The sequence below is a fragment of the Stigmatopora argus genome, chromosome 12 (assembly GCF_051989625.1).
Source record: "Stigmatopora argus isolate UIUO_Sarg chromosome 12, RoL_Sarg_1.0, whole genome shotgun sequence".
In the NCBI taxonomy this organism is placed as follows: domain Eukaryota; kingdom Metazoa; phylum Chordata; class Actinopteri; order Syngnathiformes; family Syngnathidae; genus Stigmatopora; species Stigmatopora argus.
Genome location: NC_135398.1, coordinates 1,695,138 through 1,981,415, shown reverse-complemented (window position 1 = coordinate 1,981,415; position 286,278 = coordinate 1,695,138). Strand labels below are relative to the sequence as shown.

At 39.9% G+C, this 286,278-nt stretch overlaps 17 protein-coding genes and 2 long non-coding RNA genes across 39 annotated transcripts in view; 9 read left to right on the top strand and 10 right to left on the bottom strand.

Annotated features, from left to right (window-relative positions):
- Positions 1-4,321: 4,321 nt before the first annotated feature.
- pter (phosphotriesterase related) lies at positions 4,322-21,425 on the bottom strand. Of its 5 annotated transcripts, none has more exons than XM_077614373.1 (6): positions 16,562-16,633; positions 15,262-15,713; positions 13,892-14,157; positions 12,928-13,068; positions 11,321-11,558; positions 4,322-4,417 (listed from the first exon to the last, which is right to left on the bottom strand). In XM_077614373.1, exons 2-5 carry the CDS (start codon positions 15,697-15,699, stop codon positions 11,348-11,350), a joined length of 1,056 nt encoding a protein of 351 aa, XP_077470499.1. In that variant the 5' UTR covers positions 15,700-15,713; positions 16,562-16,633; the 3' UTR covers positions 4,322-4,417; positions 11,321-11,347. The 5 variants fall into 5 exon arrangements, with proteins under 5 accessions (XP_077470499.1, XP_077470498.1, XP_077470500.1 ...); XM_077614372.1 differs by lacking the exons at positions 4,322-4,417; positions 16,562-16,633 and adding exons at positions 20,247-20,479; positions 21,311-21,425 and having other exon boundaries at positions 10,793-11,558; XM_077614374.1 differs by lacking the exons at positions 4,322-4,417; positions 16,562-16,633 and adding exons at positions 20,247-20,479; positions 21,100-21,121 and having other exon boundaries at positions 10,793-11,558.
- Positions 5,363-7,997, top strand: c1ql3b (complement component 1, q subcomponent-like 3b). Its single transcript, XM_077614377.1, has 2 exons — positions 5,363-6,262; positions 7,799-7,997. Exons 1-2 carry the CDS (start codon positions 5,675-5,677, stop codon positions 7,976-7,978), a joined length of 768 nt encoding a protein of 255 aa, XP_077470503.1. The 5' UTR covers positions 5,363-5,674; the 3' UTR covers positions 7,979-7,997.
- Positions 18,399-20,852, top strand: LOC144085286 (uncharacterized). Its single transcript, XM_077614378.1, has 5 exons — positions 18,399-18,536; positions 19,642-19,714; positions 19,786-19,902; positions 20,257-20,335; positions 20,395-20,852. The coding sequence occupies exons 1-5, from the start codon at positions 18,430-18,432 to the stop codon at positions 20,481-20,483; spliced, it is 465 nt and encodes a 154-aa protein (XP_077470504.1). The 5' UTR covers positions 18,399-18,429; the 3' UTR covers positions 20,484-20,852.
- A 387-nt stretch (positions 21,426-21,812) lies between the features above and the next one.
- On the bottom strand, positions 21,813-23,437 carry LOC144085274 (uncharacterized). The gene is made up of 5 exons (XM_077614353.1): positions 23,207-23,437; positions 23,047-23,143; positions 22,844-22,963; positions 21,995-22,073; positions 21,813-21,923 (listed from the first exon to the last, which is right to left on the bottom strand). Exons 1-5 carry the CDS (start codon positions 23,305-23,307, stop codon positions 21,835-21,837), a joined length of 486 nt encoding a protein of 161 aa, XP_077470479.1. The 5' UTR covers positions 23,308-23,437; the 3' UTR covers positions 21,813-21,834.
- A 1,071-nt stretch (positions 23,438-24,508) lies between these two features.
- On the bottom strand, positions 24,509-26,500 carry LOC144085818 (uncharacterized). Its single transcript, XM_077615473.1, has 5 exons — positions 26,375-26,500; positions 26,192-26,288; positions 25,186-25,305; positions 24,668-24,746; positions 24,509-24,597 (listed from the first exon to the last, which is right to left on the bottom strand). Exons 1-5 carry the CDS (start codon positions 26,470-26,472, stop codon positions 24,509-24,511), a joined length of 483 nt encoding a protein of 160 aa, XP_077471599.1. The 5' UTR covers positions 26,473-26,500.
- Positions 26,501-31,020: 4,520 nt separating this feature from the next.
- On the bottom strand, positions 31,021-45,097 carry mmp16b (matrix metallopeptidase 16b (membrane-inserted)). The gene is made up of 10 exons (XM_077614768.1): positions 44,415-45,097; positions 42,765-42,913; positions 41,481-41,597; positions 36,805-37,109; positions 36,547-36,708; positions 35,528-35,745; positions 35,189-35,327; positions 34,198-34,348; positions 32,379-32,494; positions 31,021-31,464 (listed from the first exon to the last, which is right to left on the bottom strand). Exons 1-10 carry the CDS (start codon positions 44,676-44,678, stop codon positions 31,097-31,099), a joined length of 1,989 nt encoding a protein of 662 aa, XP_077470894.1. The 5' UTR covers positions 44,679-45,097; the 3' UTR covers positions 31,021-31,096.
- Positions 45,098-47,182: 2,085 nt separating this feature from the next.
- egfra (epidermal growth factor receptor a (erythroblastic leukemia viral (v-erb-b) oncogene homolog, avian)) lies at positions 47,183-86,837 on the top strand. Its single transcript, XM_077614767.1, has 28 exons — positions 47,183-47,446; positions 67,938-68,089; positions 68,179-68,365; positions 68,443-68,574; positions 68,644-68,712; positions 69,779-69,897; positions 71,458-71,599; positions 72,281-72,397; positions 72,831-72,957; positions 73,473-73,546; positions 73,617-73,704; positions 73,823-74,022; positions 74,128-74,260; positions 75,064-75,154; positions 75,537-75,694; positions 76,960-76,998; positions 77,125-77,269; positions 77,335-77,457; positions 78,799-78,897; positions 79,263-79,448; positions 79,557-79,712; positions 79,816-79,891; positions 81,187-81,333; positions 82,437-82,534; positions 82,614-82,778; positions 85,317-85,364; positions 85,448-85,541; positions 86,444-86,837. The coding sequence occupies exons 1-28, from the start codon at positions 47,374-47,376 to the stop codon at positions 86,767-86,769; spliced, it is 3,564 nt and encodes a 1,187-aa protein (XP_077470893.1). The 5' UTR covers positions 47,183-47,373; the 3' UTR covers positions 86,770-86,837.
- A 15-nt stretch (positions 86,838-86,852) lies between these two features.
- LOC144085467 (uncharacterized) lies at positions 86,853-87,918 on the top strand. Its single transcript, XR_013304149.1, has 2 exons — positions 86,853-87,194; positions 87,365-87,918. It is a non-coding gene; the product is annotated as an uncharacterized LOC144085467 (long non-coding RNA).
- A 636-nt stretch (positions 87,919-88,554) lies between these two features.
- On the top strand, positions 88,555-110,146 carry npc1 (Niemann-Pick disease, type C1). Its single transcript, XM_077615845.1, has 25 exons — positions 88,555-88,728; positions 91,547-91,675; positions 92,473-92,579; positions 92,654-92,817; positions 93,984-94,151; positions 94,221-94,470; positions 95,735-95,817; positions 95,898-96,271; positions 97,548-97,774; positions 98,543-98,643; positions 99,546-99,648; positions 100,633-100,822; positions 101,539-101,721; positions 101,787-101,901; positions 103,085-103,212; positions 103,286-103,420; positions 103,595-103,684; positions 104,382-104,572; positions 104,651-104,766; positions 104,839-104,968; positions 105,051-105,236; positions 106,367-106,598; positions 106,667-106,780; positions 107,524-107,686; positions 108,968-110,146. The coding sequence occupies exons 1-25, from the start codon at positions 88,645-88,647 to the stop codon at positions 109,048-109,050; spliced, it is 3,846 nt and encodes a 1,281-aa protein (XP_077471971.1). The 5' UTR covers positions 88,555-88,644; the 3' UTR covers positions 109,051-110,146.
- Positions 110,147-112,758: 2,612 nt separating this feature from the next.
- On the bottom strand, positions 112,759-160,956 carry cables1 (Cdk5 and Abl enzyme substrate 1). 5 transcript variants are annotated; one of them, XM_077615873.1, is made up of 15 exons: positions 160,528-160,956; positions 147,895-148,002; positions 147,732-147,804; positions 143,928-143,971; positions 143,709-143,864; positions 137,385-139,282; positions 134,071-134,142; positions 133,874-133,966; positions 132,777-132,854; positions 132,501-132,612; positions 132,261-132,417; positions 132,085-132,182; positions 126,158-126,264; positions 125,884-126,091; positions 112,759-113,634 (listed from the first exon to the last, which is right to left on the bottom strand). In XM_077615873.1, exons 6-15 carry the CDS (start codon positions 138,047-138,049, stop codon positions 113,494-113,496), a joined length of 1,731 nt encoding a protein of 576 aa, XP_077471999.1. In that variant the 5' UTR covers positions 138,050-139,282; positions 143,709-143,864; positions 143,928-143,971; positions 147,732-147,804; positions 147,895-148,002; positions 160,528-160,956; the 3' UTR covers positions 112,759-113,493. The 5 variants fall into 5 exon arrangements, with proteins under 5 accessions (XP_077471999.1, XP_077472001.1, XP_077471998.1 ...); XM_077615875.1 differs by lacking the exon at positions 160,528-160,956 and adding an exon at positions 150,160-150,366; XM_077615872.1 differs by lacking the exon at positions 160,528-160,956 and adding an exon at positions 148,569-148,711.
- Positions 160,957-162,625: 1,669 nt separating this feature from the next.
- LOC144086191 (uncharacterized) lies at positions 162,626-163,069 on the bottom strand. Its single transcript, XR_013304374.1, has 2 exons — positions 162,980-163,069; positions 162,626-162,892 (listed from the first exon to the last, which is right to left on the bottom strand). It is a non-coding gene; the product is annotated as an uncharacterized LOC144086191 (long non-coding RNA).
- Positions 163,070-163,507: 438 nt separating this feature from the next.
- gata6 (GATA binding protein 6) lies at positions 163,508-171,201 on the bottom strand. Of its 2 annotated transcripts, none has more exons than XM_077614397.1 (7): positions 171,052-171,201; positions 168,164-169,180; positions 166,927-167,099; positions 165,592-165,717; positions 165,425-165,512; positions 164,930-165,018; positions 163,508-164,013 (listed from the first exon to the last, which is right to left on the bottom strand). In XM_077614397.1, exons 2-7 carry the CDS (start codon positions 169,107-169,109, stop codon positions 163,870-163,872), a joined length of 1,566 nt encoding a protein of 521 aa, XP_077470523.1. In that variant the 5' UTR covers positions 169,110-169,180; positions 171,052-171,201; the 3' UTR covers positions 163,508-163,869. The 2 variants fall into 2 exon arrangements, with proteins under 2 accessions (XP_077470523.1, XP_077470526.1); XM_077614400.1 differs by lacking the exon at positions 171,052-171,201 and adding an exon at positions 169,688-169,823.
- A 21,171-nt stretch (positions 171,202-192,372) lies between these two features.
- Positions 192,373-242,371, bottom strand: mib1 (MIB E3 ubiquitin protein ligase 1). 7 transcript variants are annotated; one of them, XR_013304067.1, is made up of 23 exons: positions 241,540-242,370; positions 240,512-240,683; positions 237,668-237,797; positions 235,722-235,826; positions 234,946-235,012; positions 233,690-233,894; positions 233,434-233,617; positions 230,312-230,456; positions 230,113-230,246; positions 227,317-227,424; positions 227,043-227,240; positions 226,806-226,957; positions 204,124-204,256; positions 201,536-201,622; positions 200,828-200,986; positions 199,588-199,769; positions 198,764-198,953; positions 197,794-197,872; positions 197,556-197,720; positions 195,570-195,641; positions 194,425-194,525; positions 192,897-193,214; positions 192,373-192,734 (listed from the first exon to the last, which is right to left on the bottom strand). XR_013304067.1 is itself a non-coding variant. In XM_077614394.1 (22 exons), the coding sequence occupies exons 1-22, from the start codon at positions 241,766-241,768 to the stop codon at positions 193,074-193,076; spliced, it is 3,060 nt and encodes a 1,019-aa protein (XP_077470520.1). In that variant the 5' UTR covers positions 241,769-242,371; the 3' UTR covers positions 192,373-193,073. The 7 variants fall into 7 exon arrangements, 6 of the variants coding, with proteins under 6 accessions (XP_077470520.1, XP_077470521.1, XP_077470517.1 ...); XM_077614394.1 differs by having other exon boundaries at positions 192,373-193,214; positions 197,634-197,720; positions 241,540-242,371; XM_077614395.1 differs by having other exon boundaries at positions 192,373-193,214; positions 195,570-195,638; positions 197,634-197,720; positions 241,540-242,371.
- A 1,176-nt stretch (positions 242,372-243,547) lies between these two features.
- cavin4a (caveolae associated protein 4a) lies at positions 243,548-247,416 on the top strand. Its single transcript, XM_077615711.1, has 2 exons — positions 243,548-244,238; positions 246,298-247,416. The coding sequence occupies exons 1-2, from the start codon at positions 243,843-243,845 to the stop codon at positions 246,892-246,894; spliced, it is 993 nt and encodes a 330-aa protein (XP_077471837.1). The 5' UTR covers positions 243,548-243,842; the 3' UTR covers positions 246,895-247,416.
- Positions 247,417-250,878: 3,462 nt separating this feature from the next.
- fem1a (fem-1 homolog a) lies at positions 250,879-253,820 on the bottom strand. The gene has a single exon (XM_077615547.1). The coding sequence runs from the start codon at positions 253,493-253,495 to the stop codon at positions 251,642-251,644; it is 1,854 nt and encodes a 617-aa protein (XP_077471673.1). The 5' UTR covers positions 253,496-253,820; the 3' UTR covers positions 250,879-251,641.
- Positions 253,821-253,848: 28 nt separating this feature from the next.
- LOC144085881 (phospholipid hydroperoxide glutathione peroxidase-like) lies at positions 253,849-276,052 on the top strand. Of its 3 annotated transcripts, XM_077615549.1 has the most exons (9): positions 253,849-254,073; positions 254,154-254,201; positions 268,815-268,921; positions 274,154-274,263; positions 274,487-274,631; positions 274,709-274,860; positions 275,471-275,495; positions 275,564-275,623; positions 275,711-276,052. In XM_077615549.1, the coding sequence occupies exons 4-9, from the start codon at positions 274,223-274,225 to the stop codon at positions 275,741-275,743; spliced, it is 456 nt and encodes a 151-aa protein (XP_077471675.1). In that variant the 5' UTR covers positions 253,849-254,073; positions 254,154-254,201; positions 268,815-268,921; positions 274,154-274,222; the 3' UTR covers positions 275,744-276,052. The 3 variants fall into 3 exon arrangements, with proteins under 3 accessions (XP_077471675.1, XP_077471676.1, XP_077471674.1); XM_077615548.1 differs by lacking the exons at positions 253,849-254,073; positions 254,154-254,201; positions 268,815-268,921 and adding exons at positions 272,832-273,088; positions 273,287-273,420; XM_077615550.1 differs by lacking the exons at positions 253,849-254,073; positions 254,154-254,201; positions 268,815-268,921 and adding an exon at positions 272,728-272,795 and having other exon boundaries at positions 274,168-274,263.
- Positions 256,138-258,957, bottom strand: LOC144086038 (C2 calcium-dependent domain-containing protein 4C-like). Its single transcript, XM_077615788.1, has 2 exons — positions 258,154-258,957; positions 256,138-256,788 (listed from the first exon to the last, which is right to left on the bottom strand). Exons 1-2 carry the CDS (start codon positions 258,862-258,864, stop codon positions 256,234-256,236), a joined length of 1,266 nt encoding a protein of 421 aa, XP_077471914.1. The 5' UTR covers positions 258,865-258,957; the 3' UTR covers positions 256,138-256,233.
- Positions 276,053-276,497: 445 nt separating the features above from the next.
- On the top strand, positions 276,498-279,692 carry LOC144085736 (phospholipid hydroperoxide glutathione peroxidase-like). The gene is made up of 7 exons (XM_077615328.1): positions 276,498-276,624; positions 277,574-277,668; positions 278,587-278,731; positions 278,806-278,957; positions 279,069-279,093; positions 279,161-279,220; positions 279,304-279,692. The coding sequence occupies exons 1-7, from the start codon at positions 276,556-276,558 to the stop codon at positions 279,334-279,336; spliced, it is 579 nt and encodes a 192-aa protein (XP_077471454.1). The 5' UTR covers positions 276,498-276,555; the 3' UTR covers positions 279,337-279,692.
- Positions 279,693-280,100: 408 nt separating this feature from the next.
- The window catches only part of LOC144085735 (phosphatidylinositol 4-phosphate 5-kinase type-1 alpha-like), an 18,396-nt gene continuing 12,218 nt past the window's right edge, over positions 280,101-286,278 (top strand). For 3 of the 4 annotated variants that reach the window (XR_013304225.1, XM_077615326.1, XM_077615324.1), the window contains exons 1-5: positions 280,101-280,386; positions 283,510-283,535; positions 283,635-283,724; positions 284,957-285,087; positions 285,161-285,278. Coding sequence is in view for 3 of the 4 variants with exons in the window: in XM_077615326.1 (XP_077471452.1) it covers positions 280,305-280,386; positions 283,510-283,535; positions 283,635-283,724; positions 284,957-285,087; positions 285,161-285,278 (447 nt within the window). In the remaining variant the exon portion in view is untranslated. Of the gene's footprint in view, positions 280,387-282,765; positions 282,922-283,509; positions 283,536-283,634; positions 283,725-284,956; positions 285,088-285,160; positions 285,279-286,278 lie in introns of those variants that run through there. The other variant, XM_077615327.1, reaches the window with a different exon arrangement.

Genomic DNA, 286,278 nt, shown 5'->3' with positions numbered 1-286,278 from the left:
TTTCATTTCTAGACAATATCTTTGAAAGCTTTTATTAGGGAGCAACAGTGTCACCTTCTGTTGTCTCCCACCTTCTCAAACACCTTCTGTTATGGTGTCTGCAGGTGTATCACATGCGCCATGCGGCCCACCTTGACTCTCCCCCCGGCCTTTTCATTAGGTACACCTAAGAAATGCCATTACACTAAGAATATTATGATTATTAGGAGTGGTTGGAGATCACTGCTAAACTCTAAACTGCAGCCTTATGGTGAAAATAGTATTGAAAATAGGCCCTAACAAGAAGGGGAGACTTTTTACACGGCAACGCGCTCGTAACATAACATAAACAAATTTAAATGAACTTTAATTACGATAGAAACTCAAAAATTGATGTAATCTAACCTTACACTAAACTTAATTCAATTTTTTTAAAATATTTTGATACCTTTCTTCTCCCGGGTTGGCTCTATTGGCCCCGCCTCCACCCTGACTTTCAGATGCAACCTATCGAGGGTTGTTTGCTTTTGTATTCCCTTCAAAATATTCCCAAAATGATGCACACAAATGTCCTCAAAACAGGATAACGCACAACCACTAACCAACTAGAAGTAGTATATACTACTCATCTTGTATTAGCGAACAAGCTCCGGCATTTGCACTGACCAACGGGAAAAAAAACATGCAAAAAAAATGCAACGCTGCGCCCAGTGCTCGTAGAGACATTACACGAAAGAGTTGCGACGGGAAAGACAGTGGCCATGTTGTTCTTATGATCAGCCCGAGTATGCTCGTAAATCAAAATTTGTCTCATATCTCAAGATAAATATTTACCCAAAATTTTACTCGTATCTCAAATTGCTCGTATATCGAGGTACCACTATTTATTAACTGATTGCTCCCATTAGGAATGATCACGTTTCAATCCCAACGACAGCAATAGACGTCCGAAGTGGGAGGGGCTCGCTACCAACTGGCAGCCAATGACTTAGTGATCCCCCAAAGTCTGCCCCCCCCCCCCCCCCCCCCCCAAAGGAATCTCATCACCCTTCACACGGCATCCATATTTCATGCGGCATCTCCGTCTCGCGGACTCCTCACACATTCTATTAGACGATCGGCGCTCCATGTTTTATTCATGTCCTCTGAACATCTGCTTGTCCAGATGTCAGGAATCATCAGACACTGCCCCCCCCCATCCTCCCCCAGGGACCCCCGCCTTGACTGGCTGTAAATGAACGTCAAAAGCGGCTGTCAGGCCCGCCGTAAGAATCTTCCCTGACTTTTTGGCCCGAGGTGAGCCCACTTTAGAAGTCGACAATGGACGTCAACGGCCGTTTAAAACTATTTCGCCGCGGGTTTTTGGACGCCGTGGCGTTCCGTGAGGCCCGACCGACTCAATGGAGCCGTGGAGAGCGAAAAAAAAGGACAAAAAAGGAGAAAAAAAGTCGGAAAAAAAGGCAAAAGGAATAGAGGCTAACAAGAGCCCGCTGACTGACTCACCGCCATGGCAGTATGTCACACTGCGCCTTTATGTACTATATTCTCCTTCACGCCCGCTACTTTCACCCACTAAAAACGTGTTCTTTCCTCCAAGGTGATTAACGCTGCCATTTCGGAGGATAACAATATAAGACAACACTAAAATGTCAACAAAAACGGTTATGAAAGCAGCCCGGCACGAGCTGGAGTTCGTTCATCAGATGAGATTTAGATTTATTACTAGAGAGAAGAATCGTATAAAGAGGCGCGGTGGAGGAGTGGTGAACGCGTCGGCCTCGCAGTTCGGAGGTCGCGGGTTCGATCCCGGGTGGGTCGTCACTGTGTGGAGTTTGATGTCGTCCCTGGGCTATCGTGGGTTTTCTCCGGGTATTCCGGTTTCCTCCCACTTTACCAATATATGTATGCTAGGCTAATTGGATGCTAAATAGTTGCTAGGTATGAGTGTGGTCGGTCCTTTGTCTCCTCGTACCCCGTGATTGGCTGGCTAACAATTCAGTGTCGCCCCCTTGGTGCCCATAGTTCGCTGGGATAGGCTCCAGCACCCCCGCGGACCCTTGTGAAGAGAAGCAGTTCGGAAAATGAGAAGAAATAACCATATAAACATAGCACACGACACCCCCAAGTTCAACTTTCAAGCAACCCGGTGCATGGGACTCACAAAAGTGTTAAAAAGCGGGATTAAAAGTAAATTAAATAAGTTATAGGTGTATATATTCCCTCATATCCAACAATACAATTCGGATTACTGGATCCCGATTAATCCTGATTAAAATAAATAAATTATAGGTGTATATTCCCTCATATCCATCAATACAATTTGTATTAAAATTCACAGATTACGATTAATCCCGATTAATCCCAAAATGACACTTGAAAACGATATTTGCTTTTTTGTTATATTCCCTCATATCCAACAATACAATTCGGATTACTAGATCCCGATGAATCCCGATTAAATTAAATACATTATAGGTGTATATTCCCTCATATCCATCAATACAATTCATATTACCATTCACAGATTACGATTAATCCCGATTAATCTCAAAATGACACTTGAAAACAATTTTGCTTTTTTGTTATATTCTCTCATATCCAACAATACAATTTGGATTACTAGATCCCGATTAATCCCGATTAATCCCGATTAATCCCAATTAATCCCGATTAATACCGAAATTACACTTGAAAACGATTATTTGCTTTTTGGTATCTCACTTTTTGGAGAAAAAAATGGGGCGGCACGGTGGTAAGTGGTTAACCCGTCGGCCTCACAGCAATTTTTTTTTTTTAAATCCCCGAGTCTTTCAAATATTTAACGCCTTGACATTGTTTTCCGTCTTTATTTTGAGACTTTTCCCAACAATTTGGTAACGCCCGCTCACAAGTTAACGTCCCATCCATCTCCCCACCTGGCGGCTCTCTGAGTGACGGGCCGTGCATCCGAGAGCACATCATTATTTTCCCTCCACAAGAATCGGCCCTTCATCGCTCAAACTTTTAAAAGGGGGAACAAAAACGGAGGAAATTCTCACGGAGATATTCCTTTTTAATCCCGGCGACCCGCCTCGCGTCGATGAGATGGGCGTCCCGTTTGTGCGGTTGGAGTCCGAGGCGCTAAAGGCTAATTTGAGCGAGCGGGATAATTGATGGAGCGACGGGTGGGTTTTGATTTGACTTTCATTTGGTGTGCTCGTCAGTGCGGCGTCATCCTTCACTGCCTCCTGGCAGTCACTCCCTCCTTCGTTTCACTTACTCCATAGATTTTCCTCACATGATAAATTGGACTCAGGGAGTCGCTGAGGTGTGACCTGGTGGTGCCAGACCACCGCGCCATTTTTGTCTTCTACTTTAATGTCTCTAATTAGCCCTTTACATGACGAGCTGACCATCTTCAAAAAAAATTTGAGGGGGGGGCTAGTGGTTAGCCAGCCCGCCTTGCAGTTGTGGGGTCGTGGGTTCGATCCCAGGTCGCTCATCGCTGTGTGGAGTTTGCATGTTCTCCCCGGGATGGCATGGGTTTTCTTCAGGGTGGCGTGGGTTTTCTTTGGGTATTCCAGTTTCCTCCCACATGCCAAAAACATGGATGCTAGGCTAATAGGATGCTAAATTGTTCTTATCTATGACTGCTTTTACTTTAACACGTTTTTTGGTGCTAAATAAATACGATTGATATATAAAATATATTTTATTAAAAAAAGGGACATGGTGGGTTAGTGGTTTCCATGTCGCCCGCGCAGTTGTGGGGCCGTGGGTTCGATCCCAGGTCGGTCATGGCTGTGTGAAGTTTGCGTGTTCTCCCCGGGATGGCATGGGTTTTTTCCGGGTATTCCAGTTTCCTCCCACATGCCAAAAACATGGATGCTAGGCTAATTGGATACTAAATTATTCTTATCTATGACTGATTTTACTTTAACACTGGTCCTATAAGCACAAATGTTGTGTTTACGTATTTTGGCGCTAAATAAATATGATTGATATATAAAAAATATGATAGAAAATAGTGGTTAGTGAGTCAAGGGTTCGATGCCAGGTCGGTTCTCGCTGTGGGGAGGGGGTTTGTATGTTTTCCCCGGGCTTGTGTGAGTTTTCTCTGGGTACTATTCCTAAAACATGCATGCTAGGCTAGCTGGTTGAACACTCTAAATTACCTTTAGCTATGATTGGTTGTCGCGCTGCGGCTTGCGATTGGCTAGTAGTTAGCTAGTATAGGCTCCAGCACCCCGCGCAAACCTTATGAGGGAGTATAAGCGGTTCAGAAAATGAATGAATAAATGACCACATTCGTTGAAATAAGCGGAACGTAAGCAGTAAATATGAATGCATTCGTAAAACATACCTTGAGAAAAGTTGAACTGTATCAGAAGTCAAAAAGTCTCGTATTGGAAAATCCTCAATTTCAATCTGGATGGGCTCCAAATTTGGGACTTCCAGTCTGAACAAGGCCAAAAAAGTTGCAAGAATCAGAGAACTAAATCAAAAAGAGTTGAGACAAAACAACAAATGCCTGGTCAAGACACCAGAGGGAAGCTGATTGGTTAACACAAAAGGAACGTCGACAACACAGGTGGAAGTCATCAAATAATCAGATGTGAATGTCACAGAAGTGACGAATAAAGTTTTCAATTCAAACTCAAATTACAAGTAAAAGAAGGGTTGACATTTTCACATATTTTTGGTGTGTTTCAGTCAAGTTTATTCTGACAAAAAAATCAAATTCCAGCATTCACTTTAATTGTCATGCTTAAAAAAACCAAAAAAACAAAGACGACAATAGACGTCCAATCCATTTGTACACTTTTTAGGGTCAAAGGCCAAGGCTAGACAAAAGTTGACACTAAAAATACATTTAATCCTTGATTAATTATTTCTCCGGTACAATTTGAAAGGTCTTGATAATCTTTTTTTTTTTCATAAAACAAATCTGATTTAAAATTTTAAGGCACATATTGACTCAGCAGAGCAGGGCCACTTTTTGCTATAGGAAATGTGGGCGAGCGCCTATGGTGCAATCTTTTGGGGGGGGCGCACGAGACGCCAACGTTACATTATTTTTTTAATTTTTTGGGGGGTACAATTTCAGTCCAATGATCGATTTCCATGAGTCTTGATGTTTTATTTTTGAATACCTTTTAGAGAAGGATTCTAAAATGCTTCAAGGTAAAAAAAAAAATGGCTCAAATTTCCTGTTATTTTTGGCTAGTCTAATCACGCTTGGTGATGTTTTCACTGTTGTTGTCGACTTCCCACCGCGCGATTAAAGAAAACCGTGCATCCATTGACGTCGACCATCCATCAAACTCCGCCCCCCCCCCTCCTCCAGCTCCGCCCACTCCTCCCCCTCCCATCCCCACTCCACTCGCATTTGAATTCTCATCCTGCGCGCAGTGGCAGTGGACGGGAACGAGCACCGCGTAACGCGTGTTGAGTGGATCGAACCCTTTCGCATTGCTAGTCTTCCTCCCACTTGTTGTTGTTGTTGTTGTTGTTATTAATATCGAGGTGGGGGAGGAGATGCGCCATTGGTCCGGATGCCGCGGGAGCGCGTAAAAAGGTGCGGCGGCGGACGCTCCCTCTGCGTGCGCCAAACTTTCCCAAGCCGTTTCTCCCCCGGGCTCAGACAGCGCTCGCCGGCAGGCTGGAAGACCACCAGCACCCCCCTCGCAGGACTCCGCCACTCCGCCGGGCGCACATGATCGCCACCGGGGTGTGCGGGGTGGCGCTGGTCCTGGTCCTGGTGGTGCTCATCCCGGCCGTGGTCAACTCGGCCGGCCCATCCCCGGCCCGCTACGAGATGCTGGGCGCCTGCCAGATGGTGTGCGACCCCCACGGGACCGCCCCCGCCGCCACGGAGCCAACCAAGGACGAGCGCCCGGCGCAGTCGCTGCCCACTTTCGTCCAGGGTCCGCCGGGGGAACCCGGGCGCGCGGGGAGGACGGGCCCCCGGGGACCGGCGGGCGACCCCGGGCCGCCGGGACCCCCCGGCCCGCGGGGGGAGCGCGGGGCCCCCGGCTCGGCGGGTCCGCCCGAGGGGGCCATCAGCGCGGCCACCTACAACACGGTGCCCAAGATCGCCTTCTACGCGGGACTGAAGAAGCAGCACGAGGGCTACGAGGTGCTGAAGTTCGACGACGTGGTGACCAACCTGGGCAACCACTACGACCCGGCCACTGGCAAGTTCACCTGCTCCATCCCCGGGATTTACTACTTCGCCTACCACGTGCTCATGCGAGGGGGTGACGGAACCAGCATGTGGGCAGACCTCTGCAAGAACAACCAGGTAGACTCCTCGACTTTTACACGCCTTTATTCCTAAAACTCATCTCATCTCATTTTCTGAACCGCTTTATCCTCACTAGGCTCGCAGGGGGGGTACTGGAGCCTATCCCAGCTGACCCTGAATCGGTGGCCGGCCAATCGCAGGGCACGGGGAGACAAACAATCCTTCACACTCACACTCATACCTAGGGGCAATTTAGAGCGTCCAATCAGCCTACCATTCAGGTTTTTGAAATGTGGGAGGAAACCGGAGTCCCCGGAGAAAACCCACGCAGGCCCAGGGAGAACCTGCAAACTACACATAATTAATTTAACCGATCAAACATGCAACTATACTCAATCAAACGTAGTTCTGTATCATGTTTTGGTACATATTTGGTACTGTTTTTCCCCCCTAAATGGATATTAAATGTCTGCAATTGTCTGGCTACAAATTTAGGGTGCTTGAAGTCAGCAGGGATAGGCTCCAGCACCCCCCTTCAACCCTTGTGGGGATAAGGGGTTCAGAAAATGAATGAAATTAATATATGTTGAGGTGTCCGTCATCAAATTTGATGCTTGAAAGTCTCACTAAGTAAAAAAATATGTATTTTAAAGTATGAATTCAAATGCTGCCAGTTTGACTGTTCGCTCCATTGCTGCCAGCCCTCCTGTCAAATTGGGTTGGACGTCTATCGCCGTCAAATATGATTACTCAATGCCAGGTTTTACAATTGAAACAGACGTGGCATTAATAAACATGAATACAATTATCTAATCTAATCTAATATAATCCGTAACTGTCAATGGCTTTGAAAAGTAATGGAAATAAACCTAAGCTATATTGCAAAAATTACGTACGTATACAGTGATAAACTATATATTTATATTTTCATGAGTGAAACAAACTTTGAATCACAGTCAAGAGAGCTCAATTCATCATGCTGCATTCATTTTTTTTTCTATAAATTATGAATTAGAACCCATGGGTAAATTGCAAAAAAAAGATGGCTATACACTGTACGTTTTCCACCATCTGGACATCCCTGATTTGTAATAATATGATCCAAAATATAAGCAAAGGTATATTTCGAGACAAGTAAATTTGACAAAACGAAAAGAATATAGATTGCAATCATACACAAAAAGTCACCTAACAATGATAAAACTGCTCTTCAAATATTATTAAAACACATTTTGCAATATTTTGCCCATCCTAAATTCCAAACATTTATACGCCACCGTCCAGATAAAAACATAACTTTATCATGCATGATATTAACTTTTTAGCATGAATAATTTCCAGTATTTTGTGTTCCTTTTCGACTTCGGCGACGACATAAATCCGGACCTTACACTCGCAGACGTCCAATCCAAATGGACCGCGAGAACCTGGCGGCGACAATTGTCAGCCGGCTCTCCCCGTCCAAAGGGATTGGACGCCTATGGTCGCCGACGGCTCCGAAACCGAATGCTTAACAGTCCTCCTGGTTTTACACGAATTTCCGCGTACTGGCGCCCGATGACTTTCCCCTTTTGCCCCGCCCCCTTCCGCCAGGTTCGAGCCAGCGCCATCGCGCAGGACGCCGACCAGAACTACGACTACGCCAGCAACAGCGCGGTCTTGCACCTGGAGGCCGGCGACGAGATCTACATCAAGTTGGACGGCGGCAAGGCGCACGGCGGCAACAACAACAAGTACAGCACCTTCTCGGGCTTCATGCTGTACGCCGACTAAAAAAAAGGACAAAACAAAACCGAAAAAAAAAAAAACACAAAAAAGGCGACCACGGCTCGCCCTCGCCCGCTTTACCCCACGCACGCCCCCGTCACTCGTCGGATTAGTAGAGCCAGAGCTTCCCATCGTCGCCGACCATCTCCGCCCGCGCCAGAGGGGAGATTGTAACGTCGTTGTTGACATGTAGTCTCGTTGGTGTCAAACTGGATGACGTGTGAAGCTCCCCCGCGTCGCAATGTAGCCGTCGTATGATATAAAAAGCGCCGTCCGTGTCTCCGACCTCATTAATCACGCACTTGGCATGCCGTTAACGCAACTTCTATTTTCATTTTCGCTACAGTTCAATTGCTCGGATGCAGGGGTGTCCAAATTGAAGGAAATGATGAAAATATTGAATATGGCCCGCACGAGAAGCTAAAGTTCAACCTACGTTGCACTTCTCGGCTTTAACACTAGATGGTCACTTCAAGAGCGCCTGTCTGTTCACTAAGGGGTCAAAGCCGGTTTACGGGGGTGTCCAAATTGCAGGAAATTATGAAAATGGCCCGCACAAGAAGCTTAAATTCAGCTTACATTTAATACTAAATGGAGTTGGTCACTTCAACGGCACCTGTCTGTTTACTGAGGGGTCAAAACCGGTTTACAGGGGTGTCCAAATTGCAAGAAATTATGAAAATATTGAAAATGGGCCGCACAAGAAGCTTAAATTCAGCCTACAATGCACTTCTCGGCTTTAACACTAGATGGAGCTTGAATGGCATTTGTTTGTTGGCGGAGTCAAAACCAGACTACATGTTGAAACAAATGAAAAACCCTAGATTTTTTTATATGTTTAAAAAGTGTATATATTTTGGAAGTATTATTTGGACTTTATTATTGCTGCTAGCCCTAAACTCCTATTTAAGCTAGCCGCTAATGTCACAATGATTTTTGTGCTCAGATGTGCTGTCTCATTATGATTTGGCAAATCGGAGCAAATAAATATTTTCTCCCGCTTTTGATCAATATCAGCAAAGGCCCGATTATGAGAATAAAATATTGATATTCTTTTTTTGTTTTTTTTTTCCAACTCGTCGGGTTCGATTCTTCCTCGCCAAAACGGATTGGACGTCTCCTGCCGTCAATTGCAGCCAGCGATTTAAAAACAACAAATCAAGACGAAACAAAATTAAACAATTTTCCACGTCAATCTAGTCTGATTTGTAAAAAAACTTGGACCGACGCACGATTCTCCCGCTCCAAAACGACGGCGCGGCGGTCAAGCGGTCGGTCAGCCCGCGTGACAGCGACCGGTCCTTGACCTCCCTTCCAACGCGCTGTTTTTTTCACCCCGCCGCCGACCTCCCCGCGGCCCAGATATTCCTATCATATATAATTTAAAGTTAGAATCCTCCCTCAAGATTCATCAAAAGTTTGGCCCCGACCGCGGCGGCCATTGATCACAGCGCGAAGTCACCCCGCGAAGCCACCTGTTCCCGGACCAGAGAGGAGAGCGCGTCCTTCATCCCGATCGTGCCGTTAGACGCGTTGGCGGCGAGGGGGCCGACTCGCCCGCCGCCGTCGCCACGAGGCATACTGATGAGCGCCAACTAAACGCAATAGCGGGCGTTCGTACGCGGAGCCGTCGGCGTCCAATCCGTGCGAGGCCCGCCGTTTAAATTGGACGTGTAAAGCCGTCAATGGCATCCAAATTGAGCCCTTTTACTTTTTAAGCTAGTTAGCGCATTGTTTGGAATTCAAAATTGCTTTTTTGGAGGGCTTTTTTGATCAGAAACCAAAAAAAATAACATTGTAGATGCCGTTGTTAATCCAAATCAATAATTTGATCAATTAATTGATCGCTATCACTCGTGCTCTGCATTTTCAGAAGAAAAAAAGAATATTGAATATGTGTCTGAGTATTACTTGATTGCAAATGTTTAATAGTTTTAATTGTATGCTGGGAAGGTTATATTTATTAACATTTTTTTTACTTAATATAATTTGGATTTTTATTAAGTAATTTCACATTCATAATTAGGATTTTTATTAAGTAATTTCACATTTATACGCAAGTTCAATTTCACATAAACCATACAATTCTGGAAGTAAAGAGCGCCCTTCTTAAAGCTGTAAGCGGTGGGAAAAAAACTGTCGCATGATCAGAAAAACTATGACAAAAGTGCCACTAAAATTCTCACTATTATTCGATTCATATCCATTTTTTAAACACTGGATATCAAGAAAATTATGTTTTTTTGACGGGATTTCATCAAGACTCAAAATTAATTGTACGAAAGAATTTACGTCACCTTACGTGACCTTGTGAATGTAGGCCAATTCAAGCTTCTTGTGGGGGCCATCTTTAATTATATCAATACATTTTCATCATTATCATTCGATTCATATCCATTTTTAAACACTGGATATAGGAAAAATGACAGTTTATTTTTGACGGGATTTTATCCAGACTCAAAATTAATTGTACGAAAGAATTTACGTCATGTGACCTTGTGAATGTAGGCCAATTCAAGCTTCTTGTGGGGGCCATCTTCAATTATATCAATATATTTTCATCGTTTTCATTCGATTCATATCCATTTTTAAACACTGGATATAGGAAAAATGACAATTTATTTTTGACGGGATTTTATCAAAACTCAAAATTAATTGTACGAAAGAATATACGTCATGTAACCTTGTGAATGTGGGCCAAATTAAGCTTCTTGTGAGGGCCATCTTCAATTGTAATCAATATATTTTCATTATTATCATTCAATTTATATCCATTTTACACACTGGATGTCATGATTAAATTCTATAAAGACTCACAAAGACCCATAACTATTTTAATTGTACGAAATAAAATACTTCATTAACCTTAGGCAAACTCAAGCTTCTTGTGAAGGCCATATTCAATGATATTTTCATCAATATCCTTCAATATACATCCATTTTTACACTGGATATCAGGACAATGATAGTTTCTTTTTGACGGGATTCTTTCAAGACTCAAGGATCCATAATTTTTTTAACTGTATGAAAGAAATGAAGTCCTGTAACTTTGTGAACGTAGGTTAACTCAACCTTTTCGTGGGGGCCATATTCAATTATCATTTCATCATTTGCAAGGGGCCAATAAAAAAGACCTTTACACACCCCCGGTCTCGAATATAAATCGCCGTGGCGACCTAAGTGTAAATAACCAGCACGGTGACAAATTTAATCGCAATCATCATTAGCGCGAGGGGGGGAAAAAAAAACTGCACCGGGTGATTGATCGGAGGCGCAAATTAATTTGTTACCGTTTGGCTCGTTAGAGTCGTTACGACTTCATTAAAGAAATTAAAAAAAAACACCTGCCTGGCCTGCCTTTTTGTTTGTCGTGCTTCATTTGAAGGTGAGCCAGCGTTTGGGGTTGTCCACCAGGATTTTGTCCACTTGCATCTGCGAGACGCCGCGGCTCAGCATCTTGGGGACGATGTTGCGCAGGATGTGCGAGTAGCCGTGACCGCCGTACTTGCACAGGCGGTCTTTGGTGTGGATGTCGTGCGCCATCAGCAATTTGTCCTCGTAGCCTTCTTTCAGCAAGAAGGCCAAGCTGAAAAACAAGAAAGGTTTATGAGAAGAAAGGAAAAACAAAGAATGGAAAAATAATGGACTCCCGGATCGGATGTCGTTTAAAATCAATATGGTCGGGCCTTTATTTTCATAAACGTCTTTTGCCAGAGTTAGTTTAGATTAGATTAGATTACTTTATTCATCCCGTATTCGGGAAATTTCATTGTCACAGCAGCAAATGGGTAAGAATACAAACACAGGGAAAGACATTTTAGACATAAATAAATAGGTAATAAATAATTTAATTAATAAATACATACATAAGTGTGTTGCTGGAAAAAAAAAAGAATATATATATATACATACATATATATATATATATACATACATATATACACATATATACACATATACACGTATATATATACATACACATACATATATACACATATATATACATATACATATATACATATACACATATATACACATATATACACATACACATATATATATATATATACACATATACACACATATATATATATATATATATATATATATATATATATATATGTGTGTGTGTATATGTGTATACATGTGCATGTGTGTGTATATGTTTGTATAAGTGTGTATATGTGTGTGTATGTATATATATGTGTGTGTATGTATATATATATGTGTGTGTGTATATGTGTATATGTGTGTGTATATGTGTATACATGTGTATATATGTGTGTGTGTATATGTGTATATATATATATATATATATACATACACACACATACATACATACACACATACATATACATACATACACATATATACACATGTATACATATGGTTAGTCTTGTTATTTAGTTGTGTGCCTTCTAAGATATGAGTTGGTAAAAAGTGATGTTTTGGAAAAATTGTTTTCCTCTGAGGAAAGAAAAAGAAAGTGGTAGCGTATTTTTATCAAGAAAAAAAAGGCGGTTGAATGACATTTTTTGCAATCTTGTGAGAAGGATGCTGTGTGTGTTTTTTTTTTTTTATTTATGAGGAAAAGTTTAGGGAGAAAAAATGAGTGAAGTGGTAAAATAATTAGATGAAGGCACAATATTTGGAGAATTAAATTATTGGTTCTGAGAGGAATGACTCATGAAAATAACCTTTCAAAAAAAGGAAAAAATATTTCTCTAAAAAACAAAGAGCCAGGCATATTTTAATAAGCTTTTTTTTTTAAAGTCAATTCATTTTTTCCTACTCTTAGTGCTACTTTCAAAAAATATTTAACTATGATGATTCACTTTTTAAGCAATATTTAGTTTATGATTAGTTCTGTTTAAAAAACGGGAGGTTAAAGAACGTCATACTCTGTTTTAATTGAGCGTCACCATATATGGTCATAATTGGAATTTTTGACTGACTTATTAATTCTTTGGCTGTCACTGGGCATGTCCACGTCCATGTTGAAGGCGTAGTTGAGCGTCTCCACTCCAAACAGGTCGTATTCCAGGTAACTCCCCATCTCGGCAAAGTCCAGCAGTTCGGCGTGATTGAAGATAGTCCTGCAAAAAATATATATATATTAGATTACATATAAAAGCAACAATAAGAGCCATTGTTGCCAGATTTCACATAATGATTTACTTGTCTTAACTGTAAATTCAAATTCAGAATCGTAAAAGCTGTAACTGAGCCTTAGAGGGACAACATCTAAATTCTTAACTCAACAAACGTCAATAAACTGAACTTCTTAAAAACCAGTGGTGTCAAACCTGAGGCCCACGGGCTGGAAGTGGCCCGCTGGAGGGCCTCCGATCCGGCCCACGGGGTTCTTCTGCCTGACATTCTAGCTCATTCATACTGAACGTACAAAATTAAATGTGTATATATTTTTGACACGGCTGCCTCGAAACCAGAATTTTGAGAGTTGCACGACGGTTAGCATGCGCGACTGCATTTTTTGCTCCATTTCCTATCCGCGATCCCATCGGTTCGGTCAAAATGGCTTCTCAATGGCGGCCGATGAGTTCATAAAGAACTCTGAACTTTAAAAAAAAGTATATAAATATATACTCTGATAAATGGTGCTCATTTCACGGTGCCCACTGTTAGCTGGGTTAGGCTCCGACACCCCCGCGAACCTTGTGAGGATAGGCGAAAATGAATGAATCAATGAAAATGTGGCGTGCAATAAACCACTGCCACGCAATTTCAAAGAAATGCCTAAAGATGGCAGTCAAGTAGTTAAAAGACCTCGTTGATCCAAGATGGCGGCGCGCAAGGGTCCAGTTGCTCTCTATGTGCAATATTTTAGAATTGACCTTGCCCGGATGTGACTTTTTATATTACAAAGATAAACACATTTGTACGGCGCACTGGCCTCACCTGTCCAGGTGGGACATGACCGTCTTCCCGATGTCCGCGCCCGCCTCCTGGAGGACGCGGACCACCTCGGCCGGCGCGGCGGCGTGGCGGCCGGGGTGAATGATGAGGGGGCAGCCCAGCTGGGTCTGCGCGTGCGCCGCCGCCCGCAGGACCTTTCGCTCGCTGTCCGTGACGGGCCAACCGGTGCCGATCTCGCCGATCACTCCGCAGCGGATGTCCGTGCCGTCGGCGCCGTGGAGGATCTCGGCCACCATGATGTCCGTGAGCTGGCAAACCAAGCGGAACTAAAGTCAGGCGCCAAATTCACGTCCCGTTGTCTACCAAAAATCCGGAAGAAGGCGGTTACGCACGAACGGAAGACGGCGCGGTCGGCGGAACCGATGCAAAGTGGCGTGTTTCTCATCTCGTGAATAACTTGAGCGGAACAAAAACATAACGATGAAACGCATTCAGAAGAGTTTATATATAAAAGACTTTGCAAACAAGGGTGGAGAATGCGTGAAAAAAATAGACATCTCATCTCATTTTCTGAACCGCTTTATTGTCACTAGGGTCACGGGGGTGCTGGAGCCTATCCCAGCTGACTTTGGGCCAAAGGTGGGGGACACCCAACCACTGGATTTGAACCCAGGTCTCCCACTGTGAGCCCGAGGCGCTAAACCACTCAACCACCGGGCCGCCCTAAACAAGTAACATGAGATAATTTTTAAAACCGTAAGGGAACATCTTTTAAAAGTCCTGTTTTGTTAAATTGTCCAAGCTAGTTTCGAATGTTAGCATTTGGGCAACTATTCGTGTTCTCGATTTAATTGGGTATTATATTTTTCAATCAAATATTTCTATAAAATGTCAATATTCCATACTAAGACAACTTCAGTTTATTATTATTATTAATTTCAGATGTCCAGTTTATAGTCAGGTGCGCTCTATATTCTGGAAATTACGGTAATTATACAGTTTGCTTTAGGATTTTATTTTCACAATTATTTTTTTCCTCTCAATATTTCGTATTATTGATTCGTGAGTTTGCTTAAAGAAAGTTTAGTTTGTATTTTTCACCATGGCTCTCCAGAAAATTCGTTGAAATTCATAATTTGAAGTTGTTAAATTGTGTTCGTCTGCTCTTGCCCTTCAATAACACTAGAAAGTGTTTTTGAATGTTATACATGTTCTCTTTTTTTGTGTTTTTCTCACATCTTTTGATTGAATTGATAGATTCTGATCATTTTTGAAAGGTTTTAAAGTGGGTTGTATGGGGGGAACCTTGGAACGGATTAAGGCTTCCACATTCAAAATGCGCCTCTACTTACAAAAAAAAAAATGGCAAGTAGATGTACCACAAGGTGTATTTGTGCATTTTGTTCACCCACCTTCTCCACACTCATCTTCCTGGTTTGGTCCGAGTGCGTGCAGTCCACGTAGTAGCCGGCCCCCGCCACGATGTTGACCCCGGTCTCCTCGGCCAGCCTGACCAAGGTGGGCAGGTCGCGGTCGATGCCCACGGTGGTGTTCTCCACCACGCTGCCTCCGCCGGCCTTCCTGAAGGCCAGGAGCTCGTCTCGCACGGCCTCCGTCTCCTGACACAGGAGCAGGTTCTCGTGGCAGCTGTACGGGTTCTGCCTCAACCAGTGCCCGTGTCGCATCTGGAGAGGGTCCTCGGCCGTTTGGGGGTTCCACGGCGGCGACGGCGGCGGGACGTAGCAGCACTCGAAGCTCATGGTCAGGTGCTCGTGGGTCATGGTGCGACCCAGGAGGTCCGGGTCCAGCGGACCCAGCACGCTCTGGACCTTCCCGCTCAGCTGGCTCATGACGGCTCGTCAAGCTGAACGGAGAGAATGCAAAACAAGAAGCGTTTTAATGTTTGACAGCGTGTTACGGCGTCTCCGGAGATAAGTGACAGGTGAAGAGACGAGCTCGACGGAGCGCAAACCTTTGGACTCGGAATGCTAACTACTAAAACGCTGGGGTTGAACTTTGCAAACTATTGGACTCGGAATATTAACCGCTACAACGCGTTTGTGAACTTCGTCCATTTGTTTTAGAATGGCCTCTTATTTTGAAACGACGACGCTTGGCCGAAATAGCTTTAAAAGGGACATCGACTACGCCAAAGATTGGCGACCTTGACTAAAACGCGGCTGTGAACTTCATTCCGTCAACTTTTAAAAAGGGTTTATTATTTTGAAACGACAACACTTTGCAGGAAAAGGGACATTGACGACTCCAAAGTGACTAGCTTGACTAAAACGCGGCTGTTAACTTTATTTCGTCAACTTTTAAAATGATTTTGAAACGACAACGCTTTGCCGGAAAAGGGACAATGACGAAGCCGAAGTAGCTAGCTTGAATAAAACGCGGGGAACATTGCAAACCTTCAGACTATGAATATTAAGCACTAAAATGCGGCCGCGAACTTCATGTCGTCAACTTTTTAAAAGGGGCCTCTTATTTTGAAACGACGACGCTTTGCCGGAATAGCCGTAAAAAGGACAATGAGGACCGCAATGTGGCTAGCTTGACTTCTCGCACAAGTCGCGATTGCACACGCTCCAAATCGATTCATTTCGCGTAAAAAGGACGTATGCATCATTAAATATGGCTTTAATATCATCGATTTAAGCATGAAAAATGTTAATGTGTGAAGGAGAATAGAAGAGAAGAGCGTCTGACCTTAAGTTTTCAACTCGGGTTTTACTCCGCCCTTATTTGGCCACAGCAGGTTGGGAAATAGCTTAATCAGAGAAATCATCGCGAGATTTTACGAGATTTAAAAAAAACGTCTCGTTTTTTGCATTGAATTCTATATTATTGACTTCTATTGCATTATAATTGTCGAATTCCTCTAACAAATTATATTTCTTGTTTTTTTTTTTCAATGTCAACAAGGTCCAAGTCTTAAACTTCATTAACGGCAATCAACGTCCAATCCATTTGAAAGACTCAAACATCCCATCAATCACAGCGATTAATTTGGCCAATCCGGGGAGGGTTGAACACTGCTAGACAAAATATTTAAACATCCTGAACGTGTTGATGAGATTTAAGTGTTGTCCCGGGCCGGCGACTGCAAAAGAACGAGCAAAAAAATAGCTAGAATGGACACGGTCAGACGTTTTTTGGCCTTCTGTTCAGAACACAAGACCAAGTGAAATTAGTCATGGCGTCCTATCATCCGGTCATCTGCTCAGTTATTTTCCAAAAGCAATTGTAACAGATCACAAGGTCGCCCTGTGACCATCGCGCCTATTGACTCTGGCCGTACATCAAATATTGGACTTTAATTGTGTACACCCGGTGGACCAATGAAAAATCTACTCTAGTCCAAGTTCTGACGTGAAATGAGTAGTTTGTTACTCATTTGGTATGACTACAGCGTGCTGAAGGGTCCCTCATTAGCGACAAAAAGCAGAGTGCCACTTATCGGTCTGTGTGGCCAGCCGCAATGTTTCAGACACAAATCGCTGCTGGCTAATCTCGGGGAGAAAGATGAATAAACCTTTGTAATCCTTCCTTTGTAAACTCCTGCAAAGATATGAAGCACTAATTGCTATATTGCAAAATACTCCAGTTAAGTATTTCCATATCTACAGTATTCATGTACATCGTGGTATATAAGTTGCAGGAAATAAAACACTAATTACAGTAAAAAGTGGTTGCATTTTTTAAAATGTGTGTCTCTGTGTGTGTGTGTGTGTGTGTGTGTGTGTGTGTGTGTGTGTGTGTGTGTGTGTGTGTGTGTGTGTGTGTGTGTGTGTGTGTGTGTGTGTGTGTATAAGCAACTCTAACAAGGATAAAAGATGAATGAATGTTTATAGATGTGTGTGAATACGTACATATTTTTTTAAATATAAAAATAACTAAACAACATGCAATTGCGATTGGTATATAGTTTTTTTGGCTACATAATTTACATAATTTTTAGTCTCCCATTCTATAAAGATCCTATTATTTGTACTCTGCCGCCCTCTGTTGGCAAAAAAGTGCTTTCTATTTTGCCTACTAGTATTTATATATATTTTTAAAAAATCTTTTCTTGCCTTCATTTTATTGGAAAATATGTTCTTTAATTTGATTAACATTTTATTCTATCTACATTTTAAGGAAATATATTTATTATATAATTGGCTTTCTGTCCCATTTTATTTCAATATAAATGGATTTTACAGATCTGTTTCACATATTTTATCCCAAATGGTTTTTACAAATTACAAATCTATTCAATTTATATTTAAACCCCTTACTTTTAAGTTATTTTTGAAAACCTAATTTATATTCTATTTGTTTATTAATATTAAAATCGATTCAATTCTCCCCCAACTCACCATTTGATAACAACAACAAAAAAATAATGATAAAAAGGCAATACGCGAATGTTTACGAGTGTGTTCTAACTCCAAATATGCGGCACGAAGCGTCATGCTAATCCTTTAGCACGCCACCACATGACATCCCGCTGTCCCGTTAAATACGTGCGTCGCGGGCATTCCCACACAAAGCGCCACCGCCGCAGAACGAGCAAGAACCGCCATTTTTTCATCATGTCTGCTAAAATCAAGTTGGGTATTCTCATCCTGGTTTTAGGATTGAGCGCTTTTACAAACGGCGCCCCCGTAGAACCAACGCGCGCCTTCTGCAGGATCGTCTGGTAAGACCTTTTAACCTGGTTATTTTTACTTAAAATTCATCTTAATTTCAGTCTACATTCTGTTGCATTTCTTAGATTTAACACTAGGTGGAGTTAGTTACGAAAGCAGTGCCTCTCTGTTATTGTAGGAAATGTTAGAAGTTTAGTATTTTGTCTTATATGAATAAAATTTAAATTAAAAAAATTAAATGGGAGACATTTTGGTTGTTATTTTCTCGACGTTTTGCGGTTGATGGACATTCTTTGTTCTGAAAAGTTTGCTTCAGTGGTGCAATGATGTTATGAACTTTAAAAAAATAAATAATAATAATTAATAGCGAAAAAATCGAAAAGTAGTGAATTCGCGATAAGTGAAGGCGCGATAATCGAGGGATTACTACAGTTAAGCGGTATTAAGTTTTTTTAATCACAATTATTTGCATGAGGTCCATGTTTTATTCTGGGTATGTTTTTTTATATTTAAAATGCAAGAATAATAATATATATTACAATATCCTTACACTTTGGGACACAGGTGTCAAAGTGGCGGCCCGGGGGCCAAATCTGGCCCACCGCATCATTTTGTGTGGCCCGAGAAAGTAAATTATGAGTGCCGACTTTCTGTTTTAGGATCAAATTCAAATGATTATAGATGTACATTTCCTGATTTTCCCCTTTTTAAAATCAATCATTGCAATATTTTCAATCTATTTTTTTTTCTTTTGTGTTTTTAGTTCAAAAAGCATTTTGTAAAATCTAAAATTAAATATACAAATATTTTCCATTTTCCACTTAAAAAATATATTTTGTTTCCATTTGAAATAAAAAACAAGATTAAAAGACATTTTCCATTAATACGAAAAAAAAGCTCAAATAAACGTCGCTTTAGATCTATAAAAATGACTATTTAGGGCTTTTGATCCACTTCTTTTAATCCAATTAAAAAAATAAAATAAAAATCTAGATATTAGATCTAAAATGGTCCGGCCCACATGAAATGGCGTTGACGTTAATGTGGCCCGCGAACCAACCGGAGTTTAACACCCTTGCTTTAGGATTATTTAGAAAGTTTGGACACAGTTTAGACTGCATATTATTGTCAATAAAATAAATCAAATCCTTCCAGGCTCCTGGGCGTGCCGTGCAGTCAGGCCAACGTCGCCATTGTCACCCAAATAAAAGCCATGGGCTCATACAAGGTAAGCAAGGCTTCATATTTGGCTTAAATGAATCATATTTGGTCATGTTTTCCGCCATTTTTTTCATCAAGCTGGGCCCAGTGACCCCAGTGCTAATCCAGGCCAACCACACGTCCGCACTGGGCCAAGTGGAGAGCGTCAACTTCACCATTTTGGCCGCCAGTATGAGCATGGGATGCCGCGTGGATGTAAGTCACGAGTCGCGCAGCAAAAAAATAAAAAATAAAATCAATAAATTACGTTTGAATATTTCCTTCTTGTGAATAAACCCGTCAACTTTTGTTTTGCTTCATAAAAATACAATCATGAAGAAATTTGAATCTATTTTATGGTGAGACATCATTTTTATAAAGTGCAGCAATCAACCGTTTTGCCTGAATTAAACTATTATGACTTTTTCACCAGCAGAGGGCAGTGTTTCCCCGAAATTCGTATATAACGCTTTTTAACGATTTTTGCTTCAGTTTTTTGGTACAACATTTTGCGCGTTATACTCAAATAAATACAGTGCTGCAAAAAAAATAATTGTTACTTGATTTTAGGGCGTGTCCACGTCGGCCTTCTGGTCCAGCCTCTTTGATAATGGCACCAACTACTGCAATCTTCGCAACGTCATGCAAGGTAACATCTTGGAAAATGTTTCTTTTTCTTCTCATTTCTGCCATTTCCTTTCTGAGCAGGAAGCGGACTCACCAAGGCTCCGGGCTTCACCGAGTTCACCAACGAGTGGCTCTGCCTTGGATTTGGAACTTCCGCCTGCAAACCCTAAAGAAGATAAAATGTTAAAAACATTTTTTGGGGGGCTAATAACAAAAACAAATAGTACAACTATAAGCAGTGATAAATACACTCACTCATGCAGACAACACATCGTGACATTAAAATACTCTTACGCTAGATGGCAGTAGTTGCTTATCAGTTTAACTGAGTGGCTGCCAATGACGTCAATAGGCGTCCTAAACTTTTAAAGTTTGAGGGCTAGCGGTAAGTGATCGCTGCATTCATTTTTTATAACAATTGTAGCTTACACAAGGAAATGTTTTATACCCAGAACATGATTTTGAATTAAAAAAGCCAATTTGAACAAGTGTGACTGTGCATTCATTCATTTTGTGATGATTAAACTCATGCTTGCATATTTTGTTTGTAGTGTTTATTTAAACCACACAATTCAATTACTGTATTTGTTCTATAAGTTTGTATTCAAGTATAGAGAGCAAATATGTTCAGGAAAATAAACATTTGTGAATGTTAAGGTCGGATAATTGCGTATCATTGCGTTGTGTCGCATAGCATAGCATAGCATCGTATGTTATAGCATGACAGTTGATAAACAAGTTAAACAAATGCATTAATTGAAAATTAATACATTTAAAGTAATTTACATTTATCTATAGAATACACTGTTCTGCAAAATGAATTTGTCTGCTTCCGAGGTTTAAAAAAAAAAAACGCTACGTATATCGTACTTCCAGTAGTAACATGCATTGGAAAATGATTTCAGGGTTGGTTAGCTAGTGTTCAAGAAGTTTAAATGTTAACGTTTGATTTCGCAAAGAAATAAAAATACAACCGTGCGGTCCACTATACCCATACCTGCCAATTATGACGGTATATTATGATATTGTTAGCCATATTCAACACATGCCCTCGTCGCTCATCATTTGCACAGCCGGTGGAAAATCAAATGTCGCAAGACCTTACGTCACTTGCGCAGGGCTTCATGGGAAATGAGGTCTTCCATTAGCCAAGACACTACCGCTTTTGTCCACTGGCGTCGCTAACATCACTGAAAGTTAGTGTTGCTTTAACATTGACATGTTGCTAACGGACACGTTTAACCTCATTTTCCGTATTATGTGACCCAAATTTAGTCAATTCTCGCTGCTTTTTTTTCGTTTAGACCACTTTTATAAACATTCATTCATTTTCAACACCACTCATCAAGCTCAAGGGGTGCTGGAGCCAATCCCAATGGATGACTGGATACAAGTCTATCGTAAATCAAGCATAGACACATTTGACACCGTGAAGCATGTCACAGGAAGACACGACTACACAAACAATATGATGTGAAGGTTTATTAAGACGGGAAAACTGTTGATGTTTCCACTTTATTTTCAAACTTTGCAAGTGGCCAGTCCGTAGCCCAGGCAAGCCCACTCGTTGGTCATTTCCATGAAGCCTAGTCCGCCGGCTAGGCCGCTAGCTAAAAGCACATTAAAAATTAAAACGCAATTAGCATAGAATGATTTAACAATCGCTTAAGTGTGGGCTGACCTGAGAGCAGATCGTAGAGGTTGCAGTAGTTGAGGCCGTCGTCCAGAAGGCTGGTGAAGCCCAGCGAGCTGGACTGAGCCTGGGTAAGAAAAATATTTAGGATTGGGGGGTCCGAAGGGGATTCTAATTCCATTTGGAGAACTTAAATAGCGCCAAGAATAGCACTAATTCTGCCATTAAAGTGGAAAAAAATGATTATTTTTTCCCATTTACATTTACATCAGTGAATATTTTCTTTTTTACTTGAATGGAAATAAAGGGAAAATTATTTAATAACATTTAAACATAAAAAAATGGATTATTAAAGCATAAAAGTAAATTACATGTGTAAAATTTATGTTCAGTCCTCAGATTCAAGTGAATACTGATATGCAAAGTTGTTTTTGTGTATTAAATAATTAATTCATTCATTTTCTGAAGCGTTTATCCTCATAAAGGTCACGGGGGGTGCTGGAGCCTATCCCAGGTGACTTCAGGTGCGAGGTAAGGCACACCATGATCCAGCCAATCGCAGGGCACAATGAGACAGATAGCTAATAACCCACAATTAGGGGCAAATTAGCATAAAATTTGCCTAGTATGCAAGTTTTTGGAATGTGGGAGGAAACCGGGAGTACCCAGAGAAAAACCACGCCATCCAATGGACGACATGCAAACTGCACACAGGCTTGGGATCAAACCCAGGACCCCAGTGAGGCCGACATGCTAAACACTCATCCAACGGGTCACTCTTTGTAAATAAGAATATCTCAAATATTTACTTTTTTTCAGTTGGAATAAAAAAGGGAATGAATATTTTTTAAAAAAAAAATAATATTTCCCGTTTCCCAATTAAATGCGTTGACTTACGGTAACGCGACAACCGGCCGCCATGACGGTGCCGCTGAAGGCGAACGTGAGGTTCTCCCTCGTCAAGCCGTCCATTGACGTGTGGTTAGCATTGATGCACAGCGGGGTGCCGGACACCAGCTGGAAAAACATTTTTAAGTTTAAAAAGTCTGATTTAATTTCCTGTATTTAAATCATTTCAAGATACCCCAATTTTTTTTTACCGTGTAGTGACACTTTTCACAGCCAAACAACGGGTTAAACGCTTGGATTTGCTGGACCAATCGTGTGCTGACGTCCTCGCAGGTTGAAGCGAAGAGCCTGAAGGCACCAAAAAAAAAAAGGGAAATGCGGGTTTCGCTCTCGTTTGTCAAGTTGGCTTACCAGAGAGTTCTGCAGAAGGCGTGGTAGGTGGGCCCGGGGACGGGGGTGGGCACAGTGGCCCCCAAGATAACCAGTCCGGCCAGGAGAAGCAGGGTCTTCATGGTGGCTGCCGCTGGAGGTTTTTGCGCCAAGACGGCTCCTCGCGCGTCCTTTTAAACGGGCCGAGTCACGCGCTTGGCTCAATCACCCCCTGACAATCAATTGAGCATAGTTAAGCGGCAGGAAGTGACCTTGTGCTGGTCATGCTTGCTACATGATGGCGTTAAGGCGGGTCAACTTCCATCCTAAAAGACACCCTGATTGCTATGGAGACCAATCTGGGACAAAAGTATTCAATGCAAACATGATTTTAAAACAAACAAAAATTGATTTATTGCGATTGGCTGGCCACCAATTCAAGGTCAGCTGGGATAGATTTCAGCACCCTCCGCGACCCTAGTGAGGATAAAGCGGATCAGAAAATGAGATGAGATGAGAAAAATTAGATTTAGATTTTTTTAACCCCAAAAAATGTCACATTCAGATCATATATTTTTAGTTTCAAAATATTTTTCATCTCACTATCAACTTTTTTTAGTATCATTCATATTGCATTTTTTTCCTTTTAAAATCTTTGTTTTTTTAGTTTCATACCATTTACCACTTCTTTCAGCGTGGGGGCGTGGCCTCAGTACAACAATGGTATATATAATATCAAGACTTTACTGTTGTAGACAGTTCATTCATTTATTTTCCAGACGCTCATCCTCACAAGGTTCGCAGGGGTGCTGGAGCCTACAGCATGTTTTGTAATATTTCTATACTTATGATTACACTATTAAAACAAAGAAATGTCCAGCTTCAGAAAAAAAACTTTATTGACAAACTTAACTAAGTTATTCACTCATTTTATTCACTGTATATGTTTATTGATGTACAATTTTTTTGGTACTGCACAATTGATTTGTAAATAAATACATTAAAGGGGTTTATGACTTTTTCTGTTCATTAATTGCAATTATTATATGATTGTAATGTGCATTTCCTTTATTCAAATTGTGGGGATACATTTGCATGCCCTTTTTTTTCAACAATACTTAGTAATGCATTTCTTATAGGAAAATTCTATTAAAAAATACAACTCACATGTAAACTATCTCATTGAGACATCTTATTTATCTATTTAATTCTTTTCACATGACAGTCGAAAACAGCAAAATGCCTGAAAGAATGAATGAACCAGATAATGCTAAAATGGTATTTTTTTTTTATTACTGGAAAGGCACATGACAATTCAGCAGTAGTTCACGTTGTGTTTTTCGTTCAGTCTTTGCAAGTGGCCAGTCCGTAGCCCAGGCAAGCCCACTCATTGGTTATTTCCGCGAAACCTGGTCCGCCTGCTAGGCCGCTCGCTAAAATCCATTAAAAATTAAAACACAATTAGCATAGGATGATTTAACCATCGCTTAAGTGTGGGCTGACCTGAGAGCAGATCGTAGAGGTTGCAGTAGTTGAGGCCGTTGTCCAGAAGCCCGGTGAATCCCAGAGATTTGGACTGGGCCTTGGATAGAACATGAACAGGTTTAGGGTTTTTTTGGGGGGGGGGGGGGGGGGCAACTTGGAACTATTTTTGCCCTTTATTTGTTAAAAACTGTTAACTCATTGCTATTTCTAAGAAAGATTTGGTCAAGGGCGGCCCGGTGGACGAGTGGTTAGCGCCTTGGCCTCACAGCTCTGGGGTCCTGGGTTCAAGTCCAGGTCGGTCCACCTGTGTGGAGTTTGCGTGTCGTCCCCGGGCCTGCGTGGGTTTCCTCCGGGTACTCCGCTTTCCTCCCGAATCGCAAAAACATGCATGCTAGCCTGAGTGGACACTGTAAATTGCCCCTAGCTATGAGTGATTGGTTGTTTGCATTACAGGTGGGATAGGCTCCAGCACCCCCTGCGAGCCTAATGAGGATGAAGCGGTTCAGGAAATGAGATAAGATTTGATTTCAACTTACGGACACGCGGCATCCTCCGGTCACGACGGTGGGGGTGAAGACGAGGGTGACGTTCTCCATCGCCAGGCCGTCGGCGGACGTGTGGTTGGCGGTGACGTCCGTTGGCGCGCCCTTCACTAGCTGGAATGACAACCTTGTCAGTTCTCATTTTAAAGCTGCAATTATTATCAAAAGCTTGTTTTGGACGCCCAAAAAAGGAAGAGTCGTTCTAATACTTTCAGATAAAAAGTTGAATCATTCAAAATTGCTCAGAATACAGTCATACCTCTACTTACGAATGCCTCTAGGCACGAAAGTTTCAGGTTACAATTTTTTTTATATGCAAATGAGTGAGTCAAGATCCGAAAAAGATCCAAGTTACAAAAGCTCCCAAAAAGTAAATGCATTTCCTTATCCGTTATTTTATTTTGAATTCCCCTTATTAACCGATTAAATACTACAAATGCAACCTGGCACACATTTTCACACACACACACGTCAAAGTCTAAAATGTACTACAAAGTGGACAGCTTTCGGCCCTGGTAGACCCGGCGTTTTCCGCCATCTGGCGGACAAACATGGGTATTACACCTATAACGGCCACGGAGGAGATATTTTATAATATGGATTAAAAATCAAAAATGTCAACGATTGATTTAAAAGGGAGAAAATCAAGAAATTTAATATACATCTATATCTATAATTTTAATTTGATCCTAAAACAGAAAGTCACCACTGATGATTTACTTTCCCGGGCCACACAAAATGATGCGGCCGGCCAGATTAGGCCCCCGGGCCACCATTTTGACACCTGTGATCTAGAATATTGAATAAAAAACTAAACAAACATGATTCATTGACCTACAAGTATAAGTCCTATATATATATATATATGTATATAAATGCCTTTTTATATATAGTGTAGAAACCATTACAACATTTCAACGTTCCCTCATAACAGTCAGAATTTTCAGATCCATTAAATATTAGGCTGATCAAAGAAATAACGTTTCCCGAATAACGTTACCGTGTAGTGACACTTTTCGCAGCCAAATATGGGATTGAAGGCTTGAATCTGCTGCACCAATCGTGTGCTGACCTCCATGCAGGGTGACGAAATGACCCTAAAAGAGCCCACATAATATATAAAAATATATTTGAGATATATTTATATACATACAGGATGTATGGAAATATCAACTGGCCTTACCATAGGGTTTTGCAGATAGCGTGGTAGCGGTAAGGCCCAGGAACGGGTACGGCACCCCCGACGGCGATGAGTACGGCGAGGAAGATGAGGGTCTTCATGGCGGGCGCTCCGGATTCTTCTGGTGGGATTCCGAGATGGACGGACCAGGTTTGAGGAAGCGCAGAACGCCGGTGCCTTAAAAGGCCTCCCGTCGGAGGTCACGCTCTGACCTTAAAAGCGGCCCTGACAAACGATTGGACTTCAAATCGGTTACGCCGTTGAGTGAATGACCTCCGACCAATCTCGTGCCTGTCATATTTGTGACGGGAAATTGAAATAGTCCACGTTAAGCGCTTGGGGGGGTCCAAACGGTCTTGTGACGAGTGCGGGGGTTGCCGGAGACTAACCCGGCTGCCTTCGGGCGAAAGGAAGACTGCAACAAAGATTGGTCGCCAGTCAGTCGTAGGGTGGACAGAGAGACAAACGACTATCCGCACTCTCAATCATACCGCCGTCGGCGGGAATCGAGCCCGCGTCTGCCCGCAACGAAGTCGGGCGAGTGAACCTCGAGGCGGCTTATTTTATTATTATTTTTTAATGTTTTTTTTAAAGTTCATAAAAACCAGAAGCCACTCTTGCTACTAACACTCAGCACTGAATATTTTATTTTATTTTTTTGTTTTGTTTTGGACCAACTTTGTGTTTTTTCAAAGTCCTTGCCATTCAAATGTTTTTACCTTTATAAAAACATGATTTAAAAAGATTTCAATATCTATATATATGAACTAATAATGAATTGACAGTCAATTTATTGATCCATTACTAAATTAACAATCCCTGCCAACCCTCCCCATCAAGATGGATTGGCCAACTCTCAATGACACAATTAAAATACATTTAATCCCCCTTTCCCCCCCCCCGATTCTGATCATAAATGTAAAAAATAAACCTGGCAATATTTCAAGTTGGCCCATCCTTTAGATTTTATTTATTTTTCGAGGCCCTGAAGCGTAATAACGTCCTCATAAAGCTAATTTCTTTGCTAAAATAAATTGTCACGAACGATAACGTTAAAAAAACCGCCTATCGATTAAACCAGGGGTCGGGAACCTTTTTGACAAAAAGGGCCACAAACAATTCATATTTCCAAATGTTATTCCTTGTGAGCCATACTACGAATTTAAAAGTCAAAATACATACATGTAAACGAGTGCCTTTTCAATTTTTTTGGGGTAATTTCACCACTTTTAAAGTGGAAAAAACTGAATATTTTTTTAAAGATTCTTATGCTGTTGCTAATCAATGAGAGGGTGCATTCTCGAAGAGTCTACTGCAAAAAAAATGAAGATTAAAGCAAAAAAAAATGAAGATTAAAGCAGTTCTAAATCTAATGTCTCAGTTCTGTCAACAGCGATTCCCATATTTTAGCTCACAGGTTAGCAAAGAGCCAGATGCACCCATCAAAAGAGCCACATGTGGCTCCCGAGCCATAGGTTCCCTACCCCTGGATTAAACAAACACGCATTACGACGCAAAAAACTCATTTCTTATGCGCTTGTTTTTATTTATAACACACAGCATGTCGTTATCCATGAAGTAGTAGATGAATTGAAAAGAAAAGAAAAAAATCTTCCAAAACAGACAGCATCCTTCACATTATGTACATATATACGCAATAATATAAGTTCAGTTCTATTAGAGCAGGCCTCGAACACGTCGGTAATACAAAAGAATAAGAATAAGAATACATAAAAAGGTGGAAAGTTGGTCAATTGCGGCGGCTAGCTCCCGTCTTAGCCCTAACGCTTAGCAGCACAAAAGTTAGACGGACGAAAGAAAGGCAGAAGACCCCAAAAATCAACTCAAAAACTTTCAAAAACGCCTTGATGGGAAGTTCGGGAGAAAAAAAATACCAGATTTGACCCCTCCCCTCACGATAAACACGCTACTAATACAGTCTGGTGTAGCCTTATGGTATAATCCATATTTCATAACGCACAACAAAACAGCCATTATAGCCAAATTAGCATTTACCCAGGTTTCAAAAATGTCAGCAAAATGACATTGGCTGGAAAAATTAAAATGCAGAGAAGCTGAGGCTGTTTCATACGGAAGATTATTGCGTTCAATGTAAAAATAAAAATAAAGCCATGGTTGTTTTTCAAATAAATTTATTTTTGGGGTTGTTTTTTGGATTAATTATTTTTTGAAAGGTCTGTTTTTCAAATTAATTTATTTTTGGGGTTGTTTTTTGGATTAATTATTTTTTGAAAGGTCTGTTTTTCAAATTAATTGATTTTCTGGAGTTGTTTTTTTTGAATTTTTTTTTTTTTTCCGAGGCAGCCAGGCTGAGGAAAAATAATTAATTTAGAAAAACAAACCCAAAAATTAATTAATTTGAAAAATGAAGAGGAAAGACTATTAATTTAATAAACAAACCCCAAAATTAATTAATTTAAAAAACGAAGAGGAAAAAAATAATTCAAAAAACAAATTAAAAAATTTGAAAAACGAAGAGGAAAAAAATTAATTCAATAAACAAACCCAAAAATTAATTTATTTGATGAACGAAGAAAAAAATTCAAAAAAAAAATCAAAAAACGAGGAAAAAAAAATTCAAAAAAAAAATTAAGTCAAAAATCGAGGAGAAAATAATAATTAAAAAAATAACCACAGAAAAATAATTTGAAAAACAGTTTTAAAACAATAATTAATTCAAAAAACAACCCCAAAATAAATTATTTTGAAAAACGGCCAGGGCTTTTTTTAATTTTTAAGGTGAATGCAATAAGCTTCCGTAGTTTCAAGTAAAGAAGCATAAATTCTTAAAAAATACATCATAGTGCAACTACACAGTTGAGTTTAATGATACATATCTGTCAAAAAAACAAACGCTCAGATCACCTTCAATATAATTAAATTACACTTTGATTAGACACTGTCTAACGAATAAATATTGGATTGGAAATATGTCTAAAATTTGTTAGAGTTACTATAGTCATTAATTCAAGCAGCAGTAATTACGCAATATACGTCATATTCCTCATCTAATATTAGTAAATTTAACGTGGTTGCTTATTAATCTCATTTTTTGTTGAAATTTGGAAACGCAAAGATTCTTCTGTCTTTTTGATCCCCAAAACGAGAAAACTAATTAAAGAAGGATTAATAAAGCCGTTTAAGATGAACGGAATGCACAAGTCGATGGAAGAAACAAAATTTGAACCAATCAAATGCCAAGAATCGACCTCGTTTAACTTCAAATGTTCCAAACGTTTACAAACAATCGTCTTCTCTCATCAAGAAATCTCTAAAAAAGGGAATATTTTTTGTTTTGCTATCACAGCCAATTCATTTGAGTTCATTAACATCTCCGGATGGGAATGAAAAATATGAGAAATATGAATTCTGTGTTATTATGATGAAATAAATCAAACTCTATTGTGGTTTTTACATGTACTTTTTGACAAGACATTTGGTTCTGACCTTTTCAAGTGGAGTTTTTGGAGTCTTTTATGGGGGACACAATGAAATACAGTGGTAACCTCGACATACGAGCAATTTGAGATACGAGTAAAGTTTCGGGCAAATATTTATCTTGAGATACAAGACTAAATTTGATATACGAGCATACTCAGGCTGCTCATAAGAACGTCATTGCAACTCCCTCGTGTAATGTCTCTACGAGCACTGGGCGGAGCCTTGCAATTTTTTTGCATGTTTTTTTCCCGTTAGTCAGTGCGAATGGCGGAGCTTGATCGCTAATACGAGAGGAGTATAAACTACTTCTCGTTGGCAAGTGGTCGTGCGTTATCCTATTGTGAGGACATTTGTGTGCATTATTTTCGTAATATTTTGAAGGGAAGACAAAAGCAAACAACCGTCGATAGGTTGCATCTGAAAGTCAGGGTGGAGGCGGGGCCAATAGAGCCAAGAAAGGTATCAAAATTTAAAACAAAATTAGAATTAAGTTTAGAGTAATGTTCGATTAAACTTATTTTTGAGTGTCTGCATCGTAATCCAAGTTCATTTAAATGTGCTTATGTTATGTTACAAGCGTGTTGCCGTGCAAAAAATCTCCCCTCCGCGAAATCCGTCTAATTTTAGTACTATTAAACACATTTTAGTACTCTTAAGCCACTAGTTGTGTGTTACTTTGTGAATAGATGACGAATTAGAACAAATAAAAATGTTTTTCCAATGCAATATCCTGTTTTGGTGTTTTTTTTTCAGAGAGTTGGAACGAATTAATTCTATGGGAAACGTTCATTTGAATGACCAATAAATCAACATACGAGCTCAGTCCCCGGAACGCATTAAGCTCGTATCTCGAGGTACCACTGTATTATAAAAACGCGCCTCGGGAGGACTCAAATTGAACCGCATTTTCCCACATGGCGCCGTGACTCATTTGCATTTGGGCTTTTCTTCTTCTGCAATGCAAAGCGTTCGGAATCAGCGTTTGCCTCATAGCACTTTTCCCTCCGTGCCTTTTTTTTTTCCTTCCTGTTCGGAGCCTGGACTTGGCCCGACACTCTTCGAGTTTGAGTCGCACTCGCTCAAGTTTATTGGAGAAAAGAGTCCAAGTGGATAAATACACAGGACTGAAGAGATATGGCTCCTCCCCCCCCCCCCTTTCAGTCTCCGTTTGCACGGCAAAAGGCGGCCATTATTCCATCTTTTTATTATGATTTTTTTTTCCCCTTTCGGACCGACCGCCGGCCAGGCGCCGTCGGGCCATCCTCAAACCCACTCCTGCATGGAGCGCTTGCAGTACAGTATGTGGCGTTGCGTGCTCTTCCTGCGGAATTGGAACACGGTGTAGAGCAGGACCATCATGCATAGCGCCAGGACGCAAGGGATGGCGATGGCCACCGCCTTCTCCGTGCCGCCCGCGCTGTCCAATTTGATGACCACGTCGGCGTCGCCGCCGCCGCCGTCGTAGTGGCGCTCCTCGGCCGCCGGCGGGTTCCAGTCCCAGTCGGGGTCCGGCGGGAGGCCGTCGCAGCCCATGAAGTCGCGAAGGATGGAACGCGGGTAGCCCGGCTCCACGCGTAGCAGCTGGTTGTTGAACTTCCAGTATTCTTTGCCTTTGTAGAAGTACGTGAAACCTGGAACGCAATTGACGGGATACTTCATTCAATGGCCTGTTTTTTAATCATTTAAAAAATATATATTTGTGATTCAAAGGGGAGTGGCTTAGGAGCAATAATGAGTGTATTGGTGTTAGATTTTTTTGGGTCAAAATCTCAATTCTGGCTTTATTCTGAGGATTCAGAATATGGGTTTTGTTTTCCAAATTTGAAGGTTCAAGTCAAAATATTGATTTAATACAGAGAAGTCGAATTTCGTCTCCGAATTTGGACTTTGGAGAAATTGTGACTTTATTCTCAGAATTCCGACTTTATTCTCAGATTTCGGACTTTGTTCTAAAAATTCAGACTTCCAACGTCAGAATATTGATTTAAAAGTCGAATTACGTCTCAGAAATTTGGATTTTTGAAGGAATTGTGAATTTCTCAGAATTTTAACTTGATTCTCAGAATTATAACTTGATTCTCAGAATTTGGACTTTGTTCTGAGAATTCAGAATCCGGGTTTTGTTTTCCAAATTCGAAGGTTCAAGTCAGATTTCGGACTTTGTTCTAAAAATTTGGACTTCCAAAGTCAGAATTTTGATTTAAAAGTCAAATTTTGTCTCAGAATTTGTGGACTTTGAAGGAATTGTGACTTTTACTCTCAGAATTCCAACTTGATTCTCAGAATTTGGACTTTTCTTCTGAGAATTCCGAATTCTTACGTTATTCTCATATTTCTGATATAAAAATAGAATCCCACTTTTAGGTCAGAATTTTGACTTTTAAGTCAAACATTGACCTCAAAATGCTGACTTTTAAATCCAATTTTTTATTCTGACTTTTCAATCAGAATTCTGAGACTAAAGTCGCAAATGGGAATTCTGGCTTCAAAGTGCGGATGAATGAACGAAAAAAAGGATCCAAAGTGTCTGACGGGATTGACGTACCGTTGGCTTTGTCCACAAAAGCCCCCTGCGGAGAATCGGGGATCCCCTTCCAGATGGTGATATGCTTGGGATAGCCTGGATCCATGATCCTCATGTCCTCATTGTAGCGCCAGTATCTGAAAAACCACACACACATGCAAACCGCACACTTAACATGATAATGCATCTTGCAAAAAATTCAAATACTGGTATATTTTACTGGAATATATTATACTACAGAATTTTGAATTTAGTGCATACTGATTGGATTTGGAGAATTTTTTAGACTTTTAAGTGCGCCTTTGTGAACAAATATGTGCCATGTTGCATTAGTACGTTTTTTTTAAATTGCTTAATAAGGAGAAATGCAATCATGAACAAGGGAAGCAATTGGTTGACAAGTATGGATTTAGTGACTACATTTGAGTCAAAATGTTGTGATGTTTCTAAAAAATAAATAAAAGGACAACAAGAGCACAAACTCTGCTCCATGATTGATTATTTCCCACATTTTCTCCCTCATATAGCACATTTCATATCGTGACAGCGTCGCCACATGTCAAGAAGCAATTTTGGCCAAGCAAAACGAATTAGCACGCTAGCTCCATTTTGCCATTTTCTCTTGGACCGTTCTAAAGGCGACTAATTTCCTATCTGCGCATGTGATCAAGAAACAAGAGATAAGCGGAAAATGCTTGTCATTTCACATCACAAAGGAGATTCAAATGAAAATCAGGCGGTCGTGGTGGCCATGAAGCAATTTGTCAGTGAGCTCTTCCCCTCTTTTGACCCGCGCTGGAAATGATTCACGGCGACACCCGCGCAAACACACGCCGCCATCTTGATGAACCGCGAGACTCGACTTTTGGTCAAAACTTCGTCAACAAGAAAGCAGCTAACTCCGATGACGTGGGTGTTTTTCTCGGGCTTGCGTGGGTTTTCTCTGGGTACTCCAGTTACCTCCAACATCCCCAAAATTCTTAAATTTGCCACTAAAGATTGGTTGTTTTGCTCTTTCTGCCCTGCGATTGGCTGGAAAAGAATCCAGGGTGTCCCCCCGCCTGGTGCCCGAAGTTAGCTGGGCTAGGCTCCGGCACCCTCCGCGACCCTTGTGAGGAAAAGTGGTTCCGAAAATGAATTTTTTTTTTTTTACAGGTAGAAACCGCTTCCAGATGAGCTGCGTTTATGACGTCATTTAATTTCCATACCGCTTAAGGGTCGCAGGGGGTGCCGGAGCCTATCCGACTAGGGTCAGCAGGAACGGGGACACACCCTGAATTTTTTGCCAGCCAATCACAGGGCACAACAAGACAAAAAATCAAGACGTGAAATCGTTAAAGCGGCCTGCGAACCAACCCGAGTCTGACACCCTTGGTCTAGAGCACATGTGTCAAAGTGGCGGCCCGGGGGCCAAATCTGGCCTGCCGCATCATTTTGTGCGGCCCGGGAAAGTCAATGATGAGTGCCGACTTTCTGTTTTAGGATCAAATTAAAAGGAAGAATATAGATTTATATTAAATTTCCTGATTTTCCCCCTTTTAAATCCATCATTGTCATTTTTTAATCCATTTTTTCTGTGTTTTTAGTTCAAAAATCATTTTGTAAAATCTAAAAATATATTTAAAAAAAGCTAAAATAAACATTGTTTTAGATCTATAAAAAACTGAATATTCAGGGCTTTTAATCCAGTTCTTTTAATCCATTTATATAAAAAAAATCTAAATATATCTAAAATGGTCCGGCCCACATGAAATCAAGTTGACGTTAAAGCGGCCCACGAACCAACCCGAGTTTGACACCCTTGCGATAGGTGGACGTCCCCGGCCTTACGCGGACTGACCTGTCTCCTTTGAAGAAGTAGGTCTTGGCCTCGCCTTCCCACCACACGGCCGTCTCGATGCTCTGCGTGGGCATGCCGCTGCCGAAGAGCGAGATGTCCTGAGGGTAGGACGGCTGGAGGGTTGTGTCCTTGAACACCCAGAAGCGGTTACCTGACGACAAGCAGACCCGGGTCAGCTATTCTTTGCCAAAGTAAGACTTGAGATTACAGACGGAATAAAGATGGAATAAAGATGCATTCTGTTCTAAGAGAGTGACAGATGTCCCGTTCATCTGCCTCAAGGACGTGCGACCGTGTCAGACTCGCCAGTGTTATGTTCCGTTATCGAGACATGTTTTTATGCATTTATTTTTACACCGCTATGAATCATGAGCGCGATGATATTTTCATATACAGTAATACCTTGAGATATTGAGCTTGATGCTTTATGGGACTCCAGATGTGAATTCACTCGTGTCTCAAATCAATTTTTCCAATAGAAAATAACAATCTTACCTGGCAACTAAGACATTTTTCACATATTTCATACGTTTTTTTTTATCATTTCAAATTGAATAACCCGTATAACAACTTTTGTACTGGATTTTTTAAAGTGTGTTTTTTGTAAAACCCATCTCGGCTCTAATCCGGATCGTCTCGATCACTGCTAGCAGATGAAAACGTCAACTAATAGCTAATACTGTCATGCTTTAAGCATGATATGTCCACGCGATGCATACCCCTTTCACCCCTTTGCCTTTTCAATATAGCGCGTCAGCAAGCAATGTATCCCTATTAAAAGAAGCCCCTCCCTCTCGTCAGAAATATCACTGTGCAACTTGAAAAGGACTACCTCGTAAGCTCGTATGTCAAATTTGTCTCTTATCTCAGGGCAAAAATGTGCTTGGAATTATCCTCGTATCTCAAATGTCTCGTTTTTTGGGACACTCATATGCTAAGGTATTACTGTACGGTAATTAGAGCGTAAAAAGCCTGTGTGTTTGTTGCGTACCTTTGAAAAATACAAATTTCCCCTCGCTGTTTTCGTAGACGGCGTCAATTTTGGAAGGCAAGCCTTTCCAGAAGTAGTTGATCTGCATGGGGTACCCGGGGACCACCGAGTTGTCCCGCACCCTCCAAAACCATTGATCCTGTCAATCATAAATGATAAACGTGGTCATTAAATGGCAGATTGAAATGGATTTGATGCATAGAACTAGAACTCAAAGTCAATTTATACCTCAGGTGTATTTAAAAAAATACATACAGTAATCCCTCGCCATTTCGGGGCGCGAGAAAACGACCCGATGGCTAACGTTGCTACGTTCTTTAGCGCTGTGCCCAATTTTACCTTGAAGACAAAGAGTTCCTGGCGTAGGATGGCCAGCGTGTTGAAACCTCCGTCGCAGATGTTAGGCTTGGCGTTGGGATTGGACGGCTTGGCTCCCTGCGGAGGCCGGTGGGGCCTGGCGTGCCGGTCGTGCTTGCGGGGGTCCGAGGGAAGGTGGAAGCGAGGAGGCGGGGCGGTGGGCGGAGGCCTGGTGGGCTGCGGTGCTCTGTCGGGTGGACCTACGTGGAAATAAATCCACAGGAATTTCATTTATTTGTCCTATCCCAGTGTTTCCCAAACTTTTTTAAGATCCGGCATCATTCGTCTATTAGGATCCGACAGCCGTTTCTGGCCAACATAAAAAAAATCAACTCTCTACGTTGCACGGTTTGGACAAATGTAGCGAGAGAATCTTAACATACACACACACACACCCATAAATCAGGCTTTATAAGGATTACAGGTTACAATGAGCAAAAAAAAAAAGACTTTAATCTCATAATATTACGATGTGCATCTTGTTATAGTATAATCTATGAATTCATGTTTCAATTTTAACCCTGTAATACACGTGTTAAAGTGGCGGCCCGGGGGCCTAATCTGGCCCGCCGCATCATTTTGTGTGGAACGGGAAAGTCAATGATGAGTGCCGACTTTCTGTTTTAGGATCAAATTCAAATGAAGAGTATAGATGTAGATTCAATTTCCTGATTTTCCCCCTTTTAAATCAATCATTGTCATTTTTTAATCATTTTTTTGGTGTTTTTAGTTCAAAAATCATTTTTTGAAATCTAAAAATATATTTTAAAAAAAGCTTAAATAAACACTGTTTTAGATCTATAAAAAACTGAATATTCAGGGCTTTTAATCCAGTTCTTCTAATCCACTTATTTTAAAAAAATCTAAATATTATATCTAAAATGGTCCGGCCCATGTGAAATGGAGTTTACGTTAACGCGGCCCGCGAACCAACCCGAGTCTGACACCCCTGATTTAGACTGTTCAATTTGAATCTTTTAATAGAACAGGCGCACGGTTACCGTATATCTTCTGGATGCCCTGCAGGTCGTCGTGAGGTAGTTTAAAGTTCTCCGTGTCCATGTACTGGTAGAAAGGAGCCATGATGGCGGTGGGATCGTTGGAGTGCTCCAGGCCGAGGGCGTGGCCCAGTTCGTGAACGGCCACCAAGAAAAGGTCGTTCCCTGCCGGGACAAAATGGAGGATCGGATGTCAATTCGGATAAACGCTTCAGTTGAGGATTCACGCCATTTTGAATACGCGCGGAAACTTTGTCTCACCGTCGTGATTGGGGTTCCCCAGCGTCCACGGCTCGTCCGAGTCAAAGTGGGTGTCGCCGCCGATGCCCGGCCCGGGGAAGTAGGCGTGGGCCAGGAAGCCGCCCTCCCCGTCGAAAGGCGAGCTGTCGCCGTGGAAACCCGAGGCGAAGATGATGGTGATGTCCACGTCGCGGCGGCCCGTCTCCAGGGCGCTGTAGGGGACGGCCTCGAAGCGCAGCGGCGTCACGCCCTGCCACACGTCGAACGCTCGCCGGATGGCGTCGTGGGTCTCGCGGGCGCCCACTTTTGGCGTGACGTTTTTGATGCTGCGGAGGGAAGAACCAAAAAAAATTGGCATTACGATATAGAATAGCCAAAAATGGCAATTGACGGCCATGAATCACTATTATTTGAGGCTAAAAAAATAATCCTAATTTATTCGGATATTGTAATATATACAAAATCATTTTTGCAGTTAAAACATAAAAAAGATTACGCTACAGCTAACTATGGACGACTGTGTTTTTAATAGTCAAAAATGACCAAAATAGTGCTTTTCAAAAAGCAAATGGAATATTCAGCCACAAAATGTAGTACATGCGTAAAAGCAAATGAAATATTTGTCTACTAAAGTAGTACTTTCCAAAAAGCAAATAGTATATTTATCCACAAAAAGTACTTAATTTGCAAAACGCAAATAAAATATTCATCCACAAAAAGTAGTACTTTCCAAAAAGAAAATATATTCATCCACGAAACATAGTACTTTCCAAAACGCAAATGGAATATTTGTACCCAAAAAGTAGTACTTTCCAAAAAGAAAATATATTCATCCACAAATAGTACTTTCGTAAAAGCAAATGAACATTTTTGTCCACAAAAGTAGTACTTTCCAAAAGGCAAATAGTATACGTATTTATCCACAAAAAGTACTTAATTTCCAAAACGCAAATGAAATATTCATCCCCAAAAAGTAGTACTTTCATAAAGGCAAATGAAGTATCCATCCACAAAAAGTAGTATTTTCCAAAACGCATATAATATATTCATTAACAAAAAGCAAATGGAATATTCATCCCCAAAAAGTAGTACTTTCATAAAGGCAAATGAAGTATCCATCCACAAAAAGTAGTACTTTCCAAAACGCATCTAATATATTCATTAACAAAAAGTAATACTACTTTCCAAAAAGCAAATGGAATATTCATCCACAAAAAGTAGTACTTTCCAAAAGGCAAATAGTATATTTATCCACAAAAAGTACTTAATTTCCAAAACGCAAATGAAATATTCATCCCCCAAAAGTAGTACTTTCATAAAGGCAAATGAAGTATCCATCCACAAAAAGTAGTATTTTCCAAAACGCATATAATATATTCATTAACAAAAAGCAAATGGAATATTCATCCCCAAAAAGTAGTACTTTCATAAAGGCAAATGAAGTATCCATCCACAAAAAGTAGTACTTTCCAAAACGCATCTAATATATTCATTAACAAAAAGTAATACTACTTTCCAAAAAGCAAATAGAATATTCCTCCACAAAAAGTAGTACTCTCCAAAAAGCAAATGTAATATTCTTCCACATGACTCATTTTTAAGCTGCAGAAAAGTAGTCGACTGGATTCAAGAAAAGCAATCGTATTCAAAAGTAGCAAATTTGCAGCGTGCAAAGCAAACTCGGCGACAATCGAAGGCAGCTCCCCCCGCAGGTCAGCAAACGCCGTGTCGCCTTTTTCTTAGCCAGCCAGAAAATAAGTGGATCCAACTTCCGTTGGGCCAACTTTTCTACGGCCGTCTTTATCAGCGCCTCGCAGGCGGAGGAGCGCAATTGCCAATCTTTTCTTGGCCAATAACACGCGCTGATTGACATTCTATTTGGAGAGTCTTCTCATCAATTCAGATTAAGCGAAGGGGGAGGATTTGAATAAATCCACGCCATTATCGCCCACGCCGGCCCAAACCTGGCCGTTTCCGCCTCGCCGTTCGTTTATCAGCCCTCCTCAGAAGTCATTAAAAAAAAAAAAATGGAGGACGCCCATGCTTCATCGGGCGGGCGGAGAGATAAAAATTGGGAGTGGGAATATTTTTGCCACTGAAATGAAGGATTTGGCAGTCGGGAAATTGTCGCCAGGTATGAAAAGGCCAGAGGAGAGGAGTTATCGTGTGTTAAAAATATGACGTAATGAATGAGTATGACATATAAATGAATAAAGAAAAAAAAATATGATAAATACGGTATGAATAAAATGATCTAATCTAATCTAATGATGACAAGTACTCAAGTACAAGGACTGGACATTAGTGTAGTTAACTACAAATAATAAAAGAGACACACACCCACGTAAGGCAAACATAAGCAAGGCAGAAAAGCATTCCAAGCCGTGCACACGGGGTTGAACTCCACGGACGGGGGATGGTTAACGAGGCAATTATGAATACCTTGGTGTGTCACATACAAAAAGGACAACCAGAAAATACAAGGAAAAAAACACCCAGACACAAAACCCCAACAAAACATGACAAAATTAAAAATAGCTACGCACTCTTAAGTCAGCTGGGATAGGCTCCAGCACCCCCTGCGACCCTAGTATAAAGGGGTTCAGAAAATCAATGAATGAATTTAACTATAAATAATTCCAAGTGGGCAAAAAAATTAGCAAAAATACAAATTTGAGGACCAAAACAGGGGAGAAACACCCCCACATAAGGCAAACATGACCAAGACAGAAAAGCCTTCCAAGCCGACGCACACGGGGTTGAACTCCACGGACGGGGGATGGTTAACGAGGCAATTGTGAACACCTTGGTGTGTCACATACGAAAAGGAGAACCAGAAAATACAAGGAAAAACCACCCAGACTCAAAACATGACAAAATTAAAAATAGCTACACACTCTAAAGTCAGCTGGGATAGGCTCCAGCACCCCCCGGGACCCTAGTATAAAGGGGTTCAGAAAATCAATGAATGAATTTAACTACAAATAATACAAAGTGGGCAAAAAATTAGCAAAAATACAAATTTAAGGACGAAAACAGGGGTCGACGCACCCCCACGTAAGGCAAACATAAGCAAGACAGAAACGCCTTCCAAGCTGACACACACGGGGTTGAACTCCACGGACGGGGGATGGTTAACGAGGCAATTGTGAACACCTTGGTGTGTCACATACGAAAAGGAGAACCAGAAAATACAAGGAAAAACCACCCAGACTCAAAACATGACAAAATTAAAAATAGCTACACACTCTAAAGTCAGCTGGGATAGGCTCCAGCACCCCCCGGGACCCTAGTATAAAGGGGTTCAGAAAATCAATGAATGAATTTAACTACAAATAATACAAAGTGGGCAAAAAATTAGCAAAAATACAAATTTAAGGACGAAAACAGGGGTCGACGCACCCCCACGTAAGGCAAACATAAGCAAGACAGAAACGCCTTCCAAGCTGACACACACGGGGTTGAACTCCACGGACGGGGGATGGTTAACGAGGCAATTGTGAACACCTTGGTGTGTCACATACGAAAAGGAGAACCAGAAAATACAAGGAAAAAAAACACCCAGACACAAAACCGCAACAAAACATGACAAAATTAAAAATAGCTACACACTCGTAAGTCAGCTGGGATAGGCTCCAGCACCCCCCGGGACCCTAGTATAAAGGGGTTCAGAAAATCAATGAATGAATTTAACTACAAATAATACAAAGTGGGCAAAAAATTAGCAAAAATACAAATTTGAGGACCAAAACAGGGGAGAAACACCCCCATGTAAGGCAAACATAAGCAAGACAGAAAAGCCTTCCAAGCCGACGCACACGGGGTTGAACTCCACGGACGGGGGATGGTTAACGAGGCAATTGTGAACACCTTGGTGTGTCACATACAAAAAGGAGAACCAGAAAAGACAAGGAAAAACCACCCAGACTCAAAACCCCAACAAAACATGACAAAATTAAAAAAAGCTATACACTCTAAAGTCAACTGGGATAGGCTCCAGCACCCCCTGCAACCCTACTATAAAGGGTTTTCAGAAAATCAATGAATGAATTTACCTATAAATAATACCAAGTGGGCAAAAAAATAGCAAAAATACACATTTAAGGACGAAAACAGGGGAGACGCAGAAGACAAACATAACCAAGACAGAAAAGCCTTCCAAGCCAACGCACACGGGGTTGAACTCCACGGACGGGGGATGGTTAACGAGGCAATTGTGAACACTTGGGTGTGTCACATACGAAGAGGAGAACCAGAAAAGACAAGGGAAAAAAAAACAGACACATAACCCCACAAAACATGACAAAATTAAAAATAATTCAATGTCCAGCAACAGGTTATAGTATAAGCATCTTTTAGTGTAGCATTTCCCATTTATGGAATAACTACTAGCTTTTAATGATCAGAGAGAGAAAAAACTATGTTGAAAAAGTTGCAAACTATGAAAAATAAGTGACTTATAGTCTGTAAAATAGAGTGACAACAACCATAAGCCCCTCCCCCCCCCCCATATTTCCCCATACGAGACTTTTTGAAGTGGTCACCATGGCAACAAAGAGCCTGCAATCACAAGTGGTGGTAAAAAGCGATGACTGGAACAGACGTGACTCCTCCCCCTCCCTTTTCCTTCCTTCCGTCACGGTGAATTGCATCTGAGCCTGAATGGTCGCCAAGGCAACTGCCTCCCTTGGTCTCACCTGTAGGTGATGTGAGTACGCTGCCACTTCTGTCCTGTCAAGGCGTATCTCCGCCTCCGTGACCTCGAAGCGCTTTTCAGCGTGTCTGGAACGCCGCAGCGGGGTCTCCGCATCCACCTGAAAATGGAAAAAAAAGGGGAAAGTACGTCATTTTAGGACCCCCGCTGTGAGAAATTGAGCTCATTTCATTCATTTTTTTTCTGTAAAGTTTGTGTCACTAAGTGCAGCTTTGGCGAAAACGTGGCTCTCGAGCCGCATGCGGCTCCCGGCCAAAATTGCTTCTCATCATATTTTGTGTATACTGTGGCTCTTTTCCTCATTTCATGTTTCTCTTATTTCTATCCTCTCTTAAAACACACTCCAATTCATCAGGCCCCATTTAAAACATTTTTTTTAAAAAGAAATAATTGGGCAGATTCAATTTTTTTATCCTGTTTCTGACATGAAGTGTGGCTCTTTGACTCCCACAGTTGAACATTTTTGACTCTTTGTGTCTAACTTATTAAATTTAATTTAATGCCTGCGCCGCTGAAATATCTCCCTCTGCGGCTGTAAGTAGTTTTTTAGAGTCAGTTTCCAAATTTCAAGGTCCCTTTCTTTTAAAATGCAGCATATAGTTATGACATTTTCATCATTAAAAAGAATGAGGACATACTAGCTTGCTAGCTGGTAGTTTAAAACAGTGGGTTGTCACAGTTTGGATGGGGGTGGATGTCGAGTATTAATTGTCAATATGGATGTAATACCAGTGTTTGTCCACCAGATGGCGACAAAAGCATGTCTACCAGGGCAAAAAAACGTCCATTTTGTAGTACATTTTAGACTTTTATGTGTGCGCTGTGTGTGTCTGAAAATATGTGCCATGTTGCATTTGTAGTTTTTAATCGCTTAATAAAGGGAATTCAAAATAAAATAACGGATAAGGAAATGCATTTACTTTTTTGGAGGATTTCGTAACTTGGATCTTTTTCGTATATCCAATCACTCATTTGCATATAAAAAAAATTGCAACCTGAAACTTTCGTACCTAGAGGCATTCGTAAGTAGAGGTGGTATGTCTGTATTCTGAGACATTGATGGCGCATTTGGACGCACGCCAAACTCTTAACGAGTCGCCAGGACGACGCAATAAATATCTTCCATTCTCACCTCAGCGTGATATCACTGAATCATCATGCAAATTCAGAAAAAAAGGGTCACGTGTTCCAAACGTGAGGACAACGTGTCCGAGTTGGGTTCCGAAACATCCCGCGTTTGCGTTTTGATGTGGGCATACACACTCACCCCTTGGTTCTCTCATCCAGCGTCCCGGTGACATTGAGCCCGTAAGCCCGCTGCATGGCAGCGATGGCCGAGTGCATGCTTTGGGCCGAGCGCAGGACGGGCATTTTGGCGTCCTTGCGGGCCAGGTAGCCGTACCTCTGGAGCCATCCCTGAAAAGAGGCCCGTTTTAGATTGGAACTGGATCAAAAGGACAGTACAGTAATCCCTCGAATATCACGCTTAACATAAACCAGACAATGAAAAACCCCCAAGTAGGACAACCCCCATTTTTACTACCCGTACACAAATACAATGATCAAAAAGTGTATATTTATTAAATATTACAGCTATAGGCATATCAAAAGACTAATGTATTTCTATTAAGTACGTATTTTGTGTGGCATTCAATTTAAATCACGATACATAAACATCAAACCTGCTTTTCTGCTGTTTATGGCAAGAAATTATGATTTATTTAACTCAAGGGTGTTTATACCTTTTTCCCCACTGAGGGAAAAAAACAATTAAAATGGGAGAAAATGGTTGAATTTTATGACCAGATTTTCAAGGCGGAAATTATCACTAAAAATAGTTTAAAAAGTAAAGTTACATATAAATGGTGCTGTTTTTATTTGGCTTTTACTGTAGCCATATTTCAGTGAGTTTGCCTAATAACATAAGAACTTCAGGCCTATGCCTTTAAGCTACAAAATAATATTTATTTGGAATCTGTGACAATATTTCAAGGGTCACAAACTGAGTTTTTGTTGAAATGGTGCTTTTTGTGTACACCAAAAATAACAAGACTTTTGACGATAGACAAAAATAGATTGGACGTTCTTGCCCGTCAATTGCAGCCAATCAATTCATCTTTTTTAACCTCATTGCAATTGTCTAGTGAACAACATGGCCCTCGCATTATTATTTTTCTCCAAAAATGGCGAGATCCATAGATAGAAACACAAATAGACTGTCAATGGCAGCTCCCAGATTGAGAACAAATGTTAAAAAAAAGTGTCAAAATGGACTTGTGAGCTCAAAAGTGAGGTGGCGTCCCGTTCACTTTTCGCGAATATAACACGACACATCCATCTTGTTGATGTCCCTGACGCCAGGTGTCCGCTCCATCATCCGCCCTCGCCCTCGCCTCCATTCACACAGCAACCAGCTGCCTTGTCGCGGAGGCGGCCAATCAGAATGCTTCGCCTTACGCTACCTACTTGCTGTATTATCACTCACTTCCCTTGCCTTGTTTATGATTCCTTTGCCCACATTTAGCCGTGTTTCTACCACGGCTCGCGTCGGCCAGGCGTAAAATCGATCGAGGTTGCCGCTGGCGTTTTTAAGCATCGGCGAGGATTAAATATCTCAAATCGGTGGTGATAATCATCATCCAAAAAACGAAAAATCTCATTATGCAACTGGCATGTGTGACTGGCTAATCCGCTCCATCAACATGATGCGGAGGCCTATCACTTTTCCCCATCAATTACTAATGCATGGCAGGCCCAAACAAAGATCGCCTCCATATCTGGGTTACAACGTCCATAAATGAGCCCTTGAGTGGCCGTGCGGTGTTTCGGATTTATTCTTTTTTTCGCAGATAATACGAAGACTAGGAGAAGGAAATGTCCGTTTATATATAGGATTATAATATGGATGTACGCCTACCTCGACGCTGAAGTGCTGGCGCTCCTCTCCGGACACGGCACACGCAATCCAAAGCAAGAGATGCAAGCACAACGAGGCCACCTGAACGCAACCCCATGCTTTCTTTGCACTAGAGGCGACTAAGGTCATAATGACCCGCTTTAATCCCGATTCTCTCTTCTCTATTGTTTGTTGTTGTTGTTGTCGTCGTCCTGGCGTTAAGGGCGAAGCCTTCGTCGTCTCGCTTTGAGGTTTTTTGGCGTCAAGCCGAATGCATGAAGGCATGGAGCGCCGCGTCCGCGAGGCGCCTCGACGTCAAGGGGACAAGGATCCGATGTCAAGCACACACGAGGCGGCGTGTTGCGTTCGCTGCCCTCGCCATCCTCGTATTTACATCACGGGCTCCATTTGGAGAGAAGCAACGGCGGCATCACTGAGGATGCGGGCGGGCAGTCTGCGCAAGATGGGCCTCCTCCTCCTCCTCCTCTCCTCTCCTCCTCCTCTTCCTCCTCCTCTCGTCGCCTTTCACGCCTGCGCTTTGATTTCCTGCATGACAGAACATGCACCTTGCGCACAGGGGGCGGTGAATTAGGCGATTATCTTGTCAAAAGTCAACTATCTTCCCCTTGATGCTATCGATTCAAGACTCAAATCGCTAAGAATTCACAACCGTTGCCAACTAACTCCCCGTATGATAGCAGCAGGAATGTACAGTAAGTAGACCAGCACAATGTAGCCGTGTGACGTCACACGCTGGCCCCGCCTCTCGTTGCCAGGCAGAATTAGAGCACGCGCAGGTGAGTCGATGAATAAACAACAATTTGTAGTGTTTTCTATTTATGGGTGGAAGGAAAAAAACACAGAGTAGCCAAATTGCCTTTATCTTCTTATTCTGTATTTAATAGTAATAAATATTTACATGAAGAATATTGTAATGTGACTACATCATTAACTATTGGGTGTGTTTGGGTATTGTTGACTCAATATAGGAGGGATGGCCTCGATTCGATCACGTGATCGAAAATCGGCCCGATCACGTCGTTTTTTATAGATCGGAATCGGGTGAAAAAGATCAGGTTTCCAAATGTATTATATTTAATTTTGTATAATATGTAGGCGAACAGACGTCCAATCTATTTTGACTGAGGAGGTCAGCCTCCTTTAATTTTTTACTTTATTAATTCACCAAATTTGGATGAAACGTCAATAAAAAACCTCAATTGTTCAAATGCTGTGTGTCTTTGTGATTTATAGGGCTTTAAAAACAACATTTACTAGTAGTATTCTTGCTCTTTACGGTCTGGCTGGAGTCACAACATCCTGCAACTTCAAAGGTTTCCACAGGGTGGCGGTGTTTCCCGGAGTATTTTTGCCTCCAAGCCATTGCCTGCCTGGCACGTCAACCCCTGAAGGCCTCAGAACACTGGAACCTGATCCCAACTACGTTGGAACATCCTAAAAGACAGAAAAAGGAAACTGGATTTTTCGCACTATAAAGATGTCAGGCTGCGTTCATGGTCCGCTTGACGGTCCGTCGTTTGATCGTCATCTTGTGTGGTTATTCTACTTTTTGGACTGGAATAGGACAGCTATTACCGTAAGAATCTGGCACTCGTCTTGGGAACTCTGAAACTTCAGGCGCCACATTGATGGTAGTTAGTGGTTTCTAGATTGGGTAGCTTTCAATTTGACATGATATTTACATAATGTACTCAAACATGTCCAAATTGGGACAATCACATTTTTTTCCTTAGAAGAAATGCAAGCCAAAAGTCAAAGAGTTAACAAAATTGCCATGCCAGGAGAGCTTGAACTGACAAACTGACTACGTATGACATTTTATCTTGATTCATAACAGTGCTTTATTTCATTTTATATAAATACTATATGTAGCACATGTCAAATTCAAACAACACATACATTTATACCTTCTATGGTGACCTGGATGATGTTCATGAAGGCAAAGGCGAAGATGTCAGTATTTTTCCATGCAACATTCCCTAAAAAACAATGATGTTGCCGACCCATCTGGACTCCGTCATGCAGAACCGAAAGGTTCAAGTCCCCCGGCCCCTGGCCTAGCCTAATACAACACTAGACGCACAATATAACTTTTCGCCTCACTGGACGGCCTAATAAGAACCTCCCAGACATGTCACTTCAAATATGTTTCATTGAGAAAGGTTGTGACTTTTCGGTGTAAAAGCATGTTTTTTCCCAACAGTTTGCAGTGTAGGGTAGAGTGGGGTTCATTGTCCCATGGGTTGGTTGTCAGACTCGCTATACCTCTAAGCTGTAAGTACTTTTTTTAGGGTCAGTTTCCAAATTTCAAGGTCCCATTCTTTTAAAATGCGGTATATAGTTATGACATTTTCATCATTAAAAAGAACGAGGACATACTAGCTACATACTAGCTTGCTAGCTGGTAGTTTAAAACTGTGGGTTGTCACAGTTTGGATGGGGGTTGATGTCGGGTATTAATTGTCAATATGGAAGGCACGATAACATTATAATTAATAATGGTAAAAATCTGATTTGAAAAGAAAACGCAACCTGGCCTCTGAAGTAAAAAATAAAAATACATAAAATAAAAAAGTTTTAAAAATAAATAAAATAAAAGCGTTTTAAAAAAAATAAAAATAAAAATGTTTTAAAAACAAAAATAATTAAAATAAAAATGTTTTAAAAATAAAAATAAAAAAATAAAAACGTTTTCATTACGCCGATGTCCGTCGCTAATGCGCATGCGTGCGAGTGTACCTGCTTGTTTGTGACGTCATCCGTAGTCGTCGTCCTCCTCCTCCTCTCGCGCCCAAACTGCTTGGAGAGCGCTTGAGAGGAGGAGCTGTCAAAGTTGCCGGAGAGTCTCTCCCACCGGAGGAAAGAAAAGAAGTCAGTCTTCAGTGGACGTCGGACGCCGCCGAGTGACTTTTACTACTTGTGTTCGGTGCGGGAAATGGCACTTTCCCAATAAAAGACGATGGCTAGCCGACTTCTGGAGTGGCTCGTCGTCACCTCACTACTCTGCTCTACGCTAATGGCCGAAAAAAAAGGTATGTGTGTGTTTTAGGGGGAGGAGGGTGGGTTCAGGACGCGGGACCGGCTGGGAAATGTCAGCCCTGAGAAAGTCCAATGTCGGTGGCGGTGGGGAAAAGTTTCTTGGGAGTTTCGTTAAAGCTCGGGTCCAGCCGGTAAATCTGGAATTAGCGTCACAACTCTTGTCTCTAATGTCGCTTTAACTCATTGCTTACTGTTGACAAGGATAGTCGTCAATGGGGATGACTGGCCTTGAATGCGACCCCCCCCCCCCGCCTCCAAAGTCAAATGGTTTGGCCCCTTCCCGCCGTCAATGGCAGCCAGCGAGTTTAACATCTGGCCGAAGGAGTACCAAGTGCATTTTTTGAAATTGACCGCATTGACCAATTGTTTTCTTATTGGGTTTGTTTTGAATTCACTTACTCTGTTTGGCCTAATTGCGAACACAATGGACAAACAAAACTACAACACACTTTTGCTATTCCGTCCAATTATTCCCTTTTTCCATAACTATGGAGACTTATCACTTGGTTATAGGTACACTTGTAAGTGGTTCAGTCCAGGAAGTGTTCCAAAAATCTCCTTTAAAAGGTGGCATTTGCAGTTTAAAAACCAAAAACTTTATTCAAACCTGCAAACCTTTCTTTCAATTTAAAAAAATAATAATTGCATACATAGAAATGTAGTTTGTGATTTATCCTTACAAAAATAAAAATAGATGACAATCCGTATTCTTTCTAGTAGATAACAGAAATTTCTACGGTGAAATGACAAAAAAATGGACTATTTTGTGCTAAACAACATCTGTAAAGGATTGATCTCTTAAGCTAGTTTTTAGATGAACAGGATTTTTAAATTTGAGGAATCAATTAGTTGTTGAATTATTGTTACGCCTATTCTATCTACCTAGGTTGTTCCCCTTCACCGTAAAACCGGAATAAGTGTGAACCAGAATAATCCATTCCACAGAATCACGACAGTCACTGCTTGATTTTTATTATTTTTTTTCCAGCATTTTTATTTGTTGAGTGACTCAGTTGCTTCTCTAAAGGCCAGATGTCAGGAGAGAAAGTGACCAGAACTATTACCGTACTTCCTAATGACAAGTTCCTATTAGCGTGAATCATGCGCTGCTTGTACTGTTTTTATGTATACAGTGTACTTTTTTTAAGTTCAATGTGCATGGTAGTCAAGAAGAAGTTGTACTTGAAAATAAATACTCCAAGTCTGAACTTTTTATCTTAACAGCAGGGGGAAAACCACCATTACATTACGTAGGACTGATATTTGATGGTAAAATATCAACACGCGGTTATTGTTGTCGTAGTACACGTCACCAGAAATATGTTGTCTATTGTTGTTGATATTTTCCAATTTTCCTTCCTAACTCTTTGGCTGCCATTGACTGCGGTAGGAGTCCAATCAGTTTAACATGGATTGGATTTTTACTAGTTTTAAACCCATTTTAATTCGCAGCCAAGTGATGATTGGCTTTCACAATTGGACATTTTAGTGGCACTGAAAGTGGTCATAAAAAAATGAGGGTTTTATTTTATATGGTATCCACAGGATCTCGAAAAATAAGTATTTTTGATTATTAATATCGAGTTGATTATTTTTTTGTACTGTAACAAAAGTCCAATCTGGCCTAATTTCTATTTTAAAATAGATGCTAGGTGGCCTAGTTTTAGCACCAAGCAGATGGTTTAATGTGCTTTGTTAAGATTTTCCCCAAAAGACGTTATTGCAACAAGATGTCAGACGGAATTTTTTCTGGCATCTAAATTGCGCTTGCTGCTCAACTAGAAGGAGACTCAGTGGAAACAGTTCCACTTCTTTCCAGAATTTGCAGTCCAACTATCACCTCATGCTGTGATTTAGTGAATTCTATAGATTGGACTTGAATGAGTCCCAATTTGTAGTCATTTTCTTTGTAAAATAATGCAAAAAATACACTTGGAATCCAATTTCCCTGTTCGTGAAAGTCAGAATTATTACTGGAAATGATTTGGCGGAAAGTAGGATTTTTCATTCGTTCAAAATTTCATTGGGGTGCACATTATGTCTTTTTCCAAGGAACCATTGGTAGATCGCACAACAATAAACGTTTTGATCCCTCCCCTCGGTCGATTTCCTTAGTTTGGCTCTTATGAATTTGGCATGTCCGCAGTAAGCTTTAGCGTGAATCGCTAAAGCTCCCATAAATGTTGATTAGATTAAATTAAATTAAACTTTATTCATCCCGTACTCAGGAAATTCAATTGTTCCAGTAGCAAGAAGGTGAGAACACAGACACAGAAGATATTGTAGACCTAACAAAATTGATAATAAATAAGGAAATAAATAAATGAAAAAGCGTGTTACCTATCTATATATATGTATATTAGTCTAATGCAAGGGTGTCAGACTCGGGTTGGTTCGCGGGCCGCTTTAACGTCAACTTGATTTCACGTGGGCCGGACCATTTTAGATATAATATTTAGATATATTTTTTAATAAATGGATTGAAAGAACTGGATTAAAATCCCTCAATATTCAGTTTTTTATAGATCTAAAACAATGTTTATTTTAGCTTTAAAAAAAAATATTTTTAGATTTTACAAAATGATTTTTGAACTAAAAACACAGAAAAAATGGATTGAAAAATTACAATGATTGATTTAAAATGGGGAAAATCAGGAAATTTAATATACATCTATACTCTTCATTTTAATTTGATCCTAAAACAGAACGTCGGCACTCATCATTTACTTTCCCGGGCCACACAAAATGATGCGGCGGGCCAGATTTGGCCCCCGGGCCGCCACTTTGACACAGATGGTCTAATGCAACAAAAATTCATTTTTTTTCTGAAAAATTCAATTGTCTTCATCTAGAAAATAGTTTTTTTTTCAAACTCTATGATGAGATTCAAGCATTAAATTTGTGATAGTAGGACTTGGCTCAGTACTAGCTTGTTAGGTGTAGAGAAACTGAAAAACCACGCTCTAGAACCCCATCCGTCTCTTCGCATGAATGAACCGCCATCATTTGCGGCACGCCTGTCAGCAACCCGCGGCGTCACGGCGAGTTTTAACTGCGCCGGTTATTTCCCAGATGACGCGAGGCTAAGCTAGGCAGTCCCGACTATAAAAACCTGTCTTTTACGGTCTCGCAAAAGTAGAAGCGTGAGGTGAACCTGCTGAGAGTCTGTCAAAGATAAAACTAATCTGACGACCGTGTTCTGCTAAATCCTTAATCCCTAGAAACCAGGTTTCTCTGGCACAGGATTAAAAAAACTCATTTTTATCAAGATGTTTGTCATTGTTTTTTGAATTCTTCTATTTCTGACTGCCTGGGGGTTCTCTTATCTATTAAATTGAAGATGGGAGAAAGTGTTTATCAAAGTGAGATTTGACCAGGCAAAGGAATCGGCGTCCAATCATATAACACAGTTGCTAAATACTACCAATCTTTCGTAGTTTTTTACGCCAGTTTTATTTGACCAAACTACTAAATATAGTCATACCTCGACTTACAAATGCCTCTAGCTACTAAATTTTAAGGTTACAAAATCCCTCTAAATGTAAAAAAAAAAAAAAAAAATTGTATACATTATTTTATTTTGAAATTGACCTGGTAACATTATTGCAGCCTGATTTACTTATTTTGTATTTTATACAAAATTGGGACGCTGATAATTTTAAAAGTTTTGATTTTGAGGACCGTGGAACGAATTACGGAATTTACATATAAAGTACACCTACTTACGAAATATTCAAGTTGCGAAAAACGTTCTGGAACCAATTAATTTTGTAAGTAGAGGTACGACTGTATAAAAATTTCCTGGCAAAAGTTCAGTAATGAAATTTACATATAAAGTACTGTTCTACTTACGAAATATTCAAGTTGCGAAAAACGTTCTGGAACCAATTCATTTTGTAAGTAGAGGTAACACTGTTTAAAAAAATCCTGTCAAAAGTTTAGTTCAGTGCAGTGATACCAAACCCCCCCATAAATTTTTATTAATCACTCACAAATCTCCCCAGGATGAAAAAGCAGGCTTTCGCTTATCATTTAAGCACTCTCTCTGGGAAAAAGATGGATTTCCTTCATCAAATAAAGGTCGCGATCTCGTGTAATCTGAGAAAGCAGCCGTCCTTGGCGCGCCACCGCCGCTTCTCATGATGAACTTGCCAGACGCCCATATGTTATAGACGTTGAAAATGTGCTTTTTGCTCCGAGCCAATGAGAAACGCTCTGTTATTTCTCTTTAAAAAACAAGCCAGGTTCAGAAACCTGAAAGAATTGGTGGCCAGCCAATTGCAGGGCACAAGGAGATGGACAACCAATCACTCGTAGCTAGGGGCAATTTAGAGTGTCCCATCGGCCTGTCGTGGATGTTTTTGGAATGTGGGAGGAAACCGGAGTACCTGGAGAAAACCCACGCAGGCCCCGGGAGAACATGCAAACCCCACACAGGTGGACCGAACTGGATTTGAACCCAGGACCCCAGAGCTGAGGCCTACGTGCTAACGTGCTAAAAGAGGCAGGCGGAATTGAATATGCATCTGAGTCGAAATAACCCACTTTTAAATTGATCGGTCTAATTAAAAAAAGATACAAATTTAGTACATTAAATTGCCAAATATTGTCACGTCTATGCTGTTTATTCATTTAATTGTACTTTGTAAATCACCAAAAAGAAAGAATCTTCATTCAGATGAATTTATTCTTTTAATTAGCTCTTTGCTAATAGCAGGCTAAAGTGCTTAGTACAACTATTTGCCTCAATGAAGCCACGCTAATGCTAACCAATGTTTAATATAAGTGTATTTTCTTATTTTCTGTCTAAACTTTACTTCTACAATGTGTTAATGTCCAACAAAAAATCTGTGAAAGGAACTGTAGTCTCACATGCAATCAATACGTGAAGATTTAACTTTGTCATTTTTTTAAATCCTGTCTTATTATTTTTATCCCCTCATAGGAAACGCGAGCTTCCTACTTGAGACAGATCTATTTGTCTTGATTAATTGGGCCACTTGAGGCCATTGGAGGGACAGCTACTATTTACGGAAAGCCAGCAAGGAGATATCAAAGTCCCATTTGCATAGATAAAACACTTCCACTGTTGCGGTTGAGCATATCAGCTTGCCTTGCAGTCCAAACACACCCCAAAAGAAACCAGGCCTCTTTTACTTTGTGTATACATGGAGTAAGACGTAGTTACTCATTGAACAGATTTTCACTCTTTTGTTTGTACGCGGTAGCAACAAAAGCTAACTGCTCTGCTTTATGGTCTTTCCACTATTCCCAGCATGGTCCCAGTGGAAAGGACGGGGTTCAAAATGGAAAAAAAAAAGTTATCTTCTTAACTCATCAGGTGTTGTGTGACGCTGAAAAGAGCAGAAAATGGCCTCTTGTCTTGGTTCTCACAAGTTACGCTTGGTTTGAATTGAGTGTGATTTTCTCCGTTTTCTTACATATACTCTGTATTTGTCGCTAAAAAAAATGATGACTGAATCGAGGGTACGGCTTATATGCGCACAAATTAGTCTTGACATCCACAAAACTGCAAGGTGACCAAGACGAAATGCCAAAACGCAAGACAATGCGGCCGATATGGTCATTTATTTCAAAATAGAGAAAAGATAAACAGATAAAACGCAAAACGAAATTTATTTTGACGTCTATGAATGAAATTAAAGAAAAAAATAAACCGTATCTTGCATAAAATGTGAAAAAACTCACTTACTTGTGCCTGTTATTGCTCGCTCAGGGCGCCGTCATCTTACCTAGGGACTACAAACTAGACCGCTACAGACACTTCCTGGTTGTACTGATCACATGACTTCCTTTTTGAATTTGTCTACTTCCAGGCAATACCCTTTAGGAATATGCAATCAAGGAATCGATTTATAAAGTATCTCATTGCGAAGATTTTTTAAAATATTTTCTCTTCAAAGTAACACATTTGTACTCCCTATTAAAACCATGAATATGGAGCTGAAAACTGTGAATCAGGGGCGGCTTATACGCGAGAAATTGTAAAATTCAACCATTTTAAGGCCATTTTTAAGGGTACGGCTTATACGCGGAGGCGGCTAATATGCGAGAAAATACGGTAAATGATTCGATCGCCCTCCCACTCAAAATGGATTGGCAGCTAATGAGTTCCTGCTCAAATACATTTTAAAACCCAATCTTTTTTTCCCCCACCTGATTCCGGTCCTTTGAAAATGACATTATCGGCGCTGATTTCCGATCACCTGATTGGATCTGGGACACCTTTCATGGCTATATTAAGAATAACCCAGTTGGATTTATTTTTGGCTCATCTGCTCTTTAGCGTGGAGAAGCTTTAAAACGGCAAACTCCACTTTTAAGGCCCTTTTTGAAGAACTGATTTAGCTCCTAATCTGCCAATGGTTAAAGTCTCTATCTGTTTTTAACCTCCATTCTTAAAGTGAAGGCAAAAAATTGAAGACAAAGTTCCCACTAGAGTCCACAATCTGTGGTCCACTGTTAGCATGACCATTTCCCTTTTTATCTTAATCTACGACACCATCTCCGACGGCGTGAAGAACAATGGGCCGGCAGACATCTCCGAAACCAGAAGCAGCTGATCTCTGAAACAGCACCCCTCTTCCTGTGTGGCCCGCATGCCCGTAAAAGAAAGGTCCTAACAAGCAGTTGGTATTGTAGTCAATTTAGTCGTCCACCGTCTTCCTGAATGCAAATGAGTTTTTGTACATTTTTCCTGAAGGTCTTCAAAATCCTCATCTTCTCAATCGCTCTAAAAAATGTACCCAAATTCCTCAAAAGTAGTCCAGACAAAACGCGTCCCTGCAGAGGAGGCAGCCCCACCCCAAGACGGAGACAAAAAGCTTTATTCAGGACTTTGTTGTGGTTTTTTGACACTGACTTATCTGTCTTTTGCGTGACCTTAACTTGCCATGTAGACATGACTTTACAACCCTGTGTCAACACTAAAGAGAAAGGCATCCCAGTTTCTTTGACAGCCTTAATCACACAAAGGGTTCTTTTTTTTTTGGAACTCGGTCCTACAGCCCCCCCACGTCCTTAAAAATACAGCGTATATGTCCGGGCTATTTTCTGGGACTTTAAAATTCAGAATTTGACAATCATTTGAGTAAAAATCCTACTTACGAATGCCTCTAAATACGAAAGTTTGAGGTTACGATTTTTTTTATATGCAAATAAGTGACTCGAGATACGAAAAAGATCCAAGTTACGAAATCCCCCAAAATGTAATTGCATTTCCTTATCCGTTATTTTATTTTGAATTCCCTTTATTAAGCAATTAAAAACTACAAATACAACCTGGCACATATTTTCACACACACATACAGGGCACACGTAAAAGTCTAAAATGTACTACAAAGTGGACGTCTTTCAGCCCTGGTAGAACCAGCTTTTGTCGCCATCCGTCGGACAAAGACGAGTATTACACCTATAACGGCCGCGGAGCGAGATATTTCCGCAGCATAGGCCACATTTTCATGTTTTATTTATTCTAAGACATTAATAAATAATTTACTTATAAATTTCTCTCATTTTTGTGTTTCCTCAAATCTTTCATAAAAATTGGGACACTTTGACCAATTTTAAAGGGTTTACTTGGTAGTCGTGTGAGGACTGTAAAACGAATAAAATAATTTACATATAAAGTACACTTCTGCTTACGATTTTTTTTTTTTATAGCTTGTATCTCAAAGTATTACTGTACAACCAAAAGTTTTTTTCTTTATCCTTATTTCAAAAATGGTGTAGCTTTGGTCCTCCACTGAAATATGAAAACAGTAATTCATAAGCATTTTGACTGAGAGCAGGGGTGTGCAAACTATTGCACAGTGAATGCAGGTTTTGTCTACCAATTGAAGATGGACAGTTTAATTGAGGACGGCTTGTGGAACGGACAGCACTTTTCATTCAGGCTAACGCTTTGTCGCTGACGTGAGGGGAAAAAAAAACACACCAACAAATTATCTTGTCATGTTCTTGCGAAGTATCATTTCTTGGGTTTTGAATTACAATGATAGGGGCTGCCGGCGGTATAATTTGACTGGCTGTTGCGGGGGAAGAAAACAAGATGTCATCACGTCTGCTACGTTATAAAATCAACATTGTTTCATCAGCATTCGAAAAGTGCTATTTTGAGACAAGTCCCTTCTATTCTTAAATATTGCCTTTAAAATGTACCGCATTCAAACGACGTCATGCCGTAGCTTCCTTAATCGTCTTTTAGGTCGAAACCTCAATGGTTCATTGCACTCTAAATGAATTTTCTGGTGGTGCAACATCTCCATGACCACATGCTTTTCTGATTAAACCCAAAGACCGGCAGGGGGGAGCGGGGTTTCGCATCATAAATAGTTGAGCTAACCCTCTTACGACATAATACGCACATGGCTCCCATTTACTTACAGCTGCTGGACTCCTAAAGCAAACTCTTCCGAACCAACGATGTCACGACTCTGCGTCCTTTAATGACCGCAACAAACTGCTTCATGCAAAATCGCTATGTGGCTTGAAAACGTCTCCTGCGGTACTCGTAACCCGCAACGCAAATCCCGTCATCACATTTTTAAGGGTGATTTTGAATGCTGACGTCTAATTTGTTGGTATACTTGAGTAATATGGTTGATAATGCAAAAGCAAACGTCTCTTGTCTGGTACCCGCGATGACTGATATGAAGTGCTACAGTAAAAGACCCCCCTCGCCGGCGTGAGGGGGCGGCCTTGGAACAACCGGCCCCCTCAGTTATCTTAAACTATCTCTTGTGTTGTTTGGTTGGGCTTTGACAACGGTGATGTGCTTTTGTTTGGGCGCGTCGGGGGGCGGATGAAGACCCCCACTGCTCCAAATGGTTGACCAAACAAAATGTGGCTAGCATTGTTTGGCGTGTGGAAATTTGAAATGAGGAAATGCACTTCAGAAAATGAATGAAAAATGCTTATATGGTCTACTGTTGCCTTTTTAGTATTACTTTGGCTTAGAGCAGGGGTAGGAAACCTATGGCGTGGGAGCCGTATGTGGCTCTTTTGATGGTTACATACGGCTCACCTGTGAGTTGAAGATATGACAAAGCTGAGTCCTAAACGCACCAATAGGAGCTATATATTTTTTTAAATTAGTGCCTTCTGCGCATTCTCTCATTGATGGTCATTATTTATTGACGGTCATTGATATTTATTGATGGTCATTGATGGTCATTGATATTTATTGATATTATTTATTGATATTATTTATTGATGGTCATTGATGGTCATTGATGGTCCTTGATGGTCCTTGATGGTCCTTGACGGTCCTTGACGGTCCTTGACGGTCCTTGATGGTCTTTGATGGTCCTTGATGGTCCTTGATGGTCATTGATGGTCATTGATATTTATTATTTATTGATGGTCATTGATAGTCATTCCTATTCATTGATAGTCATTGATACTCGTTGATTAGCAACAGTGTAACAATGTTGTCAAGAGAATTCCGGGACTTTTTGGACTTTAAAAGGGATGAAATGACAAAAAACGCATACATTGTCATGTGATTTTACTTATTTTTGACCGAAGACCCAAACTCTTGCAAGGCATGCATTTTTATTTTCTCTTTGATATTTAGGCTAATTGGGACCTGATGTGTGTAAAAACTAAGAATTCTCTTTTTACATGTAGTTTCTGATAAAAATGATATTGTATATATTTAGATTTTTTTTTTTCATTGGGAATTTTGTATTTTTTATACTCCGGTGCGAGTCAGAGTCCAAAAAAATACGGACATTGCTTGGCTTTTCTTTTTTTAAACTCTCGGCCTCGATGGTCAATCCTCCGTCGCTCTTCTTCACACGGCCGTGACGGAAAAAAATCTTTGTCCATTTTCACAGAGAGGGGGGCCCCGGGGCCCCTTCGTCTTGGCAGTGGCAGTGGCATGCTGCTGCATTTCAAACATGTCAGTTTGATGTGTCACCAGGAAAGCATTTTCTAAAAACGCTCTCCTTTTGCTTGCTCATGCAAATGAAAGCACTCACACTTTTGGCGAGAACAAAAAGCCTGGCAAAAAAAAAAAAAAAATTCCCCCAGAAGCCAAACCTCGTCAGTTGATTTAACGGTTCGCCGATGTGTAAAGCAGAGGTTGCGATTGGTGAGTAAAGGCTCGTCTGTCCAACCTTGCCAAGGGCCTTTTTCTCTGGAATTTTCCTTTTATGGAATCCAGAGACGGTCCTGGCTAATTATGCAGTCTGGCTGGGCAAACCTCTAGAACAGGGGTCGGTCGGGAACCTTTTTGACAGAGAATCATAAACAATTCATATTTTTAAATGTTCTTCCTCGAGAGCCACAGTCAGAATTTTAAAGTAAATATATAGGAAAATGTGTGCATTATTTTTGTCATTTCACCCCTTTTAAAGTTCAAATATTCCCAGAATTCTTTTCACAACACAGTTATACTGTTGCTAATCAATGAGTATCAATGAGAGTATTCATGCAGAAGAGACAAATCAAAAAATACGGTTCCAAATTTTCGGGTTACGAAATTTACATATAAAGTGCACCTCTTCTTACGAAATTTTCAAGTTACGAAATTGTCATATAAAGTGCACCTCTACTTACGAAATGTTCAAGTTACGGAATTTACATATAAAGTGCACCTCTACTTACGAAAAAAGTCTTGGAACCAATTCCTTTTGTAAGTAGCGGTACGACTGTATATATAATTAGCGATGCTAGAGGTAGTCTCAACGCCACAGTGTCGGCGTGACGCTCCTATTGGACCGTTCGAGACTCAGCTCTGTCATCATATTTTCAACTCACTGGTGAGCCACATATGGCTTCCGAGCTATCGAAAGTCAATCATAAGTCAATCAAAAAATCCATCCCATGCTATCCAAATGCAGGCAATTCAACCATGAAACTATCAATGACCCGTTTAATAAATAATAACAAAATATTTTAAATGATTAGAATAATCTGAGCTCGATTAAACCTTAAACTTTACTTTTCCGGCCTTCTGTAATTCAAATCATCAACTACGTCATCACAAAAAATTGGTTACAGCAATAAAAAAATTCTACTGTTCCATTTTAGACTGGATGCAGTAACACTTTACTAACACTAGAGGCAAGTTAATACCCATCAGCAAACCCCGCCCTAGAGCAGACATTTTTCGGCACTAACTTGACCTAGAAATTTGAGATAAAATTCTGGACAACCAGTAATATAGTTGTTAAAGGATGGCTTTGGTGCGCCCCCTAATAGTTGCGCCCTGGGCGCTCACCCGCTTTGCGTGTAGCAAAAACCGGGCCTGATGTGACAAAGTTGACAAGCTTAGACGGCGATCGGAACTGCTGGCAGATAAAAAAAGAGTTTGCGCTAAAAATAAGAAACCTCTTCAGTCCAATAGGCTGATTATCTTTTTTTTTCTTTCTTGCACTGGAGCAAAGAGCTATCCGTCCCTCTTTTGCGTCCATGTCCTCCAACCTGGGCCCCCGACCAGGAATGCTTAAAACAAACCATCGGGGGATTCCCAAATCACAGCTGCCGGAATCCCGTGTGCGAAAAGTACCATTCCCGTTTTGCCTCGCGGTTGTTATTTTTCCTCCATCGTTCATGCCTCGGTGACAGTTTGAGGGAGTTTGTTTGTCTTTTTTTTTCATGGGGGTGTCGGGGAGTGAGTTCGCAGGAGCGTGCTGGCCGCCCACTCCCTTTCTCGGCCTTCCTCTGCGGCTTCCTGTGGGAATGAAGAGGAGGATGGTTTTAACAGAGAAAGGTGGACGGGGTGGACGGGGTGGGGAGGGGGGTTTTGACTGGAGAATGTGTGGATGTTGGGGAGGAAGCTGCCTCTTTTCAGGAGACCGGTCCGTGCGTAATTGGAATTTGAAAATGGGGGGGCCCCGTTGGGGGATGTGGGAGTTTTGAATAACACACGAGTGGGATTGTTTGGGGTGTCGCCATCTCTGACTACAGTAATCCCTCGATTATCGCGAATTCACTACTTCGCAATTTTTTTCTGCTATTAATTATTATTATTTTTTTTTTTTACTAGTGCTGAGTCCTGGTAGCAAGAGTGGCTTCTGCTTATGAGTTTCAGCGTGGATTTTCACATTTTTATTAACTTATAAAATCTATATAATTAACTTATAAAATAACTTATAAAATATATATATATATTTTAATGAACTTAAAAAAACATATAATTTTTTATGAACTTAAAAAAAATATATATAATTTTTTATGAACTGAAAAAATATATATATTTACATTTTTATGAACTTAAAAAAATATATTTACATTTTTATGAACTTAAAATATATATATATAAATAATTTTTTATGAATTTAAAAAATATATATACAGTTTTATGAACTTAAAAAAATGTACATACATTTTTATGAACTTAAAAAATATATTTACATTTTTATGAACTTAAAAAAATATATATTATTTTAAAGTTCATAAAAATGTGAAAATCCACAAAGCCACTCTTGCTACTAGGACTCTGCACTAAAGTAAAAAAAATAATTATTTTTTTAGTAGGCGTGACCCTACTTTGCAATTTTTCAATTGTCGCGGCCATGTCTGCTCTGCATTAACTGCGATATTCGAGGGTTTACTGTAATGGACCTGTGGGGGATTAATATGATTGATGATAAAGTACACAGCCTAGTTGAGCGCAGATGTGTATACATAATCCCAATAAATGAATTTTGGGTGTTAATTTTAAGGTGTATTTGTCGTCCTCAGCCATTGACTGGATGGATCCATAGTTACATCTTGTTGGACGATATTTTAAGGTAGCAAGCTCAATTGATGAGCAACAGAAGAGCATCCGGTGACTCACTAACTGGGGAATTAATCATGTGGAATACAACGTTTTCTTTCTCTCCTGACTCACTTGCCCTGGATTAAAATGGATTGGTCGTATTTCCCGTAAAATATACGATGGACGGTTGAAAATATCCGGGCCTTTCGCTGCTAATTGTTCTTCCAGTCAATACTTTTGGGTTGCAATTATTTAGCTTTTTTTTTTTTACAGTTGATTTGAAGAGTAAAAGCTCAATTTGCGAGTGGTGCTAGAAATTTATAATGTCTTTTGAAAAACCACATTCTTTTCTTGCCCAATCCTCTGAAAATGCGATCGGTCCTCATTTCCTATCACGTGACCGGATCTGGGACCTCTCTAATCAAATCCTGTATCCCACTAAATTGTAGACTCTGTAAAGCCGACCAGCTATGCCCGAAATAGTGGGACACTATGACTTTGACACTGGTATAATATTACCGATTTAATCAGTAATGCCTTTATACGAAGGAGTCCTGGCTTTTATGACCTCCAGGCTGGATTATTGTAACTCAGTTAACGGGTTGATCCAGAAAGTCCCTAAAGACTCTCCAGCTGGTTGAAAATTCCATTGCCGAGTCCCAACTAGAACAAAGAGAATTGATTAACATTGTATTTTCGTATCGAAAAATTGGGACTGAAGGATCTTGACAAATTGGTCAGCACGGAATGAGTGAAAGCAATTCATTAGATTAGAATTTTATTTCATCCTGTGTTGGGGAAATTCCCTTGGTTGCAGTAGAAAGACAGTAGCAAGTACAGACACAGAAGACATTGTAGACCTAGGTAAAAAACTTGAGCTATACACGGGAAGACTGAGGTTAAAGAGGTTTCAATTTTGTCATGTCTTGTGACTGGGTGTTTTTTTCCTTGTATCACCTGCTATGTCTTTTCTGGTTCGTGTGTGACACACCCAAATGTTCACAATTGCCTCGTTAACCATCCCCCGTCTGTGGAGTTCAACCCTGTGTGTGTCGGCTTGGAAGGGTTTTCTGTCTTGCTTATGTTTGCCTTACGTGGGGTTTTTTGCCCACTTTTTATTATTTCTAGTTAAATTTCTTGAACTGCTTTATCCTCTCTAGGCTTGTGGGGGTGCTGGAGCCTATCCCAGCTGACTTTGGGCCAAACCTAATGTTTTTTTCTTTGCTGTATTTATTCAATAAACGGTAAATGCTACACTAAAAGATGCTTATACTATAACCTGTTGCTCTCCGTTTAATTATTTTTAATTTTGTCATGTTTTGTGTCTGGGTGTTTTTTTCCTTGTCTTTTCTGGTTCTCCTTTTCGTATGTGACACACTCAAGGTATTCACAATTGCCTCGTTAACCATCCCCCGTCTGTGAAGTTCAACCCCGTGTTCGTGTGCGTCAGCTTGGAAGGCTTTTCTGTCTTGCTTATGTTTTCCTTACGTGGGGGTGTGTCTCCCCTGATTTTGTCCTCCCGGTTAAGTTTGTATTTTTGCTTGTTTTTTGCCCACTTTCTATTATTTATAGTTAAATTCATTCATTCATTTTCTGAACCCTTTTATCCTCACTAGGGTCGTGGGGGGTGCTGGAGCCTATCCCAGCTGACTTTCGAGTGTGTAGCTATTTTTAATTTTGTCATATTTTGTTGGAGTTTTGTGTCTGGGTGTTTTTTCCTATTTTAACCTGCTCTGTCTTTTCTGGTTCTCCTTTTCATATGTGACACACCCAAGTGTTCATAATTGTCTCGTTAACCATCCCCCGTCCGTGAAGCTCAACCCCGTGTGCGTCGGCTTGGAAGGCTTTTCTGTCTTGGTCATGTTTGCCTTACGTGGGTTTGCGTCTCCCCTGTTTTCGTATTTTTGCCCACTTTTTATGATTTGTAGTTAAATTCGCTGAACTGCTTTATCCTCACAAGGCTCACGGGGGGTGCTGGAGCCTATCCCAGCTGACTTCCAGCCCAGAGGCGAGGGACACCCTGAATTGGTGGCCATCCAATTGCATGACACAAACAGACAAAGGACAACCAATCACATCAAGGGGCAATTTAGTGTCCAATTAGCCTATCATGGTTGTCTTTTGGAACGTGGGAGGAAACCAGAGTACCTGGAAAAAACCCCACGCAACATGCAAATTCCACACCGTTGCACCAACCAACCTGGATTTGAACCCAGGACCCCAGAGCTGTGAGGGCGACGCACATCAGAGGTAAAAAAAAATCGATAAATAATGAGATTCTCTTTTGCCGACCTTGCTGACGTGCTACTTCAATAATACACAATAGTCATAAACAATCAGAGGATGCCTGACAGCGCCATAGTTTTTCCGACTTTTCCCCCCCCCCCCCCTCCATCACTTCCTGTCCTCAGTAGGACATAATGTTGGATTCCGTCCGTCCTCCTCTTCCCCCGGAGACGAGAATGGGCTACCATCTGGTCCAGCATCACAGGGTAGCCGCCTGGAGCGGATCCAGCGCAAAGAGCAACTTCCTGACATGTCAAAGGAGGCTCGTGTATCTTTTTTTTTTTTTTTTTGGACTTCTTTTGAATCCTCCGCTTTTTTGCAGCCCTCCCTCAGATGAAGAATGTATTTTCTCTTCTAAAAGGAGTGGGATATCGATAGCCTTCACCCTAAAAAATGCTCACGCCATGTTTCCTCAAGGCCGTGGGCGGGAGTTTTATTCCACTTAAACAAAATACCGGCTGTTGTTTCTTAGAAGGCTTTCGTTGAGTGGCAATTATTACTTTTTCGTATTTTTCCACAAGACATGCGACGATGGATGTCCCCGATTTGATTACGTTATTTTCAGAAGATCAAAATCGGGTAAAAAAAAATCAGGTTGTTTAAATGGATTTCATTATTTGAAGCGTTTTCGTATTGGCTTTCATTGAGGGTGATAGACGTCCAATATATTTAGACTGGGATGGTTGGCAGCAGTCATTTCATCGAATTTGCCGATTCCGAGTACAGATGCATTTTTATCCTTATTACAAAATTTTTAAATTTACTTTAGTGCTGAGTTCTTGTAGCAAGGGGAGGAAAGGGGCGTGGCTTCCACTTACAAATTTTGGCGTGGATTTTCACATTTTTATGAACTTTAAAATATATATATATATTTTACAAAAAATCCACAATGTAGTGAAGCCGCGGTATTCAAGGGATTACTGTATATTCATATTCATGTTAATCAACATATGCCGTAATTTCTCGCATATAAGCCGTATTTATAACTAAAAAAATGTAATTAACAAAAAAAAAATCCCCAGAAAAAAAAACACATTGTAGTGAAGCCGCGATATTCGAGGGATTACTGTATTTGGACTCAAATTGGATTGGACGTCTATCCTTGTCAATGACAGCCAATGACTTAATACTTATCAGATGCGCTTTGCTGCTTTTCAGCAGAACTTTAAAATATGTCACATCCTAATTTCATTAACATTCTCACTTTTTCCGACATGACTATTCATCTTATACATCTAATTTGTTTACATACTCTCCGAAGCAAGGCGTATGAATGGAACTGCTTTAATGATTCATTCTTTAACGAGACAACTCAACACGATTTGTCCTAAGATTGAAGACTTACATAAACCGCTTTGCCTAATTTCCTTTTTTTTTGACCGGGAAATCAACAAGAGTGACAGTTAGCATCCTCCTATGATTATGTATATGTTTACCGACAATCCAATCAGCGCCCTCGAGATGCGCTGTAATTCAATCGCAGCCAGCAAATAAGAGGAAGCGGCTCGCTCGTAAAACCCGCCGTGATTTAAGCGCGTATCGGATGTCCAAAACTAACCGTTGCAGGAGTTTTTGATGGATTATTAGCTGGCGTCCCAGAAAAGTCAGCGTTTGTTTAAATTTGTGGCACTTTTATTGTTTTCTTACAAAGCACACCATTTCATCTCGGCTGTAATTTAAAAAAAACATGTACCGTATTTATGTCCCACCTGGGGTGCTTTAGCATTTCACGTCTTGTAGCATTTGCGCTAAATCTTTCACTTATCACAATTCACTTATTCTTGTGTTTTTGATTTAAGATCAAGATGGCTTTTATTATAACAATTTTTTACTCGCAAAGCCTGTGCAGTTTTTTTTCTTTTTAAAAATTTGGGAAGGCCGGTTGAGGGTTACTTAATATTTACCAGCTCCCCCTACTTCAAAATAAAATATGATTGCGTCAATCCAACATATTTTGCATTCCAAAAAGAACATTTAACGTCATTTACCCACCATTTTTTTGCCCTGACATCATTCTACTCCATAAAACTCCCAAAATAATAATAAAAAATAGAAACAAATAACCCCACAACTTTATTTTGGCAACAAAACGTAGACAAAAAAAGCTACTTTCTCTCCATACAATCATCAGGACTTTTCCAAAAGTGCAATTTATTAAATCACTCAATAATGCTTCTAATAATGTACTTATGGTGATCTGTATTTAATTTTCCTGTGCCTCTGGCATGAGAAATATGAGTTGTAATGATTATTATCTTTGCAAAGGTCATGTTTACAACAACTCTTGTACTGGCTGTCGCTAGGTGGACTGAGTGTATTTACCTCCTCTATTTACCCGGCCGTACAAAAAATAAAAAGACCTTATACAATTTCTTTTGTGTATACAAGTATACACACATACACACGCACACACACAAATGCGCACAGATCCTGCAGCCTGGAGAAATAATAATCTGAACAAACACTCTTGACTGCCAACGTTAGTTCCCATGTAAACACTAGCAAACCTGTGACCAGAGCAGGTGTGTCCAAACTACGGCACGTGGGCCAACTCTGGCCCACCGCACAATTTCTATTGGCCCGAAAAAGTAAATCATGAGTGCTGACTTTCTGTTTTAGGACCAAATTATAATGAAGATTATAGATGTATATCATATTTCCTGATTTTCCGCTTTTAAAATCCAAATTGCAATTTTTTTAGTCCATTTTTTTTCCTTTTCATGTTTTTAGATGAATTTTTTTTGTAAAATGTAAAAATAAATATATACAAATATTTTCTGTTTTCCACTGTAAAATTGCACATAATTAAAAAAAATTTACCTTTTGAAATGAAAAAATAAATAAATTAAAAGCTCTAAACATTGTTTTAAATCTGTAAAAAAACTGAATATTTAGGGCTTCTGACCCAGTTCTTTGAATCCGATAAAAAAATAAAATAAAATAAATATCTAAATGTTATATCTACATGAAATCCAGTTGACGTTAAACCCAAGTTTGTAAGGTTTGTCTCTTTAACTAATTTCATATTTTGGCTCTTTGTATCTAACTTGTTCGCCACCCAAGTTTTAGTTAAAAGCTAACGGGTTGCTAGCGACAGTTTTCACTAGCACCTCATTGGCTACCATTGACGATGCGAGATGTCCAACCCGCTTTGACCAGATTGTAAATTCAAATAATTTACAACTCAACAAATTGATAAATGCAGAATCGTTGGGACTCATGAGACTGTGCAGCTGTTAGCGAGCCTGTGGTAGCTTGTGTGTTGATTTAGCCTGACCTTGTTTTGTGCGTCGCGGCCTAATAAGGAAGTGACTTTATGGTCCGGGCTATCAGGCCATTTACCACCTGCAGGGCCCGTTATGAAATCAGGCCCTCCGGGCTACAACTTTGCTTGTTGTTACTTGTCGTCCTCCCTCATCGCATAACTCACCTGGTTGACGGCGAGGGCGGTCGGTTGACGTCAGCCGGCCGGCCTCGCCTTATGTCGTGAATGGGAAACATCGTAACGGGAGACGGCAGCTGCGCAACGTGCACGTGTTCACGGTACACGTCATTTTCGGATGACGCGTCGGCTGGAGGAACGATTACAGCGCTAATTGTATCTCGCGTGGCTCGTCTAATTCATTTAAAGCTCGCTAGTGCGCCTTCGCTTGTCGTTGTCGGTCGGCCAGGTTCACGTCAGCGAGGAAGCCGTAGGGAGCAACTAATGAGGAAGGGGAGGGAAGACGACGGCCGGCAGATGGTGGCGCCCTAATTTAGCTCATTAAGTGCAGTGCGGTGATTTTGATAAACATTTTAGATGGCATAAAACAGGCTGCACGCATGACAACAAAAGGGCGGATTTCAGAAAGTGTGTTGGAGATTGAGTTTAGCGTTGGATAAACTGTTAGGAATTGACTGTTTGTTCACTAATGTGCAACGGCGGCCATTTTTATCCTGACATAGCATTGGCTAGCTGTTAGTTAGCTAACCCGTTATGAAGTTTCTTATTATAAATTGACTGTTTGTTCACTAAAGTGCAATGGCGGCCATTTTTATCCTGACATAGCATTGGCTAGCCGTTATTTAGCTAACCTGTTATGACGTTTCTTATTATAAATTGACTCAAATTGTTCACTAACGTGCAACGGTGGCCATTTCTATCCTTTTTTTGCGCTGTCAAAGTAGCTAACGTTGATTTATTAGCAAGTGTTGATTAGCTGTTGTTGTTCCGTTGCTATTAGCTTTCTTCAAGTCTGAAATTATCCCAAATGTTTGCCATTGTCGTACCAAGTAATTTCTCCTCAAATTGTTGATTATTTTATTTGGTTAATCCCTTTTCTAGTATGATAGAATTAAAAAGTGCAGTGTACTTTGCTACACTGAAGATTTGCTGACCTAATGTTTTTTTCTCTTCAGGCATGCAAGCGCTAACCTGTTGAGGAATGCGGTCCAGTAGATTTACAGTAAAACCATGCGGCAATTTCCATGACACACCTGGAAGCCTCTTATCATTACACCGCCATAACTGTCACCTTTTTAAAAAAAAACATCCTACAGTTAAAACATGACAGAACAGGAGTTGAAAGTATGGCAACATGTTGCTCGCGGAGGGATTTGCTTATTTTTAATCATTTTTATATTCACTTTTATGCATTTATTCTACGATTGGCTGGCCTTTGATTCAAGGTGTCGCCCGCCTGGTGCCCATAATTAGCTGGGATAGGCTCCAGCACCCCCCGCGAGCCTTGTGAGGAGAAGCGGTTTGGAAAGTGAATGAATTTGTTCTTTTTCCCCCCCAAATTTTGGCAATTTTACTTGGCACGTGACTTAATCACTTGACAACAGCCGCCTCGCAATGAACTACAGTCGTATCTCTACTTACAAAATTAATTGGACTTTTTTCGTAACTTGAAAATTTCGTAAGTAGAGGTGCACTTTATATGTAAATTCTCTCATTTGTTCCACGGTCCTCACACAATTACCAACTAAACCCTTTTAAATTGGTCAAAGTGTCCCAATTTTGTATGAAAGATGTGAGGAAACACACAAAAATGAGAGAAAATTGTAAGGAAATTATTTATTGATGTCTTAAAATAACTAAAGCATATGAGCAAATGTGCCCTGCACCGCTAAAATATCTCCCTCTGCGGCCATTATAGGTGTAATATCCGCGTTTGTCCGCCAGATGGCAGCCAAAAATACCAGGGCCAAAAGCCGTCCACTTTGTAGTACATTGTAGACTTTTATGTGTGCCCTATGTGTGTGTGCGTGAAAATAACGTTGCATTTGTACAGTTTTTAATCGCTTAATAAAGGGAATTCAAAATAAAATAACAGATCAGGAAATGCATTTACTTTTTGGGGAATTTCGTGACTTGGGTCTTTTTCGTATCACTCATTTGCATATTAAAAAATTGTAACCTGAAACTTTGGCATTCATAAGTAGAGGCATGACTGTATCTTGGTTTGTGTTTTCCCCGCTAGTGTGCCAAGGCATCACCAACCGCTTAAACTTGTTGGGCTCCAAAGAGGACCACTACTTGAACATGGTCAAGACCTACAGCAACTGCACCGTGGTACTGGAGAACCTGGAGGTCACCTACATGGAGGAGCAATGCGACCTGTCCTTCCTCAGGGTAACATTCACAGAATATTCCTATCATTCGTTTCTGAAAAAGACAGACAATCTCCACGGAATATTTCAACCGCAATTTGTTTCCTTCAGACCATAGAAGAAGTGGGCGGCTACGTACTGATCGCCCTCAACTCCGCCTCCAGCATCCCCTTGGACAACTTGCGCATCATTCGAGGTCATACGCTCTACGAGGGAGAATTTGCACTCACCGTGCTGGCAAATTACGACAAGGCCACTGGTCGACGCACCAATCAGATCCTCTTGACCGGCCTGACAGGTCGGTGATCGATAATCGGACGCTCGTCACGTTCCGCGTTATGATGGCGACATCACGGCGGAATTTGTCCTTTCAAGAAATTCTCAAAGGAGGAGTGAAATTTGGCAACAACCAGCTGTGCAACGTGGAGACCGTCCACTGGTACGACATCGTTAACGAGGACGCTAAACCCAAAATGAAACTGCCGACGGCTAGCAACAACCAGCTTTGTGAGTGATGCGCTGAGGTATTTCAGTCGATATTGATGACGATGTAAAACCTAGAAGGGTTTTTTTCAGGTCAAAAGTGCGACAAAAGCTGCCTCAACGGTTCCTGCTGGGCACCCGGACCCGAAAACTGTCAGACCCGTAAGTTTGTTTCTATCATTGCTTGATTATTTTCAAATAGACCTAATGCAGTAATCCCTCAAATATTACGGTTATTGTAGACCAGACATTGCCGGGATAAACGAAAAACCGCAAAGTAGGATCACCCCCATTATAATGTTTTTGTGCCTATACAGCAATACAAGTACACGATTACAATTATCAAAAAGTATATTTATTAAATATTACAGCTATACACATGTCAAAATACTGTTAATGTATTGATATCTAAATATAATGTATATATTTAAAAATGTAAATAGTTTAAATAGCAATATCTATTTATTTAGTTAGTTGGTCAGTTATTTATTTATTTTTTAAATTGTTTTATTTATTTTATTTTTTTAATTGTTTTATTTATTTTATTTTTTAAATTGTTTTATTTATTTATCTTATTTTATTTTTTAATTGTTTTATTTATTTTTATTATTTTTATTGACTTATTTATTAATTAACGTGTTTATTACCTATTTATTTATGTCTAAAATGTATTTTACTGCTGTCTGTATTCGCTTGCTACAGTGAAAGTGAAATTTCCCAAATACGGGATGAATAAAGTTATCTAATCTAAATATTGTACTCAGTGCAAATACTTCCTCTCCGCTTGATATAAATAAATTAAAAAAAAAATTGTAAATGGGAGTTTTAGTCCAAGTCCTTTGTCTTGTGGCCATGGGTCCATTTTCCGCGATATTCAAAGGATTACTCTACTCGCCTGACAAAACATGTCAAGTAACAAAACGATAATTAAAAAAAATACCATAGTCTGTTATAAACGAATGTGTCAAAACATAGGCTTTGTTCTTGTTTTTTTAAACCACGCGGACGGTCGAACTTGTTGATTAAGGCTGGCTTTTCCATGAAGCCAGCCAGCAGCATTTTCACATTTTTATGAAAATATCTGCAATGTAGTGAATCCGCAAAAGTTGAAGCCGCGATATTCGAGGGATTACTTTATCATGTATCGTTTTGCATGCACATGTAGTACACATATAGGGGTACTTCCTCAAGGTTTAAACCTTTTCATAACATTTTCTTCACTCGGCAGTAACCAAACTGAACTGCGCCCAGCAATGCTCCAAGAGGTGCAAAGGACCCTCCCCCAGCGATTGCTGCAACGAGCACTGCGCCGCGGGATGCACGGGACCCCGCCCCACTGACTGCTTGGTGAGGAGATGACACCGCTAGTCGTTTTAAGTCATTAGCAGTAGCATTTTTCCTTGAATCAAATGCGTCACAGAAGACGTAACGTGAGCTACGAATGTGGGTCAAAACAGCTTTTTTAATATAGACAGATTGTCTTCTGGATTCAATTCTAGTTTGAGCAACTAAAATGTGCTCTAAAGGGTTTGAGTCTGGGGACTGACTTGCTCAGGCAATAGGCTTTTACTTTTTGTCCCTGAGATGCTTTAGGATTTGGTGAGAATTGGTTTGCAAGACTGTTAGTGAAATATATGACTTTTGCTCTTCCCTCTCGACAGTTCTCGTGTTAACTTCCTTCAAATGCTTTTTGTTTTCTTGTTCGACCTCCCGGTTACAAAGTACACTGGTGGTTTCTCTCTCTATGAAATGTTCCTGTTTGAGGTCGGTGTTTGCGAAATGACTGGTTGACCATTTGTCTTTTGTGAGCTTTTGTAATTTACTACTTATTTACTCAGACAAAGCCCCTTGATTTTTTTGGGAGTAGGGACTACAAGATATTAACAACATCTAAACTGTGTAAACATTCCCGATCGTTTATTATTTAACTAAGACTTCTTCGTATGAATGTGTTTTTGGAAGATTTTTACGCCACTTTGACTCGAGATACGAAAAAGATCCAAGTCACAAAATCACCCAAAAATTAAATGCATTTCCTTATCCGTTATTTTATTTTGAATTCCCCTTATTGAGCAATTAAAAACTACAAATGCAACGTGGCGCATAATTTCACACACACACACACACATAGGGCACACGTAAAAGTCTAAAATGTACTACAAAGTGTACATCTTTTGGCCATGGTAGAACCGGAACTCTTGCCGCCATCTGGCGGGCAAACACGGGTATCACATCTATAACCGCGCAGGGCACATTTTCATGTTTTATTTATTTTAAGACATTAATAAATCATTTCTTTATAATTTTCTCTACAACTAAGTGGATGGCTTTCGGCCCCGCCATCTGGCGGACATACACGAGTATTACACCTATAACGGCTGCGGAGGGAGATATTTCAGCAGCGTATGCCACATTTTCATATGCTTTATTTATTTTAAGACATTAATAAATAATGTCCTTATAATTTTCTCTCATTTTTGTGTGTTTCCTCAGATCTTCCCTACAAAATTGGGACACTTTGACTACCGTATTTTCACGACTATAAGGCGCACTTAAAAGTCTTAAATTTTCTCCAAAATAGACAGGCCGCCTTATAATCCAGTGTGGGTGCGCCTTATAATGCAGTGCGCCTTATAGTCGTGAAAATACGGTAATTTTAAACGGTTTAGTTAGTAGTTGTGTGAGGACCATGGAACGAATAACAGAATTTACATATAAAGTACACCTCTACTTACAAAATTTTGAAGTTACGAAAAAAAATTCATAAGTAGAGGTACGTACGACTGTATATCTTTTGAAAAGTCTCATGCTGAGGAAGTACTCGCTTGAGAATGTCGAGGCCACTAAACACTCCACCATGGAGGAATGTCATGTTTTCATGAAGTCTCTGTTATGTTTGTGCTGCAGGCCTGTCGGGACTTCCAGGACGACGGGGTGTGCAAAGATTCCTGCCCGGGCCTCATGCGCTACGATCCCAACCAGCACCAACTGGTACCTAACCCGCACGGGAAGTACAATTTTGGAGCCACCTGTGTGAAGAGCTGCCCACGTAAGGCTCCTTCCCTTTGGGTTATTTTCACCTTTATCATTTTCACCTTTCCTAAAACGACCGTTAGACATTCGCCGATTCCGAGTTTAATGATAAACCTTACAGACAAAGAAAGAAAATGATTGCGAACCCCTACGTGTTAATGTCCCATCTGTTCTATCTGGCGTTAACTTCCAAGTTGGAGTCACATGAGCCAGTAAATGCTCAACACTGCTGAGAAACTGACAAAGAAATTAAGACATTCTGATTGGAGGATGCCAAAAGCAGCAAAAATAAGGACAAAACCAAATTCCAAGTGTAACTTCATTCTGGGATGTAATTGCAATCATTAATAAGGGGAGAAAGTTGAAAGAATCACTTTATTAAATGTGTTCAAGGTTTTAAGTGACTTTTTAAAAAGAAAAGGACTACATTTGCTCAATACCATTCAGTTGTATTTAACTTTGAACTTGATCAAACTTGGAAAGACCCCATTTTTTTTCTTGAGATTTCAGTGCAAACAAGTGTTCTTAAACCATTGTTCAAAGGTTTCCAGACACCATTCCGCCCAAAAAAAACCTTTTAGTAGTGTAGTACGAATGCCCCCTTTTTTGCGGAATATTTCCCATCACTCACTTAAAAGTCATGTTTCTGGAATGTGAACAAGCCAAAAAAGGGGTGTGTTTGTTTCAATGTTCTCAGATAACTACGTGGTGACGGACCACGGCGCTTGCGTTCGGACGTGCAGCGACAACACTTACGAAGTGGAGGAGGGTGGCGTTAGGAAGTGTGCCAAATGCGACGGACTGTGCCCCAAAGGTGAGCTTTTCACTCTGCCAGATAGGGGGCGACATTCTCTGAACTCGTCCATATCGCCAAGTATGTGCTCTGAATTCCACTGCTCTTCACATATAGCCTTTTAAACTCTTTTAAAATGCACCGTTTCCAGTAATAATCACTGCCAATAGAGTTTCACATTAAAAGAAATTGTGTATTGTCAATATATGCCTCAAATGGAAGCCATTTAATGAGTCATGTAGTGACCATGTATAATAAATCACCCATTCAGATGTCATTTTTATTCTTAAATAAATAACGCAATCAGAGTTGTTTTTTAATTGCAATGCGTAACATATCATTTGTAAGATAGCCGAGTGTAGAATATGAAAACGCCATTTTGTTCTTTCGCTGTCATTTGGACAGATATGACATTGTGTTATTAAGGTTTTGCCACTGTCTCATCTGTCAACAGTGTGTAACGGACTGGGCACGGGCAACCTGACCCGCACGCTTTCCATCAACGCCACCAACATTAACTCGTTTAAAAACTGCACCAAAATCAACGGCAACATCGCTATCATCAGCACATCCATTCACGGGTAAGTAAGACTGGGCACTACAGCGGGGGTGTCAAACTCACTCTGGCCACATTAATGCCAGCTAAATATATCTACAGTAATCCCTCGAATATCGCGGCTTCACTACATTGCAGATTTTTTTCTGGGGGGATTTTTTTTGTAAGTCCATCAAAATGTGAAAATCCACGCTGAAACTTGCAAGTGGAAGCCACTCCCCTGTCCTCCGCTTGCTACTAGGACTCAGCACTGAAGTAAAAAAAAACCAATATATATATATATATATATATATATTTATATATATATATATTTATATATATATATATATATATATATATATATATATATATATATATATATATATATATAAATAGGGGTGACCCTATTTTGAGGTTTTTCGTTTATCGCGGCCATGTTTGGTCTACATTAACCGCGATAATTGAGGGATTACTGTAATGTGACCTGGACCAGTTCATTTTTGGTCCAAAAAGTTAACTTACTCGTCATTCACAAAGCCTCAACCTGACTCCTGTTCATAGGGACACGTACACCAAAACGCCAAAGATGGACCCTTCGCAGCTGGATGTGTTCAAGACAGTTAAAGAAATAACCGGTACATTATTCTTACGTAAGGACCGCTCGCAGTGTCGATGCTTGACAAGACCGATTTGATTTCGTTGCAGGATACTTGTGGATTCAAACCTGGCCTAAGAGCATGAACGCTCTCAGTCCCTTTGAAAACTTGGAAATCATTCGAGGACGAACCAAGAGGTACAAAGACTAGCCATTTCCCCGATCTGATCACACGATCGGAAATAAGGCCTGATGTTTTGTACTACGCGACAACAAAGCTCCAAGTGTCTTAAAAGTTACTGTTTGAATCCATCAGGGGGAGCCGTAGCTTGGTCGTGACCCAACTGGACATTAGCTACTTGGGTCTGCGCTCACTCCGAGAGATCAGTGACGGTGATGTGGTCATTATCAAGAACCAGAACCTCTGCTACACCAACAACAGCCACTGGAAGGCCATCTTCAAGTCCACAAGCCAGACCACAACCATCAACGAGAACACAGACCCGGCCAAATGCGGTAAAAAAACACCCATGATGTTGTTTAATTTTGTATTTCATATTTGACAAAGTTTGGGGAAAACAATGAGTTAACATCGACTCCGCCTTGTTTTTTTATTTCCAGCTGAGAGAAACGAAATCTGCGATCGGAAGTGCACGGCGGACGGATGCTGGGGACCCGGACCCAACATGTGCTTCGCCTGCCGGGACCACGCTCGCGACGGCAGCTGCGTGGACTCCTGCAACATCTTGGAGGGGTGCGTACGGGTCGTGACCGGACGATTCGCCGAAAGACGTTTGGCCGACGGACAGTTCGCCGGACGGACGTTTTGCGGAAACGCCCCTGGATCGTGTGTGTACATGTTTTTCAACCTCGGCCCGCGGGCCATATACGGCCCGCTACAGATAACATTCATTTAGGAATAACAAGGGCATGTACTGCCCCCCGCTGGACATATTTCTAAATACAAGTAACGTACTACAATGTGCTGCCAATTTTTTATATTTTTATTTTATCCATGCATTTAAAGTAGTAGCCATTTGGAGAACACGCAGAACAGTACGTGACAGAAGAAATAGAGAAAATAAAGTAGTAGTAACATTAAGTACTACTGTAATGAAATTGTAAATCCAGAAATCCTACTCCAGAAAATTTACACCAGCATAGAAAACGTTGAGATTAATCTTTGAATTAAGGTTCTCAGCAAATCATTTTGAATATATATTTCCTAAAATAATGGGAAATTATTTAAAATTAAACTAGAAGTAAAAGTGTGTTTATGGCATTTTCAGAGGTTGAAAAACATGTACACACACGATCCGGGGGCGGGGCGAGCGCGCGAATCCCGTTTCGGCGAAACGTCCGTTCGGCGAACTGTCCGTCTGCCAAACGTCCGTCGGCGAAACGTCTTTCGGCGAATCGTCCGAGTACCCGTACGGGTTCCTCCCTCGGTCGGGCAATCTTTAACCAGTTGCCGGGTCTTCTAACGCCGGGCAGAAAACGGCGTTCTGGCGTCCGACATCCACCCTTGCTAATACGCAACCTTCTTTTGCCGTGCAGGAGTCCGCGGGAGGCTGTCGTGATGAAGAACTGCGTCGCTTGCCACCCGGAGTGTCATCCTATGAACGGGACGGCCACTTGCAGGGCACCGGTACGTGATCAAGTTTGACTCCGGGCTTCATTTGAATTTGATCCTAAAACAGAAAGTCGGCACTCATGATTTACTTTCCCGGGCCGCACAAAATGACGCGATGGGCCAGATTTGGCCCCCGGGCCGCCACTTTGACACATGTTTCCTAGATCATCTTTAAACTAAAAAAAAGACATAACTCTTTACTGAGTACAATGATCAGGAGTTCACCAAAAAAACTAAAATATATCTAGTTCTAGGTGGAATAACATTCCTTGCTGACCTTGAACTTTTATCTAAATCGAATTAAAAAATTTTTTTTTCAGAAATACATCCTTGGTTGCTGGACCTTTTTTTTTTTTTTACATGTGTCTAAGATTACATGTCTTGGTCATGCGTGCAGGGTTCCGCCAACTGCACCAAGTGCGCCAACTTCAAGGACGGACTCTTCTGCGTGGCTCGCTGTCCTCAAGGCGTCCCCGGCGAGGACGACACGCTCGTGTGGAAATACGCCGACGATGCCAACGTATGCCAGCTGTGTCACCTCAACTGCACCCAAGGGTAACAGCATAAACCTTTTTATTTTATTTTTTTAATCATGATCATTACCTCAAATAATGACATCCTTTACTTTCCACATATTTAAGTATAAGGATATATTCACTTTAATTACCACCTTACTTTGTTGATTGCCCCATGTCAATTTTACATGCTTCTAAAATTCGGCCCTTCAAAAGGCGAGAGAGGCTTAATTTCAAGTTACCAAATATGGTTCCAAGTGATCAAATTAAATTTAGAATTTAATGAAGGAACCTACGACTTTTTTCCCCCTATCATCATTTGATTCCGACGACAAACACGTCTCTAGTGTTTACTGTATTTTGTGCTGTCATAAAATGCATCATAGGAATAGTAATGCAATTTTAATGGTATAAATTATAATCTAATGATGCCGTCCCCAAAAAATAAATATAATATATGTAATATTTAGATTTTTTAAAATAAATGATTAAAAGAACTGGATTAAAAACTCTGAATATTCAGTTTTTTTAATAGATCTAAAACAATGTTTATTTGAGCTTTTTAAATATATTTTTAGGTTTTACAAAAGGATTTTTGAACTAAAAAGTCATAAAAAATGGATTAAAAAATTAAAATTATTGATTTAAAAGGGGAAAAATCAGGAAATTGAATATACATCTATACTCTTCATTTTAATTTGATCCTAAAATAGAAAGTCGGCACTCATGATTGACTTTCCCGGGCCACACAAAATGATGCGGCGGGCCAGATTTGGCCCCCGGGCTGCCACTTTGACACATGTGCACTACATAGTGCACAAATAACAATAACAAACTGACTAATCAATAATAAATGAATAAATAATTAGATCAGCAGATTGTTCTGTCTGAAGTCCAGGATGTGTTCCATGGTTTTGGAGACATTTAGCGCCAAATTGTTTAGAGTCTATGGACTCAACAACAAACAAACACACAGATAACAAATATATAGTCATGATAAAGAAATTATCAATAAATAAGTGGTCAACATAATAAATAAGCAGTAGTAATAAGTCTTGATTAGACTCGAGTTCAGTATGGTGACCGCTTTTGGGAAGAAACTGTCCTTGAGTCTGTTTGTCTTGGCTGTTATGGCTCTGTAGCGCCTTCCAGAGGGCAGCAGGTTCAAGTGGTGGAAGCCGGGATGCATATTGTCTTTTATGATGCTCTCTGCCCAACTAAGGCACCGGGATTTGTAGAAGCTGGACAGGGTAGGTAGGGATCAGTTGATGTTCATATTTCCATGTGACTGATCTTTGCTTCCAGGTGCATGGGGCCGGGTCGTCAAGGCTGCCAGGGGAAAACGTGAGTCGATATATAGTCTAAATTAAATCAATATTCATAAATAAAGCACATCTTCTGTTTAGAATGTTTTGAACCACTTTTAAAACGGTGTTTTTTTTACATTCCATTTTTCCTGGTCCGCTTCAGGTCTTCGGGTCTGTCCATGATCGCGGCGGGCGTGGTGGGGGGCCTCCTTGCGGTCCTTTTGGCCGGCCTCTCCGTCGTCGTGTTGTTTCGCCGACGCCACATCAAGAGGAAGAGGACCATGCGGCGACTCCTTCAGGAGAAAGAGGTAAAAACAAAATGGCGTATCTACGGCTGCAGTACAATCTGGAGAGAGTTGTTGTGCTCTTGCAGTTGGTGGAACCGCTCACTCCAAGCGGCGAAGCGCCCAATCAAGCTTTACTGCGTATCCTGAAGGAACCCGAATTCAGGAAAATGAAAGTTCTCGGGTCGGGAGCTTTTGGTACAGTCTACAAGGTAATAACAGACCTTTTTTCTTTTTTTTCTTCAAATGGCAGGCTTGGCTAGAAATCTTGCTTTGACTGTATGTCACATCTGTTGTCAATTTTTCAATTAAATGACACATTTTTAACTCGCGCCGTCACACACACGGTTCTGCATTGATTTCCTGTTTGCAATTAAACATACACTTGGGGGCTCAGGATTATTTCAGTTGGAATTAATGATGTCATGCTTTTGTTACCGTATTTTCACGACTATATGGCGCATCACATTTAAAGGGAAAGTGTCAGTAACGAGTGCTATTTCTGTATTTGACACACACAAAGGATGCACCGTTTTTAAAGACGCAGCCAGGCATGGCAAAACATAGACCAGCTTAAACATACGGACACACGCTAAAAAGACGTCTTTAAAAAGGCAACGGAAGCAAAACTGAGTTGGGTTGTACTTTATTTAGCCATTTTACAATGTACTCACGTCATCATCACCCACAAATCCATCAAAGTCCTCATTTTCTGTGTCCGAATTGAACAATTGTCTAAATGAGTTATCGAAAACGCTGAGTTTTAGACGTTCGTCCAGGCGGCCACAATCCATTTGCAAATAGTAGCTAGCTAGTAGCTAGCGGCAGGAATTCTTTTGTAAATCCAGCCGGAATACTGGGTGTATTGACAAAAGAACTAAATATCCCAGCAGTCACTGCGCAGTACTTTTTCTACAGGGAAAATATCCGAGTCGGGGGCTGCTTGCCGTAGTTGTGAGAGCTGTAGAGGATGGTGTACCCTATCCACTGATTTATTTGATTTTATCGTGATAACAATTTTAGTATTGGTCCATATATAAAGTGCACTGGATTATAAGGCGCCCTGTCTATTTTGGAGAAAATTTCAGACTTTTAAGTGCGCCTTATATTCCTGAAAATACGGTATTTGGTTTCTGGTTGATTAACATTTTTATTTTTATTTTTTATTATTACTTTTTTCTTAGTACCGATAAGGAGATAAGAATTAGTCGTAAGTTTAATCGTTTCTTTAAAAAAAATGGTGGTAGGAATACAGATAAAAGCTTATTGTAAACAATTGACTCGCTAGTATTAAATTGAAATGTTTTTATTAGGATTTAATAAGAAGAGATGTCCCAGATCCGATCATGCGATCGGAAAACGGGATTGGGTAAAAAAAACGTATTAACTGACATTGACAACGAGAGACGTCCAATCCGGTTTGAGTGGGAGGGTTGGCAGCACACAGCCGTCGATCTTATGCGTTAATACGTTTTTTTTTGCTTTTGTAATGAAGTACAAATCCAGACGCAAAGGGTAACGTAAAACCTGGCTTGCACTGTTTACCCACGCAGGGTCTTTGGGTGCCAGAGGGAGAAGACGTGAAGATCCCGGTGGCCATCAAGGTTTTGAGAGAGGCCACATCGCCCAAAGCCAACAAAGACATTTTAGATGTAAGTCAACTCTCATTTTAGAAAAAAAAAATCACCATGAAGCACTTGTTTTCCTTGCAAAAGGAGAAAGCTTTCTCACTGGAGGAAATCCATGAAAAATGCTGCGTGGGCTTTTGGTGTGATTGAAGGATTTCTGGAAAATGAATGCAACCTGTTCAAACGACACCAGTTGTTCTCATTTCAAACCTTCCCAAAGGATATCATTTCAAATGAAGGAATGCGTTTACGGCTTCTTAACGATCGTGGAATTGAAAACTTGAACCGTATTTCTCGCACTATAAGGTGCAACCAAGACTTCCATTTTCCCAAAAGCGGATTTGCCATTAACGCCCCCATCCCCCACCTAAATTTCCCACCCATTCCAGGAGGCATACGTGATGGCCAGCGTGGAACACCCGCACGTTTGCCGCCTCCTGGGCATCTGCCTGACGTCCACCGTGCAGCTGGTCACTCAGCTGATGCCCTTCGGCTGCCTGCTGGATTACGTCAAGGAGAACAAAGACAACATCGGCTCGCAGTATCTGCTCAACTGGTGCGTGCAGATCGCAAAGGTATCAATTATCCATTTATTTTGTATATTTTTAGGCCAATTAACGACATCAAACATGATAAAAGTCTAAGAATGCTACTGTTTTGAACACGTGCTTCTACTCAATCAGGGTATGAACTACCTAGAGGAGCGCCACTTGGTCCACCGAGACTTGGCGGCCAGGAACGTCCTGGTCAAGACCCCCCAACACGTCAAGATCACGGACTTTGGCCTGGCCAAGTTGCTCAACGCCGATGAGAAAGAATACCACGCGGATGGAGGAAAGGTCAGTGGCGGTAGCATAACGCTAGCATCTCGTCCAAAGGAATGGTGGAATTTATTTGAAGCTTTGGTCTTAAACGGCGCCGTTTTGTGCCACTTTTTTTTAGGTGCCCATCAAGTGGATGGCTCTCGAGTCCATCCTGAACCGGACGTACACACACCAGAGTGACGTGTGGAGTTATGGTGAGTCACAAACGGCAGCTCGGATCAATTTGATTCTAAAGGTAAACACGGGTTTTGCATACGAGGACACTGGCTGATGCTTTGATTACCATCTTTGGATGTTGTTAGCATTTAAAAACGCTAGAAGAATAAAATGGGAGAGCATTTTGCGCATATTTTGACACATGGGGAGGAGACTAAAAGAAATAAACTTGTAAAATGAACATTTTAAATGTTGGGCATTTTTAACTTGTAAAACAAACAAAAAACGTACAAAATGTTATTTCCAAATTGAGCATTTTTAACTTGTAAAAAAAACAAAAAATGTACAAAATGTTATTTCCAAATTGGGCATTTTTAACTTATAAAACAAACAAAAAATTTACAAAAAGTTATTTCTAAATTGGGCATTTTTAACCTGTAAAACAAACAAAATGTATAAAACGTTATTTCCAAATTGGGCATTTTTAACTTGTAAAACAAACAAAAAATGTACAAAATGTTATTTCCAAATTGGGCATTTTTAACTTGTAAAACAAACAAAAAATGTACAAAATGTTATTTCCAAATTGGGCATTTTTAACTTGTAAAACAAACAAAAAACGCACAAAACGTTATTTCCAAACTGGGCATTGTGAAAGAAAAGGCAGATTTAAAAATAAAAAGTAATTGTCTTTTATGATGTTTTTTTCCCCTCAAATGAATTTTATCTGTTCTCTGTGTTTTTGCTTGTTTGAGTGTTTTTTGTTTGTTCATTTTTTTTGCTACGGGTTAAAAATCACCATTTTGCCACATCCTTATAGTATTTTTGGCACTATAATTCCACAAAAAAACGTACCTGCCATTTCATTTCACAATTTTTAAAGAACTATTTAAACCTTTCACCAAACTAAAATTAACTTACAAACAAAACAAACTTATCACATCATATTTTTCCCCTAACAAACTGAAGATTTACATTTTAAAAGCAAGCTCTGGCCCATTTTGATCTACAAAATTTCACCCTTGTTGGACAAAATGGCGTCCAACCCACAAAAACACTCGTGTACAAAACTGCAGACTCATGGAAACATAACACAACACAGTTTTTTTCCCCTTCTGGTACGCTTTCAAATGTTCCGCTTCGCGCCCCCGTCCATACCTTTCTGTCCAATCCATCAGCCTTTCCCCCGGATACAACCCGCTAAACTCCCACCTCCCATTTGTCAACACTTGGACACCACAGACCATTTTTGAACATTGTTTTTTTGGTTTTTTTCCACGGCCGCGAGGCACGCAGGAAGCCGACTGACTTTTTTATCCGCCTGTGCCCGCAGGCGTGACCGTGTGGGAGCTGATGACGTTCGGGACCAAGCCTTACGATGGCATCCCGGCCAGCGAGATCGCGGGGGTGCTGGAGAAAGGCGAGCGCCTGCCACAGCCTCCCATCTGCACCATCGACGTCTACATGATCATGGTCAAATGTACGTATTAAAAATGTCCGACTTGTATTTTTTCCCCCCAGAGTCCGAGTTTTGGTTTTCTTCAGTCTGATCAAATCCAAATTAATCGGCTAATGAACTGAAGCTTTTCAATTGATCATTTTTCAGTCTCTTAATAGTAAATATTTGATTTGTGCTTATATTTATTTACAATATTTAATCAAAAAAAGGATAGTACATGAAGTATTTTTTTATCTTTTCATTTTATAATTGAAAAATACTTAATCATCTATTTATTGATGATGGAAAATTAAAGGAGTACGTGTAAACAATTTTAACTGTAGTTATTTTTTCTAAATTTTCGATTTTTAAAATAAAATTGACTAAAAAGTCAGGAAAAAATAGCTTTTCTGTTTTTGAAACTTTTATATTTTGAAAAAAAATAATAAATAAATAAATATTTATATTAAAAATATATTATATATATATATCGTAGAGTAGGTAAACGTTAAATATTTCTTTTTTAAATCGTCAGAAAAAAAATTGCTTTTCTGTTTTAAAAACATTATATTTTGAAAAAATATTAATAAATAAAAAAATATTTATATTAGAAAATGATTATAAATAATTCGTAGAGTAGGTAAACATTAAATATTTCTTTTTTAAATCGTCAGAAAAAATAGCTTTTCTGTTTTAAAAATGTTATATTTTGAAAAAAATATGAATAGATAAAAAATATGTATATTAAAAAAATATTATAAACATTTTGTAGAGTAGGTAAACATTAAATATTTTTCAAAAATCATGTTTATTAAAAAAAGAAAGATATTATTGTATATTCATTTAAAAATACCAAACAGGAATTATTATTTTAAAAAAACAGGTTGACAGCAAAAAATGGGAACTTTTAAACAATCAAAACAACGCTTGATGGACTAAACACATTTTTGTTCATAGTAACTGAAACCATTTGGCATTAGTTTAAAAAGACACTGTGTATCCGCACAAAAACATTCTTCAAATCTGCTGACAATAAATAAGATAAAATAAAATATCCCAGCTGGCCTACTATGACTTTCCCCCTGAATTTACAATGGTTACCAAAATGGCGGCCTGTTTCCCTATCACACTTTTGGTATGCGCAGGCTGGATGATCGACGCCGACAGTCGACCGCGTTTCCGCGAACTGATAGCCGAGTTCACCAAAATGGCGCGGGATCCTCCCCGCTATTTAGTCATCCAGGTATGGATTGCTTTTACTCACGGCTAATCCCGCCGCTATTTAACGCGACCGTAAACCCGCTACTGAAATCTTCCCCCAGGGGGACGAGAGCCTGCACCTGCAGAACCCCGCCGACAAGTTCTACCGCACCCTGGTGAGCGGCGAGGACATGGAGGACGCCGTGGACGCCGACGAGTACCTGGTGCCGCAGCACGGCTTTTTCGCCAGCCCGAGCACGTCGCAGACGCCGTTGCTTCACTCTTCCGTAAGCCCTCGAACGCCTCGTCTAAACCCGGTTGGTCAACGCTTCTACTTACAAAATTCGTTGGGTCCAAGCGTGCTTTCCTAACTTGAATTTTTTTGTAAGTAGAGGCGCATTTTATATGTAAAAGCCCTAATCTGTCCTAACTAACTCCTTTTAAAAATCATCAAACTTTGAAAATCAAAGTATCTTTGTTGAAATACCGTATTTTCCGCACTATAAGGCGCAACTAAATACATTGTTTTTCTCAAACAAACAAAAAATTTGTAAGTAGAGGCACATTTTATATGTAAAAGCCCTAATCTGTCCTAACTAACTCCTTTTAAAAATGATATAACTTTGAAAATCAAAGAATCTTTGTTGAAATACCGTATTTTCCGCACTATAAGGCGCAACTAAAATACATTGTTTTTCTCAAAAGCCGGCAGTACGCCTTATATTTGGATCAATATTGGTTAATCACTATTTTATTGAATTGAATAATTGCTTTTATTGTCATTATTTTATGAGATTTACGTTTTCACCATGCTTTAGTTTTAGCTTTAGCTTTAGCACAGCTCCAGCTACTTGGTGCATAACACAACTCCAAACCACTACTACTACCTTTGCATTCATTCTTTCATTTTCTGAACCGCTTTATCCTCACTAGGGTCGCGGGGGTGCTGGAGACTATCCCAGGGGACTTCAGGCCAGAGGTGGGGGACACCCTGAATTGGTAGCCAGCCAATCGCAGGGCACAAGGAGACAGACAACCAATCACTCTTAGCTAGGGGCCATTTAGAGTGCTAACTTAGCCTAGCATGCATGTTTTTGGAATGTGGGAGGAAACCAGAGTACCCGGAAAAAACCCACGCAGGCCTAGGGAGAACATGCAAACTCCACACGGGTGGACTGACCTGGATTTGAACCAGGAACCCACAGCTGTGAGGCCGACCACTCGCTCCACCGAGCTGCGCCATGCCCTGACTTGCTGTAATCGTGCTTGGCCGCACGAAGGCGCTGTTTTCCAGCTCCATATCAAATCCCTAATCGAGTGATCTATATCCACCATTTTTTTTTTCATATTTAGAATCATGCATTTATGTCGTTCGAACATAAAACGTGTTTTCTTTAGTACCGAATGAGGTTTTTGTCCATTTTTTAACCCCAAAGTGACACAAAAATGGCAATAATCATCTTTGATTTAGTATTGGTCTTAAACGAGATGGAATCGTATGGCCAGATATGAGGAAATACACACCCCTGTTAAATATGCTCGCGGGAGTGCTTCAGTTCAAGTGCTGAATGTTCCTGGAGAAAATCTCCATAGCAGTCTGTTCAGGGTCTAAAAAATAAAAAAAATGAGACTTTGATTTATATTTTACGGTTTTATAGTTTACGGCCCGGTTGCCCCTTTTCCGTAATAGTCACCCGCGGTCCACCTCCAGTCGGCCGCAACACAAACAAGTAGGACTCGTTTTTTTGTTTTTTTTAATCCGCTTTCCCACGTTTTCTCCCAGGTGAAACGCTTTTTCCTCGGTTTCGCCGTTGGCCACGTGTCAATTTGGATGCTCTACCTGAGAACGTCAAGTGGGATCGACTTTGCAGATGCAATGTTTTTGTCATTTGGGGGTGGGGGCGGGGCTTAGATTTCTGCACAGCGGTCCGCCGTGGCTCGCAAAATGTTTTCCAGACGCTTGTTACGTTGGCGTGTTTTAATTTGCGCTCCTTGTTAAAAATAATTGCTTTCTCCGCAACGACCACGACAGAATCGGGTGTTTCTCACGCTACCCGTGACGGTCGTTTCGGCCAAAACGAGAACCCGTAAGGCACGGGTGGCAAAGTGGCGGCCCGAGGGCAAGATGGGGGGCCCATCACGTCTTTTTGTGCGGCCCGCAAATGTTATTCATCGGTTCAAGAGCTGAATGTTCCCGTAAACACATTTTGTGATTACGTTCAAGTGAAGATTGTAGATTTATGGAGAAGATGGGTTTTCTTAAAAAAAAAAAAACATCCAGATAAATACATAAAACTGAACTTTCCTACTTTTGTTTTTTGACATAAATATAATGTAATAATTTATATAATATATTTACTGTATTTCCTTGAATGAAAAACAAAAAGAGATTTTTTTCCCATTCTAATAAAAAAAAGTTCAAGTAAACATTTTTAAAATCTAAAAAAAAAATTATTTCCACTGTTTCATCCCCAAAATTAATTTAAAAAATACAATTTTCACTTTTTTATTGTCTATGTAAATATATATATAAAATAGTTACTGGATATACTTTTTAATCAAAAGGATGAAAATTTGTTGTGATAAAAAAAAAAGTGAATTGATTTTAAAACATTAAAATACAAGAGAATAGTGGCTATGAAGAGGCTCAAAAGGGGATGTTTTAAAAAAAAAAATTGATAAATGACGTATTGACAATCAGAAAAGTTTACCGTCCAAATGAAACTGTTTTTACAACGTGACCCGCAATAATTAATAAGTTTGACACCCTGCTGTAATGTCCTAAAATGAAAAACATGTCTTAAACTTTTGTCTTCCACTTTCAGAGCCTGAACAGCAGCACCGGGACATGCAATGGCAGAAACGGGTTACTGGTAAGAAATGGCGAGTGGGCAAAAAAAAGCCTTTTCATACATGTCCTTTTTGTAAAAGCCCGTATTTTTGCTTGTGCTCACAGAATGGAATTCCCAGCAGAGATGGCAGCATAATTCTTCGCTATATTCCAGATCCCACAGATAAACTATTAGATGACGCTTTTCAACCGGCTCCAGGTAAGCGTCCATCTTTCCAGAAGCGTCAAATAACATTTCTAAACTTGACACGTTTGTCTCTGATTAAACATGGCGACAAACAGTGACCTCTCACGGCCAAAAATTAAACCGCAGGTTTCAATTTGACCCCAATAGTTCACATGACCTTTTTCATGTTGACGTTCATCCATTCATTTTCTCCGTACCGCTTATCCTCGCTTTGGTCGTGGGGGGTGCCGGAGCCTATCCGAGCCAAGTTTGGGTGGAAATTTACATTTCAAGGCCCCGCCACATGAAAATCGGCGATCAATATTTAGAAGTACCGACGTGGGGAAAAAAAACATAAAAAATGATCAATTTTGGCAAACAATTAACAGATTGATCCTTATAAAACTAGTTGATTGATTGCGTCTAAATTCAGACAATGGAATCAAGATTGAGTTCCCCACTTGATTGCTGATAAAAGGACCACAAGTAGCCTAAAGGTTGCACGTGTTAAAATAAAATCATCTATCCCCCAAAAAATCTGCAGGTAAAAATGACTATTTTGGGGGGAAAAAAGACACCACAAAGAAAAATACTGTGTCATTTAAATAGTGACAAAAATATACATGACAAATATAATAACCACTCGCTTGCCTTGATTTAAATTGTCCGTTATTTTATTTGTTTACATTTTATATCAAATTTCCGCGAATCGCATTCTCTCCTGATAAAAACATAAAACTCCTGAAATGGGGGTGACGGAGATTGGCAGCTCTGCATTTGGAAACAGCATTTTTTCCCCCGACTTAATACATTTCCTGGATATCGGTTCGGCACTCGGACACCCCTACTTTTCAAAAACCTTGGATCGCCAGATTCTCAAAATCAGTACAAAGCGAAAACCCAACAACATTTTTTTTTTATCCCCCCCCCGACAGACTACATGAACCAGACGCCGGCCTCGGACATGCTAAATCCCGTGTACCAGCACCCCGGCCCCCCACGCGGCCTCCTCCCCACCATCTCCTCGGACGAAGCCGAGTCGGAATACCTGAACTGCTTCAACAACGGACCCAACGGACCCGAGTACCTCAACGAGTTCCCGTCCCACGCCGACGTCTCCGTCCACGCCGTCCACAAGTACAAGGCGCAGAACAGCTTGGACAACCCCGACTACAGGCACAGCTTCACGCCCACCTTTAAAGCTCGCTTAAGCGGACGCTCGCCCAACGCCGAGAACGCCGAGTACTTGGGTCCGGACTGACGCTTCCCGAAATTGAAGCCGAGACTTTTTTTTTTCGTTGTCTTTGCAGCAGTACCGTCCACACGTGACTTCTTGAAGCACACCCGGGTCGTGTCGCAAAGTGAAAATATCGCCCGACGACGACGAGCGAGTGGCCGCAAAAAGGGGAACGCAAATGAGACAAAAGTCATTTGCCGAAGCGGGCTACAAATCTCGCCAGGTGGATTTTGGGATCGAAATGCTGGATGGACGCTAGGTGGCGCTCTTCCTTGAATGTGGATTTACAGAAGGTTGAATTGTCCACTGAGGGGGACACTCTTAAACAATGTTTAAAAAAGAAAATAGGGCCAAACTGAGATTGCTGCAGACTTATCCCTTCATGCGCTAATGTTAGCTAACCATGCTAATTTTGGGGACATCCATATCCATTCCACAAGTTCCCAAAGGTTTCTTAATGTGCCATACCTGTCAACCTCTGCCGATAACTGCCCTTATAAATGATTATGATTCCCCTTACAAACCCCCCAAAAAACCTTACGTCGTACGGTGTTTGTAAGGTTTTTGGGGGGTTTGTAAGGGGAATCATAATCATTTATAAGGGCAGTTATCGGCAGAGGTTGACAGGTATGATGTGCGAAATAGCACGCTAGGGTCATTTTACCAACCGGCGTTTGTATTTCTTTCTGGTTTTATATAAAACCATTTAAAAAAAATCAATTATTTGACATGACCAAGTGAGACAAAACAACGTTCAAATACATTCCTTTCGTGGTGGGAAAATGTCAGGTAAGTTCAGGCCCCGTTTGTGTTGGTGTTAGCGTGTGTGATCATATTTTTGTCCCCTGGTTGCACAAATATAACCATTTTATACAAGCTAACATTTTTTTTCCAGGCTCGACGTGCTGGAATTTGAACCCGGAATCCCTTAATAAAGGAATGCACTAAATGTAGCAACCTGTTTCAGCCTTCTTTGGTAGATGTGACGCAGGTACTTGTACAGGTATTGCAGTGTATCCAAGATGCTGAGATCATTATATATTTATATAAATACTTAATATGACTATAGCCTGCTGTAATATACGTGCTGCATCTTATGGAAATATTCACCTCAATTGTGATCATTTAAAATGATATATCAGTGTATGAATAAATGGCTTTTTCCTATGGAAATGGTCTTTTTTTCTCGCTTAAATTTGAGTTTTTTTATCTAAAAAAAAGATGATTCACTCAAGTTATCAGTGTAGATAAGATCCAGGTCTTACTCAGTGTTTGTTGATTGGCTGAAATCCATCACTTGATTAAGTGACGTCCTCTTATTAAATAGAATGCAATAAGTTGATCTAAAAATAAATTAAAGATATCAGAGACCAAGTACTCTATAATCATTTTAAAAGAGACATTTCAACCAAATTGGACATTTTAGCACAAATTTTTAGAATTTATCTTTAGGAACAAATATTGCCAGGCAGTGCAATTACTTAAATTTTAGATTTTATATAATAATAATAATATTACTGTTTCATTTTATTTTTATTTTTTAAATGTAATCATTGCTACTCTTGGTTATTTTACCGTGATTTCTCTGCATATATACTTGCATTTATTTTTGTATTTGTTTTACATATTTTTTTAAATATTATGTCCGCTTTTGTTGCAACAGAAAAAATGTATTTTCTTATTTTATTTTAACCTCACAGTATACTTCAGTACTATACAGCATTGTTTTGATTTAAATAGGTTGCAGTTCGCAAAGCTGCCTTTAGGTGGCAGCACCGACGCTTTGTTTTGCCTCCGCCCAACAAACAAACATGACGAAGAAGACTTTGCTACTCCATAACAAAATATGCCAAAGTTCTTCGGCGTTATCACTGTTGTCTTTCGGGTGCCGTCTTTCGAATGATAACCAAGATGGGCTTCCTACCAGATAGAGGCGGTTTCTGTGTTCTACTTTTATTTCTTGTCCAGGCGCACTTTCGATGGGTGAGTCGTGATTTTAGTGTGCTTTTCACGTGACTTGAAAACATGACTCAGCTCCCCAAAGCAAACATTTTGTCGCGTGAGATACTTCCAGTTTCGCCCGGCACCGGCTGGATGGAATTAAGGCTAAAGTTAGCCTATGCTAGCTGTTTTTTTTATCGTCGATATTGATTAACGTCTATAATTCGGCTTTGTGCTTTGACGCTGAACGGCGACCACGTGAAGACGTGGCGTTCATTGATGACTTTGAAATTTAGCTTTCCTCAGCATTCTTGTTGATCGATTTCCCCTAAATTGATAATAAGCGTGAGTTTTTGATTGAAAATTAGAACGCGTAAAAGTGCGGAAATGTATTTAAATCGAAATGAAAGGGAACAGCGCCTGACACAATTGTTTAGATGAAAAGAAATGTTTGGATTCGTGCTAATAAATCGCGACTGGGCATTTAAAAGAACCCTCAAATGCAATTTCACTAACAACGCACTTGTCTGAGAATGAACAAAATGTTCTGTTGTGAACTGAATCATTCTTAATCCGTATCACCCACAATGTCCACATTGCAAAACTTGAAGCTGATACTGAAATTTAGTGATGAGAAGGGGAAAAAAATCTTGAAATTAACCCTTGGCAGTCGGGCATTGCTTTAGTTTAATAGTTTAATCGTCCATATATAAATAGACACCCTTGCTAAAATAGTGTGAACAGTCAATCCTCGAAATTGGATTTAAAGAGGAATCTGATTCAAATCAGATATCTGCAAAAAGCTGTGGTGTCAAACATACGGCTCAACAAAACAGGTCCAATTCACTTAAACTGTCTTAGATTGCCATTAAGTTACCTTTTATGGCCGAAAATAAACTGGATGTGGCCCGCCAACCAAAGTTTGACACCCCTGGAAAAACTGGTTATGTATGTTATCAAAGCCAGACCAAAAAAAACTTCAGTTCACATTAAAAAAATGATTTTTTTTGTCAGGGGGACTTTGATCCAGACACCTAACGACTTAACGTCAATATGCTTTTTAGCATTTTCCACCCGTCAATTTTCAGGCATTGGTTTTATGACCTTCTGTCTGTCGTGGCTTTTCCCTCACAATCCTTTCACCCTGCGCAAGCCACAGTGTAAGATTCTGATGGTTATTCTTATTAGAAGTAACAAAAAACTTTGTAGCGTAAGTGAATTTACTTCCTCCTTCCATCAGAGAGGATGTGAGCACTGCCATGGCGGATAGACGCTTAGCGACCGTAGTTACATTCTCAACTTTTGGGTTTGTAAACTTTTCACCCGTGTCCTTTTGAAATGTGAACCACTTCATTGCTTTTTCAAATGTCATCTTTAAACATTTTGTGTAGAATTTCATATAAACCGTATTGGCCTGAATATAAGACGACCCCCTCTTTGAGTTTGGGGGGAGGGACAGGCCATATTAATTAAAATATTCATGTTATATATATGTGTATATATGTGTATATATGTGTATATATGTGTATATATATATATATATATATATATATATATATATATATATATATATATATATATATATATATATATATATATATATATATATATATATATATATGTATATGTATATATGTGTATATATATATATATGTATATATGTGTATATATATATATATATATATATATATATATATATATATGTAAGACTCAAGTTTGAAAAGAGACTTTTTGAATATCAAATTAAAAAATGACGCAAAATGAAGACAAAAAATGTCATCTTTGAACATTTTGTGTAGAATTTCATATAAACTGTATTGGCCTGAATATAAGACGACCCCCTCTTTGAGTTTGAGTTGGATTTATTTAATAAGAGACAGCACATATTAATTAAAATATTCATGTTATATATATGTAAATATGGAAGACTCCAGTTTGAAAAGAGACTTTTTGAACATCAAATTAAAAAAAAATGACGCAAAATGAAGACAAAAAATGTCATCTTTGAACATTTTGTGTAGAATTTCATATAAACCGTATTGGCCTGAATATAAGACGACCCCCTCTTTGAGTTTGATTTGGATTTATTTAATAAGGGACAGCACATATGAATTAAAATATTCATGTTATATATATGTAAATATGGAAGACTCAAGTTTGAAAAGAGACTTTTGGAACATGAAATAAAAAAAAATTGACGCAAAATAAAGACAAAAACATCGTCTCATACTCAAGCCAATGCGGTACATCAGGCATGATAATATTTTATTTTATTTTAGTATTGTTCAAGTGGACATTGATAGATTTTGACTGAACTCTGGCACTCAAATTTGAAGCCTATTGGCCAGAAAACCAATATGTGAGTCTAGTCAAAATGATTATTTTTCCTACTGCGTCACATTTGGTCACGTGATCGACGTCATGGAAATCCTTTATTCCTCAAACCATTTTTTTTGCCGTTATTATGATGACAGCTGTTGACTCAGTGGATATGATGTGACCAAATCAGTGATAGGTCGCCGTGACATTGCGTGATCTTTAGATTGAAATAGTGGCGGAAAGGGAACATGTTTGCAGAAGTGAAAAAGTAGTAATTTCACGCAAAGACCACACGAGATCCCCGCGGTATTGTCGGTTTTTAATGACTACCAAGCAACAAAATAATCCAGATGAAAAATGATACTTAAAAAAGATGTTTTGTAAAAAAAATAGCTATTGGGTGGTACTGGTTATCGACAGATATTCCAAATCAGGTGACCTGAACTGTTGTAAAGTATCGGCTTTTTTTGCCTTTTTTTCATGCTCTGCTTTCCCCAAAAATGACTGACATGTCCGAAATGATGTTGCCTCGTGCTTACAGGCCGACGCCCAACACTGCGTGTGGTACGGCGAGTGCGCCCCCTCGCCGCTGGTCCCCACAAAGAACTACAACTGTAACTACACCGGCGCCGCCATTTCCCTGGACCCGGAGGGCTACGAACTGCTCGCGGTACGTGCAAAGTTCAATTCATTTCCTATGGAATTTTTGGCGGTTTAAAATTTACATTTAGTGGAACGAAGGTTTGTTCAATATGATATCACGCCATTTTGTCCCAATCAAGTTCTCTTTATGTTGTTGACTAGTTATTATGTGGACTAGTAATTATGTGGACTAGTAATTATGTGGACTAGTAATTATGTGGACTAGTAATTATGTGGACTAGTAATTATGTGGACTAGTAATTATGTGGACCAGTAATTATGTGGACCAGTAATTATGTGGACCAGTAATTATGTGGACCAGTAATTATGTGGACCAGTAATTATGTGGACTTGTAATTATGTGGACTTGTAATTATGTGGACTAGTAACTATGTGGACCAGTAACTATGTGGACCAGTAACTATGTGGACCAGTAACTATGTGGACCAGTAACTATGTGGACCAGTAACTATGTGGACCAGTAACTATGTGGACCAGTAACTATGTGGACCAGTAACTATGTGGACCAGTAACTATGTGGACCAGTAACTATGTGGACCAGTAACTATGTGGACCAGTAACTATGTGGACCAGTAACTATGTGGACCAGTAACTATGTGGACCAGTAACTATGTGGACCAGTAACTATGTGGACCAGTAACTATGTGGACCAGTAACTATGTGGACCAGTAACTATGTGGACCAGTTACTTATTCATTGTTTATGTGTGCACTTGACGGTGAACCTTAAAATCTTATTGTACTTGTATAATGACAGTAAAAGCATTGAATTGAATTTTTTTTTCAATTTTTTGGGTCAATACAGGAGCTGTGTCCCGGTTATGATTACGGAAGCCGAAACGTGTGCTGCGACGTGAAGCAGTTACGGACCCTCCGAGGGAGTCTCCAGCTGCCCCTTCAGTTCCTCTCCCGGTCTGAATTTTACTTCAAACGGCACGTCCTAGTTTTTATGATCCCGCGTGACATCGCCTTTTGCTTCTCGGCAGTTGCCCGTCGTGTTTCGCCAACTTGGTGAACCTCTTCTGCGAGCTGACGTGCAGCCCCCGTCAGAGTGAATTCATGAACGCCACCAAGTTTGAAAATTCCACCGAGTTCAACAGCGCCAGCGTGGTGGAAGTTCAGTACTACATCGGACAAACCTTCGCCAACGGTGAGTTTGCGACCACGCCCGTGAGGATGAGCACGCTTATTTGAAACGGCCTGCGCCAAAAATATCAAGTCATGTTACATCAACAATAATGCTACAAATTCCCGTAAGGTTTGGTTAGAACTTTATTTCATCCCGTATTCGGGAAATTTCTTGTTAATGCACAAGAACCCAAAATATTTCCATCCATTTTTTTTTATTCATGAAGAAATAACTTCCAAAAACTAAATTTTAGCGATAACCCAGTTATGTTGTCTTTCTTTTAAACGAAATTCCAAATACCGTATTTTCTCGTATATAAGCCGTATTTCTAACTAAAAAAAAAGATGACTTAATCGTGGGTACGGCTTATATGCGCACAAAACTTAGATATTTGCTATACTCTTTTTTTATTTTATTTTTTTTTTCACCAGTAGATGTCGGCAAATTAACATTTACAATTTGTCGGTTATTTTCTGTTTTGCAGTAAGAATACAACCATTACTGGATGAATTAGTAACTTGATATTGACCCTATTGTGCTTTTGGTTCATATAGTGTCTCAGAAATACCACATGCAATGATTTTTCTTAAGATTTTCGCTTCAAAGTAACACATTTGTACTCACTTTTTAAACCATGAATATGGAGGTGAAAATTATGAATCCAGGGGTGGCTTATATGCGAGAAATTGTAAAATTCAACGATTTTAAGGCAATTTTAAGGGGTGGCTTATACGTGGGGGCAGCTTATATGCGAGAAAATATGGTATACATTTTTGCTCGTTTACAATATCATTTACTCTAATATTTTTAATGTTATATTGTTGATTATCATATTTTTATATACATATATTAAATAAATGTATACATAAAATGATAAACAAAAAAATGGATATAAACAAATACACGTTATGGCGCCCCATCACACATTTATTTATTTGTTTATCAAATAAAAACAAAATGTCCAAAATCCAAATAAATTATTTAACTTATATCGACATCAATTCACTTAAAGACGACTGGCTGTAAAAGCTCACATTTCAGTGCCATTGATGGCCGCCAACCTCTCCTCGCCCAAACGCTTCGGTCATCTTTGGGCAGCTTATGAATTAAATGAATAATAATTATGGTGCTTTTGAATATGGATGAATATTTGACAAACTCTGTGTACATATTGGATGACCGCGCAGCCATGTACAACGCCTGCCGGGACGTCCAAGCGCCGTCCAGCAACGTGAAGGCCTTGTCGTTGCTGTGCGGCAAAGACGCCAAGGACTGCAACGCCACCAACTGGATCCAGTACTTGTTTAACATCAACAACGGACAGACTCCGTTTCCCATCATACCTCTCTTTTCCGGTGAGTGGTCCAAAGTGACATCGCGTTCCCGCGACGTTTGTCGTCAATCATTTGTCGCCGCCCCTCCAGACATCCCGGTGTCCGGCTACACGCCGATGAACAACGAGACGCACGCCTGCTCCGAAGGCCCGGATGACGGTTCGGGTCCGTGCTCCTGCCAGGATTGCCCCAAAGTCTGCGGGCCCAAACCGGAACCTCCACCCGTCTTGCCGCCGTGGACCATTATTGGAATGGATGCCATGACCGTCATCATGTGGATCTCTTACGCTGCCTTTCTCTTCGTCTTTATCGGCACCGTTCTGGCGGCGTGGTGTTACAGGTAAAATGGACTTTGAGTTTGATTTAGTTAATAAGGGATAGCACCGATTAGATTAGATTACATTAGACATAAGATTACTTTATTCATCCCGTATTCGCGAAATTTCCTTGTCACAGTAGCAAGAGGGTGAGAATAGACACAGCAAAATACATTTTAGACGTAAATAAATAGGTAATAAATAAACAAATAAATAAATATATAAATACATACATAAACAAATATATAAATACATAAACAAATATATAAATAAATACGTAAACAAATATATACATAAATAAATAAATACATAAATATATAAATAAATAATTTATTGTTATTTATTTTTATATTATTATATATAAATATATATTATTTATTATATATTCTTATTAATGAATATAGTAATCCCTCGATTATCACGGTTAATGTAGACCAGAGATGGCCGCGATAAACGAAAAACCGCAAAGTAGGGTCACCCCTATTTAAAAATAAATAATATATATATATATATATATATATATATATATATATATATATATATATATATATATATATATATATATATATATATATATATATATATATATATATATATATATATATATATATATATATATATATATATATATATATATATATATATATATATATATATATATATATATTTAAACTTCATTGCTGAGTCCTAGTGGCAAGCGGAGGACAGGGGAGTGGCTTCCGCTTTCGAGTTTCAGTGTGGATTTTCACATTTTTATGAACTTTAAAAAAATATATATTTTACTCAAAATCTGCGATGTAGTGAAGCCGCGATATTCGAGGGATTACTGTATATTCATGTTCATGTTAATCAACATGTACCGTATTTTCTCGCATATAAGACGTATTTGTAACTATAAAAAATGATGACTGAATCAAGGGTACGGCTTATATGCGCACAAATTAGGTTTGTCATGCACAAAACGCCATAACGCAAGACAATGCGGCCGATACGGTCATTTATTTCAAAATAGAGAAAAGATGTGCAGCTGTGACAGATCGTTTGTTAGGCCAGGCTGTGAATAGAGCACCAGAATGATCCAGGTTTAATTTTCTTAGTTTTAGTGCTAAAGTGGACTTGTGGACTTGCTAAATAAAGTTGACTATTCAACTAAATAGTTCCACCCGTAGGTCAGCAGCAGCATAATATAAAAAATAAATAAAAACTGATACAAAGCAAATTATTTCAGTTTGGTCAAATCGAACAAGGCTTAAAGACTAAAACCCGACTTTTGTGTGTTTTGTTCAGGAAAAGGAGCATCCCGTCGGAGTACGAGCCCATATTGGATAGCAATAATCCCTTATCTCTCAACAGCGACAATCCCGAAACGGGTAACCGGATTTCACTCTCTTGCTCGTAAATGCGTCCTTCCAGCGCACGGGTGAAACGAGCCGCCATTTTGCCTCGGCAGGCAACGCCGCCACCTGCTGCGAGACGCTCGGCGAGCGTTTTGAGAACTCGCTGCGGTTGGCCTTCAGCTCCTGGGGGTCCTTCTGCGTGCGCTACCCGGCTCTGGTGGTTTTGGCCAGCGCCCTGCTGGTGGCGGCGTCCTCGGCCGGTCTGGTCTACATGCGCATCACCACCGACCCCGTGGAGCTGTGGTCGTCGCCGGACAGCCAGGCGCGGCGGGAGAAGGATTACTTCGACAGCCACTTCGGGCCTTTCTTCAGGACGGCTCAGCTCATCGTTACCACGCCGCTCAACGAGACCTTTATTTTCCAACCCTACTACGGAGGATCCGACGTCCCCTTTGGAGCCATCTTGGATAAGGGCATCCTACATCAGGTGCGCTTTGAGAATTACATCACGATTGCTCAGAGGGAGATTGATTTTATTTGTTGCTTCAGAGCCAGCCACTGTTCTAGGAGTTAGTACTATATCTCCATTTACCGTCATTTTCAGACTATAGTCCATAAGTGTCAAAGTAGTGGCCCGGGTGCCAAATCTGGTCCGCCGCATCATTTTTTTGTGGCCCGAGAAAGTAAATAATGAGTGCCAACTTTCTGTTTTATGATGAAATTCAAATGAAGATTGTAGATTATTTCCTGTTTCCTCATTTTAAATCAATAATTGCAAAGATGTGTACTAATTTGAATGTCCAAAAATGATCTATCGATTAGCACGATCGAGAAAGCTGTCAATTTATTAATCGATTAATTTTGGCAGCCTAGTCGGAAGACATCACGGCCCTCCGGACTTAATTGAAACTACCATGTGGCCCTCAACAAAAAATGAGTTTGACACCCCTGCTATAATCATACCCCTACTTACGAATGCCTCTAGGTATGAACAGTTCAGGTTACAAAATTTTTATATGCAAATTACTGACTCAAGATACGAAATAGATTCAAGTTACGAAATCCTCCAAAAAGTAAATGCATATCCTTATCCGTTATTTTATTTTGAACGCCCCTTATTAAGCGATTTAAAAACTACAAATACGTGGCACATATTTTTATGCACACACATACAGGGCACACACAAAAGTCTAAAATGTACTACAAAGTGGACGGCTTTCGGCCCTGTTAGAACGAGCTCATGCCGCCAACTGGCAGAAAAACACGGGTATTACATCTATAATGGCCGCAGAGGGAGATATTTCAGCGGCGCAGGGCACATTTTCATATGCTTTATTTATTTTAAGACATTAATAAATAATTTCCTTCTAATTTTCTCTCATATTTGCATTTCCTCACATCTTTCATGAAAAATTGGAACACTTTGACCAATTTTAAAGGGTTTAGTAGGTAGTTGTGTGAGGACCGTGGCACGGATTACAGAATTTACATATAATGTAAACCTCTACTTACGAAATTTTCAAGTTACGAAAAAAATTCTTGGAACCAATTTATTCTGTTTTGTTGAATGTGATTTATTGTTTTGCACAGTTTTAGTTGGATCATTTTGGCTTCTGCTTTTGGCTTTTGAGTTCGTTATTGGCCATTATTTCAGAATCGTGGATGATTTTACGGATCAAATTTTGTGCTTGTGATTGCGCTTCAAATTTTGCTTACTATATTAACCAATATATTTCTTTTTTTGTAACTTTGAAAACATCCAGGTGCTGGACTTGCAGCTCGCCATTGAGGCACTGACGGCCCCCTACAATGGGCAAAATATCACGCTGAAGGACATTTGCCTGGCCCCGCTGGCCCCGTACAATCACAACTGCACCATCTTGAGCGTCCTCAACTACTTTCAAAATAGCCACGAAGTCCTGGATCACCGGAAAAGCGATGAGTTTTGGACTTTCGCCGACTTTCACAGCCACTTCCTCTCCTGTGTCAGGTTTAGTTCCTTCTCTTCCTCCTCCTTTCTTAAGCGTTGAAATTGCGTACACACGTTTTTTTTTCCGTCGAGGCGCAAACTTTCACTAGGACTCAAAGGACAAACCATTCATGCTAACATACCTAGGGGAAATTTTTGCATGGCAACCCACTCGTAAGATAACATGAACTAATTTAAATGAACTTGGATTACAATGCAGACGCACTCAAAAATAAGTTTCATCTAACCTTACGCTAAACTTAATTCTAATTTTGTTTGAAATTTTGATACCTTTTTTCTCCCGGGTTGGCTCTATTGGCCCCGCCTCCACCCGGACTTTCAGATGCAACCTGTCGAGGGTGGTTTGCTTTTGTATTCCCTTCAAAATATTCCGAAAATGATGCACACAAATGTCCTCACAATAGGATAACGCACGACCACTTGCCAACGAGAAGTAGTATTTACTCCTCTCGTATTAGCGAACAAGCTCCGCCATTCGTACTGACTAATGGAAAAAAAATACACTAAAAAATGCAAGGCTCCTCCGCCCAGTGCTCGTAGAGACATTAAAGGAGGGAGTTGCGACGGGAAAGACAGTGGCCATGATGTTCTTATGAGCAGCCTGAGTATGCTCGTATACCAAAATGTGTCTTGTATGTCAAGATAAATATTTGCCCGAAATTTTACTTGTATTTCGAATTTCTCGTATGTCGGGCCACTCGTATGTCGATTGTATATTAACTGATTTTTTAGTTTTTGTTTTTTTACTTCTTTTTTTTGTGATTACAGCGCACCAGCCTCCCTCAACGACATGACCGACTTGCATGACCCGTGTCTCGGCACTTTCGGGGGACCCGTCTTCCCTTGGCTGGCCCTGGGTGGCTACGACTGTAAGCCAAACAGGACAGAAATATTTTTCTAAAATTATACATAACAATTGGGATTGGCAAAATTATCAAATCATCTTTTCCTCCCTTGTTCAAAAATGATTTCCCCTCACTTTTAGGCTATTACATGTTCAGGGAAGTTAGCAGATCTTCACTTTTAGCATAAAAGTAGCTCCTTTTACCCACATGCATTAAATAGGATCAAAAGTGGAATTAAAAAAACGTTTTAAATTCTATTTTAGGATTTAAGATGATCAACAAATAAGTAATAACTAAATTTATGATGTATTTATGACTTATTTATCTTTAATATATTATTAGTTTTTTGTTGTGTTGATTACTTATTTAGATGCATTACTTATTTTTTGATTATTTAGTATTATTTATTGGTAAATTATTTGTCCATTTGTTGTTATTTGTGCACTTTATGGTGAAAGCTTTAAATCTCATTATACTATAATGACAATAAAAGCATTCAATTCAACGAAACAAAGACCACTACACTCCAATTCATATATATATATATATATATATATATATATATATATATATATATATATTCCTGTTGATGCATTTTCTGACAGCGCAAAATACAGTAAACATGTGTTTAGAAACGGAATCAAATGATGATTGGGGAAAAAAGTAGTAAGTTCCTTCATGAAATTCTAAATAAGGCCGCTTTAAATCTCATTATACTTGTATAATGACGATAAAAGCATTCAATTCATTCTTTGTATAGTTGTTGAAATTTGTACTGATGGAGTTGTGCTTCTTAAAATATGGATAGGATAAAAAATACATCAAAATTGCCACACGCATAGTAGCTCTTGCCATAAAATGAAGTTCACCATTGCTTTTGTTTTGATTTCAAATGCGCTTTTTTCTTGTCTGTTTCCTCACGCCAGCCACAAACTACAACAATGCGACGGCTCTTGTCATCACCTTCCCGATTAACAACTACCTTAACGACTCTGCCAAGCTGGGTAAAGCTCTCGCGTGGGAAAAAGAGTAAGACTTTATTTCTTTATTTTCCTCTAGGTGATGTTCTGGAAAAATAAAAACAAAGTACAGACGCTCCCCTACTTACGAACCAGTTGGGTTCCGAGCGATTGTTCATAAGTTGAATTTGTTTGTAAGTTGATTCAGTGCTATATTTTGTATTATAATTTATGTTTAAGGCCTATATAAGTATATTGAAGGTTTATATAAGTGCATTTGTATGTTTAAGGCTTGTATAAGTAACGCGCATTGGTTTGTACTGAAAAAAACATTTAATAAAATGGAGAGAATATGTACAGTACTGTAGAGAGAGAGAGAGAGAGAGAGAGAGAGAGATTTATGTATTAGAAACTGGCCGAAAGAAGCGATCTAACGACGATTGCACAGTTTTCTTCTTTTTTTCATCATAAATGATGCGGTAGCACTGTATGGCATCATTCAATTGATTTGCAAACTTGTGCAACGTTCAATATTTGGGTCCTGCTGCTCGATCTTTCTGTTTAGAAATGGTACTGACGGTCGAACGACTCAAGTTGTATGCCCGTGAAACGCTCACCACTCTCACGCGCATCAAGCTTCTTTATTATTGCCACTCGTTTCAAATGAAATGGCTTGCCTCTTCCTTGCACCTCCCTCAATAGAAGCCTTTCGCTTTTCACCAACCATATTGAATAATGGATGCACAAGATATTTAATGATAAAAATGAAAAAGGTTCTTTGCGCACTGGAGATACGTTCACGCACTTCCGCATTGCAACGAGCTGGGCAGAGGAAGGCAGATGCTGGGTGAGCTGAGCTCTCACAGCGCCAGGCGTCGGTATTAGCGGTGGAAAGAAGCACTACTCGGAAAAAGGCGCGCAATACAAAATCCAACTTACGAACATTTTTCGACATAAACGCAATTTGCAGACATGTTCGTATGTACCGTTGTTCGTAACTCGAATGTTCGTAAGTAGGGGAGCGTCTGTAACTCCATTTGCTGCGTTGTTTTAGATTCATCCGATTCATGAAAGAGTACCAGAACCCCAACCTGACCATCGCCTTCAGCGCCGAGAGAAGCATCGAGGACGAAATCAACCGCGAGAGCAACAGCGACATCAGCACCGTGGTGCTCAGCTACGCCATCATGTTCGTCTACATTTCCCTCGCGTTGGGACACATCGGCAGTTGCAGGAGATTGCTGGTAAGGAGCCGCTAGCTAGCGCAAGTTCACGTCACGCTAGCCTGCAAATAACTTCTGTAGGACGCGCTGGCTTTTTGGGGGTAATTCAGAGTCGGGCAAAAGCCAATTCATTTTCATGTTAATAGCACCGATTCGCTACTTTCGCTACAGGTTTCAAAGTGGCGGCCAGTGGGTCAGATCCGGGCCCCCCGCGTCCTTTTCTGGGGCCCGCAAAAGTAAATAATGTTGAGTTTTTTACGATAAAATCCAAATGGAAATGATCACCGTAAGAGAGAATATTTACCAATTGAAGAAATATTTACTCATTCATTCATTTTCTGAACCGCTTCTCCTCACAGGGGTCGTGGGGGTGTGCTGGAGCCTATCCCAGCTGACTTCGGCGACCAGCCAATTGCAGGGCACGATGCGACAAACAACCGATAACGCCCACACTGGCTAGGGGCAATTTACAATGCTAAATTAGCCTAACGTGCATGTTTTTGGAAGGTGGGAGGAAACTGGAGTACCCAGAGAAAACCCACGTGGGCCCGGGGCGAACATGCAAACTCCACTCAGGACGACCCCAGATGAAATAAGAGAAATATGTGTAAACATTTAAAAGAGAACCATTTTTTTATCACAAAATTAATATTGTGCAGTTTATTAATAAGTTAGAAAAATTGCGAACACTGGAAGAGTTCATGACTGACTGTACACAAACACACACACAATTCCAGGTGGACTCCAAGATCTCTCTGGGCATAGCGGGCATCCTGATCGTGCTAAGCTCGGTAGCCTCCTCGCTAGGCATCTTCAGCTACTTTGGCGTCCCCCTCACCCTCATCGTCATCGAGGTCATCCCCTTCCTGGTGCTGGCCGTCGGCGTGGACAACATTTTCATCATGGTGCAAACGTACCAGGTAAGAGCAAGCCCTCCGACTCGTCACCTGGGTCACCGCTTAATCTCGGTGCACGTGCGGGACAGAGGGACGAGCGAATGCCACAGGAGGAGCTTCACCAGCAGATCGGTCGCATCCTCGGCGACGTGGCACCCAGCATGTTCCTGTCGTCCTTCTCGGAGACGGTGGCCTTCTTCCTTGGTACGGTAAAACGCCGTGTCATGATTTTTCAGAAAATTTTTCCTTCAAAGTAACACATTTGTACTCCCTATTAAAACCGCGAATATCGAGGTGAAAATTGGGAATCGGGGCGGCTTATACGTGAGAAATTGTAAGATTCAACCATTTTAAGGCAATTTTAAGGGTGCAGCTTATACGCGGGGCGGCTTATATGCGAGAAAATACTGTGGACAGTTGTCGCAGTCAATGGCAGCAAATGAATTAATCGTTTTTAATTTTCATACGTTTACGTTTGTGGTATGTTGGAATAGTGATTAATACCATTAAATCATTATTAGTAATATTTAATTAAAATTGGAAGACATCGTTCACATAACTGATTACAACTTGCAAGGATAATACACACAACGCGCCTTCGTTCCTGAGCATTCTGACGTGCAGTATATTCTTCATCGTATTTAGTCGCGACAAACGGAAAACATTTCATGTACTCTGATTCAAAACAATTGCATAAGCTAGGAGAATAACACCCTGGAAGGTCATAAACATCTGTGTTGCCGAAAAACAACTGTGTAAGAAATTGCAGAAGTAAGCATAATATTTTCATTATAAGGTAAACAAAGCAGCCGTATTTTTAAACAATAATGCGATTATGCAATCTGCCAGAGTCCAAGTCCAAAACAAGGTACGAGTTTCTTGCCGATCAGCAGGAACATGGGGTTTGTTGCCGTCAAGTCCTGAAAACAATTAACTGGCCTCGAGAGCAGCTGTGGGGGAAAGCGTCCTCAAGCGTGGTCCCATCATAAATCATGAATTAATTTATAGCCTTATTACTTATTGAAAATGCTTACAAAACATATAGAAACATCCCAGAATAGAATACTATAACTCAATCTAGATGAATTTTAATAATGTGAGAATTAATAGCGATCTAAGTCTCACTTTTTGAGTTATATACTGAAATATGAACTTCTAAATTAATAATTAGTATATAATAAATGAACTTTTCTACAATTTTTAAATTTATTGACATGTACCTGTAACACATGCAGATAATTTTTTAACACTTTCAAGTGAATGCGCTACAATCCATATTTTAGCTCCTGAAGGCAATTGGGTGGGAAAATTCAGAAAAAAATTAACTATATTCTAACCTTTTTGTTATTGTAAAATCCATGTCGATTGCAATGTTTTTCTTCTGCAGGAGCGCTGTCCAACATGCCCGCAGTCAGGACCTTCTCCCTCTTTGCCGGCTTGGCCGTTTTGATTGATTTCCTGTTGCAGATCAGCTGCTTTGTCAGCCTTTTGGGTTTGGACCTGAAAAGACAGCAAGTAAGCCTGAACGTTAGCGATGCCTTCTCAAAGTTTTCGAGTCCCAATTTGTCAACCCGCGCTGTCAAAACAGGCCAACCGTTTGGATATCGCCTGCTGCGCCAAGTTGCCCGAAGGCCAGGAAGCAAAGACGGACAGCTTTCTCTTCCGCTTTTTCAAGAAGATTTACGCACCGTTCCTCCTCAAAGAGTGGGTGCGACCCATCGTTGTAAGTGATCGCCGATCGATGAGTTAATGCATAAAAATGTAGAGAAATACCTTTCAGAAACTTGACCCCGGCCCGCTTTTCCATTGACGTGATAAAATCCGGGACAGCCCTACTTTATTCTTCAACATATTTGGTCTTAATGTCTTGAACTGGCAAATCGTAATCTGTGTTCAGGTGGCTGTGTTTGTGGGAGCGCTATCGTTCAGCATCGCCGTGATCAATAAAGTCGAGATTGGACTCGATCAGCAGCTCTCCATGCCCGATGTAAGTCATGTCAAATAATATAATAATACACTGGAAACATTATTAAAGTAATACCTTGACATACTAGTGACCTAACATACGAGCAATTTGAGATACGAGTGAAATTCCGTGCAAATATTTGCATTAAGGTAAAAAAAACAACTGCCACAACAATTTCATATCAGGTCCGAAACCAAGAACACCTGCGTAAGAATTTGCACAAATAAGCATAACAATTCCATATATGGTAAAACCCGAGCGACAGTATTTTTAAACAATATGCGAGTATTTTCGGAAGCTGATTCGATTATCGCCATCTTCCGGAATCCAAGTCAAAGCAATTTAAGAGTCCTTCGTAGATCTTCATTGCGAACTCGGATCAACAGTCCTCGGCCTGGAACATGGTGTCCTGTCCGAGTCAATAGTCCTGAAAACAATTAAATGTCCTCGAAGCCAGCTGCCTCGAGCTTCATAAGAATGATTTAATAATATACACATATTCCATGTGTGCCCCAATATGCACATATATAATAACATCCCAGAATAACCCCAACACTAGGTCTACAATGTCTTTTGTGTCTTGCTACTGCAAGGGAATTTCACGAATACGGGATGAAATAAAGTTCTAATCTAAATTCTTAATTTTCCTGGAATAATGATTGTCGTTTACTAGATCAAGATGTTGTCATTTTCCCTTTTTATTTTATGTCCGCCACAGGATTCGTACGTGTTGGACTACTTCAAAAACCTAAGCCAGTATCTCCACACGGGAGCTCCGGTCTACTTTGTAGTGGAGGACGGCCTCAACTACAGCACCCCCGAGGGTCAGAACGCCGTTTGCGGCGGGGTGGGCTGCGACAATAATTCCTTGGTGCAGCAGGTCTACTCTGCGTCGCTCATCGGCAACTAGTATGTCTGGCGTATTCAAACAAGATCGCCGGTAAGCATGCTCAAAATGTGTGGCTCTTCCTCTTTTTCGTGTTTCAGCTCCACCATCGCTTTCACGCCGTCCTCCTGGATCGATGACTACTTCGACTGGGTCAAGCCGCAATCCACCTGCTGCCGTTATTACAACGCCACGGGAGGCTTCTGTAACGCTTCGGGTAAATTTATCGCCAATGTCCACAACGTTTTCAACAATATTATACCCCTCAAAAATGCCTGTTGTTTTCTAGTGGTGGACCCCTCATGTGTACATTGTCGACCGATGTCACAAAGCGGGAAGCAAAGACCCGTGGGCGAAGACTTTATGCGTTTTCTCCCCATGTTCTTATCGGACAATCCTAACATCAAGTGTGGAAAAGGGTAACTCGACATGCTGTGGATGTCTTGTGTGTGGAAGCGTCCAATCGCCACACTCACTGCGGTTTTTATTTTTTAATTGCAGTGGCCACGCAGCATATGCGGCAGCCGTGGATGTTTATCCCAATAACACTGGAGTGGGAGCGACTTACTTCATGACCTTTCACACCATCCTAAAAGAGTCGGCGGACTACATCAACTCCTTGAAAATGGCCCGTGTCTTGGCCCAGAACATCAGCCAGACCCTGGACCACAAGGTTTTTGCATACAGGTGAGTTTTACTTGTCGGATTTTTTTAAGACCCGATTGTAACTCGTGCCAGCCAATGAATACGCAAAGAGGAGGGAAAAAAATATTGAAGTTGCACTGGAGTATCATTCGCATTTTTTTGACAATTGTTGCGCTATTAAAAAATTGTCTCTTGAAAAATGGGTGTTTAACAAATAAATAGGATCTGACAACCGTTTCTGGCCACCATAACAAATTTCAACTCTCTACGTTGCACGGTTTGGACAAACGTAGCGAGAGAATCTTAACATACACACACACCCATAAATCACGCTTTAAAAGGATTATTGATCAAGAACAAAGTGAAAGGGAGAACAACAGGCTAAATAGGAAACTGTTGGCCTAAGTTTTTTTTAGATAACGATAATTTTAGAAAAAAACTAAGCGTACACGAACTTTGCTTCAGTTTTTTCGTACAAAATTTTGCGCATTATACTCGTATAAATACGGTAACTCACCATGGCCACATATAGAGTACAGTGGTACCTCGACATACGATCTTAATCCGTTCCGGGACTGAGATCGTATGTCGAGCTTTTCGTAACTCGAGCGGACGTTTCCCATTGAAATGAACTAAAAACAAATTAATTTGTTCCAACCCTCTGAAAAAACACCAAAAACAGGATATTGGATTGGAAAAAAATGTTTTATTTCTTCTAATTCGCCATCTATTAACAACGTAACACATAACTAGTGGTTTAATAGTAATAAAATATGTTTAATATAACTAAAATTGGGTGGTGTTGTGTGCACGAGTATACTTCATTACCCAGAAAGCCCTCTTTTTGCTCGCGCATGCGCGTTGTGCGTTTCCTGGTCGAAACTCGTCCGAATAAATCGTTCAGTGCTCGTAGATATCTGTTATACATGAAAGAGATGCGGCAAAAAAGACGTGCGCATAAATGATAAACAGCCTCTCATGTCATGGCCACCTGGCTTGGTCGCATCTCGAAAGTTTGATCGTATCTAGGGTGAATTATTCGATCGAAATTTTCCTCGTACCACGAGCTGATCGTAGGTCGATGTACTACTGTACTGCCTTGACATATGAGTAATATATGGGAATAGATGACGTGTTCAGGTTCTGAGCAGTAACCCGACCTTTCTCCGCAGCGTCTTCTACGTGTTCTACGAGCAGTACCTGTCCATTGCGCACGACACGGCCTTCCAACTGAGCGTGTCGCTGGCCGCCATCTTCGTGGTGACCGCCGTGCTGCTGGGATTCGAGCTGTGGTCGGCCGTGATGGTGTGCGCCACCATCTCCATGATCCTGGTCAACATGTTCGGCGTCATGTGGCTTTGGGACATTAGCCTCAACGCCGTCTCGCTCGTCAACCTGGTCATGGTGAGCGGAGACGTTTGTACGCGCGATTATCGTACGCTAGCGGTCGCGTGTGACGTTTCCTCTGGCAGGCTTGCGGGATCTCCGTGGAGTTCTGCAGTCATCTGGTTCGGGCGTTTTCCGTTAGCGTGAAGAAGAGCCGAGTGGAGCGAGCCGAGGAGGCGTTGGCGCATATGGGAAGCTCGGTGAGTGACAATTCAAGTTGGATGCTAATGCTAACCCAAATTTACAATCATACCTCTACTTACGAATGCCTCGTGGTACGAATGTTTCAGGTTACAAATTTTTATATATGCAAATGATGATTTGAGTTACGAAAAAGATCCAAGTTACGAAACCCTCCAAAAAGTAAATGCATTTCCTTATCCGTTATTTAATTTGGAATTTCCCTTATGAAGCGATTAAAAATGCAACGTGGCACATATTTTCGCGCACACACACAGGGCGCACGTAAAAGTCTAAAATGTACTACAAAAATAGGGAACAAAACACAAAGTAGGCACCTGGTAATGTAAGATATTACGTTTTTTTGTATAACTATAGCTTAAAAAATAAACATTTGAAGTTGTGGGTGCTCTAGTGAAATACTTTCCCAGCAAAATGATACAAAAGTGACATTTATTTGGAAAAATAGGATATTTGGGAATGTCCCTGATTCGATTACAAACTTTTCACAGGATCGCACGCCGGTGATAAGGATAAGGTTTGTAAAATGTTGCAAAATATGTACGTATTGTTACATTTTTAAAAGCAACAATAACTACAATTCTCCAGATATAGGTTTATTTTAAAAAAATCAGTTTTATATTACACAACATTTCATCACAGATTGGAAGCACGAAAATAAAGATGACCTAAAAGGCAAACATTTTGTTAGCTCTTTTTTGCTTGTTTTGAATCCAACTGACCGATAGTTTCTTTGCCGCAGGTTTTTAGCGGGATCACCCTGACCAAGTTTGGCGGCATCCTCATCCTGGCACTTTCCAAGTCCCAGATCTTCCAGGTCTTCTACTTCCGCATGTACTTGGCCATCGTCCTTTTAGGTGCCACCCACGGCCTCATCTTTCTGCCCGTGCTCCTAAGTTACATAGGTCAGTATGCAACCACGCAACATACCCCAAACCTTTAAAAAAAATAAAAAAATAAAAGCCCACGTGCTCGTCAACGTGCGTATTTCCATTGAACTCAACTTGGAACACTCGGATAAATATTTAGCTGAAGTTAAGAACGAACACGCTGCCCTTTTCTGACACTCATTTGTTAATTTGCTACTGAGTAATCTTGCTTTATTGTTAATATGTGCACCAGAGGAGAGTTCATTTTCGCTTTACTTTGTTTTGTACAGTAATTTCTCGCCACTCGACTAACGCACGTTGATCACATCGTGGCTCGAATTCGCCCCCAAAAAAGTTAGTAAGAATGATACAAACATAAAATGGGGAAAAAACAAGGTCAACGCGCTCGTAACATAACATAAACAAATTTAAATGAACTTGGATTACGACGTAGACACACTCAAAAATAGGTTTAATCTAACTTTACACTAAACTTAATTCTAATTTTGTTTTCAATTTTGATACCTTTCTTCTCCCGGGTTGGCTCTATTGGCCCCGCCTCCACCTTGACTTTCAGATGCAACCTATCCAGGGTTGTTTGCTTTTGTCTTCCCTTCAAAATATTCCCAAAATGAGGCACACAAATGTCCTCACAATAGGATAACGCACCACCACTTGCCAACGACAAGTAGTATATACTCCTCTCGTATTAGCGAACAAGCTCCGCCATTCGCACTGACTAACAGGGAAAAAAAAAACACTGAAAAAATACAAGGCAGTGCTCGTAGAGACATTACACGAGGGAGTTGCGACGGGAAATTCAGTGGCCATGATGTTCTTAAAACAAAATTAGAATTCAGTTTTGTGTAAAGTTACATTAAATGTATGTTTGAGTGTGTCTTTATATAATAATCCAAGTTAATTTAAATTTGTTTGTTTGTGTACGAGTGCGTTGTTGCCGTGGATAAAGTCCCCCCCGCCTCTGTGTATGTCGCTGTCTCTACCCTCCGCGAAATGCGTCCATATTTAGTTATATTAAACACATTTTATTACTATTAAACCACTAGTTATGTGTCACTTTGTTAATAGATGGCAAATTAGAAGAAAAACTTTTTTCCAATCCAATATCCTGTTTTTGGTGTTTTTTTTCAGAGGGTTGGAACGAATTAATTAGTTTTTAGTTCATTTCCATGGGAAACGTCTGCTCGAGTTACGAAAAGCTCGACATACGATCTCCGTCCCGGAATGGATTAAGATCGTATGTCAAGGTACCACTGTATTTTTTAAAACTTTATCCTGGTTTTGTCTCTCTGGCAGGTCCTTCGCCAAACAAGGCCAAGGTTTTGGCAGCCAACAGGCGCTCGGTCGGGACCGAAAGAGAGCGACTCCTCAACTACTGAAACCGACGACTACGCTTTGGCGTAGCCGCGTCGTGTGTGTGAGTGCCTCAAGCTTTCCATCTTGTTTTTTTTCCCCTCTCCGTTACTGACAAACTGGTCACGGCCAAGACCGTTTTTGCACACGGACCTGACTTGACTTAAAGTATTTTGCGCCGAAGCGACAGACTTGAAATGTCGTGCACACTTGGGTATTTTTGAGGTGATTTTGGGGGGATCTTTAAAGGGAAGAAAAATAATAATTTTATATATATGTAAATCTCAAATGTGTTCTTTTTTTCCACACAACTGTGTACAAATCAGAGCTTCCATTTCCAAGTCCTGACTGTAAAAAGTAAATATGCAATAACATGCAGTAAGGAAATACTGTAATTTCTCAGGTTTTGCTATCTCATAGTTAGCAAGTGAGGTCCCAAAGTGGAGAAAACTTAAAAGTACACTTGGGAATTCTTAACCCATCACAAGAACTTTGTATTTAAAGATATCTAAATTATAGTTACAATTTTTGAAATATAAGCAAAGCACGCGTAGGTGAGTGTGGGTGAGTACCTCTATTTTTTGGGACCTAACTTGAAATAATCCATTAAATCTAGCACGCCAGGGGTGCATTATTTTACGAGTAGTTTAATGATGCTTTAATAATCGGCTACGACTGGAATATATCGACTTGTGCAGTAAGTACCACTTTTTGGGTGTTCTTTTGGAGTGTAAATGAAGTTGTATTGAAGTAACGCAACCATTTGGATACTAGTTTTTAAAAACTATTTTAATACAGTATTAAAAAGTTCTCATCCAAAAAAAATGGCAAACTGTTTGGGCTTTATCTCCTAATGATTGTTTTTTTTTTTACACTGTCGTAATTCTGATATATCAAATAGTTTATTATACTTTTTGTTTGTAGCATTTGTACACGCTTATAAATTTAGCACTGCGCGACTAAAATTCAAATGCCAATTATGTCTTGGCACATATTATAAAATGGAAAAAAAGCAAGCACACAATTTTTAATTGGAATTGTCTTATTTATTGATGAGTTTGTTTCAAGACAGAATTATATTGCAAAAATTAAAGTTAAAACCTTTCTAGGTTAAATCATGAATACTATTTTTGAATATTTTTCCATTGCATCTTTTGAACATCTTTGGTATCTAAAGGGTTATTTAATGGCACCTGTAATTGGTAACATTTTTAAACATTAAATGATTTGGTCACATGATTTTAATAATAGAAGTGCACCTTCTTGCAGGGAGTAACCCCCCCACCACAGTGAGGCGCTGCAGGCGTAACCGAAATTTTTTACAGAGTTGCACCTAGTATACAATCATGGAAAAAATGACAAATTTAGGTCAACGCCGAATTGGCCAATAGGACGTTGCTGTGAAAGTTGTAATTTAATCTGTTCTGTTTGTTATTCCGCAGGTGGAATATCAGGGTGTTAACATTACAAGGAGGTAGTGAAGCAGAATCTTTGGGTAACATTCAAGGGCCAGACTCAATGAAAAATGTGGACTAAACAGGTAAATGTTTTGTTTTTCTAAAATTACAGGTGCTACTCAAAATATGGAAACTCGTGTCCTAGTGGGGCTTACGCCATACTACCCTGAAGACGCCCGATCTCAGAAGCTGAGCAGGATCGGGTCTGGTGAGACCTTGGATGGGAGCCAGCGTGGGAATACCAGGTGCTGTAAGCTCTTATGTTAGCTCGAGTGCTCACTTAGCATGTGAGAAGCAGTAAGATGTTTCATATACATTGATTGTAAAGGGGGCCCCGTGGCCTAAGTAGTTAGTGCGTCAGCTTTGCAGCCTCACCGCTCAGGCGACCTGGGTTCAAATCCCGGTCGGTCCACCTGTGTGGAGTTTGCCCTATGATTGGCTGGCAAGAGGAACACCCACAATCAGTGGCGGGCGGGGGACCAGGACTCATGGGTGTCCCTCTGTAGAAGGGACACCAAGAAATGAAGTTCTACTTAAACAAAAAAAACTTAAGTTTTTATTGTTTAAGTAGAACTTCATTTCTTGGTGTCCTTTTTGCAGAGGGACACCCATGAGTCCTGGTCCCCCGCCCGCCACTGATTGTGGGTGTTCCCCTTGGGGGAGATGAAGATTCTGGATGTTCCCCCGCAGAAGTCACACCAACAAATAAAGTTCTACTTAAACAAAAAAACTTTCTGTATAAGTTTTTTTTGTTTGAGTAGAACTTCATTTGTTGGTGTCCCTTCTGTGCGGGGACACCCAGAATCTGATTCCCCTTGTCAGCCGATCCTAGGGCAAACTCCACATAGGTGGACCGACCGGGATTTGAACCCTGGTTGCCAGAGCTGTGAGGCTGCAAAGTTGACGCACTAACTACTTAGGCCACGGAGTCCTCTTTACAATCTGTGTATATTAAAGATCCCACTACTTCTCACATGCTAAGTGAACACGTAAGCTAACATAAGATCTTACAGCACCTGGTATTTCCACGCTGACCCCCATCCAAGGTCTCACCAGGCCCGATCCTGCTTACCTTCCGAGATCAAACGTGATTGGGCGTCTTCAGGGTAGTATGGCGTAAGTCCAACTAGGACAGCATACCTGTCAACCTCTGCCGATAACTGCCCTTATAAATGATTATGATTCCCCTTACAAACCCCCCCAAAAACCTTCCAAACACCGTACGACTCGTCGTACGGTGTTTGGAAGGTTTTTTGGGGGGTTTGTAAGGGGAATCATAATCATTTATAAGGGCAGTTATCGGCAGAGGTTGACCGGTATGAGGACATGACATCCCATATTTTAAGCAGCACCTATAATTTTAGAAAAAACAAAACATTTACCTGTTTAGTCCATATTTTTCATTGATTTTGGCCCTTGAGTGTTACCCAAAGATTCTGCTTCACTACCTCCTTGTAATGTTAACACCCTAATATTCCACCTGCGGAATAACAAACAGAACAGATTAAATTACAACTTTCACAGCAACGTCCTATTGGCCAATTCAGCGTTGACCTAAATGTGTCATTGTTAACAAAACACATTGCAGTCACCAAACTAAAAACAGCAGTCACATTGTTAGTCACTTAAAATTAGAACTCAATTTAATTAGGTGTAAATTAGAGTCATTTTCCGGAGCTTCGTATAGTTTGACGTCAACGCTTAATCAATAAATAAGCGCAAAAAGGCCTCGAATGTCGTGCTTTGCGTCACCGGTTTTCAATGACATCGAGCTCGGTTGTCTCTCCCAGGACGAGAACAAAAGAGCTTAGGTACCCGAGTCCTTTCGACGTCAAGACCGTCCCGTGGACGTCATGTGGCTCTTGTTTCGTCACTATTAATTATAAAAACAAATAATCAAATACATTTGGAACAACGGCTAGCGGACTAGCAATCGTCCTGGCACCAAATTCCACACATGCATGTTCCCAAATTCCAGCTGAGATTTCAAGTTTTTAAACTAGAACATAATACAATCAAGTACCGTATTTTCCGGACTATAAGCTGCTTTTTTTCCCCCACTGCAAGTAATACTCAAGTGTAAATTTTAGTTTTACTGTTCTGGTAACCGATTCCTATTCAGTCTATTAATGTATGTTTGTTCTTGGTTTTTGATCAAATAAAATTGCCCTGCCAAAAATATGACCTGAATATATTTTTTCCCCCTCTCCATTTCCGGTCGTCATTAACGCCACTCTGACTTTTATCATCTTTGGAATGTGTCAATAAAGAAACCTGTCATCACAAAGTGGCATAATTATTTTTTTCCAAAAATATTGAAAGCTTTTTAATCACGATTCCATTGCTTATGAGAATTTAATAACTTCCTGAAGAAGGGATACGCTAAGATTAGTCACTAACATAGCAAAAAAATTCTATTTTTTCAGGCCATGCCAAAACTCAAACGGGTAGCGCCCCCTAGCAAGCTTAAAAAAATAAATTTTCCTGACATGGATATAGCTTCCTTTAAGAATCCCTCCCCAAAAAATTTAATAACTAAAATCAGTGAGCCCATGTCGGCAAAAATCCAGCTTTTACATAATCTGGCAACCCAAAAAAGGAGCCCTTAGCCCAAGTGCTAACGTGCCGGCAAAAACACTCTAACGTAGAGCACAACAAGATTTAAAAATAAAACGATTAAATGAAAGAGCGAGGAAGAAAGAGTCCCATGTTGTCTGCCATTTGGGAATACTAAAAAAAGTCCAACTGTTCCAGACCGCTGTAAAAAATGTCAGTATTCCAAATAAGTCTTGTTCTGCCAGCAATAACGAGCGATCGTTAAAAAACGGCTTTAAAAAGCGCAAAAGATCCATTTCGCAACTAAAATGGCTTTTAGAAAAAGAGCCAGAAATTGGAGAATATACAAAATGGCGGTCAAGCAAAAAAAAAAAAAGGTGGGAGCAAGTTCCCTAAATAAAGTACCGCTCGGTACCTGAATATGGTCGGCCATCTTGTCCGGATGCCCCGCCCAAGCTAGGACGCTTGTAGCAGGCGTCGGTAGTGCGGCATGACCTCGTGCTCGGGGAGGTGCAGGTTGAACTCCAGCGCCACCAGAACGGGGAACTCGAAGGCGATCAGCTCTCGGCGGTTCACCCGAAACCGCTCCTCCAGTTTCTGCAAAGAGGGGGTGTCGGAGCACAGAAAGGTAAAGTGTTAAGACCTACCGTATGCATGCACATCTGTGTATGTGTATATGTATGTGTGTGTGTATGAGTGTGTGTGTGTATGAGGGTCATTTTCACATAATTCAGCAAATAACGGTAAAGATATGGCCCTGGACTTTCCCTTTATGTGTTACAAAGTTATAAAAATTAATTACTACTGCTTTGTTTGCCACATATTATACTACATTTGGCACCAATTTTAAGAGAAATCTATTTGAGACACAAATACATTGAGAGCCAGTTTATGTTGAATTTGTCCACTCCGTTAGATGTCCAGAATCTAGTGTCACAGTTTATAGGAATGAAAAGTCGGGTTATGATTTATTTGTTTGTCTCTATTTAGAATGTGTTGTTTAGATTTGTTTCAATAGTATTTTCACTCAAGTTGTCTTTGAGAAAAATGCAAAAGAATTGCAACTGCAAACAGTTTTACTGATGTACCTTTCATATCAGTTAGTGTGTCTTTACCGTTATCACATGAGAAATACACCAAAAAATTCACAGTAAATACACCAGGTGGCTGGTGTGGGAGAAGTACCAGGATGTTGTCAGCCATATTGTCAACGCCAGCTAAGCAGAAGCCATGAGAATGAAACTAAAACCAAGGTAAGGACCATACCTGTGAAATGTCGTAACAATTCCATGTCTTTACCGATGTCCTAAAAACTTGGTGAACATAATTACTTTGCTTTTTAATGAACTGGGCATGGTGTATGCATGCAGAACACTATCATTTACTGAGTGCCAAGAAATACCATCTACCAATGTCAAAGGCTGAGGTGGAATGTTGTGTCTTTACCGTTAATAAATTTTGTCTTTACCGTTGTATGTTTAGAAACTGTGCTGTCTGCAAGAAATACATCAAAAAGATCTACAGGGATGGAACTGATGACATAAGGCAATCAAAGGAGCAAGTGTTATACCACGAATGGGAGAAGGGAGTAGAGACCAGAATGACAAATAATGGGCCAATTGATGTTGTTGTCATCCAGAAGAAAGAAAAATCTGTCACCATTGCGAAACTCTGTGATGACCTTGAGAAAGACCTTGTGGCTCTTATGGGGCACCAATATCGTATCATTCACCAGTACAAGGAGCTCAGACTAGTAAAATCCAGGTTAAATTTTAATTAATTATGTTTTCATTAAAGTTCCAGCTAAGATATTTCCAGGCAGTGCTAGTGTTGCTAATTAGAGATAATCAGAATGCTTGAATTGCATTTTGTAAATTATTCATTTTCTGAAAGTGTCTTTACCGTTATTTGCTGAATTATGTGAAAATGACCCATGAGTGTGTGTGTATGAGTGTGTGTGTATGAGTGTGTGTGTGTGTACGTGTGTGTGTGCGTATGTGTGTATGTGTGTGTGTGTATGAGTATGTGTGTGTATGAATGTGTGTGTGTATGTGTATGAGTGTGTGTGTGTGTGTGTATGTGTGTGTGTATGTGTATGAGTGTGTGTATGAGTGTGTGTATGTATGTATGTGCGTGTGTGTGTGTGTGTATGTGTGTTTGTGTGTGTATGAGTATGTGTGTGTGTATGAGTATGTGTGTGTATGAGTGTGTATGTATGTATGTGTGCGTATGTGTGTATGTATGTATGTGTGTTTGTGTGTGTGTGTGTGTATGAGTATGTGTGTGTACGTGTGTATGAGTGTGTGTATGAGTGTGTGTGTATGAGTGTGTGTGTATGAGTGTGTGTGTGTATGTGTGTGTGTATATGTGTGTGAATGTGTGTTTGTGTGTTTGTGTGTGTATGAGTGTGTGTGATTGATTTTAGGCCATTTCCAGCTTACTTCCTGTTAAAGAAAAAAGCCTTACTATACTATGTAGTTTTTTTAAAGAAAAAAGCCTAACTATACTATGTCGTTTTTTAAGAAAAAAAAGCCTTACTATACTATGTCGTTTTTTAAGAAAAAAAGCCTTACTATACAATGTCGTTTTTTAAAGAAAAAAGCCTTACTATACTATGTCGTTTTTGAAGAAAAAAAGCCTTACTATACTATGTCTTTTTTGAAGAAAAAAAGCCTTACTATACTATGTCGTTTTTTTAAGAAAAAAGCCTTACTATACTATGTCGTTTTTGAAGAAAAAAAGCCTTACTATACTATGTCGTTTTTGAAGAAAAAAAAGCCTTACTATACTATGTCGTTTTTTAAGAAAAAAAGCCTTACTATACCATGTCGTTTTTTCAGAAAAAAGCCTTACCAAAACTATGTCGTTTTTTTAAAAGAAAAAAGCCTTACTATACTATGTCGTTTTTTTAAGAAAATAGCCTTACTATACTATGTCGTTTTTTTAAGGAAAAAGCCTTACTATATTATGTCCTTTTTTAAAGAAAAAAGCCTTACTATACTATGTCGTTTTTTAAAGAAAAAAGCCTTACTATACTATGTCGTTTTTTAAAGAAAAAAGCCTTACTATACTATGTCGTTTTTTAAAGAAAAAAGCCTTACTATACTATGTTGTTTTTTAAGAAAAAAAGGCTTACTATACTATGTCTTTTTTTTAAAGAAAAAAGCCTTACTATACTATGTCGTTTTTTAAAGAAAAAAGCCTTACTATACTATGTCGTTTTTTTAAGAAAAAAAGCCTTACTATACTATGTTGTTTTATTTTAAGAAAAAAAGCCTTACTATACTATGTCGTTTTTTAAGAAAAAAAGCCTTACTATACTATGTCGTTTTTTAAGAAAAAGCCTTACTATACCATGTCGTTTTTTCAGAAAAAAGCCTTACCAAAACTGTCGTTTTTTTAAAAGAAAAAAGCCTTACTATACTATGTCGTTTTTTTAAGAAAATAGCCTTACTATACTATGTCGTTTTTTTAAGGAAAAAGCCTTACTATATTATGTCCTTTTTTAAAGAAAAAAGCCTTACTATACTATGTCGTTTTTTTAAAGAAAAAAGCCTTACTATACTATGTCGTTTTTTAAAGAAAAAAGCCTTACTATACTATGTCGTTTTTTAAAGAAAAAAGCCTTACTATACTATGTTGTTTTTTAAGAAAAAAAGGCTTACTATACTATGTCTTTTTTTAAAGAAAAAAGCCTTACTATACTATGTCGTTTTTTAAAGAAAAAAGCCTTACCATACTATGTCGTTTTTTAAGAAAAAAAGCCTTACTATACTATGTTGTTTTATTTTAAGAAAAAAGCCTTACTATACTATGTCGTTTTTTAAGAAAAAAAGCCTTACTATACTATGTTGTTTTATTTTAAGAAAAAAAGCCTTACTATACTATGTCGTTTTTTAAGAAAAAAAGCCTTACTATACTATGTCGTTTTTTAAGAAAAAGCCTTACTATACCATGTCGTTTTTTCAGAAAAAAGCCTTACCAAAACTGTCGTTTTTTTAAAAGAAAAAAGCCTTACTATACTATGTCGTTTTTTTAAGAAAATAGCCTTACTATACTATGTCGTTTTTTTAAGGAAAAAGCCTTACTATATTATGTCCTTTTTTAAAGAAAAAAGCCTTACTATACTATGTCGTTTTTTTAAAGAAAAAAGCCTTACTATACTATGTCGTTTTTTAAAGAAAAAAGCCTTACTATACTATGTCGTTTTTTAAAGAAAAAAGCCTTACTATACTATGTTGTTTTTTAAGAAAAAAAGGCTTACTATACTATGTCTTTTTTTAAAGAAAAAAGCCTTACTATACTATGTCGTTTTTTAAAGAAAAAAGCCTTACCATACTATGTCGTTTTTTAAGAAAAAAAGCCTTACTATACTATGTTGTTTTATTTTAAGAAAAAAGCCTTACTATACTATGTCGTTTTTCAAGAAAAAAAGCCTTACTATACTATGTCTTTTTTAAAAGAAAAAAGCCTTACTATACTATGTCGTTTTTTAAGAAAAAAAGCCTTACTATACCATATCGTTTTTTAAAAGAAAAAAGCCTTACTATACTATGTCGTTTTTGAAGAAAAAAGCCTTACTATACTATGTCGTTTTTTAAGAAAAAAAGCCTTACTATACATATCGTTTTTTAAAGAAAAAAGCCTTACTATACTATGTCGTTTTTGAAGAAAAAAAGCCTTACTATACTATGTCGTTTTTGAAGAAAAAAAGCCTTACTATACTATGTCGTTTTTTAAGAAAAAAAGCCTTACTATACCATGTCGTTTTTTCAGAAAAAAGCCTTACCAAAACTATGTCGTTTTTTTAAAAGAAAAAAAGCCTTACTATACTATGTCGTTTTTTTAAGAAAATAGCCTTACTATACTATGTCGTTTTTTTAAGGAAAAAGCCTTACTATATTATGTCCTTTTTTAAAGAAAAAAGCCTTACTATACTATGTCGTTTTTTAAAGAAAAAAGCCTTACTATACTATGTCGTTTTTTAAAGAAAAAAGCCTTACTATACTATGTCGTTTTTTAAAGAAAAAAGCCTTACTATACTATGTCGTTTTTTAAGAAAAAAAGGCTTACTATACTATGTCTTTTTTTTAAAGAAAAAAGCCTTACTATACTATGTCGTTTTTTAAAGAAAAAAGCCTTACTATACTATGTCGTTTTTTAAGAAAAAAAGCCTTACTATACTATGTCGTTTTTTAAAGAAAAAAGCCTTACTATACTATGTCGTTTTTTAAGAAAAAAAGCCTTACTATACTATGTTGTTTTATTTTAAGAAAAAAAGCCTTACTATACTATGTCGTTTTTTTAAGACAAAAAGCCTTACTATACTATGTCGTTTTTTAAGAAAAAAAGCCTTACTATACTATGTCGTTTTTTAAGAAAAAAAGCCTTACTATACCATGTCGTTTTTTCAGAAAAAAGCCTTACCAAAACTGTCGTTTTTTTAAAAGAAAAAAGCCTTACTATACTATGTCGTTTTTTTAAGAAAATAGCCTTACTATACTATGTCATTTTTTTAAGGAAAAAGCCTTACTATATTATGTCCTTTTTTAAAGAAAAAAGCCTTACTATACTATGTCGTTTTTTAAAGAAAAAAGCCTTACTATACTATGTCGTTTTTTAAAGAAAAAAGCCTTACTATACTATGTCGTTTTTTAAAGAAAAAAGCCTTACTATACTATGTTGTTTTTTAAGAAAAAAAGGCTTACTATACTATGTCTTTTTTAAAAGAAAAAAGCCTTACTATACTATGTCGTTTTTTAAAGAAAAAAGCCTTACTATACTATGTCGTTTTTTAAGAAAAAAAGCCTTACTATACTATGTTGTTTTATTTTAAGAAAAAAGCCTTACTATACTATGTCGTTTTTTAAGAAAAAAAGCCTTACTATACCATGTCGTTTTTTCAGAAAAAAGCCTTACCAAAACTATGTCGTTTTTTTAAAAGAAAAAAGCCTTACTATACTATGTCGTTTTTTTAAGAAAATAGCCTTACTATACTATGTCGTTTTTTTAAGGAAAAAGCCTTACTATATTATGTCCTTTTTTAAAGAAAAAAGCCTTACTATACTATGTCGTTTTTTAAAGAAAAAAGCCTTAATATACTATGTCGTTTTTTAAAGAAAAAAGCCTTACTATACTATGTCGTTTTTTAAAGAAAAAAGCCTTACTATACTATGTCGTTTTTTAAGAAAAAAAGGCTTACTATACTATGTCTTTTTTTTAAAGAAAAAAGCCTTACTATACTATGTCGTTTTTTAAAGAAAAAAGCCTTACTATACTATGTCGTTTTTTAAGAAAAAAAGCCTTACTATACTATGTCGTTTTTTAAAGAAAAAAGCCTTACTATACTATGTCGTTTTTTAAGAAAAAAAGCCTTACTATACTATGTTGTTTTATTTTAAGAAAAAAAGCCTTACTATACTATGTCGTTTTTTTAAGACAAAAAGCCTTACTATACTATGTCGTTTTTTAAGAAAAAAAGCCTTACTATACTATGTCGTTTTTTAAGAAAAAAAGCCTTACTATACCATGTCGTTTTTTCAGAAAAAAGCCTTACCAAAACTGTCGTTTTTTTAAAAGAAAAAAGCCTTACTATACTATGTCGTTTTTTTAAGAAAATAGCCTTACTATACTATGTCATTTTTTTAAGGAAAAAGCCTTACTATATTATGTCCTTTTTTAAAGAAAAAAGCCTTACTATACTATGTCGTTTTTTAAAGAAAAAAGCCTTACTATACTATGTCGTTTTTTAAAGAAAAAAGCCTTACTATACTATGTCGTTTTTTAAAGAAAAAAGCCTTACTATACTATGTTGTTTTTTAAGAAAAAAAGCCTTACTATACCATGTCGTTTTTTCAGAAAAAAGCCTTACCAAAACTGTCGTTTTTTTAAAAGAAAAAAGCCTTACTATACTATGTCGTTTTTTTAAGAAAATAGCCTTACTATACTATGTCGTTTTTTTAAGGAAAAAGCCTTACTATATTATGTCCTTTTTTAAAGAAAAAAGCCTTACTATACTATGTCGTTTTTTAAAGAAAAAAGCCTTACTATACTATGTCGTTTTTTAAGAAAAAAAGCCTTACTATACTATGTTGTTTTATTTTAAGAAAAAAGCCTTACTATACTATGTCGTTTTTTAAGAAAAAAAGCCTTACTATACTATGTCTTTTTTTAAAGAAAAAAGCCTTACTATACTATGTCGTTTTTTAAGAAAAAAAGCCTTACTATACCATATCGTTTTTTAAAAGAAAAAAGCCTTACTATACTATGTCGTTTTTGAAGAAAAAAGCCTTACTATACTATGTCGTTTTTTAAGAAAAAAAGCCTTACTATACATATCGTTTTTTAAAGAAAAAAGCCTTACTATACTATGTCGTTTTTGAAGAAAAAAAGCCTTACTATACTATGTCGTTTTTGAAGAAAAAAAGCCTTACTATACTATGTCGTTTTTTCAGAAAAAAAGCCTTACTATACCATGTCGTTTTTTCAGAAAAAAGCCTTACCAAAACTATGTCGTTTTTTTAAAAGAAAAAAGCCTTACTATACTATGTCGTTTTTTTAAGAAAATAGCCTTACTATACTATGTCGTTTTTTTAAGGAAAAAGCCTTACTATATTATGTCCTTTTTTAAAGAAAAAAGCCTTACTATACTATGTCGTTTTTTAAAGAAAAAAGCCTTACTATACTATGTCGTTTTTTAAAGAAAAAAGCCTTACTATACTATGTCGTTTTTTAAAGAAAAAAGCCTTACTATACTATGTCGTTTTTTAAGAAAAAAAGGCTTACTATACTATGTCTTTTTTTTTAAGAAAAAAGCCTTACTATACTATGTCGTTTTTTAAAGAAAAAAGCCTTACTATACTATGTCGTTTTTTAAGAAAAAAAGCCTTACTATACTATGTCGTTTTTTAAAGAAAAAAGCCTTACTATACTATGTCGTTTTTTAAGAAAAAAAGCCTTACTATACTATGTTGTTTTATTTTAAGAAAAAAAGCCTTACTATACTATGTCGTTTTTTTAAGAAAAAAAGCCTTACTATACTATGTCGTTTTTTAAGAAAAAAAGCCTTACTATACTATGTCGTTTTTTTAAGAAAAAAAGCCTTACTATACCATGTCGTTTTTTCAGAAAAAAGCCTTACCAAAACTGTCGTTTTTTTTAAAAGAAAAAAGCCTTACTATACTATGTCGTTTTTTTAAGAAAATAGCCTTACTATACTATGTCATTTTTTTAAGGAAAAAGCCTTACTATATTATGTCCTTTTTTAAAGAAAAAAGCCTTACTATACTATGTCGTTTTTTAAAGAAAAAAGCCTTACTATACTATGTCGTTTTTTAAAGAAAAAAGCCTTACTATACTATGTCGTTTTTTAAGAAAAAAAGCCTTACTATACCATATCGTTTTTTAAAAGAAAAAAGCCTTACTATACTATGTCGTTTTTGAAGAAAAAAGCCTTACTATACTATGTCGTTTTTTAAGAAAAAAAGCCTTACTATACATATCGTTTTTTAAAGAAAAAAGCCTTACTATACTATGTCGTTTTTGAAGAAAAAAAGCCTTACTATACTATGTCGTTTTTGAAGAAAAAAAGCCTTACTATACTATGTCGTTTTTTCAGAAAAAAAGCCTTACTATACCATGTCGTTTTTTCAGAAAAAAGCCTTACCAAAACTATGTCGTTTTTTTAAAAGAAAAAAGCCTTACTATACTATGTCGTTTTTTTAAGAAAATAGCCTTACTATACTATGTCGTTTTTTTAAGGAAAAAGCCTTACTATATTATGTCCTTTTTTAAAGAAAAAAGCCTTACTATACTATGTCGTTTTTTAAAGAAAAAAGCCTTACTATACTATGTCGTTTTTTAAAGAAAAAAGCCTTACTATACTATGTCGTTTTTTAAAGAAAAAAGCCTTACTATACTATGTCGTTTTTTAAGAAAAAAAGGCTTACTATACTATGTCTTTTTTTTTAAGAAAAAAGCCTTACTATACTATGTCGTTTTTTAAAGAAAAAAGCCTTACTATACTATGACGTTTTTTAAGAAAAAAAGCCTTACTATACTATGTCGTTTTTTAAAGAAAAAAGCCTTACTATACTATGTCGTTTTTTAAGAAAAAAAGCCTTACTATACTATGTTGTTTTATTTTAAGAAAAAAAGCCTTACTATACTATGTCGTTTTTTTAAGAAAAAAAGCCTTACTATACTATGTCGTTTTTTAAGAAAAAAAGCCTTACTATACTATGTCGTTTTTTTAAGAAAAAAAGCCTTACTATACCATGTCGTTTTTTCAGAAAAAAGCCTTACCAAAACTGTCGTTTTTTTTAAAAGAAAAAAGCCTTACTATACTATGTCGTTTTTTTAAGAAAATAGCCTTACTATACTATGTCATTTTTTTAAGGAAAAAGCCTTACTATATTATGTCCTTTTTTAAAGAAAAAAGCCTTACTATACTATGTCGTTTTTTAAAGAAAAAAGCCTTACTATACTATGTCGTTTTTTAAAGAAAAAAGCCTTACTATACTATGTCGTTTTTTAAGAAAAAAAGGCTTACTATACTATGTCTTTTTTTAAAGAAAAAAGCCTTACTATACTATGTCGTTTTTTAAAGAAAAAAGCCTTACTATACTATGTCGTTTTTTAAGAAAAAAAGCCTTACTATACTATGTTGTTTTATTTTAAGAAAAAAGCCTTACTATACTATGTCGTTTTTTAAGAAAAAAAGCCTTACTATACTATGTCGTTTTTTAAGAAAAAAAGCCTTACTATACCATGTCGTTTTTTCAGAAAAAAGCCTTACCAAAACTGTCGTTTTTTTAAAAGAAAAAAGCCTTACTATACTATGTCGTTTTTTTAAGAAAATAGCCTTACTATACTATGTCGTTTTTTTAAGGAAAAAGCCTTACTATATTATGTCGTTTTTTAAAGAAAAAAGCCTTACTATACTATGTCGTTTTTTAAGAAAAAAAGCCTTACTATACTATGTCTTTTTTTAAAGAAAAAAGCCTTACTATACTATGTCGTTTTTTAAGAAAAAAAGCCTTACTATACCATATCGTTTTTTAAAAGAAAAAAGCCTTACTATACTATGTCGTTTTTGAAGAAAAAAGCCTTACTATACTATGTCGTTTTTTAAGAAAAAAAGCCTTACTATACATATCGTTTTTTAAAGAAAAAAGCCTTACTATACTATGTCGTTTTTGAAGAAAAAAAGCCTTACTATACTATGTCGTTTTTGAAGAAAAAAAGCCTTACTATACCATGTCGTTTTTTCAGAAAAAAGCCTTACCAAAACTATGTCGTTTTTTTAAAAGAAAAAAGCCTTACTATACTATGTCGTTTTTTTAAGAAAATAGCCTTACTATACTATGTCGTTTTTTTAAGGAAAAAGCCTTACTATATTATGTCCTTTTTTAAAGAAAAAAGCCTTACTATACTATGTCGTTTTTTAAAGAAAAAAGCCTTACTATACTATGTCGTTTTTTAAAGAAAAAAGCCTTACTATACTATGTCGTTTTTTAAAGAAAAAAGCCTTACTATACTATGTCGTTTTTTAAGAAAAAAAGGCTTACTATACTATGTCTTTTTTTTAAAGAAAAAAGCCTTACTATACTATGTCGTTTTTTAAAGAAAAAAGCCTTACTATACTATGTCGTTTTTTAAGAAAAAAAGCCTTACTATACTATGTCGTTTTTTAAAGAAAAAAGCCTTACTATACTATGTTGTTTTATTTTAAGAAAAAAAGCCTTACTATACTATGTCGTTTTTTTAAGAAAAAAAGCCTTACTATACTATGTCGTTTTTTAAGAAAAAAAGCCTTACTATACTATGTCGTTTTTTAAGAAAAAAAGCCTTACTATACCATGTCGTTTTTTCAGAAAAAAGCCTTACCAAAACTGTCGTTTTTTTAAAAGAAAAAAGCCTTACTATACTATGTCGTTTTTTTAAGAAAATAGCCTTACTATACTATGTCATTTTTTTAAGGAAAAAGCCTTACTATATTATGTCCTTTTTTAAAGAAAAAAGCCTTACTATACTATGTCGTTTTTTAAAGAAAAAAGCCTTACTATACTATGTCGTTTTTTAAAGAAAAAAGCCTTACTATACTATGTCGTTTTTTAAAGAAAAAAGCCTTACTATACTATGTTGTTTTTTAAGAAAAAAAGGCTTACTATACTATGTCTTTTTTTAAGAAAAAAAGCCTTACTATACCATGTCGTTTTTTCAGAAAAAAGCCTTACCAAAACTGTCGTTTTTTTAAAAGAAAAAAGCCTTACTATACTATGTCGTTTTTTTAAGAAAATAGCCTTACTATACTATGTCATTTTTTTAAGGAAAAAGCCTTACTATATTATGTCCTTTTTTAAAGAAAAAAGCCTTACTATACTATGTCGTTTTTTAAAGAAAAAAGCCTTACTATACTATGTTGTTTTTTAAGAAAAAAAGGCTTACTATACTATGTCTTTTTTTAAAGAAAAAAGCCTTACTATACTATGTCGTTTTTTAAAGAAAAAAGCCTTACTATACTATGTCGTTTTTTAAGAAAAAAAGCCTTACTATACTATGTTGTTTTATTTTAAGAAAAAAAGCCTTACTATACTATGTCGTTTTTTTAAGAAAAAAAGCCTTACTATACTATGTCGTTTTTTAAGAAAAAAAGCCTTACTATACTATGTCGTTTTTTAAGAAAAAAAGCCTTACTATACTATGTCGTTTTTTAAGAAAAAAAGCCTTACTATACCATGTCGTTTTTTCAGAAAAAAGCCTTACCAAAACTGTCGTTTTTTTAAAAGAAAAAAGCCTTACTATACTATGTCGTTTTTTTAAGAAAATAGCCTTACTATACTATGTCGTTTTTTTAAGGAAAAAGCCTTACTATATTATGTCCTTTTTTAAAGAAAAAAGCCTTACTATACTATGTCGTTTTTTAAAGAAAAAAGCCTTACTATACTATGTCGTTTTTTAAAGAAAAAAGCCTTACTATACTATGTCGTTTTTTAAGAAAAAAAGCCTTACTATACCATATCGTTTTTTAAAAGAAAAAAGCCTTACTATACTATGTCGTTTTTGAAGAAAAAAGCCTTACTATACTATGTTGTTTTTGAAGAAAAAAGCCTTACTATACTATGTCGTTTTTTAAGAAAAAAAGCCTTACTATACTATGTCGTTTTTTAAGAAAAAAAGCCTTACTATACCATGTCGTTTTTTCAGAAAAAAGCCTTACCAAAACTGTCGTTTTTTTTAAAGAAAAAACCCTTACTATACTATGTAGTTTTTTAAAGAAAAAAGCCTTACTATACTATGTCGTTTTTTAAAGAAAAAAGCCTTACTAGACTATGTAGTTTTTTAAAGAAAAAAGCCTTACTAGACTATGTCGTTTTTTAAAGAAAAAAGCCTTACTATACTATGTCGTTTTTTAAGAAAAAAAGCCTTACTATACTATGTCGTTTTTTAAGAAAAAAAGCCTTACTATACTATGTCGTTTTTTTAAAGAAAAAAGCCTTACTATACTATGTCGTTTTTTAAAGAAAAAAGCCTTACTATACTATGTCGTTTTTTTAAGGAAAAAGCCTTACTATATTATGTCGTTTTTTAAAGAAAAAAGCCTTACTATACTGTGTGTGTGTGTGTATATGTGTGTGAATGTGTGTTTGTGTGTATGTGTGTGTGTGTATGAGTATGTGTGTGTATGAGTATGTGTGATTGATTTTAGGCCATTTCCAGCTTACTTCCTGTTAGTTTTGCGCCATTTCAACATTCCTTGTTAACTCATTGAAATAACGCAAAATGCAACAGTTTGTGCAACCAATCACAGAACTCTTTGTAGTTTTACAGGATTGGACGACTCACGTCAATGAGGAGCTTGACTTGATGCTTCTTGAGATCGCCGCCGATCTTGGCGGCCAGCAGCACGCAGGCGCCCGTGCACAGCTTTCGGTTCTGCTTGTTGAGCTTGCCCTGGAGGACCAGCTTCTCAAAGTAGACCAAGGCCGTGGCCACGGTGGGTTCCTCGTAGCCGCACTCGTCCTGGGCCAGCTTCTTCATCTCCCGCTTCAGGCTGCGACGAGGACGGCCGGTCAAGGGCGGCTCGACGGCGGCCGACAAGACGGACGGACGGACCGACCTTCTGATCTTGCTCAACGTCAGCCGGATGTGAGGGAACTTCTCCTTGAAGGTCTCGTTCATGTCCTTCTTCAGGTCAGAGGGTTTCACGTACTCGATGACCGTCGTCTGCCGGGGAAAGAAGCCACAAAATATTACAAAATGGTCTCTTTTAAAAACTATTTGCTATTATGACTTATTGAAATCTTATTTATTTGTTGTTATTTGTGCACTGTGTGGTGAAGCTGTAAATGTTGTCGGCTGGGATAGGCTCCAGCACCCCCGCGATCATCAAGGTTAATCGGCTCGGAAAATGAATGAAAGATAAAAGAGCTCTCATTTACCGCGTTTACGATATAATTTTTTTTTTTATAAAAACATTCCGAGCATACTTTGCCGCTTTGTCGATGAATGTTTTGAAGTGAACGCGAGGAATGTAGTGTTTGCACAATGGCCTTTCAGTTTAAATGCTGGCCTTTTGTAATTGGAGGAAGAGACAAAACAAAACACACACACACACACACAAATACACGCATGCACAACCTGGCCTTGGCAGAGTATTGAGACACAATGATGTTATGCAAGACTCAGTTAGTTCACATCCAATCTCACTACATGGACACAAATGGCTATTTTAAATGAGCCAGCCATGGAAGCCTTAAGAACAACATCCTGTCGACAGCGAGCTTGTTGGACTTAATTGTTGTGCTTTGTGGGAAAAGTAACTTGTCTCTCTGTATGACTTTTTTCTTGAAAAAATGAACATGTATAGTAAGGCTTTTTTTCTTTTAAAAAATGACCATGTATAGTAAGATTTTTTTCTTTAAAAAAAATGACCATGTATAGTAAGATTTTTTTCTTTAAAAAATGACCGTGTATACTAAGGCCTTTTTTCTTTAAAAAATGACCATTATTGTAAGGCTTTAAAAAAAGACCATTATAGTAAGGCTTTTTTTCTTTAAAAAATGACCATGTATAGTAAGGCCTTTTTTCTTTAAAAAATGACCATGTATAGTAAGGCTTTTTTCTTTAAAAAAAGACATAGTATAGTAAGGCTTTTTTCTTAAAAAACGACATAGTATAGTAAGGCTTTTTTTCTTAAAAAACGACATAGTATAGTAAGGCTTTTTTCTTTAAAAAGACGACATAGTATAGTAAGGCTTTTTTCTTAAAAAAAAACAACATAGTATAGTAAGGCTTTTTTTCTTAAAAAACGACATAGTATAGTAAGGCTTTTTTCTTTAAAAAGACGACATAGTATAGTAAGGCTTTTTTTCTTTAAAAACGACATAGTATAGTAAGGCTTTTTTTCTTTAAAAACGACATAGTATAGTAAGGCTTTTTTCTTTAAAAAGACGACATGGTATAGTAAGGCTTTTTTCTTAAAAAAAAAACGACATAGTATAGTAAGGCTTTTTTTCTTAAAAAACGACATAGTATAGTAAGGCTTTTTTTCTTAAAAAACGACATAGTATAGTAAGGCTTTTTTCTTTAAAAAGACGACATAGTATAGTAAGGCTTTTTTCTTTAAAAAAAACAACATAGTATAGTAAGGCTTTTTTTCTTAAAAAACGACATAGTATAGTAAGGCTTTTTTCTTAAAAAAAAACGACATAGTATAGTAAGGCTTTTTTTCTTAAAAAACGACATAGTATAGTAAGGCTTTTTTTCTTAAAAAACGACATAGTATAGTAAGGCTTTTTTCTTTAAAAAGACGACATAGTATAGTAAGGCTTTTTTCTTAAAAAAAAACAACATAGTATAGTAAGGCTTTTTTTCTTAAAAAACGACATAGTATAGTAAGGCTTTTTTCTTTAAAAAGACGACATAGTATAGTAAGGCTTTTTTTCTTAAAAAACGACATAGTATAGTAAGGCTTTTTTCTTTAAAAAGTCGACATAGTATAGTAAGGCTTTTTTTCTTAAAAAACGACATAGTATAGTAAGGCTTTTTTCTTTAAAAAGACGACATAGTATAGTAAGGCTTTTTTCTTAAAAAACAACAACATAGTATAGTAAGGCTTTTTTTCTTAAAAACGACATAGTATAGTAAGGCTTTTTTTCTTAAAAAACGACATAGTATAGTAAGGCTTTTTTCTTTAAAAAGACGACATAGTATAGTAAGGCTTTTTTCTTTAAAAAAAAACAACATAGTATAGTAAGGCTTTTTTTCTTAAAAAACGACATAGTATAGTAAGGCTTTTTTCTTTAAAAAGACGACATAGTATAGTAAGGCTTTTTTCTTAAAAAAAAACAACATAGTATAGTAAGGCTTTTTTTCTTAAAAAACGACATAGTATAGTGAGGCTTTTTTCTTTAAAAAGACGACATAGTATAGTAAGGCTTTTTTTCTTTAAAAACGACATAGTATAGTAAGGCTTTTTTTCTTTAAAAACGACATAGTATAGTAAGGCTTTTTTCTTTAAAAAGACGACATGGTATAGTAAGGCTTTTTTCTTAAAAAAAAAAACGACATAGTATAGTAAGGCTTTTTTTCTTAAAAAACGACATAGTATAGTAAGGCTTTTTTTCTTAAAAAACGACATAGTATAGTAAGGCTTTTTTCTTTAAAAAGACGACATAGTATAGTAAGGCTTTTTTCTTTAAAAAAAACAACATAGTATAGTAAGGCTTTTTTTCTTAAAAAACGACATAGTATAGTAAGGCTTTTTTCTTAAAAAAAAACGACATAGTATAGTAAGGCTTTTTTTCTTAAAAAACGACATAGTATAGTAAGGCTTTTTTTCTTAAAAAACGACATAGTATAGTAAGGCTTTTTTCTTTAAAAAGACGACATAGTATAGTAAGGCTTTTTTCTTAAAAAAAAACAACATAGTATAGTAAGGCTTTTTTTCTTAAAAAACGACATAGTATAGTAAGGCTTTTTTCTTTAAAAAGACGACATAGTATAGTAAGGCTTTTTTTCTTAAAAAACGACATAGTATAGTAAGGCTTTTTTCTTTAAAAAGTCGACATAGTATAGTAAGGCTTTTTTTCTTAAAAAACGACATAGTATAGTAAGGCTTTTTTCTTTAAAAAGACGACATAGTATAGTAAGGCTTTTTTCTTAAAAAACAACAACATAGTATAGTAAGGCTTTTTTTCTTAAAAACGACATAGTATAGTAAGGCTTTTTTTCTTAAAAAACGACATAGTATAATAAGGCTTTTTTCTTTAAAAAGACGACATAGTATAGTAAGGCTTTTTTCTTTAAAAAAAACAACATAGTATAGTAAGGCTTTTTTTCTTAAAAAACGACATAGTATAGTAAGGCTTTTTTTCTTAAAAAACGACAGTATAGTAAGGCTTTTTTCTTTAAAAAGACGACATAGTATAGTAAGGCTTTTTTCTTAAAAAACGACATAGTATAGTAAGGCTTTTTTTCTTAAAAAACGACATAGTATAGTAAGGCTTTTTTTCTTAAAAAACGACATAGTATAGTAAGGCTTTTTTTCTTAAAAAACGACATAGTATAGTAAGGCTTTTTTCTTTAAAAAGACGACATAGTATAGTAAGGATTTTTCTTAAATAAAAACAACATAGTATAGTAAGGCTTTTTTTCTTAAAAAACGACATAGTATAGTAAGGCTTTTTTTCTTAAAAAACGACATAGTATAGTAAGGCTTTTTTTCTCAAAAAACGACATAGTATAGTAAGGCTTTTTTCTTTAAAAAGACGACATAGTATAGTAAGGCTTTTTTCTTTTAAAAAAAACATAGTATAGTAAGGCTTTTTTCTTTAAAAAACGACATGGTATAGTAAGGCTTTTTTTCTTTAAAAAACGACATAGTATAGTAAGGCTTTTTTCTTAAAAAAACGACATAGTATAGCAAGGTTTTTTTTTTAAAAAAACGACATAGTATAGTAAGGCTTTTTTCTTAAAAAAAACGACATAGTATAGTAAGGCTTTTTTCTTAAAAACGACATAGTATAGTAAGGCTTTTTTCTTAAAAAACGACATAGTATAGTAAGGCTTTTTTCTTAAAAAACGACATAGTATAGTAAGGCTTTTTTCTTAAAAAACGACATAGTATAGTTAGGCTTTTTTCTTTAAAAAACGACATAGTATAGTAAGGCTTTTTTTCTTAAAAAACGACATGGTACAGTAAGGCTTTTTTTCTTAAAAAACGACATAGTATAGTAAGGCTTTTTTCTTTTAAAAAACGACATGGTATAGTAAGGCTTTTTTTCTTAAAAAACGACAGTATAGTAAGGCTTTTTTCTTAAAAAAATGACATAGTATAGCAAGGTTTTTTTTAAAAAAAACGACATAGTATAGTAAGGCTTTTTTCTTAAAAAAAAAACGACATAGTATAGTAAGGCTTTTTTCTTAAAAAACGACATAGTATAGTAAGGCTTTTTTCTTTAAAAAACGACATGGTATAGTAAGGCTTTTTTTCTTAAAAAACGACAGTATAGTAAGTCTTTTTTCTTTAAAAAACGACATAGGCTTTTTTTTCTTAAAAAACGACATAGTATAGTAAGGCTTTTTTCTTTAAAAAAACGACATGGTATAGTAAGGCTTTTTTTCTTAAAAAACGACATAGTATAGTAAGGCTTTTTTCTTTAAAAAGACGACATAGTATAGTAAGGCTTTTTTTCTTAAAAAACGACATAGTATAGTAAGGCTTTTTTTCTTAAAAAACGACATAGTATAGTAAGGCTTTTTTCTTTAAAAAGACGACATAGTATAGTAAGGCTTTTTTTCTTAAAAAACGACATAGTATAGTAAGGCTTTTTTTCTTAAAAAACGACATAGTATAGTAAGGCTTTTTTCTTTAAAAAGACGACATAGTATAGTAAGGCTTTTTTCAAAAAAAAAAACAACATAGTATAGTAAGGCTTTTTTTCTTAAAAAACGACATAGTATAGTAAGGCTTTTTTTCTTAAAAAACGACATAGTATAGTAAGGCTTTTTTCTTTAAAAAGACGACATAGTATAGTAAGGCATTTTTCTTTTAAAAAACGACATAGTATAGTAAGGCTTTTTTTCTTAAAAAACGACATGGTATAGTAAGGCTTTTTTCTTTAAAAAACGACATAGTATAGTAAGGCTTTTTTCTTTAAAAAACGACATAGTATAGTAAGGCTTTTTTCTTTAAAAAAAACGACATAGTATAGTAAGGCTTTTTTCTTAAAAAACGACATAGTATAGTAAGGCTTTTTTCTTAAAAAAACGACATAGTATAGTAAGGCTTTTTTCTTAAAAAAACAACATAGTATAGTAAGGCTTTTTTCTTAAAAAAACAACATAGTATAGTAAGGCTTTTTTCTTAAAAAAACGACATAGTATAGTAAGGCTTTTTTCTTAAAAAAAGATAGTATAGTAAGGCTTTTTTTCTTAAAAAACGACATGGTACAGTAAGGCTTTTTTTCTTAAAAAACGACATAGTATAGTAGGGCTTTTTTCTTTAAAAAAACGACATGGTATAGTAAGGCTTTTTTTCTTAAAAAACGACATAGTATAGTAAGGCTTTTTTCTTTTAAAAAAACAACATAGTATAGTAAGGCTTTTCTTAAAAAAAACAACATAGTATATATAGTAAGGCTTTTTCTTAAAAAACTACATAGTATAGTAAGGCTTTTTTCTTAAAAAAACGACATAGTATAGTAAGGCTTTTTTTCTTTAAAAAATGACATAGTATAGTAAGGCTTTTTTCTTTAAAAAACGACATAGTATAGTAAGGATTTTTTCTTTAAAATACGACCTGGTATAGTAAGACTTTTTTCTTTAAAAAAATGACCATGTATAGTAAGGCTTTTTTTCTTAAAAAATGACCATGTCTAGTAAGGCTTTTTTTTCTTTAAAAAATGACCATGTATGGTCAGGCTTTTTTCTAAAAAAAAATGACCCTGTATAGTAAGCCTAAATCTAACCAAAGCTATAATAAATGGAATAATATCATCATTGTTAACAAATATCATCAAAACAGCACGTTTGTCGACTCACCATGTACGACGGGAAGATGAGCACTCGTTTGTGTTTCCCGCAAGGCCACTGAGGGTCATCAAGAAGATTGGGATCGTACTCCCGAAATTCATCGTTACCTAAAAAAATAAAAATAAAAATGCTTTAGTATCCTTCGATTTCTCTCAAATTTTCACGTCGACGCGGTGTTCGCTGACCCGTATCCAGGCTGCTCTGGTTACTGTTGACGCGGGCCAGGCTGAGGCTGCGATGGCTGGCGTTGCGAAACTGCGAAAAGGACGACGTGGAGTCCATGGTGTTCCTCCGCCCGCCCAGCGCGTTGCTGGGGTACAAGAACTGCGTGTACGACACCGTCTGCCGCGCACACACAACCGCCACCTCAACTCGGTGGTCGCCGGCGTCCCGGTTCAAAAGGTCACCTGGCGCTCGTTCCTCACCTTCCCGTCCGCCCCGAGCTCGACGCCCTCCAGGTCGGCGACCGTCTCCTTGGCGGCGACCCCGCCTCCCGACGGGTGTCGCTGGCGCCCGGCCGCCTCCGTCTTGGCGTCTCTGGCGAAGAGCACAAAAGGTTTTTTGGGGGCGCCGGCGCTTGGACGCCGGGGTCCCCGGGGCCTTCGGGGCGTGTCAATGAGGCGGGCGCGTCCGCGGTGGGGAGACGAAGCCGGGATGGAAAGAAAGTGAGGAAGAGGACGGTCATGCTGAAGGATACGTACCCCGCTTGGCTACAATCTCGATAGGGCAGCACTGAAAATACACTATAGAAGGATCTTCTGCCACTGATTAGGACTATCCTACAAAAACAGAACAAGCTCATCAGGAGGACCGTCGCCACGCGCTTTGGCTTTGTTTGTCCTGACTTGGTGGGCCCTTGCTTTTGGGGGGAGGCGGGGCAAAAATATGGACAAAATATGGGCAAAAATATAGACTTTCCAGCCTAAACCACGTATGAAAATTCTTCAACTTCACATTTAACAAGTTATCAGAGCTGCCAAATACGACAAACATTCCCTAGTCCATGACGCCAGTTTATACACGACGACTAAATCCGCATTTTGTACCAAAACAATGAAAATCTAGCATTTTTTTCCCAACAATTTACATGAAAAAAAATCCAATAAATTCCAAAAAGTTTTCATTTTTCAAGAAAAACTCATCATGCGACCAATCTTCTGTCGTTTAAGACGCCAGTTTTTACTCAACGGCAAAATCTGCATTTTGTACCCAAACTAAAAAAACTAAAAACATTTTTTTTCAACAAATTAGATGAAAAAAAATCAAAACAATTCCAAAACATTTTCATTTTTCAAGAAAACTCAGAGCTGCCAAATGCGACCAATCTTGTCCTCTACAACGCCAGTTTTTACCTGACGACAAAATACGCATTTTGTACCCAAAACTCCAAAAATCAACCAATTTTTGTCAACAATTTCGATGAAAAAAAAAATCAAATAAATTCCAAAAATATTGCAATTTTCAAGAAAAATCTGCCAAATACCAATCTTTTGTACTTTACCACGCCCATTTTTCCCAACAATACGTATCTTCCATCAAAACTGCGAAAATTAAGCAATTTTTTTTCATCAATTTACATGAAAAAAAAATTCAAAAAAATTCTTTTTTCAGGAAAAAAATATGTATCACAAATACACAAATAATCCCAGAAAGCTACAATTTGGCTGGGAAATGGTCTCCACCATATCCAAAAATGTCCCGTTTTTATAAGTAAAGAAAGAATCAATGGTCCCTCCCAGCATTCAAAGTGGAAAAACAGCCAATCAAAAGCGAGAACCGAAGTCGACTTCTTTCGTACCTTCCGTTCCGCGTGTCGTGTTGCCGCATGTTCTTTATGAAGTGGATCTTCTTGAAGCTCTTGGGGCGAGGAGAACCCGACAGGGTGCGGCACCTGAAACATCGGGGAGGGGAGGGGAGGGGAGGGGGTGACGGAGCAAGAGGGGAAAACAGTGTGTTTTTTGACCAAGCGTCGCCCAAAGCGTGCCGCCGTCGTACCTGCGCAGAGGAGCATTCTCCTCAATGTCCTCTAACGTTTCGAGCGAGGAACGCTGAGAGATCAGACGACGTCTGGAAAGAAAAGAAAAAAAAAACAAAAAACAAAACAAACAAAAAAAATCATAAATGTAAATAAGAGAATGAAAAAAAAAACGCAAACTAGCTGATAGAAATACTGCTTAAAAGGCAAATGATACGTAAAAATAAACTATTTTCAATGTAAATGAAACAATTAGCAGAAGGAAAAATATAACTAATAAAAAATGGAAATGATTTTAAAAATATATAGACAGTCGTACCTCTACTTACGAAATTAATTGGTTCCAAGACTTTTTTCATAACTTGAAAATTTCATAAGTAGAGGTGTACTTTATATGTAAATTCTCTCATTTGTTCCACGGTCCTCACACAACTACAAATAAACCCTTTAAAATGGGTCAAAGTGTCCCAATTTGATATGAAAGATGTGAGGAAACACGCCAAAAATGAGAGAAAATTATAAGGAAATGATTTAATAATTGTCTTAAAATAAATAAAGCATATGAAAATGTGGCCTACGCCGCAAAAATATCTCCCTCCGCGGCTGTTATAGATGTAATACCCGTGTTTCCCCGCCAAATGGCGGCAAGAGCCCGTTCTACCAGGGTTGAAAGTCATCCACATTGTAGTACATTTTGGACTTTTACGTGCGCCCTATGTGTGTCTGTGTGAAAATATGTGCCACGTTGCATTTGTAGTTTTTAACCGCTTAATAAGGGAAATTCTAAATAAAATAACAGATAAGGAAATGCAATTACTTTTTGGGGGATTTTGTAACTTGGATCTTCGTATCTCAAGTCACTCATTTGCATATTAAAAAAAAATTGTAACCTGAAACTTACGTACCTAGAGGCATTCGTGAGTAGAGGTATGACTAATATGATCTGGGTGAAATATTAGTAAAGCATAATATTCAAAATAAGGGTTGAGTTTTGAAATCAAAACAGACGTGCCACTAAATAATATTGCAATAATCCAACAATAGTACAAATATTTAAGCAATTAATAAGAAATAAAGTTGGATTTTTAAAAAAGATTTTTTTTTTTAAATAATGCCTTGCTAAGGTTAGAAAACCCATCCAAACCAGCTCAAATTTCCACCGCAAAACAATATAAAAAATCCTTAAAAATAACCATAAACTCACCTTAACCTTAAAACCTTGAAAGAAAGTCATCAACCTGCACCTGAACTTTTTTTCCACCTTTTAAAATAGTTTGAAACCCCCATTCTAAGACTTTAGACACACATTAGCTATGTAGATAGAGATAAATATTGACACAAGAATCCAAAAGCAAAGCAGACGCCATTTTGAAACTCTGAGAGTGAATTGTCCCTTTTTTCCACCAACTTTGCTTCATTTCTGCCAATTTTTAACGATGTGAAATGCATACACACGTCCACAGATTTGCTAACAGTGCACGAACCAATGAGAACTCTGCACTAAACTGGGCCACGGGACGTGCTCTTCACGCCAAATAGCTCAGAAACAATAACACGGCGGCAGGACACTGGTTGACTCGCCCAGTCGGGCATTAACGCCGCTTCCTGCCATTGTTTCCATGAGGATTACGTACGTACGCAATTATGTAAAGTCGCCGGTAAAAAGTAAATCATTTTTGCTCGTTTTAAAGGTATCATGCCGCTCCATTAGGTGCTATTATGCTAATAGCGCATTGTCCCGAATATAAGACGACCCCCTCTTTTTCAAGACTGAAGTTTGAAAAAAGACAAATTAATTTTTATGCAGAAAATAACAACAGTACATCTGAAATAAATGATTTAAAAAATATATCCGGAGAGAAAAAGCATGTTATTTTGCCTATCATGCAAAAACTGTCTATCATATCTTAATATCTGATGAACATTTAAATATGTCAACTTAAGTGCACTTTTGTTAATGAATGGCTCCTGGTTTTTGAAATGTAAATGTACCAATCTATTGTGATGAAAAAGCTGACAAATTGCACTTTTTCAGTCTTATTCAATGCAAAAAAATGTCGTCTTATATTCGGATTAATACAGTATATCATTTTAGTATTCTTGTAAATGTGGATTTGTGTTGTTGGTGTTTCGGGGTCATGTTGTGGCTATTTGGGGTTTGTGTCGTACTATTTGGATTTGTGTTGTGGATATTTGGGGTTTATGTTGTGACTATTTGGATTTGTGTTGTCTAGTTGGAATTGTGTTGTGACTATTTGGATTTGTGTTGTGGGTGTTTGGGATTCATTTTGTGGGCAATTGGGGTTCGTGTTTTGACTATTTGGATTTTTATTGTAGGTATTTGGAGTTTATGTTGAAAACGTTGTCTAGTTTAACGCCGAGAAGGCGGAGTCAAGTGTGTTAGAAGGTCAAGGAATATTGATGCTAACGCAGAAGGTTTTGCTATTGAGAAGTGGCACACAACTGTTGGTGACAGCTTTTCTTTCACCAGACAATTTAGGTAAACGTTTGAGAAGGGGAGACTTGGAGGTGAGCCAGCGTGGAAGATGGCATTGGGTTTACACGTTTTCAATTTTTAATTATTTGGTGTCAAAAAGAAACTCTCCAATGTTAAGCGCTGGAAAAGTACAGCTCAAACATGAAAAAATATGGCAGTGGCTGCTTAGCCGGTAACGGGTCAAATAGTCCCAGGGGCTATTTAGCCGGTAAGAATTCTGTGTGGAGTAAATAGTAAGAAACTATGGTTACGGAGCCACTGCCTAAATAATAGTCATTAAATCCCTATTCACCTAATGTTAAAAATCTATCAATTGGCAATAACACATCAAATTTCAATAAGATTGGTTGAATGGTTAAAGAAAATCTCCTATTCACTCAATGTTAAATAATAGGTTACCGGCTAAATAGCCCCTGGGATTATTTGACCGGTTACCGGCTAAGGAGCCACTGCCAAAAAATATAACTCATCAATGGCATTGGATGGATTGACGCCGATTGTGGTGATTACTAACACTGAAAAGGTTGATTTAAAAAAATCTGTTTACTCACTTTTAAAGAAAAATAGATTATACCAAATAGATGTATTCTATTTTACTTTAACTCTAAATAGATTACACCGAACGTGTGTTCTATTTTCCTTGCTCGAACCACTTGAAAGTTGGGAAATTCAAGTTGCGTAAATTATATTATTTCGGTGGCTGAAATTTGGGCTATGCTCCAAGTGCCCCGAGATACGAGCTCGCTCACCAACTGAACCCAACTCTTAAGTCAAAGTGACTGCAATGCCTGTCATCGGGGCAAAAAAAGTTAGGGGGAGTAGCCATAGTTTATTTACCTGGAGCGCTGGAGCTCCATGGCCGAGTTGGCGATCTGGCCGCCCTCCAGGGAGTAGTTCTGGGATCCTTGTCGGGAGAAGCCCGCCGGGGCGACCCCTTGGGTGTACGTCTGCAGTCTTCCCCGGGCCGAGGAGGGTAAAGCCGGCACGGTCGGCGAGCCGAAGACGGGCGCCGGTGCGGGGGCTGGAGCCGGGGCAAACGCCTCGCTCTCGCCGGGCTCCGTGGTGGTGGGAGAGGCCGAGGCGAACGAGCCGCTCCGGCCGTTCGCCAGGAGAGCCTGCTTGGCCAAGGCGGTCGCGGCAGCGGCGAGAGCGGCGGCCGAGGAGGACGAACAAGAGGCGGCCTCGGCGACGGAGAAGGAGGGGGAAGAAGCTTCGGCAGCGTCGGCCGCGGAATCCGAGGTGCTCGCGGCGGTTCGTTTCACCAGGCTTCCTCGGGCTTCCGCGACGTCGTCCTCCGCTTCCTGGCGCTCGTCCTGCACCGGTCGCCCGTCCAGGGAGATGTTGGTGAGGAAGGAGAGCGCCGCTTGCCGCCGCCTCGAGTCCATGCGTTTCCGCGTCTGCGACTTATTGATGCGGAGGCCGTGCAAGAGCGTGGCCGCAGCCGTCGAGGGGCCGCCGCCGCAGCCGCCGCTGTTGCTGCTGCTGCTCGCTGCCGTCGCCATGCTTCTCCTCCCTCCGCCTCCACTTCTCGCTCGTTACCGACGACCATGCATCGAAACGTCGCTTGAAATCAACTGTATTCCGTGGGTGGATAGAACCCCGACGTCCACTCTTCCGTCTTTTTTTTGGAAGTGCACGCGTGGAAGTGGGTTGAAAACAGGCAGGTCACGTGGTTGCAGCATATTGTGGCAGCCAGGGGAGGTTTGGGGCCAAATCACGTGGTGCTGTCCCCCCCAAGCCACCCACCTTTTCTTGACTGTTGCCCAACAAGTACACACATAACACTGCTCGTGAAACAGTTTGCGCCCTTAAATCCACAATACGTTTGTCAACACACGAGATAAATGTCGTCCGAAGACAAGAAAATAAGTTTTGTGTTGTGCAACACCGCCTCCACAAGGCCAACATCGGGACTGCGTTTGGTGAGCATGCTCCAAATGTGTTAGCGTACCCTCTAGTGGTGAAAACAGGTCGTTCATTTGTTTTTTTAATGGAATTTGAAGTTTTTTTTTTGTGTTCCTTTTAACCCTTTAAAAGTCAAAGGGTGTTTTTTTATATTTTAAAACTTATTTTTGGGACAGCCAGGACATTTAATACTCTATAGGGCACTTTTTGTTCATTAAAAACGTATGCATTGGGATTTTATTTCAATATAAGTATGATTAATGATTAACAATGATTGTGTTTTTGTATAATTTACATTTTATTATGAATATAGTAAGAAAAGGTTCATCACATCTGAATAAAATTTAAATTGAAACACTTTCCGATTATGGCCCAATGTAAGACTCTTTAGTAGATTGTTTAAAACAAATTGCCTATCATCAACAAATTAATTTAAAACCAACTGTTTGGACTCGTCTTTTATGGACATTATGGGCAACCAATGAGATAAATTAGTTTATAAATATATGGTTGCTGAATAGAATGACTCAACAAACGGCCAAATTTTACGGATGGAGTGCTGGAGTACAAGCTTTGGTTTTTAATCTGAAAGCCCAGTTATATGATTTAATTTAAACAAATAAAAGGGAAGTCTAAATCTTCACTTTCAATGAAAGTGACATTGTAGAGTGAAACAACCAGATTTTACCACTAGAGAGCAATGTTACACAAGATGAAAAGTTGTACACAGAACTTGACCTCTTAACCTACTGCATGTTGTTTGTCGTCACTTCTCAATATCTGAGTTGAAATTGCATTTTAAACTTACCTTTGCATGAGCCAACATGATCCTGAGGGAGGAAAAAAATACTAATTAGCAAGCAATGAACAAACAAGCAACTTGTTAATAATTCACCAGGATTGACGGTCATTTGCAATTGCAATCCAATATCAAGCTAATGCTAATTGCTGCTAAAGTAGTTACACATACATATATAATATACCATCATCTAATTTGAGCCATTAAACATCATAAAGCGGACGAGCGGTTGGCATTTTGGCCTCGCAGTTCTCTGGGCTCGTGTGGGTTTTTTACGGGTGCTCCAGTTTCCTCCCATATACCCAAAATATGCATGCTAGGCTAATTGACATGCTAAATTGTCCCTATCCATGAGTGTGATTGGTTGGTTGTCTCCTTTAGCCTTGCGATTGGCTGGCCACCATTTCAGGGTGTCCTCCTGTAGTGAGCCGGGATAGCCTCCAGCACCCCCCGCGACCCTTGTGATGATAAAGTGGTTCAGAAAATGAATCAAATTTATAGGTTTAGAAAATTAGAGCTTTGACAAAAATGGTATGGACAAGCTCATGATATTGTGTCCATTCAAGGTCACCTTTAGAGGGCGCCATTTTTGGACACCCGCAGACGAGCTTATCTCGCGGTAGATTTTTTGCGGTCAAGGGGGCGGGTGGTCCCCCCGTTGCATCGGGGCTACGAAGGTCCTATTTGGATGGATGGATGGCCCTGTTCCTGGGAGGGTTGTGGCCCAAGGGGGGCCCACCCACCCACGTCTTGTGGAACCAGCACCCCCCCCCCCCCCCCCCCAACCCCTCTTCATCTCCCTTCACCCCTGACATCAAACGTGTGGTATTATGTTGATCTATGGAGATGGCCCACGCCGTACTTTTAAGTGAGTCGGGCCAGGTCCGTCGGAGGATTTATCTCTGGGCCAGATTAAAGGCGTCTGCCAAACAAAGGCCGACCCGCGGGGTCGGCGGGGGTCCCGGGCGGGGAACCAGAAGCGCGTCACCGTCAGAGAGATTCACTTGGATCTCTGGTTGTCCCAGTGGTGTCAAAGCGGTGGCCCGGGGGAGAGACCTGGCCGGGGAAGTCAATCATGCGAGTCCACTTTGGTTTTGGGGGAAATTCAAATGAGGATTAAATACATGTACAGTAATCCCTCGATTGGCGCGGCTTCACTACATCGCGTTTGTTTTCTGGGGGATTTTTTTTTTTTGTAAATTCATAAAAATGTGAAAATCCACGCTGAAACTCGCAAGCTGAAGCCACTCCCCGTCCTCCGTTTGCTACTACGACTTAGCACTGAAGTTAAAAATATATATTATTATTATTATTTTAAAATAGGGCGATCCTACTTCGCGTTTTTTTGTTTATCGCGACAATATCTGGTCTATATTAACCGCGATAATGGAGGGATTACTGTATATAGAATATTTAGTTTTTTCCTTTAATTTTTTTTTTAATTGCATGCTAAGCTAATTGTACACCTAGCTATGAATGTTAGCGTGAATCATTGTGCATCGCCTCCCACCGGGATAGTCTCCAGCATCCCTCATGATCCTTGTGTGTATTACTCAATTAATTGTGGGAGCCATATTTAAAAAATATAATGTTCCATTTTTCTTTTTCATTTAAAAGATATATTTACCGTGTTCCCCTTTTAATAAAAAAATGTCAATTAAAAAAACACAATTTTAAGTATTAATTGACTCAAAAAGAGGATTTGGACAGTTTTTCATGTTATCAAAAAAAAGTCAATTAATTAGTTAATTGACTAAAAATAAAAAATAAAAACAGTTGCATTCTTCATATATAGCAAGAAATCCAGCTCAAAGCGCTTGACATTCCCTGCCGACTTTTCTCCGCTTTGCCCTTTGCCCCCCGTCCCCATTCGTCACCACGCAATGTTTTTCGGCGCAGGAATGCCGTCTCGCTTCACTATCGCCACGACGACCACGACTTCATCTCCGATTTTCCCTCCTCTTGTTGTTTTTCGTCATTTCAACCCGCTCGGATTCCTTTTGTTTTCCTTTGGCGGTGACGTGGCGGCTACATTTTGGGTAACGGTCCCACCAGGAAAACAATCATTTATATTCATTTGGAAGCCAGTGGGTGAGACTAGACGAGCAGACCAGATAGGATCGCCATCGGGCTAGCCGCTAGCGGGGTGACGTGAACTTGTTCGTGCTACAAAAACATTAAGAGAGAGAGAGAGAGAGAGAGAGAAAGGGAGGCCAGCCTTGGATAAGACATCCCTAAATCAGGGTAACGCACTCCCCGGAATGTACCTTGGCATGCTTGGCGCGTTCATTGCACGTGGGAATATTTGTCTCACTTAGCGTGCGAGTGTTGGCTGATGGGAAGTCGGAGAGAAAGCGAGAGAAAGTGAGAAAAAGCCCAAAAAAGCCAAAAAAATTACATTCTCTGAATGTTTTGATACAGTACACGCCCAGTTTAGCAATTAGCAACGTCCGATCCAACGTAATTGTCTCATCCGACTGAACAAGTAAACATTCATTTTATCCTCACAAGGGTCGCTAACAAGGGCACAGACAACCAATCAACTCGTAGCAAGAGTTTGTTGGGGTGTCCGTACGAGAGCCCGCTGTCCTGTTTTGATTATTTCGCTGAAAATGGCCCGCACAAGAAGGTTAAAGTCAAGCTACATTATAATGCTTAAACCAAGTCAAAGTGGTGGCCCGGGGGCCAAATCTGGCCCGCCGCATCATTTTGTGTGGCCCGGGAAAGTAAATGATGAGTGCCGACTTTCTGTTTTAGGATCGAATTAAAATGAGGAGTATAGATGTATATTACATTTCCTGATTTTCCCCCTTTTAAATCAATAATTGTCATTTTTTAATCCATTTTTTCTGTGTTTTTAGTTCAAAAATCATTTTGTAAAATCTAAAAATATATTTAAAAAAAGCTCAAATAAACATTGTTTTAGATCTATAAAAAAACGGAATATTCAAGGCTTTTAATCCAGTTTTTTTAATTCATTTATTAAAAAAATATCTAAATATTATATTTAAAATGGTCCGGCCCGCATGAAATCAAGTTGACGTTAATGTGGCCCGCGAACCAACCCGAGTTTAACACCCTTGCCTTAAACAGTTAGCGCGTTGGCCTCACAGTGGGAGTCTGGGTTCAAATCCAGGTCGGTCCACCTGTGTGGAGTTTTCATGTTCTCTCTGGGCCTGCATGGGTTTTCTCCGGGTACTCCAGTTTCCTCCCACATTCCAAAAGAACATGCATGCTAGGCTAATTTAGCACTCTATTTAGCACTCTAAATTGCTCCTAGCTACGAGTGATTGGATGTTTGTCTCATTGTGCCCTGCGATTGGCTGCCCACCGATTCAGGGTGTTCAGGGAAGTCAGCTGGGATAGGCTCCAGCACCCCCCGTGACCCTAGTGAGGAGAAAGCGGTTCAGAAAATGAGATGAAATGAGATTTATTCTACCCCATGGCCATGAAAGAGTTGAAATACCTGAAGATATTATTTTCCCTTATGATGTATTTAAAGAAACTTATTAACTATCCATCATAGAATTTTACACAACAACCGAGATGTGCACGTGTGTGTGCGTGTGTGTGTGTGTGTGTGTTTGAGGGCCAAGCCTCGCCCCTGTAGTGGGAGGAGAGTCCAGGGTCGGGTCAACGTGGAGCGAGCCAGCGGAGACGTTTGAGCCTGGCACCACCTAACACACACTCACAGACAAACAACCTTGGGAATGGCGGCCAAAGCAGAACAGAATGTACGTTGAGGAGGTCCTTTCTCCTCCCTTCTTCTCTCAATCTCCACGTCGAAAAAGAAAATACAAGAAACTAGCGGCGTAAAATGCGCGCTCCAAAGCACGGTGGAGGTTAAAACCTTCGCTCTTATTAAAAAAAAAATCGTTTTTTTAGCCTGTCGCTAAACGTTTTGCTGCAACTAAAGCCCGCCGGCCTCGCAGTTCTGGGGTTCCGGGTTCGAATCCAGGTTGATCCACCTGTGTGGAGTTTGCATGTTCTCCCCAGGCCTGCGTGGGTTTTCTCCGGGTTCTCCGGTTTCCTCCCACATTCCAAAAACATGCATGTTAGGCTAATTGTATGCTAAATTGCCTGTAGGTACGAGTGTGAGAATGACTGGTTGTTTGTGATTGGCTGGCCACCTGGTGCCCGGAGTCAGCTGGGATGAGCTCCAGCACCCCTCGTGACCCTTGTGAGGATAAAGCGGTTCAGAAAATGAATGAAAAAAGATTCAACAACTGCCTTACACATTAGTTTGCTGTGAACAATCATCTTATTTTTGTTTTATACTCTCACCTCATCCGACCACACCCCTTTTTACGCCCTAAGCCCGCCCCCATAGCCCACGACCCGAGTGTAAGACGACTTTAGAGCCTTACTTCCAAATCTACCAAATGTGCTATATTTGAACGATTGCTAAGGAGAGGAATTTAAGAAAGGCCCGTTCAAAAAAATCAATTTTGACTCACCTGCAGACAAACCCCAAAACTGGCTTTTGCGTTGGAAGCGACGGCGCCATTTTGTTGCGGCTTGGTTGAGATTTCACAGGCCGCCAGCATGGTCCTCGCTGGCCGGCGAGAAAGGAGGGAGCGGAGAGAAAACACCAGCGCCGGATTGCGAGCATTCTGCAACGGATGAGGTCATGAGAATTGGAACGTGGCGCTGTTGGACTGATGAAAATGACTCACCAAAGGGACCTCCACGCGATTGGTCACCAAGAGGTCGCCGCCATCTGAAAAAAGACAGCCAGAGAGCGAGTGATAAATACACAATTAATGAATTTCACATGGCGGCACAGTGGAGTAGTGTTAAGCACGTCCGCTTCGCAGTTTTAAAAAAAATGGATTCACTTTAACATCCGATTTACATTGAACGTGGATTTGATGACAATAAATGTCAATGGCAGTGGATGAGTTAAGGTCGACATATAATAAATAACACTAATAATAAATAGGGGTGGTCTGGTGGATGAGTGGTTAGGACGTCAGCCTCACAGTTCTGAGGTCCTGGGTTCAAATCCACCTGCGCGGAGTTTGCATGTTCTCCCCAGGCTTGTGTGGGTTTTCTCCGGGTACTCCGGTTTCCTCCTACATTCCAAAAGCATGCATGCTAGGCTAATGGTATGTTAAATTGCCCCGAAGTATGAGTGTGAGCGTGATTGGTTGTTTGTCTCCTAGCGCCCTGCGATTGGCTGGCTGACCGCCGCCTAAAGTCAGTTGGAATAGGCTCCTGCACCCCCGCAACCCTTAAGATGAGATGGGTACTTGGACGTTTGGTCGCCCGGACGTTTGGTCGCCCGGACGTTTGGTCGCCGGGACGTTTGGTCGCCCGGACGTCTGGTCGCCGGGACGTTTGGTCGCCGGGACGTTTGGTCGCCGGGACATTTGGTCGCCCGGACATTTGGTCGCCGGACGATGGACGATTGGTCGCCGGACGTTTGACAACATGACAGAGTTTACTGTTGAAACCAGCTCTCAAAATTATATTCACCCGGGCGACCAAACGTCCGGGCGACCAAACGTCGGGTGACCAAACGTCCGGTCACGGATGAGATGAGATGACAAATAGGATGTTTAGCAGTTAGTACATCCGCTTCACCGTTCAGAGACCGAGGGTTCAATCTCCGGGAGATTCCGACCTCCTGTTTGGAGTCAGCACGTTGCCTACGTTGGTTTTCTCCGGGTACACCGCTTTCCTCCCATGACCAATGCATCCCTCAAAATTGAGGTATAAAAGCCTTCTTCAGCCTTGAAGTCGGCTAACAATAAATTCAGGGTCTCCTCCACCTATTCCCCCAAAACTTGACTGGAACTCCAGCACCCCCATGACCCCGCGAGGATATGCGTAAAGAAAACTAATGTACAAATTTCCCTTTCTCCCCCCACCCCCGACTCCTCACGATAAATGATGTCGCCATTCCGAATGCGGGTGTGGGAACGCGGCGAGCCTGGGGAACTATTTTTCCCCCCCAACTTCAGACACGGGAGTCGACTGGCATTTTCCGCACATCCACCGCTTTGGACGCCGAGCCCCTTCCCCGACTAATCCGGCCGTCCTCTCCTCTCGAAGACCCCCTCCCCCCCTCCCTCCGACCCCCCCCGACAGGAAAGCGGCCGTGGGCCGACGCGGAGACAGCCTGACTGCGCAGGCGGCCCGGCAGATGCACTGGAGATAAGTTTGTATGTGTAAGCTGGGCCGCGACCCTCGGCGGCAGGACATTGACCAGATCCTGTCAGGGAGAGGGCAAGAACCTGGGCCCACTGCCTCCTCTCCGACACCCCCTCCCTTCCCCGGCCTACTGTCTCCGTCCCCCGACAAGCCTAGCGGGGGCCGCGGTGGTGGGGTGGGGGGACGCACAGAACCCCAATGGCCGCCGCCAGGGAGCCAAGACTTGCCACAACACCTCCTGTATGCACAGTAGACACACACACACATACACATGCTTCAGATACACACAATGGGTCCCCAAGATAAAAGCCCCCCAGGACCCCCGCATTCGCTAAAAAGATAATGGACACAAGCGTGTGACAGAGACGCCGGGACACTTAAAAAAACACTGTCCTTGGTTCCGTGTCAGCACTTTTTGGGATTTTCTTTGGCGGGAAAGGAAACGCGGAGACTGGAAATACGAACTGGCGACACACGAAGATTTTGTTGGCGGGAGGAGGGGTGAGCGTACGAACGTTTTTATTATTTTGTTGAATATGGCCCGCACAAGAAGCTTGAATTAAATCTACATTGTGATTCTCGGGTTTAACACTCGTCCTTTAAACTGTTTCGATATTATTTTAAGCTTCAAAATGTCAGTGATTTTGTTTTTTGTTTTAAATACGTTCATTTATTTTCCATTTGCGAGTAACCTCGCAATGGTCGCGGGGGTGCTGGAGTCTGTGCTAGCCAACTTTGGGAAATAAGCGTCAGCTAATCGCAGGGCACAACGAAACAAACAACCAATCAGTCATATTTAAGAATAATTTAGCATACAATTAGCCTAGCATGCATGTTTTTGGGATGTGGGAGAAAACCAGAGTACCCGGAGAAAAAACACGCCGGGTTTTCACAGCGTAATGTATCACTTTGGATTATTTAGCTAGATAAATTGATGTTACACAAACGAGTGAAATTCTACATTGTTTCCGTTTTCAACCCTTAACTTACAGGTGTCCAAGTGGCGGCCCGGGGGCCAAATCTGGCCCACTGTATCATTTTGTGCGGCCCGAGAAAGAAAATTATGAATGCCGACTTTTTGTTTTAAAATCAAATGATAGGAGGATTATGATGTTTAATATATTTCCTGATTTTCCCTTTTTAAATCAATAATTGCATTTTTTTTCCTTTTTGTTTTTAGTTCAAAAAGCATTTTGTAAAATCTCAAAATAAATATATACAAAGATTTTCCACTTTAATATTGAACATAATTAAAAAATATATTTTGTTTCCTATTGAAATGAAAAACATGATTAAAAGACGTTTACCCTTACTAACAAAAAAAAGATTAAATAAACATTGTTTTAGATTAAAAAATGTAGGGCTTTTAATCCACTTAATTTAATCCAGTTAAAAAATAAAAATAAATATATATATATATGAAAATTATATCTAAAATATGGCCAAGGATTAGTTAACCTTAATGCGGCCCGCGAACCAACCAGTTTGACACCCCTGCCTTAGCTAATGGAAAGCTACCATTCAAGTGACTAACGCCATCTAGCGTTGACGCTGTGAACTGCAACCGAACGTAGGCTGAACTCACTCTTCTTTTGCAGGACGAGGATATTTTCATCACTAATAAAAAAATATTTTGGATTCAACCCATCTAATTTAATCAATCTTTCCGGCCTGACGTCATCAGCATGTCTCCATTGTGTTGACCAATCCCCTGATGGGCCTTTTGGGGGCGGGGCCAGCCATCCGAGACCTCGTCAGCCCTCCCGATTCCCAAGGAAAATTCATCTTTCACCTGACAGGGCGCCTCCTCCGCTTGACGCAAGGAGAGAGCGAGGCTTCCCGGGAGCCGAGAGGTTAAACCCGCTTTGTCATCGGATTCTAGTGGGAGGGCGGCATGTTTGTGGGCGGAGTCTGACACTTCCAGGAAACATTATCGGTGCTTCTCTCGGGAATTGAAAACTTGGCCTTGTGTACTTCGTCTCTACATCAAATCTACGTGTTTACTGTAATAGCACTATAAAATTAACATGATTAGAATTTACACTGAGTTAAACATTGATTTATCATGGAATATAGTGGGGTAAATATTCCACATTAGTAGTAATGCTCAGAATAAAGTAAATAAAAACAACAACGCAAAACTGCTGTTTAGCTGTGAGGCAATTTTGACATGATTAATATACATAAATAATTTTTGTAAGATTTATTCTAAAGACACAAACTGCTAGTGGATTTCTCTAGAATTAATTTCAATATATATTAGAAATAAATATAAATATAACTGCTGCAGGAACAGTAGTAGTGAATTGGATTTGTACACTTACCGTTATTGGTCCACTTAGCCCCGCCTCCTCGGCTGCAGCATCATGTCCGCACAGCAATAATCTAAAAAAATGCCTATGAATTAGAAAATAAAATAAAATTAGTAGACTGTGGAAAGTAATAATCATAATTTATTGGTTAAATTTCCATTATATTTTGACCAACCTGGATGAATATGAGGCCGATTTTTCCTGTATGAATTAATTATTCAAAATTGAATGTGCTTCTTTTCATCCATGGGGACCGGTTGGTTCCGGTTTGGCACGGCGACACCTGGTGGGAAACAGAAAAACATTTGTGAATTATTATTTTTTTAAATATTGAGACTATTAAGTTGTTTGCAAATTATTTATCCAAAATATAACGGGCTTTTTTTTTACTCAATGGGGACCGGTTGGTTCCTCCAACTAAAGGCCATTTTGAATGGATGGCCAGCCAATCACAGGGCACAATGAAATGGACAACCAATCATAGCTAGGGGCCATGTAAATTGTTCAACCAGCCTAGCCTAGCATGTTTTGGGGATGTGGGAGGAAACCGGAGTACCCAAAGAAAACCCACGCAAGCCCGGGGTCAACATTCAAACTCCACACACGAAGGTCCAGACCTGGGATCGAACCGTAGATCCCAGAACTGCGAGGCCAACATGCCAACCACTTGTCCACTGCCCCCAACCAGACACTAAATCGAAATGTATTATTTTTTTTACAAATGACAACTCCAATCCAGCAGTGAAGACCGACCTGGCATCGAACCCGCGACCCCCGAACTGCGAGCCCTAGGCACTAACCACTCATGGCTATATTATAAATCGCCTTAAATTCCCTCACCTGACTCACCAAGTGCCCCTCCCACAGCCTTCGTGTGAATTTCCCGCTGCGTTCCACATCGGGAAAGCAACGGAGATCCGGTCTAAATATTGCCCCAGTATGATTCAGCCTCAAATGGTGCGCTTATGATTCATCCGTCAGGGCCGGCTGTCACCGAGACAACTGGAGGGTGGAGACTTGATATTTGTGTTTGCTTATTTCTTGTCAGAAAAAAGGGAGTGCGAGTGGAGGCTTTTTATAGCTTGATGCTTCAAGGGGAAAGGGTTAAAAAGTCAACAACTTCCTCCGCATTCACAGCGTGGAATGGTGGCGCTCTTTCCACAATTAGGCTACTAGGTGGACTTTAACGATTGGATGATTATTGAAATTTAACGACATGATCATCTCGTGTTTAAGAGGCCAGATTGTGAAAGCCACAGAAATCTTGGAAAAATCTCGAAAAATCTCCTGAAAATTATCTTTTGGAATTTTTTTTACTATTGTGGCACGGTGGAAGAGTGGTTAGCATGTCTGCCTCGCAGTTCTGAGATCGAGTGAGCCTATCTGATCCGACGATAGCACGTAGCTAGGGACAAGCTAGCATACAATTAGCCTAGCATACAACTAGCCTGGCATACAACTAGCCTGGCATACAACTAGCCTGGCATACAACTAGCCTGGAATACAACTAGCCTGGCATACAACTAGCCTGGCACACAACTAGCCTGGCACACAATTAGCCTGGCATACAATTAGCCTGGCATACAATTAGCCTGGCATACAATTAGCCTGGCATACAATTAGCCTAGCATACAACGAGCCTAGCATACAATCAGCCTAGCATACAATCAGTCTAGCATACAATCAGCCTAGCATACAATCAGCCTAGCATACAATCAGCCTAGCATACAATTAGCCTAGCATACAATTAGCCTAGCATACAATTAGCCCAGCATACAATTAGCCCAGCATACAATTAGCCCAGCATACAATTAGCCCAGCATACAATTAGCCCAGCATACAATTAGCCTAGCATACAATTAGCCTAGCATACAATTAGCCTAGCATACAATTAGCCTAGCATACAATTAGCCTAGCATACAATTAGCCTAGCATTCAATTAGCCTGGCATACAATTACCATAGCATACAATTAGCCTAGCATGAAGGTTTTTTGGGGTTTGGGAGTACTCACAGAAAACTGACCGTAGCCGGGGAGAACACGCAAACTCCACACAGGAACGTCCGGATCTGGGATCGAACCCTCGATTCCATAACTGCGAGGCCAACCCACGAACCACTTAGGCCACCCTGACATAAAATTGTTTTTTTTTTTACTTTTTTTTTGCAATTGGCAAATATAATCCAGCATCTTATTTTGATATCGTGCAAAACAATTTAAAAAATGACTTTTTTAAGATTTTGGGGATAAATGCTTTCCCATGATCGTCAATGGAAATTTGACTTTGCAAATTGATAGAGCGCTTTTTTTGTTTTTTTTCGTCAAGACCAAAATACCGGTGATGTCTTTTTTTGGGCCTCCACAAATCATTAGATGACTTCATTTCCAATTAGCATGTGAACGAGCTTATTCCCCCAGAGGGAATCTTGTTACGACTCACTTCTTAACTCTCCGCTCTCTCAGCACGGGGATATTATTTCCTCTTCCAGGAGGAGGAGAACAAAACAAAGAACACGTCTTTCACCACTTAAGCATGCTTTGGTAACAAAGTTAAAAAAGAGCAAATGAATCATTGAAAATCGGCAGCTCAAAAGATGAAGGATTCCCCGAAAAAAGCCTACCGAGATATTAAAAAGGTTTCTGAGGTAGTTTGTTTTGTTGTTGTTACAGATAACAAATGAGAAAGACTCGCTAAAAGCGAGTCTTTCTTCCTGTGCCTAACTTCATTTTCTCCGATGACGTCATTGGATGGTCACATGATGTCAAAAAAAAAAATTCTAGCCTAGTTACAGTAACTGTAAGTGAAGTAGAGGGAAAAATGCTAAATAAAATTAAAATATATATATATATATATATATATATATATATATATATATATATATATATATATATATATTTAAATCTCATTTACAGTGTACTATGAGAAATGTTTATTTTTGGTATGTTACTATACAAATTAGACACAAAGCTCCAAACCACTCATTGACTAAAACAGGGGTAGCGAACAAGTGGCTCTCGAGCCGCATGCGGCTCCTGGCTCTTTCCTTCGTATCCTATTTTGTATCTACTGTATCTACTCTATCTTAAAATGCATTCAAAATTCATCAGGGCCCTTTTTTTTTTTATTAAGTAAATTATATTTAAAAATAAATTGGCAGATTGGATTTTTTTCAGGTGAAAATTTTGGCTCTTTGCGTCTCACTTGTTCAACACCCACATAAATGCAGAATAAAGTCATCTCACATATCATCACACAAGTCATTTTTTTCAGAAAACACAAAAAATGGAATATACCAAAAATGGACCAAAAAACATTTTTGTAAAAAAAAATGACTTGGTTGTGACATCACAACCAGAATTGATAGCACAGAAAATCACAAATGACAGAAAACACTAGCACGCTCATGCTAACAGACTGCAAAAATCTTCTGATGGGGATTTATTTGTGGGTGGGGCCACGCCCACTAAAAACATAGACAAATTAGGACCTAATTTCACTATTAACCCTTTCCAGTCCATTTTTTTTAGGATAAACTTCCATCAAAAATGCTTGCGCAACCATTTTAAGGACATATAGGAAATATTTTCCCACACTTTTAGGTCGTTTTCTTTCCTTTGTTTTGTATCAAAGACAACTTGGAAAAAGCACAGGTTGAATCAGGCCTAACGTGGGCATCAACGACACAGACATCCGCCGGGTAAAAGATTGTTGGGGTTGTATTTACCCGCCTTTCATGTCCTAATCCTCCACTTATTGCCCACACAAACCGGCCCGGACCGGCGCGGCGCGGCTATTGTGTGCGCCGACACGTCGCCCTCTCAAAGGTGTGTGTGACTAACCTGTACTGTACCAAAGAGCAAACACGCCATCAAAGACCCGTGCGCCGGCTGTCTGCAGGTGACAGGTCAGTCCCGGGTCAGGGGTCCTTTTCAGGTCGGCTAACCGGCGGGAAACGTTTGACCCGAAACCGGCGGCCTACGATTTGGTAACCCTTTCACGCCGGGATTATTATTATTTTTTCCATTACTTTATTATTATTTATTTTTATGACTTTTAGACATAAAAAAACATTTTTTTGTAAAAAAAAAATGACTTGGTTGTGACATCAGAACCAGAATTGATAGCACAGAAAATCACAAATGACAGAAAACAATAGAGCGCTTATGCTAAAAGACTGCAAAAATCTTCTTATGGGGATTTATTAGTGGGCGGGGCCACACCCACTAAAAACTAAGACTAATTAGGATCTAATTTCACTAAAGGGATAGGCTCCAGCACCCCCCGCGGCCCTTGCGAGGATAGGTGGTACGGAAAATGAATTAATGAATGATGTATAATTTATTCATTTGTATTATGTGAGCTGCGTGCGGGGGTGCCGGAGCTTATTCCCTGTCAATTGCATTTTATTTAGACTTTATTGGACATTTATATGGAAATTATATTAAAATTAAAAATGACATGCTTTGAGTTTAATCATATTAAGGAAAGAAAAATCAACTTTGAGTGTCACTTGGGTCCATAAGATGTTTTTTTTAAATTTTATTTACTATTTTAATTCATTTTTTAATTGCATGAATGCAGTTTTTTTAATTAACATGAATGTATTTATACTGATAAAAATAATAGTCAGTTAATAAACCATATAATAATGATTCAACTGGGTTGGTCCTCACTGTCTGGGGCTTGTGTGGGTTTTCTGCGGGTACTCCGGTTTACTCCCACACCCCAAAAACATGCATGCTAGGCTAATTAGATGCTAAATCGTCCCCGGCCATGAGTGTGATTGGTTGCCTGTCTCATTCTGCCTTTTGATTGGCTGCCCACCGATTAAGGGTGAGCACATAGTTAGCTGGCATAGGCTCCAGCACCCCCCGCGACCCTAAAAAAAACAGTTCCGAGAATGAATATATCCACAAATAATTGAACATATCATGGCAACATCACCCAACTCTAGTATCAAACACTTTTTGATTGCCAAAAATAATAATAATAATAATTATTATTAATTTTCCTATCCAAGTTTGACATGTCCAGTAACGGAAAAAAAATGATCTCCCCTTGAATTCCTTTCCAAAAGGTCACGACGTAATGAAATTTGAAAGCATAATGCTCTCTTCATGACAGGCAGGCGGTCAAACATATTTGTTAAGCATCATTTTTTTCCACTAATGAGAACACCGAGTGGACACGAAGCAGACATTTTCTCCTCATAAACATGGCTGCCGTATGATTTGTGCTTATGTGTGTGTTGTACTGCTATGTGTGTATGTGTGTGTGTGTATGACTAATTGAGTGATGGAGAGCAGGGCTCCGACGCCTCTCTCTATCTGACTGGGACATTATCGGAGGGGCTGTCAGGCGAGGGTCCGCAGCGGCTTGACTGGAATGCCGACTGCAACTCTGCGCACTTTCTACGTGGGACCCTGGACCGTAAAGACCCCCCCCCCTTAAAAAGGCCTCCTCCTCAGCTAAAGCTCAGGCAATCAGTCAACAGGACCCCAGGGGCCATTTTCTAAAACAATCACTCTCTCTAAGTAGTCAAGAGGTGCCAGGGCTAATTATAAACAAACTATTGATGTCCGACTAAGGGATTGTGCTAGACTGTGCCAGTGTGTGTGTGTGTGTTTGTGTGTGTGTGTGTGTGTTTTTCAGGGTCAAAGGAAGGTTCTGCTTGACCGAGCGTTCAATTGGCCGTTTAACGAGCGTCGCCCAAAGTGCGCGTTAGCGACAAAAGACAGCTAAGGACTGCTAATGATAGCAGGAAAAATACCGTAATACCTCGATTATCGCGGTTCATGGGGAGTCATTTTTTCTGTAATGGCAAAATACCGTAATACCTCGATTATCGCGGTTTATGGGGGGTCGGTTTTTCTGTAATGGCAAAATACCGTAATACCTCGATTATTGCGGTTAATGGGGGGGTCGAAAAAGTTATTTCCCCCAAAATAAACTTGGAATACTTGGAAAATGAAGAACATTTGTATAATACATCACATTGAATTTTGGAGAATTTAGCTTCAGGAAAAGTAATGTAAATGATGCCAAATTTTGTTGTTGTTGGTGCAAGTAAAATATTTATCAGGAAAAATAAAGGTCATAGTGAAAGAACCCAAAAAAAAAATGCCATTGAGAGTTAAAAAGTTCAAATCCATTTTAAAGGGGAAGACTAGCATCGAGTAATCACATTTCACCACCATTGACGGCGATAGACGTCCAATCCAATTTGACTGGTAGAATTGTCCCATCACTACCAGCCCTCCCAGCCCAAATGGATGGGATATCTAAAAAAAAATACCCCTAAATAACCTACATTTTTACCCAATTCACCTCCTTTGTTTACCAAACAAAAGCAGCCATTGCATCCTATGATTTTTCCGAACAAAAAGTTTACACACCCCCGCATTAGAACGTAAATCACGGTAAAGATTGCGAGTGTGCGCGACGTAGACGGGGGTGACAGACGCTCCACAGGGTCCAAAAGCACTACATCCTCCTCCAGGCTAAAACAACAACAACCTCCGAGAAGCTATCGCTAACGCTATGACACATTGTCTGATTGGAGAGAAAGAGCACCATATTTATTTTGGTCCGAACTCCATTTTCTTTCCTTAAAGTCATGCAGAAAGAAAACACACACACACACACATACACATACACTCTTACACACACATACACACACTGGGGGCCTGGCTCAGGGGCCCGGAGATGTGTGGGAGAGAACTGTGCAAACGGGAAAGGAATGGCGTCCGAGGAGAGGAGCGTCCTCCCTCGTACGCCCGTCCTCTCTCTTTTTCCATCCCTTCTTCCTTTGAATGCTCCAAATGCATTGTGGGAAGAAGGGTGGGGGTGGCGGACTTCAGAAACGAGTTGACGTCTTCGCGGGTGGAAGAGGGGAAAAGTCGGGTGAACTCGCAGCAGACGGACAGAGTTCGAGACGTAATATCCCGTCTGTGAAGAATGGTTCGGGTGGTTCGGTGGACGAGTGGTTAGCACGTTGGGCTCGCAGGTCTGGGTCGATCCCAGGTAGGTCCTCACTGTGTGGAGTTTGGATGCTCTTCTTGGGCTTGCGTGGGTTTTCTCCGGGTACTCCGCTTTCCTCCCACATCCCAAAAGAAAGGCATGCTAGGCTAGGCTAGCTGGTTGAAGACTCAAAATTATCACTAGGTACAAATAATTGGTTGTCTTTCTCATTGTGCCCTACGATTGGCTGGGTCAACGATTCAGTATGTCCCCTGCCGGGTGCCCAGAGTCAGCCGGCACCCCTTGCGAGGATAGTCAGTTGAGAAAATGAATGAATGAATGAAAAATGGCTCCTCCCACCAACTCAATTGTGGCCAAAGTTGCATATATACACATGTGTATATATATATATAGACACGTATACATACATACATATATACATATATATATATATATATATATATATATATATATATATATATATATATATATATATATATATATATATATATATATATATATATATATATACATATATATATACATACATATATACATATATATATACATACATATATACACATATACATATATATACATATATATATATATATACATATATATATATATATATATATATATATATATACACATATATATATATATATATATATATATATACATACATACATATATACACACATATATATACATATATATACACATACATATATACATACATATACACATACATATATACATACATATACACATGTATATACATATATATACACATATATATACACACATACACACACATATACACATACACACACAAACACACACGCACACAAACACATACAATCATATAAAGACATATATACATATATACACACACACATACACATATATACACATATACACACACATATACACAAAAACACATATACACATATACACACATATACACAAAAATACATATACACACATATACACAAAAATACATATACACACATATACACAAAAATACATATACACATATACACACACATATACACAAAAATACATATACACATATACACGCATATACACAAAAATACATATACACATATACACAAAAATACATATACATATACACACACATATACACAAAAACACATACACACACATATACACAAAAATACATATACACATGTATATATATAAAATAATTAACCAATGCCTATTTTACCTGTTGCTCTCCATCTTATTATTTTATTATTGTTACTTTAACATATGTTTGTTCTTGGTATTTGATCAAATAAAAAATTACCCTCCTCAAAACATGACTCATATTTATATATTTTCTCCATATTATTATTGTTACTTTAGCGCATGTTTGTTCTTTGTTCTGCTTTTTGGCAGGTGCGACGTGTACGTGTACTTGTGATGTGCTCATCCATTTTTACACGAACATCTTTTCCATCTACGCTGGCGTTTTCGTCTGGGAAAATGACCCGTGCGTGCGTACGCTTTTGTGCGCGTGGGATATGAGTGGGTCGGCCAAAGAGTTGCGGGTACGCCTTCCTCCCCTCCGACAGAACACCTTCTGCGAGGGGTTAAATAAATGTTAGTGATGTGATAACCAGTCTGTTTATTTGGGGGCCTCAATAGCGGGCCCACTCGGGTTTCCTCTTTGATGATGACCACGGTGATGTCACCGTGCCCACGCCGCTTCAGGGCTCTCCCCGTCTAATGATGAGTTTTTTTTGGTGTTTATTTTTTGGGACGAACGCCAAGTGGAGCGAGCAACACTTCCTTATTTTGTGCTGACTTGGCGCGTTGTTATTGTTGGGGTAAATATTTGTCAATCGATTCATAATTGAAAATCTAAATATTTCTGTGTGGTTTTCTCTCAGTTCTGGGGTCGAGGGTTCGATCCCGGATGGGTTCTCACCATGTGGAGTTTGGATGTTCTCCCTGGGCTTGCGTGGGTTTTTCTCCGGGTACTCCGGTGTCCTCCCACATCCCCAAAATATGCTAGCTAGGCTAATTGGATGCTAATTTGTCCCTGGCCATGAGTGCGATTGGTTGTTTGTCTCCTTGTGCCTTGCGATTGGCTGGCCACCGATTCAGGGTGTGCCCGTAGTTAGCTGGGATAGGCTCCAGCACCCCCCGCAACCCTTGTGAGGATAAGCGGTTCTGTCAATGGCATGCAGGAGTCGTATATGTCGTATTGGAGTATAAATTGCATTTATGGAGGACAGATTTTCATTTGATCAGAAACCAAGAACAAATTTTATACGTTAAAATAATAGTAAAATAGGCAACAACAGACAAAATACTTGTTAATGTAACATATTAACATTTTTTTCATAACTATAGCCTTAAAAAAACAACATACGCTGCTAATAGTCAGAGTGAAAAGAATAATATAATATACAAGTCGCAGTCCAGCCAAACTCTTAAAAATGTGTCACTTATAGTCCGGAAAATACGGTACTGGTCATTGATTTAATGCATAAAAAAAATCAAAACTGGCTAAATTTGATATTTTTATAGCTGCATAGTAAAAAAAAAAAGTCTTCTGGGAAAAGCAGAACATTGCCTTCGTGGGAAATCCATAAAGATTAAAAATTATCCGACATATTTTACTCCGCCCACATGGTCAATGATTGACAGATGAGAACAATGGGCGAGTTTCACCTGGAATATCACCTTGTAAAAATAGCTATCACCAATGGGACACTTTCAAAAGACTGATTTTTTTTATGACATTGCTAAAGACTGCCATTTTTTTTAATTTTTAAGATTTGACATCTCCACGGCGACGTGGTCTCGCCCTCTTCCTGTTTCCTGGTGCAAAGCACGGCGCAGGGTGAGGCTAAGGGGTGAGTTTCAGTTCAAAGTTGAAAAGGGCACGCTATGCTGGCAAGCCAACGGATTGGCAGACATCCAACAAGCAACGAGTTGGTTGGATGACGCAAAATATGATGTCGTTCTCCGGTATGAAATTGGGTCGACGTCTCGGGAATGGCAACTCGCGCAAAAAATGTCTCAAGGTCCCTAGTCGTTAAATACGCGGAACGCCATTGCGGTGTGTCTTCTTGGTAAAAGTTTCATTCCAGAATTGTACGGATTGTACGTCAATTGACGTAAATACACCTTTAGTTGTTACATATTGATAAATACATATTTGAAAAATTTGTTTTTTAAGAATGTTCCAATTCAAATGTCCTTTATTTGTCTGTCACGACCAGAAAAGTCGATTTGTTGGGCTCTCAAGTCTATTATGTTGTTGACTACTTTATTAATTATGTATGTATTATTTATTGTTATTATTTATTATGTTATATATTTTCTATGTCTGCAGCTGAGTGGTTAGTGCGTCGGCCTGGCAGTGTGGGACCTGGGTTCAAATCCAGGTCGGTCCACCTGTGTGGAGTTTACATGTTCTCCCTAGATCTGCGTGGGTTTTCTCCGGGTACTCCGGTTTCCTCCCACATTCCAAAAACATGCTAGCTAGGCTAATTGTACACTACATCGCCCCTAGCTATGAGTGATTGGTTGTTTGTCTCATTCTGCCCTGCTATTGGCTGCCCACCGATTCAGGGTGTCCCCCACCCCTGGCCCAAAGTCAGCTGGGATAGGCTCCAGCACCTCAGGATAAAATGGTTCAGAAAATGAATGAATATTTGTTGTTGTTAATCGTGCACTTGGTGGTGAAGCTTTAAATCTCATTACACTTGTATAATGACAATAAAAAAATTCAATTCAATTCAATTCGTGTAGATTTCCATCCACGGCACTCGAAGGGTTAAACGCCATTCTCGCCTCTGTTTTGATTAGCGCAGTGCAAGTGAAAGTTTGACCTCATAAGTGCTTCGTACTAATAGCCCTGCAGGAATTCCACGGAATCTTGTTTTCATAAATGAGGACAGGAAGCGCTAACAGTGGACGCATAAATCATCCCCCAACCCCCCCTCTTCTTTTTATAAAATTGACCACCAGTGTTATGATAATAAATACGTATAGCCGAGATGGGCCCCGACCGAGGGCACGTCGACGCGACGTGCCCAGGGAAGTACCCGCGCGATTCCCACATTAATGCCAGGCAGGAAGGAAGAAATGACAGACATAATTTCCCCCCCGGCGATCAAACGCGCTTACATTAACGCGGCCGATGTAATCTACGCCGCCAAATGATTGGACGCGCCTCAAATTGGGGACTATTTGGAGGAATTTCCTCTCTTTAGTGCATTGGCCCGGATTGGCTTAATTAACCGAGGGGGGAAAAACAGGAAGTTTTAAAGTCAAGTCCATAATGAATCGGTTGGCTCGGCCAAAGGGTCCGCTTGGTCAAGTTGGGGGGAGGCGGGGGTTCGAGGAAACGGCGCTCCAAGTCGCTGAGTTCAAAAATAAGCTAAATAACACTAGTGCGCACTACATTGGGCTAAGAACTGATGGCTCACGAGCCGTATATGGCTCTTTTGATGGGCGCATATGGCTCTCCGCTAACCGGAAAGCTAAAAATGTACCAACCCGAGTCTGACACCCTTGGTCTAGAGTCTAGACCAAGGGTGTCAGACTCGGGTTGGTTCGCGGGCCGCGTTAACGTCAACTCGACGGACCATTTTAGATATAATATTTAGATTATTTTTTTTAGAAATGGATTAAAAGAACTGGATTAAAAGCCCTGAATATTCAGTTTTTTATAGATCTAAAACAATGTTTATTTTAGCTTTTTTTAATGTATTTTAAGATTTTACAAAATGATTTTTGAACTAAAAACACAGAAAAAAATGGATTAAAAAATGACAATTATTGTTTTAAAAGGGGGGAAATTAGGAAATATAATATACATCTATACTCTTCATTTTAATTTGATCCTAAAACAGAAAGTTGCCACTCATGATTTACTTTCCCGGGCCACACAAAATGATGCGGCGGGCCAGATTTGGCCCGCGGGCCGCCACTTTGACACGGCCTCTAGACCCACTGTGATCTTATTTTTTTAAATTTAATTAGACTCCCTTATGAATGCATACTAGGATTGATCATCATTGATTAGCAAGAGTGTAACATTGTTATTAAAATAATTCTGAGACTTTTTGTACTTTACATGTTGAAATGACAAAAAAGCACACATTCTCTGATTCATAAAAGTCAAATTACATGAAAATGTGTGCCCTTTTTTTCATTCCAACATTTAAAGTACCAAAAGTCTCAGAATTATTATAACAAAAATGTTACACTGTTGCTATTCAATGATTATGAATCATTCTCAATCCTTGATTAGCAACAGCGTAAAAAAAAATCTGGAGACTTTTGGTACTTTAAATGTTGAAATGACAAAAATCATGCACCCATTTTCATGTATTTTGACTGTTAAATTTTGAGCGATTAATCAATATGTATTTTGACGTTAGTGAATGTATACAGTGATTGATATGCATTGATTAGCAACAATGTAACATTGTCGTCAAAATAATTCTGAAGTGTTAAAATTCAAAAAAAAAAACACACGTTCATGTATTTTGACCTTTAAATTTCATGTGACTAATGAATCATTTTCTGGTTCTCACTGTCAAAATGTCCAGTAAGGGAATAAGAAATGCTCACTGAATTAGCAGAATGATTGGCTAAAAGACATTCAACTTTTGAGCTAGCATTAGCATTAGCCTTAGCATTTTTCAATAACAAACAATTAAGCAACATATTCAAAGCCCTGGTGGAGGCCTTCCCCCCCCAAAAAATGGCTGCTTATTTTAGCTAAAAGGGGAGGAATTGCATCAGCAGGTCATGTTGAACTCATGACAAAAAAGGGTTTTGACCATTTAAAAGAAAAAAGAAGCCATTTGGACTCACTTCATTTACAGCAGAGCTTCTTCCCATCCAAGCGTCTTTCTTGCCTTTGGAACGGCGCCGTGAAATCACGTGAGCGATGCGAGTATGTATTCCCCACCGTCAGCGTCCAAGAAGCTCTCTCGGAATGTCGGCGGTTCAGAGCGAGGTTAGCTCCGTTTTTCCTCCATATTTCGTCCGAGGCCTTTTCGATGAACTTCATGTATGGGAACTCGAGCCCGACGCCAAAAGCAATACACGTCTGGCAGTAATTCTGTCACCGGACCGGCTTTAACCCAAACTATAATCCTCGTTGCTAAACCAGAACTATTCCACATGAATATGAATATGTTCATGAATATGTGCTGTCCTTATTAAATAAATCAAACTCAAACTATTGTTGCTTTCATTGCAAACCAACAGCATCCAACAACGTGTTTTCCCACAAGTGCAATCAATGGATTGGAATCAGGTGCTTCTTTGTTGTCTGAAACCTCATTGGTTGAACTCCTGTGAGCCTGGATTGGTTGAAACAAAAACCTGGAGTGGATTTCTTTGTTTCTGACCTGAACTCAGGTTTTAACAACAACACAGTTGGTTTCTTTCAATGAAATACATATACAACTTTTTTTTTCATATTTAGCAATATCTTTATATACTGCTCATTATGTCAATCGACCAGTCATATGATTGGTCGACCGGTAAATCACCTGGGAGTAACATTTGACCAAGTTAGTTTCCTGAGCAATGTCTCGTTTCTACGGCAACGTCGCAAAGCGCCCACCGCCATGCTAACACTTTATTGGAACATTCATATTTGACTCAATTAACATACCTGGAACTCAATAGCAATTAGCATACGCGAACTCCCGTCTCTGAACCTCTTGGCTAATCATCTTAAAGCCTGGCTAGGCTATTAGACAAACAAAAAATGCTGTCTAAAAACTGCTACTATGTGTTATAGTTTATCTTCAACCTACACAAGAGGCTAAAAATGGAAATTAGCCCTCGACTACAATCTTACATGTGCTCATTAACATGAATATAAACATTAATATGTGCTACCCTTATTAAATAAATCCAACTCAGACCCAATTGTTAAGCCTCAACTTCCCTTCATTTTTAAAAACCTTAATTTCACCTCACATTGTTGTTAATCACGCATCTGAGTTGCCCAAGCTAGCTCACGTTAGGCTAACTCCTTGAAAAGTAGATTGTTAAAGCATAAAAATGTGAGCACCCCTCGTCAAATCTCAAAAATACGGAGTGGTCGCGACTACAAAAACATCTCTGGCGGTTGCTTTTATGCTAAAGGCTAGCTAGATTAGCCGCGTTCATAAACGCCGTGGGCTAAGTGCAGTCTCCGTCCTTATCTTTATCTTTCCCTTAACTTCCAGTAGTGCGTCCCACCCACCCTGGCGCCTGGCTAAACGCTCCAATACAAGCCGAGCGTACACACCCACTCCTCCGCAAACTTCCACGCTTGTCCACTCATACACTCGCAACCTTTTCCTTGAAAACACTCACATTGTTTCGAGGCAACGGTGACGTCGTCGCCGCGCGGTGCGTCACGACGGCTCAAAGGTTTTCCTCGCCGCGTTGTTATTTTTTTACTGGGTAGCCCAACCCCGCCACGGATTCAACTTCCTGCGGTTAAAATGCCGATTTGACAAATGGAAGGCAGAAAAAAAATAAAGGCACGAACTGTAATCGTGACCTCCGATAACCCCAATGGAGTCCAGATCGTCAAGATCTGCTAAGAAGCAACCGTTAATTAGCACAGGAAGCTAGCCGTGAGCAATTGAGTACAAAGAAGTGGCCGATTACGTCACAGGAAAGACTTTGAAGTTGAGTTTGCTAACGTGAATTGATAGTTTAGTGTCGAGAAAACGGAATATTGTTGCAGTATCGAAAAATAGCAAATCAGAGTAGAGAACCGTCAGGAACAATTGAAGCCAGATGTTTTGTTGGAGCACCCCTGTACACTTTTTGATGTGAAATTAGATCAAACTTGTCATTTCTAAGCTCATGAAAATGATGACATTCTTGAAATTCTAGAAAAAGTATCATTTTTTGGGGGCTTGAGTTCAAGAATTCCTTCCAATGTTTATCTACAGTACAGTGAGATTAACATGCATTTATTATTTCTTATTGCTATACCTGTCAATGGCAATAAAATACAATACCGATACTATATATTAACCACATTTGTTATTATTTGAGACTCCCGCGAATGTATAAAAGTTCACCGCTAAAACACAGTCAGGAAAAAAATAAACTAGGAAGCCAATTGTGTACTTGTTAAAGCGTCGTTCATCCTTGGGTGCAATTTCCACGTGGTCAAAATTGCTGTGGTCATTTTCTTAAACACTTACGGGGAGAGGAGAATCTGAAACAAACAATTTGTTGTTGAAATTGTGCAATAATTGTGTTTTTTCAGTGTTAAAATATGGCATTCGGCACACCGGCCACGTACCAATTCGTTCTGGTTTTCTCTGGGACGCTTTTTCGCAACGCTAGCGAAGCTAGCAGCGCTAGCCAAGCTAGCAACGCTAGCAACGCTAGCCAAGCTAGCAACGCTAGCCAAGCTAGCAACGCTAGCCAAGCTAGCAACGCTAGCCTGTTTCTTGAGGCTTTACAAAACAACACAGCTCAGTTTTCACTATTAAAGCAAAATAGTTTAAAAATGATGAAAACACATGAAAAATGCTAACAATTAAATATATAACACATGGCATTATTTGATTATTAAATGTCTTTTTTTCCAAAAGATGCGGCTAGTTGTTATTTGGAATCCACACCCAAAAATCTATTAAATGACTCAAACAACTGTTTTTTTTGGTCTAGTTTGCTCAACTTTTCCATAAAAATGTTGCATTTGAAGCCAAGTCGTGCTTGTTTAGCCAAGAGTAGCTTAGCGTCATTATTTCTATTTTTTAATATATTTCAACAACGTGAAGTGGATCCACAACAGCAAAAGGAAGACATTGGAAACCTTAGCGCATCTATTCTAAATCCATAACTTTATTACAATCATCTTCTCAACAATGGGAGATTCATAAATATTCTTTTTTTTGTTTTTGATTCTTTAGGCGTGATGATTCCAGTTGTGAAAAAGACAAAAAAAGAGAAGGGGGTCTTTGAGTATCCAAATGCACTGTAAGGAGAGGAAATCCATTCTCTTACAATGAAGGGTGGTCCCTTTCACACTTGTGGAGGTTCTCGGAAAGTACATCCGACCCCCCAAAAAAGCACGTCCGCCGAAACCACGGCGCTCGCAAAAAGGCCCCGCCCCTAAAATCCGTCCGGGTACCTCCTGGAGGCGGTCCTTCTCCTCAGCTCCGAATCCCCCGCGGGGGGCTCGTCTCAAGCCAAAGCCATGGGGCACCAGGGCTCCCCCCTCACCGAGCCCACGTCGGTGGCCTGCGCCAGGCCCACGGCGCCGTAAAGCCCGTCCGGGTACTTCAGCGCCGAAGCCTCCACCGAAGTGGGCGGCGCCGACGAGCTGACCTGCGGGTGGGACGTTCATTTATTAGTTTTCTGAACCGCTTTATCCTCACAAGGGTCGTGGGGGGTGCTAGAGCCTATCCCAGGGGACCCCTAAAGCGGTGGTTAGCCAATGGCAAAGCAGAAAGAGACAAAGGACAACCAATCATAGCTAAAGTTGGGCAATTTAGTGTGTTCAACCAACTAGCCTAATATTGCATGGAGGTTTTTGGAATTCATTGATTTTCTGAACCGCTTTATCCTCACAAGGGTCGTGGGGGGTGCTAGAGCCTATCCCAAGGGACCCCTAAATCGGTGGTAAGCCAATGGCAAAGCAGAAGGAGACAAAGGACAGCCAATCATAGCTAAAGTTGGGCAATTCAGTGTGTTCAACCAGCTAGCCTAGCCTAGCATGCAGGTTTTTGGAATTCATTGATTTTCTGAACCGCTTTATCCTCACAAGGGGGTGCTGGAGCTTATCCCAGCTGACTTGGGGCATCACGCGGGGGACACCCCGAATTGGTGGCCAGCCAATGGCAGGGCACCAGGAGACAAAGGACAACCAATCATAGCTAAGGTTTGGCAATTTTGAGTGTTCAACCAGCTAGCCTAGCCTAGACTAGCATGGAGGTCTTTGGAATTCATTCATTTTCTGAACCGCTTTATCCTCACAAGGGTCATGGGGGTGCTGGAGCCTATCCCAGCTGACTTGGGGCACGAGGCGGGGGACCCCTGAATCTGTGATTAGCCAATGGTAGGGCACAAGGAGACAAAGGACAACCAATCATAGCTAAAGTTGGGCAATTTAGTGTGTTCAACCAGCTAGCCTAGCCTAGCTTAGCATGCAGGTTTTTGGAATGAGGAAACCAGAGTAAAATGTATATAAATATATCTATTTATTATATGTTTGTCATATTTACGTGTAGACTTGTAGACGTACCTGCGTGGAGGGAGAGCCGTTTTTGGAGCAGTCTTCAGAATTGGATGATGATGTGGACGTAGGCGTCATGGCAACGGAGTTGCTACTTCCTACAAATTCAAAAATTACAATTATATAGGTATTTGTTAAAAACAATTCCAGCCACAGCAAAAAAAATCACTAATAACATAGCTCAAGCTTTGACTGTATTATCATTCTAAATGTTGAAAATAATGAACTGCTAATGTTTTCTACATTAATTTCAACATATTGCAGGTTTTGAACTAACACAGATGAACTGTGACAAAATGCAGGTTGAATTTTATCTTCTGCCAAAATAAAAAACAAACTTTGGTTTGATTGTAATTACAATATTAAGAGAACCACTTTTCTTAGAATAAAATGCCTCCTTTTCAAATCAAGTGAAAGTACCCATATATTTATATTTCATATAAAAAATCATTTCAGGCTCACTTTTGTGGCAAATTCTAAAAATAAAAGTCAATGCTCACTCACCTGATCCCCCTTTAGTTTTATTCAGCGTTTTGGGCTTCCTTTTTCTGGTCTGGATGCCTTCTTTCTTCATGGCCAGCGGCCGAGGTACCTGGCAACGTCGCGGCACCCGCATTTAGCACCCGCATTTATCACCCGCAGTAAACGCCAACAATGTCGGTAGAACTCACCCCGTGTAATTTGGTATAAAGACCACAGGCGTTGCACACGGGCTCCCCTTCGGCGTTCCTGCGCCACAACGTGGTGGTGCTGGTCTGGCAGTTGGCGCACGACAGGCCGATCCGCCGCGATGTCGACTGCAAAGGGAGGGTGGGCCGGGTTTAAGGGGGGTGTTGGGGGGCTTTAATTGACTCTTCTTTCTTATCCCGCTTTGTCACGTGCTTTCAAAACTAATTCAATCACACGTCTGGCACGCACGCAAAGTCGTTTCCCCGAACGTAATGAATGTTCCATTCAATCAGAAATGGAAATTTGGCGTCAAGCTATTGGATTAGAGCAGGGGTGGCGAACAGGCGGCTCGAGAGCCACATGTGGCTCCCGGCCAAAATTACTGCAGCTATCATTTTTTTAAATCTACTGTGGCTTTATGCTAAATATCATTTTTTTGTGTCTACTGTTTTGTGTTTCTCGCGCTCAAATTCATCAGGGCTCATTTAAAAACAAATAATGAATTATATTTAAAAAGTAATTTGGCTAATTGGATTTTTGTTATGGTGAATGATATTGTTTTACCGTATTGGCTTGAATATAAGACTGTTTTTGCATTGATACAAGACTGAGAAAATGCGGGTCGTCTTACATTCGGGGTCTAGACGTTATACCCATTCATAAAGCTAGATGGCATTAGATATCTTTAAAGGGAATGCTGAATTTAACTCCAGAATTTTGTTGTTTTATGACAATACATTGGTTCATTTACATTTTAAATAGCAGAAGCAATTAGCTTACAAATGTGATTGCTCTTTAGTTGACATATTTAAATGTTCAGAAGATATTAAGACAGTTTATGCATGATTTAAAATAACATGCTTTTCCACTCCAATATATTGTTATCGTCAATTGTTTCATATGTACTGTCATTATTCTATGTATAAAAATAGCATTTGGTGTTCCAAAATACTTCTTTCAAACTTGAGTCTCGAAAAAGTGAGTCGTCTTATATTCGGGCCAATACGGTAATTGTGGAACGCGGTGGCATAAAAAACATTTTTATCAAGGTGAGGGAGATTAGAAAATGTTACGTCTCGTTTTCAGAGGAGGACCGAGAATTCGTGGAATAGGGTGAAGGTCACGGAAGAAATAAAGAGGCCAAGATTGGGGCTTTAAAGGACACAATTCTGATTACTTGGGGTCATTTTACGGTTTCTTGTTAACTCTTCGACTGCCATTGACGGCAGCGGGCAAAACAACAAACGCGCACCCGATCGTACGAGTCTGAAAATTCAGTTTTTAGAAAAAGCCAAGCTTTTGATGGTGTACGGGTAGCGTGAATTATGGCGTCTTACCGTGCGCTTTTGCGGCTTGATGAGCGGCCTGCTCAGGCCGTTGATCTTGCTGTAGAGGCCGCAAGCGTTGCAGAGGAAGTGGCCCGTGCCGTCGCGCCGCCACAGCGGCGTGGAGATGGAGCCGCAGTTGACGCACTCACGGCTTTCCGACATGTCGTCCAGGAGCTCGGAAACTGAAGGCCACGTACAGAAAAAAATGGCGTGAGCTCTTTTGTGTGTGCTCTTCTCGTATGAAAATGCATTTGAAAATTACCAAACACACGTTCCTATTTGTCGCTCCGTGGGATTATTCCCAATAAATTACAATTCTTTCAACCTTGGAATTAAAAGACGAGATAATTATCATCTTATTTAAATGTCATTTGGTTATACATTGGTTGATATTTTATGAAACAAGTGTTTTAATCAGGAAAAACAATGATCGCATGGCTCAAAAGTCACGTATCAAATATGATACACTCGGTCGTATGCGGTTAATTGAACATCTATCTGGTAAACATAATGTTAAAATGACTATTTTAAAGAAGACATGTGTAAATAATCTTATGTTTTTATCTATGTGACATGAAAAACTAATATTTTGGACAGTTTAGGGGAGTAAAACATTAAGCTATCGTCATGCATTATAAATTCAGTCTTATGAGGCACTGAAAATTTAATATTTAATTTTTAAAAATATATCTAGCTATGCTATAACAGGAAAACAATTTTGTGTAAAGGAATGCCAGGAACTGTTTGACAGACCATAAGAACAATAATTAAATGATCAAATAAAGCTTTTATATTGAAGTTGATTTTTTTTGTTCCGTGTACGACATGGAGTTTCCACTATTTTGCTAGGTTAAGGAAAAAAATGAATTATTTTGTGTCTTTAATTATGTGAGACGACACAATGCGTAAAAAAACTAAAAAAATCATATCACCATCAAATGAGGATTTTTGTATACCCAATTAAATGTCAATTTCATCACAAATAAAATGCCAGCAACCCTGGAAAACATATTTTACTTCATTTAATATTACTTTTTAGGTCCACCGAAATATTTCAATGGATGAGAAAAAAATGACGGTTTGTCATTTTTAAGCTTATGATTAAAGAGTCACGAGGATGAAATGACACGTCCATGTCCTATTGCGATATCATTGTTTTTAAAGAAATAGTCATTCAAATGTTCTGACCGAAATTGACGCGTATAAACGACCAAATCCAGCGATGTATTAAAAGAGGCTTCCTTACCTCCGTTAGGTCCCCGAATCAAAGGCGCTGCCCTCCCCTGCAAGGTGTGCAGCATGCCGTTGTCGAATGGCCCCCCGGTCCACGGCGACGGCAGCTGCGAGAGCTGCGGCCCGACGTAGGGCGAGTAGGCCCCCGGGTAGCCGCCGCCGAGCTGCCGGGAGAGCCCGTACTGCTCGGCCCGGTTGGCCACGTTCAGCGCGTTGCCGTAGCCCACGTCCCGGCCGGCGCCGTTGTTCATGGGCGGACTGGGAGGGTAGTGGAAGCGAGCCGACGAGGCGTGCGGGCTCCCCGTGCCGTACGACGACGGACTCTCCGGGGCCGGCTGGGACCACAGCGAGTGGCTGCCCGAGGAGACGGCGTGGCCGTGGCCGTGCCCGACGCCGACGCCAACGCCGCCAACTCCGGCCTGGGCCGAGCCGCCGCCGGACGCCAAATAGGGCAGGCCGGGGATCATGGCGCCCACCCGGGACGTGGGCACGTAGACCGGCGAGCTGGGGCTGGAGTGCATGTAACCCCCCGGGGAGGAATCGTATCCGCTCTGGCTCTGGGCCGTGGCGATAGCCAACGTCTGGTACATGTCTGACGGGTCCACTAAGACCGCGGCCTTATGCGCCCCCGATCCGCCCGACAGCACCAGCTTGCCGCCTTGGTCTAGATCCGTAAAGAGCGGCACGTCCTCGCCGTGTTGTCCGAAATGGGCGTACGGGTGGTGGTGGTGGGGGTGGAGCTGGAGCGCTCGGCCGCCCACGCCTAGCGCCTCCAGCTCACCCGGGGGAGTCCTCAACTCGTCCGGCGGGGAGTGATCACCACCGCCGCCGCCTCCTCCTCCGCTCCGCCGTCGGCTCTCGTCGCCGGGCTGCAGGTAGTTCGGCTCGGTCGCCGGTGACCCTGGACTGCTGGACGCTTCTCGCTTGACCATGGACCAGCCACTTTCGCCCAGGTCCATCCAGGAGAACTTCCCATACACTCTCGCGAGCTTAAGTGGAGGACGCGGAGCCAGGGAGTCAATCGTCTACCCTAACAAAGCCAAAAAAAAACAGACAAATGAGGTTCAACTCGAACCTCACGCGCACGCGCAGACACTTCAGGTCATTTGCGCGTGGATATTCAACCACAGACCAGCTTTTAAAAAAGCAGACACAGCAAATTCACATTAAAAACGAGTTCCTTTTCCTTTTCACATTTAATTTTTGAGCTTTTTATAAAAAAAATCTTGGGAAAAAGCATAACAAAAATCCAGCCGAAATTCCACTTCCACCTTTACGGTTGGGCGATAAATCCCACCACGATCAGATCGCTACCTTCAAGTCGATCTTGTCGAGAAATCGGCTGTCATTACATTTAAAAAAGAACGAAAGCACAACTAATCCGCACGCCAAAAACCGGCCAATACAGTACGTCTTCCACACGCCCACAAAAAAAGTAAGATAAAAGTTTGATAAGAACTGATAAGACGAACGAGGATCTTTTTAAGAGTTGTAGTGGGGGGGCGGACGGGGGAGGGGGGGGTGGTCGTCCACGTACCTGATCAGTTGTGTGCCATAAGTGTCACGCGCACACGCATCGTGTGTGTGGAGCGAGCGTCGTTCGGTGGTTTGCTCGCAGTGCGAATGCAGCCGAGCAAGTCACAGTGGCCCGACCTGGTTCGCCAGGGGGCGTGGCCAGCCGACAGAAGGGGGCGTCACCGCCTCCCGGGCCTCATCCAATCATGCTCGACTGACAACGCGTCGTTCGCTTTGACCGCTTCCAAAGGACACGTTCGTTTAGTTCCAATGGCACTTTTTCCCATTCTAATATTACAGGCATTTTATAATATTTTTAAAGATATTATTTAACATTGGAGAATTGGTTGGAATTCGACTCTTTTCTGGAAGGGAGTAGAAAAGTCAAATAGGGAGTTATATTTGGGTTTTTTAAGCAAAGGAATGCTTTCAGGAGATTTATTAGAATGGATGTTATTTTTGACTCCAAAATCGGACATCTTAAAATGACAAAAAAATAATAATTTAATGTTTTGATTGATTTTTTTGAGCTATTGAATCGATGATGAATGAGGAAATCTATGAGATTTTTCGTTTATATTACAATTTTTCTTGATTATGACAATAATTTCTTTTGCATTTATCATGACATTCATATTACGATTCTGGCCTTATGAATACAATTTATGATTCATGATTCTAACGTACTATTTGTTTTTTCTTTAGCTTGTAAACCACTGAAAATGATTTTCATTTTTTACATTTTAATGTTTTTTTCCTATCCAAATTGTCATTCCAAAAACTTGCCATTTTTTGTAATTTTCAGTTTTGTTTATATCATAATTTTGAACCAAATTCTGACATTATCCTTTTTAAACAACACCCATTTCGAATGACTTCACGTCACATCATTGTACACTCCTATTAAGAAACGGATCGAAATTCGATTTTAACACCAAGAAAAAAAAAGAAAATACATCACTATTTTCAAAACTCGACCAATGTGACGCCATCACCCCATTCGTGCCCGTCTTGCATTTCGAAGTTCGAACGTAACGCAGTCAAAAAGTCACGTGTTTTCTATATATAACACCAAACCCCCCACCCCCACATCAATCGGACTATATGCAAAAACGAGCGTCAATTTAATTCGACGTCTGAAATAAAACGAATTCTTTTCCGATGTGTCTTTATGTTGTTGTTGATTCTAAAGCAGGACGATCATTTAATAAGAACCCCCCGCCCCCCACACTCGAACCCCCCACGCTAATTCGTTTATTTAACAAGTGAGGCTGCTCACTGTGAACAATCGACGCGCGCGCACGCGCACACGCGCACGCACAAAAGTGTCAAATCGAATCAGTCCGTTGTTAAAGTAAGTGTGTGTGTGAGTGTGTGTGTGCTCACTTTTGTTTATTCAACTCTTGTAATTGGGTTAACACTATCCCACGTGACACATCCATCGCTTCAAATGGAATTGACGTCCCTCGACGTCAACGGCTGAACATTTTTTTAAGCACAAAATGATCCCTGGTTATTTTGCAGGTCTACCTAATAAAGTGTCTGTCATACACCTGAAACGAAAATAATATTTATATTAATAAATCATAGCACATATCCAACAGGCCATATATTTTAGTGTTTGATTGACAGCTTTTTTAATGAATCCAAAACAAGAGATAATTGTACCTTCATTAAAAAAAGACATCAACATTCACTATAGTTATATTATATGTAAATAACATACGATTGACAAGGATCATTTTCAATTAAAATATTACTAAGAAATGAATACTGGTGAATATGACAGTTTCTACTAATGATTTATGTATTTTTTATGAATCCAAAACAAGACATAATTTTACCTGCATAAAAAAATACATCAACATTCACTATAGTCATATAATATGTAAATAACATACGATTGACAAGGATAATTTTCAATTAAAATATTACTAAGAAATGAATACTGGTGAAAGTGATAGTTTCTACTAATGATTTATGTATTTTTTTTATCTTTAAGGTACAAATATGAAGGTATATTCCATTTTCAAGCATTCTATGTTTGCTTTTTGACGTCATACTTGACTTGGTATCATGTTGACCCAAGTTTTATTTATATATACGTGAGCGTGTGTGTGTGTGTGTGTGTGTGTGTGTGTGTGTATGTTTGTGTGTGTTTGTGTGTGTGGCAGCCGAGTTGACGAATGAGGTGTTGTTTTTTTGTGTGACACGTGGTGCCATTGACGAGGGTCGCCCTCCATCATCCCCAAATAGCCTCACCAAATCGGCGCCCAAGGGGGTGCTGGAGCCTATCCCAGCCAACTATTTTTTTGGTGCTGTCGTGATGGTGGTTATTTTTTCGGCAGAACCTTAAAAGGACGATTTTTGGGGGGGATTATCATGGCTTTATCTTTTTGTTTATGGATGCTGTCGAGTGTTTTGTCTCCCGTTTAATGTGCGATTGTATATTCGTAATCTCCACGTTATAAAGATTAACGAGCTAACACACAAAGTATGTGCGTCTTTCAGGAGTTTGTTGTGATTATGGGATGTGTAAATAAATGGGAGTGTAATTGTGAGGGGAAAGATTTTTTTTGATTATTTTGGGGGGTTGGAATAGTGAAAAACATAAAATGTGTCATTTACATTTTTTAAGTGTACTGCAAAAAATGATGTGATCTGGTCATCCCTACTGTTTAAATTTATACATCTATTTTTTTCACGTGGCAACTTATGATTTTGACATCCCTATTGTTTAAATGTATACATCTATTTTTAGTTACAACAATAGTTTAGCAAATGAGCACACGTGTGGCAATTTATGATTTTATGTTAACCCAACATCACAATATGGTTGACTTTTTGCAGTGTTGTGATTTTAAATCTATAACAAGGTGCAATATGATCAATATTAAAATGGCCATCTTTTAACATTTAAATAGTCTTTAAAAGTGCAAAGGGTTAGGGTGTCAAAATGGCGGCCTGGGGGCCAAATCTGGCCCGCCGCATCATTTTGTGTGGCCCGGGAAAGTAAATGATGAGTGGTGACTTTCAGTTTTAGGATCAAATTAAAATGAAGAGTATAGATGTATATTAAATTTCCAGATTTCCCCCCTTTTAAATCAATAATAGTCATTTTTTAATCCATTTTTCTGTGTTTTTAGTTCAAAAATCATTTTGTAAAATCTAAAAAATATTTAAAAACAGCTCAAATAAACATTGTTTTAGATCTATAAAAAACGGAATATTCAGGGATTTTAATCCAGTTCTTTTAATCCATTTATAAAATAAATAAATCTAAATATGATATCTAAAATGGACGTTAACGCAGCCTGCGAACCAACCCGAGTCTGACCCCCTTGCACTAGTATGTACAAACACGCACAGAAATGCAATTAGCATAGCCTTGCACGCTACATGCTAACTTAACAGTTGACAGTTACGATTGTTAGCACTTCTCCAATTTCCCGCTGTGACTGAGGGGACTATTTGTTCTCTCTTTTTATGGGCGCGGCGAGTTTTAAAAGTCAACGCCGTCCGCGTGCGGGCCGCCGCTCTCTCGGCGTTGGCGCCGCCGGGGATTGTGGGATGCGGCCGTCCCGCGTTCCCACTCGGGTAGATGATTAAAGAGCAGGTGTAAACGCAACCTTTGGTACGTTGTTGACGCCCAGCTCACCTGCCCGTTGTCGATCACGTGCTGTGTGGCGGACGTCGCGTCGGACAGATGCGGCGCGGCGGGCCCGTTTCGCCACTTTGCTTCGTTTTCAGGGGACCATTTTAAATATAATATTTAGATTTTTTTTTTTTTTGAAATGAATTAAAAGAACTGGATTAAAAGCCCGAATATTCAGTTTTTATACATCTAAAACAATGTTTATTTTAGCTTTTTTGATTTATTTTTTAGATTTTACAAAATGATTTTTGACCTAAAAACACAGAAAAAATGGATTAAAAAATGACAATGATTGATTTAAAAGGGGGAAAATCAGGAAATTTAATATACATCTATACTCTTCATTTGAATTTGATCCTAAAACAGAAAATCGGCACTCATGATTTACTTTCCCGGGCCACACAAAATGATGCGGCGGGCCAGATTTGGCCCCCGGGCCGCCACTTTGACACATGTGGTTTAGTGGGTGGCAAAGGGGATGTGACTAGCCAAACTGTCAATGGCGTTTTGCTAAATTTGAGCCTTGGAATTTGCTAAAAAAATGACCACCCCGAAGCAAATAAGATGATTTTCTACCTAATTTCACGTACGTTTTTCCTTCAGACTTCCACACCAAGTCCATCTTCCTACAAACTCAACCAATTAGACTCCACCCGCATGCTAAAAATGGCCGCCATTGCCCTGAAATCCAAATTCACAATTGCGGTTTTTTGGTTAGTGGCACCATTCCAATGAGTAATATTAAAAACAAAGTTTATAATTTGTCTTCTATCTGGACTGCCACCCACATTTGAGCTAACGAAACGTCCGAAATGACAAGAGGACTTGCCTGGGAAGAAGTTGTTGCCAGATAAGAGTCCATCCGTCCAATCCGTGCATCCGTCCAAGCATCCATCCATCGACTATTTCAAGTCGAGGGTTCCACAAAGCCATTAGAAGAAGATAAGATAGAGAAGGCCTATCCCGCACACACACACCACTTATGTTAGTCGTGCACACACTGGAAAAAGAGATAGACATATTAGTGGAACGCACGGTAGGACATGTCAAATCCAGTCGGAATGGGAAGGACTGGCAGGGAATGATCGCTGTCTAAGTTAAAATGAATTGGATTTTTTTTATTAAAGAGAGATTTTGTGGGATGCAATCAAATCTCTCGCAATTTGGCGGAATCGAATCCTGCGAATCGGTGTCCAATTTAAGGGCCATGTTGTAGTTGTGCTTTCATTCGGAGGGCCGGCGTACCTGCCAAAATTGAACGGTTAATGAATTGACAGCTTTTCTGATGGTAGCCGTGCTAATTCAACTTGATTTCACGTGGGCCGGACCATTTTAGATATAATATTTAGATTTTTTTTTTATAAATGGATTAAAAAAACTGGATTAAAAGCCCTGAATATTCCGTTTTTAGAGATCTAAAACAATGTTTATTTCAGCTTTTTTATACATATTATTAGATTTTACAAAATGATTTTTGAACTAAAAACACAGAAAAATGGATTAAAAAATGATAATGACTGATTTAAAAGAGGGAAAATCAGGAAATTTAACATACATTTTTACTCTTCATTTTAATTTGATCCTACAACAGAAAGTCGGCACTCATGATTGACTTTCTCGGGCCGCACAAAATGATGCGGCGGGCCAGATTTGGCCCCCGGGGCGCCGCTTTGACACGTGATTTAGAGACATTGCATGTTGTCCAAATTCTCTTTTTCAGCGTCTAAAGACCAAATTCTGCCTTGTTATTGTTTTTTTTTTGTTTATTTATTTGCTATTTTTTAATCGTCAAAAGGGAAAATAGGAAGTATTTGTTTTTACGTTATACTGTTTTTATTAAAAGGGAACTGGAAAGGGAATCCATTGGTTTATTTACGTAGAAAAATTAAAGGGGAAAATACTAAGTGGGGAAAAAAAAACAAAATTTTCAGTTATTTACATTACTAATTTATTTTTAAAAAATGACAAAACTTTAAATATTTCTTTTTAAAAAATCTCTAAGAAAAGGACCGTAAATACATTTTAACAAAAAGTGGAAAACAGGAAACGTCCTGGTATATTCATTCATTTTAGTCTTTAAAAAATTACATTTTTTTTAAACTAAAATGGAATTATAGGAGACTTTTGATAAAAAAAAAAAAACTTTTTTAAATGGCAAAAAAAAAGCAAAATGTCTTTTTACATCTAAAATCTTGGAATTTTATCTCAAAATAAGACCTCGGACCCCCGGGATCGACTTCCTAGTGAGGCAACGGGTCATTTCGGGCCCCGGGGCCGTCACTTTAACACCTGAGGAGGGGGGCTAAGGCAAGATAAAAAACAAAAACAGTAGCCGGAGAGTGAGTTACTGTTTCCACGCCGACGTCTTCATCCTGCTCGCAGTGTTTTGTCTGAGAGGAGAAGGTCGCGGACGCCGTGTGACTTTCCCCTCAATCGGCTGCTGGCGAGCTGACGCTGACGCCGAGCCGAGCCGAGCAGCCTTGGACCCACCGGCTCGGCGGGCGGGTGGGCGCGTCACTGATAGCGCTCGAGCTTTACTGGGGGGGGAGGAAAGGGGGTGTCTTTGGTCTGCGTGGGAGAGGTGCGCGGTGAGCTACACTTGGCTTAGCGTGCCGTGTGTGTGTGTGTGTGTTTGTGTGTGTGTTTGTGTGTGTGTGTGCAGCTGGGAGGCCTTGCGAGGCCAGTCAAGGTCAGCGCATGGGGAGGACGTGGCATCGTGGAAACAATTCCGCCACTGTTGTCCATCCAGATTTGGCAGAGGCCCTTCTTTGTTAGCCACGCTCGTGAATGCAAAAAAAAATGCAAAACCTAAAAAATAGGGTGGGTGGGTTGTTGGCGCATCGGTCTTGCAGTTCTAGGATCGAGGGTTTGATCCCAGGTGGGTTCTCACTGTGTGGAGTTAGCAAAAAATATATGGGTGGCCCGGTGGGTGAGTGGTTGGCGCGTCGGCCTCGCAGTTCTGGGATCGAGGGTTCGATCCCAGGTGGGTTCTCACTGTGTGGAGTTAGCAGTTAGCATGTTCTACCTGGGCTTGTGTGGTTTTTTTCCGGGTACTTTGGTTTTCTCCCATATTCCAAAAAAGAAGCATGCTAAGCTAATTTAGCATTCTAAATTCTACATTTCCTGATTTTCCCCCTTTTAAATCAATAATTAGAATTTTTTAATCCGTTTTTTCTGTGTTTTTAGTTCAAAAATCATTTTGTAAAATCTAAAAATATATTTTTAAAAAAAGCTAAAATAAACATTGTTTTAGATCTATAAAAAACGGAATATTCGGGGCTTTTAATCCAGTTCTTTTAATCCATTTATAAAAATAAAAAATCTAAATATTATATCTAAAATGGTCCGGCCCACGTGAAATCGAGTTGACGTTAAAGCGGCCCGCGAACCACCCTTGATCTACATAAACCGCGATATTTGAGGGATTACTGTAGCCTAAAATGGAAGTGAATTGAGTGTTATTGACAATAAAAGATGTACAATTCACTTGAACTGGTTGTAGATGCTTACCTTTCGGTGCTACTGACGGCGCTGGACGTCCAATCGGTTTTGACTGGGAGGGGCTAGCAATGTGAAATGTGGAATTGGACACAAGAATGTGTTTGTGTGTGAACTTGCACACTCTGTTGACTCTAATAAACGTCTGGTGAGGTGGAATAAGCACGTAGCTCCATCTGAAAGTTGAAAATATAAATGTAGTTATTGTGAGCGGCACAAAAGAGCCTCGGCGGGCGCCATTTTTTGTCCCGAGTCAAAGTCACGTCCGCGCTGATAATTTCACGAGAATGTTCAAGCTGTGCAAGCAGAGAATGAGCACCCCCGCACGCCCACGTCAAGCGTTTACGATACGGGAAAAAAAATTTGGCGCCCGCCGGGCGACGTGGAATGCGCGTGAGACTGAAAAAAATATGACATTTATACGGCTAAAAAAAAATCAGATGGCTAATGGCTGCTAACTGTAAAAGTTGTTGACCTTTGACCTATTATAAAAATGTTAGCTTTTGTTTACAAATATTTTTTGCTATTTTATTTCATAAGGGGCAATACAGTGATTTTTGTGGTTAGCATTTTTAGCAGTTTCAACATTATGGAATTTAACAGCAGATCCACATTTATGCAATTTTCCATTGCGCTTACTTGTTCGCGGAGGTGCCGGAGCCTATCCAAGTGAGATATTTTTCACAATACTTTGTTATTATTGAAACAAAAGCTCTTTTTAAAAAACAGTTCCAACTTTCTTTAATAATGCCCTTTTTGCTATTTAATGTCCTTTAATATAAAATTATGATATTACTAAATGAGCGTTTATCGTCGGCATTTTGTTTTGGTTGACGCGGGTCCGAGATTTGGAAGTGGGATGAATGTTTACAGATTTGGTTGAAGGCAACTTTGTGCGTAAACTGAAACCGTCTGTTCTTATCCACGCGATAAAAATAAAAAAAATAAAAAATATGACGGCAGTGGCAATCGTTAAGAGAACCTGATTGGCACAATTTGATAGCATTTTTTTATTAGACACTACGGTGGACCAAAGCTGTCAAAAATAAATGAATTAATCTATAAAAGTGAAAATAAAAATGACTATAAATGCAAGAAAATAGGGATACTAAATAACAGGAATAAAAATAAGAAAGGGTTAAAAAAATGTATGATATATATTATATAAATTGAATTAAATCAAAAAAGTGTTTTGCTCGTGTATTTTTTTCTTCCATTTTTACATTGTTTCTAAACATCATTAAACTAATTTAAAGGAGGCTTGGAACTGTTTTCCTATTGGTTGCTTATGTAGATGCTAATGCTATTTTAGAGGCTAACAGCTAGCGTTACACAAACCGTGGTTGCTACTGCTTATGGTAAACACTTTTGTAGTTGTTTTTTTGCCACACATATTTTTACATTCACTTTTTAAACCTTATTTCTAATTTTTAATATTTACATCCACTTTTTAAAAATGGGAAACCTGTCCTCACTCATTTGAAATGTGTTGCAGCTATCCAAACCCACATGGGAGAAAACCTACAAACTTTCTTCTTACCTACTTGAACATTAAATATCTCATCTTTGCAGTTTCCAAAGAATATTTCATATTTCATTTTCGTGTTTGAATTATTCCCGACCGAAAGTGTTGTAAAGCTACAGTGAATAACGTTGCATGCGTGTCCTCACCTTTGAGCTCGGCTGGACTGTAAGCAAATAGGATTGCGTGTATATGTGTGCGTGCATGTGTGTGTGCGTGTGTGTGTGTAAGCGTGTGTGGGGGGGGGAAGCATCCTCAGCATTTTACGGTCTGGTTCATGAAGGTCACCGGGAAGGATGGCCGAAAGGTCGACGGTCTACATGTGAGGAGGAGGAGGAGGAGGAGGAAGAGGAAGAAGAAGTTATGATGTATACGAGTGAGGCGGCCTTCCAAGTAGGCTGATTGCGAGGAGTGGCGCCCGCACAAACGTGCAAACACACACCTGGCGGGATTCCTACCTGTGACTAAGGTCGGAGGGAGTCTCAAGAGCACCCGCCGCTAATCAGTAACAGGCGCCGTTATATGGCGCCGTTAATGGTTAACGCGGCCCTGAGACGCTATGGCCCCTCTCAGCACCTGCGGACCCCCAGACTTTTTTTTTTTTTTTTAACAAACACTCGCCAATGCTCGTCGGGTCACGTGACTCGCCACCTGAGCCGGACCCCCCAAAGTTTGAATGTATGAATGGACTTTATGATTTTTTTATTTTGGTGTTCAGCGCAGGTCAAGATTGGGACATTTTAGGACGTGTATTTAAAAAAATAAAAATAAAAAAGTGGCTTTGGGAGTAGTCAATTGTAGCCAGTGAGCATGTACCATCTCATCCCTTTAAAAAAATGCGGCTTTTGGAATAATCAATTGTAGCCAATAAGCAGGTACTCTCTCATTCCCTTTAAAAAAGTGCCATTTTGAGAGTAATCAATTGTAGCCAATAAGCAGGTACCCTCCCATTCCCTTTTAAAAAAGTGTGTTTTGGGAGTAATCAATTGTAGCCAGTGAGCATGTAGCATCTCAGTCCCTTTAAAAAAAGTGAGATTTTGAGAGTAATCAATTGTAGCCAATAAGCAGGTACTCTCTCTCATTCCCTTTAAAAAAAAGTGTCATTTTGAGAGTAATCAATTGTAGCCAATAAGCAGGTACCCTCACATTCCCTTTTAAAAAAGTGTGTTTTTGGGAGTAATCAATTGTAGCCAATAAGCAGGTACCCTCACATTCCCTTTAAAAAAAGTGTGATTTTGGAAGTAATCAATTATAGCCAATAAGCAGGTACCCTCTCATTCCCTTTAAAAAAATGTGGCTTTGGGAATAATCAATTGTAGTCAGTAAGCAGGAACCCATTCATTCCCTTTAAAAAAAATGTGATTTTGGAAGTAATCAATTGTAGTTAATAAGCAGGTACCCTCTCATTCCCTTTAAAAAAAGTGCTAGAACTGCACTTTAGTAACCTTCAGTATAGGAGTTTCTGTTTCGGTTTTATATTGAATTGAAATTCTTCCCTTGGATCAGTGGTTTAAAAAAAAAAAGCAACTCATCGCCTGCCTTTGACGTCCAATTCATTTTTTGTTACTGGGACAGAAAGCTGATCATTTACTGCCAGCCCTCCTGGTCACCACCGATTGATTCAAAGTCTCCAGCTAAACACAAACAAGCAAATTGGACATTCTAGGTCAGAACAACCTTGACGGCGACCCGAAGGCCAAAAGCGGGGTTGAACCCAAAAATCGAAAGTCTTAAAAAAGTCTGGCGGAATTCGAATGATGACTTCGGGACGGAGCGAATAAATGTGAGCAGACACTTGGCAAGTGTGCTAATGTCTCTTTGGGAGCTTTAATAGTTTTTTGATAAGAGACTATAAGGGAGATAGCATCGTGACAACACTTATCTGCTCAAACGGATGCCATTTTGATAAACGAACGCCCTGCCGGAGTTGAACGCGCGGTAGCGGCAGGGCCGGCCGACCCGCCAACTGGAAAACACTCAGTGGTCTAGTAAAAATTGATAAGGTGCTTACATTAAACAAGCGACAATCCAACTGCCCATTTGTTGACACATTGGAGTAATACTGATAGGCTCGTTGGGCCGGCCGATTGGCCGGCCTGTTCCAGGCGAAGGACGCAATTGGTCGCTTTTATTCATGCTCGCGTCAAATTTATTTATTATGTTGGCTAGTATTTATTTATTGCTTACTTATTTAGTGATTATTTATTGATTTTTATTTAGTGATTATTTATTATTTTAATTTGTGATTATTTATTATTTTAATTTGTGATTATTTATTTTTTATTATTTTGTGATTATTTATTTATTAATATTATTATTTTGTGATTATTTATTGATTATTATTATTTTGTGATTATTTATTTTATTATTATTATTTTGTGATGATTTATTTTTTATTATTATTTTGTGATTATTTATTTTTTATTATTATTTTGGGATTATTTATTTATTGTTATTATTTTGTGATTATTTATTTATCATTTTAATTTTGTGATGATTTATTTATTATTATTATTATTTTGTGATTATTTATTCATTATGATTATATTGTGATTATTTATTTATTATTATTTCGTGATTATGTATTTATTATTATTTGGTGATTATTATTTTATTTATTATTATAATTTTGTGATGATTTATTTATTATTATTATTTTGTGATTATTATTTTATTTATTATTATAATTTTGTGATGATTTATTTATTATTATTATTTTGTGATTATTTGTTTTTTAATTATTTATGTGTTCATTAGTTTGTTTGTTGTTGTTATTTGTGCACTTCTCTACTTATTGATGTTGTTGGGGAGGGTTGTTTAATTATTCCTATCATTTGATATATTTCACCAGGTTAGACAATAATTAAATAAACGGTTTGTGAATGTAATTGTAATTGGCATTTATAAATATGATGAATTGTGGGATTTAACATTATGATTTGACAATATTATTGCTACTAAATTACATTTGGGGAGGGTTGTTCTCATAAATACTTCCTATATTTAGCATATGATTGAGTATATTTCACGACATGGTAGACAATAATTAACATGCAATTATGACGTATAAAAGGATGTTTAGAAATGACAAAGGAAATTAAAAGTTATGAATTCAATTATTAAAAAGAGCAGTGGTTGATGGATTATTGTTCATTTAGTAATATATTAACCTCCAACAATAGAATTTTGGAAAAATATTCCCATAAATAATCCAAAGTGGAAAAGAAAAGCAAAAGATTTTATGACAGTGTCTCATATAAAAATATTTCAGTTTTAAAATGTCGGACAAAAAATGACTCACGATAATAAAAACCGTTTTGCAGCCATGTTTTGGTGGCCATTTTGGTCAAATAAAAAGGGTGCAGCTCCAATGAATCATTAACAACGCGAGGGGAAGCAAATAAATCAAAAGCGGAGTTGGAGGAGAAAATAAAGTTCGTCAAGGCAGCGTCAATAAAATAAAATAAAAAAAGGCTTTTCTAGCTCTGCCTTCATGAATTATATTTAAGTACAGTATTTACACACCGCAGTTGGCCTAATGATTAACAAGGTCAAACACAAACAAGAATATAAAAGATTTTTTTTCCGGGCTGCCGTCCTTCCCAGCCAAAACGGATTGGACGTTCTCTCCCCATCAACGGACGCTAAGTAGCTAATGCTAACGAGCAAATGCTGTGAAAAACAAACAACAAAAACATTTTTTTAACCCGATCTTTTTTCAACCGATTCCGATCCTCTCGAATAGCTCAAAGTTGAAAGAATATGAATTATAATTTAAGCAATTATTTAGCAATTTGGGCTTTAAAGTGTTCAAACTGCTAGCCTAGCATGTTTTCGGGATGTGATAGGCCTGCAGAAAAACCCACACAAGTCCAGGTAGAACATGCAAACTCCAGACAACCTGGAATCGAACCCATGACCCCAGAAATGCGAGGCCGAAACGCTAACCACTCTTCCCCCGCGCTAACCACCACTTTTACTTCTTTTACCATACAAAAACCAACCTTATTTTTGTCAAAAACTCCCGACAAAAATTTCCAAAGTGGCACTTTGTTGACGTTAGGTTAAGAAGAAGACGCTGCGGTGCGACCCCTGCATAGACTACCTTTCTATTTTTTTAAACTTTTGTAAATGTCTTTAAGCCCCTCCCACCCCACACCTCAAGGCCGAGCCATTGCGCCCAACCAACGGGGGCCTTAAACAAACATTGTCCTCCGTGCAACAATCTCCATCCAGCAGAGAGGTGTCTCCATGCTCCTCAGGAGACCTTCCCCACCCCCCAAACCTAACACCCCCAAATCCCCCCACGCCATCTTAACCGTGGCGTCCGTCACCCGCGTTCTCGCCCCCTTCGTCCCCGTCCGTCTCCGGAGTCGGCCTATCGCGGGCCTCGCGTCATCCGTCTCCGGAACCCGACGCGGGGGTCGACCTCGGAAGATTAGGGGGCGACTAGGCGTCTATCTGACGTCGAAGGGGGGGGTGACGGGGGACAGGGGGGATGGATTCGCCGTGGGCGTTTCCCACCTAAATAGACGCTCCTCTGGGGCAAATTCAGCTGCGGCGGTTTTATCTGCGCAACGGTGGCTGTTGCTTTGGCCGCAAGGTCTTCCGCTATCAGGCAGATACGGACGGAGTCAGCGTCTTGGAAGCCAAGAGGAGGAATGAAAGCAAACATTGGGATGATTTTTTTACTTGTTGTTTTCCAGTGTCCGCCCAACACACACACACACACACACACACACACACACACACACACACACACGTACACACAAACACACGTTTCCTTCTTTCCCACTAGCAGGCCTTCAACTTGCGTGGGGGAACAAATACGACCATTCTTCGTGACTAGAGACTCTGTAGCACTTTCCTTTCATTTGATCAGAGAATCAGTTCATATTCATTCATTTTCTGAATCGCTTATCCTCAGGGGGTGCTGGAGCCTCTCTTAGCTATAGCGGGGGACACCCGGAATCGGTTGCCAGCCAATCGCAGGGCAGAAAGAGACAAAGGACAACAAATCAAGGGCAATTTAGCGTACTATTAGCCTCGCATGCATGTTTTTGGAAAGTGGGAGGAAATCGGAGTACCCGGAGAAAACCCACATGAGCCAGGGGAGAACATGCAAACTCTACACACGCTAATGGCAGGTCACAATGAGACAGACAACCAATCACACACATGGCCAGGGACAATTTAGCGTATAATTAGCCTAGCATGCATGTTTTTGGCATGTGGGAGGAAACCGGAGTACCTGGAGAAAACCCACATGAGCCAGGGGAGAACATGCAAACTCTACACACGCTAATGGCAGGTCACAATGAGACAGACAACCAATCACACACATGGCCAGGGGCAATTTAGCGTATAATTAGCCTAGCATGCATGTTTTGTGGATGTGGGAGGAAACTGGAGTACCTCTAGGAAACCCACATAGGCCATGGGAGAACATGCAAACCCCACAATCGGCAATTGCAGGGCACATGAGACAAACAAGCAATCAGTCATAGCTATGGGCAATTTAGAGTGCTAAATTAGCTTAGCATGCAGGTTTTTTGGGATGTTAAAGGAAACTGCAGTACTCGGAGAAAACCCATACAAGCCCGGATAGAACATGCAAACTCCACACACGCCAATGAGATGGACTACCAATCACACTCATGGCCATGGACAATTTAGCATCCAATTAGCCTAACATGAATGCTTTGGCGATGTGAGATGAAACCGGAGTACCCGGAGAAAACCCACGAGATCATGCCAACTCCACAAAGGGGGACTGAGGTGGGATCGAACCCAGGATCCCAGAACTACGGGCCGACGTGCTAACCACTGAACATTGTTTTGCCCCACCAAAGCGTCTGGATAAAAATGCGGAAAAACGAAAGATTTGGCCCCACGTGTTTTTCCAGCTTCTGGCCTTCAAAAAAGCCAACAGGTGCTTGGAAACGGGTCGGCTCTCAGGCGCACAGAAAAGAAAACACAACCGTGGGAGAGTTGTGTATCACGTATTGATTTGGAGGTACAACCCTTGGCTGAAAAAAAAAAAAAGAAAAAAAAAAAGAACGAACCAAGGAAAGAAAACGGCAAGTTATAGATTAACTCCCTTTTTCAGGGGTTATTGAGCCTCGGAGTTGCAAACAGAATGGAAAAAAAAGGGAGGCACAAAAATGCCTGAGCTTGTGATGGACTATGGAATATTGATCAGGCTCTCTCCCAGGAGCGACACAAAAAAATAAGAATGAAAAAAATGAGTATTTTGGACGTGAGCCCAAGCGTGGGCGACTAACATTCCCGTCTATTCCTTCCAAGGCCGCCACCTGCAAGATGGACGCTTGTTTTTTTTGGATGTACTTAAACACAACATGTGTGTGTGTATGTGTGTGTGTGTTTCTTCTGATGACTTATTTCAATAAAGCTAAGTTCATTAAATTGACATGATTATTTTGCCTTTTTCTAGTAGATTTACACTGGAACAAAAGGCAAATTAACTAGTTTTAAGTAGGTGATTTTTTGCAGTGTAGCTACTGGGCAGTCGATGATTTTATTTAATTTGATTTATTTTCAACTAAATAAAAATATCTATTTGACTTATTCTAATAAATCTAAATTCATTAAATTGACATGATTATTTTGCCTTTTTCTAGTAGATTTATACTGGAACAAAAGGCAAGTTAACTAGTTTTAAGTAGGTGATTTTTTGCAGTGTAGATGCTCAAAAGTCTATGATTTTATTGATTTTCACCTAAATAAAACTATCTATTTGACTTATTCTAATAAATCCAAGTTCATAAAATTGACATGATTATTTTGCCTATTTTAAGTAGATTTACACTGGGAAAAAGGCAAGCTAACTAGTTTTAAGTAGGTGATTTTTTGCAGTGTAGATGCTTGAAAGTCGATGATTTTATTTATTTTCACCTAAACAAAAGTATCTATTTGACTTATTCTAATAAATCTAAGTTCAGAAAATTGACATGATTATTTTGCTTATTTCTAGTAGATTTACAGTGAAAAAAAAGGCAAGTTAACTAGTTTTAAGCATTTGATTTTTTTGCAGTGTAGATGCTCGAAAGTCGATTTTATTTATTTTCACCTAAAGAAAAATACTTATTTGACTTATACTAATAAATCCAAGTTCACTAAATTGACATGATTATTTAGCTTATTTCTAGTAGCTTTATACTGGAAAAAAGGCAAGTGAACTAGTTTTAAGTAGGTGATTTTTTGCAGTGTAGATGCTCGAAAGTTGATGATTTTATTTATTTTAACCTAAATAAAAGTATCAATTTGACTTATTCTAATAAATCCAAGTTCATTAAATTGACATGATTATTTAGCTTATTTCTAGTAGCTTTATACTGGAAAAAAGGCAAGTTAACTAGTTTTAAGTAGGTGATTTTTTTGCAGTGTAGCTACTGGGCAGTCGATGGTCACCTGATTTTTGAGTGTTGCTAAAGTCGGCGGCTAGCCTAAAAAAAAAATGACGAGGTCAAAACGAGGCTCTCGGAAGAGGCCCCAGTTGACCGGCGAGCAACCGTCGGCAGGAGGACGGCGCGTCGCCGTCGCGGCGGCCTTGTTTGCTCAGCCTCGGCTTGAAACGTGACGAGAGTTTGCGCTTGTTGATTAAGTACGTCTACGCCATTGTTGTCGATCTCGTCGCGTTTGAATAAAGAAGAAAGACTCCCACTGCTTTGATTATATTAAATATTTGGGAAACACTGGCGAGCCTACTGTGTGTGTGTGTGTGTGTGTGTGTGTGTGTGTGTGTGTGTGTGTTTGGATTTGCACATAGTGTGTGTGAGTCGAAAGGGAACTTTAAAAAATGTTTAAAGTTCATTTCGAATGGAAATAGCGACTTCGTCAAGTCCTTCAAAAAACAAATAAGGTAGGATTGAGAGGGTTTAAGAATGAACAGACTGATGACATCATCTTTAAATCAACTGCTTGTAATTAAATAAAGCAGAGGGGGTCAAACATAGGGCCCCCGGGCTGAAAGTGGACCACTAGGAGGTCTGATCCGGTCCGCAAATCGCTTTTGTAGCTCATTTGTGCAGAATTAAAATGGATTTTTCTACAAATCAGTAGAAAGTGAAGTAGGAAATCATGCAAAATGGACTAAATGTGACCTGTAATAACCCTCAAATGAAAAAGAAAGAATTCCATGCCCGCCATTGACAACAATAGATCCATTTTGACGGGCATTTAAGCGAGCGAAAATGCAATCTTTTCAAATCTCGGCATCAAACGCACACTTGACATTTTACGGGCCAGGCAAAGGTTGTGTCGCAGTCATTTTATAGAATTATTAAGTAAGCAATTATGATAACCCACTGTTTTAAAGATAATAGGCTGATAAGCTTGTGGCCTGCTCACATTGTCAAGGGAAAAAAATGCATTTATAGTCTATTTATGAGAACATTATTAAATGTAAAATGTGTCAAAAATGTATCAGAAATAATTTTAAAAAAAAAAACATCTGGTAAGCCAAAGACATTTGTGTGTGTGGCATTTGTTTTTCTTTAGTTTTTTTTTTTTATCAAAGCTCATAAACCTTGAATGAGTATATATTGATAAAGCCTGTTTAAAGTGTCATCGGAACGATAACATTTGCACTGTAAATGCGGCTCGCGCAGCGCCGGCCTTCCAACGCGCGCCGATAAGGGCGCCGCTGGCTCCACGGGTCAAAAGCCGTGGATAACTCGGAGGATGGGTCGCCTACCCGACTTGGGGAGAGTTCTAGTGACTGGTCTGGACCGGACGGGTCGAAACGTGGAAGTACAAAAACAGGTTTTCATTTTGTGGTCTTGACAAATTCGGTCCGTCTGTTTTCGACAATGTCTACATTTGGGTTGGGATCTCCGGGGAGGCGGAGTCTATCCCAAATGGGAGGCGGGTTATACTGTGGACTGGTCGCCAAAAAGTTAACTTGCTGCCATCCACTCCAGTTTGACTGGAAGGGTTCAATTAGCTGTCACTGATAGACGTCCAATTCCTTTTGACAACTTGATTTCACGTGGCTCAAATAAACATTGTTTTAGATCTATAAAAAAACTGAATATTCAAGGCTTTTAATCCAGTTCTTTTAATCCATTCATAATAAAAAAATCCAAATATTCTATCTCTCATGGTCCGGCCCACGTGAAATCAAATTAACGTTAAAGCGTCTAGGTACATTGCTTGCTGACGCGCTATATTTATATAGTGAAAAGGGTTAATACGTATACTTAAAGAATGACAATGTTAGCAGTCGACGATAAAGTTTTGAGGCGAAATGGGTAAATCGAGATCGTTAAAAAAAAAACTAATTAAAAAAATCTCGTACAAAAGTTGTTATACGGCGTACGCAATTCAAAATGATTAAAAAAACGTATAGAATGTGGGAAAAACATATATAAATTGACAGCTATGTGTCCCACAGGAGGACAAAAACACTGACAAAAAAAATGCAAACGCAGAAGAAGGGGTTGCTAATAATAACAAGACTAATAAGGGGGCGGAGTCTACTTTTGACACTTTGCCCCGATCAATACAATAAAGCAATCAGCAACGTCAGGGGGCCAAGCGTGTTTTGGAGGACTTTTTATGGCTTTACGGCCAAACGAGGTGGGGTTGCATGCCTCGAACTTCACAAGGCAACTATAAACGCAACGTGGGCGTCTTTTTTTGTTTTCAATGTACTAAAATAAGAAGAAGAAAAACGGAGAAAAAGGCTGGGTTCTTTTTCCAGCAATTTGGACAAACAACTGACAACAAAGTCCAAAAAAATCTCAGTTTGGGGAGCAGAAGGGCTCCTTCAAGAAAAGTTTGAACTTTGCTCAGCTGGGAGGCCATAAAAAAAAAGACATTCAATAAATGAGAGCATTCGTGAACTGCGTGACATGAAAGAAAAAAAAAGGCAAAAGGGACCTTGAGACGACGTCCATCGATACTTCCAACATGGCACCCGTGGATAAAAGGGGATGCTAACTTGGATTATTTGGGTCGACGGAAGGACGTCCAAAATTGCGCAAAATTCCTGACTTGGAACAGAATTGAATCTGAATTGAAACATATTCATGCCCATTAGATTAAAGATTAAATTAACCTTTATTCAGGTCGCCTTATTTACAACTAGGGATGTGCCTGATTAGAAATCATTTTGAGGTATTAGTTGACATTTTTCGATCAAAACGATCCCTGCCGGTCAAATTGGATTGGACGCCTATCGCCGTCAATGGCGGTGGAATATGATTGGTCACTGGTTATGATATTAAATGAGTTCAGATAAGAGAATGATTGATGCAAAAATGTCTTGATATACAGCATATTTGATTATATTTCTGTATTTATACTGACAGTAACAGTAAAAAAGTAAACATGCAAAAAATAATAATTAAAAATAAAATTAATATTAGCATAAAAGTTTTGGAATTGGCTGAGCAAGTTTATTTTCTGTGTAAATTAGAGATTAAATGAGATTTTTAAATAATTTGTTTGACAGTTAAAAATATAATTATCGTAAAATGTATGAAAATGGGTGACCAAGTTTATTTTTTGTGTAAATTAGAGATTAAATGACATTTTTAAATAATTAGTTTGACAGTTAAAAATATAATTATTGTAAAATTTATGAAATTGGGTGACCAAGTTTATTTTCTGTGTAAGTTAGGGCTAAAATGACATTTTTAAATAATTAGTTTAACAGTTAAAAATATAATTATCGTAAAATGTATGAAATTGGGTGACCAAGTTTATTTTATGTGTAAATTAGGGATTCAATTATATTTTTAAACAATTTATTTGCAACCCTATTTTAATTTTTTTCCATGATTATACTGTTGCAATAGCTGTATAAAAATAGATGGACAAAATACATTTGAATGTAGTACTATCCCCCAAATTAATACATTTTTCTGGGTGTTAGATTCTAAAAAAAAAAGGCAAAATAATAGGATTGGAACATCCCTACTTACAAATGCTGGTGCTCAGTGGATATACTGCCCCCTTGCGGCGAAGTCTCAAAGTTGAACGTATTTTCCATACAATTGGTCTTTCCAAATAAGCCACTCAAGTCCTCCGAGTTAATTATGACTGCTTCAATTTCCTACTTTGCTGGCCTCTCTATAAACAAAAGATAAATAGATGAGTGACATAGTAAAACTGTACCTTGTATTATATTCATCACACATTTATTATATATATTGTTCATACAGTGACATAATACAGTAATACCTCACCATTTCGCGGCTTCACTACATCACAGATTTTATTTATTCATTTAAAGTTCATAAAAAAAGTGAAAATCTACGCTGAAACTCACAAGCGGAAGAAACTACGATGTTTTCCGCTTGCTATTAGGACTCAGCACTGAAAAAAATAAAGTTTATTTGTTTTTTTAAGTTTATAAAAATGTGATAACCAGAAGCCACTCTTGGACTCGGCACTGAAAAATGTTATTTTATTTTTTATTGTTTTAATAGGGGTGACCCTACTTTGCGTTTTTTTGAATATCGCGGCCATGTTTGGTCCAAATTAACCGCGATAATCGAGGTATTACTGTACACACACAAACACAAAAAAAAATAAAAAATAGAAAATGACCTCATACATATACACACATATACATATATATATATATATATGTGTGTGTGTGTATATGTATGAGGTCATTTTCTATTTTATATATATATATATATATATATATGTGTGTGTGTGTGTATATATATATGTGTGTATATGTATGAGGTCATTTTCTATTTATTTATATTTATTATATATATATATATATATATATATATATATATATATATATATATATATATATATATATATATATATATATATATATATATATATATATATATATGGCTTTTCCTTTGGTACTCTTGGCTTTAAATGTGTCTTTAAAGCTCAGATTTCTCACCCGCAGCAGAGAAGATCCTGATTTATGTCGTTGACCCCCCCACCCCTGGGGAAGACCTTGAGGACCCCCGCGGTCCGGTCGGCGAGCCTGGGGTTCCAGGCAGCAGGCCTGGCAGACTGGGGGATCCTACCCAGGATCGCGCCGCTTCCCGGGGGGGAAGATAGCGGCGTCTCCGACAACCTGATAGTGCGAAGCGAGCGTCCCTGGCAGCTTGAGGCTGACGCCCCCCCATTGAGGATAGTCAGTGTTCACGTGCACTCTACTCTGCTCATATGGATATATTCTGCCTTTAAAAAGTATGGGAAACTGGTTATGATTTATGAAGACTTCAAAATTTCAAATAACAAAATGGAGGATCTTTTTTTAAAAATAAACAAAAGGCAAAAAACTGCCAATTTGTTGGCTATAGAAAGTTCTTAACTGAATTACCACAAAAAATGAATATAAATATGTGCATTAATATGGGCTGTCCTTATTAAATCAATCAAACTCAAACGTTAAGTGGGTTAAGGTGACTTTAAAATAGTTTTCAAACCTAAAATGAAAAAAAGATAAGTATGATAATGGTTGCATTATTTTTTTTGCTTTCATTTTGATGGTTTGGATGAGAACATCATGACAAAATTCTGATCAAAATGAAAAATTAGTTATGTATTTACCTGTATATGACAACCACTTTTCCCATTTCTACTCGTATTTTAAAAAGAAAAATGTATTGCGACACGAGTTTTACCTTTTCACGAGCCAATCGGACAATTCTGAAAGAAAATTGAGCATAGTATTCATAAAAGTCATTTTACTAGGCAAGATTGATTAATTAAACAAGAAACATGTGCATCAGTTGATTAATATCTCTTAAAATAGTCTTTTTGCATTAAGACACATTAGCGTTTAACAATATAACTCATTTTAGGCAGTGATTCAAGCAACCTAAACTTGAGTATATATTGAATAAATTTCTGCTCATTGCTCTCCGATGAATAAAATAAAATAAACAACAACAAATCATCCGAATATTGCAAACATTTCCATAATTTTTTGACAAATTTACCATTTATAAAAAGAACAAGGAATTTTTGATGACTGCAATTTTCTAAAGAGTTGACTAGCAATTCTATGTTAGCATTCAAATGCTAATTTTGGTTAAACCGCTTCTTAATAAGTTCCCAATTAATATTATTTGTTTTTCATTGAATGTAGTTGTTTTCTAATTCTTCAAATTAAATGATTAGGTGCAGAAATATGCATTTTATTGCCGATTGTAATGTTTTTTTTTGTTTTTTTGACACTCCTCTCATCTAATGCTAATTAGCATAGCTGACCTATCACACTCTAGTGAAGAATCATCATTAGGGTGTTAGCATTTTGAATTAGCCTCCCCTTTCAGCGGCCCACCGGCTGGCTCCTCCCCCCGCCGGGCAGACGCCGCCCAGCGGGGGAAAAGCAACAACGTGCTAATTTAGCCAAAACGTCTTTTACACTTCTGAGCTCGAGTTGAAAAAACAAACAAACAAAAAAAAAACAAATAAGGTCGTTAACAGAGCTTTTCCAAACAAGCCGGAAAAACAAATAGGATTTTCATTGGCGACTTTCTTTTTTATTTCATCTACGTGGTTTGTTTTTAAAGCACTTGTTTTTTTTGCGATACAGACCAAAGAGATTTTTTTTTGTTTTTTTTTTCCAGGATACACGTCGACATTCATGCCAAAAAAGGAGATAACGACGGATACATTTTCCGACAGAAAAATTGGATTTTGAAAAGAAAACGACACAAAAAAACAGAGTTTGGCATCATCGGTAAAAAAAAAAAAAAAAAAAAAAAAAAACATGAAATGATAATAAAAAAATTCAGTCTTCAAAATAAAAGATGCTTGTTTCTGTAGCCTTGTCATTAAAATAAGGCAAATTCCATTCAAATAATCCATAAACTCTGACTAAAAATGAAAGATTCTGGACACTGCTGCATTTTTTTTCATTTGTCAACAAAAACCAAGTAAAGATACTTTGTTTCCGCAACACAAAACAAACCAAAAAGTAAATATGAAAGCATATTTTTTGTTGTTGGGGGGGGGAGGCGGCTACATATTAGAAAGGCAGTGACACCTAGAAATCCTATTTTTTTCTTTTGGGGGGGGGGGGCGGCAATACAAAATAATTTATCTACATTTCCACTTAAAAGTTCTAATAGATTTGAATCTATCTCCATAAATGCTGACTTTTTTTTTTTGGCGGAAATACACTTAAATAAAGGAAAATATACCAGACAAAGAGCACCTATTTCACCCCCGCGGACGAATTGACTGCTTGCGTTTGCGAACCGGCAAATGGCAAAATGACAGAGACGGCTCATCACGCGATAAACGTAGATGAGAGACTTTTAACAAAGTGAGCTTCTACCTTTTCTTTTCGAACGTGTCGTCGACAAAGTGAGCTTCTACCAAAAAAAGCGAAGGTCGACCCGGTGACGTCGCCGTTTCGTCGTCTTCGTCGTCCTCCTGAAAAAAAAAAACGCTCGGTACGGTCCCAAGACTTGCATAAAGAGCAATCGGGGAGATTAAAAACGTGGCTAGAATGGGGGGGGGGGGGGTGCTGTGACATTTGATAGACACAAAAAATCAAAAATTGAAAAAATTTGAACAAAAACGGAGCGGGCCAACCTCTTGCATTAGATCGTCGCCGTACAGTCATTATCGGGGGTGAGATTGGGGAGGCGTGGCCTTCAAGTTCAAGGGAGGATTTTGAAGTAGGGGTGCGCTTTGGTGGCTGGTGGTCAGTTCGTAGGCCTTGGGGAGGGGGGGAAGGAAAATAAAAATGAAGAAGAAGGAGTCTGGCATTTAATAGAGGAGGATGCGGCGCTCGATGGCTTTGCGGCAAATGGGGCACTCGCTCATTCGGTCGCCGCACAGCTGGCAAGTGCCGTGGCCGCACATGAAGATCATGTTCTTCAGACGGTCCAGACATACGGGGCACATGGTCTGTGGGGGAGGACAGAAAGAGGGACTAGTGGTGGAAATGGCTTTATAGGTTTTAATGAGAAGGTCTGATTGAAAAAATAAATAAAAAAAATTGGTGGTCTGTTGGTCTGCCTGAGATTTAGACTTGCTAAATGCTATGTAAGAATGGCAGAATAAGGCTAGTCATGAATAACAGAGCTGGCAACCTACGTCGAACCCATTTCTGGAGTTTTGTTTTCTTCAGGAGTGAATGTGAAACGTGCAAATTTGATGTAAAATAATAAAACATGTGTTATGTGTCAAAGTGCGATAAAAATGTGAAAATCCAGGCTGAAACTCATAAGCGAAAGCCACTTTTGCTACGATGACTCAGCATTGAAAAAAAAAGTTATAATAGGGGTGACTCTACTTCGCAATATTTCAATTATTTGTTATTATCTGTTTTAGGATCAAATTCAAATGAAGAATATAGATGTATATTCAATTTGCTGATTTTCCCCCTTTTAAATCAATCATTGTCATTTTTTTAATCCACTTTTTCTGTGTTTTTAGTTCAAAAATCATTTTGTAAAATCTAAAAATATATTTTAAAAAAAGCTAAAATAAACATTGCGGAATTTCCAGGCATTTCAATTGGAAATTTGGCACTTTTCCGAAATAGTTGCTTAAAAAAAACATTGAGGTGACAGTTTGAATAAACTCCTGAAAATCCAAGGAAATTGGCAGCTATGGAATAAGTTCAATAAAAAAACATATTTAAAAATCTGATTTGTTCATTTAAACTACCCACGATAATAACATGTATTCATTTCCATATTAGGTGCACTTCCGACTTATTTCCTAGATGTAGCTATTCCAAAAAAAGCTTTAAAATACATTGAGTAAATACACTTGACCTTTAAAAGTCTTTACAAGCTTATGGCCAAACTACTTCGGGACTTTTACAGTTTTTATTTATTGCTTATTGAACTGAATTGTAAATCTTTTCTTCAATCTACTTCATTGAGTGACGTTATTACAGTTCCTAAACTGCCATTGATGGTGATAGACGCCCAATCTTATTTTGATGGTGAACTTGGGAGTCAAAATACATTTTATCAGGGATTTTGGTGTCCCATGAGCTAACTTCTACCATGTCATCAACATTAGGCCATATCAGCTGGCGTTTTGGAATAATAAAATGTTCCCGTCGTATCGCATGGCGTCAGTGCGCCGGGGGCCCCGGGGTCACCTGCTCCTTGATGTCCTGCAGCTGCTGCTGAAGCTTTTGGACGTCGGCGTTGACGTTGGTGTTGTCCTTGTCGCGCTGCAAGGCGGGAATGTTGCCGCTGGCTGTTTGGGAACATCACAATCACACGCGCGCATTTTCAGAGGAATTGGCGAGGCCGCCCGTCTTTTTTGTTTGGGCGCCATCTCCGTGACGATTGGAGCGCAAAGAGCGCATTTGGCGGCGCACGCCTTTTATTGCCCTTTAAAAGGAGATGGTTTAACCGGCGAACGCGTTTGGCATATTAAGGACCGTAGTAAGTGGAAAAATAAAAATAAAAATGGTCCAGTGGCTTTTTGGCACATGTGCTCTCAATGAGGGGCTGATTCAGAGTTGGACGTAAAGTCTCGCTGGTGAAGTCATGAAATTCAATACGCAAATAATTACGCTCAGCGTTGATGGTATTAAATGAACAATATGGCTATTAAAGTCATTGTATTTGGCTTGAGTGATGAAAAGTTCACTGTTAACCTTGGCTAGTTCCTAATGGTAATTCAACTCATTGATTTATTAATCATTATTTTTGTTTTGTATTTATATTGTTATTATTTATGGATGATTTATTTGTCTGTTTGTTGTTGTTATTGTGCACTTGGGGGTGAGGCTTTAAATGTCATTATTCTTGTATAATGACAATTAAAGCATTCAATTGAGTTCAATTCAATCCAATTCGATTCTTTGCAATTCAATTCTTTGCAATTCAATTCTTTGCAATTCAATTCTTTGCAATTCAATTCTTTGCAATTCAATTCTTTGCAATTAAATTCTATTTTGTGCAATTCAATTCTTTGCAAATCAATTCAATTATTTCTGTGCAATTCAATTCTATTCAATTCCATGGAATTCAATGCTATGGAATTCAAGTCAATTCTTTGCAATTCAATTATATGCTATTCAATTCAATTCTATGCAATTCAATTCAATTCGCTTCAAATTTCAATTTTAGTCTCAGGCAATAAATAGTCTTTTTTTAAACAGCTAACAATTCTCGCATTTGACTGTATTTAACGGTGGTGCACGTGTAGAAAAAGAGGGTGCGTGTGTTGGGGGTCTGGGGGGGTTTCAAGGCTCTTGATAAAGGGAGAGGGGGCTTGTGGAGGCATACTTACACCAACTTAGTGCCAGATTGTTGGGCTGGAGAAGATCCTGCGACCCCCCTGCCATAGAGTTAGTGCTCCCTGCTGGGAACAACCAGTCACATTGTTACAGCAGCTAAGAGCTAGCTAGCTAGCAGCTAGGAGCTAAAGCTAGGCCTCGAGGACTAGCCCAACTACCCACTACGAGCCTCGGAAAGAGGTTTAGAGGGTGGAAAAAATTAAAAAGCCAGCAGGAAATAAAGATGGGAGGGGGAGACCGGGACCTATTGGATTGAATCCCTAGCATTTCATGCACCTGAATATTAGCATCTGTTGTTAAGGGATTAAATTTCATTTGCATGGTAGCATAGCTGCTAACCCCCACAATCCCCGCCCCCTTTCCTGACACAGAGAAGCCACGCACCAGATGACATACAATAAATAATAAACGAACATTTGGTGACCTTGAGACATTTTCCCTTTTAACTCAACACAAAGCAGAATGTGTGACAACTGAACCGGAGGGGTGGAGTCTCAAAATAACAAATGGCATTTTTTTCCCATAGACGTACAGATGAGTGCGCCAGCGTAGCCTAGCTTGACAAAAAAATAATGCTAACCTTTGATCATTCATTACCTGTGGTTGACGCCTTCAGATGTTCAAATGGATTGGACATCCAAAGGGAGACAAACCATGCGACATGATTGGACGGCTAATATATTATACTATACTATTTTATACTACAGTGGTACCTCGTCATACGACCGCTCGTCATACAATATTCTCGTCTTACGAGGGAAATTTCGATCGAATAATTCGCCCGTCATGCGGTCAAAATTTTGTGATGCGACCAAGCCAGGTCTTTTTTGCATATCTTTCGTGTATAACAATATCTACGAGCACGGAACGATTAATTCAGACGAGTTTCTCCTAAGACCAGGAAACGCGCATGCAAAAAGAGGGCTTTCTGGGTAATGAAGTATACTCGTGCACACAACACCAACCGATAGGCAATGGCAACCTTTCTGAGAATAAAACTTCATTACGCACAATCAATACGTGGGTAAGCTCAACTATTGTATTTCCTGTTATTCTTTCTAAGGAAAGAAGCTCCCGCCATCGTTCTTTAAAGACTACGTATTTCTCGTTGGCAAGTGGTCGTCGTGCGTTATCCTATTGTGAGGATGACATTTGTGTGCATCATTTTGGGAATATTTTGAAGGCAATACAACAGCAAACAGTCCATCGATAGCGAACGTGAGGGCGGAGGCGTGGCAAACCGCCAACCCGGAAAACGAAGGTAACAAAAGATTACAACAAAATTAGAATTCAGTTTTGTGTAAAGTTACATTAAACGTATGTTTGAGTGTCTGTATATATTAATCCAAGTTCATTTAAATTTGTTTGTTCCGTTTATGAGTGCGTTGTCGTGGAAAAAAAAACGAACCCCGCCCACGTCTCTGTCTCCCGTCGGCGAAATCTGCCCAATTTTAGTTAGATTAAACACATTTTATTACTATTAAACCACTAGTTATGTGTTACTTTGTTAATAGATGGCGAATTAGAAGAAAAACAACTTTTTTTCCAATCCAATATCCTGTTTTTGGTGTTTTTTTTCAGAGGGTTGGAACGAATTAATTTGTTTTTAGTTCATTTCAATGGGAAACGTCCGCTCGAGTTACTAGAATCTTGTCATACGAGCTCAGTAGTCCCGGAACGGATTAAGCTCATATCTCGAGGTACCACTGTACTATTTTATACTATCTTTAATTTGTTGTTTGTTTTTAGGTCATCTAATAGAAAATCTAGAACTCACGTTACTTTCCCCATGAGGCAAAATCCAATCCATTAAAAACAGAATAAGACAGCAAATCATAGATCATTTTCAAATAGATGCAAATAGACATAACATATGAGTGAGGCAAAGAAAAGTAAGGAAGGCATGCTTTCAAAAAAAGGGGAAAGGAAGTCAGAAAAAAAAAAAGAATTAAAAGGGAACATGTGGAAGATTCACTCACTAATGTCATCATCATCATCATCATCCACATCATCATCATCATCATCTGCGGCATCATCATCATCATCATCCTCCATACCTTTCCCCCCGCAACAAAGCACAAAGGGGGTGCGGCGCTCCACCACAGCCCGACACTGTACGCATTTCTTCATGAGGCTCGCACAGTCTGGAAGGGCAAAGGTCAAGAAAGTGTTGATTGGCATCCTACCCACTTTTGCGTATCGGACACGCCCACTTACTCTCGCAAGCGCACATGTGGCCGCAGGGCTGGAACAACACAGCCGCTTTTTTGTCAGAGCAAACCACGCACTCCTCAATCTGGAGGGAAAACAAAAGGGGAATTGAGGCCATTTCAACAAATGCGGGAGCTTTTTTTAGCTCATTTTTACTGTATGTATATAAAAAATAAATGCTTTTATTTTTTTCAAAAGGGTTCTGTAATGTATGGAAGCTTATGGCATTCACTTTAAAAATAAAAATAAAAGCCCTGGGCATTTTTTTCCAAATTAATATATTTTTGGGGTTGTTTTTTGGAATGAATTATTTTTTTTAAACTTTGTTTTTTAAATAAATGTATTTTCTGGGGTTGTTTTTTGGAGTGAATTATTTTTTGAAAACTTTGTTTTTTAAATTAATGTATTTTTGGGGGTGTTTTTTTAATTTATTCTTTTTTTCCCTTTGTTTTTCAAATTAATTTATTTTCTGGGGTTGTTTTTAGAATTATTTTTTTTCCTTCGCTTTTCAATTTTTTTTTTCTCGGATTGTTTTTGGAATTAATTATTTTTTGAAAACTCAGTTTTTCAAATTAATTTTTTCTTCTTCGTTTTTCAAATAGTTTATTTTCTGGGGTTGTTTTCTGAATTTTTTCCCTTCGTTTTTCAAATTAATGTATTTTAAACATTTTCTGGGGTTGTTTTTTGAATACATTTTTTCTTCTTTGTTTTTCAAATTAATTTGCATTTAGTGTTGTTTTTTAAATTAATTTTTCCTTCTTTGTTTTTCAAATTAATTTACATTTGTTGTTGTTTTTTCAATTATTTTTTTTAGTTTTTGTTTTTCAAATTAATTTACTTTTGGCGTTGTTTTTTTAATTAACTTTTTACCGGTTTATAGGCATTATGGGGAGCTTTTTATTAAAAAGATAATAATAAAATAGGAGTTATACTAAGATGCATTATATTTGTAGTTTTTTTTCTTTTCTTGCAATACCTTTGTGCGTGATTGGACCTGATCTTTACAGATGAGACATTTCTTGACCCGCGGCGAGCAGAGCGAACACGTGGCAATGTGTCCGCACGGTCCAAAAAGAGTGTCTCGCTTCATGTCCGAGCACACCATACATTCGTCCAACGACTCCATGTTGCTGTTTAAAGACGGGCTGCGGGTGCCCACTTGACCGCTGCGGAATCAGAACAGTACATTTAGTGGAACTTCTATTAAGATTTAAAATTAAAATAAAAAATAAAAAAAATTGCTAGAGACATCCAACCATTGGAGTATCAATATGCTTTTATTTTATTTTTGCCCAAACTACAGCCCACAAAGGAATCTTAAACCAGCCTACCTTCTGTTGCATTTCTCCACTTGAACACTAGAGGGAGTGAGTCACTTAAACTGTGCCTTTCCACTATTTCCAATCAATTAGAAATGGTAAAATTTCAATATTTTGCTTTGTAGAAATACATTTATATTTTTGAAAAATCCAATTTGACTTATCTCGCAATTTTTTTTTACTTGTTTTGCAGTCGCTTGACCTTTAGATCATAAACGCTTATTATATATTTTACAATATCCTTAGATATGTGTAGTAGTTGATTTTTCTGACAGCAGCAAAAAAGTGTAGACATCCACAAGGGACTATAGATGGAAAATTATCCCTCGGCTACAACCTTACATATTTACATCTATATGTTGATTAATATGTGCTGTCCCTTTTTAAATAAATCAAAGTCGAATTCAAAGCCTTGGCTAATTTGGCGTATTTTTTTAGAGAATCGTGAGTTTGACTTTGTCAAAATGAAAGGCAATGTCACCTGCTCTTCTCTTTGTGGCATTTGGCCAAGGCTTTGCAGAGGCTGGGGTCCGGACACAGATCCAGGGGGGACTGGCCCTTCTTGTTCCGAATGGTCAGGTCGGCCCCGTTGGCGGCCAGGAAGCAGGCGATGGAGGCGGCGCTCTTCTTCTCGGCTCCCTGGGTGCCTAAGCCCATGATTAGCTGGAACAAAAACAAACAAACAAACAGTCAGTAAGCCATCGTAGACGTGTGCGCGATCCGTCTCAGAGTGCTAACAGACCACGAGCAATTACAGCACCCCCAAATAGTACCAATCGACCATTTTTACCAAACTACTAATTACGAAAATGCTATCAATGTTGTTTTTCAGCAATTTCCACAGAATTTTTTAATTTTTGTTTTGTTTTTGGCTCAACATTTTAAGTTACCGTGACGATTTATTTTGAAACGCGACGCTCATTCGTTCACATTCTGAACCGCTTATCCTCGCAAGGGTCACGGAGGGTGCTGGAGCCAATCCCAGCTGACATCAAGTGGACGACAACCTGACAAACAACCGATCAGTCGTAGCTAGAGACAATTTAGCGTAGAATTAGGGCACTTTTTATTGAGAAAGGATGTTATTGTTGGCACTCGATAAACATTATTAAAAAGTTGAGATGATTAGCTTATTTTCTAATGTGGAGGGACAATGTGTTTTACCTGCATAAAAAGTTTCAACAAATAAATCCTCTTTAGAAAATGAAGTATATGAATAAAATGTTCATCAGTGGCATTCATTGGAAAAAAAAACGAATTAACACGTAAAAGTACACAAGATTATCCTGGCTATAAAATAAATCATGCTTTAAATAAAGCTGTTTGTTGAGAAATACTGCTACCTTGTGGCGTTTGCTGGAATTGACCATTGTCGTATGTTTTTATGTTAGCATTGAAACGTTGTATTTAGTAGTATTGGCCTGGAATGATGTAAAAGTAATATTAGAATGGTAACAATGTGGAAAAAAATATATTTTAATAGGTGAAATTGTAACCAAAGTTCTCATTACATTTTATAGTCATTAAAATGTCCATGAAAAATGTGTTTTCATCTTTTGGTTGGTGATTTACTTTTGAGAAATTGAGGATTTTCCTTCACTGCAATCTAAATGAATCGAAGCAATACCAATTTTGGAGCTTCGGTTGACTTTCACGTTTTGGTGAAAAGTTCTCCGTTATTCTAAATTTGTAATAAGAAAAAAAGCAAAAGAATCACCTACCGTGTTCTTGGAGGGTTCCCATGGCTCCACTTTGCTGACGTCCTGCATATCCTGGAGTTGCCGCAACTGGGACAGCGTGTGGTGTCGCAGTGCCTCGTGGAGCGGCGTGTCCCCGTCCTTGTCCTGCACGTCCAGCTTGGCTTCGGCTCGCACCAGCAGCTTTCCCGCGAAAGAGAGTAAAAAATATATATTAATATTTTTTTATACGCGGGCACCGTTGAGTTTCACGATGGTGATGATTGAACTTCAAAATGTCCCTTTTTTATTATTGAGTCCACAAGAGGGCAGCATTGTAAACTCAATATTAAAAAGAGCAGTTTGTCTATGTTTGACCCTAAGTACAGTAATACCTTGACCAAGCTCGTATGTCAATTTGCTCGGATCTCAAAACAATTTTCCTGCATATAAAATAACTCCATAAAAATTAATCTGTTCCAACCCTCTAAAAATTTAAATTGAACTTAAATGAACTTAAATAACTATACACACAATTAAAAATAAGGATTGTCATACGCTTTTTTTTCTCACCACATTTCGGCTTGCTTTGTTTTTTCACTGATTAACGCAATACCAAAAAAACGCGTAAAAAATGCTCTAAAATATCTCAGGGCAAGAAAATGTGCTTGGAATTTAGACATTTCTCATATGTTGGGACACTCGTATGTCAAGGTATTACTGTAAAGACGAAGAAGACGTGGGCTGTCTTACTCGGACGATCTGGGTGTGCTGCCGCTCCACGGCCAGGTGTAAGGCAGTCTGTTGGTTCACATTCTGGATGTCCAAGCTGGCGCTGCCCTGGAAAGCGGCAGAGAAAATCATTCCAAATTAAATTTAATGTGGAAAGATATCGGTAAATAAAGCCCTGGTGTAAACATGACATTTTGCAATAAAAAAGGGTTTTTGCTTACATGCTAGCTAGCTAGCTAGCATGTAAACAAAAAGCAAGCTAGCTAGCTAGCCAACGTTAAAATTTATTCGTACTTATTTAAAATTGCTAATAAAAAAAGGAAACAAAATTCACGTGGAAAGATATCAGTAAATAAAGCACGGGTGTAAACATACATTTTGCAATAAAAAAAAACGTTTATGCTTACATGCTAGCTAGCTATCTTAGCCACCGCTCGTTGAAATTCAGTCAAAATTATTTAAAATTGCTAATAAAAAAAAGGAAACAAAATTCACGTGGAAAGCTATCGGTAAATAAAGCATGGGTGTAAACATGACATTTTGCAATAAAAAAAGGGTTTTGCTTACATGCTAGCTAGCTAATTCCAACGAGCGGTGGCTAAGATAGCTAGCTAGCTATCTTAGCCACCGCTCGTTGAAATTTATTCAAACTTATTTAATATTGCTAATAAAAAAAGGAAACAAAATTCACGCGGAAAGATAGCGGTAAATAAAGCACAGGTGTAAACATGACATTTTGCAATAAAAAAACGGTTTTGCTTACATGCTAGCTATCTTAGCCACCGCTCGTTGAAATGTATTCAAAGTCATTTAACTACAATTAAAATGGCAACACAAAATGAATTTGTGTTATCAATAAATCAAATCAAAATTTAGCGGGCAAATATTTTGAGTATTTCTGAGTAGGCTGTCGCGTTTGACATTTCACGAGATTTGCGTATTGTCATGCAAGATTGCTGTTTGACTATTCAAGTCTATTTTCCATTAAACTTTTGAAGGTTGCATGAAAAAAGAAAAATGCAAATCTTTATTGCCCGAACGATGACAAACGGTCAAAACGGCGAGGCTCCGCGTAGCATAACGCAACCTTCTGTTTGTTTAACCTTGTTTGTCAAGAGCATATAGCATGTGCCCTGCGCAAAAAAATAAATAAATAAAATGAATAAAATTATCCAAACAACATCAAAACGTGTGATTACACCCCAAAATTGCAAACTCCTCATCTGAGAAGAAGGCGCGGGGGAAGCTAATCACGGCCATCTCCGAGCTCATTAATTCTGCCAGAAATAAGACTCGGCTGGCTGGCTAGGAAATCTGCAGCGCAACCCGCAGAAAGGCCGCCTATCAGCCCGTTGCGGAGAATTGCGGGGAGGGGGCGAGGAAGGGCGAGGAATTCCGAGAGCATGCAGGGGAGGAACGTTGCAGCGAGATTTCTGCTCTGCGCCTCATGCTCCGTAACCCGAGTTGCTGCTGAGTCAGGTGACTTTTGCAGCAAATTCCCGTGCAGTGCTAACGGACGTGTGTGGCTCGCGAGCTGGAAGTGGCCCGCTAGAGCACTGTTTTCCTAAGCCTTTTTGAGCTGCGGTACATTTTTTGCATTGAAAAAAATCTTATCAGCTGAAATTTTTTGAATTTAAAATGATGTCGCCTATATTTACAAAAGTCATTCTTATTAAAGTTTTATTAGCAGGAATCACATAAAGCTCCAGAATCTAATTTGTTCACACTGACTTAGCTAATGTCCCCAAAAGTTGATGTCTGGGGACCCTGAACGACTTCCGGTTTGAGTGCCCTGAATATTCCGTTTTTTATAGATCTAAAACAATGTTTATTTTAGCTTTTTTTTTTAAATATATTTTTAGATTTTACAAAATGATTTTTGAACTAAAAACACACAAAAAATGGATTAAAAAATGACAATTATTGATTTAAAAGGGGAAAAAATCAGGAAATGTAATATACATCTATACTCTTCATTTTAATTTAATCCTAAAACAGAAAGTCAGCACTCATCATTGACTTTCCCGGGCCACACAAAATGATGCAGACCATTTTAGATATAATATTTAGATTTTTTTTATAAATTGATTAAAAGAACTGGATTAAAAGCCCTGAATATTCAGTTTTTTATAGATCTAAAACAATGTTAATTTTAGCTTTTTTATATATATATATTTTTAGATTTTACAAAATGATTTTTGAACTAAAAACACAGAAAAAAATGGGTTAAAAAATGACACTTATTGATTTAAAAGGGGGAAAAATCAGGAAATGTAATATACATCTATACTCTTCATTTTATTTTTAAAAATAAAACATAAAGTCGGCACTCATGATTGACTTTCCCGGGCCACACAAAATGGGCCGCCACTTTGAAACATGTGATCTAAGGCGAATTGTGAAAAATTGCAAAGCCGTGATTGCACGCATTGGGGGGAGGAGCCTACACGGCCTCGGAGATGACACTTTGGAGGCGGAGCAAACCGTATGGATTCAATAAAAAATGAGAAAAAAATGCATCAGCTTTAAGGGGCTTAGTACAGCTCAACTGTCGTCGCCAGGAATTTGCAAAGTTTCGCGACTCCGCCCACTGGCGTCGGCGTGGTTACCTGATGGACCAGCAGCTCCGCCACCTCCACGTGGTTGTTGAGGGCCGCCAAATGCAGCGCCGTGTAGCCGTCGTCCTTCTTCTCGTCGACGATCCACGGCCGGGGAAGCTTGGACAGCAACACTCGCATGGCACTGCGCAAAAGGAGACACACAATAAAAAAATAAGACATTATGGTGGAAAATAGCCATGGGAAATGTTCCATTTTTGTCTATATATTGCACGACTGAGATGGGATGTAAACAAGTCGGATTATTTTTATCCGTGGCGCATTTGTAAAGCACATTTAATCAATTTAAAGGATGAGTGGCTCTCCCAAAAGCGCCGTTATTTACAAGTGTCGCCGGGCGGGATTAATCACGGCCGTCTTATGACAACTGTCACGTGCCCCATAAAAAACAGTTTTCCGGGCGCCGTATTTTACAAAAAACGTGCGTCAAAATGACAGATTTATCGCTGGAAACATAAATCTGGAGGCCGTACGCGTAGCTTTTAATTTAATGTACAATGTTTGGGTAGATCGCTGTTGGTTGGGAATGTCATTAAAGCATTTCATTCATGTTTCACCATAAATTATCATTTTATGGCTGAATCTGATAGCGATTCAGAAAAAAAAATGTCAGCAAGTCAGTTTATTTGAACAATATTTACAGAAAACAAATCAGTCTTTAGTCTCAACTTTTGCCGTTTTGGTTATATTATTCATTATTTATTACCTGCGAGTCTTTTTTATACATATACCATATTTTACGGATTATAAATCGCAGTTTTTTCATAGTTTGGGTGCAACTTGTGTGTGAAATTATCTACCGCCCGAGTGTTCTTCATGCTAGAGTTATAATTAATATTTTACGTTGTTACTGACATTACCAGGCATGTTGTTACTCATGTAACGTTATTATACCGTTGTTCTCTATTTTATTTTTATTTTAAATTGCCTTTCAAGATGATATGTTTTTGGTATTGGATTTTATCAAATACATTTCCCCCAAAAATGTGACTTATACTCACTCCATTGTGACTTATGTTTTTTTTTCCTTCTTAATTTTTTTATTTTTATTTTTTAGCTGGTGCGACTTATAAGCGGGTGTAGTCCAGAAAATATGGTAGTCATTTTAATAATGGCATTTTGGGGTTACGGATGTGGTAAAATTAACTATAGTTTAGCAAGCAATGTTAGAAAAAAAGTAATTAAAAAGTGTAAATAAATGAAAACTACGAGAATATGTGCTATTCAGAGGCTCAAAAGGTGCATTCAGAATATTCGTAACGTCTACTAATGATTTATCAACTAGAAAATAAGTGGATTTTTTTTAATCGCTCCGCATGAAACCGTAAATATGAAGTATTTGTTGAAAACGTATTGTAAAATGTTGTTTTCTTTTTTAAAACTAAATCCAGATATGGAGAGATCTTCAGGATAAAAGGGAAACGCCATTTGTCACTTTTTGGACCCCAAAGCGTCTCATTGGTAGTCAAAAAACAATATTTTTTGCACATTTTTGCACTATTTTTTGTCTAACTTATGTATTCTGATGCGAAATAAAAGCGGGGCAGTAGTTTCTGCTTGAGGGTCCGGCCCAAGGAATCCCCGCATGGACAGAAATCAGAAGCGTCGCTGTGCCGCATCTGATTTCTGTCTCGCTCTCCCGTTGCACCTGCATTGCTCGGAGTCATCTCGGCTCGGACTCCTCTATGCGGAGGCGCGCCGCTCGGCCGCCATGGCGGCCGTGCCCCTCCCGCCTCGTTGCGCATTCGCCACGAACCAACTATTTGCTCGCCTACTGTAGATTTAAGCTCTGAGGGGGGGGGGACACGCTTCGCTTTGGACTAATTTAATTGGTCGTGCTCCCGACGGGAAGGAGCTTCCTGCTTTGGCAATGATGTAAGAAAAGTCCTTGTCACGTTAGATTCTTGCCTGAAGCCGAAACACGTGAGCGGCCATTGGAAGTTCATTTTGACGGAGATGAAATTGGCGTGGAAATCTAGAGAGCTGCAAAATGTCAAAAAATGTTATTTTGTAGTGGTTTTGGTTTAAGCTAGCACGCGTCTACGCTGCTTGAAACAATCGATGAAAAGGAAGTGAGCACCCTACTTCACTTTCAAAATAATGGAGCGTTTTGAAAAAAAAATGCAAAAAATGTATTTCAGACTTGCGGTTCAAAATGAATCGAAGTTGAAATGGCGAGCCAAAAATGAAAACTATCAACGATTAGATTTTTTTTTTCCATGTAAATTGCTGGAAAAAATATTTTTTTAAATGCAAAATGCGTATTTAGTAGTTTGGTAAAAACTGGCGCTGTAAACTACGGAGGATTCGATGCTAGTAAAGGTTTATGAGGCGTTAAATTCACTCTATAAAAATAATACACACAAAAATTACAGATAGTGCATTAAAAAAAATCTCAGTCACTTTACAGTAATCCCTCGAATATCGCGGCTTCAACTTTCACGGTTTCACTGCATTGCGGATTTTTGGGGGGCAATTTTTTGGGGGGGTTATTTCATAAAAATGTGAAAATCCACACTGAATCTCCTCCGCTTGCTACTTGGACTAAGCACTGAAGTTAAAAAATATATATATTTATTTATTTATATTTGTTTAAATAGGGGTGACCCTACTTTGCGGTTTTCATTTATCGCGGCCATTTCAGGTCTACATTAACAGCGATAATTGAGGGATGACTGTACTTTTGGTTCCCCAAACCTTGCTAGCTTCATGCTATAATCCACATTAGAAGACATACTAATTGATGCGCTAACTGATATGATTTAATTAATGATGACCGAATTATCATGAGGTTTTTTTTTCGACCACAGAATGAGTCCATGTTTGTTTGTAGGCAATTGTAAGTGTGAAAGTGGGTCCCCCCGTGGATTGTGTTATAAAATTATTGACCAATATTGATCCATATATTGAAGTAATTTGGGGAAATTGAAGTCTTTTAGTTGCGGAAAATCCGGTACTTGCCATGAATTAGCCAAGATTGCAAGAGCGAGTTTTTCGTTGACCTTGCGAGGAGCTCATAAACAAAAGCAAGACTCATTTGGACCATTCACTCAGCTGTGAAAAGGACTTCAAGAGATTGTTGTGTCAAATGTATTTACGTTTGGCCAGGCTTCATGGGGCTCAGCCTTGCGTGTCCATTTGGACACTCGTTAATTGGTTTCTTAAATGGAAAGCTGGCTTTCAAGTAAGTGTCACAAAGTGTGTGGAAACAAACGAGAATGAAGGTGCGGTTACTTTTAGAATTTTTTTTTTTTTACATTGACCTGCAAAAAAAAAAAAAACTCATTCTGAAATATGCATGACATGTCAAATCTAAAGCAGGCCATTTTGATGTAATTCATGCATTAATCAGTGGCTAAGAACTGATGTCAATGGAAGGGGACCTGAGGACCACAAATACACTGCAAAAAATACACCCAAAAAATCTAACCTAATGTATGTTTCTAGTTTTAGGCCCAAACAATATTTCAAACAAGATACTAACTCTTAAAAAACTAATTTTAAGACAATTTGACTAATTTCCATTACCAATGCGTGTTACTTATACAAGCCTTAAACATATAAATGCACTTATATAAACCTTCAATATACTTATATAGGCCTTAAACATAAATTATAATACAAAATATAGCATTGAATCAACTTACAAACAAATTCAACTTATGAACAATCGCTCGGAACCTAACTCGTTCGTAAGTAGGGGAGCGTCTGTATATATAAACTATAAACAGATATAATACCGTATTTGTCGGACTATAAATTGCACCAGCCAAAGAATAAACAACAAAGCGAGCAAAACATACAAAATAAAAGTGCTACCTAAAGTCTGGAAATTACGGTAATACATACAAAAAAAAACACCAAGTCCAAACCATGACCCCTGTCTTACACAGTCAATTAGATATAGTGCTTCACTTCATCAGGGCCAGCCATTGTCGGCGTCGCCGTGGATGGCGTAAATCAAGGCGGCTCGCAAATGAGCCAATGCGGCGGCACAGGTGCCGAGAGACAAGAAGTTGACGGGCCTCGCTAGCGTAAAACACTTTTCATGACCGTGCCGCCAAGAGAATAATTCTCCTCTCCAATGTGACCTTCCCCCGCCGCTTGTACCTGAGGGTCGCCGGCCGGTGCGCTTTTTTTTAAAATGGAAGACGTATCCGCATAAACGGAAGAATTGTGTTGTGATGTGTGAGGACGTGAAAGTCCCCGCAACCAACGTCTTGGTTATCGGTCTAACGTCCACGTCTTGAAGGTTGTTGGCGGGCGGAGAAAATGGCCTGACATGTGCGGAAAGGCTAAGCTTTAATTAGCCTTAAATCAGCTGGTGCTATGGGACGCCCTGATTCATTTATGAAGGCAGAGGTGGCAAGTCAGAGGGGCCCAATGGCGTCTTAATATCCCATTGCATGTGGATGGCCCAATTACTTTCTCCTGCTACCGTCTCGGCGCGCTTGACACTCGCCGGCTTTGCGTTCCTTTCAGTTTAAGTGCACCCGTGCGTGATCTATCAACAAATATCCGTAATGCGTGAATACCGTATTTTCACAGCGATAAAACGCACCGTGAGATAGGGCGCAATCTCATTTGCGGGTAGATTATCTGTTTTTTTGTCAATACATTGGACACCTTGTCCGATAAGGCGCTAGCGTGACACTAGGCTAGCATATGTTATGCTAGCCGCTAGCGTACCTATGTTATGCTAGCCGCTAGCGTATGTTATGCTATCTGCTAACATACCTATGTTATGTTATCCGCTAACGTACCTATGTTATGCTCGCCGCTAGCGTACCTAAGCTATGCTATCCGCTAGCATACCTAAGTTATGCTATCCACTAGCATATGTTATGCTAGCCACTAGCATACCTATGTTATACTGTCCGCTAGCATACCTATGTTATGCTAGCCGCTATCATACCTATGTTATGCTAGCCACTAGTGTACCTATGTTATGCTAGCCGCTAGCGTATGTTGACACTAGTCTAGCATATGTTATGCTAGCCACTAGTGTATGTTGACACTAGGCTAGCGTATGTTATGCTAGCTGCATACAACACTGCATTTTAAGTTGCATTTTTGGGGGGACCAAAAACATACATGTCATCTTCAAAGGTAATTTAAAATTAAAGAGAGAACAACTCGGGAGGTCGATAATTTCACACAAGTCGCACCCCTGGCCAAACTATGAAAAAAAACAGCCACTTATAATCCAAAAAATACGGTACATTTACAATCAATCCACTTTGGCAGGCTTGTTAACATCACTCCTTCCTTTTTTTGAGTTTCAAATGTACATTTTCAAAGTCCTCCTAAACCACCAATCCTCATGTCACTAAACCACACACTCACTTTGAACTTGCAGCTCATTTCTTTCCGAACAAATTGCATTAATTACATAGATTCAATGGGGGGAAAAAAACTAGCTCAAGCAATCCACACAGCACACGATGACGTACGCTACGACGACCCATTCTGCATTTACAACAACCCGCATGCTGCAAAGGACAATTTGCATTCATGAAACCCAGTCTCTCTGGTCAATATGCACACATTGTACTCTCTGCTATGCTAGAGTAGCGCTAACGCCATTTAGAAGGGGGGTGCCGGTGTTAGAACATCGGGTACCCCGCCTCCCCGATTCCTATTAAAAACCTCCGCTAACGACTTTAGACGAGCGAAATTGAAGCATCCGATGTTACGGCCTTTTGCGGATATCAACCTGGAGACAAAAAAAGCTTCTCGGGTGTGCCTTAGCATTCTCTTTCTTAATAATTAAGAGGTGAAAACACCATTTCCTTAGCCTGGGGATGAATGATGGAAAAATAAAGCTATTTTTTCAACACTATTCCCATTTTTTTGTCCAGCCAGCATCTAGCCGAGGAGAATCGTCAGCATTCTTTGTCATGTCCCGGCTTTTTTTTTCTTAGTAATGAAAAATGTCTTTTAATCATGTTTTATATTTCAAACAAAATATTTTTTTTTAAGTGGAAAACGGAAAATATTTGTATATTTATTTTTCGATTTTACAAAATGCTTTTTGAACTAAAAACACAAAAGAAAACAATGATTGATTTTAAAAAGGGGAAAATCAGGAAATGTAATGTACAGCTATCATCATTTGAATTTGATCCTAAAATAGAAACGTACGATTTACTTTCTCGGGCCGCACAAAATAAGGCGGCGGGGCAGATCTGGCCCCCGGGCCGCCACTTTGACACCTGTGCGCTAACCGCTAGGATTTAATTTATGACGACCGAATTATCATGAGGGTTTTTTTCGGCATTTAATTAAGACCAAACTAACAACAACATAGTTGCGTATTATTCAAATGACAGACACTGGGATTGACTTTATGGATGTTTATCACCTCGTGATGGACGTTAAAAGGCAAAGCATATGTGGGAATCAATTCAATGTCTTATCCCAGTGCATAAAGCGAATATATGAAGTGCATTTGTTTTTTAACTAGCCCGAGAAGTATTAGAGGTGTCTGACAGCTTTGTAGGCGCAAGTATATCACGCTTGGCCGATATTTATTAGCCGCGCCGGCTCGGGCCTTTTATAAAAGGTACGAATAAATACCGGCGCATTAGCTTCTCAATGGCTAAATTCATCCCCGACTACTTTTTGCGCGTAGTATTCGACGACGGCGCGCCTGTCGATGAGCGGTCGCGGCTCGGAGAGCTCCACGGTGCCGCCGAGCTAATCTATTGGCTGCCGTCCACGGTCTCGGCTGCACGGGTGGGTGTGACGATGGGTCGCGCGGGAACTGGAGCTTTTATGGGTTTGTCACGTGGCCCGATCTATTGCGCCGCTGCCTTAGGTGGACCTCCTGAGGCACTTCATTCTTATGGAGTGGGCGCTTTGCAATTAAGTTGGAATGCATGTAAGTGGGTGGGTGGTCGCCAGACCAATTACTGCATATACATCTATTTTTTTTAATTATTTACTTGCATTAAGCTAGAAAACTTGGGAAACATAGTGGCGTCTTTTACCTCATTTTATGCAGTGAATTGTGTATTTTTTGAAGGACGGAGTGGGTGGTGTGTTTATTTCTTTTGCTTTTTTGGGGGGATTTCTGGCCAGAAAAATTGCAAGATAAAGAGTGTAGATAATTACAAGTGGATGTTAAATGGAAGACAGTAGTCGCTGGAATATTGCGGTTAATGTAGAGGAGAAGATGGCCGCGATAATTGAAAAATTGCAAAGTAGGGTCAGCCTTATTATAACTACCTTTTTTTTCCAAAGATGACAAAAATCATCTCTAATGACTTCACAGGTTCGCATTTGAAGAAAACAATGACATAATCTGAACCGACCTAATAAATCAGTCTTATCTCGATTATTGCAACTTCATTCATCATAAATTTACTTCTTTTTACTGCTATTAATTTTTTTTTTTTAATTTATGTTCATGAAAATATGAAAATGCACGCTGAAACTCGTAAACGAAAGCCACTCTTGCTACAAGCACCAAAGGAAAAAAAAAGTTATAATAAGGGTGACCCTACTTTGCGATTTTTCAATTATCACAGCCATGTTTGGTCTACATTAACCGCGATATTTGAGGGATTACCGTATTTTTGTTTCCCTTCAAATCAACATAAAAATCAATCCTGAGACCAAACGCAACGACAAACGTAAATAGAAGCCAGCGGACAGATTTGCAGACATCGGCATTTGGCCGTAAAAAGTGTACGTAAGGTAAAGCGGAGGAGCTTTCTCCCGCAGTGTGCTGGCGAGGGGGCGGGGACAATGGAACGGCGTATGGGAGAGAGCCACCGGCTTTCCCAGGTAAAGGCGAGCCCGTTCATAAATCACTTTTATGCCTCTCCGGCACTCGGTGCCCTCGCCTCTTCGAGTGATGCACGGCGAAAAGGGATGAGGAGGGACGGCCAGCAGAGTGGGGAGGAGGAAGACGAGCGAGGAAGAGGAGCGAGGAAGAAAACCAAGCGCAAATCGGGCGGAATAGAAGCATTTGCGTGATGTGGAAAGGCCGGCAAATTGATATTATGACGGGCTGAATAACGTCAAATAAAATGAACGATGGATGGTAAAACAAAAAAAACATGGATGTAAATTGTTGGGAATGATTCCAATTCAATTAACGACTGTTTTAAAGAGCGCAAGCCTTTTTCAACAATGTGTTGTGCTCTCACCTCATTTAAAACACTAATTACATCCATCCACGATGCTTTGTTGCGCAAAGAAAAGAAATCAACTAATTAAAGGCGGCCCCGCGAGAATACCGTTTGCGATTTGTTTTCCATTTCAATGAGATAGCAAAGAACAACTTGTCCTAATGGTTTTGAACTCGGGCAAACAAAGCCCATCCGTAACGTGACCCTTCTTTTATTCATATTCATCGATTAACTGCACGAGGCAACGTTGACCAAATTGATTACGCGTCGACCGTCTGATGGGGTTACCGTATTTTCTCTATATTGACCACCTCTGCATTTAAGCCGCACCCTTAAAATGACAAAAATGACAATTTCCCTCGTATAAGCCCCCCCCTTGATTTCCAATTTTCACCTCCATATTCATGGTTTAGTAGGTACAAATGTACAAATGGGTTACTTTGAAGGGGAAAATCTTGTGCTATTTCTGAGATACTGTAAAAAATGATTGCTGGATTGCACATTCAAAAAGGAGGTCATGTGAGCAGTACAACCAGGAAGTTTGTCCGTAGCGATCTGTGGCTAACAGACTCAGTTCTATGAAATAAGAAAGACTATGAAAAAAGACCAAGAAACAACAGTATTTTCTCGCATATTAGCCGCGTCCACGTATAAGCCGCACCCTTAAAATGACCTTAAAATCGATGAATTTTACAATTTGTCTTGTGTAAGACGCCCCATGATTCACAATTTTCACCTCCATATTCATGGTTTTAATTGGGAGTACAAATGTGTTACTTTAAAGGGAAAATCTTAAGAGAAATGTGATTGAATTTCAGAGGGCTGGAACAAATTAATTTGTTTTCCATTCATTTCAATGGAAAACGTCCGCTCGAGTTACGAGAATCTCGTCATACGAGCTCAGTTCCAGAACGGATTAAGCTCGTATCTCGAGGTACCACTGTATACATACAGTATGAACGAGCTACCAAGACCTTCCGCGGTCGGAATCGGACCCCCGAGCGGTCCCCTTTCGGCCCGCGGTCCTTACGCTGTCCCTGGATGGTTTAGCACACTTTGTGAAGCCAAGCATTGGAAGCATGCCTCACGCTCGACGCTCCCGTGTCTGGTCCCGCCACCTTCGCTGACCATATTTAGTCACGCCGCGCAAAAAATAGTTCCAGCTTTGCGCCGCGTATACACACCTTCCCCGGCCCCCCGTTTTCCAACCCCCCGCCCCCCTTCCACGACCGGGAAGAGTCACTCCGGCTCCCGACCTATCGATTCCAGCAACCAGCGAAAGGAGAGGGGCGTCGGACCCGTTTAGCCCGGGCTAGCATTTGCCGCTCTATTTTTAGCCCCCGCCAAATAAAGTGGTCTCTCCTGCTTCCACTTGTGTGTTCTTCAAATGAGACCCCCCCCGCGTACCCTCCCCTGTTTTACATCCTTCACCACCACCACCTCTTCTGATATAAGCGCCCCTCACTCTCAGTGTCCTCTTGACCTCGTGCCGCACAGCCTGCGCCATTCTGCTTTTTTTAAATAGTCAAGGACACTCTACTTATGGTGGTCTTACGCTCACCCCTATATTTAGCATTAGGGTCCGTCGGCGTTGCGGACCGACCGGCGTGAGGTTCAACGCCGAGCTTTGCGGGTTACTCAGGAAGGCAAATAATGTTGTTTCTGTATTTATTTACCTATTAAATATGTTTGTCCAGCTCAGAAGTGGCGAAAAAGTTAAGATACAAAGAGACAAAAATTGAAATTGGAAGAGTGAAAAAGCCACACTATGTTAGAAACCGCGTAAAAAAAATCCAATCTGCCAAGTTAGTTCTTTAAATGTAATGTATTAGTGTTTCTCGCATAAAAGCTGTATTGGTAAATAAATAAAAAAGACTGAATCAACGGTATGTCTATGTCTAAAACGTATTTTGCTGTGTCTGTATTCTCACGCTCTTGCTACTGTGACAGTGATATTTCCCGAATACGGGATGAATAAAGTTATCTAATCTAATCTAAACTATACTTGACATGCGCAAAACGCCATAACGCAAGACCATGCGGCCGGTACGGTAATTTATTTCAAAATAGAGAAAAGATAAGCAGATAAAACGCTAAACAAAATTTATTTTGACATCTATGAATGAAATTCAAGAAAAAAAATAAAGCTTATCTTGCATAAAACGTGAAAAAAAATCACTTGTGCCTGCCATTGCTCGCCATATTACCTCGGGATGACAAACTAGACTGCTACGGACACATGTCCTGGTTGTACTGCTCACCTCACCTCCTTTTTGAATTTGTCTACGTGCTGCGATGATTTTTCTTCAGATTTTTCCTTCAAAGTAACACATTTGTACTCCCTATTAAAGCCATGAATATGGAGGTGAAAATTGTCAATCAGGGGGCGGCTTATATGCGAGAAATTGTCAAATTCAACCATTTTAGGGCAATTTTAAGGGTGTGGCTTATATGCGAGAAACTACGGTAACTTGGAAATACCTAAAAAAAAATCCACAAAGAGACAAACAAACAATAAGTCCCTCAAAATCAATAGGAAATGATCCAAAATGTACCAATAACTATCTTAAAATGCAAGTTAAAAAAGGGTTAATGACGCAAATTGACAACGATAGCTGTCCAATTCACTCCAATCTGTTTTAACTGGAAAGGGGCAAATGAACGTTTGTCAATGGCAGCAAGTAAATGAACATTTCCCACCCCCCCCCCCCCCAAAAAAAAAAACAGACTAAAAATGTAAGTTTAACACCCATGTGCTAAACGCTCAAGCTATCGTGCTACGTTGGCCCTTAAACGATGGCAGTGTCTTCGACGTCCCTTCTTTGGAGCGCTGCCGAGACTTTAGTATTCGACAAGAACAGCAATCATAAAGTCGTGGTCCAAAATGGCTGTTGGCAAATTTCACAGTAAAACGCTACAAGCTATTTTATAGATCATTAAGCAAGCACTCACTTTTGGGGCTGCGTGTCCCATAAGAATGGAACGCTTTATCTATAAACTTTGATAAACGCTGCGGATAGTTTCTCCTTTTTAATTTTAAAAGTGTGTAACCACCCGGATTTTGGCTTTCGGGGAAAAGCACGACGGCAAATAGTCAAAGTCGTAGAACGTAGACGATCAAAATGAAGATGCGACGAACATAGACAAGTAGAAGAGAAGTAGAAATAGTAGAAGGCAAACCAGGCAACATTGTCTATTAAATTTAGACTTTAGGCACAATTTTTAAAACTACATTTTAATGCTTGAATATTTGTAAATAGACAAATAGTTGCATTTCTATCTCTTTTTTTGTATTTTTTGTTTAGGATGCATTTAATAAAAGTGATTTTTAATTGCACCGAGTGGGAAAAAAGTTGGGAAAATATTCAGTCACAAATTAGACAAAAATGTTATGTGCGAAATTATAACTAACTTTTATCGACCTATGCCAATGGAAATAAATAAATCAAGGTGACAGAATTTGGATTAACCAATAAAAAGTGAACTAGCACTAAATAACAGGTTTATCCTTGGTTTACAAATTATCCCAAAATGAGAAAAAATCTAAATACAGTAATCCCTCGATTATCACGTCTTTACTTATCGCAAATTCACTACTTTGCGATTTTTTTCTGCTATTTATTATCAAAATATATTTTTTCAAGTTTATAAAAATATGAAAAAACACGCTGAAACTCTTAAGCAAAAGCCACTTTTGCTACGATGAGTCAGCACTAAAGAAAAAAAAGTTATAATAGGGGTGACCCTACTTCACGATATTTCAATTATCGCGGCCATGTTTGGTCTACATTAACCGCAATATTCGAGGGATTACTGCAGTCCATATTTTCAGCAAAAAATAAATAAAAATACAGCAATAAGAAAGCTAAATATTTTGCTATAATCTCTGTCAATGACAATATGTTCCTCTAAACCACATGTGTCAAAGTGGCGGCCCGGGGGCCAAATCTGGCCCGCCGCATCATTTTGTGTGGCCCCGGGAAAGTAAATCATGAGTGCTGACTTTCTGTTTTAAAATCAAATTAAAATGAATAGTATAGATGTATATTACATTTCCTGATTTTCCCCCTTTTAAATCAATAATTGTCATTTTTTAATCCATGTTTTCTGTGTTTTTAGTTCAAAAACATTTTGTAAAATCTAAAAATATATTTTAAAAAAGCTAAAGTAAACATTGTTTCAGATCTATAAAAAACTGAATATTCAGGGGTTTTAATCCAGTTCTTTTAATCCATTTATTTAAAAAAAATCTAAATATTATATCTAAAATGATCCGGCCCACGTGAAATCAAGTTGACGTTAAAGCGGCCCGCGAACAAACCCGAGTCTGACACCCGTGATCTACATTAACCACAATATTCCAGGGATTACTGCAGTCCATATTTTCACCCAAAACAAAAAAATACAGCAACAATAAAGCGAAATATTTTGCTATCCTCTCCGTCAATGACAATATGTCCCTCTAAACACTAAACACAAACATCAGCAAACTCCCATCTAATTGTCAAAAGTACATTTGAAATCCCAGATAAAACTCCGTGTATGAGTGTGTGCCTGCATATAGAATGGCAAAAGGCTGTAGCGGGAGGAGGACACTTGCTATACTTTTAAACCCGTTCAATCATCCAGGGCATTCTCCCCACTTCTCTTTTTTTTTTCCACCATGCACGTGAGGAAGAGGAGAGTGCGGCAGATTTTTTTTCCCCTCCACGCCACCTCTCCGCGAGTCTCTGAAAAAAAGGTGTACCACTTTTTTTTATATAAAAGGATGCGCGCATGTGTATGGGAATGTCCGCCACCATCCGCCTCCCCTCCCTCCCCTCGCCGCTCATCTGCCTCCCCCTCCTCCCCCAATCACAGAAGCTGATTCAGCGAGTCAAATCCACACACACACACACACACGCGCACACACACATTTGGCGGCTGCAGCAGCTGGAGCGGCGTGGAGGTCATTACGGCTCTTTTCCGCGAATGGGAAGGAGTCGGTCGGGCGCCGGGACTCGTCGTCGGACAGGTAATACCGGGATGGAGTTGAAACCCCGCGGGTTCCGAGCCGCATCGTCAAAAAGGGGGGTGGGGGGGCGCCGAACGGCGTTCTGCAGCAACTTAACCGCACAAATTCTCTACCTTGTTTCTCTCTTTCTTAGAATCCCCCCAAGAGCAAATCACGGAGGATGCAATTGGACGGGGGGGAGGTTTTTTTTTTGGGGGGGGGGCATGGATTTAAGCCCTTTTCTGCACTGTCCACACTATCTCGCCCATCTTTCTCCTTCAGCAACCCCCCCCCCCCTCCCTCGTTCTGTCTGTTTCTGGCACTGACTGGACGCCGCAGCACGTCCCCCCCCACCACCCCCAGCTCATTAAGTATTGTGTCCACCCGCTATTTAACCACGGACTTGTTAACCTGCTTCCAATGGTCTGAAGCATGGCTCATGGATACTCAATGCACTTGGACTTTGAACTCCTTTTTTTAAACATTTTTTTTAACCTACGCCCAAACGTTACTACTTTTTTTCCCCGTAAAAGGCAGGGGAGGTCACGGTAAGTCGGGGGAACGCGGCGGATGAGGACGCGTGCCAGGAGTTGCGAGCGGGGCGGGGATTTAGAGAGGAGGGTTGACGCCACGCTGTAAGAAGTGTACTAACGACGCACATGTGGCGGGTTGAGGATGGATGACGGGGCGGATGTGTGTCACCGGCCTCGTCGCTAAACGCCGCTAAGCTAGTTTACGGAGAGAAGAAGACGGCGGCCATTGGGGCAAAAGCTGGGCAAGCCAATAAGAATAAGGTTAATTGGCCGCTGCGTCCAGGCGAGGATGCGTCACATCTTTACGAGTCGTCCACGTCAAACGATGGCGTTCATTTAGAAGGTGCGCTACTTTTTTTTTTTTTTTTTTCGCTCGCTGGAGCGTTCAAACCTTCCAGTGAGATTAGTGTCAACTTGTGGAATGTGTTGGTCCCGGGCAAATATTCATTAGAGGCCTACTGATCATTTCTCACCATGGCGCAAATAGTTATTGATCTAAAGATCGGCGGCGCCGCCCCTCCCGCGGAGAAACGGCAGCTTCGCCCATAAACAGGACGTCCTCTTAAACGGCGCTTTTAAAACGACGTCATTTTTTTCCCTCTTAACTTGGAAATATCGGCGACGGGAAGATGGGAGTTCCACAAAAAAGGACAGCAGAGTGTAAAGTTTAAATTCTGACACTCGCCTCCCCCACCACGATGCACTAAAAAACACTGTCGACAATTATTTTAATTATTATTTTTGTAAAGTTTAAATTCTGACACTAGCCTCTAAAAAACAGTCGACAATTATTTTAATTATTATTTTTGTAAAGTTTACATTTTGACACCAGCCTCTAAAAAACTGTCAACAATTATTTTAATTATTATTTTTGTAAAGTTTAAATTCTGACACTAGCCTCTAAAAAACACTGTTGACAATTATTTTAATTATTATTTTTGTAAAGTTTAAATTCTGACACTAGACTCTAAAAAAACACTGTCGACAATTATTTTAATTATTATTTTTGCAAAGTTTAAATTCTGACACTAGCCTCTAAAAAACACTCGACAATTATTTTAATTCTTATTTTAAAACACCTTTAGTTGGCTTGGCCTTATGTCATTTTGCCTCTTTCACACGCAATTTCTGCCAAATTAAAAATGAACATTCCTCTCTAGACCGTAATTACGATAGCTTTGGAAACAACATAAAAGTATGCAGAAAAAAAACTGTGTCTTTCCCACAACCGCCCAATCATACGTTCTCTTTCCCACCCTAAATTTAGCGAGAAAGAAAGCCAAGTATCCATTGGCATTTATCTCATTAAACCCAATTTGTCGTCATTTCAATACGCAAGACAGGTGGAGACGGGGATGTACGGAACGAGAAGTGGGAAAAAGGTTAGGGGCGGGGCGACCAATCCGTAAGTGCTGAGCTGGGCATTAGCACCTTCATGTGACCTATGGCCTGCCCTCGGTCGGTGCGCCTAAAGCCCAAATCCGTCTACAATAGCTTCCTGTTCCAATTGGAATTGTTTTCAAACATCAGCAAAGGCGGCGAGCCGCTGGGGGCGCAGCTGAAACCGGAGAAGCGGGGGTGGGGGTGGGGGCCAGAAAAAAAGTGGGAGGGCGGAAGTGAAAACGTTAAGTATGGTCATTGAAACCCAGCACCGTGGACGGACGCGGCGGAGGCCGTCCTATAAGACCAGGCGCGCCCGGAGAGGAACCTTGCGGCAGAGCGGGGAAGGAAAAGCAACGGTTTCATCGAAAGGACTTTGTTACCCCCCCATTTTTTTGTCTTCTTTTTTTTTGGACTGCTGGACCAATAGGAGGTACTCATTTGGAGGTCACCGGGATGGCCCACTATGGTATGGACGCGCCGGGAGGGAGGGGGCATCTCGTTCAGCCTTACATGGCAACCGGAGGAAAGCCTCGATCGAGCGTGGAAGTGAATTTACGCTCAAAGTCACCTTACGCCGCAGACTACCATACTTGGGGAGGGAACGCGGCGGCGGCGGCGGAGGAGGAGGAAAGCGTTCCGCTCGTAACTTCTCCGAAAGGTGAGAGAACCAGAGAAAAAAAAGGGAGAGGATTTCCTATCTGGAGTGTGGCAACCTCTTCAGTGCACATACTTCTTTATGTACCCATATGAACATGTGACAGCTATGGAATGTAAAGAAGTATGTATTCTGAGCGAGGTGCGAGTCGTCGGCGCTCAACGGAAGAAATGCGTCTCGTGCACGCGGAGGAGGAGGAGGAGGAGGAGGAGAGCGATGTAAAGCTCGCTATACTGTCTCTGGGCAGCCTCACTGCAGCACTCGGCGCCGTGGGGGAGCTCGCCGCTTGGCCAAACGGGCTGAGTCGGCCGATAAAAAGCTCGGCGAGGACGGTAAAAGTACCGGGACGGTATTTGGAGATGTTGGGCCCCAAAAAAAAAAATTTTTTTTTTTTTTTAGCGGCCTGCTAATATGCTAATCTATCCCATACAAGGTGGAAAATGTCAACCGCGGGGCCGGCTATTCTGGAAATAAGAGTTGCTGAGGGGGCACAACGTGATGCTCGTAGGGTACGGACGCCATGTTTTTGTGTGGAGATTGGACTATAGGCCTAAAAACAAGGGGACCTGGCAAAACCCTCGTAACCCCCGTTTTTACATTCATTGTTCCCGTTTGCAAGGTTGCCAAATGCTTTTGTCGGGTCGCGTGGCAGTCAGATTAGAGCGGCAGGGGAAAAAAAGGGGGACAATGCAGGGTCAAGTCTGTCCCGTCAGCTGTTTGGGAACTGTGGACGGATTTGGACAAAGCCCAATATGGACACAGAAATTGTATAGCGGGGTCGTTAGACTGCTCCCATTTCAGGTATTGCAATGGTATTAAAAGCTAAAATGTGACGTGCAATGTTTCCTGATGATCATTCCGACAAATTTATGGCCAATCACGTGCGAGCTTTAAAAAGGAAAAGCGAGTTTTAAAAACGGAGATATTCCCCAGTGACGATTAAATATGAAATTGGGTTTAACTTGAAGGTAAATGCGATGTTTTTATGCGCTATTTTAAGTTTTTGTTGCTGTTCGGGGGAATGAAATGTTTTGCGAAAACGAGTTGATATTAAAAAAGATACGCTTTAAAGTTGAAGTTTTGCTTAAATCAAAGTGACATTTAAAAAACAAACATGAAAAAAATAGTCTAAATCCAAGGACTGAAAACCTATTCATTTAAACTGGGAGTTCATTCATTGTCAATAGCCATCAATACGATAATTTCTTTTCTAAATCCCACAAAAGTTTAATGATTTCTAAAATATAGCACAGAATAGTAAATGACGGGAAATAAGAGCCAGGCTAGCACTTTTCTAAACGTTTGCCTTTGTCCGAGGCCTTCGCCAGAAACGACCCGCTGTCTGAGTGACACGCGCAGCAGATGCTGACATTATCAAATGCTCAGTACGCCTGTCGGCCCCCCACCCCGCTTTATCCCCCCCAACCCCGTTATGGGCCTTCAGCCGAGGTGGGCGGCCCGGTCGTCCGACGCTATGTCACCGTCGGAGCGAATCTGCACGTGGACGTGTAACAAAATAGAAGTGACGGCCTCCATTTTGTCTACGAGCGACGTGTTGCGTACGTCTTGGCTATCGCATGCACGCTCCTTGACATTAGGAACAAATGCCAATCTTTACAAAAGTGTTACTATGCCGTCTGCGGACAAAATTTAACTATATTTATGATACTTAACACAGAATTGTGAGAAACTAAAAAAAAAGTGTGTATATGTACATGTATGTAAATGTGTGTATATATATGAGTATATATATGTGTGTGTGTGTGTGTGTATATATATGTATGTGTGTATATATATGTGTATGTATATATTTATATACATATATGTATATATGTATATATATGTATATATGTATATATATACACATACATATATACATATATGTATATATATGTGTATATATATGTATATATATATACATCCATACACACTAATATGTACACTAATATATATAGATGTTTCTATTCTTATGTTATAATTCAAAACAAAACAGTTACTAAAATGTAAACGCTACTTAATGTCAAAAATGGGCGTAAATAATAATATAAATTCCGATATGCCTAAGAGAACACCTTAAAAACTAAATCATTTTAAAAAATAATAATTTGGGGGTATTTTATTAAGTTGAACCTGTTTCGATAGACCATCCAAATCTTTAACTGAGGTGCTTATTTTGAGTTTTTTTTAAATGTAATTTGTGAAGCCAGGAAATTATCGCACACCGTGTCAAACTCTAAATGTAGTCGTCAGGATAAATCAGTCCAAAATTCCATAGCGTCCGCACAGCCACATATTGAGGGTAACATCGCAAAAAGCCGCAATGATGAACTGTACATATGTGAAGGCCATCTTAAGAGGAGGCCGAATTGACTAAAGCATCCCGCTGAAGGTTTGAAGAGAGAGAGATATCCCACAATGCTTTGCTAAAGCTGGTAAAATGGAACCAAATCACCTCTTGAATGGATTTGGTCCCCTTCAACCAGCTGTAGCTATGCTTTGATGACTGCGGGGACGACTGGGGGTGTTACTCTTCCAACGACCGAGTCCTTTGTGATTGCCGTGTTCCGTGCCCAATGCTCATTTGAAAGGATCAATAAAGTCACCGCTTCAAACTTGTTGCCCTCGTCCCCGTTTTTTTTCTATTCCCAGCACGCCGTCAATGGCCGGGTTTAAAATAGCAAGAGCAGACGTGCCGCGTGGGCTATTTCGAGAACCCACCGCCTCCTCCAATGACCGTCGCCGGACGCTTACAGCTGATGACGCGACCGAGCGCCGAGCAGGTGGTTGATGGGACTCAGTCGTGGGGCGACGACAATGTAAAACAAGCTAAGCAGACCCGCAAATGCGTCTGAAAATGAAGAAATGCTACCAGCTACGCTAAGTCCGTGAACAAATGAAGCCAGATAAATAAAACCAGATCCAACAGTTAACTCTTTCCGTGCGATTGACAACGATAGACGTTCAACAATACGAGTCTTTTTATTCCTCACTGGGAATTTAAAAGCGCTAGAAGGCTTTTAATCACTTTGAAATGGGAGGGACGCCAGCCCTCGCCGTTCAAATGGATTGGGCGTCTATCACTGTCAACGGCAGCCAATGAGTAACCTCCAAAAACCAACACAACTAAATTGTTACATTTTCTGCCAGTGGCCGTCGGCAATTCTTTGACTTCCTAAATGGAAACAAGTAGCGGCAAATATTGCGTTTGAAATATACTTTCCCAACAAAGACGAAACTATAACACTTTCCTAAAAAGACACTATTGATATTGCACATTCCTCAAGTTTAACAAAGCAGCTTATCTTGCATTTTGTCACCATAGCTGTCCACCTCCTCCAATTGCTGCCCTTATTAATGATTGCAATTCCCCTTATTAACTGATAAAACAATTTTAAAAAATCATACAAATGGCACATATTTACTCACATTTTTCTCAGAAACAACATCATGTACCAATCATCGTTTACCTATCATTTACCAATTTCGTCATACGCAGCTGGGTATGATGACAATTAGGCTTTTTTGTCGAGTCGATGATGATGACAAAGCCTATGTCCGATTATTATTATTATAATCTAAAAAGATAATTCTATCAAAGAGTAAAGAACCAAACAGAAATCACACCACACCTCCTGAATTTACCATCCTCACTCAAGTCTATTAACAGTAAAGTTCCTCCTAAAGTTCTTCTTCCAAATGACATCATAACCACCATGCAGAAATATTCCCAAATACACAAAGATGAAGTTAACAAATCCAATCACCTTACATGAATTTCTCCACATCGTGGATGTGACATGACAGCCATTAGCGTCCAAACAGAGATGACAAAAATTCCCATATGTGGTTGGAACTACTGTATGTCCGTCGCCATATTAAAAAAAAAAACGGCAAGTGTTTTAGTGCGAGGATAAACATTACAGGGCGGTGATGCGTTTGAACGGCACAGAGCGACCAGTGCGGGGCTTGCTAACCGCCGCCGCCCCCCCGCCCTCAACATTTATGAGTCATGGGCTATTAATCTGTGAACTGTTTACAGTTTGAGCAGGTACTGGCTTCCAGCACCCCTATGGGAAAGACACAGAGATGAGCCAGGCTGAGACACTAGTAAACACACTGGGCTCGCTGTCCAAAAAACACATTGCTGCGATGAATACGCCATGCAGTATATTACACTTACTGGCAGCTATAAAAATGTGGCCGAGGTGGACGGTAGAGTTGGCTGATATCACTTATCTATCGATATATTGCGTTATCAAGTGACACTTCTCAGGTTGGTTCTCGGGCCGCTTTAACGTCAACTTGATTTCACGTGGGCCGGACCATTATAGATATAATATTTAGATTTTTTTAAGAAATGGATTAAAAGAACTGGATTAAAATCCCTGAATATTCATTTTTTATAGATCTAAAACAATGTTTATTTTAGCTTTTTTAAATATACTTTTAGATTTTACCAAATGATTTTTGAACTAAAAACACAGAAAAAATGGATTAAAAATGACAATTATTGATTTAAAAGGGGGAAAATCAGGAAATGTAATATACATCTATACTATTCATTTTAATTTGATCCTAAAACAGAAAGTCAGCACTCATGATTTACTTTCCCGGGCCACACAAAATGATGCGGCGGGCCAGATATGGCCCCCAGGCCGCCACTTTGACACATGTGCTTTAGGGGTACCGCGATGCCATGTTCGGTTTCCAATGTATATTGCCTAATTATTGTTTTTTTTCCTTGTTTTGACTTTTGCATGGGGAAAATACTTTTTTTTATTTAATTTTTTTGTTGCAAAAAAATTCCAAGACATCAACAACGGCTGGCTCTAGAGGTGACTGTGTAATTCCCTTCAAAAAGAGTGGTAAATTAGCCAAAGGACCTTTTCTGTCCGAGCCGCATGCATCTAGCACTCAATAGCAATTAACATACGTGAACTCCTGAACCTCTTGTCCAATCATCTTCAAGCCTGGCTGGTAACAAACACAATTGCAATCACAACCCCATCTAAAACTGTGCTACGTACGTATGTTTCATTGTTTATATTTAACCTACACAAGGGACTAAAGATGGAAATTAGCCATGTTTTGAAGTTAATGTGTAGTCGCTATCACAACAAAATAATCACCCTCCACAAAAAAAAGGCTGACGTGGACGTTTATAACCGTCAATGGCAGCCAATGAATGAAACAATCTTTCAAAGTTTTCCTTGTGACCCATTAGCGATTAACATCCACTTTTACGAGCGTTAATGACGTTAAATTGTGACTACAATTGTCTGCGCCGCTAATAAAAGTTTTTATGATCTACAGTTTGACAGGGCAACTAATTATTTCAATTTATATTTTCCCCCAAAGGAAAATTACAAAGTATGAAGAATTGGATAATGTATAAGCAAGTACTAATCCGCCCCCATCACTTTCCTATAAAAGCACTGACAACTTTGAAGGATAAAAAACATTTGATATTTTTTACCAGACAATAAATGCAAAATACAAAGTCAATGTTGCAACATTGGCGGTACGTACTGAATCAAAATCAATTTTAAAGGCTTTCCTCATAAGGAAGAAGGATTTATTATAAAGTTTCATCTGCGAGTGCCACTATTTTCTTCTTTACCACCGTTAAAAAACATGACAGGTGAGTAGTTGGACTACAGCTTGGGGGCGAGAGATTTTAGGGGGTTTACGGACTTGAAGCTGGCCCGGTTCACAGATATTGAGGTTGCTGGAGCGTGAAATAAAAGTCAATGGACTAACTATAGAAGGGGACGTATATCTTCTTGTCGGAGAGGTGAGCAGAGGACAGAAAGTGAATTAAAGCCAGTGGACAACAAACAAACAAACAAACACCAAGGAATCCTTACACGGTTGTGCTGCACTCCAACATTTTTCATTTCCAAGTCCAACACACTCTCTCTCTCTCGCTTTCTCTCTCTCTCCTTTACAATCTGAATGATGCTGTACAAACATAAACCACCCCAAACTCTTCACGCTTTATGTAAGAAAGCAATTCCAAGTGCACCTCGGTCAGCCTTCGACCTTCTTTAAATAAATGCGCTTTTTTAAGGCGCTGAGGTATGTGCGCCGCCGGATTGCTTTCCAGTAAGGCGAGGGGCATATCGTGCGATTTATCAGCACCTCATCAAAACACTTTTAGACAGGCCGCTTGAAAAGTACACCGAGTCCAAGTAGTCGGGATACGTATACGCCGTGGGAGCGATGGCGAATAAATGCGGCGTCTACTGTGCAAATCAACTGTGACTCATGTTTTGCTTTTAACTAACACACCAGTCTACACTGCTTGAAACAAATGTCGTTCAAAAACAATGAGCAAGCGACTTACCTTTCAAAATAATTGAATGTTTTGACATACAAAATGCTAAACATACCGTATTTTCTCGCATATTAGCCGCATCCACGTATAAGCCGCACCCTTAAAATGGCCCTAAAATGGCCCTAAAATGGTTGAATTTTAAAATTTCTCTCGTATAATTTCGTATAATTATAACAGTATGTAAAAATAATATATAAAAAATATAATAATTATAATTTCCTACCAATTTCGTCATACGCAGCTGGGTATGATGACAATTAGGCTTTTGTCGAGTAAATGATGCCGTTTCGTGCATGTCAAGTCTAATTTATGCGCATATAAGCCGTACCCTGGATTCTGTCATCATTTTTTTTGCGACAAATACGGTGTATATGCGAGAAAATACGGTACCTTTTAAAATAATTGAACCTTTTGACATTCAAAATGCAAAACCTATGGGGAACATGACATTGCGTTTTCAAAGTAATCATCATGGTGAGTTAAAATGGCCAGCCAAAAACAAAAACTTCCAACATTTAAATTTGATGTAAATGCCAGAAAAAGATACTATATTTTTTGAGGGGGGATTTTCCTACTTTTGCTACAAAATGTGTATGGAGTAGTTTGGTAAAGACTAAAAACTGTCAGCTCTTACCTGGGGTTCCCTCGAAGAGCTGCGTGGTGCAGGGCATTGAAGCCATTGTTGTTGGTGATGGTGACGTCAGCGCCCGCCTCCAACAGCACGGAAAGCATGTCGTCTCGCTTCTTGCTAATGGCGTCATGCAAGGGGGTGTCGCCCTCAGAGTCCTGGGTTAGCAAATGAAAATGAACTTTTTCCCCAAAGACCATTCACATCGCAAAAGTCCAGTAAACAAATGTTGCCGACGGATACCTGAAGGCTGGGATGGCAGCCAAAGTCCAGCAAAGTTTTGACCACCTGCAAGTGTCCCTTGTTGACGGCTATGTGCAACGGTGTTTGCCTGCGCTTGTTCCTGGCGTTCAGGTCGGCCCCGCCCCGTTGCAGGACCTCGATGACCGAGCCTTCGTCGCCAAAGGCCGCGTGGTGCACCGCTCGATCCCCGTCTTTGTCCTAGATTTTGTCAAACCGTAGCCGTAAGTGGCGATACGTCTTGAGTTGATAAAAAATAAATAAAAATCATGCCAACCTCTGCCTCGAGATCAACGTTGTGTTTGAGTAGCAGTTTGAGAACGTCCACGTGGCCGTTCTGACTGGCTGCTTGCATCGCCGTGTGTCCAGCACACTGCCCGTTAACCTGAAAAACAAACAAAACAAAACTCGTCATTTTTTTCCATGTTCCATTTTGGGAGCCTTGAATTACCGTATTTCCGCACTATAATGCGCACCACCGGCTTATCGTGTGCGGTCGATTGGTCGCCGATCTTTTGGTCGCCGTCTTTTGGTCGCCAGTCTTTTGATCGCCGTCTTTTGGTCGCCCCGACCGCAACAACGGGCGACCAAAAGACCGGCGACCAATCGACCGTGTACCCCGGCTTATAAGGCGCACCTTCAATGAATGGCCTATTTTAAAATTTGTTTCGCACGTAAGGCACACCGTATTATAAAACCTATACATTATGTAGATGGTGCTGTGCTAAAGGGAATTTAATACAATGTTTAACCAATATTCATCCACACTTAAGGCACAATTTCAGCTTTTAAGAAAATATGGTAGCTGTTTGTAAGGTAGCTGCAGGTTTGAGAAACAAAAATGTAGTAATACACTTGCTCACAGGCAGGAGACTAATCAAATCAATTCCTAAAGAATAGAAAAATATATATAGCAACATTGTTTATTAAGTGTCGGATTTTTAGGATGCTAGAGCAGCGAATTTAAGAATTAAGTACAATTTGAGGAAAATTGCAATCCTTTTCCATTTAACAAAATAGCAACATCAGCTTAAACATCAATGCACCGAAAACAGGTTCTGTCAGGACACTTTAGTTGTGATCCATAAAACAGAAATAAGGGCGATATAATAAATTCCTATTGTGGTGAGATAAACCAAATTGGTACGAATGACAAAAAAAACAGGAGCTCATCAATAAATGGTATGCTATATAGATGTAAACTAAAAAATCATTTACCAAACTAACTATTACCCATAAACATAATTCTTCTGTCTCCACTACATTAAGTGTAGGCAATTTATTGTTTTGTGTGTCCGACATGGGATCGTTGCAAAGGCTGAGTAAGGCAGGAAAGGACACACACACGCGTGTGCATGTGCGTGTCCACAAATCAGGTTGTGCTGCATTGCACATTGATGCGCTTCGTGTCTCCTCGGGCCCTGCGGTAATGCTCCTCAGATTGAGAAGGACGCAGAAGTGGGAGGAGGATCTCCGCTCTCTCCTTAGAGAGAGGCCATGATAAAAGCGCAACGCATTCGCTAGCGGACTACGCAAAAAAACTGCAGCGTCAGAGCCGTAATAGGAGGAGAGGCATACGGTTAATACAATGGAGCCCTCGCGAGACCAAGACCGTCGAATAGGGAAAATCCGCAAATAGTTGAAAATGCGTTTAAAAATTCAAAAGCCTGCAAATGATTGCATGGTTGAACAGGGGGGCAGCGAAACTTTTCCGCAGGCTGAGAGAAAAATTAAAAAATTAAATGACATTTTAGAGAAAGTTATTTTAAAAAAATGTCAATCTCTATTTTATTAGGGGGAAAAAAACTAAAAAATATACTTTTCTGCAGGCTGAGAGAAAAATGAAATGACATTTTAGAGAAAGTTATTTAAAAAATGTCAATCTCTATTTTATTAGGGGGAAAAAACCTAAAAAAAATATACTTATAGATGCAAATGTGAGACTCAATGGTCTCAGAACTACAAATATGTTCATCTTAGATTTTCATATAGAAAGGTATGTGATGTCCCATGATAAGATGAGCAGAATGTTTCATACTTTTGAGTTGAATTTGTCCCTAATTTCTGAGTGGGGACGTTTACTTAGCGTAGTAGCAGTGAACGGAAAAAACTGGGAAAATGCAGTAATCCCTCGATTATCGCGTCTTCACTTATCGCAAATTCACTACTTTGTGATTTTTTTCCACTATTTATTTTATTTTATTTTTTCAAGCTTTTTTTCTTTTTAAAAAATTCATAAAAATGTGAAAATCCAGGCTGAAACTCGTAAGCGGAATCAACTTTTGCTACTAGGATTCAGCACTAAAGGTTTATTATTTTTATTTTTTTTAAGTTCATGAATATGTGAAAATCCACGGTGAAACTCGTAAGCAGAATCCACTCTTGATAATATGACTCAGCACTGGAAAAAATAATATTAATAGGGGTGACCTTGCGTTTTTTCAATTGTTGCGGTCATGTCTGGTCTACATTAACCGCGATATTCGAGGGATTACTGTGTTAGCTTTTAAGATGGTGCCAATAGGCAGTTACATTTCAGTACATAGTAGTGTTAATTTGTTGCAGAATACGGTTGTTGTGCAATCATTTAGTGTTTTAAAACTGAGATTTAATAATACCTTTACCACTGAGTAGTTTTTAAAAAATAGTTCAGCTTCAGCCTCACATTCGGCGACTTCAAATTTTTTGCCTTTCGGCGGCCAGCTGCTCTTCCTTGCGATCACTTTGGTCCAAAGTCTAACGAGGGCTATGACTAATATTCGCGGAATATTTAAAACAATAATACTTTCCGACAATGATGCAGCTATTTTATAATAACATATTTCTGAAGCCCGAGGCTGCAAGATAAACCTCAATGCAATAAAATGCGCGGGCCATCTGTACCAAAATGAAGTGCCTCGTGTTTATGATTGAGAAATATAACATGAGCATCTGCGGCTGGATATGCAGGGTAAATAAATAAATAAAATAAATTAAAAAAGGCTGCTCAAGCGCGAACATTCATTTTTTAGAGCAGCCGTTTACGCTAAACCCGAACCATAAGCGCCCCCGGTGGTTGCACGATGCCACTTACATCAACATCAGGTCTCTTCAAAATGTCTTCCACTTTGGCCAGGTCTCCGTTGGCCGCCGCCTTAACCAGCTCCTCGTTGATGTCACCGGATTCCTGCGTCTCGAACAGTTTCTTCAGAAGTTGGGAGAGGCGCTCTAAAACGGAGAGAAAATGGGTAAAAATCCCAAAAACGTGGCGGTGCGTCAAAGTCGGCACGAACCTCCGGAAGCGTTGCTAACGGCCGACCCCGAGGGAGCGATCTTGGTGACGGCGGCGGGATTGTAAGTCCACGACGTCCCGCACACTTCCACCTTCAGGTCGCTGTCGGAATAGATCTGTTGCACGCGGCCCACCTTCCCCAGGGTCTGTTAAAAAATACGGTGGCAAAACTCATTAAAATTGCTCTCAATATTATATCACATGATATGAATATATCGCATGAATATAGACAAATGGAGAAAATGGGAAAAATAGTGGCAGGTGTAAACAGATAACACAATAAAACATTATTACGCTATCAAGACAGCATTTCATTTTTTTTTTTGATGGAATGAACCAAAGGGAAAAAAAAAAAGAATATCTCAATCCAGATTAGAAAGGACGCTTTGGAGTTCGTCAAGCTTTGTGTGCTGTTCGTCAATAATTGGATCGCTCGAGCTCATTAGGCAGAGACAGGTGGCATCTTGGAGTAGATTAATTGCAATTAGTTTACATCAGGAAGTGACACTTCATGATAAAGGACTCCGTTGATTATTAAAGAAAACCAATGATCGTTAAAAAACAGCAATGTCAATTAGCTGCCTTTGTCTTTGCACTAACGTACACTTATTAGTTGTTGTAATTGCCGCCAGGTAATTAATTTGAAAAGTTACCTTTTTAGTTGCTTGACAGTGTTGGCAGGGAATATTTGATTTAAATAATGTATGGACATTTCGACTTTGGGGCACTTGAAAAAGTCGAAAAATAAAATAAAAATCTATCGTACTTCTCATTGTCGTATGTGACGATAAATGCTAACTCTCACTACGTTTCTACCTTGGCTGGTCTCATTTTGTTTATCCCGTGGTCAATCATAGGCAATATGGCGGCATGGAGAATTGTGGGGCTGTTCAGTGTTTATGCACTAGTGAGGATTTTTATCTGATCCTTTTTCATTTTTAATTTACCGTATTTTCACGACTATAAGGCGCACTTAAAAGTGTTAAAATTTCCTCCAAAATAGACAGGGCGCCTTATAATCCAGTGCGCTTTATATATGGACCAATACTAACATTGTTATCACGATAAAATAAAATAAATCTGTGGATAGGGTACACCATCCTCTACAGCTCTCACAACTACGGCAAGCAGCCCCCGACTCTACTATTTTCCCCGTAGAAAAAATACTGCGCAGTGACTGCTGGGATATGTAGTTATTTTGTTAATACACCCAATGGATTGTGGCCTGGACATCGACATCAACACATCTTTACAAAGCGTGGCAGGCAGCACCGGAATAGTTACGCTAGCTACTAGCTAGCTACTATTTGTGAATGGATTGTGGCCGCCTGGACGAAAGTATATAAGTCAGCGTTTTTGATGACTCATTTGGACAATTGTTCAATTCGGACACAGAAAATGAGGACTTTGATGGATTTGTGGGTGATGATGACGTGAGTACATTGTAAAATGGCTAATAAAGTACAACCGAACACAGTTTTGCTTCCGTTGCCTTTTTAAAAACGTGTTTTTAAGCATGTATCCGTATGTTTAAGCTGGTGTATGTTTTGCATTGTCTGGCTGCGTCTTTAAAAACGGTGCGTCCTTTGTGTGTGTCAAATACAGAAATAGCACTTGTTACTGAGACTGCGGCTTAAAATGCGATGCACCATATAGTCGTGAAAATACGGTAGCTCTTTGCCAGTGTAAGAAGGAAAAATATATTTTCCTCGCCATTGGCGACGGGGCGAGTTGCAAGTGTGCACTGTATTACGCTAATTACGTGGCCGAGCAATAACCAGGGGAACAGAAAAAAATTGGTTATGACACCAAGAAATGCCACCGAATGACAAGTCAAATCCCGACAAGGCAATTCTTCGATCGGAAGAATGAGGACGCCGTCATTGTTTAAAGGGCATTCCGCAAAACCCTGACAGGAGGCTGACGTTTCTGACACTCACGCCCCGTGAATTGTCGCCGAGGACACCGATTTCTTATCAGACAGCCTTCTACCAGGAAAAGTTAAGAGGAGACATATTACGGAAGAGTGAATTTGAAATGGCTTTGGAATTCTTCCCATCTTCCCATCTGAGGTGACAAGGGCCTGATTGTTTTTGGGTGTCCTCCAAACTTTAAATTGAACAGTACAGCCTGAAGGCTGTGACAAAGACTGCGCATGCCAACAGGCAACATTTGGCGCAAAATTAAACGAGGCCCGATACAAAAAAAATTGGTCCCTAAGAATCATTTCATCGATAGAATACAGCTGGCAACATTTGTTGGGATTCGTCCAAGAATAACAGAGAATTTCCGTATTTTCTTGCATTTTAGCCGCCTCCGCGTATAAGCCGCACCCTTGAAATTGCCTTAAAATCGTTTAATTTTACAATTTCTTGTTTAGCGTTTTATCTGTTCATCTTTTTTCTACTTTGAAATAAATGACCGTATCGGCCGCTGTGTCTTGCGTAATGGCGTTTCGACTTTGTCGCCTTGCAGTTTTGAGCATTTCAAGTCTAATTTGTGCGCATATAAGCCGTACCCTTGATTCAGTCATCATTTTTTTGACAAATACAGGCGTATATGCGAGAAAATACGGTAAATGATGGTGGTCACACTCCAACAACAGACTAAAAAACAACAACGGGCTTGAACACGACAGGCCTTTAGCCTGGAAAACGCAAAATTTGATATTCCACCCAATCGCTTAAACCACATGGGTCAAAGTGGCGGCCCGGGGGCCAAATCTGGCCCGCCGCATCATTTTGTGTGGCCCGGGAAAGTAAATCATGAGTGCCGACTTTCTGTTTTAGGATCAAGTTAAAATGAAGAGTATAGATGTATATTAAATTTCCTGAGAATTCCCCCTTTTAAATCAATAATTGTCATTTTTTAATCCATTTTTTTGTGTTTTAAGTTCAAAAATCATTTTGTAAAATCTAAAAATATATTTAAAAAAAGCTAAAATAAACATTGTTTTAGATCTATAAAAAACTGAATATTCAGTTCTTTTAATCAATTTATTTAAAAAAAATATCTAAATATTATATCTAAAATGGTCCGGCCCACATGAAATCGAGTTGACGTTAACACGGCCCGCGAACCAAACCCGAGTCTGACACCCCTGGCTTAAGCGCAAAGACTTACAGGAAGCATCGCTTCGGCCCACTCTCCGTGGCCTTTCTGGAGCAGCTTTATGCGGTCGATGTCGTAGCAAATCTGAACCAAATCGCCCACCAAGAACTGAGAAGTGCCTCCCTCTGCACCGGCGGCCACGTCACCGCTGCGCACCACATTGGCTTTTGTCAGCACGGCCGGATTGAACGTCCACCTGCGGACAGAAAAATGGACCTGGTTCATCCACATGGCCGTTTGATACGAATTGCTGAAGTAAGTAACAGACCTGTTCCCACTAGGATATTGCACCACAATGTCGTGGTCTTCATCGATGCCGCACACGGTTCCCGTGGTAGTCAGCGTCTCAAACATGCCGTCGGTCCAGCCGCCGTGGCCGTGCTGCAGCGACTGGACGATCTCCAGGTCCAAGTCGATGTTGACCAGGTCTCCGATCTGAAGACCGCCGGGGTTCCTGTTACCGTTCTGCTCACCTGTAGGATAGAAAATATGGAACTGTTTTTTTTATTTCTTCAGAATAATCATTGATACAAACTATAGGGCCCGGGGGCCAAATCTGGCCCGCGCAACATTTTGTGTGGCCCGGGAAAGTAAATGATGAGTGCCGACTTTCTGTTTTAGGATCAAATTAAAATGAAGAGTATAGATGTATATTCAATTTCCTGATTTCCCCCCTTTTAAATCAATAATTGTCATTTTATAATCCATTTTTTCTGTGTTTTAGTTCAAAAATCATTTTGTAATATATATATATATATATATATATATAAAGCTAAAATAAACATTGATTTAGATCTATAAAAACGGAATATTCAGGGCTTTTAATCCAGTTCTTTTAATCCATTTATTTTTTTTAAAAATCTAAATATTATATGTAAAATGGTCCGGCCCACATGAAATGGAGTTGACGTTAACGCGGCCCGCGAACCAACCCGAGTCTGACACCCTTGCTATAGGGTGAACATGATTTATAAAAGGAAAAGCACCGTATTTTCTCACATATAAGCTGCACCCTTAAAACTGCCTTACTTTAGAATTTCTCGCGTATAAGCCGCCCCCCGATTCACAATTTTCACCTCCATATTCATGGGTTTAATAGGGAGTACAAATGTGTTACTTTGAAGGGAAAATCTTAAGAAAAATCATTCCACGTTCTATTTCTGAGATTCTGTATGAATCAAAAGCACATTATTAGGGTCAATATTAAGTTACTAATTCATCCAGTAATGGTTGTATTCTTACTGCAAAACAGAAAATAACCAACAAATAGTAAATGTTAATTTGTTGAAATATACTGGTGCAAAAGAGTATAGCAACGCTGTAAATCTTGTACATATATAAGCCGTGCCCTTGATTCAGTCATCTTTTTTTATTACAAATATGGCTTATATGCGAGAAAATACTGTAATTGTTCTAAAAAATTAATCTTTTTATTGATTTCCCAACATCAGCCAACTGTATTAAAGCCCAACGATAAGGTGGCACTACCACCTAGTGGTCATATATGCAAGCTAGCTTACTTACCCAACACAGGGCAGTGATCTCTGTAAAAGGAACCGCCTTTAGCATCCTGCACACATTTCAGGTCCGACTGCAAGAGACGAGAAGGAGAGGCTCAGTAAGTCGGTTGTCTTGGGAGTCCCAGCACCAGAAGAGCACAAGCATAAATAATAAAAAGAGAGTCTGCTGCGATAATGTAGTTCGGAGGAGCAATATCAGCAATATGGCGGAAAGAGAAGACAAAGAAAACTGCATAGTGACAATGCACATGTGTGACAGAGTTCAAGGAAAGACAAAGTGTTCCTATCATAACAATATCTTATAGTGGATATCATAACAAAAGCGAGGGGAGGAAATACATAATGGAAATTGTGTGGCATCTACAAAATGATTCCATTACCCGTGTTTCCTTTAGGAATAAATTGCGTTCAATGTTAGCGGTTTGACTGTATTAGAATAACTAAAGGACAAATAGGTTATTCAACCCAACAAAAAAAATCAATTCTTTCACTACACAAATACCCCCGATAAAAAGACATGTGCTTTTCATAATAGACGCGTGTTTAGCTCGACCAATGATGAGCTCCTTTTAATGTTCAGTAAGCCGCCATAAAAGCACCATGTTTTTTATCATGTAGATGGCTTCCATTTCCAGCTGCTTGGACATACAATGGTGGTCTGGCTGTTACAAAGACTTTGGAGGAGGGGGGTTCGGGAAATACTACTCCACCATGTGGCCAAAGACAAAAGCCACCTGACAGCTAATGAAAGACGCCATGTGTGTGTGTGCGTATGCTCACCATTCCCTCGAAACCAACACGGTAAAGGTTCTTGGCTCCATTGTCCCACAAGACGTAGGCAGCGCTGTGAGGGCTGGCTGCACTCCAGTCCTGAATCTCAGTCACCTTTGTGAAGAAAGGGGGGACAGAAGTTTAGATTCAATCTCATTTTAGCAACATTTTTCCATGCTCACAAACACGTAGCCTTCAAGAAAAATACAAAAATACTACAAATCATTGTAAAACTGTAGTTTACTATGCCAATTCATACCAAACTACCGTATTTACTCGCCCCCGTAAAAGTTGCCCCTCCAAATTGCCTTAAAATTATAGAATTTTACAATTTCTCGTATATAAGTTGCCCCCGATTCCCAATTTTAACCTCCATATTCATGGTTTTAATAGTGGGTACAAATGTGTTACTTTGAGGGGAAAATCTTAAGAAAAATCATCGCACGTGGTATTTCTGAGATACCGTATAAATCAAAAGCACATTATTAGGGTCAATATCATAAGGAATTAATTCATCCAGTAACGGTTGTTTTCTTACTGCAAAACAGAAAATAACCAACAAATAGTAAATGTTACTTTGCCGACATCTACTGGTGAAAAAGAGTATAGCAAGTCTTGTGCATATAAGCCGTACCCTTGATTCAGTCATCTTTTTTTGTTTTTTTACAAATACGGCTTATATGCGGGAAAATACAGTACTAAATACACATTTTGTATCAAAACTACAGGTGAAAATATAATTTCTGACATTTGGGCGCTCTGAATAAGGGAAATGTGGCTACCTCCAAATCTTGCTAAGGGCCCAAGAACTGCCTATTTACGACACCTTTCATTTATTCATTAAAACGGAGCCCAAGTAAATGCGCAAGCCGATTTATTTCCAACCCCTCAGAGGTAGTAATTGATTAATGGGTCTAGTTAAATCTTTGGCTCTACTAACTGGGCATCTCAGTAAGCAGCATGACATGCAATGATGATTTTGTTTGGGAGAGGTTGCCGGAGTGCGCTAACTGCTGCCGGCGTCATAAAATAGGCGATGAAAAATGTTATTAAATAACACAGCAAGAGGAACAATAAAATTGCCGAAAGAGGCTCTTAAAATATGCCGTAGAACAGAACAGTGTCCTTATGAGTGTTAGCGTAGCTTACCTGGCGACCTATAAAACATCTGTTAACGGAATGACTTGATAATGAGTTTTATACACATGAAAATCAAATATTTCAACGTACCATATTTTCTCGCATATACGCCGTATTTGTCGCAAAAAAAATGATGACTGAATCAAGGGTACGGCTTATATGCGCATAAATTAAGACTTGACATGCACGAAACTGCAAGGTGACAAAAGGCGAAACGCCATAACGCAAGACAATGCGGCCAATATAGTCATTTATTTCAAAATAGAGAAAAGATAAACAAATAAAACACTAAACAAAAATTAGTCTGATGTCTATGAATGAAATTCAAGGGAAAAAATGTCAAACTGTCTACGTGCAAGGCAACCAGCAGACGATCTTTTCGATTCATACTATCTCAGAAATACCACGTGGGATGATTTTTCTTAACATTTTCCCTTCAAAGTAACACATTTGTACTCCCTATTAAAACCATGAATATGGAGGTGAAATAAGTGAATCAGGGGGCGTCTTATACGATAGAAATTGTAAAATTCAACGATTTTAAGGCAATTTTAAGGGTGCGGCTTATACACGGATGCGGCTAATAAGCGAAAAAATACGGTAGTTTATTCACTAAGTTAATTTGATTTGTCTTTTTTGCTAGTAACCCACTTTAATGTTGGCTAGCTTTGTTTAAAAATATTCCCTAAATTGTTTTCTAAGAGCAATACAAAATACTCCAGGTTTTTTAGCCTATCACATTTGAAAAATACAAATATATCTTATTTTTCCGAGCGTCACCGTTTTGGAGGAGTGATATTGGCCCTGGGGGTTACCTTTCCTCGCCTTCCGTTTCCTCCATCCTGGTCTTCCCACTGCCAATCGACACCTCGCACGACCCTGCCGCCAGTGAAGATCCCTCTTGCTGTAATTTTCTTTGACTTGCGCCTGGACTCCAGAAGCACTCTGCCAAAACCAGGGGGAAAAAAAATCAGCTCATTGAGTCACTTTGGGTTCTCTTAAATTTTGACGTCACAGGTTGTAAACTACTGTAGAGTGAACTATGCCCAGGCATGGCTTACGTAAATTAATGTAGCTAGCAGGATTAGATTCATTACAGTAAATGCAGCTTTAAAAAAGGAGATATTGGACCATTTCTCATAATGTAACATATTTCCCAGCACATGAGCACCACAATTTGGGTCATGAAGGCGACAATTTAACATTTAGCATGGCCTACAAGACCCAAAATATAATGTCTGCATAGTGTATATGTGTATATTATGTTTTATTATTAATCATTATTTTATGTTTTCCATTAAAACCAGAAATACAATCAGGTTATAACACTCAAGTAGATGTAATTTTAATTTTCACAGTATTTAACGCATTGTCTGCCATGGACAACAACAGGCATCCAATTAACTGCTATCAAGCTCTCCCAGTCAAAATGGATTGGACACCTGGCACTGTCAAAAGCAGTCAATGAGCGACCTAAAAAAAAAGGGTTAAAAAACAGTGAGGTCATATTTATTGCCTGTCAGCCACAAACAAACAATACTTGGATGTTGATTTCTAGATTTTTTCATTTTAAAAAATCCTTTGCAGTAAATGAGGAAAATGTAACGGTCACTCCGTCTGGCAGCTGGACAGTTACGCTTGACGACTGTGAGCCACTCCCTCTCCAGAATGGACTGAAAGAATCTAAAGTGGTGCAACAACACCCCTCCGCCACCTTGGTGACAGACTCGTGTGATCGGGGGGCTAAGGGGGGCGACCTCCGAAGCCATTGTGCGCAGTCTCGAGGGGGATATGAAGTTGTGCTCGCTTGAAAAGGCTGCCTTCTGTTAGGCCATGTACGCTCTTTGTTGGGAAGCTCACATGGTATAGTGCACATGTGTCAAAGTGGCGGCCCAGGGGCCAAATATGGCCCGCTGCATCATTTTGTGTGGCCCGGGAAAGTAAATCATGAGTGCTGACTTTCTGTTTTAGGATCAAATTCAAATGAAGAGTATAGATGCATATGAAATTTCCTGATTTTCCCCCTTTTAAATCAATAATTGTCATTTTTAATCCATTTTTTCTGTGTTTTTAGTTCAAAAATCATTTTATAAAATCTAAAAATATATTTTAAAAAGCTAAAATAAACATCGTTTTAGATCTATAAAAAACTGAATATTCAGGGTTTTTAATCTAGTTCTTTTAATCCACTTATAAAAAAAAATCTAAATATTATATCTAAAATGCTCCGCCCCACGTGAAATCGAGTTGACGTTAAAGCGGCCCGCGAACCAACCCGAGTCTGACACCTCTGGTATAGTGTAAAAAACAAAAAATAAAAAAACAAAAGGGCAGAAACTGATGCCCATGCGCCAGACGTACACGAAGCTACGTTGTATCGCCTCCATTTCAAATGCGAGTAATGTTTTTATGGGTGCGCACTATTTTCCTGACCATGCCGTACTCTCAAGTATGAATCCGATCCCGCAGTTGTTGCTTTTTTCTTGGTTGCCATGGTAACAGAAGCTGCACTCACCATTGGCTAGACAGCATGGTGGACTGGGTATATCCTCTCTCACTTGCATGTGGCTAACAGACTAATTTCTATGAAATAACAAAGACTAAGAAAAAGACCAAGAAACTACTGTATTTTCTCGCATATTAGCCGCCTCAGTGTATAAGCCGCACCCCTTAAAATTCCCTTAAAATCGTTGAATTTTACAATTTCTCTTGTATAAGACACCCCCTGGTTCACAATTTTCACCTCCATTTTCATGGTTTTAATTGGGAGTACAAATGTGTTACTTTGAAGGGAAAATCTTAAGACAAATGTGATTGGACATTGTATTTCTGATATACTGTATAAATCAATTGTTGGATTACACATTCCTGAAGGGTGTTGTCTGCACATTGACGAATTCAAAAAGGGAGTCATGTGAGCAGTACAACCAGGAAATGTGTCCGTAGTGGTCTAGTTTGTCATCCCTAGGTAAGATGGCGGCACCCTGATTTATGCAAAATATGATTTTCTTTTCTTGAATTTCATTCAGAGATGTCAAAATTAATTTTGTTTAGCTTTTTATCTGTTTATCTTTCCCCTATTTTAAAATAAATGACCGCCTTGTCTTTTGTTATGGCGTTTCATGCATGTGAAGTCTAATTTGTACGCAAATAAGCCGTACCCTCGATTCAGCCATTTTTTTTGAGTGACAAATACAGTATTTCAAATTGTAAACACCATCTTTGAGATATTTTCAGCGTAAACATGTTTTCATTGCACGTTCCACTTGGGCGATTGAACCGTCCGTATATGGGCATCACCAGCTAAATATTATGTCCAAAAAGATTTAAGTGAGGCGAGTTTGTTGCCTGGCAACTGGGGGGCTGAGAGCACACATAATGTGTCTGCCTGTGAAGAAGGCCGCAATCAAATAGGTTCTCAAATATCACATACCGTATATAAACATAAACAAAATAAAAAAGAAGGGACAAACTTTACACTGTATTCAAGTCCTACTTTAAGTGAAAAACGTCATTCAGACTTGGTGACATATTTGATATAGGCCCGTACAGTCTACAATAAAAATGCTAAATAAATTCACTTAACTAAACCTGGGTCAGTTAGGTTTTTTTTGTTTGTTTTGGTCTTTTTTTCCCCCAATACAGTCATCTTAACTAACCTCTCGCTGCCCGGAGTGGTGATCCTGTAGAAGCGGTGTCTCAAGTGATGTTTGTCACCATGGTAACAGGTTGTGCAGAGGTCGTAATTGGTGCATTCAGCACATTTCCAGCGAATGCCAATGATGGGCTGCTGCCGGCAGGTGTCACACATTGTTCCGTCGTGCTTGATGCCTGCGAGGGAAGGAGTGTTGCTAAGTTAAGTGGGCAAGTCGGTGCGACTGTATTACAGATAATAGTTTTCACAAAACCTTAAAGAGAGGATAAAAGTCGGAAAGAATTGACTCACTAGACCTCACATAACTCAGCAACATTCAAATAATAATGGCTTGTCTTTAGCAGTTAGTTTTGAAAATGTACTAGCGCTAGTGTTGGTTTTCCAGCATTTTAGGAAGAAAGAACTTTGATTGGGAAGTGCAACGGTCTGTGCTGGCAGTCTGTATTACTGTATTTAATTGTAATAAAAGGTGTTCTCAACACAAAACCAGGTTAAACCTTAAATATGTCCAAGTTTACAGTGTGCAAGGCCGTAAACATGATGTTCTCAAGGAGAACTGAGCACTTGAGTTTGGAGTGCCCAATAGTTATGTCATTAGAAGGTATGAAGAGTCAGAAATGAATACAAGTGGACATCTAAATTGACTTAATTCCACTTCTTATCTGTATGTTATTCTATGATAGATAGATGCCTCAATTGTTTGACGACAGGTAAAACTAGCCTAAAGATTCACAGTGTTAGTTGGCCCTGTTACGGTCGTGCGTTTAATGAAAACTTCAAAACAGCAAACCTTTACAATTCGACTGCATTTTCTCCACTGTATCTTGAGTAGATAATTGTGAGTTGTTATGTTTTTTTCAAGTGTCCAACGATAGAAGAAACATTCCATTGAGTTTATCTTTGTGTGCCAGTCTTTCGAGGGCCTTCCTCAGTCAAGGCCCAGTAAACAAAACAAACACCGGTCCAAATTATCCATGTATCGAACCCTCGACGAGGTGTCGAATATGTACTTATAACCGAAGAACGAGTTACCTGTTGGAGCACTGTCTAATATCCTGACGTCGTAGGCTCCGGAGCAACGGTAGTTCGCTGCGGTTCCGTTATCCCAGACGACGACCACCTCCTCGGGACTTTCAAAACTCCTGACGGTGCCGACATGTCCCTCTCCGCCGTCCTGCTTGCCCCATTTCCAGTCCGGTCCACGGACCACTCTCGCCCCGACGCCTTCCATCATGGCCCGGTTGTTCCTGCCGGTGGTCATTTACGAAACGAAGAACGGGGGGGATTGGAAGCCCCGAGGAGTCTCGTTGAGTTTAGCGAGCTACAGCTGGCGACCAAAAGCGGGCGGCGGGCAGTTTTCGAAATGAACACAAGCCTCAAGCCCCACGAAGCTAGCCGTGCTAGCTGCTCAAGGAGGTCGAGTCTTCCTTGCCAGACAACCACCGCATTCGTCGGGCCCCTGGAAACTGGGAGAGGAATTAGGCGAAAAGCCAGCGTAGCGGCGACATTGTTTGCTGGCCGCGTTGACCCCGGTCGCCTCAAGAATGCGAAGCTCTTAAACTTAGCAAGCTAAGCTAACGTGAAACTAGCAACCACAAACGTCTCCTTCCCAAAGCCAAGTCTTTGCGGTTATATTCGCTGTTTCCAATTTGACCGCAGAATATTCACCTTAAACCGTTGTTTTTGTCGGCCCGGAAATTATTCTTCAATCTTCTCTTCTCCTCTACCAACCCCCCCAGCTGGAGTCAAGTCACAATAAAGCCGCCGCCGCCATTATTGTCAATCACCATCTCTCCCTCCGAATGGCCAGGCGAGCGGCAACAATCGGCTTGACGGAGATGTACGGAAATGTACGGAAATGCACGAAGGAGACACGAGGGTTCGGCTTGGAAATCTGTAGCCTGTAGCGGACTATGGCTTCTTCAATAATAAAGATGGTCCAAAAAACACTTTCGTTTATGTTTTTTAAAAAATCAAGATTCACATTTAGTGTACGATGCAGAAATATTACAAACCCATATTTTGAACTGAGTGGGTATATATTTCTGGTGCTTAGCATACAACCTAAAAGTCAATGCGTTTCAAAATACAGTAATCCCTCGAGTATCGCGGGCAATGTAGACTAGACATGGCTGCAAAAATTGAAAAACCGCGATGTAGGATCACCCTTATTATTACTTCCATACTGCTATGTTTTCGTGCTTATAAAGTATAATTATTAAGATTTGATGTGCAATTTTTTCCTCCTTAATACATTTCCAAGGTATCGAATCATGACTCTATCAACAGATCCACAAAATTGGTTGACTTGGACTTCCCCTTAGCCATTTTGTCCAGACGATATATAGCAATGACCTGACTAATTTTTGTGTGCCCCAAAAATAACACCTCGATCCAGATCTGGCCCACCGGCCTTGAGTTTGACACCTCTATTTTATGCAGTCGTGCATCTGCGTCAATCTGCAGAAATGAGAGGAAGGGTCATCAGATACGTTTTGAAATCCTTTGGGGTGGCCTGGATTAGCGCAGTAAATTTAGACTAATAATAAGTAAGTACACGCCTGCAGTTGTCCAACGGGTATTTCACGTTTACTAACTAACTTTGGATTTTGGAGCTTATGTGGGGATTTTAAAGTTGTTCCAAAAACTAAATGACTAGTTTTCTTCCCTCGCAGGTCATCGTCGGTGACGCATGACCAATCACATTCTCTACGAGTCAAAGAGATCGCAAGTCTTCCCAGAATAACTAGCCCATCCGTCTTCGGACCCTTGGGGGGGCATTGTCGATTGGACGTGTCTTTGGTGACTCTTTGAGGCAAACTTTCGATGTTAATGTTAGCCAACGGTGACATTTTCTAACCTTTCGGAGAGAGAAAATAGCGAGAATTTAGAAATCCTCCATCCCAACGAGACCAGGGACGGTAGAGTCGGCGCTCCCGAAATTCTCGGGGTGTCTTATTACCGGGGTTTTATTTTTAGTGCCCAGCCTCATTGCCGGATGCTTCCGACAGAGAAGGCGTCCGTTCCCTTTTTTATTGAGGGCTTGGGCGTGGTTGCCGCTCTCTCCTGCGACCAGTCGTCCCGGCGGGTCACTGGGCTCGGACTCCTTTGAAACCACAGCATTCGCGGAACTTGTGGACTTGGATTCTGAGCATTCTGAGGAATCTGGAGACTTCTTCCTCAAAGACAACCTATCGCTCCAGAACTAGTCCATTTTTGGAATCAAATCCAGGAATCTAAACGGGAGCGCCGTAGCCATCTTCTAGCCGAGACCTTCTCCCAAGCCGAAGCCGAGAACATTCGCATCTTCCCCGATTCTGGAAGCCCTCGAGGAGATGGATCAGCACAAATACGTGACGGAGAAGCTGGAGATCGCCGGGATGGAGGACGAGGACGGGAAGCCCATCAGCGCCCTGAGCATCCTCTCCCTGCTGGAGCGCGTGGCCGGCATCATCGACAACGTGCAGTCGGGTCAACAGCGCATGGAAGAGCGGCAGCTGGAGCTGGAGAACAACATCGTGAGCATTCGGGACGACGTGCTGAAGTTGGCCAAGGAGCACGCCGACACCAGCAGCTGCCTGGACAAGGTTTTGCAGAAGACGCGGAAAGTCAGCGCCAACGTCAAGGACGTCCGAGTCCGGGTGGAGAAGCAGAACGGTCGCGTCAAGAGGGTGGAAAGCACCCAGGACGAGCTGCTCACCAGGAACAAGTTCAGGGTCGTCATTTACCAGGTGACTTGCTCTTCTTGTCTTCCATACTTCACTTCCCATTAACATCTCGCTCATTGCCACGCCCATTTTTCTTCCCAATATTCTTCCTCATTTCAAATTTCTCACTTTATTCACTCCTTTTCTTCCTAGCCTAGCTTCATGTTAAGGTTGAGTCTGATTTATCGAACCCAAAACCACAAGCAAACACGAAAAGGAAGTCACAAAAAAGGGAGAAGGGTCCAAGTAAAAATGCTGACTCGTGGCAGAGGATCAAAAACTAGCAAGTAGCATCTGTGCAACAGGCAATGGCGACTAGGGAGGAAATATCTCCACACCTTTGTCGAAATACTCGGCTGGCAAGACGTAACCCAGGTGCCACGCGGAGACTCCGCCCACTGCCGCACCCACCAAAAACAAACTCTTAATATGCTCTTTTATTTGATATTTTAATATATATATTTTAAGTCATTTTTAGAAATTGTATTGCCTTACTTTTTACTTACTATCTGAAGGCTAACCCTTAACCTACAGGCAACAATAAGTCCTCTACTAGTAAATTCCTAACCGACAGCATTTCAAAAAATATTTAAAACATGTAAAAAGTTTTTTAAAGGGAGGAACAGAACATTTTTACTTTATGCGGCATAGCAACCCAGTTTCAAGACGATTGGTTCAGGTATGACGGAGTAATGGGACTTCCAAACTAGTGTACACAAGAACAACAACAACAACCTAAGTGGATACCTGCTTGTTTTTTTTTCTTTCTTATATTGTCGAAACCAGGTCTGTGCGGCGGTAGGCGGAGTCTCCTGCGTCGCGTCTAAAAAGCTCATTTGTGCACTTATGAAATTGTTAGCCGCTAGCGCAACCGGAGCTTAGCCAACAGCTGCTCTTTGACAGCGGGTCCTATTCTGAGACAGTATTAGCTCCTCCCCCTCCCGCCACTGAGCCCTCCGACCACCTGCTGTCTACGTCACTGACAGCGCACAGGCCAGTTGACCTTTTTCTGAGCCATTGACGGTGACAGGCGTCCAATCATTTAGCTCTCAAAAACTACATTAAAAGTAATTAAACAAGTATATCATGAATAGACGTCCAATCCATTTGAACCGGGAGGCTGGCAGCGAGTGAAAATTCGTTCGGATTGGACTCTTTCAGTGCCAATGACGCCGGTAGTCTTTAGAAGACGGACACGCAACGCAAAGACGACAGGAAAATACTCGCGCACCGACGTACAAAAACACGGGGTTGAAATACATTGGCGGGGGTTGCTTAACGAGATAATTGCGAACACCTGGGTCACCCACGCAAGTGAAGGAGAAGCAAAAAAGACTCACAAGGAAATAAACCCAAGTAACCAAAACCCCAATAAAACATGACATAGTCCAAAAATCTACATTTAAACTGAAAAAGTGAGTTTATCACTAATGGAAGTCCAATCCATTTTGAACTGGGCATTTGGCAATGTGTGACATTCATTCATTTGAATTGAGCTCATTCCTACTACTACTAATTTAATAATCTAACATTGTTTCTTAAAATTCAGTTATATTCTTTCTTTACGTCCTTTTTTATTTTTATAAAATCAGGATTTTGTAAAGATTTTTAATTTTTTTTTTAAATTTTAAAGACAATATTCTTATATTTTCTTTTTTTTCCCCTTTTTTCCCTTTTTTTCCCTTTTTTTCCTCTTTTTTTTTCTTTTTGAACTTTCATTGTATGTTCAAATAATGCTCCAAAGTCGACTTTGACGGCGAATGCTAACGTTTCAGTGTTATTGACGGCGGTAGAAGTCCAATCCATTTGGAGTGGGAGGGGCCAATGAACGTTCGTTCATTGGCTCCTCCCAGTCTAAACGGATTTTGTCGTTTACCGTTATCAACGGCATTGATCGGCTCATCTGAGTCAATCAATGCCGTTGATGGCGGTAAACGACAAAATCCGAAAAAATCAGAATATTGTCTTTAAAATAAATAAAAAAAACACTTAAAAATCTTAAAAACTCCTCTTTTCAAATTGTGTCAAGCTAGCACGATTGTTAGCATTAGTCACGTTAACAACATGGGGTTGACGTCCGCAGGGCGACGCCGAGGTCCCGTCGGTGGCCGTCACCAAGAGCCCCAAGGGGGGCCTGGAGGCCCTGGACCTGGAACCCGATTCCTACGACGTCCCCGCCGACCTCTCCTCGGACGAGGAGTACCTGAGCGTGGAGGAGGCCGACCCTTCGCGGGCGGCTCGCTTCAAGAAGTCGGTGGCCAAGAGCACGGAGACCCTGAAGGCCACCTTCTCCAAGGAGAACATGAGCAAGACCAAAGATAACCTGGGCACCAAGTTCCACCACCTGGGCGAGAAGGTGATGCCGCCCGAGCGCCGCGAGAAGGTGCAGCAGGCGGGCGAGCGCCTCAAGCAGAGCGGCGAGCGCCTCAAGGAGAACATCGCCAAGAAGGCGCCCACCAAGGAGACCTTCAAGATCAAGATCAAGAAGGAACGAGCCGTGGCCGAGGGTCAGGAGGTCGCCGAGGGCGAGGTCGAGGTCGAGGCCGCCGTCCAGCCGTCGCCCCGCCCGTCGTCCGAGCCCGCCTACACCCAGGTCGCCGTGGAGACCAAAAAGGAGGCGCCCGCCGACCCGGTCGAGGGCGCCAAGAGGGCCGAACTGGAAGAAGATTACGGAAATTAAACGGTTGACGGGAAGCGGACTATCTGAGCGGGAAGATGACAGGAAGTAGCCACTCGTGACAGGAAGTAGAGAAAAAGTATGAGTTGACCATTGTTATAAAAAAAAAAATAGCAGGAAGGACGTCGCCGTTGCAGCGAGATGACAGGAAGTTGACCGTCGTGGGCGGAGAGTCAGATGACATTCACAGGAAGTGGAACCCTGTTACAGGAAGTAGATCAGAAATTTAAGGGAAGTCTCCATCAGGGAGGAGAATGCTGCAGCAAAAAATTGTCACAAAAATGTATTTAAAAAAATGAATTCAGTTGCAAAAAAAAAATCAGTTATGAAAAAAATCATTTTAAGGTATTCAGTGACAAAAAATTAATTGCTTAAAATCTAAAAAGAAAATGATTGATAAATAGTTGCAAAAAATGTGGTACAAATAATTCAATTGCAACAAAAATAATAATTAAAAAAATTCAATTGCAACAAAAATAGTAATAAAAAAAAATGCAACAAAAATAATAATCAAAAAAATTCAATTGCAACAAAAATAATAATTTAAAAAAAATCAATTGCAACAAAAATAATAATTAAAAAAATTCAATTGCGACAATAATAATAATAATTAAAAAATGCAATTGCATGGATGTTGCAAGAGAACTGAATTTTTTTCCAGCAACATTTTTGGTCAGATTTAAAAAATAATAATTTTGATGCCAATAAACTGAGGGTTAAAATTGAATGCCGAAAGAAATTCAAATTCAAACTGACTTCCAAAATGTAAGATTTTTGTGATTGGTCTGTTGAAAACTTGCCGGTCATTCAATGGACTTCATCTTTTATAAGGACAAAAAAACACCAAAAACTCCATCACACTCCATCTACTTAATGTATTGACTGCCATTGACAGCAATAGACGTCAGAGGCTTGGAATGACTTGACAAAGACCTCAAATGTTACTTTTGCTGTTGTCTTTTCTTTCTTTTTTTTTTAAACAGTATGCAACTTTTGGTAGTCACTTTTGCTCTTTATGACATGAATAATGTTCAAATGGGGCGTGTCATAATAATTGACATTAAGATCTGTAGTTTTGTAATCCCGGATTAAAACCCTATATGACGTGGGAGTGTCAGTAAAATAAAACGTGTGTTTGTGATGTTTGACTAATGTTTGGGACACTTGTTTTGGGTTGAATTCTATAAAGTGAACGCGAGCCCGCCCTCTAGTGGTTTTGAATGAAGATGCACTCAATCACAGCATCATGTTAGCTCGATAAAGAGAAAATTAAAGGGATGATGACATTTTCACCTTGTTTCCTTTCTTTTGTGTTTATGAACGGATTCAAATAAACAACTTTGGTTGGTGGTTAAAATAAAGATATAATTAGTATTTAAAAAGAAGAAAATGAATCAATGAATGCCTACGATGACAACTTTTATTTTACAAAAAGTAACCTGCGAATACCCACTGATTACCCACGAATGTGCAGACTCCACACAGAAGATGGCGGACCTGGGATCGAACCCTCAACCCCAGAATAATATAATATAATAATAATAATCGGACATAGGCCATGTCGTCATTACCACAACCCAAAAAAAAGCCTACTTGTCATCACACGCAGAAACTGCGTGTGACGAAATTGATGGTGCTTCTCCATAAGCTACGTTTAGTCGGCAAAAGACCTAAATAAGTGTAAGTTACGGACTTGTAATTTGTCATTCCGCTGTTGTGGATACAGGTCGCTTACCTCGCGATTACATACAGGTCGCTTACCTCTCGATTACCGCACACTGTCTGCCACTTACCTTCCTTCAAGTCAGCTAGGAGGCGGCAGATCACCAACCAAACATCTATTCATATGCCGCAGAAGGGAATGTGTGTATGTTAGCGCGAGTTTAGATGTCTGATGGATGTGGGGAAAAAGCTATCCTTAAGCCTAGTTGTCCGAGCTTTGTGGGACCTATAGCGTCTGCCAGAGGGCAGCAGCTGGAACAGGTTGTGACCAGGGTGGTAAGGGTCCCCTATGATGTGCTTGGCTCTGCTGAGGTAACGCGGGCTGGCAATGTCTTCAAGTGAGGGCAGAGAGCAGCCGACAATCCTCTGGGCAGTGTTAATCACTTTCTGCATGGCCTTTTTGTCTGCCGCCGTGCTTCCAGCGTACCACACTGTGATGCCGTACGCCAGGATGCTCTCTACAGTGGTTCTATAGAAGGTTCTCAGAAGATTGGAGCCCAAGTTGTTCTTCCTGAGCACCCTGAGGAAATGGAGTCGTGTCTGAGCCTTCTTCACCACTGCCGTGGTGTTTGTAGACCATGAGAGCTTGTCCGTGACGTGGACCCCCAGGAATTTAAAGGACTGGACCCTGTCTACACATACTCCATTTATGAGGAGTGGGGCCAGATCTGTGCCGTGTTTGCGAAAGTCCAAGATTATTTCTTTAGTTTTCGTGGTGTTCAGTGTGAGATTGTTCACCGAGCACCACGAAGACAAATTGTTGACCTCATCTCTGTAAGCCGACTCATCCCCTCCTGAGATGAGTCCGACCACAGTGGTGTCGTCAGCGAATTTGATGATGGCGTTAGACTGGTGGGTGGGTGCACAGTCGTAGGTGTACAGGGAGTACAGAAGAGGACTCAGTACACAGCCTTGAGGGGAGCCAGTGCTTAGTGTAATGGAGGAAGAGAGGTGGGGACCAAGTCTAACAGTCTGTGGGCGGTTGGTCAAGAAGTCCTTTATCCAGCAGCAGATTGAAGAGGATAGTCCAAGGTGGGAGAGTTTGTTAGTCAGAATGTCCGGTTTTATGGTATTGAAGGCTGAGCTGTAGTCAATGAAGAGCATCCTCACGTAGTTCCCAGGGTGTTCCAGATGGCTCAGTGCTGTATGAAGAGCAATGGCAATAGCATCATCAGTGGACCTGTTTGCCCTGTAAGCAAACTGGGCAAACAGGTCCACTGATGATGCTATTGCCATTGCTCTTCATACAGCACTGAGCCATCTGGAACACCCTGGGAACTACGTGAGGATGCTCTTCATTGACTACAGCTCAGCCTTCAATACCATAAAATTTTAGAACTGTAAGGCCAATGCTAACCACTCATCCACCAGGCTGCCTAATAGCAAAAACATTCTTTTTCTAAACCGCTTATCCTCACAAGAGTCGTGGGGGGTGCTGGAGCCTATCCCAGCTAACTACGGGCACCAGACACCTGAATTGGTGGGCAGCCAATCGCAGGGCACAATGCGACGAACAACCAATCAGACATAGCTAGTGACTATTTAGCATATAATTAGCCTAGCATGGATGTTTTTGGAATGGAGGAGGAAACCGGAGCACCCGCGGAAATCCCACCCGACCTCGGGGAGAACATGCAAATTCCACACAATGAGGAACCAACTGGAATCGAACCCTCAACCACATAACTGCGATCCTGACACACAAACCACTTCACCACCGGGCCATAATAATATAAATATTTTTTAAAAGTGATTTCCATGAAAGGATTATCAGCGCCAGTCATCCGTGACCTTTCAGCCGGTTCCCCTTTTCGTCGGGGATGCTAGGCAAAATCCCTAAAATTAGCCGGACGAGCGCCGTGGTCTCGAACACGCGGGTGATGATCCTTTGGCTCTATTTATATTAAGAGTACACCGTAGCAAAGATCGGGTTGCTCTTATTCTTCGGATCAACTCATTTTTATATTTTACCATTATTGTTTTCTTTTTAATTTATATATTTTGATATATAAATGAAGTATAACACTGAAAAAATGCTGTATTATTCATCCAAAAGCTGAAAAAATGTTTTTTTAGACACTTTTTTTAATTAAAACAAAAATTAAAGTAAATGACCAATTAGTTGTCATTTGATCAATCCATCATGGCGGCTCAATAGTTAGCATAGAGCCAATTGGATGGTTATTAGCCAAAAATTGATTACGTTAAACCTAGTTTGACAAAAAAAAGCTGAACTCCCCATAAAAAAAAACACATAAAAAGTGCTGCTGCCATTTTGAATTTTATTCAGGCGCTTTCTGACAAACAAGTTCTTCAGTGTTAGAAAGAGGAACGCAGAAAAAAACTCTACATTATCATCATCGACTAATATGAAAATCGAGTTTTTGAACATTATACTCCGGCGGGTTCGACATTTTCACTGAAATTGTGCATTGGAAGCAAAAAAAATATGTAAGTTGGAGGATGACAATTTGAATTTTTAAATGATGAGCAACGAGTCGATTCATTGTTTTGCAAAATGACCTGAGATATAATAATTCTTCAAATTTGGCACAGTGAGTTGAATATTTTTGACGTCCTCAATAAATACAAACAAACGCGATTGGTCGGTTTTGTCGACGTCTCGGGAAAATCGGACCAATTGCAATCCGTCGTTTGAAACTTTTGTTAAACGGGGAAAAAAAAAATCGTTTGATGCCGCGATTAATCGACGGATTGACATTCGCCGATGAATCGACTTTTATTTTGAAAAAGAGCCAACTCTGAAAATGGTCCAATTCTTTTCTGTACTTTTTTTTTTTTTTAACACATTCGGTCTAATCCCGTGGCGTCCAATCATCCTGAACTCGAGTTTATCACGAGCAGACGTCCGCAGACGGGAGGCCGGTAGCTGCCGTCCTCCCACTTTGACCGGATGGGACGTCTACTGGCGACGAACTAAAACCAAGCGGAAAAATAAAGAACGGGCGACCGATCCGAAGATGGGTCGCCGGGGGTAAGGCCGCGCGTGGGAAAAAAAAAAGCGCGGTCAGTGCAGCTCGATGAAGGCTTCCATCTCCTCGGAGATGAGCCCCCGGTAAGGAAGTCTGTGCTTTTCCACGGCGCGCGCGGCCAGGCACTGGAGGGTGACGTAGTTAAGCGGGCAGAGCGCCGGGTGGGCGGCGTGGCGTTCGTCCAGCAGCTGGTACGGCGCCTTGCCGTCGGCGTTGGTGGCGTCAAAGTGCGCGCCGGCCTCCACCAGCAGCGCCATGATGTCGGGGCATCCGTTGCGTGCGGCCACGTGCAGCGGCGTGTTGTTGTCCAGGTCGCGGGCGTCGGCGTCGGCGCCGCACTCCAGCAGCAGCGCCGCCACCGGCCGCGAGGGGAAGCGTCCCACCGGGTAGCGCCCCACCGAGGTGGTCTCCTTGTCGGCCGCCATGTGCAGCGGCGTGTATCCGCGGCGCCCTCGCGGGTTGAGCTTGAGCAGCCGGTAGACGGCGTGCTTCTTGCGGTGCTCCTGCTCGCCGTCGCACTCTAGCTTCTCCAGGAGGAAGAGCAGGTGCAGGATGATGGCCAGCGCCTTGGTGAACTGCGGCGCCTCCGGCGGGTCGTCCTTCTGCGCCACGGCGCGCTCCACCTCCCGCACGCTCTTGCCCAGCACCGTCATCAGGTCGTGGAAGCTGACGCGGGCGGCCGGCGCGCCCTTGGCGCGGTCCTGCAGCACGAAGGAGAAGAGCTCGGCGAAGGACAGGAAGCTGGACGCCGTCATGGGGCTGAGAGGGTCCAGGTTGCTCTGCTGCATGTCCAGCGCGTACTTCCACAGGCTGACGCAGCGCTCGAAGTTGCCCGAGTCGGCGTAGACGGCGCCCCGGTAGCGGATGTAGTAGGAGGTGTCCGGGTGGGAGGGCCCCAGGATGCGCTCGCGCACCAGCAGGGCCTGCATCCTCATCTCGTCGGGGTCGGTGATCAGGGCCTCCAGTTCGCGGGCGCTGGAGGCCTCCCGGGCGCAGCCGTACGCCGGGACGGGCGGCCCCGGCGGCGGCTTGCCCACGCGACCGGCCTTGCCGCCGGGCTGCCGCAGCTCCATGGCCCGGCGCCAGTACTTCATGGCGCCCAGCAGGTCGCGCTTCTTGTCCACGAAGGTGGCCCCCAGCAGCTCCAGCGCGTCGATGCGCTCCTCGCGGGAGGCCCGCGGCTGGTGGGCCAGGTACTCCACGATGTTGGTGTGGCCCGTCACGCTGGCGGCCAGCAGCGGCGTCATGCCGTAGCCGTCGCGCTCGGTGCGGGCGCCGCTCTTCAGCAGCATCTTCAGGATGTCCAGGCTGCCCGACTCGGCGCAGTCGTGCAGCGCCGTGTTGCCCTTGACGCTCTTACGGTTGACGTCGGCGCCGCGGTCCAGCAGGAACTTGGCGATGTCCTTGTGGCCCTTGTAGCAGGAGATCATCAGGCAGGTGTGCCCGTGGCGGTTGGCCACCTCCATATCGGCTCGGTGCTCCACCAGGTAGCGGACGATCTCCAGGTGGCCGTCGAAGCAGGCGGCCCGCAGCGGGGTGGAGTTGGTCAGCGTGGCCTTGTTGACCGAGGCGCCGTGCCTCAGCAGCGCCTTGACCACGGGCAGGTGTCCGGCCGCCGACGCCGCCCACAGCGGCGGAGCCCCCTCGATGGTCTCGCCGTCGAAGTTGACCGAGCCGCCGAGCTCCACGTTGGCCTTGCAGTGGACGATCAGGTAGTCGACCACGTCCAAGTGTCCGTACCTGGCCGCGATGAGGAGAGGCGTGCCCCCCTGGGTCTTCTCCTCGGCCAGAGCCTCCAGCTCCTCGGGACTTTTGTTGCTCAGCAACTTCAGGATAAGTTTCAGCTTGCCGTCTCTGGCCGCGTTGAACACCGCCGTGGTGATGTCCATGGTTCAAAAGCTCCGTGTGGTGGCCGCCGAGGCTATCAAGCCCATAACCGCTCGAGGGCCACCGAGACGCCGAACGCGGCTTTTAAAAGCGCCCACGTCGAAGGTTTATTCCGGCTTGGGCTTTCAGCTCTCATCTCTCTTCCATTTTGCGGCTGCTGTCAAGATGGCGCTCGTGTTGTTTGACAGTTCGGGCTGCTGCCTGGCCGCGGTGCACTCTGGGTCATGTAGTTGACAACACACACGGAACGTTGTCTTCCCCCGAGCTATTGAACTTCATTTCCTAGACTGCTGGTGGCTTTGAAAGGCATACCGGAAATGCAACACTCCCTTCGACCTAAGCGTAGATATCACACTTAAATAGATGTAGATGCCTAATGCGAGTCGTGAGCTGTATATATTGCCTTACGACCGTTCGGGAAATGTAGTACATACTTCTAGTCAACTTTGAAAGAGTTTGAAATGGCTCTGTTTTCAACCCATTTCCACGGCATACGAAATGAAATTATATTCGATGCAATTATTTTAACATCCGGTCTGAATCGTAGTCTTGGACGCAGCAATCAATGGCAGCTAATAAGGTTAATTCCCATCAAATCCTTCATCTTGTGGTTTTATAAGCCTTAAATTTGTTTTTTTATGACTCTTATTCTCCTTTCAGGCCGCATCATAAAGATAACAGATTCGTCACGGCAAAGGAAAGAAACAGGTAACACTTCAATGTGCAGTTGTATATTTTACCCAGTAGAGGGCGACATTTAATCCATTTTCCATGACGTTTTTTCCACGTATTTATTCGTCAAGGTTAATCAATATACTACAAGGTAAATATGGTAGTCTATCATAATATTACATTTAAGCCTTTGTGATATCACACAATTTGAACATTAATACTGCACTTTAATGCAGGTAAAATACAACTGGGCCATCATTATTTGGAGTCCCCATAGATTAATAATCATTCCCAGATTGTAAACTCTTCTAGCCTATTAATAAATCGAGATTGCTGTAAACGATAAGAATCTTTATTTCCCCTTAATTTCCTCCAGCTCGGCTATCAACGTTTGCGTTTGTGAGTTTCAATCCGACTGCACATAATTTAATCATGATTGTCCTAAAATTAATTAGGGAATTTGAATTCACAGAGATAATATAACTCATACACAATGGACTCGGCTCACGGCAACCTTTCTTGATGATTTTATATGCCAAAAGAACACCAGCAAAAACACGAGGACAGTATATTATCCGACAAATAAATGCGCAGATTTCATTTTAGCCCAAGTGCATTTATTTCATGATTTAACAGCAAGTAACCAAGAGCAGTTCAAAATACATGACCAACAATAGAATGTTATTCAATACACATCCATGTAAATGTGAATTGCTTTCTGCTGAGTCATGCGTGGAATGTCAGTCATCTGTGATGTCATTGGTTTCAACTATGCAGAGGCGAGCCGTTATGTGAAGGATACTTATTGTGCAGTTTTAATAGCTATGAATCTGCGTGAGTCTTGATAACTGATTTTTGACACGATTCTATAATTTAATTGGTTTAAAACTGTTATAGTGGGAATCTAAAACAATAATAAAGAAGGCCACTTTCTTGCATTCATTCATTTTCTGAACCGCTTTATCCGGGCTAGGGTCTTGGGGGGTGCTGGAGCCTATCTCAGCTGATTCCGGGCCAGAGGCGGGGGACACCCTGAATCGGTGGCCAGCCAATACCAGGGCACGATGTGACAAACAACCAATCACTAATAGATCGGGGCAGTTTAGAGTGTCCAATCAGCCTATCATGCATGTCTTTGGAATGTGGGAGGAAACCGGAGTACTCGGAGAAAACCCACCACAGGTGGACCGACCTGGATTCGAACGTGACCGGACGATTCGCCGAAAGACGTTTCGCCGACGGACATTTGGCCGAACGGACATTTGGCCGAACGGACGTTTTGCCAAAACGGGATTTGCGCGCTCGCCCCGCCCCCGGATCGTGTGTGTTTTCAACCTCGGCCCGCGGGCCATATACGGCTCGTTACAGATAACATTCATTTAGGAATGCCAAGTTTTTATATTTTTTATTTTATCCTTGCGTTTCATGTGGTAGCCATTTGGAGATCACGCAGAACAGTACGTGACAGAAGAAATAGAGAAAATAAAGTAGTAGTAACAGTAAGTACTACTGTAATGAAATTGTAAATCCAGAAATCCTACTCCAGAAAATGTACACCAGCATAGAAAACGTTGAGATTAATCTTTGAATTAAGTTTCTCAGCAAATCATTTTGAATATATATTTTCTTTTCTCTATTTCTTCTGTAACGTACTGTTCTGCGTGTGAATAAATGCCCTTGTTATTCCTAAATGAATGTTATCTGTAACGGGCCGAGGTTGAAAAACATGTACACACACACACACGATCCGGGGGCGGGGCGAGCGCGCGAATCCCGTTTCGACGAACTGTCCGTCGGCCAAACGTCCGTCGGTGAAACGTCTTTCGGCGAATCGTCCGAGTACCGGATTCGAACCCAGGAACCCGGAACTGTGAGCAACAGTGATACACAAATATAGCAACGATTATGTTCATCATTGGACGCGTATGTGATGATTTAACGGTCGCATCATTTGCTAGCCAGGTTTTTTGGGGGGGGGGTTAGCATGAGAGCAAACTCCCCCGGGATTCATTTGACGGCAATCAGATCGGCCAAGCGGAACGGTGTCGGGAAAGGCCGGACGGGTTCCTCACAAACCTGCCAGCAGCTCGCCGAGCATGACTTCGCGTTCTCCGAGGAGCATGTTTCTCTTCAGACTGGTTCCCCGGTTGACCACCTTGATCTTCATGGCCGTGTTTTTCACCTGCGCCTGCGGGAGCGAGTCGAAAAAAAAGTCCTCGTTGAAAACGGGGTTGCGGCTGTTCCTGATGATGGTGCTCCTCTGCTTCTGCTTCTTGCCCGGTTTCAGGTAGAGCGCCACGCAGCAGTTGATGCTTTTCAGCTCCGTGTTCTTGGCGTACACCGACTCGGCCGTCAGCACGCGGACCCTCAGCCGCGACGCCTCCGGGTCGTAGTGCGTGCTGAGTCGGAGCGTGCCGCCCTTGCGCAGGTTGACCGTGTGCACGCGCGCCGGAGGCTCGGAGGCCGCGCCCCCCGGGGCGCCGCCGCCGGCGAACTTGCGCCGGGCGGGGGAGGTCGGGCAGCGAGGGCGGCGGCGACGCACGTTGGGGCTGTTGTCGGCCGAGCTGCAGTCGTCCGTGGAGAGGGAGCTGTGGCGGGCCAGGGAGCGCTTAGCGCGACACACCTGAAGACAAACACGCCAACAGATGCTAATATAAATAGACAAATAGCGACTTGAGGCTAGCGGGAAGTGTGCCGACCTTTGACCTTTGATATATGAAGGACTCGATGGACAAATGTTGACGTAAAAAAGTTTCCAAAGTGTTGATGCTTGGATCAAACGTTTGTATGTAAAAGAAAAAAGGCCTTTTTCTAGTGATTTGTTCAAATATGAAAGACTTGATAGATGATAGTAATTTCTCTCATTTCCTCCCACATCCCAAAAACATGCTATGCTAGGCTAGCTGGTTGAACGCTGCAAATTGCCTAACCCTAGCTATGATTGGTTGTCCTGCTGTTGGCCGGCCACTGATTCAGGGTGTCCCCTGCCTGGGACAAATGGAGTCTGCTGGGATAGGCTCCAGCACCCTCCGCGAACCTTGTGAGGATAAGCGTTTCAGAAAACGAATGAAATGGCCTAACCCTAGCTATGATTGGTTGCCCTTTGTCCCTTCGTGCTCTGCCATTGGCTGGCCACCGATTTGGGGTGTTCCCTCCTGGTTCCTGTAGTTAGCTGTGATAGGCTCCAGCACCCCCGGTGACCCTTGTGAGTATAAGCGGTTCAGAAAACGAATGGATAAAATTTTGATGGAAAAAAAATGTCTTTACTGTTGTTGTCTTAGCGTGTCGGCTAAGTGGTTAGCGCGTCGGCTAAGTAGTTAGCGTGTCGGCCTTACAGTTCTGGTGTTGAGGGTTCGATTCCATGTGGGTCCTCACTGTATGGAGTTTGCACATTCTCCCTGGGCTTGTGTGGGTTTTCTCCGGGTACTCCGGTTTCCTCCCACAATCCCAAAACATGCTATGCTAGGTTAGCTGGTTGAACACCGCTAATTGCCATAACCCTAGCTATGATTGGTTGTCCTTTGTTTCCTCGTGCCCTGCCATTGGCTGGCCACTGATTCGGGGTGTCCCCTGCCTGGTGCCCCAAATCAGCTGGGACATGCTCCAGCACCCCCCACGACCCTTGTGAGGATAAGCGGTTCAGAAAACGAATGGATACTATTTTGATGAAAAAAAAGACTTTACTGTTGTTGTCTTAGCGCGTCGGCTAAGTGGTTAGCGCATCGGCCTTACAGTCTGGGGTCGAGGGTTCGATTCCATGTGGGTCCTCACTGTATGGAGTTTGCACATTCTCCCTGGGATTGTGTGGGTTTTCTCCGGGTACTCCGGTTTCCTCCCACATCCCTAAAACATGCTATGCTAGGCTAGCTGGTTGAACACCGCAAATTGCCTAACCCTAGCTTCGGGGTGTCCCCTGCCTTGTGCCCCAAATCAGCTGTGATAGGCTCCAGCACCCCCCGCGACCCAAAAGTGCGCTTCCCCCCCTCACCTTGGCTTGCGTGTCCTTGGTGAAGGAGCGCAGCAGGGAGGCGGAGCGCGACAGCAGCGGCGAGTGGAACGGCGACGACTCCGCCGACGAGCAGGTGTCGCTCTCCCCGCCGCTGAAGTAGCGGTAGGCGTTGTCGGCGGGGGCCAGGTGAGTCCCCCCTGGGGAGCGCCTCTGGCTGTTGGGCGACGCCAGCGGGCTGGCGGGGCTGCTGTGGAACAAACTCTCCTTGCGACGGGTGTGCGGCGACTCCATCAGGGTGGAGAAGCCGTACGACGTCTGCGCCTTGGGGACGTACGGCAGAGACATGGCCGTCTGTGACTGCGGGTCCGCGTTGGTGTTGGCGCCCGGGGCACCCGGGGCGCCGAGCGGCGGCTCGTCGGCGCTCTCGATCTGGATGATGTGGCGGTGGGCCGACCTCTGGAGGCTGCGCGCGTCCCCTCCCGGACGGGAAAAGAGACCCTTGGCCCTGGGACCCTGGACGCAGATGACGTGGTCGGAGGAGGACCCGCGTAAGACCCCCGGCTCGCTCTCTGGGGGGGCCGGCTCCTCCGGCGGGCAGCAGACGAGCTTGGGGGGGATGAAGAAATGGGGGATCTTCTCCGGGGTCAGCACGTTGGCGTACACGGACACGGGGATGGCTTCGGTTGCCGCAGACGGCGACGAATTCCCGCTGCTCTCCATTTTGTGGCGGAGCTTCTCCAAGAGCCACATCTTGACCACGCGACGCTCCTGTTGGGAGGAGTTTGTTTTGAGAAAAAAAAGTTGTTGATGGATGTTTTTTTTTCTTAAAACTTCCTTCCCTGCTTTTATGAATTGGACTTTTAAAATGGCGTTTTCACGGCGCACCATTTTTCAAAACAATAACTGAGCACAACAAATACAATACGAAGACTAATTTGAAATTCTGAGAGATTGGACGCCAATAGCAATACAAAAAGCAAATTCATCTTCACAAACAATTAGAATGCATAACCAGATCAAAAGAGTCCTACCTATACTTAATAACTTCATTTTTTTCCTGTGAACAAATTGAACATACATATAGCTAGCTATAAGCTAACTTCTTTTTAGTCATTTTCATGTCTTATTCCAATTTAATTTGCATTGCAATTTCATCTCATATGACTCATTTTTCACCACTTCATTTTTCCCTTAAAAAAAAATCAAATAAGATAAGATAAGATAATCAATAAGCGAACTTTCTCTCTTTTTAAACTCATTTTCATGCATCACAATTTCATCTCCACAAACAATGATGCCACACAGGCTATAAACAAACCACTCAAAACATAGAAAACAAGACAAAAAATGAACTTAATACAAACAATATCCATATAAAAAAACATACTCCCAATAATAAACACCTTCTTTTTATTCCTGTAAACATGCCAGCTCACGTCACAATGAGATAACTTTATCTTTTTCCAAAACAACTCATTTCCACGACTTATTTAAATATCATTTCCAAAACATCAGGCGCACCTGTCGACCTGGTTTTCTCCCGGAACACTCGAAAGTGTCGCGTGGTGGTTCCGCTGCTCCAAATGTGATCCACGCGAAGAAGAAGAAGAAGAAGAGGAGAAGGCAGGCAGAGAAGAGACGAGGCGCGCTTTTTATGAGACGAGGCGCGCTTTTTATGAGACGAGGCGCGCTCTCCTCTGACGTGACAGCAGCCAATGGGCACCTGGAGAAAGCTTCCCCGAGATTTATGCTCCATTTCGTACTCCAAATGACCCTCATAGACAAAATATCTCGGCGTATCGGTTTGGATGAGACCGTCAATTTCAATTGGCTGCCAGGCGCTCGCACTTGGATTTCCGATGTTATGTAAATGAGCGCATTTTATTGGGAAATGTGATGGCGCGCGGAAAAGTAGGCACGGAATGGTGGCGTTTTTAGTTCGCTATTTTTTTCTACATTGGTGTTAAAGTCGATCAGATGGGATTGAAGTCAGTAAAAAGGAAATTATGTTAAGGAATAAAGTCAAAAATCTTTCCAGAATGAAAGAACAAAGTGAAAAGTCATTCCGGAATTAAAGAGTAAAGTCAAAAATTATTCCAGAATAAAAGAGTAAAGTCAAAAATCATTCCAAAATGAAAGAACAAAGTCGAAAGTCATTCCAGAATTAAAGAGTAAAGTCAGAAATTATTCCAGAATAAAAGAGTAAAGTCAAAATTCATTCCAAAATTAAAGAACAAAGTCAAGTCATTCCAGAATTAAAGTGTAAAGTCAGAAATTATTCCAGAATAAAAGAGTAAAGTCAAAAATCATTCCAAAATTAAAGAACAAAGTAGAGTCATTCCAGAATTAAAGAGTAAAGTCACAATTTATTCCAGGATAAAAGAGTAAAGTCAAAAATCATTCCAAAATTAAAGAATGAAGTCAAAACTCATTCCAAGATTAAAGAATAAAGTCAAAAAAATATTCCAGAATTATGAGTAAAGTCAAAAATCATTCCAAGATTAAAGAATAAAGTCAAAACTCATTTCAAGATTAAAGAATAAAGTCAAAAATTATTCCAGAATAAAAGAGTAAAGTCAAAAATCATTCCAAAATGAAAGAATAAAGTCAAAACTCATTGCAAGATTAAGTAATATAGTCAAAATCAATCCAAAATTAAAGTGTATTAAAAAATCTTTCCAGAATGAAAGAACAAAGTCAAAATTCATTCCAGAATTAAAGAGTAAAGTCACAAATTATTCCTGAATAAAAGAGTAAAGTCAAAAATCATTCCAGAATGAAAGAATAAAGTTAAAAATCAATCAAAAATTAAAGAGTATAGTCAAAAACCATCCCAAAATGAAAGAATAAAGTAAAAAATCATCCCAAAATGAAAGAATAAAGTCAAAACTCATTGCAAGATTAAATAACAGTCAAAAAACCAATCCAAAATTAAAGTGTAGTCAAAAATCATTCCAGAATGAAAGAATAAAGTCAAAAATCATGAAAGAATACATTTCCAAAGCAAAACTATGGAGTCATAATTCCAAGAATAAGATCAATGAGCGAATTCTGAGAATCAAACCAGAATTCCAAGGTAAACCTCACCGACAAAACCAAAAAGCTGGGCAAGACCCATCCCGACTTTATTCTTGGAATTTTGAAAAAATGACGCAATTGTGGCTATCAATCTTTTCCATTGAAATTCACTTGAAAATGTAAGAATTTCAAAAGCAAAAATGAAAGAATCGGGTCACAATTCTGAGCTAAAAAAATATATCTTAAAAAATATCAAGTTTACTTCACATCTTGCGTGTGCACCTCACATTTAATATTCATATCACTTATTGTAAACTCCAAAGTCTTTGAGGAAAGTGAAGAATTAAGGGTAGAATTACGCAAATGAGATCACTCGGCCATTTTTTTCCCTCTTCTGAAAATAGAAGCAAGTCCATTAAGGATTAGCGACGCCTCATTAGCTCCTGCCAAGAATCATCCGGTGGGCTCCTTCGTCATCCATTTCGATATTTCAATAGACTTTGAATTTTAAACAATGTCGGATTTCTCAAGTATTCATTCTCACTCTCACAAAGTGACAAGATCTCTTCAAAATATTCTTCAGTTTTACCCAAATGTCTACCAACAAAGCTTTTCAAGTGCTATTTTCATTTTAGGAAAGGGCAAAAATTGGGAAAAATCAATTCAAAATGTAAAAAAAAAAACACAAATTATCTAGCACAGGGCTGTCGGACTCGGGTTGGTTCGCGGGCCGCGTTAACGTCAACTTGATTTCACGTGGGCCGGACCATTTTAGATATAATATTTAGATTTTTTTTATATAAATGGATTAAAAGCCCTGAATATTCAGTTTTTTATAGATCTAAAACAATGTTTATTTTAGCGTTTTTTATATATTTTTAGATTTTACAAAATGATTTTTGAACTAAAAACAGAAAAAATGGATTAAAAAATGACTATTATTGATTTAAAAGGGGAAAAACAGGAAATGTAATATACATCTGACCATTTTAGATAATATTTAGATTTTTTTTAAATAAATGGATTAAAAGAACTGGATTAAAATCCCTGAATATTCCGTTTTTTATAGATCTAAAACAATGTTTATTTGAGCTTTTTTTATATATTTTTAGATTTTACAAAATGATTTTTGTACTAAAAACACCGAAAAAATGGATTTAAAAAATGACAATTATTGATTTAAAAGGGGGGAAATCAGGAAATTGAATATACATCTCTACTCTTCATTTGAATTTGATCCTAAAACAGAAATTCGGCACTCATCATTTACTTTCCCGGGCCACACAAAATGATGCGGCGGGCCAGATTTGGCCCCCGGGCCGCCACTTTGACACATGTGCTGTAGAAATATTATTACTGTATTTTTCAGATTATAAGTCACAGTTTCTTTCATATTTTGTCCATTGGTGCGACTTATATATGTTTTTTTCCTTCTTAATTATGCATTTTTTTTGGCTGGTGCGACTTATAGTCCAGAAAATACGGTATATAAATAAACGTTTCTAATTGGCGGATCGTTAATTAAAATAAAGATTACGGTGGATAAAAAAAAACTTTACATAAAGCAAATAAAACACATTCTTCTGCCTAAGCAGCCAAATTCAAAGCACCCTATTTGATATGGTATTGAACCCTTGATCGTGAAAGTGTGAGGCGGACGTGCTAACCACTCCCCGATTGGCCGCGAGCCGTTAAAGCCGATTTATTTTTACTCTGATCACGTTGAATAACCCCGTGTACAATGAGAGGAGACGTTGGAGTCCACCTACACGTTTGTGCCATGGCAGCAAGCAGCCTTCATTAGCTACCATTTGCTCGCCTTTTCTTTTCTTTTCTTTTCTTTTCTTTTCTTTTCTTTTCTTTTCTTTTCTTTCAACGCCATCGCGGGCCGGATCGGAAAACAGCCCCCGTCGGCCCCCGTTATCTATTCTTACCCTTCTTCGTCAACAAATAGCACCCAAGCTAAATAGGATATTTGTTGACATGTTGACTACTTATCTATGTTGACTACTTATGTTGACTACTAATTATATTGACTACTTATTTATGTGACCACTTAATCATGTTGACTTCTAATTATGTTGACTACTTATCTAAGTTGACTACTTATTTAAGTTGACTACTCATCCATGTTGACTACTTATTTATATGACCACTTAATCAAGTTGACTACTTATCTATGCTGGCTACTTATTTAGGTTGACTAGTTATTTAAGTTGACTGCTTATCTCTGTTGACTACTTATTTATGTTGACTACTTATCTAGGTTGACTATCTATTTAATTTGACTATTTATTTAAGTTGACTACCTATCCATGTTGACTACTGATTTATGTTGACTACTTATTTATATTGACTACTTATCTAGGTTGACTATTTATTTAGGTTGACTACTTATCCATGTTGACCACTTATTTATGTTGACTACTTGTTTATATTGACTACTTATTTAAGTTGACTACCTATCTATGTTGACTACTTATGTTGGCTACTAATCTATATTAATTAAACGTATTTATGTTGACTACTTATTTATGTTGACCATATATTTATGTTGACTACTTATTTATATTGACTACTATATTGACTTATGTGACCACTTAATTATGTTGACTACGTATCTATGTTGACTACTTATTTTTGTGGACTACTTATCTATATCAACTAAACTTATTTATGTTGACTACTTATTTAAGTTGACTACCTATCTATGTTGACTATTTATGTTGGCTACTAATTATATTGACTACTCATTTATATGTTGACTACTTATCTATATTTTGTTGACTACTTACTTATTGATTAATTATTAATGCCTGCACTTCATGGCGAAGCTTTAAATCTCATTCTACTCGTATAATGAGCGCAAGGGCATTGAATTGAATCAAATTTTTGGAGCAGGCTAGTTGTGAAATGTCATATCTTGAAATTGTTAGCAATAAAAGTCAGACGCTTTGAGTCATGCCTCCACTTGAGGAGCGAGTGGACAGAATAGTTGAGTCATGCGTATCGCAGCAGGAGGATCATCCTGATTTTCAAGGAGTTCTTGCCATCTTATTCGGAGAAGGTTTCCAATGAAAAATATGGTGCAAACCAAAGACAAAAAAAAAAGAAAGTGAGCGTTTTGAAGGGTAACAAAAAGTCTGATAGACGGAACATTTTGAAATAATCATTGAGCGGTGGATTTTTAAACGAGGCTTCATCAGCCTTACCACACAAATCAATTCACACATCCTACACATAAATATCAAAAGCACGTGAAAAACTAGAAAAAAAAGCGAGTGCGTGATCTCTTTTGTTCACTGCAGCTATGTTGGAGGGATTTTGGCAAAATGGAGGCAAAGGAACAGACATATTGGAAAGGAACAAACAAACAAAATGGAATAATCCCAAATTTAATCCTCAAACTCCCCAAAAACATGACTAACTACCGCATTGTACGGACTATAAGGCTCATCTTTTGGCTGGATTTGCGACTTAAACTCAAGTTTAAAGACATTTTTTCACTCTGAACTCCACCAACTTGCGTTTTTTACGCAATTATTAAAAAAAACGTGAATATGCTACATTAACAGGTGCTTATTTTTCACTATTATCATATTAGTTAAAAAAATAATGTTCGTTTTTGGTTTCTGATCAATTAAAAAACTCCCCCCAAAAAATGCAAATTATACTAGTGTGACTTTTATCCACATTTTTTCCTTTTCCTTGTGCATTCTTCACTAGTGCGCCTTATACTCGGGTGCGGCTTATAGTCCAGAAAATACGGTCGTTCAGTGCCTGCTGGATGAATTGCCGTAAAAAAATGGTGCCCCCCGTACATGACAGTGAGTTACCCTTTCGCAAAACATATTTTTTTAGCATGTGATGGCTAAGGTGAAGTCCCAGTTGCAATACACGCAATTCACCACTAGTACGTCTCCTGTCCATGTCGATTTAAATGGATTTTTTTTTTCCATATGGCTAAAACATATCCAACAAAGGTGTCTTTTCTTCAGAAACATATTTCAACGCGGTCAGTCAAGTGCGTGCGGGCTGGCGTCCGTCTCCTCGGCCAGCTGCACCCGAATCCGCGTTAAGGCACTTTAAAGTCCACGGCGCCATCTGTTTCGGGGACACCGGCAACCAGGGTAAACAGACGTCGTCAAACCCGCGGCGCCGATACACTCATTTGAGGATTAGCGCATACGCCAGCTAAAAGGCGAGAACGCAGAATAAACGTGGCCGAAGGAACATTGGACAGATGGAGATGGGGTGAAGACGGTGCACGTTGGACCATCTGCAAGATGCTTGAGGAGAAAAACACAAGCGGGTGGATGAAAAGGAACAAAAGACTCAAAGGAATCATGTCTTTCGACCGTATTTTCTGGACTATAAGACGCACTTTTCATTCTCAATTGCGACTTACAAATGTTTTTTTTCTCTTATAATTTTTGGACTGTATTTTATGGACTATAAGGCGCACTTTTCTTTCTCAAGTGTGACTTATAAATGTTTTTTTTCCTCTTATGTTTTGTTTGGACTGTATTTTCTGCACTATAAGACGCACTTTTCATTCTCAATTGCGACTTATAAATGTTTTTTTTTCTCTTATAATTGTTGGACTGTATTTTATGGACTATAATGCGCACTTTTCTTTCTCAAGTGTGAGTTATAAATGTTTTTTTTCCTCTTATGTTTTGTTTGGACTGTATTTTCTGCACTATAAGGCGCACTTTTCATTCTCAATTGCGACTTATAAATGTTTTTTTTCTCTTATAATTTTTGGACTGTATTTTATGGACTATAAGGCGCACTTTTCTTTCTCAAGTGTGACTTATTTTTTTTTCGTCTTATGTTTTGTTTGGACTGTATTTTCTGCACTATAAGGCGCACCTTTCATTCTCAAGTGCGACTTATAATTGTTTTTTTTCCTCATGTTTTTTGGACTGTATTTTTTGGACTATAAGTCGCACTTTTCATTCTCAAGTGCGACTTATGTTTTTGTTTCTGTTATATTTTTTGGGACCGTATTTTCTGCACTATAAGGCGCACTTTTCATTTTCAAGTGCGACCTCTAAATGTTTTTTTTCCTCATGTTTTTTTGGACTGTATTTTCTGGACTATAAGTCGCACTTTTCTTTCTCAAGTGCGACTTATAAAAAAAAATTCTTCATGTTTTTTGGACCGTATTTTCTGGACTATAAGTCGCACTTTTCATTCTCAAGTGCAACTTAGGTTTTAGTTTCTGTTATATATATTTTTTTGACCGTATTTTCTGCACTATAAGGCACACTTTTCATTCTCAAGAGTGACTTATGTTTTTTTTCTCATGTTTTTTGGGCCATATTTTCTGGACTATAAGGCACACTTTTCTTTCTCAAGTGCGACTTATAAATGTTTTTTTCCTCTTATGTTTATGGCATGGATTGATATTAGTATGGAAATTCCCTTTACGTGCCAGCAAAGTCAATCAAAACCCCAATTTTGTAAAGCTTTTAACGATCAAATAAAGTCAGCAGCGAATCGTCTTCGCGTCATTTTATGCGCCGCCTTTTTTACGTGTATTTTGTGTGACAGCCTTTTTTGACGGCACAATCTGTCTGAGTGACGAGTTCTCGCGCCAAATGCTGGCTGCGAAAACACTGCGACGGAAGACAAAAAAAACAAACCACAAGTCATTTGGACAGATGTTGATTGGTTCACAAATTAGCAAAGCTTCAGTAGCTTCAAGCTTCTTTTTGGACTGAAAATGAGCTCATCACGAAGAGACCTCAAGTCCATTGGAAGTGGGAGGTGGGCGGTGTTTGTTGTTGTTATTTGTGCTACTTATTTATGTTGTTGACTACTTGTTTATTGATTATTTATTAGTTATTGTTCTTATTTATTGATTATTTATTTATTGTTATCATTCTTAATGATTGCTTATTTGTTTCTTGTTGTTATTTAGATTAGAATAGATTGGATTAGAATAGATTAGATTATTTTAGATTAGAATCGATTTAACTCGATTCGATTCGACTCGATTCGACTCGATTCGACTTGACTCGATTCGACTCGATTCGACTTGACTCGATTCGACTCGATTCGATTCGATCCGACTCGATTCGACTCGATTCGACTCGATTCGATTCAACTCGATTAGATTATAACTTTATGCACAATATACGCATTTAATTAATTCATTCGTTTTCTGAACTCCTTTATCCTCACTATAGTCACAGGGGGTGCTGGAGCCTATCCCAGCTGACTTTGGGCACAAGGCGGGGACACTCGAAATTGTTTACCAGCAAATTGCATGACACAAGGAGACAAATGACAACCAATCACAGCCAGGGCCAAAACCGGAGTTCCCGGAGAAAACCCACACATGCCCAGGTAGAACATGTCAACTCCACACAGGTGGACCGACCTGGATTCGAACCCAGTACCCCAGAACTGCGAGCCCAACGTGCTAACCACTCCGTCGCCGTCCACCGCGCATTCAATTCAATTAAAAAACTCGACACGATTTCTTCATTTAAGTCACAAAGAACCGCCATGACCCCGTTAGCTCGTTAACGTGGTTTCCAAGAAAAGTTGGGCGTCCTCGCCATTAGCTCTGCCTGTTTTCCGTCCCCCGGCCCACCCTCGGAGACGCACCGTGGCGGCGTAGCGGCGAGGGTGTTTGAAATGGAGGAGGACCTTCGGCGCTGAGACAATAGCGCAACACTCGGCCTCTGTGTTTATTTTTGCTCTTAACACTCCCACAAACTGCGCTTGGATACGAATTTGCAATCAGCCCATTGTTTTTCGTGTGTTTTGATCATCGCCGCTCAGTCGGCGTCAATTCGTACCGGAGGAAAGGGGAAAAGTAACATGTTATTCCCACCCACATCATATTTTAGACGTGGGTTTACAATGAAATAATTGTCAAAACTGGATTGAAGTCACTGTTTTGTTATTTTTGATTATGGGGGGTGCTGGAGCCTATCCCAGGTAACTACAAGCACTGGGCGGGGTTACAACCTGATCTGGCCGTTGGCGATTAGAGTGAAAAAAAACCCCATATTTTTAAGTTGGCATGGTGGTAAAGTGGTTACTGCGTTGGCCTCGCAGTTATAAAATCGTGGGTTCGACCCCAGTTTGGTCCTCACTCTCTGGAATTTGAATTGAATTGAATGCTTTTATTGTCATTATACAAGTATGTATACTCACATTTAAAGCCTCACCACGAAGTACACAATAGCAAAAATAAACAAATAAATAAATAATTAATAAATAATAACTATAACTAATAAATAAATAAGTAGTCGGGTGGCCCGGCAGATGAGTGGTTAGCGCGTCGGCAACAAGATAATAAGTAGTTAACAACATCAACAACATAAATAAATAGGAAAGTGTGTGCCTTTTCTATGGGTACTCCATTTTCCTCCCATATCCCAAAAACATGCTAAGCTAGGCTAGCTGGTTGAACACTCTATTTTGCCCCTATCTGTGATTGGTTGTTTTGTCTCCTTGCGCCCTATGATTGGCTGGGCACCGATTCAGGGTGTCCCCCGCCTGGAGCCCGAAGTCAGATTGGATAGGCTCCGGCACCCCCCGCGACCCTTGTGAGAAAATGAATGACATATTTGATATATAATTTGGCAGGCTCAGCCAAAGTATGAAAAAAAGTGTGACTTCTAGTCTGGAAAATATGGTAATGTCAAGATCCTTTTCAGAAATGCAGGGGCGAAAATGTCTGTTCTCCAGCCAGCGTGTCAACCGGCGCCGACTCTCCATCTGTCCAAACCCGGTAGAACGTCAGTAGAAGACAGCTGGAGAAAAAGTGAGTACGAGTACGAGTCCCGTGGTAAAATCGGAATGTCGCTACTTTGAATAACTATTCAAACTTTGTATTTGCTGCCACACAATGTGTGCTTGACTGGTGTTATTTTTAGCATTGCAAATGCGCCTTCGTTCGCTAGTCGGGGTTGAAAGCCGCGGGAATGCGTCATTAACTCTCGAAGCCCCCCGCGGGTCTTCTTTGGTTCCGAGCTAATGCCAATTAAGCCTCGCAAATGTTTTTTTTTAGCCTTGTCTGTCAATGGCGTCAAATTTACGGGTGAACGGAATGACAGGTTTTTCTGTCGTTTTGATGAAATTAACGTCTTAATTAACTATTATTATTTTTAATTAAGACGTCAGTGTTTTTTTTTTTACCTTTTAATTTACTTTACAATACAAGAATATTTATGGATTTTCTTTTTTTACTTAAAAAATGTATTTAAAAAAATGGAGTAGTGGTTAGCGCTTTGGCCTCGCAGTTCTGGGGTCAAGGGTTTGATCCCGTCAATATAGGGCCAAATAAGTAAATGATTTTAATACGAGAAGATACAAGAATATTTATGGATTTTCTTTTTTTAAACTTAAAAAAATGTAAAAAAAAAATGGAATAGTGGTTAGCGCTTCGGCCTCACACTTCTGGGGTCGAGGGTTTGATCCCGGGTCGGTCCCCAAAATGATTTTTGAACTAAAAACCCAGAAAAATGGATTAAAAAATGACAATGATTGATTTAAAAGGGGCAAAATCAGGAAATTTAATATACATCTATACTCTTCATTTTAATTTGATCCTAAAACAGAAAGTCGGCACTCATGATTTACTTTCCCGGGCCACACAAAATGATGCGGCGGGCCAGATTTGGCCCCCGGGCCGCCACTTTGACACATGTGGTTTACAGTGACAATGAAAAGAAAACTTGTTTACATACTTTGATTGGTCCTGGCTGGATGATTTTAGGAAGTGCTTAAAGTTATGCGGCTTTAAAATGAAGTCAAAGGGGATGCTAATTAGCTGTCAGATAAACATGGTAGATCTTAACTTGGTGGTGAGAAGGTGGGGGAGACGGAGCCTGATGTGGACTATTGAGAAACGCAGTCAGGGGAAAGAGACTGCGGAATGGGTTGCCTTGCCAACCGAGCCCCTCGGAGCGCCAGGGTTAAATGTGAAGCCTTCTCCGCCGATGCAGATATAGTTTGCCATCTGTTTTCCCCGACGCACTTTTCCTTTGCTACTACATTTGGCAAAAAAAAGGCGGGTGTAGGTGTTGTCATTACGAGCTCGCCGTGGGAAGTTAATTTGATTTTTAATGGGAAAGGAAAATGTGGGCTTGGTTATTCGGAAAATTGAAGGGGAAATAAAGTGTTGACGGCGGTGACTGTCCGGCCAGAGTCGCTTTCATATTTACTATCCATTGCTCTAGTTTATTATTTGGAAACAATCTCGCCATCAGATAACAAGTATTTCGTGTGTTGCGGAATATTTCAGGACATGAAAAACTAATAATAAAACATTGTATTTTCTAAAGGGTAGTAAAAACTTTCAAAACAAACCATTACAATGAAGCTTATTCTAATCCAATTGCTTGATTTTATCCATTAATCGCACATCTAATACTTACAATACTTCAAGTAAGAAAACCTACAACAATTTTTCTACTATTCAATTGCCTTCAAAATTTTTATTTTTAATTTTTATAACTGAACTCTGCCATCCACAGCGATAGACGTCCAATCTATTGCATCTTCCAACGCCACCGACGGCATTAGACGCGCAATCTATTTGACTGGAAGGGGTGAATAAACGTTGTCAATGGAATTTATTGTATTTACTCGCATATAAGCCACCCCGCGTATAGGCCTTGCCCTTAAAATCGCCTTAAAATGGTTGAATTTGACTACCGTATTTTCCCGACTATAAGGCGCACTTAAAAGTCTTAAATTTTCTCCAAAATAGACAGGGCGCCTTATAATCCAGTGCGCCTTATATATGGACCAATATTAAAATTGTTATCACGATAAAATCAAATAAATCAGTGGATAGGGTACACCGTCCTCTACAGCTCTCACAACTACGGCAATAGTTACGGAATAGTTACGCTAGCTACTAGCTAGCTACTATTTGCGAATGGATTGTGGCCTGGCGATCGACATCAACACAGCTTTACGAAGCATGGAAGACAGCGTTGGAATAGTTACGCTAGCTACTACCTAGCTATTATTTGGGAATGGATTGTGGCCGCCTGGACGAACATATAAAAGTCAGCGTTTTCGATGACTCATTTGGACAATTGTTCAATTCGGATATAGAAATTGAGGACTTTGATGGATTTGTGGGTGATGGTGACGTGAGTACATTGTAAAATGGCTAAATAGAATACAACCCAACTCAGTTTTGCTTCCGTTGCCTTTTTAAAAACATGTTTTTAGCGTGTGTCCGTATGTTTAAGCTGGTGTATGTTTTGCCATGCCTGGCTTCGTCTTTAAAAACGGTGCGTCCTTTGTGTGTGTAAAATACAGAAATAGCACTCGTTACTGCGGCTAAAAATATGATGCGCCGTATAGTCGTGAAAATATGGTATTTCTCGCGTATAAGCCGCCCCCAGATTCACAATTTTCCCCTGCATATTCATGGTTTTAATAGGGAGTACAAATGTGTTACTTTGAAGGGAAAATCTTAAGAAAAATCATCGCATGTGGTATTTCTGAGGTACGGTATGAATCAAAAACAGATTATTATGGTCAATATTCATCCAGTTATGGTTGTTTTCTTACTGCAAAACTGAAAATAACCAACAGATAGTAAATACTTACTTTGCTGATATCTACTGGTGAACTAAAGCTAGTTTTGTGCGCATATAAGCCGTACTCTTGATTCAGTCATCATTTTTTCGAGTTACAAATACGGCTTATATGCGAGAAAATACGCTAAGTGTTTGCGAGAAACTCCTAAGGTTTTGCGGTCCATTTGAAGATCATACATTCTGACCCCCAAAGTCCAGCAAATTAGAGAACAGAGACTCGCAAAGGCTAGAAAACAGCAAAGATGTTGCTTAGGAACAGTACAAATTTCTGCAACTTTTTTCTAAAGCAACTGATCTCATCTCCTGGAGCGCCGTGTGTTATGATGGGCGGGGCCGGAGGAGGCATGTTTAATAGAGGTGGTTGCTAGGCAACAGTTTTGTTTTAAGATTGATACCCACCAAGCGTCTTCTTGGCCATTGGCTGTCTCATTCTCGCTAATTCCTCCTGTTTGACAGCTTCTTCATTTAGAATGTAGAAAATAAGTGATTTATTTATTTTTATTTTTTTATAATGTGCTGCTAGAGATTAGCGGTGGCGTTGTTTTTGGATTTAGAATGAAGCACGTGTGGGAAATTAATAAGGCTTGGTGTCATGATGTCGATGATACTTTTTTACACACTAAAAAAACAGTATAGTGCAATTATTTTGTATTATTAGGCTGAGTTAAATCACTGATCAAACTAGGCTAACAATAAACACTAGAAAAAAATATAGGTACATTTCCGACCACGACTCAATACAAAATAAAGTTTCTTCTATGGGCCGCTTTTCTTCCTGTAAAAGCGCACCCCCTATTGGCCAATATGTAAAATGTCAGCTACTTAAAAAACGACTTGAAATTTATAATATAATTTATATTATCATTTTTATCTTACATTTTTTTTAAACATATTCATTACTATGCCCTTTTTCACGACAAAATATGTTATAAAAAAAAATTAATACGTTGTACTTTCTTGTTTGCACATGCGCAAGACTTAGTCCTGGGTGCGGTATAATGACGTAATCATGTGGTTCCTGCGAACTTCCACAGTATTTTTGGGTGTTCTCGGGAGCGGAGGATTGAACCGAACAATTATAACACATTTTAATACCACCCGTATCAATGCGTGATGTAAATTTAATAAGTTTTTTAAACGATCTAAACAGCCGTCTTCATTTGTGCACAATAGCTAAAGCGCTCAATGCTACTATCTTTAAAAGGCGGTGTGTAACTAACAAACGGTTCCGACGTAACCGTTTGTTTTGTATATTGTGTTTTTTTACGCGTGGAAAAGGCGTTTTAAAATTGTGATCAGACTTCTAACACAACACAAAACAACACAATAGGAGGAGAAAAAATGATACTTTTTTACACACTCAAAAAACAGTACGTATAGTGCAATTATTTTGTATTATTAGGCTGAGTTAAATCACTTGGCCAAAATATAAAACTTCCGCTACTTAAAAAACGACTTGAAATTTATAATATAATTTATATTATACATTTTTTTAACATATTCATGACTATGCACTTTTTTATGACTAAATGTTATTAATACATTGTAATTCGTTTCTTTCTTGTTAGCACATGCATCTGACTCAATCCTGGGCGGGGTAAAATGACGTAGATGATGTAAAGGGTGTCAATATAAATCGTTCCCGCGAACGTCCTCAGTATTATTCGGTGTACTCTGGAGCTGAGGATTGACCCTAACAATGGTAACATATTTTACTACCACCCGTATTAATGCGTGATGTAAATTTTATTTATTTTTTAAAGGTCTAAACATCAGCCGTCTTCATTTATGCACAATATCTAAAGCGCTCAATGCTACTATTTTGAAAACGCGATGTGTAACTAACAAATGGTTCCGACATTACCATTTGTTTTGTATGTTTTTTTTACGCATGGAAAAAGCGTTTTACTCGAAAAAAACAGCTCTATTTCTTAAATTTAGTTTATTACCAATGTTAGATTTTGTAGGGTTAGCTTGTTAAATGGCTTCAATGAATTGACGTACTAAATAATAAGCCTATTAGTAAAAAAATTGTATTTGTTTGTATTTTCTCAATTAATCAAGCATAAATATCAGTGTTTATCATTTTTTTTAATTCTCCCCTCCCAAAATGTATAAAAAAAATAATTAAAAAGGAATAAACAGTAAATATTCTCTTGAATTAAAAAACAACAGCTTAAATTAAACATGTAAATGAAATTTTAGTTTGAATGATCAATCCTTTGTATTCTGTTCATTTTTACCGTTTTTATTAAAATCAAAATTCTAAATTAATGCTATAAAAATAATAATTGGCAAAACAGTCACTCCCCCTACGAAGAATTAATTATCTTTGACGAAGCCAGTGATTACGTGACCCAAACGGACTAAATGTTACATGAAAAAGACTTTTATTCTTAGTTGGCGCACCTTAAACCTTACCCTTATTTTTGCAGTGTTCGAAATTGGATTGTCCGAAAGGGAGTGATTGGGAAAACGCCACGTCCTTCCACTGCGTATGCGCCATGGATATTGACGGCAACGAGGTGCCCATGGAAAAATACAAGTAAGCTTTAGACCTATTTCCACTATTTTGACATGCCCCACAATTCATTGCAACATTTATACTAAGTGATTCATTATTTTTGATAACATGCTTAATATACATGGTACTTTGCTGATTTTTGTTACACTGGACAGTTTTAGGTTGCAGTAGTACTTGAAAGTAAATTGACTGTCATAATGGTATGGTTTTTGTTCTGTTCATTCATTTTCCGTTTCTACCGCAGGGGTCACGTGTGCATCGTCGTCAACTTGGCCTCCAATTGCGGCAAGACCACAGTAAACTACACTGAGTTGGTGGAACTGTACGATTCCCTGGCTGACAAGGGTTTACGCATCCTCGGGTTCCCATGCAACCAGTTTGCCGGTCAGGTAAGCGGCACCCATTTTGGCTCTTATGTTCGCCCCCCCCCCCCCCCATTGTTTTTTTCAATACTGCGACGATTTAGGAGCCCGGAACGGACGCGGAGATTAAAGAGTTTGCCAAAGGTTACAACGTCAAGTTTGACATGTTCAGTAAAATTGACGTGAACGGCGACAACGCGCATCCTCTTTGGAAGTGGATGAAAGCACAACCCAATGGAGCCGGCTTCTTAGGGAAGTGAGTAATACTAAAACTATACTCCAATTTATATATAGATATAGATATAGATTAGATTAGATTAGATATAGATTAGATATAGATTAGATATAGATTAGATATAGATTAGATATAGAATAGATATAGAATAGATATAGAATAGATATAGAATAGATATAGAATAGATATAGAATAGATATAGAATAGATATAGAATAGATATAGAATAGATATAGAATAGATATAGAATAGATATAGAATAGATATAGAATAGATATAGAATAGATATAGAATAGATATAGAATAGATATAGAATAGATATAGAATAGATATAGATATAGAATAGATATAGAATAGATATAGAATAGATATAGAATAGATATAGAATAGATATAGATTTAGATAGAGAATAGATATAGAATAGAATAGATATAGAATAGAATAGATATAGAATAGATATAGAATAGATATAGAATAGATATAGAATAGATATAGAATAGATATAGAATAGATATAGATATTCATGCTGACTGCTGATTGGAGTCTGAAGAAAACTAAGATTTTTCTTCAACTTGTTAAAACATGCTGAAAACTGGACATTTTAAACTGATGTGATTTCCTCCTCATCCTAGCAACATCAAGTGGAACTTCACAAAGGTGATTTTATTAATAATATTGTGATGTTTTGGCATCAACAAAAATATTGACATTCAATTCTTTGACAGTTTCTAATAAACAAAGAGGGGCAAGTGGTGAAGCGGTACGGTCCAACAGATGATCCGAGTGTAAGTTTTGATGGTTCTTATGGGAATGTGTCATGTTATTTTGAATACATTTTTACTTTAAAGTGTTTTTATTGGGTTTTTTTGCAGGTGGTGGCGAAAGATCTGCCTGACTACCTTTAATTCGACGTGTGTTTGACTGCACGTGGATCTCCCGTATGAATTTGAGGTTGGGGTACGCGTGGGGTCTAGACCAATGACGGCCTGTCCGTGAACCCAATCTTCGGCCAATGCAGTTCTGATGTCTCGGCGTGCAGCTAATTTCCAGACGTCCCGCTACGCTAACTTCACTAGCTCATACGAGTAGAGATCCTTGTGTTATTTGGCAAGGTTAGTTTTTTGAAACTGACATTGGGGGAAAAAGTCACATTTTGGGCTTCAAATAAAAGGATGCTCATTGTGAAAACATGCATTCGAGTGTTCTAACATCAACATGGATTCCATTTCATATTCTTTTTTATTTTTTTTTATAAAGGACGTATGTGGAAAATGATTGAACTAAAAAAAATCAATAATACTTTTTTACACACTCAAAAAACAGTATCGTCCAATTATTTTGTATTATTAGAGGTAAATCACTGATCAAACTAGACTAACAATAAACACTAGAAAAAAAATACAGGCACATTTCCGAACACGACTCAATACAAAATAAAGTTTCTTCGATGGACCACTTTTCTTCCTGTAAAAGTGCACCCCCTATTGGCCAAAATGTAAGACGTCAGCTACTTAAAAAACGACTTGAAATTTATTTATATATAATTTATATTATAATTTTTATTTTACTATGTTTTAAACATATTTATTATTATGCATTTTTCATGACAAAATATGTTAAAAATGAATTTTAATACGTTGTACTTTCTTGTTTGCGCATGCGCATGACTCAGTCCTGGGCGGGTTAAAATGACGTAAATAATGTCAAATGTGTCATCATGTGGTTCCTGCGAACTTCCTCAGTATTATTCGGTGTTCTCGGGAGCAGAGGATTGACCCGAACAATGGTAACACATTTTAATACCACCCGTATTAATGCGTAATGTAATTATTATTTCATACATTTTTTAAACGCTCTAAACATCAGCCGTCTTCATTCGTGCACAATAGCTAAAGCGCTCAATGCTACTATTTTTAAAACGCGATGTGTAACTAACAAATGGTTCCGACGTAACCATTTGTTTTGTATTATAAGTGTTTTTTTTACGCGTGAAAAAAGCGTTTTACTCGAAAAAAACAGCTCTAGTTCTTACATTTTGTGTATTACGAATGCTAGATTTTGTAGGGTTAGCTTGCTAAATTGCTTCAATGAATTGTAGTATTAAAAAAATAAGCCTATGTATGACTCAACAAAATGTGAACACGCGGGGTGATTATTATGTATATTCCGCCATTTCGTGGAATAGTTTTTAATATTTTATAGGTAGCGCATTTAACCCTTTATCTGCCACTGACGGTATTAGAGATTTAATCCACTTCGCCTCTCATCAAAATGGATTGGACGACTAGCGCCGTCATTTGTTCGTATTTTTCTCAACTAATCACCCATAAATATCAGTGTTTAAAGTTTTTTCAAAATTTCCCCCCCTCCCAACATGTGTAAAAATTAGATAACTAAAAAGTGATAAACAGTAAATATTCTCCTGTTTACTTGAATTAAAAAACATCTTAAATGAAACATGTAAAGTGAAATTTAGTTCGAATAATCAATCCTTGGTATTCTGTTCATTTTTAACGTTTTTATTCAAATAAAATTTCTAAATTAATGCTATAAAATAATAAGGCAAAACAGTCCCTCCCCCTACGAAGAGTTAATTATCTTTGACGAAGCCAGTGATTACGTGACCCAAACGGACTAAAGGTTACTTGAACAAGACTTTATGCTTAGTTTGCTAGCTCCATTGTTGACTCATTTCCTGATTGCGCACCTTAAACCTTACCCTTATTTTTTTGCAGTGTGCGCAAGTGAGTGATTGGCAAAGCGCCAAGTCCATCTACGAGTTCTCCGCCAAAGATATTGATGGCAACGAGGTGTCCCTGGAAAAATACAGGTAAGCTTTAGACCTATTTCCACTATTTTAACATGACCTAGCCAACATCGAGTTTGTGAAACAATTTCATCGGAATCATTTTTCCAGCCAATATGTCATATTAGCACCACCATTCGGACTCAAGATGTCCTCATAGTTAGCCTATTGGGTCCTCCTCCCAACCGAATGCTAGTAATGCATGCAAGAAAATTGAAAATAGCAACAACTACAATCCAAACAGAACCCAGAAAACACCGTTCATTCATTTTCCAAAAGGCTTATCCTCACAAGGGTTGCTGGAACCTACCCCTGTCAACTACAAGTTGGTGTTGGACACCCTAAATTGGTGGCCAGCCAATCGCAGACCGCAAGGAGACGGTTAACCAATCATAGCGAGTGGCTATTTCAAGTGTTCAACCAGCTAGCCTAGCCTAGCATGCATATTTTTGGAATGTGGAAGGAAAATGGAGTACTTGGAGAACACACAAACTCCATACAGTGAGGACCGACCTGGGGTTGAACCCTCGACCCCATCACTGTGAGACCGATGCGATAACCACTCGTCCACCAGGCCCCACCCTACAATTTATTGCATTATTTTTGATAACATGCTTAATATACAGCAGTGCTTAGGACTTAGGAACGCCTGCTGCAAATTAACCCTTTACAGGGCAAGGAACCCTTTTCTTTCTTATATAACGTAATAATAGCTGTTAGCCGTTAGCCCTGAACTGACATTAAAAACAAAAAAAATTCAACCCCTTTCTTTCTTATGTAACGTAATAATAGCCGTTAGCCTCAAAAAATTCAAAAGACATGCTACTTTGCTGATTTTAGTTACACTGGACAGTTTTAGGTTGCAGTAGTACTTGAAAGTAAATTGACTGTCATAATAGTATGGTTTTTGTTCTGTTCATTCATTTTCCGTTTCTACCGCAGGGGTTACGTGTGCGTCATCGTCAATGTGGCCTCCAAATGAGGCAAGACCACAGTAAACTACACTCAGTTGGCGAAAATGCACGCTTCCCTGGCTGAGAAAGGTTTACGCATCCTCGGGTTCCCATCCAACCAGTTTGGTGGTCAGGTAACTGGCACCCATTTTGGCTCTTGCGTTCGCCCCCATTTCACTTTTCAATATTTTTAACCACGACGATTTAGGAGCCCGGAACGGACGCAGAGATTAAAGAGTTTGCCAAAGGTTACAACGCCAATTTTGACATGTTCAGTAAAATTGACGTGAACGGCGACAACGCGCATCCTCTTTGGAAGTGGATGAAAGCACAACCCAAGGGAAAGGGCTTCTTAGGGAAGTGAGTAATAAATACTAAAACTATACTCCAATTTTTAATTTTTTCTTCAACTTGTTAAAACATGCTGAAAAGTGGACATTTCAAACTGATGTGATTTTCTCCTCATCCTAGCAACATCAAGTGGAACTTCACAAAGGTGATTTTTTAATAATATTGTGGAGTTTTGGCATAAACAAAAATATTGAGATTAAATTCTTTAACAGTTTCTAATAAACAAAGAGGGGCAAGTGGTGAAGCGGTACGGTCCAACAGATGATCCCAGCGTAAGTTTTGATGGTTCTTATGGGAATGCGTCATGTTTTTTTTTTAGTAAAAATGTATTCAAAATGCGTTTTTTTTTTTACAGGTGGTGGAGAAAGATCTGCCTGAGTACCTTTAATTCGATATTAGTTTGACTGCACATGGATCTCCCGTATGAACTTGAGGTTGGGGTACGCGTGGGGTCTGGACCAATGACGGCCTGTCCGCGAACCCACTCTTTGGGCTGGGCAGGCCTGACATCTCGGCGTGCAGCTAATTTCCAGACGTCCCGCTACGCTAACTTCACGAGCTGATATGAGTAGAAATCCTTTTGTTATTTATTTAACAAGACATTCCTTCTATGTAATGTTGCATTATTAGTTAGAGTTTTGTGAAACTAACATAGGGGGAAAAAAAGTCAAATTTTGGGCTTCAAATAAAAGGATGCTTGTTGTGAAGATAAAGAAAACATGCATTCGAGTGTTCTAACATCAACATGGATTCCATGTCAAGGACGGTCTGGTTTGTAGTTCAACTACTACCCTTTTTTGTGGAACATTTTTAACAAAATTCCTAGATGAACTTTTTCTGCCAACCCTCCCTGTCAAAAAGGATTGGACCTCCATTGCCGTCAACGTAAGCCACTGATTTATATTACTTTAAGATACATACTATATGGAATATAATAATACACATGGAAGGAGATCAAATTATCCTTTATTTGAATCTCTAAATGTATATATTAATTTTAAATTTAGAGTGAAACACCCAAATAATGTGAAAAATTATTGAACTAGGAAGAAAACCCGCATTATCACTGTAACGAAGTATTTGTAATCGATTACTTTCCGAATGCTCGCCGTGCTTAATGACTGCTGCTGGTGAAACGGTGACGTCACTGTGCGTCATGACGTAGGCGCACGTCGCGAGGCAAGTGACGCTCATTCGGTTGCTGAATCGGTGACCGCAAATCTCTCTCCCTGCCCACCGGTTCCGTTTTACCGCAGGACTTTTCATGCACTCGTCTAGGATGTAATCCTGCCGAGGTACCGAGACCGGGGCTGTGACGGCATTCGGGCGTCGGGCAAGCGGGCTAACGTCGTGGACATGGACCGGGGGACTGCCGAATCCGGCCGTGGGAGCGAGGGGGACGCCGGCCTCACGCTGCAGCTGGAGCCATCGGATACAGGTGGGCATTTTTTACAACACGTTTTTTTGGAATTGGTAGTCCTTTTTGCAGGGATTTTATATCAGTAGTTTTACAAACACAGGCGAGAAATAAATCTTAGTGTTTTTATTTATTTAATGTAATATTTTTATCTCGCCTTCCTACTTGAAATGAGAAAAGTTGTGATTATATTAATGATAAATGATTGCTATTGTGCAGTGCACAAGCGGGTGGCGCGTCGGGCTCACAGTTCTGGGGTCGTGGGTTCGATCCCAGGTTAGTCCTCGATGTGTGTAGTTTGCATGTTGGGCTTGTGTGGGTTTTCTCTGGGTACTTCTCCATCCCTATAGCATGCATGCTAATCTAATTTAGCACTCTAGCTAAAAGTGTGATTGGTTGTTTGTGTCGTCGTGCTCTGTGATTGGCTGGCTAACGATTCAGGGTGTGCCCCCGCCTTAGCCGTGAAGTGCTCAAGCACCCCCCCAAGACCCCGTGACTCCTGTGAGGATTTTTTTTGCTGACGTAGTCGTCGGTCAAATATTAACGTTTTTAATCTCGCTCTCAAAATGAGAAACGTTTAATTGATTAATGAATTTATTTTAAGGGACCACTCACTGATTGGTCCGTTGTTGACTTGTCTTTATGGGATGTCAATCGTCAAGCTCTTCCCGTCTTTGCGTGTCTTTTTCTTCCTCCGCGCCAGATTTGATAAGTGCCTTACATAATGCGACATGGAATTATACTATAAAGCCACGCGTTAATCCCTTGTTGATATTATTCGCTTTCAAGAGGCGCAAAAATAAAACTGAAGCGCATTGATGACGGATTTATGATGTTTAGATGCAAACAGAAATTCATTCTTTTCACTTGCATCGACGATGACGGACATCCAAACATCTTCAAATTTCTGCTCTGAAATTTAATGCGTTTCATCTTATGGACGTCCAATTTAAAAAGGGAAGAATGTTGGTTTGCCCGCTGCCAGTCTTCCCACTTCAACCGGATTGGACGTTTATTGCCATTGATGGTCGCCAATAACTTGTAACCATAATTGGAGATGATAGCCGTCCAATCATGTGGCTCTTAAAAAATGTAATTCAAAGTTAAAATCAGTTGAACACTAGTAGACGTCCAATGCATTAGAAGTGGGAGGGTTGGCAGTGAATGAATGTTCACCCTCCCATTATTGTTTGACACGAACTAACTAACTTGTCCAAATGTATCAAAATACAGTCTTGGAACCAAAATAAACACCGCCATTTTGAATTTTTCCAAATTTTGGAGTACTTTAAACTCCGCCCACTTTTCAAATTTGGACACCCACCTCTTGGGGGTGTGGCTAAACCTGATGGGAAATTGGGGAGATTGTAAAATTCAACTACTTTACCCTAAATCACATTACTAATTATGTTTTCTTGCTGAATATTTATAGTTATATGATATTTTTTGTCATATAGCCACGCAAGTATACTATAGTTTGAAGTTAAACGTCCTTAAATGAGTTCAAACCGAGCCCCCCCACAGTTTTTGTCCTAAATTATCTCGAAGCTGATGGCACTAAATTCTTTCTTAACCCTAATCCCTCTTTTGTGTATGCGCGCCTTTGGTTTAATCCCCATTCTTATGCTTGACATGTTTTCTTGCAGGATTAATCCACAGGTTTGCTAGTCTGAGCGACTGTTTGGACATAAAACGGATCTTTAAATACTTCAATTAGGTTCACACAAAAAAGCATTTTTAGAAATGGGCGAATTACAAAACATTTACAGTATATGGATTTGCACTTAATCATTTTATACGCACAAGTGAGTCTAATATAGTAAAAACAATGATACATTTTACAGTATTCCCTCGATTTGCGCGGTTAAGGGTTACCCACACATGCACATACACGCGCACGCGCGCACATACGCACGCGCACACACATTCACACACACATTCACACACACATTCACACACACATTCACACACACATTCACACACACATTCACACACACATTCACACACACATTCACACACACATTCACACATATACACACACACATACACACACTTACACTTACACTTATACACATTTACACATATACATTTATATTTATATTTATATTCACAGCGGAAAATAAATTGTACGCGACGCGAAAGGACGTCTATCCTCCCGAGACTGAAATTTATCCCTCGACAGTTTTGGTTTTAATCTGTTCTTTCTGTCAATCTGCCACCAAGCAACATCTGCTAGAAACATTTTATTATTCACTTAATCCAAGCAAGTGACATAAAAAAAACCAAAAAGTAACAGCGGTTGTTGGCTATCTTGACGTCTCCTAATCCCGGAGCCTGGTTGGTTAGCCGTGTGATCTCTAGATGTCAACAAATGGTGAGTGGGAGATTAACCGAGGGAGTCAATCCCATAGATTTGTTAGGTCCACTTTCAAAGGGATTCTCGCAAGAATAGAAATTCTGAGACGTCCAACGCTTTCATCCGATTGCCGTGTTTTGGACATTTTTACTCTTTACTTGTTTATTTTTTGGAATATTAAGCGCTTGCTCTTCGGCAAGGTGAGTTGCGATATAATTTTTAATCTCTTTTAAAATAACAGTTGCATATATTTGGTTGAATTTCAAGAACCACATTCAGCAACGGTGGAGATATTGATTTAAAAGCTGCCATTCAATCCAATTCACATTCATCCATTTGTTATTTAAAAATTAAAAAAAAAAAAAAAAGGCAATCTCAAATTATTTAATTTAAAGAATTCAAGAAATTATTGATTGTTTATCCTTGGTTTTTTAAATTGTATTTTCTGGACTATAAGTGTGTATATGCTTTCAAAAATTCTGACCTTTAGAAAATATGACCATAAATAAAAAAAAATCTAAAGGAAAAATATCAAATTTAAAACAAAACAGTAATAAAATCACGGAAATAGGCTTTTTTAAATTTAAGGAGATTAATAAACGGGGAGAGGAGAACTATTAAATTATATCAGGTTTGTGGTGTTTCTTTTTTCAGACCGTTAAACTCCCTTTGTCATTGACACCGATAGACTTCCAATCATGTGGCTTTAACCTCAATTAAAAAATCTTCAAACCAGCTTGTGAGTTTGTCATAAAGAGTAACCTTACATTCCCCCCTGTTTGTTGCAGATCCGGCCAAGAAGAGTCAAGTCGAGGTGAGTGTTGCTTCACATTCTACGAAAAGTAATACACTACAAAAAGTAATAGATTACCAGTCATGTAGTTAGTAACCAAGTCTTATTTTTTGGAAATAGATGCCGTCCCCATTCGGTGCTAGCCAAGCTCACGAGAAGAAGATTGGACACAGGAGAGTTGACGCTTCAGGAGAGACAACATACAAGAAGGTTCTTTTGGGCTTTTTCAGACACGGGCATCCATTTTGGGGCTTTTTTGTTTTGATTTGCTTGCAATTTTGAGACATGAGAGCCGCCTCCAACATAGTCAACTTTGCACCAAAAGAGCCAAAATTCGAAACTGGGAGTCAGAAACAGCATTAAAAAATCCAATTTTCCAAAATATTTTTGAAATATACATTTAGTATGTCTTTTTAATGGGCCCTGATCAATTTGAGTATGTTTTTTAAGAGAGAATAAAAATAAGAGAAACATGAAACAAAGTAAAGAGCTACAGTGTATACAAAATATGATAAGAAGCGAAGAATTCATTTTGGCCGGGAGCCGCATGCGGCTCGAGGGCCACGTGTTTGCCACCCCTGCATCGAAGGCTCAGAGTTGAAAAAAAAAGTTGTTGTCAATTAAAAGTGATTTAGTCAACAAAAGTTGTCACCACAATGAGGCCGAAAGTGACATAATTTACAAGATGAGACTCAGTGACATCTAGCATAAGCATTTATTAATGTTTATGGCAGTGTCATGTCATAAATATGACAGTCTTATGAAACATTGTTAAAGTCTAAGCAGATTGGATCGTGTTTTTGTTCCATTACAGGCTCAGAGTTTTAAAAAAAATGTTGTTATCAATTAAAAGTGACATAATTTACAAGACGGCACTTAGCATACCTGTCAACTTATATTTTTCCCGTATTTTATTAGTTTTTTTATCATCTCAAATTGTGTACGCCGTATAACAACTTTTGTACATGGAAATAATTTTTTTTCAACTACGTTTTTTTGTAAAACCGCTCTCGTTTTAGCCATTTTGGCTCTAATCCGGATCGTCTCGCTCACTAGCAGCAGACGAAAATATGTAAACATTGCGTTTGCATGTTTTTTTTATCGCTTAATAAGAGGAATTGCAATCATTAATAAGGGCAGCAATCGTCCAATGTTGACAGGTATGACTCATTAATGTTCATGACAGTGCCATGTCATAATTATGACAGTCTTCTGACCCCACTGCCAAAAGGTTGCCAGATTGGATCGTCTTTTTGTTCCATTCCAGCCTCAGAGTTGACATCATTTGAATTTGTTGTCAATTATTTAGCGCTAGGGGCTACAACAATCCATCAAACCTTGTTTTTAATCCCCACTTGTCATCGTATTGGATTCCTCCTGCTTCTCCAGCGCTGCTACGGCGCCCCCAGGCTACATGTGTTCTCTTATCTATGTCCCCCCAGACCTCCTCGTCCGCCTTAAAAGGAGCCATCCAACTGGGTATCGGCTACACCGTCGGCAATCTCAGCTCCAAACCGGAGCGAGACGTGCTAATGCAAGACTTTTATGTGGTGGAAAGCATCTTCTTCCCGAGGTAACGTTCGTTTTGTATTATGTTATGCTTTGTAGTCTTTTTAATTTTCATCGTTTTTCGTTTATCGTCGCAGCGAAGGCAGCAACCTGACGCCGGCCCACCACTATCCGGACTTCAGGTTCAAAACGTACGCCCCCGTGGCTTTCCGCTACTTCAGAGAACTCTTTGGAATCCGACCCGATGACTACCTGGTATTTATTTTCATTCACGTAGAACCAGAAATGAGCATTTTCAACTGATGATAATATGGTGTAGACCATGTGTCAAACTGGCGGCCTCGGGGCCAAATCTGGCCCGGCGCATCATTTTGTGTGGCCCGGGAAAGTCAATCATGAGTGGCGTCTTTCTGTTTTAGGATCAAATTAAAATGAAGAGTATAGATGTATATTAAATTTCCTGATTTTCCCCCTTTTAAATCAATAACAGTAATTTTTTAATCAATTTTCTGTGTTTTTAGCTCAAAAATCATTTTGTAAAATCTAAAAATATATATAAAAAAGCTAAAATAAACATTGATTTAGATCTATAAAAAAACTGAATATTCAGGGATTTTAATCCAGTTCTTTTAATCCATTTATAAAAAAATATCTAAATATTATAGTTGACGTTAACGCCAAATCTAAATTTAATCACAATTCTACACGAACAAAGTTTACATGCTCAGAACATACTTTGTAATCAAATTGTGTCCATTTTTACCACCTTGTTAAATCTTTTATGCTAAATTAAAGTCTCGCCTGTAATTTTTATATCTTTTCTGCATTCTCATTTGAAGCACAGTAAAGCATTAAAACATGATTATGAAACATTACTGCTCCAAGCATCAATTAACACATCTTAAACTGCTCATTTACTCCGCTTGAAAAATCAACCCCATTTTCTCTCTCGCCCGATAAATTTCACAATAGTCAATTAATAGCTCTCCCTCTACCATGAAGAAATTATATCCAATAAACCGCCTCGTTGCCACTTGACATACCGACGCGACGGCGACACGTGGCGTCCGTCACATTTGCACGCGCGAGGCGACACGCTGGGTTTGACCGCCGCGTTTAAGCCGACGCCCAATCCACGTGCCAGAGAAAGCTTAGCTAAAGCGTCCTTATTTTAAAACTCAAGCAGGACAGCGAACAGAATTTGTCAGCATTTTCTGTGTTATACGTGGCATTAATAATTAATTAGATGATAGAA

Coding starts and splice junctions, on each gene's coding strand:
- c1ql3b (XM_077614377.1), top strand. CDS start 5,675: ATGATCGCCACCGGGGTGTGCGGGGTGGCGCTGGTCCTGGTCCTGGTG. Junction 6,263..7,798: donor ACCTCTGCAAGAACAACCAG/GTAGACTCCTCG, acceptor CCCTTCCGCCAG/GTTCGAGCCAGCGCCATCGC.
- pter (XM_077614372.1), bottom strand. CDS start 15,699: ATGAGCCAGCTGAGCGGGAAGGTCCAGAGCGTGCTGGGTCCGCTGGAC. Junction 14,158..15,261: donor GGAAGATGAGTGTGGAGAAG/GTGGGTGAACAA, acceptor TTGGTTTGCCAG/CTCACGGACATCATGGTGGC. Junction 11,559..12,927: donor GACAGCCAAAGAATTAATAA/GTCAGTCAAAAA, acceptor CTTGTTTTTCAG/CTTGGCCTTCTTGCTGAAAG.
- LOC144085286 (XM_077614378.1), top strand. CDS start 18,430: ATGTCTGCTAAAATCAAGTTGGGTATTCTCATCCTGGTTTTAGGATTG. Junction 18,537..19,641: donor GCCTTCTGCAGGATCGTCTG/GTAAGACCTTTT, acceptor AAATCCTTCCAG/GCTCCTGGGCGTGCCGTGCA. Junction 19,715..19,785: donor AAGCCATGGGCTCATACAAG/GTAAGCAAGGCT, acceptor TTTTTCATCAAG/CTGGGCCCAGTGACCCCAGT.
- LOC144085274 (XM_077614353.1), bottom strand. CDS start 23,307: ATGAAGACCCTGCTTCTCCTGGCCGGACTGGTTATCTTGGGGGCCACT. Junction 23,144..23,206: donor GCCTTCTGCAGAACTCTCTG/GTAAGCCAACTT, acceptor TGGTGCCTTCAG/GCTCTTCGCTTCAACCTGCG. Junction 21,924..21,994: donor CCTCTACGATCTGCTCTCAG/GTCAGCCCACAC, acceptor ATGTGCTTTTAG/CTAGCGGCCTAGCCGGCGGA.
- LOC144085818 (XM_077615473.1), bottom strand. CDS start 26,472: ATGAAGACCCTCATCTTCCTCGCCGTACTCATCGCCGTCGGGGGTGCC. Junction 26,289..26,374: donor GCTATCTGCAAAACCCTATG/GTAAGGCCAGTT, acceptor GGGCTCTTTTAG/GGTCATTTCGTCACCCTGCA. Junction 24,598..24,667: donor CCTCTACGATCTGCTCTCAG/GTCAGCCCACAC, acceptor AATGGATTTTAG/CGAGCGGCCTAGCAGGCGGA.
- mmp16b (XM_077614768.1), bottom strand. CDS start 44,678: ATGCCTTCATGCATTCGGCTTGACGCCAAAAAACCTCAAAGCGAGACG. Junction 37,110..41,480: donor CGTACTCACATCACCTACAG/GTGAGACCAAGG, acceptor TTCCCTCCGCAG/CATCAAAAACGTCACGCCAA. Junction 32,495..34,197: donor TACTTCTTCAAAGGAGACAG/GTCAGTCCGCGT, acceptor GTGGTTTTTCAG/ATACTGGCGCTACAATGAGG.
- egfra (XM_077614767.1), top strand. CDS start 47,374: ATGGCTAGCCGACTTCTGGAGTGGCTCGTCGTCACCTCACTACTCTGC. Junction 68,575..68,643: donor GGCTAGCAACAACCAGCTTT/GTGAGTGATGCG, acceptor GGTTTTTTTCAG/GTCAAAAGTGCGACAAAAGC. Junction 73,705..73,822: donor ATTCGAGGACGAACCAAGAG/GTACAAAGACTA, acceptor TGAATCCATCAG/GGGGAGCCGTAGCTTGGTCG.
- npc1 (XM_077615845.1), top strand. CDS start 88,645: ATGATAACCAAGATGGGCTTCCTACCAGATAGAGGCGGTTTCTGTGTT. Junction 94,152..94,220: donor CATCATACCTCTCTTTTCCG/GTGAGTGGTCCA, acceptor CCGCCCCTCCAG/ACATCCCGGTGTCCGGCTAC. Junction 106,781..107,523: donor TGGCGCATATGGGAAGCTCG/GTGAGTGACAAT, acceptor TCTTTGCCGCAG/GTTTTTAGCGGGATCACCCT.
- cables1 (XM_077615873.1), bottom strand. CDS start 138,049: ATGGCGACGGCAGCGAGCAGCAGCAGCAACAGCGGCGGCTGCGGCGGC. Junction 133,967..134,070: donor GAGAATGCTCCTCTGCGCAG/GTACGACGGCGG, acceptor CCGATGTTTCAG/GTGCCGCACCCTGTCGGGTT. Junction 113,635..125,883: donor AAGTCAAGCTCCTCATTGAC/GTGAGTCGTCCA, acceptor CCCTCTTTGCAG/AAACTGGAGGAGCGGTTTCG.
- gata6 (XM_077614397.1), bottom strand. CDS start 169,109: ATGGACCTGGGCGAAAGTGGCTGGTCCATGGTCAAGCGAGAAGCGTCC. Junction 165,718..166,926: donor TCAAGCCGCAAAAGCGCACG/GTAAGACGCCAT, acceptor CTCCCTTTGCAG/TCGACATCGCGGCGGATCGG. Junction 165,019..165,424: donor TAAAACTAAAGGGGGATCAG/GTGAGTGAGCAT, acceptor TTGAATTTGTAG/GAAGTAGCAACTCCGTTGCC.
- mib1 (XM_077614391.1), bottom strand. CDS start 241,768: ATGACCACCGGCAGGAACAACCGGGCCATGATGGAAGGCGTCGGGGCG. Junction 227,425..230,112: donor TGAAGAGACCTGATGTTGAT/GTAAGTGGCATC, acceptor TTTGTTTTTCAG/GTTAACGGGCAGTGTGCTGG. Junction 197,873..198,763: donor AGGTCCAATCACGCACAAAG/GTATTGCAAGAA, acceptor TTTTCCCTCCAG/ATTGAGGAGTGCGTGGTTTG.
- cavin4a (XM_077615711.1), top strand. CDS start 243,843: ATGGATCAGCACAAATACGTGACGGAGAAGCTGGAGATCGCCGGGATG. Junction 244,239..246,297: donor TCAGGGTCGTCATTTACCAG/GTGACTTGCTCT, acceptor TGACGTCCGCAG/GGCGACGCCGAGGTCCCGTC.
- fem1a (XM_077615547.1), bottom strand. CDS start 253,495: ATGGACATCACCACGGCGGTGTTCAACGCGGCCAGAGACGGCAAGCTG.
- LOC144086038 (XM_077615788.1), bottom strand. CDS start 258,864: ATGTGGCTCTTGGAGAAGCTCCGCCACAAAATGGAGAGCAGCGGGAAT. Junction 256,789..258,153: donor CCAAGGACACGCAAGCCAAG/GTGAGGGGGGGA, acceptor GTTTGTCTTCAG/GTGTGTCGCGCTAAGCGCTC.
- LOC144085881 (XM_077615550.1), top strand. CDS start 272,728: ATGTGGTTCCTGCGAACTTCCACAGTATTTTTGGGTGTTCTCGGGAGC. Junction 272,796..274,167: donor GGAGGATTGAACCGAACAAT/TATAACACATTT, acceptor TTCGAAATTGGA/TTGTCCGAAAGGGAGTGATT. Junction 275,624..275,710: donor GTCCAACAGATGATCCGAGT/GTAAGTTTTGAT, acceptor GTTTTTTTGCAG/GTGGTGGCGAAAGATCTGCC.